This window comes from Malaclemys terrapin, chromosome 8, assembly GCF_027887155.1.
Source record: "Malaclemys terrapin pileata isolate rMalTer1 chromosome 8, rMalTer1.hap1, whole genome shotgun sequence".
Classification (NCBI taxonomy): Eukaryota; Metazoa; Chordata; order Testudines; family Emydidae; genus Malaclemys; species Malaclemys terrapin.
This window is the reverse complement of record NC_071512.1, coordinates 97,869,282-98,138,196: the sequence shown is the minus strand read 5'-3', so window position 1 is coordinate 98,138,196 and position 268,915 is coordinate 97,869,282. Positions and strand designations below refer to the sequence as shown.

Genomic DNA, 268,915 nt, shown 5'->3' with positions numbered 1-268,915 from the left:
AATCTACTTATAAAGCATCAGCTTCTATGGGTGCTAGGTGTGAGCTCATAGGGGGACTGGGACTAGAAGTGGGGCTAGTGGCGCTGCTGGAGAATACCATTTGGTCTTTCCAGGCTCAATGGTGAGAGAGAGCAAGTGGGCACCATGATAGGGTGTTTACCCCACACTGGCATACAAGAGGTTACTAAAGCCCTAGGGAGGCTGCGCGGGAAGGGAAGCAGCCAATAGGAGAGAGGCTGCGAGGAGCAGTCAGTCAGGGCCCAGGAGTCTCACAGAAATGGAACTGCAGGCAGAGCAGAGGTCGGTTGCTGCTGGGAGCACAAGAGGGGAGAACTGTGTCCCAAGCACTCTAGCAGCCTGAAAGAAAGCTAGCAGCACGGACAGGTCAGTTGCTGGCAGGGACCGGGGGAGCAAGGGAGAACTCCTGGCTGGCTCCAGGGACTGAGCAGCTGAGGGCTCTGAGGTAAGGGCAAAGGAGGAGCTGGGGCCATGGAGAAGTGTCTAGGGAATCGTAGCAGTGGTGAGAGGAGCTAGAGGAACAGCAGGAGGCTGCGATACACGGGATCCTTGGGCTGGGACCTGGAGTAGTAGACGGGCCCGGGTCCCTCCAACTCACCACAGGGAAGTGGCAGGATTTGGACTGCAATACTAACCGCCAAAAGGGGGAAACATGGATGGTGACCTGGCCGAAGGGTTGAGCCATGAAGAGGACACTACAGTTCCTGGGGCCGTGGGAAGGGCTGCAGACAGACAACGGGGACAGAGCAACAGTGTGCAAGCCACGGATGGGAGGGCATCGGCATCGAACTAATCCCCAGGAGGCAGCGCCAGACCAGCGGTGAGTGATGCCCTCTGACAGGCACAGTCTAAACGCACTGGCCAAGTGCAGCCTCGAAGTGTGCTCATGGACAGCCAGCTAGCACCAAAAACCTCCCAGGCAGAGGTTCACAGACATGAACAGAACTTGTCTGGGCCTCTGCTGGTTCAGTCACTGTCGTCCTCACTCAACATCAGTGGGAATCTCTAGAGTAAATTAGCAATGGACGCTGCTGGCACCTGTACACTGATTTCCCTCCTGTAGCAGGATTACCATCCCCAGTGCCCTGGGGACCTCCTGAGACATTATGAAACCATCGGTCAGGAGGCACCGTGGAAGCACAGGGACACCACAAAGATGGTCCTGGCTTCCAATAAATCTCAGGAGAGCTGTGCATTTTAGGATTGAACCCCTTTCCTTGTGGACTGGCGGGTGGGGCAACCACCCGCCAGTCCAAAGAAGAATTGGTCCAAACCGACATTCGTCCAAAGATACTGAGGGTACGTCAACAGTGCGATAAAAAAACCTCTGGTACTGAATCTCAGAGTCAACTGCCCCGGGCTCGCAGTGCTATAAAGTAGCAGTGTCAACGTTCAGGCTTGGGCTGCAGCCCACACTCTGAGACCCCACGAGGGTCTCAGATCTAGGGTGACCAGATGGCAAGAGTAAAAAATCGGGATGGGGATGGGGGATAATAGGTGCCTATATAAGAAAAAGCCCCCAAAATTGGAACTGTCCCTATAAAATCGGGACATCTGGTCACCCTACTCAGATCCCAGGCTCCCCCCCGAGCCCGAACGAATACACTGCAATTGTATAGCCCCGCAACCCAAGCCCTGCAAGCCTGAGTTAGCTGACCTGGGCCAGCGGTGCTCTTTTATTACAGTATAGACATACCCTGAATTTCCTGTCTCCTATTATTATTGTATTGTATTACAGAAGCTCCCAGAGGCTCCAGCAAATATCAGGGCCCCATCGTGCTAGGCACTGTACATACGCATAGCAAGAAACTGCCCCTGCCCCAAAGAGCTTACACTAGACAAGGCACAGAGTTGCATGGGAAACTGAGGCATGGATGGGTGAAGTGACTTGCCCAAGGTCGCACAGCAGGTCAGTGGCAAAGCTGGGAATAGAAACCACATCGCCTGCCTCCTCTCATTCCTTATCCTCCTGACCACGCTATTTCCCATGGAAATAACCCCTACAGGAAACAATTTAGTCCTAGGACCCTGCCATATGTTATAATTTTATGACCTCAATGTAGGCAGCATCCCTGAACTGCTTTACTTAATATCGCCCCCTCAGATTGCTATGGATGTTAGTTTCACCAGCCGCACGCTCCGAAGCCAGGAAGAGTTTATCTTTACAAAGGGAGAACCATGCCAAAGGACCACCAATTTTGTCAATAAAGGGCCGGCTTTCTAATGGTTAATAGAGTAACATCTCACCAGCTGACTGAGGGAGAACAAAGCAAATGCTATGTAAATAATGCCTCTTTCTCCTGCTCTCTCTCCAGAGAAAGAAATGCAAATCTTGTTTGCCTTAATGTTTATGGAGGGTGGAGGTCTGGAGAGAGTCAACACAGTAGCCAGAATCAGTAACTGGAGGAGTGTTAGCCATCCATTTTGTACACACTGGAGGGCAGGCGTCCTGTTAAGTAGAAGTGGCTTCATTTTATTTTAACTTAATCTGGTCAGTGTTTAACGTGGCTGTCACAAGGAGAGCAAAGCGCCTTGAACCGAGGCTACACCAAGGCCATCTGCAGGTAGGACAAAAACAATTCTTCCTATCTGTCAGTGAGTAGAGTGTCCCCATCCCTGGAGCCCGTGTGATACACTGGGTGATGGCTGTAGTGTAGCCCTGTTGTGTAGACATTAGGGCCGTTACCTTCTGCCTGCACATTTTTACACATTTACCTTTCTTAATACAAAATGCATTCCAGATTTGCAAAGGGAAAATCTTTTTGGTACATTGAGGGACTGACTCTGCTCGCTCAGATTTACACCTGTGTAACTTGGGGGATCTGATGGGAGTTACTCCGTATTTACAGTCCCGAAAGCGAGCCCAGAACTGGGTCCTGACTCTCCTGGCCACTACTATTGGCATTCTCAACATGAGCTAATACACGTGAGCAGCTCTAAGACAGGCAGTGAAAGAGTAATGCCATTTAGAAATGTTCCAGGCAATATAACAAGCACATCGTTTACCAAAGGCAACCCTGAAAACAGTAATGTTTATGTGTCTGCCTTGTAATCTAAGGAAGAAGCAGGTCATTTAGTCTACACCACTCAGATGAATTCTGTTTTGAAATCTGATTGGGTGAGACAGCCCAGTCCTAGTCTTTAAAAAGTGATCTTGGCTCCAAGATTTCCAAAACCAGGGATTAGTGATTTTGGATGACTCTGCTTTTTGGGTGCTCAACTTGAGACACCTTAAGGGACCTCATTTACAGAGGAGGGTGTTCAGCACCTTCTGAAAATCCCCTTCTGGCAACTCAGGCTGGGTACCCAAAACCACTAGCCACTTTTGAAAACAGGGCTCCAGGTCAGATGGGGACAGTGCACCTGACTTTTAAAACTTGATAGACTGGTAATCGCTCCTAATTAGTGTGGTTGTTTCTCAAAGACAGTTGGTAGCCTAGAACTAAAGATAGCAAATCCACCCAATAAAGAAAGTACTGAAGATGAATGGTGACTCATAGGCAAGAAATTGATTATTACAGAAAACGTTAAGACCTCGGTGAATTACAATGTTCTTGCTCGACAGCTCATGCTCCTTTTTGTGCAGACTCTTGTAAAGCGGATGTAATCAGCTGAGGATAATCAAGACTTTGTGTTGCTTCTGAAAGATTTGCTTCTCGTGCGGTGCCACATTAGCCAGGGAAACGCAGAAGACAGCAAGCGTGTCATCTGTTTCCCTCCTTCTAAGGGTGAAATTCTCTGCTGCAGCAACAAAACAACACTCAGATGAATGCCAGGAAACCAAAAGACCTAAAGGCCTCAAAAGAAAGAGTGACAGGTGCTAAAAAAGTCACCTTCAATGCAGCAGGAAGAGAAGAAAGGGCCGTCTCTAAATCTAAGCCAGTAAGACATGTCGCATTTATTAATTAAGCAATAGGGATCGATACCCAAGACATTTCTTGTGGATTAATGTCCAGCTGGGAGGAGCTGACAGCCTGAGGGACATGAACACCAATCTGTCATTAATCCCCAGGAAATGCTCTCTGCCAAGGTCATTAAGTGCCTGGATTTATTTTATGGGTGATAATAACAATAATCATACTTCCTCCCTTGACCCCCCACCCCAGCTGAAGTGCTATGCAACAGCAGCAAACCAAATACAGTACAGTGTACACACGAATACAGACTTCCCTCTTCAAATTCAAACACTCAACATGTGTGTGTGTGTTCTATTTAACATCAGGGAGGAAAAGGCATTCAGCTACTGTGGTGCAGGGGCCCATGTAAGAATTAGATTCACTAGCCAGACGATGCATCCACACCCAGAGATGCAGGGCATTCACTACCCCCCTTCACACTCACTGTGGGTGGCTGGGATGTGCCGTGGGATGTGTGGGGTTGGGTGGGGTTTACCTGTTTGTTTAAAGGGTCCAATTCGTATTTTTGTTATCTTAACTTGGGGGCAGGCGAAGGGTTTGAGCTGCCAGGGCAGGATGGGTGGCTAGCGGCTCAGTGAATGCGTCACAAAATTCCATTTGGGGAAGCGTCCAAGACGGACGCCATGGACCAGATGCTCCTGCAGCTGGTGTCATGACACCGGCACGTCTCTTCACTCAGACATCCACACGCACTCACTTCTTGGTCCGTATATTCCCCTTAAGTCCCCAGGTGCTCTTGCTGCTGGCGGTTACTCACCTTCCAAGCTTCAGATGGGCACAGAAACCACAAGAGCTTCAGAGGCCACAACTTCTAAACCAGCCGCTGTTAGCCTGAGGGGCCTTCTAGCCGCCCAGCGACTCACTAAGGAATTTAAGGTACTGTGGTTATTGCTGTAGAGATGCTCCCAATAAGAGCCACTTAAGAGCAAGGCTCCAGTGACCCCCTGGTTCTGCTGTGTCCCATAGCAGTAACCATCCCCCTCGAGCAGACACCAGGAAGATTCAGAACAGGAGCGAAAGAGGCTGGTATTGCTGCTAAAAGCATCTATACCCAGGTCCTGTTAATGGACACAAACAGTAAACCAAAGTCTGGGGCCTTGCTGCCCAGTGCAACCTCCACAACTCCCAGCCCTCTGCAGGGCCACAGCCTTTGCCCCCCCAACACCAGCAGGGGATCATCCCCCACAGGCAGCGGGAGAAAGCCCAGTGGTTTTGACCAACCCCATCACTGTCAGGCTGGCTCTGACTGCAGAGGTTTGAAGCTGTGCTGTAGAGCTCCTGGCCCTCGCTAGCATGGTTAACAGAGACATCCGCATGTGCCCCTTTCCTGGGGCACATGCTCGGTACTGGAGTGCATCCCTGACTCTCTTTATCATCCCACCTACCCTTTGAAACTGGCCTCTGCTAACATGATTGGCCCTGGGATTAAATCCATTTTACTCACGGCAGGAATCAATGATGATGTTTTTAACTCCCCCCCATGTAGCTTACCTGTTTAAGGCAGCTGCTAGCAGTGGACTGGCCATTGACTCTGTGTTTTCTGGTGGTGAGGGCTCAGGTAAAACGTATAATGCCTAATACTGGGGCTCAGGCGTTTTCTGTTGGGCGCCAGTACCAGGATTTACAGTATAGCTAGAGGTGCCAGCTAATAGTCCGACACTGGATAGCTCCCATCTCAGCCACACAGTGTATTAAAGCAGCCTGCTCCCCTTAGTTAAACAAACAAAGCCCGAAGGAGCCCTTAGAAAAGTGCTACAATAGGAGCCGAGATGTTAACCACAGAGTCTGGGACAAATTCCAACTCTGGCAATGACATTCTAGCTAAATTCCCCTAGCCCAGGGCAGGGAGTAAGGGGAGCTGGGGTCTGTTCCCAGCTCAACCACTGACCGTTTGTGTAACCTTGTCAAATGACAGCCTCTCAGCTGTAAAACAGGGATACTGAAACCGGGACCTGCCTCATGGGGATGGAGTGAGGCTAAGCTCAGTAGTGTTCATAAGGTGCTTTGAGATCCCCTTACAGCAAACAAAATAAGGCTGTATTTGGATGTTTATAAGTCAAAGGCAGGCTATGTGAATATAGATAGTTCACTATGGCTGTGAATATAGTCTTGTTCTTCACTCCCTGCCCTAAAATGTTGTGTATTGTTGCTGCCTTCAATTCCAGAGGTGGCTATATTGCAGTGGTAGGTGAAGTGATCCCTTCCCTGCCTCACAGGGACATTGCAAAGCTTACTAAGATCACCTTTGTAAAGTGCTTTGAGATCCTTTGATGAAAGATGCTGAAGAATGGCGAAGTGGTACCGCAGTGTCTGCAGGCCCCATTGTACTGAGCCGTGCACGTGTCCACAGTCAGACACTCCCTGCCCTGAAGAGCTGCCCAGTGTGTGGGTATGAAAGGCGGGCTGGAGCTTTGTTGTCTTGCTCGTGTATCTTAGCACCTGGTAAAGCATGCATTTGACTTGTAGAACCGAGCCACTATGAAAAACAAGTCAAGACTCCAGATCTCTCGTCACAAGCCCATCACCATCATCAATGAGAAGGTACGTGTTCTGTCTGCCTAGCGCAGGGTCACTCAGATGGCACGCTCAGTGCAGTTTTCTATTGGACATTCCTGTGGCTGAGGAGAATGGTGACATCCCCTCAATTAGCAATGAAGACTGACCACTCGATGCCAATAACAGTGGGACACACCACAGTGGAATTGCCCTGTCTAGGAACTGCTCCAAAGGCTTTGAAGATCTGGACTGGGCTGGGCTCAGGCCTCTTTCATTGACTAGGATATGTGCATGTTTCAGGTATCACTGTGGTCTACATATGATAGATCCAAAGAGCTCAGCACCCAATGTGCATTTATTCTGGTGCCTAAATGGAATCTGAGCTTATATGGAAATTTGGCCCTTTGGGCCTGATCCAAACCCCACTGACATCAATGGGGTTTGGATCAAACCTATAGGAATGTGTCTTTTCTAGCTGAAGAGGTGTGGTCCCAACCTGAGTAGCCTAACACCAGTTAAAATCCTAGTGAAGACCAGGCAGTTGGTAGTTTTTCACATATTAGTGGGTTGAGTTAAAGACTATGGAAAATCCTAGATCTAGTACTAGGATTTTACCTCATGTTAGTTACCGTGTGTTAGTTAACTTGAGCTAAGAACACACCTTGTTTCTGAGTGAAGACAAAGCCTTAGCATCTGATTTTCAGTGGTGCTGAGCCCATAACTCCAGTTAGGGTCAAAGGGTGCCTTGGGTCAGGCCTATGCTGTCCAGAATAGCCTCCATTGCTACGCTCATGGATAAAACTACAAAGGTGGTGATTAGCCCTCACCTTGCTTGGAACAGACTCATCAGCCGGGCTTAGAAAGAACATGCTTCCTCCAGGCTCGATTATTGTACAGGTGGCCAGAGCACTCTGGCTTCCGCCTGCTTTCCTCCAAAGCATGCATCCGTCGCTGGCCACTGTCAGCAACAGGCTGCCTGCCTGGATGGCTCACTGATCTGGTCTGGGATGGCAGTGCCTAGGATGCTCGTCTTTGTGTGGTTTAGCTTCCCCATTCCATCCAGCTGCATGCCGTGTCCCCAGTTTCTGCTATTTGTTGAACCCACTGGATACAACATTACTCAGGAAGCCAGGAGAGGGGGTGGAGAGCTCTCTACCAGGTGCTCCTAGGAGACAGCATATATCAGCCTCATGACACGTTCACCCTCGTGTGACCTGGGGCCTGCAATTCAGCTGCTGTGTCTGAACTGAGGAATCCTCATTTGTCAGCCAAGCAGTCCTGGGCTAGAGGGTGGGGGCGACGGGATGAGGAATAATGGTGACCAGCCAGGTCAGTCGTGTCAAATAGGAGTCTTGCCATTAACAGCAAGGACCTCTGCATCAGGACCACAGTGGATTAGTTTGTACTGCAACCATTTTGCTTCCCTAGAGACAGAGTTATGCCATATCTGGGTCTCACACAGTTTCTACCAGGTAAGAATCTATAAACCACAAGTCGAAAAAGACTTGGATTCAATTTAAATGGAAGGGATGTTATCAAACAGTGGGACTTCAGAGCTGATCAAGGGTTTAAAGACAGTACCAAGTAGGGAGAGGAATTACTTAGGCAGGAACACGAAGTAATGAGATGAAATTAAGAAAGAGAATATCTAGGCTGCATATCAGAAAAACCTTCCTGGCAGTGAGCTGCATTAGACGGTGGACTTGTCTCCTTGGGGAAGTACTGAAAGCCTCATTGCTAGGTTGCGGGTCTAGCACTGGAAATGTCCTGTAGGGACCAATCCTGCATTGGCCGGGAGATGAGCTGATCTCTTTGATCCCAGCATTCTGACATGAAATGAGCCATCTGCATCTCCAGAGATGACTCTACACACACACAGCACTAAGAATCCATTTCCTAATTGATGCAACAATCAATATCTAAGCATTTTTTCAATGAAACTCTTCCTATGGGATACTTCTCTGTTCTGCTCCTAGAGTCTGTTGAAAAGTGGGGAAACCCATCTTTCTTTAGTAAGTAAAGAGCCCAGGCAGCATCCTGCCAACTGAGCGTTCGTGTCACACACAGGCTGGGGCTGGAGTACAAGAACAGCCTGTCTTTGCAGCATGGCTTTCACACTCAGCACACTGAGCAAGGGCCCCTACCTCCTCCAAACAGGGCTGCCTGAGCAAGGGAAGGTGTAAATCCAAGCTTGGGCAGAGGGAGTCTGTGGAGTGGGGGAGAGCGTCTGTGGATAGTGGAGAATAAAGATCATTAGGGCCTGGTCAGAGGTGGAGTCTGTTTAGAGCAGTGGTCCCCAAACTGTGGGACATACTTCCTCTCACCCCCAAGAGGGCACAGAGGAACGTTTAGAGGGGCAAGCCCCCATGGGGGGGGCAGGGAGGGAGCGCCCCGCTGCCCCGCCCCCAGCTCTGCCCTCATTCCCTCTGCCCCCTAGGCCAGCTCCACCTCTAGCCCCAGCTCCCCCCACATCCCCAATTCTGCCCCCAGCTCCGTCCCAGCTCCTCTGCTGAGACAACTGTGCAGTAGTGTATGTGTGTATGGGGAGGCGTGGACAGATTCCATGACTGGTAAGGGGAGGGTGAGACAGGAAAAGTTTGGGCACCACTGCCTTCGAGATTGCTGTGCCGACAGCTGCTGTTTAAGGTTCTTCACATTTCCAGGGCCACCTCCCACACTAAGGGGAAATTCCCCTGAAGAATTTCCCTCCTCCAGGGAATGCAGATGGCTGAGCTGGTGGAGCCGCATACAAAACTGCCACCCTCTCTCCCTGCAGTCTGCCTTTGCAGGATGGCAACCCAATAATATTCACAGCCTGGGCTGTGTGTCTCTCACTCCCCTCCCTTCTAGCCATGAACAAAGAGAGAAGGCTTAGCAGCAGAAGGGCCAGACCAGCTGGGCAGGGTTGTGCCCCATCGTGTTCCATATGTGCTGAAATACCTAGGCATATTGGGGTGGAATTTAAAGTACAGTTCCAGTTTTAACTCTCCCATTCTTTGCTAACTTGAAGTTATACCCCTGCATTTTCAAAGAGTTGCACTGGGTACTTCGATACTGCAGCTGGGAGCACGCTTCTCTGCTCGGACACGGACATGGACACACACCCAGATGCGATTTGCTCAAGCTTGCGTACTAAACGTAACAGTGTAGTCGGGGGTACCACAGGCAGTGGCTCGGGCTAACTGAGTGCATAGCCGGGATTCCGGGGGGATTTGTCCTCAGGTGGCTAGCCCAAGTCTCCCCCTGTGCTACCCATGGCTACACGGCTATTTTTTTCATGCTAGCTTGAGCAGAGCTAGAGCATCTGCCTAGCCTCCACAAGTAGGGAAGCATGCTCCCAGCTGCAGTGTAGACATACCCACGGGTATTTAGAAAAAACCTCTAGATTTTCAAAGCTTAATGCGTGTGAACAAGTCTTCGAAAATTTGGCTCATAATGGTCTGAGATGATGCCTTCCCCTGTGTTCCTAGCCAGGGCCAAAGTACAGCCAGCGACTGAAGAATCCATCTTGGGGGGAGGGATAGCTCAGTGGTTTGAGCATTGGCCTGCTAAACCCAGGGTTGTGAGTTCAATCCTTGAGGGGGCCACTTGGGAATCTGGGGCAAAATCAGTACTTGGTCCTGCTAGTGAAGGGTTGTGAGTTCAATCCTTGAGGGGGCCACTTGGGAATCTGGGGCAAAATCAGTACTTGGTCCTGCTAGTGAAGGCAGGGGGCTGGACTTGATGACCTTTCAAGGTCCCTTCCAGTTCTAGGAGATGGGATATCTCCATCTCAGGCTTTATGAGACCCAACATATGTTGGGGCAGGACTTGGGCAGTCAGCATTGGGTAGAAGTCCTACTAGAGCAGATAGGTTCACAGAACTTCCCCATCTACCATAATAGTATAGTGGCGGCACCCAAGATGTTTAAAACAGGGTTTGATATTCCAGTGCAGACCTAACCAGATTTTAACCATGTGTCCGAATTGGGCAAAAGCCCTGGATATATCTTAGCATTTACCTATGCTGGGGAACCAGAACCACATTTTGTGTTGTGGGGATGACTGTAGTGTGAGCCAGCACACTGATCCAGTTCCGTTAATGTGCTTGTGAGGGTTAATTCTAGACTCACAGTAATTGGAGTCAACTCTCATTGACTTGACTGGAAGTTGACTGGTTAAACCCCAGGTAGCTCTTTGAAAATGTAGAGATTCATATTGTTGGAACAGAATTTATTGTGGTTCAATTGTAACACACACACACACACATACGTGTGTGTGTTTGTGTTTGTACAGGGTCTAAAACAATGGGGCCCCAATCCTGACTAAGGGCGCTGGGCATGACTGTAATACAAATAAATTAATTAAATTATATTATAGAGTTGGGTCTTTGTTACAGATTCCAGTCTCGTCTGCAATACCGAAAGAGAAATTCTCTTGTGGCAGAGCAGAAGAGCTGCTAAGGGAATATTTACCAACCAAACTCGCCAACGTTACTTATGAGCCTGCAAAATGTGCCAGCCTCACTCTTGCTTTAAGTGAAGAAATAAAACACTTGGTCAAGCAAGTCACTCCTCCTCGGTATAAGTTAGTTGTCAACGTCACCATTGGAAACAAAAGCAAAGATGAGACTGTGGATATAGTGGTGACTAGCCGGTGTCTGTGGGACCCTCATTCAGATAACTTCACATCCTCCCAGTACGTGAATGAGACACTCTTTTGTATTGTTTTGGTACATGCTGTTTATTTCGAGTAACAATCCAAATACATCTCCTTCGCATAGGAAGAGCTTAGGTATGTTACTAGCTACAAGTAAAGCGAGACGCTGAGACACGGGTGTTTGATGACAAACTTGGAACTGTGCCATAGCTAGAGCATACACAGAAACTCTAAAACAGAATAAAAATGCTAATTAACAGATGAATTTAAAGATGTGGAGAGAGACTATGTGCGCCATATATCACGTGTACACTTATGTGCGCAAGATGCCTTGTCATACCCATAACAATACCTGGCTCTTACATAGTGCTTTTCACCAGTCTGTCTCAAAGTGCTTTACAAAGCGAAGTACGTATCATTCTATCACTGGATGTACTTTTACTAACAACTATTGTTTTCCATTAATAATGTTTTAAAATGGAAATTATGATACCCAATACTTTTATTTCTGAGATCAACCATCTCCTCCAGTCTGTTACATCTGGCTGAGCCTGGGTCTGCATGGAACTCAGAGGCAGTTTGGACTTGTTGCTAAAGAATCCCAGGGACAACTCCTAGCCTGCACCTGCCAGATGTTCTGCCAGAGGCAGAACAAATTCAGCAGCTCCACTCTCTCCTGCCCTTGATTCAGCAAGGCACTTAAGCCTGTGCCTAACTTTCAGCATGTGAATAATCCCATTGATTTTGCGTTCTTAATGGTCAGCAAGTGTTTAAGTACCTTGCTTGAATTGGAGCTTTTGTTGTTTTCTACTTTATTTTGTATCTTTTAGGGGGAGGGGTGGTAGTGAGGAATTTTATTGAATAGATTGTGTTTTCTTCATTCCTTCATCTCCTCTGGGGTAACATCGCTGCTTTGTGGCTTTGTAACCAGGGCCAGCTCCAGGCACCAGCGCAGGAAGCAGGTGCTTGGGGCGGCCAATGGAAAGGGGCGGCACATCCGGGTCTTCGGCGGCGGGTCCCCCGGTCCCTCTTGGAGGGAAGGACCAACTGCCAAATTGCCGCCGAAGAATGAAGCGGCGCAGTAGAGCTGCTGCCGAAGTGCCGCCAATCGCGGCTTTTTTTTTTTTTTTTCTTCACCGCTTGGGGCGGCAAAAAAGCTGGAGCCGGCCCTGTTTGTAACCTCTGGAACAGCTAGTAAAATGCAGCCCTAGCAGACCTCTATGTACTGCCCCTTCCTCCCCCCACAATGCTAGAGCATTCCAGAACAGCCCCGTGGAAAATCCAAACATTATTCCAGATATGAGGCAGTGTTCCTGGGAAGTTCAGAAAGTCAGTTCTGGCAGCCCTCTGCCTATGGAAAAGTCAGGCAGTCACCATGCAACAGCTTTTCTAACTTGAAAATAGCTTCAGTTTCATAAACAATAGAGACTATAAAATGTTTGGAAGCAGGTAAAGCAAATAACCATCATCCCTGAGAAACTGAGGTTTAACAACAGCTAGAACATCATGCACACACTTTCTCAATAGATTTTTAGGATACATTTTTATTCTCCACGTGAAATGTTGTACACAAATGATAAAGGATTTTACATTTTTTGGGTACACCGTGCAAACCCATACCAGTGCATCAACACATCATGGGGCAAGGCTTCATAAATGCCCAGTGACCAGAAGTATTAGGGTATGTCTAACTGCATTGTAAACCCGGGTCTGCGGGACCCGAGCTCATGGACTCGGTGTTTCCAAGCTTGTGTTTGAGCATCCACACTGCTATGTAAACCCAGCTTTACAAGTGCTGGATCCAGGTCTCACAGCCATGTTAACGCATCAATGCTATTACGTTATGCAGACCTTCTGACTTGGATCTGTGGTTTGACCTGTGTTCACGTTGCAAAAGGAGAGGGCTTGGACTGGAGTCACAGCAGGAGTTGGGCTCTGACCCACTGCCCTATTAAGGCCCTAGGATCTGCGCCCTGAGTGCTTGCTGACCTAAATCAGACTGATTTGGAATGGGGGCTTGTAACAGGGTGCTGGCCAAAAGGCACTGACTCAGCCCCTGTTAGCTCAGAGCCTGCTAGCTCAGCTCCCAGTAAGGGGAAGAGATTGGAGCTGACAGGCTGTGGCTGATTAAAGCCCTGAAGGAGAGACACCTGTGAGCTTGATGGGGGAAGGCCTATAAAGATAGCAGGAAGGAAGTAGAAGGGGAGGAACAGGAAAGTGAGGACCTGTTGCTCCCAGCTAGCTGTAAGAACAAGCTGTTCCCCAAGGGGCTACCTGCCTGACAGCAAACTGTATAAAGCTGTATATACGTGGTGGTGGGAAAATACAAGGAAATAAAAGGGCACTGGTGTTTGAAAGAGTGGTCTCTCACGAATTTGTGCCGCAAGCAACGAAGGGCACGTCTACAGGGCTCAGGTTCAAACCTGCGTCAAAGCCTGGTCTTTTGTGCAGTGTAGACATACATTTAAAGTCCCTTATGGCAATAACCTCTGGATTAAGAGTTCCCAATAGTGCAGTGACATGGTAGACCCAAATGACTTTCCGGGTGTTAGTACCGTGACAATGATGCACAGATCAGAGCAGTTACTTACCTTCTCCTTTTTAATTACAAAATGAAAGTGATGACACAAAAAAATGAGATAAAAGTAATGCTAAATGTCTCTTTCATGAAATTTTGAGTTACTGCTTCCACCTTCATTCTCCTCTTTCCTAGCTGTGCTACGTTATTGTCAGCTAGCCTAGAGGGATTTTTAAAACAATATATTAAGAATTATATTAAAGACACTGTATAAAATATTTTATACAAAAGCATATGAAAATATATGCACGAGAAACCCAAACAGGTCAAAGGACAAGTTCAAATTGATGTTTGCATAGGAAACAGGTGCATGCTTGGTCTGCATTTCTTTTCAGAGGAAGCCGGTCTGGAACACACTGCTAAAATACAAAATAGGAATCCTCTTTGAGTCCTATGGCTTTCAGACATCTAGTCATATCTTCATTAAATGCTACCGAGCCACAAATCAGCACAAATGGCTTTCTTCTACAGGAATTTATCATTTTCTTAATCAAATTCTCAGTTATATGGCCAGTGTGTGTGTTTTCTTGATAGCTCCAAGGAAGTTTTTCCAGGGAAGATTCCTGGAAAAGCAAAAAGTTTACACTGTATCAAGTTATTTTAGAAAAAAAAGGATGATTAATACTTTGAAGAGTTAATGCTTAGACCAAACACCTGACCTCCCTTGACAGAGTTTCATCTGAAAGTTTACCCTTCAGGAATCCATCTAGGTGGTTTCTTTAATAATTGATGTCAATGAACCACTGCGACATCTGTGCTTTTCCTGGACAATGAAAATCACAAAGCCCAGGATGAATCAGGTGTGAGCTGGGAACAAAGCATTATCTGTCAAGGGGATCGGGCTGTGGAACAATCTTTCAGAGGAGATTGGGCAAATCCAGAATCTGACCATTTTTAGGAAATGTTGCAAAACATTCCTCTTTGAGACAGCCTTCCCATCAGAAGTGACACTCACAATATGAAGACCTCCCTCTATTCCCAACCCCCTAATAACTCCCCTCTGCAAAAATAAAACCCTACCCCAAGCAGAGTTTTGACCCTGAAAAGGGAGAAATGCCAGATATTCCATGAAGTCCACTAGGGCCTTTGCTATTGTTAGTGATTTTATGTGGAAGGTGCTCACATACTACCATGATGGGCAGCAGTATAAAACAGATTGATAAGTAGACAGATAGAATTATAAAAAGGAAGCTGTACAACTTGGTGTAGGATTAAAACAAACCTCTTATGAGAGGAAATCACAATGAGACAAGATAAGAGAAAAATACATATGGACTGCCATGTACTGATTAGTGTCAAACAGGCACCACTGCCCTGTACAGGATGAAATTTCAAGACCTCCTTACTGTTTGTGACCATCTTATTCTTTGGTGGCAAAAAGGTTTTTAGGAGCAGAAGGTCAGGAAACGTAAAATGCTGTGTGATTCATACTGTTAGCATAAACAACTTTCTATAATCTGAGTGCAATGAGTCTTTATTTCTGATGTAAATAATTTTCAACAATAAAAGTGAGGGTACACCAGATTTGTGTGGAACATACGTAAATTTGAGACTAAATGAGCAACATCCCTGAAAATGAAGGCTACTTCAGAGGTAGGCCCGTGTCCACGAATTTGGTATAGTTTGCAACTTTAAGTATGTGGCGCCAACATTTTTACACATAGGCACGACATTGGCTTCATCAGAGGACTCCAGTGTGAAATAAGTTGATGAGAAGCTGGGTGGATACATGTGGCAAGGTGAGACACCAAGCTGGCAGTGAACATTTGTGATGATTGAAACTAGCTAATGAATGTGAGCAGCGAATGAAAGCAGCTAACAAATCAATGCTTGGGTGCTGAAAAAGGAAAACCGTTTGGGTGCAGTTTGTTTATTGTGAGTTTCACAGAGAGCTGAGAGTTTTATAAATACAATTTTTCAGATGCAGCAATGATCAATTTGGAGGGGGGGAAATATTCCATGGTGGACACAATTCAATGGGACTTTCCTAACAGAACCTCTGTCAAGACAGGTCAACTAGTGAGTGATACAATTGAAAGTCTGCTAGTTAGTATGAACAGGATTTAAGAACATGTTCTCAGACAGATGCTACTAGATCAACACATGCCGTTGGCCACTGGTAAGCAATCAACTTAGATAACACTGAGGCAAAAGCAGAGAAGGCAGAGAGTTGTTCACCACAGAGAGCCCAGGGATGAGTGTATCTATATCAGAATGTTACCTGGCTAAGGACGTAACATGTTCTGACGTTCCAGTATCGAGACTGATCTTGGAGAAGAGGTTTCAAGTAAATATTTTCAAAAGTCCGGAAGCAACCAACCAGGGTTATAAAGGTTTCATCATCTTCATTTTCTGTTATGTACTGGAGAATGGGGAGCATTGGTGCTATGCCAGTTCCAGAGGCAAGCATAAGAAGTTCTCCATACTAGAAATTAAGTGGAGGATTTTGAATGGATTATAGTAATTGGAAATGGAAAAACCTGTTAGATGACTCCATTCCTCTGAAAGGGTGCTATAGCGGGCCTATAATATCTGATATGTTCTCTAATGGGGGACTGTGTCAGGTACATTTACACACGACATTTAGTTTTTTCAAAGGCAAGATTTTACAAAACCCAAGCTCAACGGAAACTTTTTCATGATTAAAAAAAAAAAATCAAATGAAAACCATTTTTTCTTGGATATAAACCTACCCCTGAGTTTTAAGCTTGATTTCAGCTAAAACATGTTGAGCCTCAGTTCAGCTGCCCCCATTCCTGACACCCCTTGTCAGCAGTGGTTTATATTTCCATTGTAGACAAGCCCTCAGATAAAGATGAAACCACTCAGATCTCATGCTGTAGAGTGTAATTTGGACAACTGCAGGAAGGAACTCTTTCCTTCTCTGGACAATTGCTTGGTGCATTATGGAAGTTCTCTACCTTCTTCAGCAGCAGTGGACATTACAAATAAATCATAGTAATACTTTGAACTTTTGATCCACAGAGCTCAAAGCACATACAAAAGGTGGGTTAGCATTATAATCCCCATTTTATAGATTAGGAAGTTCAGGCATGGGGAGGGCTTGATTTTCAGAAGAGCTGAAGGATCTCAGCTACTTGCCCAAGTTCACACAGCATGTCAGGAGAACCCTGGTCTTCTGATTCCCAGTTCGGTGCCCTGCCCACAGGACCACCCTGCCTCCTTTAGCCATGTCTAGGGACTGAATATCAGACTGGATGAACTACCAGGTCAGAATTGACATGGCAAATCCTATGAATCCATACAAAATCAGATGAAGTGCTCACAGCCAAATCAAGAGTTGGATTGAGGACAGCTGAGCTGTATCCCAACAGAAAAGTTAGTGGCCTGTGGAAATTAAAGCCCAAAGCTCCATTAGACTGAGAATAGATTTGCAAAATAAAGGACCAACTCTAACTCCTATTGACTTCAGTGGAGGTTGGATCTGATCTTTTATGAACAAATCTACCTTAAGTGCTATGAAACTTTCAGCTTCCTTTTATACAGGCCACTGATTTATACAGCATACTAACTCTTTGGGACTGCCATCAGTGGGAGCCAGGGGTGCTTAGCACCGCTCAAATTCAGGCCCTACATGTGCCCAGGCTGGTTCCCCGTGGTACAGTTTGCAAAACCTATTCTAGCTTATGAATTGGTAAATTAGCTGAGCAGGCTGGAAGCAGGGCACAGAGATGGTGTTTTGGGACTATTTCGCGATATATTGTGAATGACCTATTTAAATTGCTCAGCCATATCCACTTTTAAAATACGATCAGTTTTGGTGTATTTTGGTAACAAATTACTCTGAACCCGAAAATAAAAGGGAATTTTATTTTTGGGTGTTAGCAGAACTCATAAAATACCTTCCATCTATTATTATTATTCATAAATAATACAAATAATTATAAACAGTTTGAGCTTCTATGGTGACTGTCACCCAAGGGTCAGAACGTGCTTTATGAGCTGTATTTACCAGGGCTTTGGAGCGGAGCCCGGAGCTGGAGCACAGAGCAACTCCGGAGCAGTGGAGCTGCAGGTTTTTGCCTGGAGCTGGAGCACAGCTCCAAAGCCCTGGATTCACCCTCTGTTGGGATGCAGTCACTTCTGGCAATGCAGCACAAACTTGAGCACGAGTTCTGAAGAAGGGGAAGTGAAGAATAACTTTTCCAACTGAAACAGCAGGGGGGATTTCAGCAGGCAGAATGTAATTGCTCTACCTAGAATTTGGCCAGGTCCCTGGGGTTTTCACACTCCTACGTTGCAAGTGTCATGGGATCTCTAACGACCAGAGCCACAATTCTACATCTCATCCAAAAGGTGGGGATTAAGTAACAGTCCCGTTTGTGGGAAATCTCTCCAAAACTTGATATAGTCATTTTTGCTGTGAGTTTGGCACCCATATGTGGGATCACTATTTGCAGCATCATGGACATAAGACTGCACACCTCACTGGAGTCTGCATAATCTGATGATACCACATGGGCCAAATAAATATATCAAATGGGTGAGATCTGGGACTAGGAGTCTGATACCTCTGCTCTGGTCATACTTGGTCTTGAAACATCAATGTAGTTCAAAGTGATGCAAAACAAATTTGCACGCATTTTTGGTGATAACTCGGACCAGTTTTCTTCGCTTCAACACTAATGAAATGGATGCTCAGCAACAGTTGCTCGTGTTTTATAATCTCCCCCACTCCTCCCATTCCTCTCCCGCTTTACATATTGTGCATTCTAACAAGATCCATTTACTCCAATCGACTTCAAATGCTGTAGCACTGTAGAGTAAATGTGTAAATCCTTCAAATAATCAAAACAGTAATCTAACTGACAATCTCCCTTTGGTACATTACACAAAGTGAGCTACGATGTGCTGAGCCATTCTGTATCTATTATATAACTAACCTGATTAGGGCTATATGGGAAGCCTCCAAATGGCCCTCGCCAAAAGACTGTGTCTCCTTCAATCCAGGATTTTATATATTGTGACATTAGCCCAGCCTTGTAGCACTATTAAAAAAAATCACACAAAAGGAAAAAATAATTATACTTTGTTGGAAAGTTTCCCAGCTTAACGTTAATTACAAAATTATCTCTGTTTAAACAAAAGGGGGAAAAACATTTCAGGGATTTAAAAAATGACTGTTCTATTTGCAAAATAATATAAACTTGTAACAGTAACAAAGACATGTAACTGAAATGATACTGGATCAAATCCAGCTTGAATAGAATGTAAACACAATACACACTTATGAAGCCGAAGCTTTCTGAAGCTAGGAAAGCCTATCAGAACTCTCATTTACAAAGCACACAAAGAAGAACTCCTTACAGTCAAAAGCACAGCAAGCTTTCTTGTGTTCTCCAGAGCTCAGAACACGGACATGTAGCACAATTATTAAATGACTGGGAGCTGGAAGTGCATTCTGGGTATTGATATTCAAATGAACACCACATATTTTACACTTTGTTTCCGATCTCCCAGATGCTACAATGGCACAGCAAGTAACTACTGAACCGGAGTCAGATTTCCCATCTGAAATGTTAAAATGGGTATTTTTAGTACAGATCATCTGAATGTGAAGGGATGCTCAGAGATTTTACAAAAATGTTAACATGGACCTCACTAAAAACGGCATTCACAAAAACTGCTCTTCTTCCTAACAGGTACAAAACCACTGTGAAAACACTGTTAGAGACTTCTGCATAAAGACTTCATGTGTTACTGACAGGAGTCATAGCTTGCCTGCAATAGAGGAGGACACAAAGGGAAACGCTAAAACCCTGGGATCATCCAGTTAGTCCTGTTACCATCCCTAATGGCATCCATGCTGTCAGATATTATCAGAGACATTTTACATTCAATGGGCCTTGCATCTTGGGTAGTCATTTAACACCTATGCTGAGTGGGTAGAAAAGGTATCATATCAGAATGGTTTGTATGGTAAGCATCTTACACTCACCTTCCACAAGCATAAATGGCAATGCAAGGTATAAGGCAGTTGCAAATTAGCAGTTACTTTGGCAAAAAGCACTGGGCGAAAAGCATTTGGAACTGAAACACTCTCCACATCTAAATATGCCCCCTCAATCTAAATGAGAAATGACTGAACTGGTTTACAATTAATTTTTGTAAATAAAAAGAAAAAATATCTCCTGGGATGAAAACTTCTACACTCAGTTTTATACCAAAAGAAACCATAATATTATAAAATCACTCAAAGGAAGGTGTACGAGTACGGTTTGACACTTAAGGACTAGAGGCCTAGGGCTAGCCAACTCTGATTACTGAAGGTACTGCTCCAGCCCACCTATGCTGTGGGACCTGAGGGAGACAGCTGATTCCCCTATCAGGGGCAGCAGGAAGCTGTGGTAGAGAGTGAGGAAAGGTTCTTGCAGGGAACATGAGAACTCAGAGCCAGGAGGATGAACTCCAGCCAAGTAGAGCATGGGAGTGACTGTTAAATTAGGACCCAGCTCTGGAAAGGAGGAATGGGGACTTTCTACTGAAGGGGAGAGAGATATTGAATGGGGGTTGGGGCCTGGAGGGAAATGTGTTTCTGAGGATTGAATAAATTGGACCCCAGAAAGGGACTGTTTTAAGTACTGTGGACTGTGCAGTTCTTAAAGGGCCCTGAAGAAGGGGAAACAGAGTGACCCTAGGCCACAAGGGGGGTGCTGTTATGCATGGTAAATAGCAACTCCCTCACTCTAAACTGCAGTATCACAAACGTGATAGTGGAACAATAGGAAACAGAGGGGTTTGAACAGTACTTGGATTGCACAGTAATAATAATATAGTACTTCCAAAAATTGCCTGAATAGTGTGAAATATACTACAACCTACACAGCAAGTTTTAAAAATGGGTACTTTCTGAGGAGGTGTTGCAGGTCTTTTATTACTGCCAGAGAATCATTATAGTTCCCTTTGGGATGAAAGGTTCTATATAAAGGAAAGGTATTATTACAATCATTACTATTATTATTGAAACGCAAAACCTGTGTAATAAGCAAGTATACATGAAATTTCACAGTCAACTTATAAATGTATCCTATTAATGCAGCTCAAATGTAGCACTTTTCCCCAGTTGCCACAATAGTGAAATAACCCACCCATAAAAGTCTTTTATCAGAGTTACACACATTTCTAAAGGACTACATTCTATCATACAAATGAATAATAAATCCTCAAAAGTATAAACTCCTGGGAGACAGGCAGAGGCTAAGAGGTTGTACTCTAATCTGCCTGGAAACTGTAGCTGTCAGAATTTTACACGTGGAGTAAAATCCATCTTCCCCCCAAAAATTAGAAGAGATATGTAAATATGACCAGAAAGATGGAACTGATTTTGATTTCCTACACAAAATAATTATTTTTGCTGACCCTGGTCCTGCAGTCCTTATTCAGGCAAAACTTCCTCCGCCCTGTTTAAGTCAATTGGAGCTTTGCCATTAGCTTCAATAGGGCCAGGATTTCACCCCAAACAGGACTCAGTATCAATTTCTAAATGTGAAGACCACAAAACAGATGCTTTATGGTTCTACATATATTGCAGCAAAATGAACAGTTTCCCTGAAAAGCGTCCTTAAAGCAAACAACCCCTCAACAAGCCTAATTGCTAAAGGTTGCTCTTGTGATAAAGGCACTCTCCAGGGATGCAGGAGAGCTGTTTCATTTCCTGCTGTACCACAAACTTTCAAAATCCTCCATTGGCATTGCCACTGCACTCACATGACAGACTGTAGGGGTGAAAAGGGACCAGAGGGGCATCATTCCCCCAGGGATTCCATGCACAGGATTTAGAACTAAGCCCTGATCCTATTCCTACCATCGTCAATTGGGAATATGTTGTAAATAATTTATTTACAAGACACTTTTTCACTTTCAGTTTTGTGTACGTGAAATGACCACTCTTATCAGCAAAGCACAATGGCCCCTAAATAATTACAAAAATGCTCCATGACACATACTCCTAATTATTATTCTCATTTGCTAAATATTAACAGAGTGAGTTCTGTACATTCAATGGAAGAAAAACACAGTCCCAAGTTGTTTATAATCTTATCTAACTAATATAGACTACTTACTTTTATTAAAACTTCAAAGTATCCTTCAGCGTTTACAGGGCTAACTGGAGTATAAGCTCTCTGAACCTCCAAACCATTCACCATCCCTCTGAGAAGAAAACAAGATGGTACAGGAAACCATTACTGGAATCACTGATTGATACTCTTTGGAGTGATGAGCAAAGGCTATTGTTTGAAATACACAGCAGTCTTTCCTCCCCCTGGGTCATTCTTTGCTGAGACAGATGTTCCCTCAATTAGCTAAAGATCCAGGGAGTGAAATAACCTCAGATTTCTCTGCAGACCCTTTACGACACTCTTTAGTATTCCTCCGATTCTCTAGGCAATGGCACCAGCTATGTTGCACTTGTAGCTTCCCCAGACAAATCAGGCAAAGGAGTGTAACAGACGTTTTGTGTGGAGCAGATGAATGTGCAGTATTGTGAGGAAATGCTATATTAGTAAATTTGAACTGTAAGCTGTTTGGGCTAGGGACTGTTTTTCACTGTTTGTACAGCATCCAGTAAACATATAATAATAACTGATATATATCAATGGTGCCTATAGTCTGACCTTCTTCTGTATCTGACAGTGGTCACCACGAGAAACTAGCACAGATGACAGCTCCTCCCACATGGCCCCTTTTTGGCAAATACTATGCCAGGGGAGGGAATGTTTTTCCTGACCTCAGCTGGCAATCAGCCACAAAGCACATGGACTTTGGATACAATATTGCACGGTGCTTAGCCACCCCAAGCTACAGGGCCTAACATTGAACTTCTGATTTCGTAGTTTGCCTTCATGCCACCACATTGATAAAAATCGTGTACTGAAACAACTACTTTTTCTCTTTTTCCTTCTGTTAATTGCTCTTCTTAGTCACACTTAGTTCTCTTTTCCCCACCACCAACACAAAGGTAATGTTGGGAAAAAATGAAGCTACGGAGTGGGTTTTCACCATAAAATTAAACTTAAACTCATGAGTTCTTTCAACTGTATCATTACAGAAGCACAGAAATTATGATTTACTTGGTATGAAATCTTTGTATATTGACAAACTGCATATTAAGTCACGTAATGTAGCCCATTTAACTAGAGACAAGTACAGTACCTTAACACAATATGTTGTCCTAAACTCAATCCCAGGCTGCTATTTCCTGGCAGCTCAAATTTATACTGGTAGGTGTCCTCTGTTAGCTGTTCCACAGAGCTTATCTTGAAAGCAGTAAATGTATCTGGATTTAATTCTGAATTACTACTCTGCAAAAACAACAATAAGTAATTACTGGGGTAGGCAGCATCCTTTATTTCACTTTTATTTTTAAAAAAACTTGTGTGTGAATTTAATGCTGGTGAAACTTAGGACCCCAGAAAAATGTGCCTTGAAAACTCTAGGGACAAGCACAGATTTGGGGTCTCTCTGCTGGTTTGTTTTTTCGCAGTGTTTTTTTCAAAATCTAAGATGTCATTTTAAAAAAAAAAAAGTTAGATTCCAGATCCTATGACCACAAAGAAAACCTTCTAAAGATGACTCAGTGCAATGCTGTCTTCCTGAGGGTACAGAGAGAGTTCAGTAGAAACAGCTCTAACAGAGCTTAAGATCCTAATGGGGACTTAACGCTGAACTCTAATGACCATTTTAAAAACCAACACTGTTAATTATTTCACTGCTGATTATGTTAGTAGAAACATCCTGCTTTACCAGCATGGTTGTATTTATTTGAAAGGGGATTTGACAGGAATAAAACTATGTTTTGAAGAGGCAAATAATTGACTGCTGTGTCAAATATTAATTTTTTATCCTCAATATATAAACCTGAAAATGAAGGTAAAATAAAAGTTGTCTAAGGTGAACAGTGAACGCTATCATAGCAGAAGAGATGCTGACACTCTCATCTCTGCTTTTTTCCCTAAAAACTTGTTGCCTCAAGCTGTGGAATCACCACCTATTCTACACAGGGCACATCACTGTAATATCTGAACACCTTCAGTAGTGCATTAAGAATGTGAGTAACACCTGTCATGTGCTGGTTCTCTCATCCTCTCAACAGAGAAAGACGTATGTGCAGGACTTTTTTTAATATACATGTTGCTATATATTTATGTTAGGGACAGAAAGACCAAAGAAATGCACCTTGCACTTGGACCGGAAGGTGGTGAAGTTTATGATGGCCCTTCATTTTCTGGGTGAGTTCATTCGAGTTTCAGACTGGCCCTGAAGAAAGTTCTGTCACCTGCACAAACAAGCTTTAGCCTTATTTTATCACCTTCATGTGATGTGAGCTTGCTGTAGTGGCACCAGAAATTGCACTTTAATGAGGTACATAATGAAATCCAGAGAATTTGGGAATTTCCATTATAGCAGGTACACCTCTACCTCGATATAACGCGACCCGATATAACACGAATTCGGATATAATGCGGTAAAGCAGTGCTCCAGGTGGGGGCACCACTCCGGTGGATCAAAGCAAGTTCGATATAACGCGGTTTCACCTATAACGCCGTAAGATTTTTTGGCTCCCGAGGACAGCGTTATATCGAGGTAGGGATGTATTATGGGGGAGGTCTAAATTCCTCTAATAAAAGACCATTATAGATCACCCCACCCTCAGCTACACAGCTATCAAACGCTTACAAACACAAATGTGATAAAAGTACTGACTGATTGGATGCTATGAAGAAGACCTTTAAAGTCCCTACCTCCTCCTTCTGTTTGGTCAGGAGGCTTCTGTCTTTCTTTGCTTTGGCTTCTTCCCACTGGGCTAGCTCCTTCTGATACACATCATAGACACATGGTTTGCAGCCGCTGCCACAGCACTGAGATGGCAAGGGTTCAGTGGGCATAAGAGAGAGCCAGTCATCCTCACTTTCACTCATTACCTACAAACACAACCCAAGCATCATTCACAGGGCTACATGTTTTAAGAAAGAGGCACACATGAATCTGGTGCTAGCTATCTGCTGCTTTAGAGACATCCATCTCAATATGTTGAAGATTTAATTCAGGAGGCATCCAAACTTTATCTAGCTGAAGATATATTTGGCTAACTTGATACAAGCAACGCTCCATCTTCATTTGAGTGGCTGCAATCCTCTGCTTTAATACAGAATTGTTATACTGCATATGACCAATGGCCCACAAAGTCCAGTATCCTGTCAGTGACTGTGGCCAATCCCAGATGATGCTGAGAAAGGTGTAAGAAACCCATGAACAGTTTGGTGAGCGGTTTATGCCCAGCAGAATAAGTGTCTGTATTGCATATACATTAGACAGGAAAAATAATGTAACTGTGGATGTTCTCAATATTCATATAAATTGCTATATTTTTTAAATCCTAGACTCAGCTTTAGTGACCAAAGAAGAGTATTGTGACCTAGGATTTATTATCTCTGTGGGCTACACCCTTACATTAAAGATGAATACTTGGTGTGCTCTGGTCCCATCTTTATCTTGCATCTTCCTCTAAACCCCCTCCTTCAATACATCTTTATTAAAGTACTGTATTCAACATATAAAGTAGCATTCTAAAATGTGGCCTGCAGCTGCCCCCCCTTTTAATAGAGAGGTTCAACCTCTGGGAGGCTGGAAGATAAGCGATGCTGGAGAAATACAGGTGGTGGTCAGAGAGAGGAACTTGACAGGGAGCAGTGTTTAGTGAAATCAGCCAAGTGAAGGACCATTTTGGTGAGCAAGAGAGTTGCTACTGGGTTAGAGATCGAATAAGTAAGCGAGGGCAAGCACTGGTAGAATTATCTTTAACTCCCCATCCAAATATCCTTATATCAGACACTCCTAGATCATGTCCTATCAAAAGAAGTCCCAAAACTGACCTCTGAGGAACATCATAACTTTTTAATGCACTGCTAAACTTGATATTATTCTCAATGCTTTGGCATATACCGATGAAGAGTGCTAGATAAGAGCTAGATATCATTAATGCTGTATCATTCAAAAATGAAGAAAATTATAAAACCACAAGCGGTAGCATTGAAGAATACTTAACACCTATAACCATTTTCATTTTCAAGGTGCGTTATGGGCATTAAAACTTATCTTCACACTTGTGACAAACATATTATTCTCATTTTACTGATGGAGAAATAGAACACTAAGGCCACCATTTTGAAAAGTGGCCACTGGCTTTAGCAGTCTAGCCACAGGGAGCAACACGCTGAGCATCCATAGCAAAGTCAATAGGAGTCGTGGGTGCTCAGCATGTCTGACAAGTTAGGTCCTAGGTGTCTATTATCTCAAAATAAGTAGCCATTAAAAAAATTAGCCTTTGTGACCTGACCAAGGCCAAAGATTAAGATCAGTTGTTAGCACAGGGCATACAGCTCATGAGAGCTGACTCCTAGCATTGTACTCAGACCGTGCTACCTTCCACCCAAGGAATATTCTTCTTTCACCCAAAGATAGTAAGTTCCTTGGAGCAGGTACTATGCCCCTATCTTTCTGTTGGGAAAGAGCCTAGGACATCAGGGAAGGCAGGTCTCTGCTTTGGTGAGTTTCCAATCCGGACAAACGGAGAGTAGGCGAAAGGGGCCTGTACAACACAGGAGCAGTGTTTGGGGAGGGCATTCAATATGCCTCTCAGTTCTGTGATTCAGGTACGGCTGTAGTATGATAAAACCATCTTCCCATTGCAGTCCAGCCCATCCATGCAACCCCATTATGCTACCAGGCAAAGGCGAGACTGGGAGCCTGCTGCTCCCTGTAGCTATGGGAGGTGGCAGCTAATCATCCCAGTTGGTGGGACCCAGAGTCAGGACACATTGCAGAGCGGCTATCTTGAAGCCCCAGCTCCTGGAGTCATGGGATTAGGGGAGAAGCTCTGCATTCATGGATGGACAGGTTCAGTCTGTGCCACGGTAGAGACAGGCTTGGAAATGGGGCCCCCAGCTAGGGTTGTCAGGTGTTCAAAAAGGGACCCTGGCAGCTCCCGTCAACACTACTGACCAAGCCACTAAAAGTCCAGTTGGCGGCGCAGCATGGCTAATGTAGTCTCCCTGCCTGACCGGCCTCCCACGGCTCCCGGAAGTAACCGGCACGTCCAGCTCCTTGGTGCGGGGCGGCCACTGGGCGAGCGCTGGCTCCGCAGCTCCCACTGTCCGGGAGCCGCGGCCCACGAGAGCTGTGGGAGCGACACCTACAGGCCACTTCTGGGAGCCGCCTGAGGTACGCACCACCTGGCCAGAGCCTGCATCCCGAAACGCTCCCACACCCCAACCCCCTGCCCCAGCCTGGAGCCCCCTCCTGCACCCCAAACCCTTCGGTCCCAGCCTGGAGCCCCTCCTGCTCCCCAACCCCCTCATCCCTGGCCCCAGCCAGAGCTCTCACACCCCCACCTCCCCCCAACCCTTTGTCCCAGCCCAACCCTGCACCCCAAATCCCCAGCCACACCCCAGAGCCTGCAGCCCCAGCCCGGTGAAAGTGAGCGAAGGTGGGGGAGGGAGAGCGAGCGGAGGGCGGGGCCTGGGGCAGGGGCGGGGCGGGGGTGTTCGGGTTCCCGCCATTAGAGCGTTGTCAGTCCTGCTGGCGGAGCCGGGCCCAGCGCCCTCCGCTCCGGTTATGCCCCGCTATAGCCCACGTGGGGTGGGCAACACCGGACATGGCGGGGGGGGTTGCTCAGGGACTGCCCCTCCCCCCCCGAACTCTCCTCCCTCCCGCCGGGCAGTGACCGGCCCCTCGTCCTGCCCCGAGCCATCCTCCGGCTCGCGACCTACCAACGGCCACGTGCCCTCGGCGACGCCCCCGCCAGTCGCGGCCCCCAGAACCCGAGTGGCGCCACGCCCCCTTTCGCCGGGAGGGCGGGAACAGAAAGAGCTTACCCACGAGTCATTGGCGGGCGGTGCCGTCAGTCGCCGGGACAGCGGGCGCGCTGCGTACCCGGCATGCCCCGCGCTAGGGAAAATGGCGGCCCCCAGTCGGTGACTCTTCCGGGTGGCTGGGCGAGGGCTGGCGTCCCTGACGGGAGCCGACCATGGCGGGGTTATGGTGGCCTACGAGGCCGGCGGCCGGGGCGCTGAGGGCGTGGGGCCCGCGTGGGCCGCACCGCGGCAAGACTGTGCAGGTCCCCCGCAAGCCGCTGCCCCGCACGCCCTGGACCACCCGCGGGCCGCCCCCGGGGGCCCCCCTGCCCCGCAGCTGGCAGGACAAGCGGCCGGTGCAGGAGCAGATCCCCGGGCTGGAGCAGGTCACCTACGCGGACAAGCAGTACTTCGTGCCCTGGCTGGCCCGGCCCCGCCACCCGCACTGGGAGCGTGGCTGGCACGACCCCCGCCACTCCCCGGGGCCGCGCTACGAGGAGATGCCCCTCTACAAGGAGCGCGTCTGCTACGTGTGCCACCAGCGAGCCAAGATGCTGGAAGGTAGCGGGCGCGGGGCAGGGGTGCTGGGTGGGTGAGGGAGCCAGGCCGCCGTGAGGACTGGGGGGAGGGGGGCAGGAGCGCCCAGCCTTGCCTGGGGCAGCAGCAGGGTGTTGGAAAAGGCGGCCCCCTCGTTAGGGCACCAGCCTCGGGAGAGCCAGGGTCAGTTCCCTGAGCTGGCACTGCTTTCCTAGGTCACCCTCGGCAAGTTACTGCAGCTCTGTGCCTCACTTCCCCAGCTGTAGCTGGGGATAATAGCTGCTGCCCTGCCCTCCACCCCCATTATAAATACATGAGGTTGTAAGGTGCTCAGATGCTACAAGTGATGGGGTCATAGAAATACCTTAGACTGGGAGGAGGGGTGTAGAGGGACCTGCCTGAGAGAGCTAGAGTAGCAGTTAAGGGGCAACCATAATAATATGCAACAACTAGCTGCCAGACCTAGCCTATAATTAGGGCCCTACCAAATTCAAGGCCATGAAAAACTCCTCACAGACTGTGAAATCTGGTGTGTTATGTGCTTTTACCCTGTACAGATTTTAGAGGGGAGACCATCATTTCTCAAATTGGGGATCCTGACCCAAAATGGAGTTGCAGGGAGATCACGAGTTTGTTTGGGTTTGGGGTGCGGGGGGGTGGAAGGAGAGAGAGAATCACTGTGCTGAGTGGCTGGAGAGCAGTGGCTGTTGGCCGGGCACCCTGCTCTGAAGGCAGCACCATGCCAGCAGCAGCGCACAAATAAGGGGGGCAATACCATACTGTGCCATGCCATCCTTACTTCTGCACTGCTAGTGGTAGCAGATCTGCCTTCAGAGCTGGGCCTCCCAGCAAACAGCTGCTGCTCTCCAAGTGCCCAGCTCTGAAGGCAGCACCACTCCAGCAGTGCAGAAGTAAGGGTAGCAGTACCACAACCCCTTCTCCAATAACTTTGCAAACCCCTCCCCCCCAACTCCTTTTTAGGTCACTACCCCTACAATTACAAAACTGTGAAATGGCAGATTTAAATAGCTGAAATCATGATATTTATGATTTTTGAAATCCCATGACCATGAAATTAACCAAAATGGACTGTGAATTTGGTCAGGGGGGAGTTGCTGCGTGTTATAACTCAGGTGGGGGCTGCCCATTATCCTAAAACAGCTCATATCAAGAGGGCATTTTGTGTTGGCTGGAGTGGCTGTAACCTGACTCGTGGTGGGGAGTGGGCCATGCCTCCCCCCAAACCAGCTCACATGTATACAACAATAGTGGTGTGCATAGTAGTCTAGCACCTACTTTCTTAGGTGGGTGGACCAACAAAAATACTGGATTAGTTTGTAAGGGCTGCAGGGTAGGAACCATGTCACCTGAAGGTACAGGGCTGTGCAGAGGGGGGCTCTGATTTTTGTTGGGGCCCCAGCTACTATGATAATGTAAACAGAAAGCTAAGAAACTTTGGCAAGGGGTACAGGCTCTCTTTCCTTTCAGTATGGATACCAGCACTTAATTTCAGATCAACTATGCATGCAGCAGAATGCAAGATCCCATTTACATTTAACATGAAGTATAATATGCAAAGTATACATATGCTATATGTAGTCTCTCATATCTTGTTTCCTTGTAATTCTTAACCCAATATACTACAATTAAAAAACAAGTAGGGAAAAACACTTCTAAACTAATCTTTCAACTTACATGTGTAACTTATGTGGTGCTAATGAGGCATGCACACTTATTTCAGTGTTGTAAAACAGTACATAAATGAAAGTGGTCAGACTACATAAAATTAATGTTCCTGATAACTTGGTCATGCTGAGAAGTATTCTATATTAGTGGTAGCATAAGTGCTTAAGATTCAATAGGTAAAAGAGCATTTTTATATTAACCCATTTATGGCATAGTTAACACTGCTGAATATCTTCAATAACTATATTTTGATTTGACTCCAAGGAGTAAGGCAAGCGCTCTGGCTAACAAAGACAAAATTAATGGAAGGCTTACCTCCAAAAGTACTTAGTATTATTGATGAACCAGCCAACCAACTAGAGAATCAGGATGAGAAAGTACAAAATGCAATTTCTCATGCACGTGTCTGGAATACCACTGAACTTATTCCCAAGAGAGAGAGTTATTGGTAAGTCCTCAAAAGTTAAAGAAATCTTTACTTACACTGCAACCTTTTCAGGGAAGCTCTGCTTCAAACAGCCAGTTTTTTTTAATCAGTATGTTTAAAAAAAAAAAAAAATTACCAGCAGAACATTATATTTACTGTTTAATGTTACTGAGGTGAATTCAGTTTGTATCTGGTTGCCAGCCCTCACTTGTTTACAATTGTACTTGTGTGTATATTCAAAACTTGTTTTCATCTTATGTCAAAGTGTGTAACAGTCTATGGGTTTGTACAAACTTAGTTCTATTTTAGATCATATCCCAGCTAATACAGATGTCAATTGTTTTAATAATTGAAAGTAAACATTATCACTGCCAACTTGGAACCCGATTGGTATGTCAGATGGATTTAAGTATTAAACAAATCTGCATTAACCATTTGGAAATGTTACATATTTCATACTGTTACGGCTTACTTGTAGTCATGTACTAGAATGAAAGTTATAGGTGTACAGAATATACAATGCAAAGTCATTTTGTATCCTATCCTACTAATTCTTGTCTCATTCTAAAGCCCTGTACTCTTGGAAGACTTGTTACATTTGTGTAGGACAATGGCTAGCAAGTATCCTTCCCTCTCTAAAAGAATGTTGGCTAGAGACTACAAAGTGGCGGCTACATGGGAGAGAGGTTAGTAACTTTATTTTATTTATGTGTAGAAAACACTTCTCTCTTTCTCTTTACTTGTAATCCTGATAGGGAATAATAAAGAAAAATACTAGCTTTAAAGCTAAGGACATGGATGAGGATTAAAATAAGGCTAACACCTATGAAACCAAGTGTCTCAGAACCTTTTAGCTTTAAATAGTGCATTAGGCATAGTTGAGGTAAGATAGCTGGTCCCTTGTCCTCAGAAGTTTACTATCTAAACTTTACAGAATATGAAAGAGACATTGGGGGGAGAGGAGACAGACAATGGTGCATGACAAAAGGCAATATGAGCATTGTTTTCTAAAGAACTGATGATTTGTTTACTACAATGTGTGCATGAAATCTGTACAATCTTTCAAGCCATACTTATGTGGGATCGATAAGTAGTGAACTGGATAAATAGAATTGTTATGTTTGTATTCTGTGTAAATCACTGTCTCCAGTTGGGCAGCTACTTAACATTCATTTTGGGGGGGGGGGGGGGAGAGACAACACGAGGTGCCTTCCAAAGTAAATCGGTATTCTTGCAGTAAGACTATTGTGACACTTCATGGTTAACTATGCAGGGGTTAGCCTATGGCTTCATTTTTCCATAGTGTATTAAACATTAGCAAATGAAACCTAGGGCATCTTTTCCTTTGGATGCATGTTACAGTAAAATTATAGCAATAGAAGAATAAATTAATAGATATGGTGGCAGATTTATTCTTAAGTACAAGTGTTTAGTGAGTCTTTGCAATGTTTGCATGCAATATAATCTCTCTTTACAGAATCATCTATTCTTCAGGTTCGTGGCTTGAATGGAATACTTCTGAATGCCATTAATCCATTATTGCCAGTAGCCTCCAAGGATGAGATTCTGGCTACTGAAAACCACATTCTAGAGACCTTCCATCCCATCTCTCCTACAATTGATCTTCAGGAAGTTAATGTATATGAAGAACGAAATGATACAGGTAAAAGTTGCATAGCAGTTACATAAACATTCAGGTTAATGTTTACTAGTGGACAGCACTACAATCTTTAACTTCCCCATTCCCTTAAACATTTCATGTGCTGATGTTAGATGGTGTACAGTTGATAATGGATTAGCCAATTTGCTAGCGCTATATAGGGTATCTTACGTGTTCTTCAGAGTAGTAAGTCTAATCTGCGTTAATACAAATTTAATAATTACTGAAAAGAGTAAAGGAAAGACTAACTTTGTAGTAAACTTTTTTTTGTATATCATGGTTACCCATAATCCAGGTTTTAGAGAGGGTTATCCCTACCCTCATCCTCACACTCTGTACTTTGTGGAATCAGCCAACATTCGTCCAGCTCGATTTAAACCAGAACAACTCCGGGCTAAAATGCTCATGTTTGCTTTTGGCAATGCACTGGCAAAGGCGAAGATGCTATATGGGGTACGTATTAAAATGACGGTCATACCTCACAACTTCTATAGTAGATGTCATTGTTCATGGAGGCTGTTGTAATGGTATTATCTAAAGGTGCAGTACAACCTGTGTGGTTGGAGATGAATACATTGCAAGCCAGCAGCAAAGAAAGTTTTGCTTTCAATTATACAAAATTGAGAAATAGTACAGTGATCTCACAGACTTGGATTAGAAGGTAGATTGTTGAAATATGTACTTACTACCTGCACTTTTACTTAACTATGGAGATAGAAGGTATCTGTTGATGAGTTTTAGTTCAGACAAATATAGCATGGAGTTTGTGATTCAAACTTTCCTATACCATCCCATCGTGCCCCAGTTCTGACCTAGAAATATGAACGCTAGATGGGAGTGGGTAGTTCAGTCCATAGCATTGTAGCTGAAATTTCCAAGAAGGATGCCAAGCACTGTGGACTTATGATATGGACTCCTCTCTCTTTGAAACTGGAGTGAAACTCAGAGCACTTCAGAGGCCACTAAGCAGCCACTAGATGGCAATGACTTAGTCACTGTTGACCTGGATTGAATTTGAACGATGACTAGGGGGGGAAAGCCTCTGAATTCCATTAAGTCGGATATTACAATATTTTGAAATCTGCATTGATAACCATTTGAGGGGGGAGGGATAGCTCAGTGGCTTGAGCATTGGCCTGTGAGCTCAATCCTTGAGGGGGCCACTTAAGGATCGGGGGCAAAATCAGTACTTGGTCCCTCTAGTGAAGGCAGGGGGCTGGACTTGATGACCTTTCAAGGTCCCTTCCAGTTCTAGGAGGTGGAATATCTCCATTAATTAAAAAAAAAAAAAAAATTTTTTTATATCATCTAGTGACTTTGTAGGCCAGGGATTTATAGGTAACCTTTAAAGACATGTTTTGATTCTTAAATTGTTTGTCAATTCAGAGTAACACCTTGTTATGCCAATAGCAATTATTTTAATGTGTTAATGAAGGTTAAGAGTAGACTGGCAATGGGTAGAAATCAGTTGAAGCAATTGTCTTGGGTGTAGCTGAAGTGAAAAACTAGAACAGACGTGTAATTCAGTTTACGTCTATATTCCATTGCCATTTGAAAGAATTAAAATTAAGGCTGTCAAGCGATTAAAAAAATTGATTAATCACTCTTTAATAGAATACCATTTATTTAAATATTTTGGATGTTTTATACATTTTCAAATATTGATTTCAATTACAACACAGAATACAAAGTGTAGTGCTTTTATATTTTTGATTACAAATATTTGCACTTTAAAAAGCAAAAGAAATACTATTTTTCAAATCACCTAAGTACTGTAGAACAATCTCTTCACCATAGAAGTTGAACTTAAATGTAGATTTGTGTACAAAAAAATTACTGCATTCAAAAATAAAACAATGGAAAACTTTAGAGCCTACAAGTCCACAGAGTCCTGGTTTCTTGTTTGTCTGAGCGATTCGCTCAACAAGTTTGTTTACGTTTGCAGGAGATAATGCTTCCTGTTCACAATGTCACCTGAAAGTGAGAACAGGTATTCTCATGGCACTGTTGTAGCCGGCCTCACAAGATATTTACCTGCCAGATGCGCTAAAAATTCATATGTCCCTTCGTGCATCAACCACTATTCCAGAGGACATGCGTCCATGCTGATGACGGGTTCTGCTAGATAACAATCCAAAGCAGTGTGGAACAACACGTGTTCATTTTCATCATCTGAGTCAGATGCCACCAGCAGAAGGTGGACTTTCTTTTTTTGGTGGTTCAGGATCTGTAGTTTCCGCACAGGAGAATTGCTCTTTTAAGACTTCTGAAAGCATGTTCAACACCTCATCCCTCTCAGATTTTGGAAGGCACTTCAGATTCTTAAACCATGGATTGAGTGCTGTAGCTATCTTTAGATATCTCACATTGGTACCTTCTTTGTGTTTTGTCAAATCTTCAGCACAGGTGTTCTTAAAATGAACATGTGCTGAGTCATCAGCCAAGACTACTATGACATGAAATATATGGCAGAATGTAGGTAAAATAGAGCTGGAGACATACAATTCTCCCTCAAGGAGTTGAGTCAAATTTAATTAACACTTTTTTTTTTTAACGAGCAGCAGCATGGAATGGTGGCCAAAGCATGAAAGGGCATACAAATGTTTAGCATATCTGGCATGTAAATACCTTGCAATGCCAGCTACAGAAGTCTCATAAATAAGAAGTGGGCAGCATTATCTCCCATAAGTGTAAGCAAACTTGTTTGCCTTAGTGAGTGGCTGAACGAGAAGTAGGACTGAGTGGACTTGCAGGCTCTAAAATTTTGCATCGTTTGAGTGCAGTTATGTAACAATCTACATTTGTAAGTTGCACTTTCATGATTGCACTGCAGTACTTGTATGAGGTGAATTGAAAAATACTAGTTTTACAGTGCAAATATTTGTAATCAAAAATGTAAAGTGAGCAGTGTACACTTTGTAGTGTGTTGTAATTGAAATCTATATTTGAAAATGTAGAAAAACATCCAAAATATTTAATACATTTCAATTGGTATTCTATTGTTTAACAATGTGATAAACTGCAATTAATCGCAATTAATTTTGAGTTAATTGCATGAGTTAACTGATTAATGGACAGCCCTAATTAAAATACAAAATCTATATTCAAAACCTGTTCGAACAGAACTTTGAGCAAGATATTACATTTGTTAAAGTCCTGGCTTTAAACCAAATGATAATTGCTGATTCTGTATCTTCTCAGCCATTGTCTGTTGTAACTCTTCCTCCCTTCCCTCCACCCTACCCAGGATGATCCCAAAGTTTTAGAGCACCCGGTGGTAGTACAAAGCATTGGTACAGAGGGTCGTATTTTCCAGTTCATGGTGTTCCAGTTAAATACAACAGACTTGGCTTCTAATGATGGTGTTAAAAACCTCGTCTGGATTGATTCTGATCAGTATATGTATGACTACATCCGGTATCTTCCAGGAATCAGGAAGAAAGTTGTCAAGGTAAGTTAACAGGCTTGAGAGAACTAGTTTACTCACCAGAATTATAGAGTGGAAATCCTATCCCTTTACATATATTTTGAGCCTTAGGAGCTTGTACAGACGGTATTGGTATAGATAGGACAATAGGCTGTTTGGTACTTAATTGTGAACACTGAAATAATATAGGGCAACTGTCAGTCCTGTTTATAGATCAGTGTATTCAGCTGCATTGCAATTTATATTAAGCTTGCTAAGATGGAGACATTTTATGTAGATGTACAATTTCATTATGTCCTTATTGAAAAAGTTATTCAGTGAAATAATTAGGTACATGGAGAGAATATTGTCAACTCCCCTTAGACTAGGAAGACTCTAGTCTCACTGGGTAAATTCCCCACCCATCAGTGCAATCCCAATGGAAATACGCTCAAACCCGCTTGTCTGTCAGAGAAAGCTTGTTTCAGACTGCATGTTTCAAGTTGTCTCTAAGTATAAAGAAAGACTATTGCTTGGGAAAATATCAGTTCACTACAAACTGAATATCCCAGTCTCTTCTCCACAGTTTCCTCCTGGAATATATGGCTATCTACCTGACACATTCAAGAAGTTTCTGGCACTGTATTTGCATGGAGCTGTGCAAGATTCTACTCAAACCAAAATCCTTTAAGTTTACTTCCTGCTATTTTCATCAGAAGATCGTACAGCTAAGCAAATGTGATCGTATACTACTCTTAAATGGAGTAATTTAAGGGTTTAAAACCTAACAATTTTTGAAAATAAAAGACTTTTTTTTAGTGTGTGCACTTGAATATAAACTTTCATTGCACTGGCCTAACTGTACCATTATACACACGCATTAAGTTAATGAACCCAGCCTCCGTGAGTATTTTCCCAATTTTCCATCATCACCAAGGGGGAATATGCAAACCAAACTACCACTTATTTCTTACTGTTTGTAGGAGCAGATTCTGGATGTAGCAGCTGGGAGAGCAGAAATCCACAAAGTAGAACCTGAGCCCAGAATGTGTTGAGCGGGTACCCGACTCCAAAGCAAACAGCACAATAGTTAGTTACCAAGTTGCATTATGTAGAAAACCCACCTTTATAAAGCTTTAAGCAAAGTCTTGTGGGACAATGGGCCTTCACAATCACCACACTTTGGTTTTACTTCTAAAATGCTTTCGGATACCTTAGTGCCCAGCTCCTTATTAGTGATTTACTTTAGAATATTATCTTATTACCATCAAAATGGAGTCTCTCTATAGGCAGAGAACTGAAATTCTTTAGGGCACAATCACTGGTAAACAGTCCTGCTAGCTTGCAAAGGTGTTAAAACAGTTTTTGCTGCTATAGCTACTAGTTTGGGGGCAGGGAGAGGGAAAGATCGAGCCCCTAGGTCTGAGCTTGGGTGGATAGCCGGAGTGTGTCTCTGCTGGAGCTGCAACATCCACACTGCTTTTTAGCACGCTAGCTCAAATCTGTCCATCCAGGCTAGGAGGCGTACTCCCAGGTGGAGTGTAGACATACCCTATGGTGCTACAATAGGAAGTAGCCTCAGAACCACAATTCAAGAAGGATTATTAATAAAGTGGAGAGGGGTCAGAAGAGCCACAAAAATGACTTATTAAAAAGATCAGAAAACATGCCTTAAAGGCTAAGCTAAACACACTGAGCTCCTTGAGTCTAACAAAGAGAAGGTTAAGCGTGACTTGAGTACACTCTAGAAGTGCCTATACAGGGAACAAGTATTTAATAATATGCTCTTCAATGTGCAGAGAAAGGAATAACAATCCAATGGCTGGAAGTTGAACCTAGACAAATTCAAACTAGAAATAAGGTGTAAATTTTTAACAATGAGGGTAATTAACCCTTGAACCGTTTACCAAGGGTTGTGGTGAATTCTTCCTCACTGAGAATTTTTAAATCAAGATTGGATATTTTTCTAACAGACTTGCTGTAGGAATTATTTTGGGGAAGGTCTAGGGCCTGTGTTATACTGGAGGTCAGACTGGATCATCATAATGATCCCTTCAAGCCTTGAAAGCTATGAACTCTTACCCAGCAGACACGAATTTAGACTCTCTACCTTCAGATCAGTTATCAGTAAACCTAGGCAAAGAGGCTGGATTGGCTGTGACCCCTGTGAAAGCATTTTCTCACTCCATACTCTCAGTCCTTAGCATGTAGGAAATAACAGGATGGTTTGCAATATTTCTTAAGGCACAGTGCTAAAGGAATTTTTGAGCATACTAGGGCCTCAAATCTGCTACCAGTCTCTGCTTCCTTATCTTGGCGGGTGTTCTGGATAAAAACCTCCTGGGTGGTCCTATAATAGAAAACATTAAAGAGCCTTAGCCCTTACTCCAATTGTTTAGGAAGCCAGAGTTTCACTAGCCAAATTCTGGGGCAGCAGTTGTACCCAATAAATCTTGATGTCAACTTCTGTAGAATCAAGTTGAAAAATTCAATATGCAAGGGCAAATGCTTGGGGGGGGAGAAAAATCAACTGATGTACCACATCTATCTAGATTATATTAATTTTGCTTGCCCAAGAGATGAATAGCTCATCTATTCAAATTGTGTTGGAGTGTATTCTTTGCATATAATTATATAGGAATAAATCTGGACTAATAGCTATACAAAAACTGCATTGCTTGTCAGGTGCCAATATATTGCTGCTCCAGCTTAGTTTGCCATTTGCCGTGTCACATGGTGCTCAGAACAATTACAAGCAGTTGGCCTAGAATAGGCTAGCCAATGGCCCTGCTCCCTTAGGTTCCTTTCCAGAATAGAGATGACATACTGCAGAGGCAACATAACCCAATTAGCTCCCTCCATTCCTGCTCTAGGTGCTACTTTCTCTAGGATAAGTTATCCTGAGGGTGGTCAACACTTACGATCCTATTTGCACTCCCAGGACAGCCAGGTTTTACGCTGATGCGGCAGGTAGTTATGTTTGACATCAGATGTCAAACATGACAGTGTCTCCACTGGAGCTGGGAGAGTAGCTAGCAATGATACACTCCTGCACTGGAAGTGGGCTATGGAGTAAACCTGCAGGGGGCTGTACCACCACTTTCCAACATGTGCATAGGACCCAGGCTGTGCAACTAGAAAGTGACTGAATGAAAGTAACCTCCCTGCAGAGCTCAGCAATGGGAAGTTTACAGAGGCAAGCCTTAGAGCAGCATCACTCCTGGCTCTTGCAACTGGTACTTTAGACACCTGCTTTGGTGGAGGGCTGTGCCACCCCACCCTGATTCAGCTTGGCACACCATAACCCGTAGTGCAACTCACTGCTCTAAACCCCAGTCCGACAGCAGCTGGCAGGGCCCGGGATTCCAAATGCCCCAGGCTGTAGTGCAGGTTCATTCATGCACAAGTGGGAAGTAGGCAGGGCTGTGTTACACTACAGCCCAGCATGGAGCCTGGATTCCCACCAAAAATGGGAGTTTTAATGTTCATGTGAGTAGGAAGGGGCTCACAGGTGGGAGAAAAATGATTGATTGGTTTGCTTTGGAGATGTTAGTTCCCCCTACTGGCTCCCTCACAGCAGCATCCGTGGAGCTGGAAGCACCAAGGGCTTAGTGCAGTAAGCTGTTAATTGCCAAAAGGTGGTCTCCCTGCCTCTTAAGAATCCATTTCAGCCGAGGCAAAGCACTCCACATGTTTGTTTGGGTACAGCTGCTTTCAGTATACGCTGCTGGCCATTTAGACAGTCTGGTGTTGAGCTACAGTCCCCTCTGAACACTTTCACTGACAGGCAAAATAAAAGGCAGGATTATTTACAAGAACAGCTCCACTGCATAGGATTGCTGCCTCCAGGAGTGATTAGGGGGGTAGGGAAGAGAGATGGAGCAGTTCAAATGAAATTGATACCCCACTGGGGAAACTTGAGGTAGGCTGAAGCACTACCTTCTTATGGAAGAGAGTGAATAGAGTTTGGAGATCACAGGCTGGGGTGAGTGGAGAGAAGGGCAACTCAGAAAGGCAGTAAGAAAGAACAGCGCCCCACTGGTTCAATACGGGGAACACAGGCACAGCTTAAGGCCACAAGAAGGTGCAGGGGGGCATTTTACAGATGTGTGCCATTGAGTAGAGCACAGACACTCTTTGTAGGACTGTTTCGCGCACAGCTCATTCTTACCTTTGCAGTCCAGGGAAGTAGCAAGAGGCCCTTGCTAGCATGAGATTTGTTCTGGCTAACGGGCTTTGAAATCTAGCACAGACAGTGCCTAAAATAGGCAAAGTGGGTCTCTGGGGTTGTCACTTAGCTAAATATAGGCAGTAATGGGGTGTCTGGCATTGTAGAGAGAATGTAAAGGCTCCACAGAGGAACACACTGTTACACAGGGGCCACCTGTAGAAGCTGGACAGACTATCTACAGAGCAGACCCAGCACCAGACTAGGTTTTGTGAGCATCTCATATGAATGTACAGAAAGGCGTATGAGTAATCAGTATTCTCAACATGTCTCAGCTACCCCCTTGTTTCCCTCTCTTGTGAGCAGAGAAATACCTCCTCCTCTGATTTCTACAGTACTGTGACAATTCTAAGGCTGGCCCCTGCAGGGACCAGCCAGAGTGTTTTGTGACAGGCTTTTCAAGCTGCTCCTACTCATTGATCTCCTGTCTGTACTGTTTCAACAGGTATTCAGGACTTAGATAAAACATTTCTTGTGATGAATTCCTCATGCTGTTCAAGGGGAGAGTTGTTTCTTAAACAGTATGTTCCCTTGAAGTGTGCCTGGTATAAAATCAAACTTCAGGCTGCGCTAGTAGTGCTGCCACATCAACTCAGTTCTCAGTGGGAACCCCGGCTTGTACATACCCTCCTCTTGCATTTAACTAATGAAAACAAACATGGGAGAGAATTATCCCTAGGCTGGGCCCTGGAGACCATTTATTTGTGGACCATGGCAGTTTCTTATTCCCGTATTTTAACAAGTTAGTACGTAACCAAACAAGAACCAACAGGAGAGTTTCCTCTGTCCCTTGCTATACAAATGCAACAGAAGCATAAGTAAGGGCTGGTGTTCTTGTCTGATTTTGAAAGGTAAGGAGGGTCATGCCTGGTAGAGCACGTACTTGGAAGGGTATAACCCACCAGAAAAATCTACCATTGAACTGAGAGTGTGTATCTGCTGGCTGTATAATACACAGTTAGAAAGAACATTACCCTGCACTAACATGCAGAAGATGCATGGGCTCCTGGCAGTGGTGAAAGTTAGGAGCTACTGGGCTTGCTCTTCAGGCATGGCCACCATGCCAAAGCTTGAAGGATCATCCTGATTTCAGCAAGTTGGACCTGCAGCACAATGTTTTTTTCCGTAACTCACTCAGCCATGGATCTGAAAGTCAACCTGGATTCCTTTCTGCTCATATATCAGCACCCCATCTTGTGTTATTTGTAAGCTGAATTCTTAGCACCAAGGACAGAAGTAAAACTGTAATCAGAACGTAAGTCTGCCGAGGACACATGAGCACGAATAAAATCCAGCCCTTCTCCCATATCTGTATGAGCTGTGCGGTAGGAGGATAAAAAATATCAATGATAATTTATATTTAAAAAAATCTTTATTTTTTAATTAAATGTATTTTTCCTTTTTTAAAAGGAAAATATTTAAAATGAAATCTGAAATGATAATCTATGTCAAGGCCTAAATTTACTATCATTTATTAAAATACTTTCAATTACATACAAGTAATATTCAAGCAGTATATATTTGTTGCCAAAGTTTTAAAGAAAGTCAGACCATTGAACTGGTGGAAGGCACTGGCTACACACCTGGAAGCAGAGTTAGTTGACGTGCTAAACAGGCTTTTGACAACAGTAGCCTCCTCTACAGGTACAGAGAGAATATGTTCTTCATTTCAGTTTATTTAGGGTTACCATATTTCAACAAGCAAAAAAGAGGACGGGAGGAGCCCCGCCCTAGCCCCGCCCCTGCCCCTCCCACTTCCCGGCCCCCCAGAACCCCCAACCCTCCCCCCGTTCCTTGTCCCCTGACTGCCCCCTCCTGGGACCCCTGCCCCTAACTGCCCCCCGGGACTCCACGCCCTATCTAAGCCTCCTTGCCTCTTGTCCCCTGACTGCCCCAACCCTTATCCACACCCCCACCCCCAGACAGACCCCTGGGACTCCCACGCCCCATCCAACCACTCCCCACCCCCTGACAGCCCCCCCCAGAACTCCCAACCCATCTAAACCCCTCTGCTCCCTGTCCCCTGACTGCTCCGATCCCTCTCCACACTCCTGCCCCCTGACAGCCCCCCCAGAACTCCCAGCCCCCTACCCCCCGCTCCTTGTCCCCTGACTGCCCCCTCCTGGGACCCCTGCTCCTAACTGCCCTCCAGAACCCCACCCCCTACCTAAGACACCCTGTTCCTTGTCCCCTAACTGCCCCCTCCTAAGACCCCCCCCAACTGCCCCCCAGGACCCTACCCCCTACCTGTACCCTGACTGCCCAAAACTTTCTCCACTCCCCTCCAAAAGCCCCCACCCGTTTCTTGACTGCCCCCTCCAGAACCTCCCTGTCCCTTCTCCTGCCCCCCCTTACCCTGCTGCTCAGAACAGGGTGTTGGGCTCTGTGCCAGCCGGACACATGGCTGAGCTCCCCAGCACAACACAAAACCCGGTCCCTGGCCCTGCACAGGGCTGCCGGAGCCGGGCTGCAGGAGGAGGAGCTGCCGGCCGGCTCAGAATGCAGGGAGGGGGGGATGGGAGGAGGAAGCTGCTCTGGAGTCCAGCCCGGGACTTTCCTGCAGCTCTGCCAGGGGAGGGGGAAATCCCGGACATTGTGAGTGCTTTACAAATTCCCCCCGGACGCTATTTTTAGCACACAAAAGGAGGACCTGTCCGGGTAAATCCGGACGAATGGTAACCCTAGTTTATTCAACTCATTCATTTCAATGAATGGTTCATTCAAAGTTAGGAAACTGATTGGGAATGGAAAAAGGAAAGCTTGTTTTCCTCTCCCAATCTCCAAATAAAAACTAGGTGAGAATGTTTTAAAATCCTGCAGGACATGATCTGTGGTCACCAATCAGTTCAATCTACCAAGTACTGTTAATTCTTCCTTGGTCTAATAAATAAGTTTTAAATGAAAAACATGTTTTGATAAACTTACTCTTTATTATGTCCAGCATATTTGATAGTTTTATTTAACTAAAAAACAATTTTAAAGTGTTTTTGTACATTTTTCATTTAATTCCAATTTTCATCCAGAGCTCCACTACAAATCACAGGTAAAAAGAATAGAGCAAATAGAAAATGGTGAATGATGCATTTCTTAACATACATTTATTCAGATTCTTAGTTTTTACATGTTTTGTTAAGTTATATATTTGCTTAAGTAACAGACATAGTGCAGCCTCCTGCTTACTAAAAGGAAGAACCACATTTTAGTTTCCTTAGCTATACTTTAGTTGTTTTTGGTTAATGGTTACCAACCAATAAGAATCAGCCTCTCGTCAGGAAAACAAAAGTACAAATTCAAAACAGGATTAAAATCGATTTAAATCATGCCCAATTGCCCTGACAGCTAGAGCTGGACACAAGAGTTTGTAGCATTCTATCAGCCACAGAGACTGGGAGCAGTTGCAGAGTATTATTGTCGGAAATATAAGGAGCTGGGGAAAGTTGGTCCGGCACACACAATCCTCACTGTTTTCCTCTGGTCTTGGTTTCTTCCCCGCCACCCAGAGTTTCAGGTTTTAGAGAAGCAGCCTAGGCCAGCAGCCTGAGAGCTAGGAACTCCCAAAATATGCTACCAGTCACCCTGCCTCAGTTTCCCCCATCTATATCATGCAGACTACTTCACTGGGGCTTGTCGTAGAACCTTGAAGGTTGAACGGCTGAACATTTACACAGGGATCTCAGTCTGCTTGCTGTCCAGCCTTTCTAAGGCATCTCCCCACAAGGATTTCTAAAACCATTCAGGGCTATTTTTCCCAAGAAGGGGTGGGAAACCTATCCTCAGCCACTTTGTCCCCTGCCACTGCCTCTCCGTTCAGCAGATGTCTCGTGGCTCAGTCTTACTAGAGCAGAAGCACAGCATGGCAGGGGTCAGTGGTCCTCGTTAGGTAGCTGTATTGGAGGGGTGGCTGCCTAATAGAAATGAAGGCCATGTGGGGAAGGGAACAGACAAGAGGTTCCTTTTTAATGTAAGCAAGATCCAGTTTTGGAACGTTACATTTCCAACAGTCTTTTGAGCGAGCATGCCCGCCTTATAATGCAGGAAATCAATAGCCAGTGAAGCTGGTTTCTTTGGCCTTGGCTACACTGGCGCGGTATAGCGCTGCAACTTGCTGCGCTCAGGGTTGTGAAAACGCGCCCCCCCCCGAGCGCAGCGCTGTAAAGCGCCCGTGTAATCAGCGCCTGCAGCGCTGCACGCTCGCTCGCAGCACTGCAGGCTATTCCCCTCGGAGAGGTGGAGCTCTCGCAGCGCTGCGAGGGTGTGACTACACTTGCGCTTCACAGCGCTCTGAATTCTCAAGTGTAGCCAAGGCCTTTGAATGGCTCTATGCTACTCCACAGGCATTGTCATATTGGACTAGATCAGGGGTCGACAGCCTTTCAGAAGCGGTGTGCCGAGTCTTCATTTATTCACTCTAATTTAAGGTTTCACATGCCAGTAATACATCTTAACGTTTTTAGAAGGTCTCTTTCTAGAAGTCTATAATATATAACTAAACTATTGTTGTATGTAAAGTAAATAAGGTTTTAAAAAAGTTTAAGAAGCTTCATTTAAAATTAAATTAAAAGGCAGAGCCCCCCGGACCTGTGGCCAGGACCTGGGCAGCGTGAGTGCCACTGAAAATCAACTCGCATGCCGCCTTCGGCGCGCATGCCATAGGTTGCCTACCCCTGGACTAGATGGATCACTGGTCTAATCCAGTATTTCATCTCTGACATCGGCCAGCAGAAGCTGTGTCAAAGAAAGGTGCAAAAGAAACCCCGTTGGAACAAATCTTTCTACCAGAGAACACATTCCAGGGGAAAAAGTTCACTCAGCTATATGGGTGTATTGGCAGATGCTGCTCTGAGGTCCTGAGTAGTGCAGGTTCCATTCGTTCTATAAAGTAAGCTCAGAGCAAACATTTGCCATCCAGTCCCAGCACCATCATCAGAGGAGTTCAACGGGGAGCTGGGGCCCTGCCTGGCACAGTGGGATGTGGACAAATTAAACAGGTCAGACATTACGCTGCCCAAGCATAACTTAATGCCAGCATGGACAACAGGAGTGCAAATTCCAGCAGCAATGTCAGGACACTGGGGGCACCCTATGACTAGGATAAGTCTAAACGAGCGGGATTGCCAGCTTGAGGAGACATACCCACGCTAGCTCTGATTGAGCTAATGCACTAGAGTGCAGCTGCAGTGGTGCAAGCAGTTGGACCACAAGTACACACTTGGGGCTGCTGCCCCTCCTGCCACAGCGACACCGCTATTTTCAGCACACTAGCTCAACTAAAGCAAGCGCAGGGGTGTCTCCTCACGCTGGAGTTCACACCTTCTTTCTCGGGTGGAGACATACCCTTAAACTAGACCGTGCAGGATCCATCTCCCACAGCTGTGGTGCAGCGATCGCGGTGGTGTAGCGATGGGAGAAAGGATGCCCAGGTGCCTGCTTTACACCCTTCACAGAGAAAAGCATTTCTGAGCCCAAAGGACAGGTCTCACGGAATGAGAGTGCCCGGATACAACAGTGAAGAGGGCCATGTAGGGTCCTAGCGGACACAGGAACCTATTTATGCCAAGCAGTGACAGCCTCCTCAATGCAGTCTTAAATCTGATAAACCACTGAAGCCTTGAAGGCACAGGAGCCCTGTTAGGTCCCACCTTAAAGACTGATCAATCACCACCATGGACATGGCACAAAGATACCAAATATATCTGCATATAAGCCATCACACCAATTGAGATGTTACATTTGAAAATAATTCCCTGCTTATAAGGGAAGTAGACTTACGCATAAGTATATATGGCCACAGGGAGGTGCCAAGGAAAAACGGACATCATTTTAAGGGGTGCTGAAGAATTGAGACAGCCAGGTGCTAGAGGCCTTTTCAGGTAGATCCACAGAGCTCCCTTCATACCTGATCCAGTTCTGCAGTGTCAGAGCAAGGGAATGAGAAAAGAGATTTCTAGGGGGAATGTAATAGGGAATAGGCTGATGGAAGGCCAGGTGGCACAATATACCCCTGCAGTGCCCTGACTCTCCTGGCTAAACAGGGGACCACCTGGAAGATGCTTAAGCCCCTTCCTCCCTGGGGATTCAGAAATGAGGTGTGGAAAGCAGCAGCAGCAGCTGCAGAGGAAAGTAGGAACAGCAGAGCCAGGCAAGAGGCCCCTGGACAGCAGCCGGCTGGCTTGCAATTTTGGCAGCTGTATTGGCTGGCACAGGGAAGAGTTTGCATGCTGGCTATTCTGGAAGAGGGGGCCACACGCCAAGGAGCTACAGAACCAACTGTCTAAATGAGCTGTTCCCAAGGGGCCATTAAAACTGCAGCGGGATTAGAGGATTATCGGAGAGGAATCTGACACCTTCCTTGGGGTTTCACAAAGAGCAGGGGAGGGGGGGTTCATTTAGCCCTGGGAGAGGCCCTCACACAGACTAAGGGAAGGCTGAGCCTGAACTTTGCCTTGTCAACTGCTTTAAAAAACAAAATTTAAAAAAACCAAAACCCAGCATTTCTCCAAGATGGGAGCCCATCTTCCTCCTTCAAGCTTACACCCTCAATGGCTTCTCGGGCCCTTAGCAACCCATTAAAGGAGATGTAACAAGGGATGAGACATCTAAAAGCATATGGGTTTCTCTTTGAAGCAGGGCCCCGTAGGTGCCATGGACTCTGCTGTGAACAGCGTAGGCCAGATGAAGATATGGAGGAAGGTTCAGCTGTGGGAGGGCAACATTTGAGTGCTCCCAGCCTAAAGGATTTTACAGCCAGAATCTGACCATTCTTGGAAACAAGTATCAGGGGGTAGCGGTGTTCGTCTGTATCCACAAAAACAACAAGGAGTCCGGTGGCACCTTAAAGCCTAACCGATTTATTTGGGCATGAGCTTTTGTGGGTAAAAAAACCCTTCTTCAGATGTGAAGGAAGACGTGGGTTTTTTACCCAGGAAAGCTTATGCCCAAATAAATCGGTTAGGCTTTAAGGCGCCACCGGACTCCTTGTCATTCTTGGGAAGGCTCTTTCTCCTCAGTGGGGAGTGAACAGAACAACTTTGAATTTAGTAACTTGAACAAGTCCGTAGCCACACAGTGACAAACCAAGGCAGCCCTGACATCCCAGAGTGGCTGCAGTGGAAGAGTCAGACCAATGCTCCTTACTGTCTCTCTGAGCACAGTCATTGTAACTGTTATACGGGAGCAAGGAAGGGATGGCCTGGTTGAAAGGCAAGTACCGGAAAGTCACAGAACACTCATGAGCCTTCTCACTCTTGTCTCACTGGGTCTTTGGGGGATGGGCTGGTTTTCAGTCATCTCTGACAATATTGTCAGTCCACTTTGGAAGCTTGGAGAACTTCAGCCTTAGGAACAGCGTCTCTTAAAGAACAGAAAAGCAGTTGAAAGGGCTTAAGGAACAGCGGATTTCTGATGTGAATGAGCTCACCCTTTATACCATACTTAGTGGTGAAATGGAAAGGGGAGAGCTCTTCCTATGGTTAACTCCCCATTCCCTTCCAGCTCTGGAGTGGTGTGGACCATCTTAAAAACTCCAGCTAGGGAGGCATCCTACCTCCTCTTGGAACAGTTTTTCTCCTCCTCAGGGCAATTTGTCCCACATCCCAGGCCAGGAAACCAGGCCCACTTAAGTGGTCCTCCAGTGATATCTCTGCTTTTTTCCCCCCTGCCTGAAAGAAGGAGACTGAAGCATCTGCCTGCTACCCCCCATGCCCCGTAACAAGTGGAATGGTAAAGTGCTGGGGGGGAGGGGGGGGAACTGCTCTGCAGCCAGCCTTCCTTTCTCCAGAGAGGGCCTTACTCCAAGAGCCACCACACCTATAGCAGGACCCATGCACTGACTGGCTATGTGCATAGTCAGGAAGAGACGGCAGTGCAGGAACAGTTACGTTGGGTGCTGCATGAACTGGGCAGGACTTCACCCAACACCCAGTGCAGCAGACTCTCCAGGGTTGGAAAAAGCAGCTGAGATCACAAACTGGTGGCCACTTTCTTGCAGTTGATCCTTGCCCACTAGGAGGAGGAAAGACACTGCTACCCTAGGGCCATCTCCCCAGTGTGCTCTGGTCAATGCAAAGGGGAAAATAGAGCACTCACTAAATCAGGCCACATCCAACCAGCTAATCTTGACCAAGGAAAGGATTGAAAGGAAGCATTTGCCAAAGAAAAGGAGAACACTTGAGTAATTGCCATCTGCTGGGAACAGGAAAAGAACTTGGTGGGTCAGCGAAACATACTTGTAAGTGAAGAGACAGCACAAGAAAGGTTACTTACCTTACAGTAACTGTGGTTCTTCGAGATGAGTTGTGCACATCGATTCCTAGATCGCACAGCCAGAGAGGACCACTGTGATCATCTAGTCTGGCCTCCTGGGTAACACAGGCCTTAGAACTTCACAAAGTAATTCGTAGAGCATAGTCAGAAAGCCAGGGAGGTGTAGCGCTACCGAAGTAACATGATGATGGATGCACCAATCTCAGAAATGTGTAGCTTCCTGGCAGAGCAAAGAGGACCTGGCTCCTGCTTGCCTGTTGATGTAGTGCAGCGCTGTGGGTTGTCCATCCATCATGACCGGTGCCGTCAAACCCTGGATAAAGACCTACGCAGAACCGATAAGACCTGCATGAATCTTTCCAAGACGAAGGATGATGGCTTCAGCTTTATGTCTCTTGCCTTCTGGGTTCTTTTGGTGAAGGACTTGCAGACTGAGCAGCACACGGGAGCATACATCGCGAGTGCCTGCTATTCACTGGCATGGTAGCAGTGCAGGCGGGGCAGAACTTAAACCTCAGCCATTTTAGGCTAATGTACAGAGGTCTTTGCTAGAGAGAGATCGCTTGTCAGGGATAGTAACCTACCACTACCATTCTAAAATGAGGTATCTTAAGCCAACTAGCAAAGAAAGCCCATCAACACGAAACTTAATAACCATCTTTTCCCAATAGGAGAAAACTGTTCGCTAGGAGCAGAGAATCTGGATGCTATAGAGTTCCATCTCAAAGCCCGGGGTGGTAGTAAGGAACTGAGGGGGTTGCAACAGCCCTACCCTTTAGGCCATAGACTATGGGTTGTGAGGGGGCACTCAGGGCACAGGCGTGGCCCCAATGGGCATTAGTATTGAAAAGAATCTGAACTCATTTGCACGTGCACCAAGAGTGGAATCTGAGTGTCCACACAGACAACTTGCTTTTTCCTCTCTAATTGCTGTAAGAGTTTCTGGTTCTCAGCTGTTGGGCCAAGTAGAGAGAACATGAGAGCATTGGATGACTGCAAATTAATCCCGGCTTTCCCCCCAGGACATCAAATTTAGCAAACAGCTTTCAAAGGTCACCTTATACCCAAGTCAAAGGATAAACTAGGTCCAGGACAGCAACAGATTCTGCTCTCTGTAGGTACAGGTGGGTTGCTGGGTAGCAGGAAATACATGTTATCTACTCAGTAAGCAACCCAGCAACTCCTCCCTATTGTATATGCCTGCATAGGAGCCCATGCAGTATGGATACAGGTCAGTGATGTTAAAATACACTTTTAAAGGTCAAATTTACAATGCTAATCTTATTTGTGAGTAGGTTTGGGACTTCTGTGCTGTTTTAACCCCAGCCCAAGAGACAGCTATTGTTTCCCAACTCCTGTCTTTGAACGATAGGGCGGTATTCTGGAATAAACTCCGAGTGGACACACTTATTCAGGATTTAGGGTAGTAAGGCCTTATTCAGAATTAGAAAGTGAATTGAGCTAATTTGGAAGATAGCACTCTTATTCTGGAAAAGGGATGTCCACACATGGAGTTAATTGGGAATTAGTTAATCTGCTTTAAATTCACACCATCCCTTATTCTGGATTAACTTTCACATGAAGACAAGCCCTAAGAGTCAGATGGAGAAGGATTTCATTTCTCATCAGTAACTGAGAAAACGATCTATAGTTATATTGCATTGGAAGTGCTTAGAAAAAGTAGTAACTTTGCCATGCTAGGCCTCTACATCCCCCCCCTCCCCCCAAATCTGGTATCATCTGTTCTAAGATGAAAATACCACAATCCTTCCTTACATTTTAAATAATTAGCATGAGCACACCTTGCCCTTACAAACCCCTTGCACCAGAGGATTTCAAAGCCATTTACAAAGGGGATACATCACCCCCATTTTGCAGATGGGGAACTGCAGTACCAAGAAGTTCAGTAACTTGCCCATAATCAGATTCAACAATTGTCAGAGCTGGGAATAGAACCAAAGTGTTCTGACCCCCATTCTCTCCTGCTGTGTTATCAGCGATTACTGATACTCAGACAGGATAACCATCTTATGTATGTGTTGCTCAAGGTAAGGAACATGCCTATTTTCTACAGAGTGATGCACACATAAGGAGGAAAAAACGGTTACCTACCTTTTCATAACTGTTGTTCTGTTGCCCATGTCCATTCCAGTCTAGGTGTGGGCGCACTCGTGTGTGGTCGTTGGAGATTTTTGCCTTAGCGGTATCTGTAGGGTTGGCTGTGGTGCCCCCTTGAGTGCCGTGCTCATGCGTCGGTGTATTAGGAACTGCTGGCCTTATGCCCTCTCAGTTCCGTCTTGCCAGCAACTCCGACAGGGAGCAGGATGACGGGTAATGGAACGGACATGAGCAACACATCTCAAAGAACAGTTACGAAAGGTAGGTAACCATTTTTTCTTCGAGTGCTTGCTCATATCGATTCCATTCTAGGTGGCTCAAGCAGTATCAATGGAGGTGAGCTCGGCGTTCACAGTCTTGCAGCGTGCAGCACTGCTCTGCCAAAGCCAGATTCATCCCGGGCCTGCTGGGGAAGCACATAATGGGACGTAAACGTGCGGACAGACGACCAGGTAGCAGCTCTACAGATCTCTTGGATCAGCACCTGAGCCAGGAAGGCCGCGGATGATGATTGCGCTCTAGTGGAGCCTTGACTACTGCCAATGGAGGCACTTTCGCCAGCTCATAGCAGTATCGGATGCAGGCTATGATCCGGGACAAAATCCTTTGAGCAGACACCGGGTGACTTTTCATCCTGTCTGCCACTGCAACGAACAGCTGCGTTGACTTGTGAAACAGTTTTGTCCTGTCAATAGAAAGGCCACACCCTCCTGATGTCCAGGGTGTGCAACCTGCATTCCTCTTCGGATTTACGGGGCTTTGGGAAGAAGACGGGTAAATATATGTCCTGGCTGGTATGAAACTGGGAAACGACCTTGGGCAGGAATGCCAGGTGCGGCCACAACTGGACTTTATCTTTGTAGAATACAGTATAGGGCGGTTCTGAAGTGTCCTGATCTGAGACACCCTGCGGGTAGATGTGACCACAACCAGGAATGAAACCTTCCAGGAGAGAGCAGGAAGCCAGAGATTCGAAGGGAGGCCCCCTGAGCCTCAACAGCACAAGATTCAAACACCAGGGAGGGACAGGGTCCTGGACATGAGGATAGAGATGCTCCAGACCTTTCAAGAACTGGGCCATCGTGTTGTGAGTGAAGACTGACCTGCTTTGGAACAGAGGATGTAAAGCAGAAATAGTGGCTAGGTAGACCTTGATCGATGACAGGGAAAAGCCCTGAAGTTTGAGGTACAGAAGATAATCCAGGATCCCCTGCAGCGAGGCCTGCTTGACCCGGATACGTCATTCCAGAGCCCAGCACCTGAACCTTTTCCACTTGGCCAGGTAAGTCGCTCTGGTGGAAGGCTGCCTGCTACCCAGCAAGACCTGCTGAGCACGGGCCAAGCATTCCCGCTCTTCTGCATTCAGCCATGCAGTAGCCATGCTGACAAGTGTAATACCTTCAGGTTCGGGTGCAGAAGACTGCTGGGGTCCTGGGTCAGCAGGTCTGGCCAGAGAGGTAGCCACAGCAGGGTGGCTAGCGAAAGGTTCAGCAGTGTGCCAAACCAGTGTTGGGGGCTATCAGGATAACTTTTGCCCTGTCCTGTGATCTTCACAAGGACGCTGTGGATCAATAGCACTGGCGGGAAGGCATACATCAGGGCCCCCGACCACAAGAGCAGGAAAGCATCTGACAGGGAATCCATTTATCCCCCGGAGTGAACAGAACACATGGCATTTCTTGTTCATGTCCCATCAGGACAAGTCCACCTGGGGAGTTCCCCACTTCCGGAAGATCATACTGGCTGCCTCTAGGTGGAGCGACCACTCATGGAGAGATAAAAAGGTCCTGCTGAGGCAATCTGCTAGCACATTCCTGCGTGGCTAGCAGATGAATGGTATGCCCCACACAGAAGTCCCAAAGGCAGAGAACTTCTTGGCAAAGGGCCGACGACCTGGCTCCGCCCTGCCTGCCTGTTGATGTAATACATCATGACGGTATTGTCCGTGAGGACCTGCACTACCTTGCCCTTTAGGTGGGGCAAGAAAGCCCGGCAGGCCAGGTGAACCACTTTTAGCTCCCTGACATTGATATGAAAGGCCAGATCGTCCCACAGCCACTGGCCTTAAGTGCTGAGCTCGCCCAAAAGTGGGCTCCTCACCCCAGGTCCAAAGCATCTGAGGCCAGGGTCAGCGACACGAAGGGAACTCCCTCCAACATTGACCCAGGATTCAACCACCACTCCAGGGATGACAGGATGTGATCCAGCATCTTAACTACCTGGTCTAGGTCATGTGTGTTGAGGATGTAAACCAATGCCAGCCACGCTTGCAGAGGCTGGAGATGGAGCTGGGCATGACTGACGACGTATGTGTACGCGGCCACGTGGCCCAACAACCACAGGCAGATATGAGCTGTGGTGAGCGGGTGGTTCTTTACATGGGAAATCAGGTCTCACAAAGCCTGAAAACAAATCTCTGGAAAGAAGGCTCTGGTTCACGTGGAGTTGAGAACCACCTCGCTGAACTCTATTTGCTGGAGTGGCCTTAAAATAGATTTTTGCTCGTTTATCAACAGGCCCAGGTTGCGGCAGGTGGAATGCACCAAATCGAGGTTCCTCTGCACTTTTTCCTGAGACCTGCCCTTGATGAGCCAGTCGTCAAGTTACGGGAAGACCCGGACCCCTCAATATCTCACGTAAGTGACCACTGGCACCATACATTTTGTGAAGACCCGTGGGGCCGATGAGAAGCCAAAGGGCAGCACCGTGAATTGGAAATGGCGTCCGCCCATATGAAATGGGGGAAAACATCTGACCTTGGAATATGGAAATAAACATCCTTCAAGTCGACAGTGGCGTACCACTCTCCCAGATCAGGGAGACCATGTGAAATTTCAACTTCCTGAGAGACTTGTTTTGAGGCGTCGCAGGTCCGGAATGGGTCTTAAGCCCCATTTTGCTTTCAGGATTAGGAAATAATGGGAGTAGACTCCCTTTCCTGTCATGTCCTGAGGGACCTCCTCTACCGCCCCCAGGCACAACAGGTTCTTGACCTCTTGAATAAGGAATTGGGTCCCTGAAGAGGGACAAGAAAGAAGGGGGGATGGAAGGGAGGGGCGGCCGAAAACTGCAGGGTGTAGCCTTGGGACACTATCTCCAGCATCCCATGGTCTGAGGTGACATGGGACCAGGCCAAATGAAATGGATGAAGACAGTTGAGGAAAGAACGGGGTGGATCCTGGGAGGTACTGGGGCGTCGCTCTCAACCGCACCCTCAAAACGAGTGCTTCTGGCTCCTAGGGTGCTTTGCCGGACCAGGCTGCATGGGTGAAACTAATGTCCCTGCCCTTTCTCTTTGCAGACCCCAGAAAAGGCTGCTAAGGCCTGGGCGGAACGGGGTGGCCGGAATGGCTTTCTTGCAGACTGTGGCGTGTGCATGGCCACCGAGTGAAGGGTGGCTTGAGTGTCTTTTAACCATGCAGCCTTGCATCCAGCTGATCCAAAGAGAGACCATTCCCATCGAATGGGAGATCCTGGATCAAAGTCTGCATCTCTTGGGACAAGCCAGGGGTCTGAAGCCAGGAGCTGTGCCTCATAACTACCGTTGACACAACCACCCTAGCCACTGAGTCAGCTGTATCCCACGCCATTTGGAGGGAGCAACTAGCCGCCGCAGTGCCTTCCTCTACCAGGGTGCTGAATTTCTGAGCCAAACCCTGCGGGAGGGACTCCTTGAATTTACAGAGGAAATCCCATAAGTTGAAATTGTATCTTCCTTAGGAGGGCCTGATGGTTCACCACCCAGAATTGTAGGCTAGCAGTTGAATAATTTTTTCTCCCAAATAGGTCCAATTTTTGGCCTCTAGTTTTGGGAGTCGAGCTGGTATGCCCTTGTTTATCTTTTTCATTGGCCGCAGAGATCACCAGCCTGGGGGAGCGTGGGCGTAGAGATACTCAAACCCTTTGGCCGGGACAAAAGTATTTCTTTTCAGCCCTTTTAGAGGTGGGATGGATGGATGGATGAAGGAGTTTGCCAGAGAATCTTGACAATTTTGAGGACTCCATCATGCACTGGTAGTGTGACATGGGCCAGGGTAGAGGCTGAGAGGACATTAAACAAGGTGTCTGCCTGCTCAGCCATCTTCTCCACCTCCAGGCCCAAGTTCTTGGCCACCCATTGAAGCAGGGCCTGGTGTTCTCAAGGGTCCCGCTACCACCTTGTCTGGGGATGACGATGACTACCACCACCCTGGGAGGCCCTGGGGCATCTTCCACCATGGGGGAGGAAGGCTTAGAGGTGGGTGCAATCTTCTCTGCCTCGATCTCCGAGTGGGTCTCATGCGCCGAGCCTGGTGCCGCCAGCTGTTGCTCTGAGGCAGCGGCCGACGAGTGGTGTGAAGGGGGCATTGCCATGACTGACACATCCCACGCGCCCCAATAAGGCCACTGCGCTGGTCACTGGCTGTGCTGCCAAGGTGGCGCCAATGTAGATGCAGCCTCAGGTGCCCATTCACACCGGTGAGGTCTAGGCGAGGGGCTAAACTGCCCTTCTATGCCGGAGGAATCCCCTCTGGTGACCACGGTGGGGCCATTGATGCCTGAGTCAGAGACTGGTGCCCGGAACAAGGGGACGGTGCCGGTATTGAGTGGACTGGTGCCACTGCCGGGGAGACCGGAGATGTGACAGAAAATGCTCCCGCAGGGCAGACGACCAGGATCTGCACCAAGAGGACAACCAGCGAGAGTGCAAATGGTGCTGGTAGTACAGAGACAGGCGTCTCCCTCGAGGCAATGTGTATTGAGACGGCGGGGACCGCGATTGTGGTGCTGGTGACCGAGGGCGAGCCCCAGAGTGTCTTGACTGTGACTCCGGCAATCTGCAGCGTTGAGGTGGAGAGCGCCGCTTTGTCTTGGGGGTTCGGCGGTCTCCAATGCCCTGAGGGGTCTTAGTGATTGACGTGCCCTCGGGGGGAGTTGGCTGAGTGGTTGGCTTGCCGATTCCTGTGGCACGGGCTGCATCAGTGGCGCGGGTGGAGGCTTCTGCTCTCTGGGCACCGGGGGAGCTTGGGAAGGAGTCTGTGCGGTCAGGGGTTTAGGTCCCATACCGTTCCCGAGAGTTGGAGGACTTAAGGGGCTAAGGGCCCCGACCAGGGAGGCACAAATGCGTGATTCCAGAGTGGCTGGGCAGCCTGAAGTGGGTCCCTTGCCCTTCTTGCCCCATGCCAGGGAGCCGTGCTTTCTCATTTCTTTTTGGGCACTGGCGACGGGCGCACTGCGCACCGAGGCACCCAGTGAGTCCTGGTGGGGCAGCTCGGAAGCCAGACAAAGGGTGGGCTCCATGAGAAGCACCCATAAAATGAATGTCCTGCTCTGAGTTGGGGGCTGAAGGTTTTTACAAATACGGCATTTATCCCCCAAGTGTGATCTCCCCAAGCACTTGAGGCAGCTGTGGGGGTTACTTACAGACATAGGCCTGTTACAGTCCGCACAGGGCTTAAACCTGGGAGACCGGGGCATGCCCTGCCTGGAGCGAGGTCCCCGCTGGGACTCTAACTAACTACTATAAACAACTACTTACAAGGCCTTAAGGCTCGAAGTCAGTAAAGACAAAAAACCGTTAGCCCTTGCTATGCAAGGAAAGGCGCTCTGACTAACCACCACGGGTGGTAAGAAGGAACTGAGGGGGCGTAGGGCTGGCGGAGCCTGATATACCGGCGCATGAGCGCAGCACTCAAGGGGGCGTCACTGCCCACCCTATGGATATCACTAAGGCAAAAATCTCCGATGACCACGCCCGTGGGCATGCGCACACCTAGAATGGAATCAACATGAGCAAGCCCTCAAACAACAACAACTGTACACCGAACAAAAAGTCTGTTTGCAGTCTCAATTTAAGACAACCTGCAGCATTGGGTGAAATGGGAAACAAATCTAAATGCGCAAATCAAAGGTTTGTTAGGAACACTAATACTTTCTGGTTTTCACAAGGGTAACCTACTCTGCCAGTCGACGCTTATGCGAATGGACTTAGTAGACAGGGGGATTTTTCTTGGTGTTTTCTAAACCACACAGGGGTTTCAATGCAACAATTCAACCATGTCACAGAGCTCATCTTGCAGAGTGGTCTGTGGGTCACCAGCAATGAAACCGTTCCTAGGGATGCAAAGACATTTTGAGAAGCAAATCATGGGATGCTGTGAGCAGAGATGGGTCTAGAACGGATTAAACCATCTTCTGCAAAAATTACTTCCCACACCTCCAGCTAGAACATTGAGTGTCGCGACTGGTTCCTGGTTCAGGGCTTGTTTTGCAGTCACAGCATTCCATTCTTACATGATACAAGATACAATATATGTTCCCCCTGAAGAAAAGCTCTCTAGAGAGCAGCATTAAAGCTGCATCACTCTGTTTAAGAGAGACATTTCCAGACCATTTATTAGAAATCCTAGTTCAAATCATATTAAAGCTTTTCACAAGCAAAAGGGAAAAAAGCAGGAAAATTCAAGTAAAAAAAACAACATCTTTTCGGTAACTACCAGTTACCGAAAATGAGAGGACAAGTGTCAGAAAACAATTCACAACAAATGATTAGCAGTTATCCGGCATACAAGCCCACACTATCTAAAGACTGAGAAATCAAAACATTTCAGACTTGTTCTTAAGTGCAGAACCTCAGTAAAGTTTTTTCTCTTCACAAAAAAGGTTGATCAGAAACCTGGTAATAGGTTGTTCCACTCTAAGGTCAGAAGGTCATGCAGAAAGACATTTATGCACCTTGTCACAGTTCAGGGAAACTGCACCTGTATTTTGGGCTCTAGGCTCCCAGCCATCACCCGTCTTGCGTAGAGGCCCACATCTCTCCTCCACCTGACCAGGGTTTTTTCAGGCTTCAAAGTTCCCCTGCTTATACTGATATCCCCAGCAAGCCAGACTGCCTAAACAGGCCAACATCTGCACTTTGCCCTCTCTCTGAACACTATGAACAGCTGGCATTGTCAGCCGTCACAAGTTACCAAACCGCTTTTTCTATGCAAGCACATTTATTCTTAAGGTAAAAAGCATTTCAGAGAAAAAAAACAAAAACAAAACCCTGCATGCATGCTAATAAGCTTACCAGAGATCATCCCGACACCAAAAAGGGCTCTGACAGGAGCCAGTCCTTCAAACCCCGCAGGTGGTTTACTGTAGTTACAAGTTCAGAACAGTCATGTCAAAATCTGAAAGAACAGCTCTCCTGGAGCGTTTTCTTCAGAAGAACTACATTAAAGATGAACTTGTATTTGTATTGCAATAACACCTGGAAATTATGGCCCAGGACCCCATTGTGCTCGGCGCTGCAGATCAGGTCTTTTTGGAGACAGAGAGAGCGAGCGCGAGCATGTTCCACATGCTGTATGTGAGAACAGCACGTGCTGACTTGATGTTTACGGTTTGTTAAAAACAGAGCTGTAAATTTAACACTCCAATATCCTTTCCTCCTTCGATTACCTTAATCAGGGTTTTGTGCATCTCCTGCAACAGATGCTGGTCACAAAAAAATCCAGCTTCTTTCCCTACATTCTCCACTTCGTTGTGTGTTTGCAGAGCTGGTGCTAGCCCATTGGGGGCCCTAAGCAGGAATATTTTAGGCTCCCCAATACTAAAACAGGCAAGTTCTTATAAAAAGCAAATAGGGGGCCCCCTTGAGCTGCTCGGGGCACTCAGCAATTGCTTAAGTCTGCTGATGCCTAGCACCAGCACTGCACGATTTGATGTCACCTGGGAGCTATAGTGTAATTGACCTTGTCTATATTTGTGTATAAAACTTGCCCTGCTCTACAAATGACGAACAATCAACAAGTGCATGAAGAAGAGGCCCCTGGAAGGGAAAATGGAGGAATTTTCAACTTGATTTTTTTTTTTTTTTTTAAGAAGATGGATACCTGGCATACACTTGACACATTTTCCTAGGGTGAAATTCTCTCTCAGCCCACACGCCAGCATGAAGCCAGAGTTTGGGCTGTCTATCCTACAACCAGAGGCTGCTCAGACGGCTAAAAATCAAGTGACGCTGCCGCAGCATGGGCCTCGTACACAGTGCAGGCTGTACAAGCCCGCCCGTAACACTGGGTACATACTTACATTGCTAGCCAGTGCCAGGGTCCTGTGCCACCACATCTTCATGGCTAGTTTTAGACTAAAACTGCTGCTCAGACATACCCAGGCCAACCACACTTCTGATTGCCACGTAGCCCGACTAAATGGACTCTGCTCATATTGCTCCCAACCTGCAGAGCAGGCTGTGGTGCTGCAGCAGGACGACTCCTCGTGCAGATAGAATGGGCACCTCACACTTCCATCTGCGCTGGCTGCTAATGCGCTCACCTTCCCCAGCAAATATGGGGGGGGGGGGAACCTCTTCTCACTGAGAGCGTCATGGGGCTTCTGCGGTGTGGAGCGCCTCCCCCATGCAGGGAATCTCACTCTCTCAGTGAGGCTCCTAAAGGTCCTTTTAAAATACTGACGTCCACTTTTAACAGAAGGGTCTCCAGGCCCCACAGTTCACTCCCGGCGAGCATGCTCACACAAGGCAACCGCGTTGTACATTCACCTTCCTGTTCAGCAGCCCCATGAGTTTAATCTGGCCCCACAAGCCAGGTTGAAGATGGGGAATTGTAACATTCTGCCAATGGATAAGACACGCGCCATCCATCAAAGTTTCAGTTTTAAGATGAAGAAACCCTGACTTCGACCCCCTCACCTCCACCCGACATTACTGTTAAAGCTTTCGGTCCTAGCGTGGCAGGAGACAAGCTTCCAAAGATATCCCACAGATCAGAGTCCTTAGCAGGCATAGCCCTAAGGAATCTATTGATACCATGGAATTCACTCATTCCACTTCCCCTGCCCTGGGGGGGGGCCAGGTTCTACACAGCACCTCTTGAGAGGCCTAGCTCAGAAGGCGCAGCTTGACTTTATACCACCTCAGTGCGGCCCAGATTCTGGGCTGAAATGGCCACTGGCATAAGGGGTTATTCTAATTGATAGCTGCCTCTCCAAGGAGGTGGTGTAGCCCAGAACCCAGTGCTATGGGCACACCTCTACACGAGGGCCTAATGGGGCGGGGCACAGAACTGCTTTCCTCAGTCTTCCGTGGCTCCACCAGCCCCTTAGCGGCATCTCTACAACTGCCAAAGCAGTGTATAAAAACTGGGGCTAGGCCCTGCCACCCCTTCTTAACCTTACCGCTTTGTCTGGAACCGAATGTCTCAATACAAGTTCCTTGTGGCGGAGGGGTTAAAACGGCCAATCCCCAATGGATACACTCGTCCTCCCCGCAAAACTGCACAGAAGCGTTCGAGTCATTAGAAGCAAAACAAAGTGCCCCAGCTTTCTCATGGCAAATCCCAGTAACAAACAGCAGAGACCTGAACTCAAATGTTTATGTTTATATTTATTACAGCATGGAGGGGGAAAAAAGAACCGTTTCATTCAAAAACCATCCCATACCAATGAAGACAATAATTTAGCTATCCATTTTAAAATACATTAAAACCGGTCTGTCATTTCTCACTTCAAAAAACAAAACAAAACAAAAAACAAAACAAAAAAAAACGACCCATTCTGGAGACCACGGATGTTTCAGCAATATAACAAATCTTCATTTGATTTTTTTTATTTTTAAATATTAACCTGACTGTAACTATGAGACTGACACCCTTTTCCCACCCCCATCCCCACCCTCAACCCCACCCCCACCAACTTTCTACAGGTAAAGCACAATTAAAATGCCTAGGAAAAAGAAGGCAAACATTTAAAAAAATTCATATTACACACTAAAAAAAGTTTGTCATCTCATGTCTTGCAGTCAGAATAATAAAAACCAGCCAATGTTCCCAAAAAACATCTCAATGAAGGGGTGCGGAAAAAAAGACATCCCTTTAATAAAACATTTTCAACAAATATCATACACAAACTACAATGTATAATAATTACTTTTTTTCCCTCTCTTATTTTAGAACCAGACTACAAGGTAAGAAAAAACACTGAAACAAGATACAATGTTCTCAATAATCGGCACAAAGGGAAATCCAGGGAGATAATATTTTACATAATATGATATACATGGATCAGAAGTGGAGATTTATAAAACAAAGACCAACTACAGGGTAGTGTAATGTACATAGATTCCCAGACTCTGGCGAGTGTCACTTTAACATGGTTGGTTTGTTACTTTTCTGTAGTCACCTCTACCACAAGAAGAAAAGGTAATTTTTTCATTTTTGTTTTTATTTTTATTTTTTGTTACAGAGTGAGCCTACAGAATAGCAAGTATACATTTGAACAATTACTTGAAAATATCTCCATCCAGTTCCAAAACACATACAGCGAAACCCTGATAAGATCACATCTTTTTAAAAAAAAAAAATACAAAACCAAAAATCAACAAAGATGTTAGCTTGAGATCACAGTTACAAAATCCCAGGTCAGATTAACCCTTTCTTTCTCTCTTTTTGGTGGGGGGGGAAAAATAGCTCAAGGATTCTTGCATGGGGAAGTACTGAACTCTCCTTGTATTCTGAGAGGGGGAAAAAAAGGCTAATACAGTGCATGCCACGGTCACAGATAATAAGATCACAATTAATTCTTGAGGATGTGATCCTATGAGGGGCCAACTGCATTAACAACTTTCTATGAGGTGGAGGAGTCTCTTCTGGAGGAGGAGGTGGAGGAGGAGTTGTGCTGCAAACAAGAAAAACAAAACAGGCCTTCCAAACAAAAACCACCAATTGTAAACTGTCCAGTTTATTTTAAAAAAATAGGACTACAACAGGGACAACATGAGATTTCATATCTAGACTAGTTTCCTGGTGTTGCACAGCACAAACATACAACAGGTTTAAAAGAACAAAGCAAAGAGGTTGGAGTTGGGTACTGGAGGCTTCCATTTGTTTCCAAAAAAAAAAAGAAAAAAAAGTGTCATGTACATATATAAATCCTTCCGCACAAGAAGGATCTTGTCACGTCTTGAAATATTTTAAGTTTTGTCCTTCATGTTTTATGGAATAAAAAGTTCAGCCTTTTTATTGCATGAAACTAAAACTGGGGTTTGGCCCCCTCGCGTCTCTCTGCCAATACACCTAGCTTCTTCTTGCATAATTTCTTTTAGATCCTCCAAATGGCAGCTGACTCTCTTTATCCTGGAGAGGAGGAAGGGGGAGGGAAATCACACACTCATCGTCATGCTGGGGGAATACTGAAAGAGAGACAAACACAGAATGAGTACTGGGCAAACAGGACTGAAATACTAAATGCGGCCAAGGCCAGGGAAGAGGGGATATGAAAGTAAGACTCGGGCTTATGAAAACTATAAAGCAACATAATTGGATATAATAAATCAGAAAGATAGAATATGCTAGAGACTCTTAATTTATCAGCACATAATCCGCTGCATAATGGTCTTTCCAGGGAGAAAATAAGCAAAACAGTATGGGGTAGGAAGCAATTTAAATGCATGCATGTATATAATGCTAAATATGGTGAGAAAAAAAGGGGGAGCCTCTTTCATCTGTAGAGCTTGAATCCAACGTGAAAATATACTCTGCAGATCTCAAAGATGAGTGCACGTTTCTTCGCAGCTGAAAACAAGCCTGGTTAGCTGGGTCTGCTCAGGGGCAGCTCGGAAACAGCAGGGGGTGTTGCAAGCCTGAGCAAAACTGCTCCCAAGCATCAATAGGAGGTCCCAAGATTAGACCTGCAGCTTCCCTGCTGTTCTAACCGGCAGCACAGCTGTATAAGGAGGTTTTCGCAGAGTGAAGATGTTTGTCTCTAGCTCACCATGGTAGCTCACTTTCACAAGGGGGCCAGCAAGGTTTATTTACACCTTTATTAAAAATCCTACCAATTGGATGCAGAGCTGCGTTACACAACCACGTGACCCTACTGCTCTCACATTTTTTCTCCCCCCCTCAGCCTCATTTGTTACATGCTGTTGCCATCTTGGCTAGCCTGTATGCTTTTTGGTTCAATACCTTGGTCAGAAATAGATCTCAAAACACAGTGCAAATTGCAGGTAAGAGTGATCATCGCTACTTTTTGGTTTTCACTTGGATAGGGAGCTCCCAAAGCACAGAGCTTAAGTAACATTCCCAGGGTCAAACAGAAAGGCAGTGACAGAATCAGGATTAGGAACCAGGGCTTCTCAACTCCCAGCCCCTGTGCTGAGTCCCCTGGACCACAGCTAGATCTGTATTAAATGACAACATGCTCTCTCTACCATCATCAGAGATCACCCCCGTCCCTCCAGACCCCGGGCTCCACCAGGAAGCAGAGACATAAATAAATTTGGGGACACCAAAAGAGAGGGGGCTTAGAGATTGGGTGTCTGAGCAACTCACATTGTCATTTTGGAAGGAATGGAGGAAGTTACCTCCCAGTTCACCATCATCTCTTGGAGTGCCCGGGGGGTTGCTAATGCCACTTATGTTGTTTGGAGAATTCTAAGGAGACAAACGAAGGAGAAGGTGAGTATGCCTCAAAAACATCACTGAGCACAGACTAGCAAAATCCCTCGCTAACGACTATGAGCGGCCGATGGGAGAGCAGGAGAGAACGGCCGCGTTTTATACAACCTTCCGTTAGTGCCGAAGCAAACGTCTCATGGGAAAGGGCTACAGGATGGGAGAAAGCCCCTTGTGTCCCTCTATTGCTCCCCCTACATTGGAGCCTCTCCAACCACACCCCCAATTTTCTCACTGCTGATGCTTCATGAGGGAGGGAAGGACTACCGTTGAAAGGAAAATGATTCACCTTTACGGTCACCACAGCGCACACTTACTTTTGGAAGTCCATCTATGTCGCCTGACCCTATCAAAAGAGGGGAAGAAAGGGAACTTTTATTTGCAAGTTAGTTACATTCCTTGCTCACAGTTGAGGTAGTTCTCCTGCTTGGCTAGCCCATTCAGTGCAGGAGCACGCTGATGCTTAGAATGCCATCCAGAAACAGGAGGCTGTTGCTACATGCAGCTACTCCAGGGCATTGCTAGCAGCAGGCAATACAGGTCGCAGCTGTGCTAATCCCACACCTCTTAACATTTGCCTCTGGTAAAAAGGAACAGTGGGGGGCCTCAGCTGCCTTTCCTTTGTATGCTGAACTCCAGGGAGTTGAGGACAGCTCACCTGACTGCACAGCGCTGGGCACGCTTACTGCATGGCACTGTAATAATGGCAGGGTAGTTGCAGGGGCCTTGGCTCTCCCTGTGGTACTCGGACATTGATCAAGCTAGAGCATAGCTCCTATAGCAGGACAATGTAGGAGACTGACTCGAGAGGTTAATGGGCCTTTCTACTGCTTTCAATTAAACACCAACACTGGTTTTGAGTTTAAGCTCCTCTTCTGACTGAATCTATCAATGCTGCTCCAGTGAGCCTGTGCCTAGTCTACATGCTACAACAGAAGAGTATCCAGCCAGGTGGGCGGACAGGCGGCCTGGCAGGTAGGTCATGCCAAAAGAGGGCTGTGTGGGGCCAGAGGAAATAGGGTGATTCTCAGACCTCTGAAAGCTCACAGTGCACACGTGCCTCCAAAAATCACTGACTGGTTTGTCAGGAGCAAGACAGGAAAAGCCACCAGACAATAACATCGCCCTTACAAAGCAACAGAGGGTCCTGTGGCACCTTTAAGACTAACAGAAGTATTGGGAGCATAAGCTTTCGTGGGTAAGAACCTCACTTCTTCTGAAGAAAGCTTATGCTCCCAATACTTCTGTTAGTCTGAAAGGTGCCACAGGACCCTCTGTTGCTTTTTACAGATTCAGACTAACATGGCTACCCCTCTGATATTATCTCCCTTACAGAGATTTAAATCCTGAATGGCAGATCAGCATTAACAGCTTGTTAAGGGTCCGGTCTAGTGCGCTTCCCGCTCAGCCGGCCTTGAGCTTACCTAACGATCCATTCATGTGATGTGGTTCCATACCTCCCATGCCTCCCATTGGGCCGTCAGAACCGGGCCCCATTGGGAACTGAGAAAAAAAACAGCAGAAAGTGTAACCCCAAAATCAGAGACCTGTACTCCTATCAGCATCAAGCAGACCAGCCCATCCACTGGTAAGGATGGCCTCAAAACAGCACAGAATGTTCTACGATCCAAGTTTTGTCCAGATACGGAAAGGTGACCTGGCTCCCTTTGGGTTGGGAAGCAATATCCCTTGAAAACTTAACTGCCTCAGGAAAGTTACAGCAAACCTTTTGTTCGGTCACTAAGGCTGCATCTACACTACAGAGCCCACGTCAGCACAGCTATGCCTACACAGAGTATGTGGAGAGAAGGCGTTTTTCCAACAGGATAGGAACACCATGTCCACAGATGAAGCACTCTTCTGTCGGCACCACTGAATCTACCTGGGGGTTTTGTTGGCATAGCTACATCATTGGGGGGTGCAGGCTGTAATACTTTGGTCCAGAACTGTCTTCGACTCAATTACTCCTGACTCTATAGCTACACAGAATAGCAGGGCTCTGGTTTCACCCTCTGCAACCTCCGTTATGAACAGTGTTTACAGAGGAACTAATTCCCTCCTTTAGTTCTATCGACATGCGCAGCGTACAGGGCCCCCCACTGCCCTGGCAATAACTCATTGTGGCAGGCTGATGGGGCTGAATCACAGGGCTATCAAGTCAGCCAAGACACCCAGCGAGGGGAGCGGGTAACATGACGGGTGTCAGGCACATTGGGGAGGACTTCCGTTCTCCCAGCTGGTTTAATACTCCAAGGTGCTATGCAGGGAGCAAGGGTTCAAACTCCCTCTTACAGAAACACAGTCACAAAAACACACGGCAGTGAGACCTGTGCTCAGACACGTGCGTGAGGTCACCTTTTGGCCCCTCCTGCCCCAGCATCAGCAGACACTCTGCCCCAGTAAGAACGGCATGGAGGGTGGGGACATGCACGCATGTGTGGGGTGACCCCCAGCTGCCTTGTTAGCAGCACTCCGTGCTCTCTCAGCTGACAGACACACGCAATGGTTCTGCAGCTACTTTGCCCAAATCGTTACACTTCCTTGAAACCAGGAAGTGATGTCTAAAGGGCACATTCTCCCCACCAGCATATCCCCAAGTGAACCAGCCACTATAACCCAACGCGGGTGTCAACATGCTGCGCCCTACAAAGATTGGCTCCCTCCCTTTCGCTCGTGACATCCTTCTCTGGCCACGAGGGGGTGTTCCAAGATCATGCCATGGCAAAACCACCTCCAGTCTGAAGAGTGCACAACCTGATCTACCATTGCAAATCCAGGCCAAAGATCTCCTGCCCCACCCATCCAGCAGCACATTTCAACGGCCGGCTGAGGGAGCCAGCCATATTTCCTTACACCACCTCCCATCTTCCCCCAGTGCTGCTCCAACCACGTTCCCAGGGATCAGTGAGGCTTCAACATGATCGCCTAGATCCACCCGAACCCCCTGTGCTGTGACCATCATCCATCTGTCTGCAGGGGGAACGGATGGGCCTCCCTTTGGGGCCTACCCATGCAGCTCCTCAAATCAGCCAATAGTGTTTGCTCTTGCGCAGTCTGAAGCCCAGGCGTCAAGTGCCTTGCGTCTGCCAGGCCCCTGACCCACGAGAACAGGAGAGGGAATCTAACCATGCTCTGCCATTTTCCTGGTGAATAAAACCATCGAAGCTAGCTAGCAGCCTGTGCACCCCATACCGAGCTGAAGAGCACTCCAGGATTCAGGCAAACCGGCAGCTTCTGCTCAGACAAGGCCTACAGACCTAGAGTACCAGGCCTGCTAAGGGGCTGGATGGAGGCGCACTCTCCTCACTGCTGAGCAGCTCCTCCAAGCCAATGCCGTCAGCTCCTCCCTTACCGAGCACGGAACCAAAACAGACTTCAGGTGGAACCGTCACGCTCTGACGCACACACCCCCACCTTCTGGCATGACCATTTCTTTTTCTAAGTGGATGGGTGTGATGTCTTCCCACCCCCACATCATTCCTCCTCAGCACACAGACAGGAGTGATGGACCCTCACAGCTGATCCAGCCAACACAGCCACTTATGGGTGCCACGCTCCCAGGCTCCACACTGAACAGAGGCAGGCAGATTCAATAATGCGTCAGCTCCTTGGAGCTGGGCCCACCCTCGTTGAGAGACTGCAGAGCACTGAGCGGGCACTACTGTAAAGAAGCGGGGGGTAGATTTTCGATCATCACCACCGCCCTCATTTTGTTTCCCTGTCCCTAGATCTGCAAAGATCACATTACTGGAAATGGCCAAGGGAGTTCCCACTCGAGTCACTTTACCTATGTAAGATGAAGATAAAACCAGCAAACATCTATATAAACAGATACGCAGCCAACGTGGGCACAACTGCCCCCCTCACCACCCCCCCCATCAAAAATGGGTTTGACATCTTACTGTTTTACGTGCCAAGCTGCAGCAGTTATAACGCCCTTTAAGGTACATCTACGCAGCGTAAAAACACCCACGGCTGGCCCAGGTCAGCTGTCTCAGGATCACAGGGCTGTAAAATTGCTGTGTAGATGTTCAGGCCTGGGCTGAAGCCTGAGCTCTCGGACCCTGTAAAGGGGATCCCAGAGCCCAAACACAACCGTTTTTAGCCCCGCAGCCCAAGCCCAAGCCCTGGGAGCCCAAGTCAGCTGACCCCGGCCCCGGCCCAGCCACGGTTGTGCCACAGGTCTTTTATTCCAGGATAGACATACTCCAAAAAAAGTCAATCTGGTCTGATCTTTTTCACCTGCAACACCCATCAATGTCACAATGAAGATGGTCCTCTTCCCCCCGCTCCCCACCTTATCCAGTTCATTGATTTGGGCTGAGATTATCAGAGAAGCCCAAAACCCACTGAAATTCAATTCATCCTTTGAAAATCCCTAGCTTTGGGTCTAGTCAGTTTCGCTGTTCTCCCCTGAAGAGTCAGCTTCCCCTGTGGTGCAGGCTTTTGTTATTATATATTCACCCTCCCAGGAGGGAGGGAGAAAAAAAATCTCACACGTGATCACAAAAAAACCCACCCACGCTGGCGGGGGAATCTCAGAAACAGGCAGTGCTTGGAACCAATAGTTTATAAGTTGACTGTATCCCTTTAAATGTGACTGCTAACTGGATGCGTTGCTGACATGATCTTGACCAGAGCAGCATGAACGGCACCATTTTAATAAGCATTAAAAAATTAACAAAGTTGCTGAAGAGTTAATCGCTTTTTGATGGTTTGTTTTATTTCTATTTTGTAACCAATGGCTGAAATCAATTAAACTGCTCTACCCTCAACTGATGAAGTTAATTATGATTTGTTATGGTATCTGATATGTAAATTATTAGAAAGCAGAGACTTACATTCGATCGACTGCCTCCAGGCGGTACTGGATTAATCATTGTGTAGATGTTGTCACTTGAATTGGTTGAATCTGTAGAACAGTGAAGCCCAGTAAGTCAGAGTGATTAATTCATTTCTTAATTAAAACAAACTCATGCCACTTGAACTCATTCTTTTGTATTTTATCACCTAAAATTCCCTTTAAGTACCACCATTTTCTGGCTAATTTGTATTTAATGAAGATTCACAAAGTTTTTAATCACAGAAATTCAACTGTGAAAATAATTCAACTACTGAGAATCACAGGGCCTGCTCATCAGAAGAGGCGTAGAACGATAATTTGCTTCGATGTATCACTTAACACCTCAAAATTACCCAAACATCCTCCAACATTATTACAATACTGGTATTAAAAACAAATCACTAAACCCGTATGGAAAAGGAACCTGTCTCTTTATAATGCACATGGTAACAGACAAACCATTTTAATCACGTCACAATATATAAATGTACAAATGACAAGTGTGCTGCCACAACAGAATACTGGGACAGTGACTAGCAGCACCCATTAACATATGGATTGTTTTATTATGACCTAGTCTGAAATGTAGGTCAGAGTTCTCATAAAAATGCAGAAGCAGAAAGACAGTCGTAATATTACATTTTAGCTCCACCCCTGCAGCTGTGAAACACCACAGTTACAGAGCAAGGCTACTTCCCTTGAGCCCACCCACCCGCCATCCCCTCCTATTGATCACTACAACAATTACAAAATCAGCCTTGCAAAACTGCCAGAGAAATTTACCAGCCCAGAGGCAGAATCTACATGCCCACCTTTATGTGGGGAAGGAGGTGAAAATCATTGTGGGAGATTTTACTGACCCATCCAAAAAGAATTTGAAATTTTGGGGCGAGGGAATTAGCCTACCGTGGCAAGCAGAATTTTGCAAAGCGGTTTTCAAAAGCCCCTGCAAGTCCTCATAAATCTGACCACCACAATGGCAGCCTCCACAGCCTGACTTGGTCTTTTTAAAGGAGGAGGCATCAGAGTTAAAAATTGGGCGAGGGGAGAGGGGGGAAAAAGGGCAGCACAGGAAACCTTTCCAGTAAAGGGATTGGATTTTTTTTTTGTAGCTAATACAATTTTAAACCTTGACTGGATTATTATTATTTTTTTTTTTTTAAAAGAGCAAGCAGTGGCTGATTAGTCAGCCCCTAAACAGTACAAAATGACTCCCTTGCTTTTTGTTTGCTAACCAGCATGAAAGGAATAACAAATAAATATATTCAATTTTTTATAAGGACATTTTGTCAGAGAACAAGCAGTGTTTTGCACATTTCTAGTTTACATGCCTCACAAGGCTGGTTCACTTTAGTAACACGGGGATTAAACGGGAAGTGACTACTGCTTCTCAGGGAAACAAATCTGGACACGGAGAAAGGCTGGCTCCTTTCCTCTTCCCCACTTCATATGTACTCACACGTGCTCTCAGAGTTCCCCCACCCCCCCAATTTTCACCCTCTTGAAACTCAAACCTAGGAGGAGAAGTGAATACAAAGCCCCATCCTAACAAACACCAAAATCTTCTCTCACTACTACTGCATACGACCAGGAATCCAATGGAGCAGCAGTTGAGTGTGAACTGAGGAGTTAGGGGGCTATCATTCAAAAAAACACCCAGCAAATCTGGGTTTTTTAGTGCTGAATTCGTCGGCTGTTGAATTTTACCTGCAGGACTAGGCATGATCGGTGTTCCTGGAGGACCTCCACCACCAGGGGGCCCCTGTAGACAAGATTAAACACACATCAGAAACCACTGTGATAACATATACTGCACTAGGTCAGCAAGATCCTGCTGCTGTCAGCAACAATGTCTCACCTTGGTATTCAGCCAAGCATTAATCTCCTGCTAAAACCTTTGATGCACTCTCGTAGCCAAAGTACAATGCTTTGTTTAAGCCTCGAGCAAAATCAGATTTTTTTTTTTTTTTTTTTTTTTTTTTTTAAAGTATTTGAGAGGTGTATGTGGGAGAGAGCGGAAATCATTTGCAGTGTCCACGGGACCCTGTTCTAAAACATTTTTTACATTTACACACGAGGGAGGCTGTTCTGGGTACCCAGAAGACACGCAGATTTCTAGAAACAAACATTCTTACATTTTAGAATTTCTGCCTCTGCCCAGACTTTTGTACCAACTCAGGATAGAGGGACATGGCTACACTACATACATCTAACTCACACCGAGAATCTATTTAAAAGTCCAAATAAGTTATATCTACATACACACGTGTGTGTACAAAGAGTCAATTATCTGTAATGTATATACTTGAAATCTGACTATACATCTGGCTAGAAAGAAGAACCCAGCACAGCAACTTACCACGTATGTACCAGGCGATGAAGAGGAATATGGAATCTATAAACAGATCATAGGAGATAGTTACCTATCTGAAATGCAGCATTTCATCAATAATATCCCGATTTACATATTTAACTCTGGTGCCCACATTCCGCTTTGTCAAACGGAAGCGGAAATTAGGTTGAATTACAGTAGTGGCCACTGACGTGTTATAAATGCCCACAATGCACTGAATATGCTGGCACACAATATTTCACTTACCCCCAAACCCTACTATTGGCAGGATACAAAAAGGCAAGAAAAATTAATGGTTCAAGAGCAAGGTTGTGGGTGTTCTGCACTACATCAGCCATCTGTGGTCACCGAATGACCAGGTGGCTGCTGAAAGATCCTATCTCCATCCTTCCCCCTACATTTTTTTTTGGGTGCACAGAGTGCTGCAAAGTATCATATCTTTACCCTGAATTACAAAGAAAATGGACAGAAAACTGGCTAAGGAACAGATCAGAACAAAAACATAACCTTAATTTTTAGATACACCAATGCAGTAACCAAATTAACGGAATGCTGTGCAACATAAAAATCTTCTCTAGTTAGCTGGATGCTTGCACACCTGCGCTGGGAAGCACTCTATGGTATGGAGGATGGTGAATGTTTGCCCGGGAGTTTGCCCACATTTAAATGGGTATAACACTACCCTCCTGTCCTGATACTCAGGCACATTCATGTAATATCTGTAGACTGGCTGTCTCTAAAGACGAGGGTTTAGTCGGAAGTTGTAACAAAAGACACAAGAAGGCAGTCACACTTGAAGAGATGCTCATGTACAAATTTTTGCTCTAGTCTAATACTGATAAAAAAAGACTTACTGAATTAGCACTGCTGGGATTAGGCCATGGTCTACCAGCTCCTGGGCCCCTAGAGTTCAAATGAAAAAGAAAAGCTTTTTATACATGGCACATTGGGATACAGCACAACAGCAATGTAAAACTGGGATTCCAAAGTCATTTCAAAGCAAAGGTCAAAGCCGCTGTCAAAGCATCATGGGTTTTGCCTTACATGTTAATTCCAGGCATGCCGGGGCCTAAAGAGTTGGGTGGAGGTCTCATTCCGCCGCCATAGTTCTGCAATGATAACCAAGGATCAGTCTACCATAACGAGAAGGGAAACCGGAGAAGAAAAGAGAAGGGAAAAAAACAAACAAACAAAAACAAGAGGGTTAGTTTGTGAAAATGAACTTTAATAAAAAATTAGATGATGATGAACATACAAGCAATTAAAAACTTTAAAATAAACAGGACTGTGGTATCTTTCCATTGGACTCTCCGCAAGACCTCATGGGCTGTTAAAAGATTTATACAGAAACCAGACAGATTTTGCATTATGGCTTCCCTATTGCAGACCAGAGCACAGCACTGGGTTATCCTAGGCCTGGACCTGGCCTCTGGGAGTGGCCCACCTCAGAGGAAAGAGAATGTCCCGGCCAACTGTGCAATACAATTATTATGGAGGGAGGGAAATTCCCTCCCAACTCCAGCAGGCAAATCAGTTTCTGGCTTGTGGTCTCTTTTGTTTAGGGGTGGAAGGACAGAGAAAAAGAAAGTAGCTGCTTGAAAGATTATTGCTACAGTGTAATGAGCAAGCAATGGGATGCATGGAAGAGATGCAAACAGCATGAACGTTTGCAGTAGCCTTCTAAAGACGGGAAAGGAACCTGTCCTCCTAGGGTTACATCTCCAGTTTAAAGACAACAAAAAAAGATTGGTCTTAAAGTCACTACAGAACAATGTGCATTTCAGACATGTGCACACAGGCACACACAAACATATGTACAGAGAGATTCATGGCCCACAGTGTTGCAAGGGAAGGGACTTCGATTTTGCTACAGAACTATTCAGATTGACCTCTTCATAGTCAAATCTGATGCTGCGTCAGCACTTAAAACCCAAACACATGTACACGGGGTGGGGTGGAAAGTGACATGCAACACAGAAATGCTGTAAACACGTCAGGCATTACACAAAACTCCCCAACTCAGGCACCTGCTCTCCCTTCTTATGTCACCCCCTGGCTTTGCCTATTGCAGGAGTCTCCGATCAGTGTACCTGATCTAATAAGAACATATCTACTGTAATGCCAAGCCCGAGGATGCTGCTGTGGCTCCAGAAGTCCTCATGCTGAATTTCTCTGCCTCTCTCCAAGTCAGTTGCCCATCACCAACGTAACTGGGCACACCTTTCGCAGTGTACTCAGCCTTGCTAAATTCTTCTTGTCCACTCATTCAAGGTAAAATCGCATTAGTTTCTTCTGTGCCTGGACCAATTTATTTCCTCAGCAGTTTTGCAAGGCTGGTTTATGTAGGAAGCCACCACTCCCACACACGGAGCTAAGCACCCAACCCAGCAAACCATGACTGTAAAAAGGGATAAAGAGAAGGATATTGACAGCCAGCGACGGGGGGGAAATAGTGCAGTCGCTTGATGAAGCGCCTGATCAAAAGGGTTCTCCCTCGGACTTGCTTTGTGCTCCCTGTATTTGCAAATATGGCAGCGCAAGTAGCTTAAACCAACCATTTCAAAAAGTGTGTGTGCGTGCGTGTGTGCGTGTGCGCGCGTGTCCCCATTCAAGGAGAGGAACAAAACCTGTGTGGCTCCCAAGAGAAGGAAGGCTCTCCCGTTTCACAGACACACTGACTCCCATTTTCCCCCTGCAAACTTTTACTCACTCGACAGGTTCCCCCATCTCCTTGAGCGCCCCTAGAAAACTCCCCCCCACACACACACACTTTAACTTGACTATGCGTATTTCTGAGGCCCTGTATCCGGACAGCTATCCCTCTGGGACTGGAATGGGACAATTTCTATTTGTTCTCAAAGACCTCCTAAGATACACTTACGCCGCACATGCCTTTTGGCAGCACAAACATGGCTAGTTCCCCTAGCATGGGTATAACGGCAATGGAGACCATAAGATGCTGCTTAGGCCAATAGAGTAAAACACACTCCTGAACCCTTTGGGTACGTAATCTACTCCCCAAGCCACGTGTCCCACTGCTGAAGTCTTTCCCCAAAGCAGGGAAAAGACCCAAAGGCTCTGGCAGCTCTCCGCTGCAGGTGCCTTTCCCTGTCAGTGAAAGACTAGCAGGGGGACAAAGGGAGAAGGCTCTGGCAGCTTCCTGCTGCCAGAGGCTTTCACCAACACTTATAGCTACGCATGGCCATGTGGACACAGCCTGCCTTTCGCAGTGGCATGTAGCAAGAGGTATGCAGGGTAGATGGAGTCAGCTGTTAAGAGGCTCTCTTCTCGCTGCAAATGAGGGGAGATAAATGGTGTCTCCAGCAAACTCTTTGTTCATCCCTAGGATTGGAGCTGTACCTAGTACTTGGCAGTGTAGTACTCCACCAATATTTTTGATTTGCCCCAAGACATATCCAATTAATTTTGGGTTGGCTTATTTGGGAAATCTGGTTTAAAAATCACAAGACTGAGCATTTTGGGGTTTGGTTTTTTCAGTTCCCCTGCCATCATACCTTTATTTGTAACTCAAAGCGCAAAACTAGGTCAACAGAATGGTGTTGTAGGAGTACAAATATTTCATTATGGTCCCAATTCAGCGAAGCATTTAAGCATCTCCTTAACTTTAAGCATGTGCTGAAGTCCCATTGAACGCTTTGGATTTAAGCCCATGTTGACGTGCTTTGCTGAATTAGGGTCCATTACCTTATCTACATGCGTACTTTGAGGAGGATGAAAAGGGTTACCCGAAGAAATCACTAGCAAATCTTAATTGATCAAATCTCAGTTTCTAAGCTGAACTACATAAAACCCCATGTTAAAACTTAGTACTTCTAATTGGAGCTGAAAGAAACAGACAAACAGGCCAAAGCATTTTAAAGGTGTTAGAAAAAGGGGAAAAGGTGCCCTTGTGCTGAGAAGCTGAGTGTCAACCTTCAGCAAAATGTGAATTAAAATGGGGAAGTTACAAACCCTTGGAAGACCATATTTAATAGAAGCACTGACGCATCTAACCTCAGCAGCACCAACAAATGCCTTTATACTGTTCACAGAATTAACGCTACGATCAAAAAAAGGAGATAGGAAGTCAGAGTTTAAACCATGATGCTAGATTGTAAAAGATGACTGGTTTTCAGTTCATGTCAGGTGGCTGGTACATGACTGCAGGTTACCATTGGTTGGATAAAAATGTATTTTATACGAATGTTTATTTTAGAAGGTCTTGAAAAAACCCTTTGGGAAGGTAGTGGGTGGGTAGTGTACAAACAATGATTTATTACACACAACAAAAATGGTGACGTTCAATATTTTTGATTATTTCTTGTATGCACTACAGCTTCAGAGCACCTGCTTCTTTAGCATTTTGGGAAGACTCAAAAACATGCCAACTGGTTGATGCGCGTCCCATTTTCACAGGCTTGCACTTGTTTAAAGGAAAATTAAACAAGGCGCTCTCTCTAACGTCTAATAGTCCCAGCATAAGAGAGAAAGCCCTAAAACTCCCCAACTTTCAATATCACCTGTGACCGACAAAAACCTACACGGTGCTCGATTAAAACGCAACCACTTTCAAGTTTTACGGCAATCACCTTGGATTGTCCAAACTGCACAGAGCATCCGGAACTTTCATGGCACTTTTTGCTTGGCTGATGCAAGCGCAACAGATGCAGGCTTTTGTAATCATACATGTGGGACTATTAAGAGCTTTGTTGTACCAGTTCCTGACAGTGCCAGACCATTAAAATGTATAACAAAGCAATTGGAATCTAAGCTCGCCCGCAAAGAATGCTTGGGATTTTTTCCCCGAGGTGTGGGGAATCTAGTGGAGTTTCACATCATGCCCAAGGAGATGGATATACATTTTTATTCAATCAACTTTTCTCCCTTCTTGTCAGTATTCAACAGTTTTGCATACGTTAAATCATTTCTTAACTCTCTTCACACAAGACCTCTTTAGCCCAAGAGCCTCCTGGAAAAACTGTGCAACACACATTCATTTACTGCAGGGTTAAACAGCACTGAAGACAACACAGGAAACAAGTAGTCAGGGAGGATAAACCTACATCTGAGATATGGTAGTATATTGTTTCAAGTCTATCACAACGAACAAACAGGAGTGAGTCAACATAGTAGCATGCAAATTCACTTGTTAAAATGAATCAACACAAAGACCGAATATATTAACCCAGATCTACTTCATTTAAAATGTATTCATAATTGGACTGGTTCCCCCACTCCCTGGGACGTATGCAACCAAACAGGGATTTGGCATCATTCAAGAACTACAGAAGATTTTGTTGTTCATCGAGCTACTACTCATGCTAGTGAAAATTCAGAGGAGAATGCTACTCTGCTAACTTTAAAAAAAAAATCTGAGCATTCTTGAGTAACGCCAATGTTTAGCTCTTACTATAAAGGAATCTAACAAGTTGGCTGAAATGCCTGGACAAGAGCTTCTGAAATACACTTGGAAAAAAGTTACAGGGGAAAAAAAAGATGTCAAAATCTTTCCGAAGCTCATGAGAAGATCACTCAGCATATCCCACTTTGGGGAGAAAAAAATCCCTAAAACTCATCAGCAAATTTTCCCCTCATCGAAAATCCCCAACCTGAAGTTTAAGGTAAAATTGAGAGAGGGGAAAGAGGCAAGCATCAGATTTACCCAGGAAACAAAGAATGGCTTAAACGCCAGAAAAGTGAAATTGTCTATAGAATAGGATAGGGAAGCGTTATGTCCCCGTGATAAATAACTTACTTTTTTATGTGGGCACTCCCTTTCTTAAGTGTTATCAAGGCAAGCTGGATAATGCATTCACCATCACTACATGGTCACAGCTAAACAGCACTGCCTCCGACTAATGAGCAAAAGGGGCTTCTGCGATATCCCTAATGAGGATGCTGAGCTCTGTCGGAACACCGGCTTTCCAGCGGCAACGCACTAATGTAAAATGCATTAGTGCTAATGGGGAGTAGGTGGGAAGAACGCCCAGCTCTTGAAACCCCTAGAGATTGTTTGGATGATGTTTTGCTTATAAACTTTATGAAGTCGTAAGATGTTATTTGGCACGGGACAGGAGAGAAAATGTGCTGCTTAAGTTTACCTGCGGACCAGGACCCATGGGGCCCATCCCTCGTGGAGGATTCATCCTTTGCATTGGTCCTCCCATGTTAGGGTGCCCTGTTGGGAGTAGAACCAATGAAGTCATTATAGCAGAGTAAAAGTGTTTGGCCCAAAGCCAACAGTGAGACACCTTCCAGCATCCTTGAGCATGTTTACCTTGTTGTCGTGTAGGGTCCATTGAATTGGGCAGCAGTGGCTGCGTACCGGGAACAGCCCCTGGAGGCTAGAAAAATTGGGGGAGGAAAAGGGGGAAGAAAAAAAATAAGCTTTGTATGTATGTATGTAACCAAAATATTTAGTTTAAATTCAAGGCTTTAAACACAAAGAATTCAGGTGACATGGTCTATTTTCTGGGAAACGAGGGACTTGTCACAACTTCCTCTGCTTACACACAGCTCCGACCTGTATATCTCCCATGACATGTTCTATAAATCCCTGTAATTTGCCTAACTTCGCTTTCATAACCCTCCTACTTTGTTTCACAGCCTTTTAAAAAGACCAAGCCCCAATTCTCTTCTAATCCTTCACACTACTGTCCTAATGGTCCCATTCCAAGCTTCTACTTGTAGGTAAAAAGGAGGGGACACACGGCTGTCGGGGTGAGCAAATGTCTGATCAAAGCACTTCAATGAAATGATACTGGTGCCAATGTAATTTCGAGGTATACACTTGGCAAATATGCTATGTAAATATATTAAACTTATTTATTTGCCAGTGAAGAGACATTTCATCTGCAAAGAGGATTTTAAACATTCTTACTGAATAGCTTACAAAGATGGCCTCAGGAGTATTAAAAAGGTATATTTTCTCTTATTTCCTAGTATCCCGAACACTGTATTTCTTTTTTCAAAGTCATACTCCGCTTGGACAACAAATCTATTTAAAGTTCAAAAGAGGACTTCCATGTACAGCTCAGTGCAGATAAAGGGGGAGAAAGAACACAGATACCACATGCCTTGGGGAAGCAAACTGTAAACAATTTTGAAACACGGTTGCTTTTCTTTTATTTGAATACCAACATGAAATAGATCGTGCTGTAAAAATTTAGAGACTCTCCAATAAGGAAGGATGACCGTTTAGGCAGGCCAGGCCACACATCAATGCCATGAGTAGAGGGAAGGTTTTCGTTCCAAATCTTTATAGATTTACAGCTTGGGAGACGGAAGTAGGAAAATAATAAATGAACTTTTCATATATGGTTCCCATTGCTATTAACTGGTTTCTCACCTAAACAAGAAATGAGGCAGTAATGATTATTCGGTCCTGTTGTCATGTTTTTGCGTCTCTGGATCTACCCAGTAACCTAGCTAAGCTATGTGAGTATTTCTCAATGCAGCGGGTTTTTTGTTTTTTTAAGAGTCTGATTAGTTTTATCCTCCTCGTTAACTTAAATTATCAAGTGTCTAAAAACAAAATCACAGAACTCTGAGATTCTGAAGTTGCAACGTTACAAATAATATCCCTCAATGCCTGGTCACAAACATTTCCGGTACGTCATTGCAACTGGAGACTGAAAGGAACCACGGCTCCACCTGGACACTATTAGACCAATCAAAATAGTGTTCTGCAACATGAAATGTGCACAAGACTAATCCATAGCACTTACAGATACGGACAGCACATCCTTGTGCTGTCCATAGTTCAGCAGCAAGAGCTTGGACTTCTTGCAAGCCTGATTTAAAGGGACATTATAAAACTGCACTTGACCAAAAAAAAAAAAAAAAAAAAAAAAAAAAAAAAGTGACTTTCTGTATTTCACCAGGCCTGGACAGCACAGATTGACTTGTCTGTTTTAACTTCTGCTCCTAATCAGTTTCACTTTCCTGTTCTCCGGCACTTGCCGGAAGCTAGAACTTCTAGCCAAGGAAAATGAGAACACGCCTGTGCACTCTTATGTCTGAGCCTGAGAGACAATTGTAGCGTAGTCATTCTCAACTGGTGGGACATCACCAATAGTCTAAGCAGGGGTGTCAAGCAGCTGATCTCATCCTCAGGTCTTCCCTCTTTAGGTGAAACGGATCTGCCTAGCCACTTGACTCCACTCCTCTTCCCTGAACCCACTGTGCCAGGCACCAGAGAGTATGTGATTACGGTCCTAACCAGGCTGAGGTCCTCCATTGTAAAGCACTCCAAAACAAGTTACACAGAACTGCCTAATCAGTGTCATTTTCCACGTGCAGGTTTCTCATTACAAGGCTGTGAGATTTCACCAGCACCAATGAGGAAGGGAATTCAGAGAAGGTGGAGGAGTTGCATAAAGCCGGGTGGACATACCTTCCTCAAATCCTCCCCATTCGCTCCCTAAAACCCCTGCAGAAACACACTGTCCCACTCTCAATCTTTTTTTAAAGGAGATAACAGGACAGGCTTATTTTTATTCTTAACAATTCCCCACAGCACAGGGAAAGGCTGGAGTTAAGAGTTTATACTGGTTTCAATGCATGATAAGAAGTTTCATCTTATTTAGTACTTGGTAAGATAGTCTATGTTTATCTCTACCAATCCAACACTTCGGGTAGCAAATCTGTCTCTTGTAACTGACTCAAACTGATAAGCTTGTTGCCTGTAAGATTGATTTCTCTTTCGCAAGTTTTTCTTACAATAAGACAGCTAAACATAGATACAGGGAAAAAATGGATGCCTAAATTTGTCTAACAGAAAGAATGCGTATGCACGATTTGTGAGTGAGTTCTGGTGACCGAAAGTGACAAGAGCCACTTACTACTGGCAGGGGGAAAAGTCATAGAAAAGTATTAAAAATTAAATGGAGTTTTCTAAATCATATTCATAAAACAGTGTCTTGTTTAACAGACAGCGTAATGTGCTAACAAGAGTTACAAGGTTTATTTTAAAATGTCTGCCTTTGTTAACAGTAAAGCAACATGTTATTGGAATAGAAACTAAGCAGGTAACTTTCTGAAGTACTTTGTGCTACACCTTCTGCTAAAAAGAAACTGAAGGAAAGTAATTGGTGAAATTCTTAGAATATGCTTCAACAGGATAAATTACAACTAAATGCCACAATCTTAAAACTTCTGCACATAGAATCACAGACTTTAAGGTCAGAAGGGACCGTTATTATCGTCTAGTCTGACCTCCTGCACAACGCAGGCCACAGAATCTCACCCACCCACTCCTGTATCAAACCCCAAACCTACATCTGAGCTACTGAAGTCCTCAAATCGTGGTTTAAAGACTTCAAGGCTGGAGGATTCTCTGCACAAGTGACCCGTGCCCCACGCTGCAGAGGAAGGTGAAAAAATTCCCAAGGCCTCTGCCAATCTGCCCTGGAGGAAAATTCCTTCCCGACCCCAAATATGGCAATCAGCTAAACCCTGAGCATGTGGGCAAGACTCACCAGCCAGCCACCCAGGAACGAATCTGTAGTAACTCAGATCCTACCGCATCTACCATTCCATCACAGGCCATTGAGCATATTTACCGCCAATAGTCAAAGATCAATTAATTGCCAAAATTAGGCTATCCCATCATACCATCCCCTCCATAAACTTATCAAGCTCAGGTCTTGGCTACACGGGTGCTGTACAGCGCTGCAACTTGCTGTGCTCAGGGGTGTGAAAACGCCTCCCCCCCCTGAGTGCAGCGAGTGCAGCGCCTGCAGCACTGCACGCTCGCTCACAGCACTGCAGGCTATTCCCCTCAGCGAGGCGGAGTACTTGCAGTCGCAGCGCTGGCGGCGCGACCACACTCGTGCTTCACAGTGCTGCTGCGGCAGTGCTGTTAATCCCCAAGTGTAGCCAAGTCCTCAGTCCTGAAGCCAGATAGGTCTTTTGAACCCACTGCTCCCCTTGGAAGGCTATTCCAGAACTTCACTCCTCTGATGGTTAGAAACCTTCATCTAATTTCAAGTCTAAACTTCCTGATGGCCAGTTTATATCCATTTGTTCTTGTGTCCACATTGGTACTGAGCTTAAATAATTAAGTCCTCTCCCTCCCTGGTATAACTATATGAACAAACCCCCATTTTCTTTTAAGCTGCCATAAGGCAGAGGATAAACACAACTAAAATTTAACCCTGCAGCTGATCTAAGTGTTCTGGTGCCACAAGTACTCCTGTTCTTTCTCAGGGTATGTCTACACTACGGGATTAATCTGAATTTAGATAATTCGGATTTGAGAAACAGGTTGTATAAAGTCGAAATGAGTGCGGCCACACTAGCACAGTAATTCGGTGGTGTGCGTCCAAGTACCGGGGCTAGCGTCGATTTCTGCACCGTTGCACTGTGGGTAGCAATTCCATAGCTATCCCATAGTTCCCGCAGTCTCCCGCGCCCATTGGGATTGTGGGTTAAGATCCCAGTGCCTGATGGGACAAAAAACATCGTCGCAGGTGGTTCTGGGTACAGCCTCACTTCCTCCCTCCCTCCCTCCTTGCATGAAAGCAACGGACGGCAGACAACCATTTTCGCGCCTTTTTTCCTGGGTGGGTGAACACTGCAGACTCCATACCACGGCAAGCATGGAGCCCGCTGAGGTCAAGACAGCACTCATGAATATTGCAAACACCTCGCGCGTTCTCATGGAGTTTATGCTCAGCCAGGACCAGAAAAACGAGGCGAGGAGGCAGCGGCGGCGGCAGCGCAGCGACAAGCATGATGAGGACATGGACACGGACACGGACACAGAATTCAGTGAAACCACAGGCCCCGGTGCTTTGGAGATCATGTTGTTAATGGGGCAGATTCTATCCATGGAACGCCGATTCTGGGCAAGGGAAACAAGCACAGACTGGTGGGACCGCATAGTGTTGCAGGTCTGGGACGATTCCCAGTGGCTGCGGAACTTTCGCATGCGTAAGGGCACTTTCATGGAACTTTGTGACTTGCTGTCTCCTGCCCTGAAACGCCAGAATACCAAGATGAGAGCAGCCCTCACAGTTGAGAAGCGCGTGGCGATAGCCCTGTGGAAGCTTGCAACGCCAGACAGCTACCGGTCAGTCGGGAATCAATTTGGAGTGGGCAAATCTACTGTGGGGGCTGCTGTGATGCAAGTAGCCAAAGCAATCACTCAGGTGCTGCTACGAAAGTTAGTGACTCTGGGAAATGTGCAGGCTATAGTGGATGGTTTTGCTGCAATGGGATTCCCTAACTGTGGTGGGGCAATAGACGGAACCCATATCCCTATCTTGGCACCGGAGCACCAAGCCACCGAGTACATAAACCGCAAGGGGTACTTTTCAATGGTGCTGCAAGCACTTGTGGATCACAAGGGACGTTTCACCAACATCAACGCGGGCTGGGCGGGAAGGGTTCATGACGCTCGCGTCTTCAGGAACACTACTCTGTTTAAAGGGCTGCAGCAAGGGACTTACTTTCCGGACCAGAAAATAACCGTTGGGGATGTTGAAATGCCCATAGTTATTCTTGGGGACCCAGCCTACCCCTTAATGCCATGGCTTATGAAGCCGTACACAGGCAGCCTGGACAGGAGTCAGGAGCTGTTTAACTACAGGCTAAGCAAGTGCACAATGGTGGTAGAATGTGCATTTGGCCGTTTAAAAGGTCGCTGGCGTTCATTATTGACTCGCTCTGACCTCAGCCAAAGAAATCTCCCCATTGTTATTTCTGCTTGCTGTGTGCTCCACAATCTCTGTGAAAGTAAGGGGGAGACCTTTATGGCGGGGTGGGAGGCTGAGGCAAATCGCCTGGCTGCTGATTACGCGCAGCCAGACACCAGGGCGATTAGAAGATCACACCATGAAGCGCTGTGCATCAGAGAAGCTTTGAAAACCAGTTTCATGGCTGGCCAGGCTACCGTGTGAAATATCTGTTTGTTTCTCCTTCATGAAAACCCTCCCCCTTTACTGACTGATTTTCTGTAAGGAACCCACCCTGCCCCTTCCCCCATCTTTCTTTCAAACCAAATAAAGTCACTATCATTTAAAAATCATTTATTCTTTATTAATAGATTAGAAAAAGAGGGAGGGAACCCGGGTGGTATTTGGGAGGAGAATTGCTGGGAAGGAAAAAGCCACAAAAAAAAGGTTAAAAAAATGACAGCCTTTTGCTTGGGCTGTCTACTGGGGTGGAATGGGAAGGTGTACGGAGCCTCCCCCCCCGCGTTCTTACACGTCTGGGTGAGGAGGATACGGAACATGGGGAGGGTGGAACAGGGGCTGAAGCGGCAGTCTGTTTTCCAGCAGCCGTTCCTGAACCTCCACCAGACGCCGGAGCAGCCCCAGCGTTGCATCCTTCATCCTCTGGTCTTCCTGCCGCCATCTCTCATCTCGATCGTCCCTCCTCTCCTCACGTTGGTCCCTCCTCTCCTCACGTTGGTCCCTCCTCTCCTCACGTTCACTGACTTCTTTCCTATACTTTGAAAATGTTTCCTTCCACTCATTCAGATGAGCTCTGTCACTCCTGCTGGATTGCATAATTTCAGAAAACATGTCCTCCCGCGTCTTCTTCTTACGACGCCTTATCTGTGATAACCTTCGGGATGGAGGAGGGAGGCTTGAGGAATTTGCAGCTGCTGTAGGGAGGGGAAAAAAGAGAGAATTGTTTTAAAAGCTACATTTTGCAGAACAATGCTTATACTCTTTCACGGTGACCAACACTGTTCACATTACATAGCACATGTGATTTCTGTGCAAGGTCGCATTTTGCCTCTTAATGCTGAGTGCCTGTGGCTTTGCTGCTAGAGATCACAGGTCTGGGCAACAGAATTCGGCTTGCATGCGGCCATGGTAAGCCATTGTTTTACAGCTTCTGCACCCTCCTTTCCCACATACCAAGCATAGCCTGTAGAGTGCTGCAGAAGCCTGGCCAATCTCAGCCAGTTGGGGGGGGGGGGCAGTGTGGGGGGGCTTGTCTGGGCCCCTTCAGGCAAGTAGAGTGCTGCGGTTTTTCTGTTAACATTCAGCAGCACCAGAAAACAAACTAACCCCCCCCCCCCCCCCCGCCATGAATTCTCTGGGATGATCACGGTACCCTCCCCCCACCGCGTGGCTGGTAACAGGGAAGATCCCTGCTAGCCAAACGCGAAAAACTCAGGGCCAATTTCCCATCTGCGCTTGGCTAACTGCAGGGAAGGATTTATTTTCCGCCACAGGCAAACAGCCCAGTAGGAACGGCCACCTCTGTCCCCTTAATTAAGTTCCCGTATTTCAACCAGGTTACCAGGAGTGATATCACTCTCCTGAGGATTACACAACAAGATAAAGAACGGATGTTGCTTGAATGCCAGCAAACACCGGGACCATACGCTGCCAGGCTTTGTCAGGCAATGATACCAGATTACTTGCTGCAAGCATGGCGTGGTCAAGTGTCCTACCATGGAGGAGGGAATAAGGATGCACTGCCCAGAAACCTTCTGGCAAGGCTTTCGGAGTACCTCCAGGAGAGCTTCATGGAGATGTCCCTGGAGGATTTCCGCTCCATCCCCATACACGTTAACAGACTTTTCCAGTAGCTACAGACTTTTCCAGTAGCTGAACTGACCGCGAATGCAAAGTCAGGCAAAGTAATCATTAAAAACCGTTTGCTTTTAAAACAAGTTTTATATTTTAAAAGGTAAACTCACCTGAGGTCCCTTCCATGGGGTCAGAGTCTTGGGTACTGGCTTGGGAGGGTACTTCAGTCAGGGTGATAAAAAGATCCTGGCTGTTGGGGAGAATGGAGTGCTGTGTGCTCTCTGCAAGCTCATCCTCCTCCTCCTCCTCTACCCCATCGGCAGAATCCTCAGGCGTCGAGACTATCCCCGACCCAGAATCCACGAACAAAGGTGGGGTAGTGGTGGCAGCCCCCCCTAGAATTGCATGCAGCTCGGCGTAGTAGCGGCATGTCCGCGGCTCTGACCCGGAGCGACCGTTTGCCTCCTTTGTTTTTTGATAGGCTTGTCTGAGCTCCTTGACCTTCACGCGGCACTGCTCAGAGTCCCTATTGTGGCCTCTCTCCATCATGCCCTTGGAAATTTTTTCAAAAGTTTTTGCATTTCGTCTTTTAGAACGAAGTTCTGCAAGCACTGAATCCTCTCCCCATACAGCGATCAGATCCAGTACCTTCCTCACGGTCCATGCTGGTGCTCTTTTTCGATCATCAGCCTGCATGGTTACCTGTGCTGATGAGGTATCTGTGGTCACCTGTGCTCTCCATGCTGGGCAAACAGGAAATGAAGTTCAAATGTTCGCGGGGCTTTTCCTGTCTACCTGGCCAGTGCATCCGAGTTCGGATTGCTGTCCAGAGCGGTCACAATGATGCACTGTGGGATAGCTCCCGGAGGCCAATACCATCGAATTGCGGCCACACTAACCCTAATTCGAATTGCTAAAATCGATTTTGGCGCTACTCTGCTCGTTGGGGTGGAGTACAGAAATCGATTTAAAGGGCCCTTTACATCGAATTAAATGGCGTCGTTGTGTGGACGGTTACAGGGTTAATTCGAATTAAAGCTGATAAATCCGAATTAAAGTCGTAGTGTAGACCAGGCCTAAGTGTTCTGGTGGACCAGTTCTCTAACAGCAGGATTATATGCATCACCTTGATTTTTAAAGATTCCAGGGAAAATTTACATTTTACGCTAGCTTTGTTGTAAACCATCATCAGTCACACATCAAAACTTTGTTTATATCAGCTGAAATCATGGGAGACAGTCAGGGAAAACCAAGAAGTTTGTGTGATTATAAAGGAGAACTCAGAACTGCGTACTACATGGAAGCTCTCTTGATAGCGAAGAAGCTGTTGGCAGTGGAGGGAACACACTTTCTATGCCAGGTCCTGATATTTACTACATTTATGTGATTGAGTTTCTACCAGCAAATGGTTTCTTGAGATTCAATGCATTACAAACCCCTCATGGAAAGAGAAAACGTTTTGATGGAATTTGTCATTCAAATAACATTAACTCACTGATTAACAGATACCACAAAGTCGTCTAAGAATATAAGAAACCTTCAGCTCTGTGGAAGTCTAGTTTTCCCCCACTGCCAAAAAAAAAAATCAGTTTAAAATCCCCAACTTAACTCAGGTAACAGATGAAGGAAATACAATACCTGGTTTCCCATTCTGATGGGGGGCCGGGGACCTCCTGCATATCGCGGTGACATAAAAGGCTGCAATTACATGAAATTAGTTCAATGACAGGATGCACTCACAGCATGCAGATAAAGAGAATTACTACATTCCAGACAGACTCTGGTTACAATCTACACAATTTTCTGGAGAAATCTCTTTATTTTTAAAAATAAGTTGGTAAAAACAGATCTTCACACTCCATTTTTGTATTTTTCACAGATTTATTTTTGTTGGCGAGATTGTTTAACCTACTTGGAGAGTACTATATAAGGCTGCTAAAATTAGTGCATGGGAGACCCTGACCATTAGACACTTTCCAAGTGAAAAAGAAAATTGGTAAATGAAGCAAAAAAAACAAAACAAAAAACCCAATGCCAAGAACCAAAAGCCAAGCACTTAAACCATATATACATATAAGTGCTATGAATGCAATTTTTAACAAAAACACACAAATTAACAAAGTTCTCACACTATCATAACTATGTATATTTGAAACTTACGAATGGACTTTCTAATCCATTGTCAACTGAACATACAAAATCAAAAGGAAACAAACATTTCACATTGGCGCTGGCATGATGCTGGAAGAATAAATTTGAGGATCAGATCCCCAGCTGGCGTAAATCAGCGAAGCTCCATGAGGATCAAAGGAGCTCTGCTGATTCACATCAGCTGACAATCAGACCCAACAAGCTTAAAGAGCAAAACAGAACGCAAGCCCTGTTATCAGTGCCCTACATATTTCTAGTGTCTTTACCTGACTGTGGGGTCCCATCATGCTGTTAGGATTGTGAGGTGGAGGCTGTGCGTGTGGCGAGGGCTGAGAACCAGGTGGTCCCTGTGAGGTCAGACAGTAGAAGGAGGTTATAGATTAGCACATGAAAGCGCAGAAAGAGCTAAAAAGGATTTATTGGTGGATCTGTTTGTAGGGAAGCCAGTCTCGTTTTAGATGAGTTTCTATTCATTTGTAACTGAACAACGAATAATGATATTTGCAAAAAAAAAAAAAAAAAAAAAAAATAGGACATCTGTCAAAGCACACCAGCAACATTACAGTAAATGGTTCAGAATTCAACCAGTCTGCAATGACAAATACATTTGGATACGCTTTGAAAGTGTGCGTATGGAGAGAAAAAAAAAAAAGTCTTCTCCACAACCCTCCCACACTTTCCTGAAGGTAGGAAACACCTTAAAGGGCTTCCTTTTGATTTGTGGGTCAATGGTTAATACAAGGGATTAAAAATAATGTAGAGGCAAAGATCTTGCTTAGAAGCACATCCCATGTTTGTGCCAGATATTTTTGAAGCTGAAGCCTAGGTTTAGCTCCAATAAATGGATGGCACAACTCCAATCCATTTCTACATGCAGGGCTGTGTTGTTACCCTTAAAGATCCAATATCCTTCCCCAAGACGAATGACCTAATGATGCAAGTAAAGTTTCTTTTGAGTAAAGCGATACTAAAACATGTCTGGGGGAAAAAAGAAAGATTAGTGCATGTAGCTTTTAACACCACAAGACAGCAGTTTCTGACATTTTTGGGTTGAACACCAATTTTTTCCCCCTTTAAAGCATGAAAAGAGAAAGTTTGTTTGGAAAATGTGAGCTCTGAGCAAGAATACATTGATGCATGTTAATGTAAAAAAAAAAAATAATAATAAAAATTCAAGTCCAAGAACTTGTAATTGGTATAGAAAGCAAATAAGCCTTGTAAGTATGTTATGTGAAGCAGCCACACACTTCAGTAAAAGCACAGCAGCAGATGTTCTATACCTGCCACGTTACTAATTTCAACAAGTGTTCGCCTTCTAGCTGCTGCCAGCAATGGCATGGTTTGTTACCATGAGCAATTTTCTTAATTAACAGACATTAATTAGCCATTTAGCAATTTTGCAAGCATTTGTTTAGCAGCTTTCCTAAACATGAATACCACTGTGATAATGGTACTGATTAGAGGGGTCCCCTAATTAACAGTACAGGGAAAGAAAATTGAAATCACATAAATTAAAAAGGGAGGGGAAGTTAATGAAGGCAGGACATTTGCACCTGCAAATTTTTTGTACTACAGAAACTTGAGTGCACCGTAAATAAAGAGGAATTTTTTAAGTGTTACACAGAAAGACACAGACACAAAGATTAAAACAGAAACAGCCCTCTGTCAATCTTCCATGTTTAGTTTATATGCTCATATATATGAAACTCTCTTGCATTAACAGGATATACATAACTAGTCCTACCTTGTAATTTATAACTAGTACAGTAAGGCAAGAATAGTTCTCTCTTGCCTCTCCTAGATTCATTATTCTGGGCAGAAGTCATAACTCAGAGTTGCAACGTCCCACTATGTCCTACCACCACTTTAAAAAAAACTCTCCGAATGTTTCCTCCTGCTGACATGTTTGCAGAACTGACATCCTCCCCAAGAGAAATCCTTCCAAAGCAGAGAGGACAAAGCTAGAATCATTGCAATTTGAACACCAATCATTTTGTTTATTTCACTGGGACATTTCAAGCCTTTTTAACATTCCCTCCCTGAACTGAAAGAGGAGAAAATCCCATAATAAACCAAATATCTACTGAATACCAACTAGACAAGCACAGGGAATGGGGTCTGTCCAGAGTCACTAGGAGAAATCAGTCACATGCAAATAAATAAATAAATAAATAAATAAATAAATCTAATTTTGCCTTTCTTCTGTGATAGATCCACTATGCTAGACAGAAGTCAGACCTTAAGGGAAGCTGCCAGTGTGATCACCACCCACCAACCACATGGGGAAAGTAAATTTGGCCCTGGATCCTACAATTGACAACATGCAGGTGGACTGCTGAGCCTGTGAAGAACTCCACTGAAGTCTATGAAGTCCACCCACATGCTGCGAATTGTAGCTTAGTGAGTAAGTACAAAAACAACAGTCACTACCAATAAAAGAAAAGGGTGATTGTGGGTCAAATGAAAGACACTACAGAGAAACCCTTGCTAGTTAAAACTGCCTCAAGATTAAAGAGATCCTTTATGATGTACATTCAGGTAGCTCGTAGCTCAAAAATGGCCATTTCCCACAAGAAGTATTTTCTCTCTCTATTTATAGATTAGACACCACTCCCTCTTCATCCTGAAACATACACAGAGCAGAGAGACAGGCCTGTTGCCCAAATACTGTATCCAAAGAGAAAAGACCAACTCAATTTTGTAATGTACTGGGAAAGAAGGAATTGACCACAAGTTGGGAAGAAACCTACAAGACTGCCAAGAGGGCTGATGTTTCTCCATCCAATACCTTGCATCTTTGGCAGAATGAACCCCAATCTCTATAGCATTTCCTGGAGTGGTGATTTATCTACCTGGGGAATGGGATCGTTTGATCGCTGCGGCAAAGCAAGAGAACGTAGCCGCTTTCATGAGACTGCCCAACACCACAAGCAAGGCATTACCCCTTCCTCCGCAGAGGAGAATGGTTCAGACAGAAATTATTGCCCAGACCGCTTCCTGAGAATGAAAGTGCATTTGTAAGTGGCATAAAGGCTCATGACTGATGGTTCCTTTTCCCGTTGCCTGCTTTAGGAGGAGCTCAGTGTTCTAAGCCAGGCACAGTCTAGGGCTGTCATGCAAACCCGCCCGGCCAGAGAATTGTAACTACGGGTCTACAAAAATGCAATAAAGGAACCCTGCTCGCTTAACCCTCCGACCAAACTGAAAGGCAGGAGAAAGGCGATCTGAAGAGTCAGGAAACAGACACCAAGGCTGGCTGTTTGAAAGGAGCATTAGTAAGGACCAGTTGCACCACTTAAAAAGATTCTGGTTCCCCGGGTGACCTAATCAGGAGGCAACTGGTAGCTACAGCTACACATAGCGACAGATATCAGGATGCAACCAATGACTTCAGCAGGGGAGGGAGTGTGGCACAGTGATGAGACTAACCTCAATGAGCACCTTCTCAGACCCTTGTGCAAAAAGCCTTCTTAGGGGATCCTAAGGTAACTCCCGGAGGAAAGGAGAGGCATTGTGTGTTGGGGCCTCGCCGATGCCAGAATCGGTATGTGACTCCGTAAGGCCAAGAAAGCAGCAGGAGCTGAGATCAGGAAGCATCAAGGAACCACGATACACCAGGGCTTGCTCTATCCGGAAGAACACACAGTTTGATGCTGGACTCCCTGGGAGGGAGTCTCTGGCCCTTACTGGAACATGGCTGCAGGCTCTGCGGCTGGATTCAGGCTCTGCAGGGGGAGCAGACAGGCGGTGTTCTGCTGCTGTCCCCAGGGGAGTTCCAACCCATCTGCCAGCGAAGAGCGGGGGGGGTGTGGGGGGGTGGGTGGCGTGGGGGACTGGCTTGCAGGAAAGGCCGTTACTGGAGGGGATACAGGCCAGCGCCCAGTGTGAAGACTGCCTTGCTGAACCCCCAAATGGGGCGGTAAGTGCTTGGGGAATCCTTCGGAGCTCAGAAGCACCTGCACTGCACAGTAAGAACCCTGCACTGAACATGCCAGGAAGGGCGGGGGGCAGGACTACTCATGAAGGTTCTCTCCATTCCAAGAAGCCAAGCTGGGGTGAGGGAATTGCCAGGGGGGAAAAAAACCACCACACAAAAAACAAAACCGGAACCTTGTTTCCCGGAAAGGGGGGTTGGGGGGGGTGGAGAAATCACTTGAGAAAGGCTCTGTCACAGACAGAAGGGGAAAGGTCTGCTCCATTCTGGGCAGAGCAACTGGGAAGGCTGCAGTCAGCCCAGAAACGCGCCAGCAGGGGGAGCTATCCAGTTCAGTGAGAGCAGCACTGTCACCACTCCGCTGGATTGGCCAGAATACCCAAGAATTATGGGCTCCCATGCAGAGCAGAGGGCTTATCCCAAGAGCAATTTAGGCCTTGGCTACACTCGCGGATTCACAGGGCTGCCGCGGCAGCGCTGTGAAGCACGAGTGTAGTCGCGCTGCCAGCACTGCGAGAGCTCTCTTGCAGCGCTGCAAGTACTCCACCTCTCTGAGGGGAATAGCAAGCACTGATTACACTGGTGCTTTACAGCGCTGCACTCGCTGCGCTCGGGGGGGGGGGGTGTTTTTTCACACCCCTGAGCGCAGCAAGTGCAGCACTGTGAATTGCCAGTGTAGCCAAGGCCATAGCTTCAGTAACAGTATTGCTAAACCACCCTCTCCCACCAGCTGACACACCCTGGAGAATTACCAGACTGAGCATCCCTGTGTATTGGCAGGGCTGGCTCCAGGGTTTTTGCTGCCCCAAGTGGTGGCTAAAAGAAAAAAAAAAGGGGCAAGCCACGATCGGCTGCAGCTCCACCGCGCCACTTGCCACTTTCTTCTTCGGCGGCAATTCAGCAGCAGGTCCTTCCCTCCGAGAGGGACCCGCCCCCAAAGAGCCCGACGTGCCGCCCCTTCCCCATGGCCACCCCAAGCACCTGCTTGCTGGGCTGATGCCTGGAGCTGGCTCTGTGTATTGGTGCTTAACCTGGCAATGGCAAGTGTCTATGTAAACCTAATGGTCTCACACATTGTGGGGAGGGATAGCTCAGTGATTTGAGCATTGGCCTGCTAAACCCAGGGTTGTGAGTTCAATCCTTAAGGGGACCATTTAGGGATCTGGGGCAAAAATCTGTCTGGGGATTGGTCCTGCTTTGAGCAGGAGGTTGGACTAGATGACCTCCTGAGGTTCCTCCCAACCCTGATATTCTATGATTCATGAGTTACTTGGGTTGGTTGCATATCTAGGGGCTTTCAAGATTTTCACTGACTCTGGGGTATGGCAGGTTGTCACATAAGGAAAAGGGGATATAAACCTGGCACTACCTGCAGGGGAACCTTAGTAGTAATATCACTGACACCAGGTATTCTGCTGCTCTGACGGGAACAGAGTAAGGAGAGTATGACAACATATGACAGCTTTCCCTGCCACTAGGATGTACTGCTTCTTCTGTCTACGTTCGGGGAGAGACCGATGAAAGTCATTAATGTTTACATTTAAGCTGCTTTTAAAATAAGGCTAAAAGATGGATTTCTCATTTTGCCATGCATCTCAGTACACCTTCTGCCTTTATCTTAGATGGACTTCAGTTTCAGAGCAGAATGGTCTACTGCAGGGATCGGCAACCTTTCAGAAGTGCTGTGCCGAGTCTTCGTTTATTCAGTCTAATTTATGGTTTCGCGTGCCAGTCATACATTTTAATATTTTTAGAAGGTCTCTTTTTACAAGTCTATAATATATAAGTAAACTATTGGATGTAAAGTAAATAAGGTTTTAAAAATGTTTAAGAAGCTTCATTTAAAATTAAATGCAGAGCCCGCTGGACCGGTGGCCAGGACCTGGGCAGTGTGAGCGCCACTGAAAATCAGCTTGCATGCCGCCTTCGGCGCTCGTGCCATAGGTTGCCTACCCCGGTCTACTGTTAATCGTACAAGGCATCAGAGGGATAAAAAAAAATAAAGATCATTATCATTCCTAAAAGCATCATTAGCGAACTGCGGCAAGAAATCCAGTGGCTTCCCCAAAATGTGAGTAGCTCCTTTTGTAAATAAATAAATAAATAAATAAATCAAGGTAGCTAGCGACTTTTAATTAACAACTTTCAAGAAACTTCTAGCCTGTTACACATTCCCAAATGGTCAGTTGCATCCCTCCAAAAAGGGAAAGATCTCGGAAAAGAATGGGGACTAGTCAATGTCCTGCCTGAACACTGATTTCGATAGAATCAGTGACAGGACCCTGTCTGTGGTTGAAGCGGTTACAGGCAAGAATATTTCAGCATTGGTTCGACTGACTGTGTGGAGAAGGACTAGAAGTGGCATAGGAGAACAGCACTTCTGGAGCTCTGCAGATAACAGTAATGCACAGCAAGAGTTTCAAACACACCTGTCATTAAATTGCCCTGATAAATAAAGCTTCACTTTCATCACAGCAGAGTTAAGCACCCACAATACAGCCATGAATCAGCTTCTGCCGAAGAACCGTTTTCCATATACCAGCCTGCAGATAGGTGTGCTTAAGATACATTTAGGGCATTGTTGTAAAGCAGATTGAAATTTTGGAGCTATGATTAAAGTTTTAAGACCAGGAAATCTATTTCACAGAATAAGTGATTCAGAGTAAAACATCAGCAATTTGACAGCGAATGAATGCCCCATCCAGCCTTCAAATTAGAAGTGTGTCTTGGGGTTTTGCCACTGAAATGCATCAAACGTGGACTGGGTGCTTGCTTTTTCCCTTAAGATGCTGTCTACCTCCTTCTAACAAGCTTAGTTACCATATGGTTTAGAAGGAGTTAGATGAGGGCACAGACTGCTTACAGTTGTGTTTGAGAAGTTTCAGGTACCATTTAAACCCCACTTAGAAAAGGAGTGAGACTCTCAGATATTTGAAAACATCTATGTCTCGATCTGGAATTGGCCATTGCTTGGGACTTTCATCTTTTGACCCTCTAATGGAACAGATGCGTGAAGGTATATTCAGCTCACACTCAACTAGCACTGGCTTCTTCCCTGGTGAAGTGTTACATGAAAACAATAATCTGGGACAAAGCAGCAGAGGTTAAAAGCGACACTTGCATGCATGAGGCAAGCACGCTGTCTGAGAAGCGTCTCACCCTTCCCCATGCACCCCCTGCCCACATTACACGGAAAAGCATTAGAGTGATTCTGCCCTAACTGCCGGTGTTAATTAAAAGGGGAGAGATCAATCTCTCTTAAGTAAGACTGATCAGCAAGTAGATCATTGCAATTCACAACAGCACATCTCCTCTGAATTCCTCCAAAGAAAAACTGGTCTTGGAATGGGATCTGTCTGCACACTTCCAAACAGACAGTCCTTTTTTCTGGTACAACTTGCTTAATCTCCAGAAAGTTCAGTTTGCCAAAATACAGCTCAACGTAAAGAGCAGCAGCGGTTAATTGAGTCCTTTCCAAGAAACGCCAAACCTTCCCCCCTCCTCCGCTCCACAATAGACAGACAGACAGTAATGGCCCTGTGCAAGCTGCAAGCACGCGAGAAATTGTAACGTACTCCCAGGAAATTCAAGACTTTGTGAAACATTTTGTTGGCGAGCAGCACAGGGCAGTAAATCAAATCCTCATGGCCGTATTATTCTTCAATAGCAATGCTCATGACAGCTACTTCTGGATAATATAACTGCAGATGTACAGTTTATGCAAACATCTCAGCAAACGCTGCATGCTCTTTCAACTTACGCTGCATGCTCTTTCAACTTGTTATGCAGCCTGGGAGGAGCTGGATGTTTTCAAACGGCAACAACAACAAGCATCTGAAAATGTTAGCTACTTCCTGTCTGCTACCCTGAGGCCACTAAATCCATTGTGCTCAAATTAAACTGCAGCCTTCCATTCTATTTTCTTCTGCTCTCCCACATCCCAAACCCTTCCAGCTTTTACAGCACCGCTTAAGATTCATTTCATACCTCTTATTCAAAAAAAGAAAAGAAAAAAAGCAGAACCTCTGGATGTTGTTATCTCTAAATATTTGCAGATGTTCTACAACCGAGGAGAATTGCATTTCAACCAAGAGTGCCTGTTGGATCTTTATTTTCCTCTTTAAAACAAACAAACAAAACCAAACCAAGACAATTGTTCTTTTGGTTATAAATCTATGAGTGAACTCATCTGACTGATCAAAATGGTTCAGAAATATAGAATGCTTTATGGAGCCAATTCATCGTCTCCTATCGGGGAACCAACGCTTCTATTAGGATGTTCAACATACATTACCTAACTTGTCTAATAGGATGGGGCCATTCGCTCACCAAAAAAGTTTTTTTTTTTTTAATGCTTGTTCAGGTACAAGACTAATTATCAGGGATTTCATTCTGTATTAAAAGGAAAAAACAAGTGCTTCTGAGCAAGTGAGCGCTGATCTTTGTGATTAGTTCAATATCTCTTTTAGATGGTTTAGCCCAGTATTTCCCAAACTTGTGAAAGCTGAGCCCCTTTTCAGAAAAATTAAACCCATTTTCCCCTCCCAGCAGCCCTACTCTGGCTAGTTCTTCGGGTCATCTCCACTGAGATGGGCTGGGGTAGATGTTCTGAACATAATTCCTATTGTTTCTACATAATTAACTATTCACTGCTCATCAAAGTATGTTGACATTTGACACATCAGCATCTTACTTAGCACCCAATGAAACGAATGGGGCAGTTTGCAACTCAGACATTTCAAGTTCTCTGTTGAGATCTGCTCGAGTCTAAATCACCTATGCTCAATTCACATTTTGAAAGTTTTCTTCAGAGCTATAACAGCTAGAAACTTTTTTTTTTTTTAATAATGAAAGATGAGACTTTAGGAAACAACCTGTCCCAGTCTCTGCCCACACTTTGGGAAACAATGGTTTAACTCATTGCTTGATAAAAGTTGCTTCATCTTCTCTCAGGTACTTCTGAAAGACTTATCACAGTGGTCTGGGAAGACAATTACAGGTACCTGTAGGTGTTCTGGTCCATTTCTGTCAGCATAGTCTATCTAGTTAAGGCCATTGTAATGAGCTATGAGAAATGTGTCTTTTAGCAACAAATCTATACCAATAGAGAATAGAAGTGTTTTGTCTTCTTGTAAAATTGCACAAGCGATCATAGGTAGTGTGTGTGTGTGTTTGTGTTTTTCACGAATAATTTAGCACAAATGGATCATGTTTTATGAGCTGCATACTTTCAGATAATTTTTTTTTTTTAAACATTTTCAAGTACCTCTGGGGGTGGGGAGAATAATGAAGGATGGTATAACAAGGTAAAGTATCAACACCACAAGTTATCTACAATTTATACTTCGCTAAAGGAATGTATCCCATGTTCTAAATGATATTTCTCTAGGTACACATTCCAACATAAAAGAGGGCACCCAAAATGTAGTTCACCATCATTAGAGAGAGGTCTGAAATTGTATATTTGATTGGGTAGAAAATAGAACCTAGCCCCCTTTTTAAAAGATCAAATTTTAAGATGCCAACTGGGAAAATTAAATCACTAATAAATTCTTTATTAGAGAAACTCTGGAATCCTTCAAAATAAGTGCAGGAATGCATCAAAGAACCTTCAATCATTCGATCAGAAAACACTGCAGAGATTAAAGAGGCATTTTCCATAACAGCAGATGCCATCATTTCCCCCTACTTTAAAACTCCACAGTTAAATCATGACAACATTAGCAGTAGGTGAGATGCATATTAAAGGCATCAGGCCTGCCCTGCTAGCCAAAGGATTAATGCTCGACTTTAACTCAAGCCATATAGGCAATAGTCAGGAATGCAACTGCATTTTACAGTCCAAATGACCGGAAACAAACAAAAAACCCTGTCCTGCAGCAGCATGTACTCAGGTTCAGGATACAGGGCTCTGGCAGGATTCAGGGTGTTTAGCAAGCCATACCTCAATTACTAGGAGACTCAAATGGCTGACCTACGGGCATCTGAAATGACGACTCTTGCCTACAAGTTTGGATTTAGTATCCAATACATTGCTGAACAGCTTGGTTACTCTCCCTGCTCAGGATAAGTGGCAGTTAAGCAGGACCAGTCCTGCTTTGGAACACTGTCGAACACTCATCCTCCCCCATAGCTGTGATGTTCCAGAATCATAAGTTACGAGAAGGAAGAGCCCAACTATAGGTCACCGAGTCCGTCGTCCTGACACTATTACCCTCTCTAGTCCCTTACATTTACCGTGGGCTTTGTGCCGGGATTTTAAACGTTTCAAAGAATGAGAGCTTCCCTCACTGTCCTTGGGAGACTATGCCACAGGACTAGAGGCTGCCTTCTCAACTGTAAAGCTGACCACGCTCAGAAATGTTTAAACTGCTGTAGTTTTGCTGCTAGTTTGGCTGGGGTGTCACTTTTATAATGCTGTTATGGAAAAATATTTTAATAATAATATTAATAGTCCTTAAGTGCCTGACTTTCAATGGGACAAAGGCTCCTAAGTCACTTCTGAAAATGTGTAGATTGACTGGGTAGATAGATTTGAGTTCAGACGTTACGAGGAGAGGAATTATTTAAGATAGTGCTAGAGGTAGATACTACTTTAAGACTCTACAGCTATGTGGCTGTATTTCTGACTATTATGTGTGTATGGTTTGAGTGTGACAGTGAGTAGAGCATTAATTCTCTGGATAGCAAGCTAGGCCTGATGACTTCAACTTTCTCTCACCTACTGCTAAGTCACTTTTGGTTCCTAAACCACTATGGCACTTTTGAAAGTTTATCCTGAAAGCCAGTTTAAGTTTCTCTCTACATTTCATCCTACCACTCCCAGTATAAACCTTAAATAGACTCCTTCCTGGCATCAACGGCTTCAAGCATCTCTGTAACTCAACAATACTTATTTTCTTTTAACCAATTGTTCTGTTCCCCCAAATCAAACTCCAGCAGCTATAAGTTACAGACCACATAAGCTCTTTTTTTTTTTTTTTTTTTGGGGGGGGGGGGAGTTAAAGACAAAAACTTTCAATAACTCATCTCCCGCTCCATATCGTCACTCCCCGAAACAGTCACCCAGCTATGAAGCCACTTGGAGGGGGCCCTCAGAACTGGCAAAGCAAAGCAGAAACTAAGTTTACTGACAGGTAAGAATCCTCATTGTCTGAGATTGTCTTTACAACAATGCTCTTAAAAATATACCCAACTACACAAGGATTTAGTGACAGTAAGAAACAGGTACTTACTGTCTGAAGAGCTCTACAACTTACTGCTGCACCTAGGGGAGAAGAGTCTAAACCTGCAACCCTTTGTGAATGCCAGAAGAGACCACTCTGCAAACCTCCTTTGCCAAGGCTCAGGCTACAATTCATGTCTCATGAGCTCTACTATTCTGGGTGCAGGGAATTCTTTCTAGAACAGTCTTCTCCTATACACTTCCTGGTCCTTAGCTAAGGAGTTTGAATTTCAGAGGCTTACATTCCCTCCCACACAACCAAGCTTATCAAAAGATTTCCCTCTCTCTTGTCCTCATGAGAACTTTTTAGCGCTCTTTTAGAATATCCAGCACCCCCCACCCCCTACAGTCCAAGCGTGATTAGGTTAGGACAACAATTTGAGGGAGAAGTCTTGCATCCCAATTCAAACCAAAGGAGCACGTGACCCTTTGTCATAAATAATGGAAGGAAAGCCCACTGTTTTCCTGTAAGAACCCAAATACAGCCCTCTGGAGAGTTCCCAGACTGGCAGCCTGGGCATGCAAAGGCAGACAACACTGTTTAGAAAGACAGATGGCAGAAGGTGCTTAAAGGACAATGAAGTTGCAGTGTGAAGAGAAAAAGGACAAAACAGGACAATAATTCTTTACGCTGGTCCAAATTAATACCACCATCAGGAGGAGAGATTCTGCCAGAAGAGATTTTTCCCCATCTGATGGCTTCGTGATGTCGAGAGCTTTCATTTTAAGGGGTATCTGAAAGCCAACCAACATGTGAATCCTCCTGGAAACTAACTGAAATGCCAGAGGAGGCCAACAAAGCCCACTTCATCTGCAAGGAACCACCAAGGAGAGAATCTATTGGAAATCCCATCATATTCAGGGGAAGGCCCAGGAAAACATAGTAACTAGTTCCAAGTATGGGAATGAGTCCCTTGTGGAACAGATCTGGCAAGTTCTCACCAATCCAAATACTAGGGCAATGCTGATATACCCACTGTGAATGCTTCCGCACGCACCACTCCCTGGGAAAAACTTTCTGCCTGCTCAAATAATCTCCTGCTAGATTTCTTGTGTCGACCGTGAGGTACTGATTTCCTGCCCCGTTTGATAGAAAGCAACTCATCTCTCTCCACAACAACTGGACCCTGCTTCCCCTGGGTTTGTCTGTTGGCACCTGTATTGTGGGGCTGAGTTTGCCATGAGAACCTACTGTTGCAGAAGATAGTCTTGGAGCTCTCTAGACCATTCCTGTTGCGAATACATTTACGGGGTACGCTTTTGGCCGTCTCTCACAAACTGTCTGAGGCACTGGACGTGCTTAGCAAAAATGGGCTTTGGTTGTCACAAGAAGCCATGCGGGATCCCATAATTGAGCTCTATGCGTAACGCTACAGCTTTCTATACCCTAGAAAAGCAAAGAGGACTGCTGAAGGTAGTGATTCAAGTGCCCTGAGTTTCTAGGAAGATAGCTCTTTGTTTTAGGAGAAGGAGAAGCCTGGAATGGAGGCTTGAAAGTGGGACGATGCATAAACAGAAAACCAAGAGCACTAAGGATCAGCCCTTGTCTCACAGGAAAGGGGGCAGGCAGCATTTGTTGCAAACTCTAAATTGCAGGTTTCTTGTATGACTGAACACCCTGTTCCGCTAGCTAGGCTGAACATCATTTCCAGATGTAATGGTCAGCCAGACAAAGCCAGCCTCCGCTGTGAACAGCTGGAAGGCTAATACCACTGATCTTTAGTCCCATGCGCTCTTGGAAAGAGGTCATCCTCAGTTGGGAGGGAAGATGTCGAAGCTGCTGGTGGAAAATGCAAATCCACTATGGAGAGCAATGCCCAGGAAGCATGTTGAACCCTGGCTAGACAGTATCATCAAAACGTACCACTTAATAGAGTTTTGAATCGAGATATCCCCATGGGGAACCATTAGAGATTTGATCTGTGGGGGCCCTCCCGGGGGCTGGGAAGGAGAAGCCTATTGGAGAATATTTTCCACAAGCAGAATAGGATAAGCCCTCACCCCTGTATTTTCTTGCTGCTTCCTAGGAGTCTCATGACATTCACCTTCACATTCGCCTGGAAGCAGGAGACAGGGTGTTTTGCCCTTCTCATGCTGTCTAGCAGAGACTGATCCACAGAGGTGGTGGGTGAAAGAGAGCAAAGTTCTGTGGCTGCTGCCAGCACTTTGCTCTTTTGAGGGGTCCACAGAGTAGTGAGGGTAAGAAATCGGTGTTTGAAATAGCTCACATTCAAGTAGAAAAGCCCATGTAACAAGGCTAACTTGTGAAAAATGTTGGTTCCTGACATGATAGCAGAGTAAGGAAAATTCCTTCTGTTTCCCCTTAACTTCATATTATATGTGAACGGCCCTGCCAGCAATGTCTGTTCCTTAAAGCCATCCTCTCCTGATGGCCTGAGGCTCCCACTCCTACGAAACCAGCAGTGACAGGGTTGTAAGAGTGGTGCACTAACCCCACTAGGGTGGGCTGATGGTGGCTTCATTCTCTGGCTCCATGGAAGAACCAGGGTTGGCTGGCTACACATGTACTTAAGTGCAAACAGGTCTGCTCTGGGCTACAGCGGTCCTTTCCCCAACGCACGAGGCTACCTGGGGAAGGAATGTTGTAACTGTGGCAAGAGAGATGCAACATTCTGGCCCTCAAGCTCCAGACCAAGACTCTTCATGTAGCCTGCGACACACATTGGTGGTGCAGCAGCAGCCCCACTATCCTGATCTGGGGAGCCTAGAATGCAGAGTCCGGCTACACTCTCTTTTGGTCTATTCCTATTAACTGGTTAAGCAGCAGTCTGGTGTCTACACTACTTGGAGTTGTTGTTTTTTTAAACCAATCAGTTCCCACCCCATATTTTTAGAGAGAAAACAGACTGCCACTGGTTTATTAGCAGGCGAAGGCATCCGCTGAGCTTTATTACACAATCAGGAGTGATGTGTTTATGCCTGAAACCCAAGAAGAAAATAAATGAAATGACAAGGAGCTCCCGTTTTTCCAGCACAAGAGAAATAAGTAATATAGAAGCACTCACACAATTAAATAAGAGCTACTTGGAAGTGCAATAATCAAGGCTTTAGAAATATTAATGAGACACATCTGATGTGATACCAAAAAAGCACAGTAACCTGAAAGCTTCACCGAGGGGGAATCATGAGTTACACACAGTACCTCAGTTTCTCCTCCATTAGTCTCATTTCTGTTTTACCAACAGGATTACAAGCTAGTAAACAAATGCATTTATTCTGGGTAATGAACGCTAAGGAGGCGAAGGAAAAACCAACTTAGAAATCCCACCATCTTTCACAGGTCCCAAGATCTCTAAGCATTAGGGGGCAGTATAGGAACACTGACTAGCTAGTGCTTTGTTATGGTGCATCTCTCACACTAACTGCTGATGCATAGCTAACAGCAGCAGACATTGATTTATGTTCAACTTTCCATTTCATCAGAGTGTGTTACAGAGCGACATACAGAGTTCAAACTTTGGAGAAAATATATAACCAGAGTGTGTCTCATTATATATGCATATGTGTGTACATATACATGTACACACACAAGCACACTTATATGGCATTTACTCATTACTAATAAGGCCTTAAACTTTTGTTTGTAGCTCGAGCAGTAACCCTTTTGTCCATTGTTAGGAACAGGAGAGATCTAGTCTATTGCTGTTGACATTAGACATAAATTTAGCTTTCTAACTAGGATGGGAAGAACTTCCCTGACCTTTTTGAAGATGAGTGAAGGGAAAAAACGTTTTTGTACTATAGGTCACTATTAGGAAGGGAAAGAAATTTTAGCAGGTAACCATCCATGTGACCATAGTACAGTCACATGATAAACCTGAGAGTTTCCTGCCACTAGTTCATTAACATTCTGAACCCATATATGTGTACACGGCACTTGTTAAAGTGTTTCATTTTTGGCAAGATGCCTGGCAGCAACAGGGATCTAATGACAATGCTTTACCATCAAGTGTGTCCAAGCTTTGCACAACTGAAGGCTGCATTTACCATTTGCCACAAGATGAAAGGTTGCAGCTAATTTTTATAAAATGGAATAGACTGTAGGCATTCTCCACCACAAACTCCAACACAAAGTTGTGGCCTGCAGCTGGGGCATTACATGCTGGGACCAATAGTCTCCCAGGGCCACCATCATCTTGGATACAACTAGATTTCAGAACTCTGCCGGTCATGCATTTGGCCCACAGGCTACAGTGAAAATGGCTTCACGATGAGAGTTTTTACAAACCTCATCAGCCCTAGAGAACCTCGTACCCAGTATTACAATGTAAGAGCCTGTTGGGCTCATAGCTGTGCGCGCTATATTAAGATCTACTCCCTCCAAGTGACCCTATGGCTTCAACCACCACTGCTATTCCAATACACCCAAAACCTGCCCCCTTATCTCCAATCTCTCCTACAAAGCCAAAAGCCTGAAGGAGGAGATGTCTACTGTCATCTCTAAACTAATCACCCCCCCAAACTGACCTCCTTATTTCCCCTTGTAATCTTCATTGACAACTCTACAGGTCTTCGAGACGGGCACAGCTGATCTCATTGTTCCCCATGACCCTTCTCTCTTTGTTCTTTTTCCCATTCTTGGCCTTGTACCTCCTACCACGCTTCCCTTGATGCCTGGAACTAGTTCTCTGGCTTCACATACCAGGCCTCTTCCTCCTCTAACCCTGCTAAAAGCTAGCTTTGAAAGGCAATCCCTCCTCCTTCGGGATCCTCAGTAATCCCCAGACTTTCCTTTCCTGAATATCCTGTATCTGGTGTGAAGCTCACTGGGGGAAGGGGCCAGATCTAGGATTTGAGGTGCTGTGCAGATTAATGCTATTCTGTAACAGAATTTTTATTTTGATGTTACTGGAATCCATACTAACCACTAATAGACAAAATCCAAGGGAGCAGGTCAAGTCTGGAAAACAATTAGGGCATAGTTAGAGCACCCCTTATATTACACCAAGTCAATGGTCTTCAGTGATCGGATTCCACATTACGCCTTTACTGCATTCTGGTTCCATTCTTTGCCTCCATCTGCTAGCGGACTAGTCAGTCTATTGCCCAGGCGGACACATGGGTCAGGGAGGCAAGTCCTAACTACTTCAATCCTTTGCATTTCCTGTGTCCCTTCAGACATTTCCCTCTCCAACTCAGTGTTCTGTTCTGCTACAAAGATAAGAAATTAACTGAAAAGTAGCTAACAGCTCAACACAGAAACCCCGCAGCAAGACTGCCGGAGCAGGCAGAACTTTAAGTCTCCAGCATATCCAAAAGTGGAAACGATCCAAACATCTAAAAACAGATATATTAAGGTGGTTTTGGTACCAAGTTCAGACACCGCTAAAACATGGCATCCTTTCCAGGGGTGAGGGAGACGGCAGTTAGGGGTGGTAGAATTTGGGGTGGGAGGGCAAGTTTTAGGGACGCACTGCTTGTGACAAGTGAATCATGTGGCGGGAGCCCTGTTGCCCACTAATGGACACCAAGGCTACTAGAGCTGTGGGCCATTATAAACCAGAGGAAGGAAGAAATGCTTAAATTCCTCTTTCACTCCTACCCCACATCCACTCGGATTAAATAAAATGTTACTTCTCGATCTGCGCCAACTTTTTTGAAACTTGGAAACCCCCAGAGGTGTGAGGTTGCAGGCTGGGGCGGTTCAGGTAAGGACCAATTCCTCACTTAGCAGAATGAAAATTAAAACCTTGGAAACACATTTGTTATGTACAGGGAACAGAACTCAAGTTGCTGGCAGCAGCTATAATCTGTGAGGCATCATCTCTTTTCTCTTTGTCTCCTCCAATATCAGAGAGGCTTCGTAACCCTGAAACAGGCCAATCAATATTCAAATGTTCTTATTTTGACATAAGCGTGTTCAGGAAATGGGGAATTGTTTAAAAAAAGATCCCATCTCTCCATGCATGCACATCAACTGCAATACTGCCACAACAAATCATGATCAGTTTATCAAGTAAAGCTATTGCCCAAGAACTTCTCCTGTACACAAATCATGAACCCAGATAACAGCAGCAACTGGTCAGAACAAATATTGCCCACCGACAGCCAGCTCATTTGTTACATGAACAAGCACTTATTCCTTAAGAAATAAGATCATAACGCACCAAGATTTCACATTGAAGCAACCAGTACATATACATGGCATACAAAGAGGTTTCAGAGAAATTAAAAACATCTTACAAGTAATAAATCTTAAAGCTTCCATTCCAAAGGCTCTTTAAAGTCCTTCCCATTAGGATCACGCATAGATTATATTGCCAAGTCTTGAATCAGGGCATAAGTAAAATGAACCATGGAAATGGAGGGGACACTTAAAGAACTCTGACAGACAAATTCTTACAAGGTGTCTCCTTGACACGCAATGATTTTTGACCCATATTGAATCTGCTTCTGCCTGTGGCTACAATTTAAGCTAGTGTTTGTTAAATGCGTTCAGTGATTGCAGTTGGAAAAAATCAAGCGGTTAACCAGAGGAAAAAGGTTCCAAGAACCAAAATCCAGCATGTTTTGAATTATGCACAAGCCCGTTATGACCGAATAAAATAAAATCTCTACCCCCTTTCCTCCCCAAAAAAAGCAATTTTGGAAAAATATCAATTGTAAAAAAAGAATCAGTGAGTACTTTGCTGTGCTTACAAAAAGCAATGTGGAATAGCAGCAGAATGTTACAATTGATTGGCTACTTCTGGCTTTTTTTCATTAAAAAAATTAATCAAGAGATAAAGCATCAGACTATTTTCTGGGATCCTCTTGGAAACTGCAATGCTGACATTAAGAAGCCAAGGAGACATGCACCACCACCAAAAAGAATCAGGAAGTTCAAAACCTACCTGAAAGAAACCTGGAGGAATGGGACCGCCTGGCATTCCATCATTAGGAGGAATGTTTCCTAGTACTGGACTTGGGGCTGCAGCTGCGCTCTGCAGGAAACAGAAAGATGGACAAATTGATTTCATGTCAGATTTAAAAGGCAACTTCTCCTGCCATACCTCACTACACCAATTAACCCACGACTAATCACTGATCGCATCAAAGGGGTATGAAATCAACCCTCACCCTCTATGCCCATTTACAGAACACTGTGCTTAAGCACTCAACCAAAATGGAAGCCGATGATGGTCTTTAGGTTTAATATGTTGGGACCAAATATTGCTCAGGTCACCTCTATGCCTGGGTGCAACTGAGGGCAGGGATTGACCCTAAAGTGACTTTTTAAACAACTTTTCCACACCATCCATTTAATTATGGTAAGTACGTATTTTAGAAATCCAACAGCGTCATTCATAGCAAAGGAAATCAGCAAAGATGCCCTCAGGTGACACCATCATCAGCTTAGATTTTTGTTTGTTTAACTCCAAGAATTTTTGGAACAAAAGCAGCTATGTCTCTTTCCCTACTGATTTTCCCTTCACGGATCACCAGTGAGGACTCTGAACCCACTGTTCAGGGTTTCCAATTGACCTAACACTCTCTTCTTTCTCTCCCCCCACCCACCATTTATTTACTTCCTTGTTCCTGCACCAGTGTGTTCTCTCTCTCTCTGAGGTCAGCATGCTTCTGGGAATGGAGTTCACATTATCCATTAACAACCAAGAGGAAGAGCTCATGTTGCACCCTGTTCATGGCCCTGCAAAAACTGGGGCTTCTTAAAAAAAACCAACCACGATATTTAGTATCGTTAATCCACTGGAGAATCTGATTTTGGATTCTAATGTGTCAAATTTGGAACTATTTAAAAAATAAACTTAACAAGTCTGCTTTGTTTTTCCAGATTTGCCGCACTGTTTTGCTCTGTCCTCCAAGAAGATGCATCCCCCACCTTGCAAGTGTGCCATTTTATTATTTGTTTTCAAGTAAGTGTCTTGTAATAACTGCCAATGTTTCAGCTCTACATACAACCCCTTCTCTCCAGGCCCCTCACAAAGCCTGTGCATTTCCTTATATTTTAGTTGTTTGGACGGTATTCCTAAACTTCAAGTGGCTCTGCTGAAAGCCTTTGTTTTGGTAGACAAATGATTTGGTTTTGTTCACCCTTGTGTACAGCAGAGACTGCAGGTTACTTGGATAACGCTTGTTCCTATTTAGCAACCGTATTAATGCTTACTCCCTCTAGATTATATACCTTGTGGGGCAAAGGGGAATTCTCTGGCATGCAGACCAGCCCCATAGTGGGCTGTGAAACAGAACACCCTCTGGGTTTTGCTGGGTGAACGGGCCATTTTTAGAAGGACAGTAGGTAAAGATAAACAGCTGCAAGACTAAACTCCTGAGTATTCACTTTCAGTTTATGAACCAATCACTCCACTTTGGCCTTTCACCTATGGATACAAACGGAAGGATCTTAGTTTAAATTTGGCAGATTCTGCTTGTGTTAAAAGAATAGCTGTGCACACTGAACTAGCCTGCTACTTAATGTAAGTGGCAGTTTCTGCTCTGAAAAGGAGCAGTATTATGTAAGACTGCTGCTACTCAAAAGGAAAAGAAAGATTTCTTCCCTCAACACCACAGCTGACAGAAATGTCCCTTCTAGGACAGGGATAACCATTTTGCTGTTGATCATTTATCTGTAGACAAGAGAGCCAATACTTCCAGTGCCGTTTTAAAGATCATAGTAATTTGAAAACCAATGTGATCGAGTTTAATGCAATCAGTGATTACTTTCCTTTGAATGTTTATGATGAATTTGTGTACTTGATGTTACATAACAGAACTATTGCTCTCTTCCTCCAGTCATTTAAAAATTGCATTCACAAAGGAAAACCCACAAGACAGCAACACACAGCAAGATCCTCTTTCCTCTTGGTTTAAGCCCCACACCTACAAATCTCCCCTTCCCACCAAAACTTCTCTAGAGAGAGCAACACTGGAGAGTCCATTTTAAAAAGATAAAAGGCATCTTGTCAAGTGTTTATCGTAATTTATGTGATGGCAATTTCAACAAAACAAGAAACTCTGAAAGCATTCAAAATGGGCAAGGTAAGCCTTATGGCAAGTCAGGAACTGGCTGAAAAACACCACAATATTTCATCCAATTTCAGCCAACAAAAACCCTCAGATTCAGAGTCCAGATAGTGAGTTTGGGTTCAGAAGGCCCCATATGACAGTTAGCACATCAACCAACTGAATTTACCTCTCCTCCATAGCCTCTCTCTCTTCTATCCTTCACTCCAAGCATCATTGGATGTATGTATTTAAACAGGGAGGGGAGGGAAGCCAGCTTAATAGAGCTTTTAAATTATTAAGCCAGTTTCAGTTTTTGGTAGAAAATTTGCCTCGAGGCTAACAACCTGTATGCCTGGGTTTCAGTTCAGTGTAATTTGAAACTGCCAAGCTATTTCCACCTTGCTGAGAAAAGGCTGTGTTACCAATGCAAAGTACAAAACTCAACACTGTAATACTGAGCAGCAAGACTGAAAAATAACCTATTGAGCATAAATAAAGCCCCTCATACTCATGGGATCATTATTCTGCAAGTGTTTTTTGAAGGAAGGAATAATGGTCTGGTTGTGGGGAATGCCCCTTTTAGCGAGGGCACAGGACTGTTTCTGCACAAATTAGTTCAGAAGGAACTTTTGCGCTCCTGACTTTTGTCTTAGGTTTCTCTGTCTTTGCAGGCAGCCAGCGTCTGCTCCACCAGTCGCATGCAGTGAGCTGTGAAGTCACAGCTATTACTTGCTCCAGAATGGTTCTGGGCACTGGCTAGTCAGGGGGGAAGCAGGGGACAAGTGCTGCTTTAGATTGTACGGGTTTGTAGTTCACCCGAACCTGCATTACATTTTATAGCCAAATCAGTATAAAACATTTTTATTCAACATTACAAATAATAAAGATCTCAAATAGACGGGCTGCTTCTAAAAAGTCTTTTAGCCAGAACATGGCAACAACCTCTCCCTACAAAGCCATCCACAGCAATCATCATAAGCCACTGCTTTCACCCTTGCAAACCTGATTTGGACCAAAGGCAATTTACAGGATGGATTAAAAATCAAATGTAAAAAAAAGTGATTTTTTTAAACAATTAAAAAACAAACAAGCCTACTTACAATTAAATTTCAAATTGACCTAAGGGCCTAAAAACTTCTTATAATCTATTAAAGTCATTTAAACTAAATACAATAATTTTAAGCAGTCCATGTTTGTTGCCAAATTTTAAAGGAAGGCAAACCACTGAACTGGTGGAAGTCACTTGCTAAGCTCCTAGAACCAGAGTTTATAGAAGTATTAAACCAGCTTTTGGACAGCCTTAGCCTCTTCTGCAGGTGCAGAGAGAATATGCTCTTCAATTCAGTTCATTCAAAGTTAAGAAACCAACTGGGAGCTGAAAAGGAAGGAGAACTTGTTCACCTCATCCAATCTAAATAAAAACCAGGTGTGAGAGGATGAGCTCTACTAGTTCTAAAAATCGTGAAGAGCATGGTGACCAGAAACAAACAGTTCAATGGGTTAGCTACAAACAACATTTTTGGTGTTTAATAAATCAGTTAGCTTTAAATGCAACATATTCTATTTTTTAAATGTATACAGCACTTAATTTTTTACATTAAATAAAACTACCCAACAAGTGCATTTTTAATTTAATTTAAATTACCATTCAAGTAGAACTTGATAAAAATCACAAGTAAAATATTAATCTGGTAAATAAGGAATGCATTTGCCATTTTCTGACATAATAAAAAAATGTAAAGATTAAGAATCTGAACAAATGCAACTTATATAGTTTAACTGCTTAAATAAGTAACTGTGTACACACAAACCCCTCCTGGTTAGCAAAAAGTAATAACAAACCGTGCAAAGGCTATATTTAGTTGCAAATCAACATGTTTTAATAGTTACAAACTAATGAGAATTGGTCCTTTAGGAAAAGAACTAAAAAAGTCCAAATGTAAAACATGATTAAAATAGGTGATTTACTTGCTGATTTATATCATGATTGAAGTCAGTGATTTAAATTGCTTTGATGTAAATTAATCCAACTCATCAATTTACAAAACTAGATTATGAACCCTAAAATTCCAGGTTTAATAGCAACGGTCAACTCTCAGGAGGTGCTACCTAGACCAGTCTCTGTAGTACTGGTTACAACATCTGAGCAGCCTTTTTGGTGGATCATACATTTAAGGAGCCCCGCAGTGATTTTGTCATCAAATATCCACGTCCCATTCCTGTACACAATGAAACAGGCCTCGCCTCACCCCACCCTACCAACTGTGATGGCCATAACTGGCTCTCAAAAAAGCACAGACAGGTGGAAGGCTTATTTTTATTTAAATCATTTCAGTAAAAATTATAGGGTGTCCCTAGATGAGGAACGTTTATATCACAGGCCGTGTGTGGTCTGTGATCTCTGGAATGGGAGTCAAGAAACCTGGTGAGTAATCTGATAAAAGCCACTTCACCTCTCTGCGCCTTTGTTTTCCATCCCATTCATATTGTCCGTCTTGTCTACGTAGGCCAGAGGTTAGCAAACTACGGCCCATGGGCCACGTCTGGCCTGCAGGACCATCCTGCCCGGCCCTTGAGCTCCCAGCCAAGGAGGCTAGCCCCCAGCCCCTCCCTGGCTGTACCCGCAGCCACGCCGCTGCGCGGGCAGGACTCTGGGCAGCGGAGCAGCGCGCTCCTGCCGAGCAGAGCAGCAGCGTGTCTAGCTCCGGCCAGGCGGCGCGGCTGCGACATGCTGCTCTGAGCGTCATGGTAAGGGGGCCAGAGGGGTTGGATAAGGGGTAGGGAGGTCGGGGGGGGGGGGGGAGGGCAGTCAGAGGACAGGGAGAGGTTGGATGGGGCGGTCAGGAGACAAGGGGTTGGATAAGCGTGGGGGGCAGGGGTGTGGATAGGGGTTGGGGTAGTCAGGGCACTGGGAGCAGGGGGGGTTGATAGGGGTGGGGTCCCGGGGAGTGGTTGGGGCAGGAGGTCCCGGGAGGGAGCGGTTAGGGGACAAGGAGCGGGGTGTGTGTGGGGGAGGGGTCAGGGAGTCTGAGGGGGACAGTCAAAGGGCAGGAAGTGTGAGGGGGCGGATAGGGGGCAGGGGACAGGCTGTTTGGGGAGGCATAGCCTTCCCTACCCGGCCCTCCATACAGATTTGCAACCCCAATGTGGCCCTCGGGCCAAAGTTTGCCCACCCCGATGTAGGCGGTGAACACAATAGGGTTCTAATCTCTTATTAGGGCCTCGAGGAACTACCAAAATACAACCCATGCAGAACACACAAGAACAAACCCCTCATTTATGGGCTTAGTCCTGCCTTGAGTGCAGGGGAGAGGACAAGATGACCTATTCAGATCCCTTCCAGTCCTACACTTCTATGATAAGATAATGCTGCCCCAGTGCAACACAGGGTGTGCACTACTGCTGCCCCAGTGGGAAAAACAACCCCCCAAAACTCAGACAAAAAGTGTTAGGCTATGTCGATTGAGTTTCTCACTCATCGCCTCCCTTCACCGCTCCTCTGCCCCTCAAATCCCCACCCATTTGTAGCAGTTAAGACAACCTGCAGGTGTGTTGCCTTAGAGCCATTTGCAAGGGATGCAATAAAGAGCCACACAACCCATCACTGCTGTCCCAAAAAATAAGCCTCTATTAAATTCAGCATTATTCAAAGCCACTGGTGTGCTTCAACCAGGCTGCCTTCAACACACCCGTGGCCCCATCCATACAAGCCTATGTTTAAATGTGACCTGACAATGGGGAAGGGGGAAAAAAACAGGCCTGTGCCTTGGAATACTATGGATGACATCACAAGTACAAGGAAGCAAAAGCTGAATGACAAGGGAAGTGATGTTTATCCAGGCTGTTTAAAGCCTAGGCTTGTGTTACCACTTATCTAAGAAAAGCACTCGGGAGAAAACATTCTTTCCCTTGGGGATTCAACACCCCTTCAGCACAAATTAAGGGCTGAGAACGCAACTGTGCATCAGAAGCAGAATCCTCCAGATAAAACAGGGAAGAACCAGATCTGACATTCCTGGTATTCGTACAGTTAAAAATAACTAGCAGGAAAAACAAACCCACCCATTTCAGGCTGTCTTTTTTTTTTTTCTTCCTGTTCTGTATTGTATAAAAAGGGCACAAGCCCAATTTCTCTCCCCTTTGCAGGTCAGACTTTAGAAGTGACATGAAATCTTAATTCAAGCCCACTGAACACATTGCAGTTTCTCTGCAAGGCAGATGAATGCTTTTAATGAGAAAATATATAAGACCCAGCGCCAAACTGCAGCAAATCCACTTAAAATTTCCTTTATAAAGCCCTCTATCACACAAAATGCTTCTCTCCGAAGAAGGCAGCATTGCAATAAAGCTGCCAGGCAGTATTTTATGGTTTCCAGAGATTTCCAGCACACCATAATCCCTTGGTGGGAAACCTCCCAAAAGCTAAACAGATCCCAAGCATTTTAGAATAATACAGTTCACATATCTGGGCATTTCAGGGCCCATCTACACCATAGAAAAACTGTGTGCCATGGAGAGCAGAGGTTGTGATCTGACTGGTCACTGCCAATGGGCAAAGAACACAGGTTTAACACCATGTAGGGGGACCTAGGTCAACCTCAGCTAAAACACTCATTTATCAAGGCTACCATACCCTGTTCAGCACATGCTGGCAATAAAGTCATCATGGCTGCCCTAAGCAATGGCAGAGAATCATGCACCACAAAATACATTTTGCTAGCGTAAACAGACCCCAAGTCTAATTTAGCGAATACATTTTCCTGGTTGAATCAGAGTGTTGTTGCATTTTCTAGGCGAGAGCTAAGGAGCAGAGTAAATGGGGCACAATGCAAATGTTTTCAAGCATGTGCCCATTTTCCATGAAATCCCAGAATTGTTTTTCCAAGATCCATACCCCCACACCCCGTTTATATGTAAAGTTCCATGCACATGTGGCACTTGGCAGAATTTAATAATTAAAAACCCACAAGTGCCCTGAGCACATTGCAGGATTGGAGCCAGATTGGCCAGTACCTGATGAATGATTTAAAAGACTGCAAAGTGAAATTTTACTTTTTAATTCTCCTCCCCAACCCCTCTGCTCTCCAGTAACAACACTAAGTTAAACACAAAGGTCCATCTATACAACAGCCTACCTATGACCTTGGAGAAACAGATCCCCAAATGCATGGGCTCTTGGACCAGCTCTGCAAAAGCACATGGCATGAATGAACTGGCAGTGGCTCCAGTAAAGAGTCACTACAACGCCATCAGATGCCACACTAACATGCTCTACATCAAAGGGGTGTCTTTTCAACTGGTGGGTGGCCCCTTATCCATAAGCATCCACCTCTGAATTAGTTACCCCTTGCATTGCCTGGTATCAACTAAGAGTGTCTCAACTAGGTTAGCCTCTTCGCCTGCTACACTTCATCCCCACAACTACCTGAAGGGTGCACACACCAAGAAGAAAGGGAGGATGGTTTTGTGGTTAAGGCACTAGATAGGTGATCTGAGTTTGGCTCCCAGCTTTATTATATGCTTCCTGTGATATTGGGCAAGTCATTTAATCTTTCTGTGCCAAAGTCCCCCGCTAAAAAAATAGGGCTAATACTATTACTTCTCCCGCACCCATTGTCATGTCTACTTGGATTACAAACTCTCCAAGGCAGGGACTCTTTCTTACACTATGGGTTTGTACAATCTTGATTGGGACATCTAGGTACTACAGTAATACAAAACATAGTTCAGAAGGGACAGGAATGGTTTGGGGGTGATAAGGAACTAGGAACAATGGGAACAACTGAAAATTTAGGCAGAAGATCCAGAAAAGGTATTTTACCCAAGAGGTCTAGTAGAGAGCTTTTCAAAGGGAAAGGTACCCCTTGATGGAGACACTTAACATTAGACTGGGCAAGGCACTAGAGATTATAGAATCAGAGAAGTATAGGACTGGAAGGGACACGGAGAGGTCGAGTCCAGTTCCCTGCACTCAAGGCAGGCCTACGTAATAACTTGACCATTCCTGACAGGTGTTTATTTAAACCTGTTCTTAAAATCCTCCAATGATGGAGATTCCACAATCTCCTTAGGCAATTTATTCCAGTGCTTAACTACCCAGACAATTAGGAAGTTTTTCCTATTGTCCAACCTAACCCTCCCTTGCTGCAATTTAAGTCTATTACTTCTTGTCCTATCCTCAGAGGTTAGCAAGAATCATTTTTCACCCTCCTCTTTGTAACCATCTTTCATGTACTTGAAAACTTATGTCCTCCCCTAAGTCTTATGTCCTCCCCTAAGTCTTCTCTTCTCCAAACTAAACAAACCCAATTTTTTCCAGTCTTGCTTCATAGGTCATGTTTTCTAGACCTTTAATCATTTCTGTTGCTCTCCTCTAGACTTTTTCTAGGGGGAAAATCCTGCAATGGCTGGAGGCACTAACTAGATGACCCCATTGATCAAATGGGGGGGGAGGGGAGAGAAGAATCTATTTTCTGGCTAAAGAGGGATTCTTCACATGAGAGGGACCCATGTTACCACTGAGCCAGTTTGTCAAACTAAAAGCTCTAGTATTGGCTTGATTTTCTGAGGTGCTGAAGGGCCACAATTCCTACGGACTTCAATGGAATCTGCAGGTGCTGAGTACTTCCGATACTTCAGACTGCTACAACGCAGAGGGAAGTGTTTAGGAGCCCGGGAAAGGAGTTTTCCTTTTGAGGACGCCAAGAGCTAGGGTCTCTCTCTCTCTCGTTGCTTCAATTGAGGTGCTACATCAAGGAACAGAGTTCAACGTTATTTCTGTAGTGCCAAGAGCATCGATGGCAAGGTGACTGCCTGAGAGCTCCCCCAAAGCAGACAACACATACATTGGGGGTGGGGAGAAATGGTGAAGTAGAATGTGCATCTTTTGAGTTGGTTCCATGGCTTCTGTTACCTTTGTTGGTTATACATATTTAATTATTTGATAATAGAGGTGGTTATAAAGCCTGCTAAAAACAAACAAACCAAAAGTATAGGGGAAGGGGGAATTTTGCAAAGCATTCCCCATTAGCCTAGCTCTGGTCCCACTAAAGGAACAATGCTATTACAATGCATTATAACAGTGAAACACCCACTGACTGCCACGGGAGCACAGCTAGGCCCATTTGGCAGGCTCTCAAAAATCCTACCTTTCCATTTTCAGGAAGATTGTAAAGGAAGAGGATGGCGCAGTGGTGCAACCGGTAGTGTTTCCTCAATGTAGGGAGCAGGACTGGAAGACTCCAAGATGAGAATGGGAGTGGTTACTTCAATAGCTTGGCACAGCAAAGACGGGGTAGCAAAGAAACGAAGCCAGGGAGGAGCTGACTTGTGCAAGGCGGCAGTACTCAAATTTGATGCTGAAAGGGATTCGGCTATTTTAAGGCTGGAAGGGACAATTATAGTCTGATCTGCATAATGTAGAACCTCATCCAATCGCTGCTGGTTTAAGCCCATAAATTGCTGTTTGAGCTATAGCATCTTTTTTGGAATGACATCCAATCCTGAATTCAAGAGCTCAAGTGATGGAGTGACATCCACACATCTAGGTAAGTGGAAGATGCTGAAGGGATTCAAAGAGCCAGGCAAGGTAGGGCTATTTGCACTTGCCTTTTGGATGGATTGAAGGGGTGGGAGGGTATCTAAGCAAGAGCCAAGGGCCCAGACAAGAAGGGGATTACAGTACTCAATGCTTGAGGATTCTGACTCATCACATTTGATATTTTGGACAGTTAGTAGAACAGCCCCCTGTAAAGTCCCCCTTGCGTATAAGGACATATCTGTTGTAACTGGATGCGAGACAGGTCTTCCTACTGTGGATATTTGCAAGGCACAGATTGTGATGGGGTACAGCAGGTAAACAGTGTTATTTATACAACACAAGATTAGGAAGTCTTTTGTGCAGCTATGTTCATTATCAGATTATACACACATGCTGTTTTTATTTGTCTAGTTATGTTAAAGGCTCTTTGCCAACCTCAATAAACACGCAGTATTAGGCAAATCACATCTTGTTACATGCCTATTGACAGTCACTTCTGTGGGGTAAAACCTTGTTGGCCATAACCAGATATTCACATCCACTGCTACAGCTGTAATTTCAGAAGCAAACATACTTAGCACTCACACAGCACCTTGCACCCAAGGATCTCAAAACTCTGCAAATGCAGCATGACCGCCTACAAACAGGGACTACAGCCCGGCGATAAACTCGCTAGCCCACGCACACACAGTGTCAGAGTCAGGAGTGGGGCAGAGGTCTCCTTCTCCCCCTCCCCCCCCAAAAAAGTCTCCTGTTCTAAACCTATCAAGAAGGGGCTATCCCTGGGGAGAGGGAGGAGTGGGTTGGGGCTAGCTTGCTCTTCCCATCTTGCTAAATGAAATGTGGGGGAGGGAAGATCCTGGCTGGATTCTGGGCATGGAAAGGGTTGAGTACCATCAGCTGTCTATTCATCTTCCTTCATTTTCTGGTGGTGACAGAGTCCAGGCCAGACTGACAGTGCTTCAAGCAATTCCAAGAAATGGTACTTTTATAAAAAAGATTCATGAACCCAAGTTGCTCAAATCATTCAGCAATTCCTGGGATGGTTCACATCTTTCTGTGCCCCTGGTATTGTTGCTGGCATTCAGCTTTAGAAGGGAGTAGGTAATTTACCTCCTTCCAGGGGGCTGAGCTATGACTGATCTACTGTCCATGCACTTGGACCATTGCATGATGTCAGACAGGGTCAGTTTATTCTTGGCTGGATGCACAACACAACTCGTGGAACAGTTTTGAATAGATCTGTATTTTTTTTTTTTTTTTTTTTTTATTAACAGAAGCAGCCAGTAGGATAGCGAAAATCTGGATCTCCGAGTTTTGCTTTCCAAACCTAGACATTCAGTTAACACACCAAGTTGGTACTCCAGCAGATGCCGTCTAAGCCTTTAAATCGCACACTAATTGCACTAATTGAGCTAACAGTCTCTGTTTCGTCTCCCTACCCTGAGTCAACCAGCGTCTTCTGGTACTGCTGTAGAGATCCAAGCTGTTGGCTTTAGTGTTATTTTGTCAGCCATTAAACGATTCATCAGAGTCATTAATTGATTTATTACTGCTGCCTGCGAGTATAGCTTTGCAAATAAAGAATGATGTAGGTCAGAACGCAATAGAATTTGGACAAAACAACACAGCTAGGAGCTGGATACTTGAATTATCTGTAGGAGAGCACTCACGCAGGCCCCCTGACACCAGGGTACAAAAAAAGACGATGTGCTGCTTGGCGGTGTTGCCAGAAGCCCTGCTAACTGAAACAGCCTATCAGCAGGGGGAAGCTGTGGTACTAAACACCAGCCTTCCAGTGCACGAGGAAGCCATTCAGGCTGTCACCACAGCCAAAAGCTAATAATCATGCACTCCTGTAATGCAATCCCCTGTACCTGGCAGCAGAACTAGAAACACAACAGAAAGGATGTGAAAATAACTGAAGTGTTGGAGGTACAGGATACCCAAATTGGGCTTCAGCCAGACTGAAATTATTCAATGCAACGGCAGCCTTAAAACCCTCACTCTTCGAGACGTACGTTTCGCTAGCGTTTTCACAGTCCACTAATTTGTTGTGGAGATGGAGCAGCAGCAGATTTACAAGGAAATAATCAACTGCCTCTATCCCCTTTCAATAGCGAACAGGACTCCTCATCCCCACCCATTATGCTCTATGGAGCGGAATTTTCCCTGGTTGAGATGCACAAAGTAGACCTACATCTACAATCAGACCCTTGTAAATCTCAAGTCCAGGGTGCATTAGCAGCCAAAGGAATCCCTGTACGAGGTTTGGGCATCACCTCGCACACATGCCAGAAGCAGTCCATATGCAGTATGGATGTGTCTACAGCATATAACTGGCAGCCTGTGTAGATCTTGTCCAGTAACACAGGAAGCATAGAGAGGAAAAAAGGTTTTCCTGTAGTGGAGCATAATCATACTCACCGTATTAAATTCATACGCAATGCAAAAGAGTCTGACGCGCAAGGGCATAATGGTTTTAAGTCAAAATATATGTAGCACTTAAAGAGCGATTAAAAACAAGGCTGTTTTCCTAAACTAATCTTTAATATGAAATCCACATTACCCGACTATGTTAATTGCATTCAAGGGGGAATACACACACACACACACACACACACACACACGTAACTATTGACCTAAGCCTTCTGTAGCATGTGTCGCAATCATAAGAGAAATATCCTCACACGGCTCAGTGCCTTTTGGTGAAGGATCTGGAGCGTGTCATTCCAGCAGAAGGTAGTGATGTAATCTCCACAGGAATAGTTATTCTGCTCTTGTATCTCACACCTCACTAGTGGTGCAATTTACACATCCGCAGACAGGGCCCAGGGCCCACTACGTGGAAGACAAACAGCAATTCACTTTCCAAGTCCAGATTAACTATGAAAACAATTTGCCTCTGTTTAGGCGGAAGCCCTGTGTGCTGGAAAGTGTCCAGTAAAGAGGGCTGTCACACAAGGACTAACCTCTAAATGAGACAGAGCCTTTCTGCATGCTGCATTCTAGCTGCAGCTTGAAAACACTCAGTGTGGTACTTTAACCACATAGGGGGAAACCGGAGCTCAAATGCCACAATTCACTACTTCACGCTACTGTGTAATGGAGGACCAAGGAGTCTCCTCGTGTTGGTTATTACTAGCAATGTTGTGGGGCGGTAGAAGACTTTGGAAGAGGAAAGGGCATTTTGCTGGGCATCCCGTTTGACACCACTTCACCACCCTTCTAGTTAGAGGCCTGGACGGGACGGGAGCTTTTCAGCACCACTGTTGAGTCAGAATTTAAGGCAAGAAGCGACCACCAGATCATCTAGCCTAACCCCCTGCATATCACTGGCCACCAGCGCCACCCACCTCCCACACATTAAACACCAAAACCAAAATATTACAGCTCACAGGAGACTAAACTACAGAAGCTCGCTCTCCTTCATCAGCCACCTTACCAGCACTATCAGCTCCTACAGACATGGAGCAGACCAGGACCCGAAATCAAAATCCCTGTGTTGAACTGATCCCCTTTCTAAAATGCCACAGCCACACAGCCTACCCAAAAGCTATCCAAAAGCATGTTAGGCACACTCAGTTACAGCATCTAATGAGCTCTATTTAAAACGTGGGGTAGAGTTTAAAGTGTGGTTATATACTATAAAAAGCAACTTTGTAAAAGTGGCCGCATCATGGGGCTCCAGGTTTATTGCCTAGCTACGACTCCTTCACAGGTGTGCCCACTTTTCAAGTAAAAAGGTGTTTTCTTCTAACTACCAGCTTTGTAGACTCAACCCAAGATCAGCGAGTCAATCTGCCTTCTCAAGCATCGCCATCGGGATAAAAGTTTCCGCAGGCCAAGTTCTGCCCTTGGTTACACACACAGAACCCCCCACTGCCTTCAATAAGCTTGCTCAGGAGTAGCTGATTGGAACGGTTGATACACAACAAGAGAAGTAATAGAGTCCTGCTCACTTTCTTAGCTGCAGAGGCTCTGCAGGGCTACCAGGAGTAAAAAGCAGGAAAAACCTATTCCGGTCACTGAAGTCAGCAGATACGCAAGTATGCACAAGTGGCAGATCTGTGGAGCAGCGCAGTGGCATTTTTCCAGACTCACTTTTCAGAGCACATACACACTAAGTAAAATACACTCCCCTGCCTGCCTAGACACATCCGTCTCTTTTGATTGTAAGCCTCTTCGGGCAGGGTCCATCTTTTAGTTCTGTTTGTACATAAGTAGGGCCCCTCAGTGCTACAGTAATACAAATAATAAAAGTTAGTGGAGAAACTCAGTTGACTAACGATTAACAAACTACAATACATTCGCTTCCCTCAGACCCAACATCCCAAAGGAGATACTAGTTTTAAGTGAGGGAGCCAAGTAACTTGCGCAGATCCTGGAGTCCGATCATAACTCCGAGGCATGGGGCACAGTGCATTTCGGGCTCAGACTGAAGTGAAAAGGGGGATAATAACAAAGGATCCTTTTAGAGCAGTAAAATAAGCTAGTTCCATTGTCAAATTGCTCACCACTGAAACCCTGCAGCACCTGATAGGTAAGGAAGAGGAAAGAGGAAGATTGGTTGTGTGGTTAAGGCATTTGACTGGCACTAAGGAAATCTAGATTCTATTCCTGGCTCTGCCAAAGGCTTCCTGGCTGACATTATGCAGGCTGTTTCATCTCTGGGCCTCTGCTCCCATCTGTAAAATGGGGCTAACACTTCCCTACCTCTTAGGAGAAAAGTTACGAGGATAAACCCCATTCAAGTGTTCGAGGTGCTCCAATACCATGGTTATAGGTGGAAACCTATAAGGAAAGCCCACTAAAAAAAAAATAAAAGCTCAAACTGCCTCAACATTTCTGGATTTTGTTAAGAGTCAGTAATTGGTCAAGCTGGCAAGAAATAAAGGTTATGAATATTCACCTCCCGACTCTCCACCGAGTGATCCGAGCTTCTGAAAATCAATCAGTTATGACATTCCCAAAGCATACTTCAAATGTGTAAGTCATTATTCACTGGATTCTTAGCCTTTATTATTTCTTTCTACCCAAAGACGGTCTATATTAGTGGTTCTCAACCTTCCCAGACGACTGAACCCTTTCAGGAGTCCGATTTGTCTGGAGTATCCCCAGTTTCACCTCACTTAAAAACGGCTTGCTTACAGCCCACTATTGAAAAATTGCCGACTTTCTCATTTTTACCATAGAATTATAAAATATACCCATTGGAATACAAGTATTGCACTTCCATTTCACTGCAATACCGAGCATGTTTTCCACTGGTGAGCCTGGTCTGAAGCCCAAGCCCTGCCGTCCGGGGCTGGAGCCCAAAGTCCTGCACATAACTTAGTTTTGTGGGAGGCCCCAGGCAATTGCCCTGCTTACCACCTCCTAATGCCAGCCCTTCATATGCAACTCCCTAAACCCGTCCCATGACTACCCTCAGGGCTGCAAGCCCCAGGTTGAGAAACACTGATCTAGATAAGCTGAGTACCCCCTGGATGACCTTTAAGTACCCCCAGGGGTACACGTACTCCTGGTTGACAGCCACTGGTCTATAGGATCGCGTTGCCCGGTGTAGCTCACTTATTGATGAAATACTAAAAGAAGGTCTCCGTACAAGACCTATTTCCCAAGAGTTCCCCCTTTCTATATTGCATGGCACTATATTTCTCTTCTAAAAGAGGAGGAATTGACTTCCTGCCATCTGCTCTCAATCCAGGCCCTGCTGCAAGCAGAGCCACGAGGATCCTGATGGAGCATGCAACCTAGCCACTTTTGCTCAACAGTAAATGACACTTAATACTTCATCCTATCTTTTTCTACATGATCCTGTTCCTGATGCCCTCTGGGTATTTCTGCAGCAAGTTGGACCCAAGTTCTGTGACAAGAATGTTTGGTTTACATTCAGTCTAAATGATGCATCCAGTTCAGTTACTTCAGAAGTGGATGGTTTCTACTGAATGAAAAATTAATAATTCTCACTATCAGCATTTCTTTCTTTCTTTCATTATTAAATTCAAGTTGACTCTTCTTCTACATGTTCTGTGTGCTGAAGAGTTTGTGATTGAAAATGGGCAAGACTAGTATCCTTCCCACACCTGGGCAGTAAACAAATCCCATTGCTTCTATAGTCACATCAAATCCACCCCTTCTTCCCCTCTATCCCAAGGGTCCACAGCCTACTTACCACCTCTATTCTGGTCCAGGGGATGTTCTCTTTGCAATCCTCCCTTGCTTTTGAGGGCTCACATCCCTCAGTGCTGACCTGCATTTCCAGCCCCCATCGATGCTAAAGTCAAGGCCCCTTTCTTTCCTTCTCCCAAATCTTATGTTCGTATCTTCCACAGCGCCTACCTATGTATGGAACACCCTCCTTAAGCCAATTCGCCAAGCCACCACCCTGCTCCCCCCTCTTCCAAATCCCTCCTACAAACCCACTTCTGCCATACCCCCAAAAGCTCAAATGAAGAACTAAACTTAATGGAACCGTCAACGTGTGTGCACATACCCCACTGTAACGTCTCACTGTCACCTTTCTCCTTCCTCTTTTCTTCCCATCCCTCCCCCGAACCTGTAAGAACCTCATTAGCTGTCTCATGTATGGCTTTCATGCTCTGTGGCAGAAACTGGGTCTTCATTTGCTCCTACAAAGCACCTCACTTGCTTCAGCGAGCTGAAAAATAATCCCAGGGTACACGGTGCACTGGTTTTCCGCTGAAAATATATTTTTCTTAACCTCCAATGCTAGTGAAAGACAGCAGTGAAGACCAAAGTCCCTAATCTAGCCACAGATTAGTCACATCTCAGGCAGCAGTACAAGCTTCCCTTCCCCCCCTCCCCCCCATGCCTGATCTATTCTGAAAGGACCATCCTCGAGGGACAAAAGGAGTTCCGTCTCTATGCTCATTTAACCCTTGACCTTCCAGCTGTGGTTGCTAGCTAGTACCGGATGGTGTAATAATATTAATGAGATAGACACAAGTTTGTTAGGACTTGGACTAAAAAACAAACAATGTCATTAGACAGTGGCTACTTAGAGTACATGAGTATTAGAGGCAAAAGGATCTGAGGCCCAGTAAACCCTCAAGCCAGCCAGCCCTGCTTATGACTGGCTTTCTTTCCCTGTAACGGGGTATCAAACAAGTACAAACAGTTCTATCAGACATAGCACTTCAGACTCTAGCAGATGGGTTGGGAGGGAGACAAGACTGCTGCCAGGAAGCAAAGAGAAGACAAAAAAAATTGATGGCTGAGCATTTGCACATAAGGCTCAAGATATTCTCTTCCCTGGCCTGCCTTTCAACGTGGCCCCAGCGTGAGAGTGCCCTATTTAACAAGGCAGCCCTCAGACAATGCTGTTGCAAGTAAATACAGCACTTCCATTCTCTCCCCCTTGTCAGGATAATCACATTGCCATCATATCATTTCTTTCCCGTGTCACAAGTGGCACGAAGCAAAGCTGCTTAACGGGTCACACAGTTGAAAATTGAAGTTAACCTCAAGACACTTGGGTATATATTTCCCACTTGATTCAAGCATAATTCCTAGCTTTGGGTCTCACTTCCCGAGCCAGCAAGGAGGGCAGGAATGGGGGGGTGGGGGAGGGCTTTGTCTTGAGCAAAGCAACACCTGCTTGATGACAGGGAGGGATTTTTAAGATCCGAAGGGACCTTGTCAGCCAAGCCCTCAGCGTCAGACAATATTCATAAGGCCAGCATGTTGGAGAAAAGGGTGGGGGAATAAAGCCTTAACGGATGTATAGTTTGGACTAGAACATCCAAGATTTCTCACACACACGCCCCTGCCTCCAACTCCTCCGGGTCCTGATTTTCACAGCTGGGCTATTCCAGGCAATACATCTTAAAAGTAGGGCATGGGGAGAGGAGAAAAGAGCAGATCACCCACATAAAGTGGCCTCAGAGTCTCTGTGCAGGTCCAGGATCAACATACATGTGCATTCCACTATCATAACCCAGGTTCTGCACGCTGGGACCCCTTTACAGAGCAGGGCCCTGAGCCACATCAAATCCGCGAAGAAAGGAGAGAATTGTTAGCCTGAGGTGAAAACTTGAGGTTCTCCACTCTCACTGCATTTCTTCCCCATACAACTGGAAAAGGCACTTGCAGACCACAGCCACATCCCTTCCCCTTCTCCCCGGCCTTCTAGAAGGGAGTTTAATTACAGTAATGCATTTCATTAGGGAGTGTGGTGCATGGTACTTAGGAAAGGCGCTCCTGGACTCTATTCCCAACTGCAGCTGGTTTCCTGTGTGACCGTGGCCGGGTTATTTACCCTCTGCCTCAGTCTGCCCATCTGGAAAATAGGAACAGTATTTTTTACCTATCTAACGGGGCTGCCTGATTCAGGTCTGTGGAGTACTTTGCACCCTACAGCCCTCTCATCCGAGGTTCTTCAGGTGTAGCCTGCCGCCTACACCACAACTACTGCAAACCAGAACAGGAGGCAACTGGACACGGTGGTTGTGGGCCTAGACATTAAGGGTGTGATAAGACCAAGTCTCAGAGCCCAGGTCAGCTGGCTTGGGCTAGGGCTAGGGCTGTGGGGCTAAACATTGCCGTGTAGACATTCAGGCTCAGAGTGGAACCCTCCCCGCTCACAATTGTATAGCCCAGCAGCCAGAGCGCTACGTGCCTGAATCAGTTGACCCGAGCCAGCTGTGGTTCTTATCACAGTGTGGACCTACCCCTAGAGTCTCAGACAGGTGTTTCTGGATGTATTGAACTTTACGTTAGCAGTGACTAAACATTAGGTGAATCAGCAGTTACTTCACAAAAACAACACTGAATGGTGCCTTGTTTAAAATCTACCCTGGAGGTACGCAATGTGAATTCACATCCCCAGTGCAGACTTTCAGAGATGGCTGGGACAGATTGGTGATCTGGTATCTATCTACTTCGCCACCCTCAGCATAGGCTTTGAGAGCATAAAAGAAAGAATTAACTTACCGGTCAGGACTTAAGCAGACGGCATAAACAGGTAAGACTGAATTTAATTGGACTCCAGTTAAGCCTTTTCATCTCATTAAAGCTGCCTTCATCTTATAGAGTGAGGTTTTAAATTTAATAATAGAACTCTACCACACCTCACAGTAACCTGATTAACAGAGTATGGGACTATGTTGACCATTTCATACAGAGCTAAACATCAGATGATTTCCTGCATTAGTCTCTTTGGGCTAGTAGTGCCTGCATTGCATCAATCAAATGATCCTCCCCGCCCCCTTTTTAGAGTTTACACCACACGACAGAGTAAAACGGTTGTTTTGTAGACGCCATAATTTGTTAGCATGTTGCAGTTTTTTAATGTAACAACAACTCTGAAAATTTTTTTGCAAACAGTGACAGTGTGCGGAGAAGGGGAGGAGGAATTTACACAATGGTTCCAGCAGTTAAACTGGTATGTCAATCAGCTTACAGCTTTAACAACATATTAAAATAAGTGTTTTCTCCACCATATTTCCAACCACCATTTTGTCTGCTGTTTCCAAAACTACCCAAGGGGGATAAGAGGGGAAAAAAAAGAAAAGAAAAAGCCATGAATGTAGCACCAAGTATTTGGGAATAGTTTCCATATTAACAGTAATAGCACTTTACTATCTCTCATACAGTGCTAATAGCCTGTAACTGTAATAATTCAAATAGACTGCCTCACTATTCCAGAGATTTAAAAGCAAGTGGCAGAATAAGGTAGGAGCAGTCACACCATTTACATTTAACTCTCTCTTTCCCTTTCTCGCCACTTAAGATGCAATACAAGAAACTAGCAACTTCACAAGATGAGAAGCTGCTCACCATGTATGTAGGTGTCACAGTGCCTACTGTCCTACACAATTCAATTCAAACCTTGGAACAGTCTGAAGATGCATTTCCTCCACGTTCTTAAAAACTTCAGTATTGAATCGATTCCAGACTAAAGACAAAACTTAAGCACCCTTAAACCCTGAAAGGAATGAGGAAGATGGTGCAAAGAGGGGTTGACGGCAATTTTCCATCAAAGGTCAGATGTACATTGCTCGTTCCAGCCAAACCCACAAATATTTAAAAAACAGGTGCATCAAATATATTCAGCAATGGTAAATATATATATGCTATTTTTTTTAAAAAAGAGGATATTGTGGTAATTTGCAGAGGTTCCCAGAAGAGAATAAGAGGCTAACATTTTCTCTGCTATAAGTAAAGGAACTAGAGGTTTTGAATAGGACATTAATTGCGTTTACTTTAAGATCATGTAATAGACAGACAGGCTACGGTAAAGATTTGGGTTAGTGGTGGGAGGAAGAAAAAAAAAAAAGACTCAAAGGATTGCTGTGGTGTAACTATGCATTAACTCTATGAATGGTATCCGAGAGCCAGGCTTCTAACCTATACTACGACCTCAAGGTGAAGGGCGGGGAAGGGTAAAAGGGTATTTACTGCAAAGGAGACTTTTTGATGACAATGAGTTTAGTATACTTATGCTTCTAATATTTTAGCAGACTTATGATTACTTATAATGCACCATCTCAGTTAGCTGCACACCAAGGAAATCCTTAAAAAACCTAAATGTAGCAGTTTGTGTTTCAACCAGGAACAAGCATGTATTTTTCTACACCCCCCTCCAAAAAAAACCAACAAAACCAAACCCCACATTTTCACATACAAAGCCAATGCTTAAAAAAAAGGCAACACTGCTCAATGGTGTTCCAGGCTAATACAGAGCGTTTCCCCTTGTAATGGATAATCTGAGGCGGCAGCTACACCAGAGCAGCTTCAGACTCAAAACAATAGGATTTTAATCTTTTAAGGTGGCGGCCCCCTTATCCCTGGGAAGGAAACCCCTTCAGCCATTTACACATTTGTAAATAAGGATCTTGGTAGCATCTCATGGACATCTGCTCAACAATCCTGACAGTGTTACTGCTAACATTTACAAACATCCTTACGCAAACACACATCACTCTGTGCTGATCTTGCTTTATCTAAATATATCCCAAGGAAATAACTTGGCAGTGCTGCAAAATTTCACAGCAAACAAATTTTAAAAAAGGAGAGAGAAAATCAAAATGAAAGCTGTAAGACAATAGACTAAGAAAACAAAGGAAGATGAGCAAGATTCTCTGTGGGCGCACATGTGCACGTGCACAGAGGTTAAGTAAGGCCAAATATTATTTGCTGGCAATTAATGTTTGTTTTTTTTTTTAAAGTGATCCTTGCTCAGAAACTGTCCAAAAAGCTTGTTTATACAGATATAATTGACAAGCTACTCAAAAGGATAGGATGCTAAACTGAAGCAAGTGACAGCTGCGCACACGCATCCTCAATCATTCCGTTAGCTGGTCAACTGGAAAATTCAACTCAAGGGGGTTAAGCTACTCTGGTCCCCTTGCAATTCTGGATTTATTTATTTTTTTAAGATGCCATAAAAGCGGTGATAGAAGGGTGTTTTCAACCTCATTTTCAATAAGCTTCACAGCAACTTCTTGTTTTTAAATCCACGGACTTTGGTTTTTGCCTCAGCTGTGGGAGTGCAGAACACACGCATTTTCCCAGTGGCAGTTTCATGGCTCATACAAGAAGCCAAGCACAATACAGTACTTACCAGCAGTTCCAAGCTTTCCTGTCTTACAGACTAGCTGGCAGGGAAAGTCCTTCTGAAACCTGCAGTCCCTGGTTAGGCTACACTGCCAGCGATCAGGTCAGGTAGTTTTAGCTATAGAAACTGTAGATTACACAGGCACTAGAAAAATAGACAAACGGGGGTCTCTCTTCCTGTGCGTTTGTTCGGCATATGGCACATTCTGGGCATCACTATAACATAGTATAAAAAACTATACTAACGCAACATTATTGTTACATGTTTGAGAACACTTCTGGAAATGTAAAGTTGAAGTGTCAAGAATAAAATGAACTGCTCACGTTGCCTGAGGTATATTACGCTTGCCACAAAAGGGGAGATTTTCATGAGTGCTGAAAGGATTTAACACTAGTCCCACTGACTGTCAATGGGATTTTCTTCCTAACTCCCTTTTGCACATTTAAAAAAAAAATTTTCTCCCAAAGTAACTAGCTACGGCACTAGACAGTTACACAATTCCCTTACCCAGCTGCCCAGTTCCAGAATGATGCATGTAATTACACAACTTAGGGAGGTGTTTTCTTGTGCATGCATAGCCATATTTTACTCCTATGATTTTGTAACTTGTTTTTAACTCAGCTCTCCGTAATCATCACTCACTGTGGATTGGCTTCAAATTTGAAGCGTTAGGGACTGCATATTAAATGGATTTACTCTGCTGGAAGTCCGGATAACTCCACAATACTTACACTAGTGGCTATCCAGAATCAGGCTCTGTAATTCAATTTGTAAAATATATTTTTAAAGCTAAAAAAAGTCTCTCAATATACACACATACTGCTAACCATCAGCTTGAAGAGATTTTCAGAAGTTCCCCAAAAGTTGACCTTTGGTGACTCCTTCGCCCCCCCAAAAAATTTCAGAAATTTACTAAGTAAATTCACAGAGTTCCAATGGAAGTCATTTTGCAACCTGAACTATAGCCTTCTCAGTGTGAACACGCAATGCTCTGGTTTCTTTCGCTAGCAGGTTGGAAAGCACTGACAATCGAAGGGTTACAAGAATTTATTTTAACACCAAACCTCCAGTGCAAAATCAATTTCCAACCTAAACATTTAAAAAAAGTTTATGAACTTCCAATGCTGCCAAACAAGCTCAAATGGGTTTCACTGAAGCATGCAATTAGCAAGCTTAAAAAATTATGTAAATACACAGATATTAATTACTATAAATTCTCCTCTAATAATTCCAGCAACAGAAACACCAGGCTCTTTTCCAGCAATCAATACTATCCATTTAAGGACCCACCTGCCAAAAAAGTTATATAAAATAATTATATGAAACTTTCATTAGATAATGCAATTGCTTAAGGCAATTAATCTACCATTCATCTATTACCAAGTGTTCTTCAGTTTTATTGACCTCATTGTGGCATGACAATCAACACCACTATATTTTTCTCTTCAACACCCTAACCCACAGCAAATTGTTGTAGTAATATGGAAACTAAGACAATTCCCTTTTTTACGGCTATACTGGCCACCCCAACTCCCTCTGGGCTTGCTTCTTACCTACCTACACAAGATTTAGAGAACGCTTACAGATCAGTTTCAGAATTCTGAAATAAAAGAAAAGCGACACAACAAAGCTGCTAGGAGAGGTAATTTGCCAGAGTTTCTGCAAAGTTGAGAGCATTAAAGCAGATGGGTGTTTACTCCCTGTAACGCTTCTCACTTCATGTGCTGTTACCACCATGTTATAATTATGAAGGGTCATTCAGCCACATGCTCATCAGCATACTTCCCTTCTGGACACACACATGTACTTGCATTTCATCTTCTTTTATGTTTTCCGTAAAAGCTGCATTAGAATGAGGCTAAGCAATGGAGCTCTCCAAATCGAGTTCTCTTATTTAGCTACCTTTGAAAAGGCTGAACTAGAAGAGAAACACCTCCCTCTAAAGAGACATAGGGCTGGTCTACACTTAGTCCGGACTTCGGACTAAGGTACGCAAATTCAGCTACGTTAATAACGTAGCTGAATTCGAAGTACCTTACTCCGGACTTACCGCGGTCCAGACGCGGCCGGAAGTCTCCCCCCGTCGACGCCGCGTACTCCTCTCGGCGAGCTGGAGTACCGGCGTCGATTGTGAGCACTTCCGGGATCGATCCGGGATCGATTTATCGCGTCTTAACCAGACGCGATAAATCGATCCCAGAACATCGATGGCGTGCCTCCGGACCAGCCGGTAAGTGAAGACTAGGCCTAACTGATAAGCTTGCTCCTCCATCCCCAGTGATATCTCCTTGGCAGAGTCTAAATTAACCCCAAATGGACAATAGGTTGACTTGGCCCCGCTACTACCTATATGGAAAGCAGAAAGCTCTCCCTTCTCGTAAGCAGTCTAACTTTCACATCTCCAGTGGAGAGAGCAGGCGAGGGACTCCACTGAATACACACCACAGGCTTCTGCCTCAATGCCACTGTTTGGGCACAGGTGGTGCTGAAGTGCACTTGGAGAGCTTTAACCCCCGCAGAAACTGGAAGTGATCAGCTTGACTACACACACAGGGCAGGGGTGAATCAGCTTTCCAGAAGAATAGGTAGCTTTTCCATTCACAAAGATGAGCCCTTGTAGGGGTAAGCAGCAGGGTTTTGGAGCGGAGCCCGGAGCTGGAGCGCGGAGCAGCTCCGGAGCAGTGGAGCTGCAGGTTTTTGCCTGGAGCTGGAGTGGAGCCGGAGCACAGCTCCAAAGCCCTGGTAAGCAGCGATGCCCAACGCATGAGGCAGCTTTGCAAGAGCGCTGTGGCCAAGGTCGTAACCAGCATTTTCCACTGCACAGTGAAAAAAAAATACATTAACTCTGCTGATCAACTGACAGCTGTCACCCAGCGCAGCTCGCCAAAGGAACGCAGAACTAGCGCCAAAATGCATTTTGGTTTTATTTCCACCCCCCACAAGTGTTTATTTATAGGCCGGTCCTGGGTTTTAGCTCTTTCCTGAAAAATCCGTTCTCTCATCTTCACTCTCAATGAGAGATCAGCGGTGACTGGGACAGGGAGGATGGTCTGAGGCTAATGCTCTAGACTGGGATGCAGGAGATCAGGGTTCAGTTGCCAGCTGGACCCTACGCAACTCGCTTACTCTATGTCCCAGAACTCCTCTGTAAAATGGGGATAATACCGCCTCCCTATCTCATAATGAGGTTATCATCCTCACAACAGCCGTAATGAATGGGATATGCTCAGATGCTAGCATGATAGGGGCCAGATATGTATGAGGGCAGATTCCTGGACACCTACACAGAGAGGGCATATGAAGGGTGACCATCATAAAAAGGATCAGAAGGTTCAACCTGTGAGAAGAGGCAGTGAAGTTCAGACATCCAATGCATCTGGTGAAGAAAGCAGTTAAGCATTTTCCAGTATTGGGGGGAGGGGAAGAGGGATGGCAGTTGTGGAAACAGAACAAGTAGCAACAGCTTCAAAACAAAGAAAAAAAAATTAAGATTGTTAGGAAAAAGCTTGCCTGACTGCAATTAAGGGACTAACTATCTAGTGAAGCAGAGAAGGCCACATCACATCACTAGGGTTGGTATGGGTCAGCTCTTCCCTTAGCCTGCATGATATCCTTTCTTGTATGGGCGCAAAGACACTGAAAAGAAAGGCAGAGTGTGATATTGTGTTTAACACCACGCCTACTTGCTAGAACAGGGGAAAATGGCACTTCGTGCAGCGCCTATAACGGAGCAGAAGTAAGGAAGAGGGTTACACATTACATGTACATTTTGTGTCTAGACAAAATTAACTACATGCAAACATACACAAGCCAATGGGCTGTATCTCTGGGTGGGGAGCTAGAGTGGAATGTGGTATCACCCAGCTCCTCTGTCACTGGGTAATCAATTTAAGAGGTTTAAGTGATTTTTAGGGCAAGTTAAATCTGTAAAACATTTTCCCCTTCAACCATGCAGACAGAGCCATTGTTTTCCAAACAGCTTTGAAAATTAAAACTTTGGAGCAGATTACTATGAAAACCACTGAGATAGATACGTTCAGATCATAAGCTCTTCAGGGCAGTGACCATGTCTTGCTTGCTAAATACCATTCTGTTATGACTGTGTAATTAATAATAATTAAGTGAACAGGTGTAATACATCTTTAACCCTAAATCCCTTGTCAAAAGCTTGGCTTCAAGAGACGGGACTGCTGTTTCTTAGTGCAAATAACTTTCACTGTTGCTTTCTCTGCCTATTTATTTGGCCAACTCAAAACGTAATGACATTTGGAAGGGGACGATGAGGAAGGCTAGATTTAAACAACCTAAGTGAAAAGAAAAATCCATGGTAAAACATGCACTGAACTATATTTACACTACTGAGTTATTTTTTTTTAAAGAAGTCTCTACTTATCCAAAACATTTACCGACATTATGCTGCACTGACTAATAAAGGTTTTGCCACTCATGTCGAGCTACACAGAATGCTGCATGATACTTTGAAAATTTGCAAAATCAAGATGCTGCTATTACTCCACAGCAAAAAGGGACGCACAATGGGAAGTACTCTGTGCAGCCCCCTGTTTAAACGGACGGATCTTATCAATAAAATTACAGCTGCCCTATTCGTAACGGTATCTTGAACAAGCATCAACTGATCATACAAAGTTAACTAAGCCATTAACCTTACATTTAAAAGAGCTGACGAGAGATAAAAGGGTTCTGAATTTCAAGAAACCCAAATAAAAGCAGTTAGCGTCACATGGTTTTTCCAATAAGCCTAGCAAGTTTTCAAGGGTTAGCAGGAAACAATTTTGTCAGCACTGAAACAATCCCCCTTTCCTAGTTCTGGAAGTCAGATGCCTTCGGGAGGGGAAAGAAAACCTTGCATTAGGTCTAGAAGCATACACATTGATACAATCTTTTCTGACTTGGTATTTAGCAATTTATCAGCTCTGGCTTCACTATAAGGTGTGAAGCGTGCGAAGAGAATGGTCAGTCAGGTATAACGGGGGGGGGACGGACAAACAGGGGGACTGCAGGATTGAGCCAGTTCTGGAAAAAAAATGAATGATGGGGAAACTGAGGCCAGGTTCTGGGATCACAAATCAGGACACTGATTATTCTGTAGAAAACGTTCCTACTTTGTATATTATCTTCTAAGAGGAGGGAAAAAATTAATGCAAATACTATGGACGTTCTCCCACTCTTGTTGTGCGCTTCCAAGCATTTGAATGCCAAAATATCGCTTTTGCTTAAGCCTATTTTACTGCTAGCAGCTGTCTGTTATTATTCTACAACACCAATGGCGAGTTTGAGAGAGTTCTTCCAGAGCAGGTGAACGCCATCTGCCCGTCCCTGACAAGATGCCCATTTCACTTAGACAAAAAGCTGACAGCTATGTGGCCACCATCTTCGTGCAATAATATGAAAACCTTTTGAAATGCTGCTGTAACCTTTCACAGATATTCAAATAGGCATTGTGTACCTACAGAAGCAGCAACACTTCTCCTCTAGCATCTCCTCGTTTCAAGCCCCTCACAGGCAGACTGGAGAGGAGCATACTTTCAGAAAGGCCTGTAATTGACTTGCCTACTGATCTGTGAAGAGTAAGTTTTCCACAAAAGCCTTTAAAAAAAATCCCCCCCCCGCCCCCACCCAGTGTAACAAAGTGGCAGGTTAACAAAAAAATTACCATTTGTAGCAAGTGGCTTTATAATGTATTCTATAAAACGTTAGTGATAAGTATTAAATATGCCAACAGAGCAGGAAGGAAATGGCTTAAATTGAGGCGAACTGGGTTGAGACAGTGACTGCTTTAACTGTCCATCATCCCCAGATATTTACTATCTGTGTCCCTTCTCAGACAGCTTTTGAAGAGTATCACTACTGAAAATGCTATCACATGCCCCCTCTTACCCTCACTGCCAGGGTACTTGGGCTAACAAGTTGGGCAGAAGCTACTAGTCAAGTTAGAATTGATCTAAGCCACAAGGGCACCCCAGGACAAGAATATAAAGGCTCTGGTGGTGGAAGACTACAGGAAGCCAAGAGGAACACTGAAGCTACAGAATCATCTACTGATGGACAGGTCTCTAGTATGTGAGACTATCCCTGTCTGTAAACCCACACAGGGCCAAGACAGACTGCCTTGAGAGTGCCGAGCTGGAGGGTTCAGCCTCCCTCCATCGCCACGTGGGATCCCAAGATTCAATCAAAGGCTGAAAATGCGGTGCTCTGAGCCGGAGAAGAGCGAACACCTAATGCTGCTCAACACCACCTCCCCTTCACTCTCAAATCTCAGCCCTGGTCTACACTGCCAACTTATGTCGGTGTAATGATGTCGCTCAGAGGCATGGGAAATCCACAACCCTCAGCGACAGTTACACCGCCCTCGCCCCCAGTGTAGACAGCGTTATGTCAATGGGAGGGCTTCTCCCATATCTAGGCCTTCTTAGCTAGAGGCATGGGGGCCTGTAAGGTGAAGCACAATGGGATGGGAGCGCGGAGAAGATTGAGGAGACATTCTCAGGCCTTTGTGGAGGAATAGAACAGAAGCTGGCAAGGGGAGAAGGGTACCTGAATCCTATTCTCGCTGTGGAGTCAGACGTACGTGGATATGGTCCAGCCCAGTGGCAGCCCCCAATGTAGCCAGCCGTGACACTCTTAGTTCCTGGGAGTGAGTCCCAACAGCAGAGAGCTACCAGTGGATTCTCACTCCTGGCTGTTCAAAATGGAAGAGGGCATCCCCAATGCTCTCTTGTGCCCCAAATCTGCAAATCGGATCCACATGAGAGGATCCTTAGGCCCCACGAAGTTCCACTGAGGTCAAATGGGCTCTACTTGGGCCCAACGGTCCATCCCCTTAGATCAGGTTGCCGGAGCACAGGAGCTTTGTTCCTAAGTGCCCAGAGCTTGTTGCTAAGGGACAAGGAGAGGAAGAGGTTGCTAAAAGCCTACTGGGACCACGCTCCCACTCTAGTCACACATGGATGAGAGTAGAGCCGTAGCCCTCATACTGCAGAAGCCTTGCATGGAATTTGTCAGGTCACTACTGCAGGAGGAGGGGGATAAGCCGGGCTGGCTGTGCCATATGGGGAAGAACAGGCTGTAATTTAAGGCAGTAGAACGAGGGGCCACCAAATGTTGAGCTGCTGAATGGCTGTCACAGACTGACATTTCCAGTCTTCCCACGTCACAGCAAAATCCCACCAATCAGCACTGAGCCGGCAGTGAGGTTAAATCATGGGGTGTATCAGATGGCAGCTTATGGGGTTAGGGAACACTTGACTAGAAAGGGTAAGCCACAAAAGAAACACGGCTGAGAGGTGTTACAGTGAATCAAAGCCCAAAAGGGCCTGCTTTATCCTGACAAAAGGGGAGGTTTTCCTTTGGCAGTCCTGTGCATTATAATCCAGCCCACACAAGGTTTACGAGAGGTCTCCCTTCGTGAGTCCTCAGTTTTTCACCCTGAAGGCATTTCAAAGGGCCTGCGGGGCTTGGAAATGGTACATGGACTTTGTGGTTGTATTCTTTGAGAGTGGACCAACTGCTGTCTAGGCTTTACGAAGCTCTCTGGACAGCACGCAACAATCACACTGGGGCGTTACCATGAAATTCTGTGTCAAGTATTTTTGGGTAGGCTTTTTTATATGAAAAGGTGAGCTTGAAAAGCTTCCTGAAGAATCCTCCTATGACCAAGTATCTTTAAATGCTACAAGTGAAACAGAATTTACTAGCTCCACGGCCACACATGGGACTGTGTAAAAGTTGCATGTTGTGTGGGGACATTGGTGCCACCCTGAAAGTTTTCAAGGTTCTTACCACATAGGTTGCCTTTTAAATCTCTATTCCTCCAAGATGGAGAAACTGCAAACAAGATGAAGGCCTCTGGCCCCTCACTGTAAGAAGATTTGTTCCAGGACGCTTGTGCCTGCCATGTCACTGGACCTGGTCTTCTTACTAGTTTGCAACTGACCACGTGCACTTGATGTAATGCAAACGTAACACATTCACTGGACAATGCACAAATATATATCCTAGTCCCATGTCCTTAGAGCATTCCTTTCCATAGGACACACCACAAACCACTTGCAGAGTCTGATTAAAACTGCCTTGTATCTGGAGTATGGCTGGAATTGCAGATTAAGATCTCATTTGACTGGTCGGGGCTTTTCAAGATCACATCCATGCACCACTTCCCAAGGCATGCTCATCTTTGGGAGAAAGTTACTGCACGCCATTGTACAGTAAAACTGTTCTCTGAACCTCTTACAAAGGAAATATTTTGACTGAACTAACAGAATTTGGAAACACGTCTCTAAGTCTGATCAGACAGGCCAGAACTGACCAGTTTAAACTGAATTAATTAATAAGTACATTCACTCCCATAAGTTCCAGGCTAGCAATTTAAAGGTTGGATGCGGACACATGAAAGAACATTTGGCACTTATACAGCACTTTAAAACTTGTGTGCTGCATGGGCGTCAATTAGCCCTCACAGCACCCTTGTTCTGCCTCCATTTTACAGCTGGAGAAATAAAGTGGATTTGCCTAACAAAACACAGGCTTTGCGCGCGCGCACACACACACACCCCCCCGCACCAATTTAACTCAGCTGACTGAAAGCAGATCAGTGTCTAATGTGATCCAGTTAAATTGGTGCAATGCATGCATGTAGACAAGGCTGCAGAGAGTCAATGGCTGGGCCGGGAGTAGAGCCCAGGAGTTCCTGGATCCCAGATCTATGCTCTAACCACTGGATAACTCTGCCCTCCAAATTTATATATATTCCTGTAGAGGTGGTAATGGGCCAGACACCACTGTACATACAGGAAGAACTCACAATTTAGACAAGCAAAAAACAGGGCTGGAGCACGGATGGAAAAAATTAGCAGGTGCTTAGCACCCACCAGCAGCCAAGCTCCACCTCTCCCCGCAGCACCTCTCGCCTGCCTGCAGCCCCGCTGATCAACTCTTCCCTCTCCCTCCCAGTGCCTCCCAACCATGGCATGCAGGAGGCACTGGGAGGGAGGGGGAGGACGACTGGGGATGGGGTGGAAAGAGGCAGGGAAGAGGTGGGGCAGGGTGAGGCCAGGGCAAGAAGAGGTAGAGTTGGGGCAGGAGCTGGGGGAGGGGGAGGTCGAGCCCCTCCCCAGGTAGAGAGGAAGTCGGCATTTATGCATACAATCAAGCATATCTACAGAAAGTTGTATATACATGAAATAGGATTTTTTTAAAATATACTCAGATCAGGTTTTTCCCTAACTCCCCCACAAGCTATCCCATTGACTGCTGGCCTATGTATGATGCTTTGTGTTTTCAAAGCAGTGCCGTGATCTGGAATCCTCGTAGAAGGAAGCAGCCCTACAATGCCTTAGCATTGAGCTGAGCTCAAATGGCAAGAGACCGCTATAGAGAATTGCCCTAATGGCTATTTGAGCTCTGACTCAGGCTGGCTAGGGATCCCACCCTCTGACAGCGGGCCACTACACCCCTGCTGCAGCGGAGCCTGGGGATGGGCATTTCCTTGCTCCTTTCCACGTTCAAAGGGACGCTTGCATGTTTTAATTATTATATTTGTCTGTTGTCCAGCACCTTGGGCGGGGCACCAGGAAAAATATTAATTGTTCCTATAAACCATTCTTGTGCATCTCCCCAGCTACAAGGGGCTTGATTACAAGTCTTGCAATACAAACCGATTCCATCTATAGGGCTGTGAATGTTACTACAAGCTTTCCCTACATGGCTCCGGCTTCTGCTCCTAGCGGCTAGGAGTTCGGTCTGGCTGTCGCAGCACACGGTCTCTGCTTTATAGGAAGGCTAGTTGGTTTTAAATCCAAAGCAATCCATGATAAAATGTTGCTCCCATGGATTGAGATCAGCATCAACCTATTAGGAGTGAACGTTCCCCTAGAGATTTAGCACCACATGCGCAAATGCCGGGAGGAAGTGAGCACGCCAATGGACTAGGAAGGGGTCAAAATTAAGGGCTAAAATCTGACTGGCTGTACTTACTCCACCTTAACATCCCTCCATTCCCGACGTTACCCCTCCAAGCAATTTGTTTTAATGCTGTCCCCACACCAAAGTCCTACTTTGCCTGTTTTCCCCCACCTGTTCTGCACCCCCACCACACACACACAATTAATCCTCAAAACCAGTCTTGACTAATCCCTTTGTGCCATATGGTGCTTGAACCATTCAGATCACAAATATGCCTCCAGAATATTTAGTGCTGAATGTGGCAGCACCTTGTAAGTGCAGCAGCAGGCACAAAATTCCAGAATGCCTCTGAGATCTGAAGGCTCCAGGGAAAGAAGCTAAGGGACTGGACCTTTTCTCCCACCCAGAAACTCTGCTCCCCTCCCTTCCCTTCCCTCTCTTAGGGACTCTCAACCTTCAGAGTGAGTCATGTCAAGGTCAGCTGTGATGCAAAGATGCTTGAGAGGCTAATGGGGAAAGACTCAGGCCTCTGTTGCAAACTATACGTGAGAACCTGGGAATATTGAAGGGCTGGTCCAGCACATTGAACATTGCTTAGCGATGGTCCAGCAACCATTTCTCAACTGTTCAACCTCCGTTCATCCACAAGACTTTTCCTCTTCTCTTCCATTCCCCTCTGAAATACACTGTATTCTTGTAAATCACATGGCGGCTGCTTAGAGAGTTGGACCACTGCTCTTGTATGAAAAGGAATTTCTGCAGCCACAGAAGAGCAGGGAGGAGCACAGGTTAGATGGGGGATGTGGGGACAGATGAGAAAACCTGACCCATGGTTTGTGTTTTAAATATTTTCATCTTTTTTTGTAGGCTCAAGTTTATCTGGGCAAGGTACAGACTCAGGAGGCCAAGAGCTACATTTCCCCCTTCTCCCAGCTTTTCATCAGATCGGATTTGTAATCAGGCCTGAACACAAATTAGGCTCAATTTAGGGGGTGGGGATGTATCTGGTCTTCCAATACAATGCAGCAGTAATGGCTGAATAGTGCACACCTAGTGCCAATTTCCCCTCACACGGTTTATTTTTGCAGTTGCATATGTTAACCAGCACTGCAGCATCTGGACACCTTAAATTATTATTACTGCAAAAACACTGAAAAGTGACCACCACCCACGTAAGGTGATTAATGACTACTAACCAACTCTACCCAGGGGGTATATCTACAGCTTGTCTCCCTGCCGCGACGAACACACCGAAACAGATGGACCAGGCACCATGTCCTGAGTAGCAGCATTTGGTTTAGCTCTTAAGTCCTATAAATATCCGCAAGAAAATGACTAACCTGCCGATTCTTTTGGCTTGCGGCAGAAACACCACCGCTTCACCTCTGGAAATTAGCTCCTTTCCATCAGTAGGTCTCAAAGTGCTTTACAAAGGAGACCTTATCCCCATTTTACAGATGGCGCAGAGGGGAAGAGATTTGCCAAAGCTCACCCAGCAGAGTCAGGAATAGAACTTAGTGTTCTATTCACTGGGCCACACTGCCTCCGATTGCAACAACTCGATGTGATTGGGTGTGGTTAAGGGATCCAGGAGAACTCCTGTTGAACTCGCTTCAGCACAACACTAACAACATATTACAGGATGCAACAACGAACGGGGAAGACTGAACAGGCAAAATTTCAGTCCACACACTGATGAGGGCTTTTAAAAACAAGTACAGGGGCCTGTTTCCACGGAGTGATTGCTTTACTGCAGTTATGCGTAGGGCGCAGCTCCAAAAGCCAGTCTCCCAGAATCTGGATTTACTGGAGGCATTTTCAAGTTAATAGAGTAGCTTGAGTGACAGGGAGTAAATTTGATGTAAGCTACCATGTAATTCAGTACTATTTGCTATCATTGGTGGGTTTCTCCACACTCTGAAAAAGCCAGAGACTAATCTAGCATAGAGGCCAGTCAGATTTCAAACTACTGGTAGGAAGGTCCTTTGGCTCGGAAGAGGATAGGTCAGAGCAGTCTGATTTCCAGAGTGATTTAACCCTTCGGTGCGGTCCAGAGGAGGATGCGGAGCGTGCATGCATATGGGGGCCGGGGGGAATTAATTATGGCAACTGTACAGTGAGAGGGGAAGGAAACGCCGATGCAGCCTCATCTCTGCATCAACACAATGCAAGACTTCCAAGGACAAATCATTACATCTTTCAGCTACTGTTAGCCAAGGACGTCTTGTTTTCCCTTCAGCAGGCATCTTGCAGTCTTCAAGATTTCAGCTACATCAGCCAAGTTCCCACCCCCAACAAACTGTCTGGACCACTAGCCAGAATGTTACGTTGGTCTCCAGTTTGGGAGGTTTAGTTGAAATGCACTCGATGCTGTCAAGTTCTTGAGTGCTACATGGGGATTCACCTGCGAAACACCCTCCCGTTAACATCTCTGGGGCCAATACAATTAAATCCTCCCACAGTGCCCAGAAAATTTCATCTTTCAGCATCTATCACCCTCACATCCCACACTTGCTTCCAGATTTTTATTCCACCGGGGGGTTTAAAAAGCCAAGAAGCCTTGCCGTTGCTTACTGCCTAATAAAGCATGAGGAAGGACCTCTGCGTTGGACCCAAAATGTTACTTACTGTAGCCTACCTTGGATTTTGCTTGTCCCTGCAGGTAGGGGAACCCTTTATCTAATAAAGCTCTGCAACACTGCACATTTCTTCTGTAGCAAGAGTTTGTAACCTAAAAACAAAGATCCCGATCCTGCTGAGACTTATGCACTTGCTTACTGGACCCTAAAATCAAAACCACACTTTTTTTTTTTTAAGCTTACCAGTGTGAATAATGAATCTGAAGAAAATGCCTCCCACCCCATGCGATTTGTAGCTTGCAAAGGAACAGTCAGTTTGGTAATGCAAGCACTACATTGTTCCTAATGTTTGCAAAATTCACTTCTTTTAAAGATGCCTTCCCTTCAAAAGGAGAGTTAATACAAGCTGGACACATTTCTGAATCAGTAAAAAAAAGTCAGCTTAGGGAAGCAGGCTCACAAGTAACCCTAACACACCAGGATTCAAACCCCTGACTTCTTCACCCAATAATAAATGGGAGCATGATGCAGGAAAACAAGGCGTAGGGCTAGTCTACACTGGCAATGCTAAAGCGCTGCAACGCTTTAACATGGCTTCTGTAGTCACGGCAGAGAGCGGGGAGACAGCTCTCTCAGCACTCAAAAAAATAAAAAACCACACACCACCTCCATGAGGGGCCTAACTACTGGTTCCCAGCGCTAGTGCACTGGCTATAGTGGTGTTTTACAGCGCTGAAACTTGTTGCGCTCAGGGGGGTGTTTTTCCACACCCTGAGCGAGAAAGTTGCAGCGCTGTAAACTGCCAGTGTAGACAAGCCCTAAGTAGCAGGAGATTTTAGTGTATCACTTTCAAGGGGCAATAAACAATGGGGGGTGGGCACGGATTTTAAAAAGTCATTATCACTGGATCTTGTTTAGAGACAACCCCCCCCCCCAACAATGACTGGAGGAAGGGGGGTAGAGGAAAAGGGAAGGACAAGTCCAGAAACCAAATCGAAGTTCGCATATGCCAGCTTTCTGCTGCTTGGGCGAGCCTCTAGGGTTGAGTGTGTGGGTCCCCGTAGCCTCCCCCCTCATGTTCTTGGGCGTCTGGTTGAGGAGGCTATGGAACTTGGGGAAGAGGGAAGGTGGTTATACAGGGGCTACAGCAGCAGTCTGTGGTCTTGCTGCCTTTCCCGCATTAGAAATTGGGGTAGGGGGGGGAATAGCCCAGTGGTTTGAGCATTGGCCTGCTAAACCCAGGGTTGTGAGCTCAATCCTTGAGTGAGCCACTTAGGGCTCTGGAGCAAAATCAGTACTTGGTCCTGCTAGTGAAGGCAGGGGGCTGGACTCAATGACCTTTCAAGTTTCCTTCCAGTTCAGGGAGATAGGATATCTCCATTAATTTAATTTAATGTTAAAGAAACACTGGTTTTGGAGTGGATGGAAGAATCCAAAGGATTAAACAGAAAACATTGAGATGAGGAAGGGAATTAAATGTGTGTGATTAAATTGTCAGATCTGATCAACTCAAACAAGAAGCATGGTCAAATATCCCAACACTAGTTGAATTTGACTTGCACCCAGGCACTAACAGGGATTTGATAAAAAGGGGAGTTCTTCTGACTAGAAACTGCCCATAGAAACTTCCTGCTAGGATTGTTTGTTTATTTTGCTTTACCGGGTATCAGAGGCTGCTGGTCGCTCTGTGCATTCAGCGCTGGAGCCTGGACCGTTGAGACTGTTCACACAAGGGAGACAATTCCATCTGCTCAGGAGAACTGGTGCAGTTCCGCAGGCACCATTTTCATCTAGATTCCAGCAGGGCTGCATTTCTGCTGAATTTTCAAACCAACTGGGAAAGACCAGGGATCTCCCCCCACACACACACACAGTCTTAACATTCGTGTGTATGTCTGAAGGACCCAGTGTAATTGTCACCTTCTGGAAACTCATTTTTGTTGGCCGGGTGTTAGCACCTCCCAGTGTTACATGGAGGAAGTATATGCTTCTCTGGAACCCAAAGTTGTCTTATGCCATCAGACTGACACCTACAGACCATTCTTCCTAACATAGCCCACATGCCCCTTGGCTTAGAGTACCACCTTTTGGAATTCTCTCAGTTATTGCCTAGTAACTGAATGTTTGACTTCAGCCTCATCTCATGAATATCTAATAATGAAAGATGCACCACAACAAGAAGAGGATCAGACTCAAGAGCAGACTGCAGCGATATGGCATGTTCAAGACCCATGAGTGAAGACAGGCCGCACAACGTATTCAACGCTGGCAGACTCCCAACCTGAAGTTCCACCTAGGAACCTCTGAGCTTCTGCTTGAAGGCATCTTAAATATATCAAATACAGACAAAGCCAAGCAACAGTTAGGGAGGCTCATGTCAGAGGCTAGGGAATCCATCAAAGTGGATGCTGTTATGGAGATTGAGTACAGAGGGTTCCTCATCAAATTGCTACATTAATGAGACATAAAACTGTGCCCACAAGCAAGAGGAAGGATGACCAGAACAGACTGATGCAGCAGACCTGGCAAATCTTTGCAGTGCAGAGGTGGCTTTGCCCCACAGCAGCAATGGGCCAAAACTGCTCACATGAAGGGCATGTTTTCCTCTGCAGCACACCTCATGTACTCCTGCTATGTGACATATGGCTGTTCTCAATAACATGGTCCTGGTGCAGGCAACTTCGAGGAAGTCAAATGGCCCAATGTTTTATTGGGTGATGGAACACTGGTAAACCTGAGAGGGTTCTAACTAACTGGTGATAGCTTCTAGGGGTACTCCTCTTGACTTAAGCTGTCCCAAGACTTTTCAGAACACTACAGGCTGCAATTTGGCATGCCTTGGCCAGCTATAGGACAAGACGTTTTACCTCATTAGACACATTGGCCTATGTTCAAATAGCCACAGATGTGCATGACATGAAGTGGGTATTTTTTAAAAAACCATCTGCCTCCCCCAGCCATCACCTCCTCCCCCACTCGACAGTTGGGGCAGTGGGGGGGGAGAAAGATGGACCACACCTGTCCACTGCACTACAGGAAACAATGAAACCTGGTGCACCAACAAGGCTTACCAGCTTGCAATGAACAGTGACTGTGGGGGTGTGAGCTTGCACATCTATAGATTTTTTTTTCAAGCTGTGCATTCACATTTTATGATTTGGGAACAAAACTGGATCGAGGAGAAAGTTGGCAGAATGCTGTGGGAGCTAAAATCTGGAGGGTTTTCACACTGCTAGCTCCTTGTACTAGATGTTTTCCTGTGGAGCACTGGAGTAAGTTAATCTGGCCTCTGCTGGATTTCTATCAAATTCATGTTTTGGTATGATGGACTACCAAAGTTCAAGAGAGGCCCAGTCCTCGAACAACAGAGTTGTGACATCTGTATGGAGGTTCTCATGGCTTCTTGACACCTGGCTTTTGAGTTTATGGCTAATACCATTTACATGCACTAAAATTACATTAAAAAAATTTTTTCTTCAACTTTATGTACAACAATTTGCATCATTCAGTGGGTGAAACTGGGGGCTTAGAAATGAGATATGGAGACTGTCAACTGAGATCACAGGTTCATATCAGGTTAGACTGTTCAATACCCTTCATTAGCACAAACTTCTGGTTTGGGGGGGAAGAAGGGGAGGGAAGGGAAGGGAAGCAGGCAGCGCACACAACCTCTGTCCTGTAGGTACCCCAGGAAAACAACTACTGCATTTGTAAGCCAGACCCTGATGAATAAATAAAAACACAAACTCAATGCTTTCCTCAGACATTGGGGCATTTAATGAAGGCATCAAGGCAGTATATGAAACATGAACATACTCAATGTTTTAGTGCAAATCTATGAGAGACGACTTCGCTACACGCTGGGCAATTCCCATCCTGGGAAAGCTTTTTCCACATAGCCAAAGGAAGTGACATCAGAAGCCAGGGGCTTTTATTAGCCCAGCACCCTGCTAAGCTTTACAAAGCAGCAATGTGGATTCTAAAGGGTCTCTTATTGCAGCGAAGGGCCCTTCAAATCTTCCCCCAGGCTGCAGCTTTTGTAGTGCCTTTACCGCCACAGCCTTGACTGGATTCGTTAACTATCATCGTTAAGCTGGGCCTCCTTCGAATGGAATTACTGCCGATTTTACCGTGAGGCAATAACAGCAAAAATCGCCCCTTCACTGGGCCATAAAGGGACTTGCGAAAACAACATAATGCAGCTGGGATGCAATCACAATGATTAGCTTTTTTAAAAAAAAAGCGCTTGTTTGAGAATATTTGGATAGCTCTGCCAAAAGACGCCGTTCCACTTCCAACAAACACGGGTTAATGGTGAGAAAAGGGAACGGGAAAGAGTTAAAAACCCACACATGCCATGGAAAGAATGAGCTGACATGACCACAGGGAGCAACAGGGCCAAGAGTGAGGGCCCCCCCATTCATCAGGCATGGATGGTCCAGGGCTTCAGTGTGGATCATTCAACCAAGAACAGGGCTATCCAGTCTGGGTGTATATCCACGCTGCAGTCAGAAGTGGGACTGCAGTTCAGGCAGGCGGACCCGTGGCTAGCTTTAATCTAGCTAGATTGCTAGAACTAGCAGTGAAGACATGGTGACACCAACCCGGCATGGGCTACACAAGCATGCCCAATCCCCAGAGTACATACCCTTGTCCCTAGTCTGCACCGCATAGCTTCACTGTTACTTTTAGCGAGCTAGCTACGGCACGCCTCCAACTGCAGTCAGGGCCGGCTCCAGTTTTTCTGCCGCCCCAAAGAGGGGAGGAACCCCCCCCCCCCCCCCCACACACACACACAGAAAAACCCCACACCACTTCTTCTGCGGCAGTTCGGCAGCTGCTCCTCCCTCTCTTCCTCTTCGGCGGCAACTCAAAGAGGGAATGAGGGACCGGCCGCCGAATTTCCGCTGAAGACCTGGACGTGCTGCCCCGATACCAGACGGAGTGCCACCCCTTTGAATTGGCCGCCCCAAGCACCTGCTTGTTAAGCTGGTGCCTGGAGCTGGCCCTGACTGCAGTGTAGAGACAGCCTATAGTAGGAGAATAGGGAATGGAGACCTACCTTACCCAGTCTATAAACAGGTGTAATCTGATTTCTTACTGGGATCTCTACTATACGGAAAGGGGGAGATTTAGATCAATATCTTCAAGACTAACTAGTGATTCTGCTTGTCCAACTTGAGACACCCTCAAGGATTTTTAGAGTGAATGGTTGCTCAACACTTTTTGAATCAAGTTGCCTTTGAGGTGTCTCTGGTTGGACCCTGAGAAACCGGAGCACCCAAATCACTAAATCCTACGTGCAAATCTCAGCCTTAGTGTGTAAAGATGCCAGAATTAAGGAATGAACCGTATCATTCTTGTACGTGAAGTATTTTGCATTCCAACTTCTTAAAGGGACATAATCCACAAGTTTGTAACAGCAGACGTAAACGTTGCTAGTAACACCTGATTGCTGTAACACAAAGATCAGAAAACAGACTGTTTTTTTCAGTTTTACCCTGTGAATGTGAGAGCAGGACAGCTTCACCAGTCCGCTTTGTGCAAGTCTCATACACAGCAATAAGGGAGAGAAAACTACTGGGGGGGGGGGGGAGGAGAGAGAGAAGAGACATAGCTACTAACCCACAAAAATTAACACAGGGCCTCAGAGGCAGGGACAACTGTGGAAACAACTTTTAACTCTTTAGAGCTAGCTATTTTCAGGTTGACAGTCTCCCTTAATTTACTGTGGGATTCACTTACATCACAGCCACTTTTAAAATAAAAACCTAAAGTTCTGACTGAGTTCAAAAACGGGTGCTTAAAGTTAAGCTCAAATAAATCTGGCTCAGTGCCCAATAACCTCAGACAGTCTCTTCACCCCCTTATTGCTACATGAAAGCTCCACACAAACAAAAGAAAGGGTGTAGAGAAGCAGAGGATACTCTGTGCTTTTGAATCAGGTCAAGCTTATTTGGAAGCCTAAACATGACTTTGGAAGCATAAACTTTAACCCTATTTTTAAAATTCTTGACAGGAGTCAATGCTTACTCTTGTGGTGAATGAAAAAGCAGGGAATGGTTTGAGTAACTGTTTAAATCCAAACAGGAAGCTCACAGCCTTACATTAGCAAGGCTTTAATGAACAGAAAGATTAATTCAAATGAAGGTCGTCAACCACACCCAGAAATCCTTGGGTGCTTTCCCCCTTTAGGAATAAATTAACATTTAATACTTTCTTCCCAGACATTCCTTCTCCTTTGTCTCATCTAAATTGTTGGAGACATCAGGCAACTTCTCAGGTGTCAGACTTTAAATCTGGAAAGGTAATACAAATACAGGTTTGATCTGATCAAGCAAACTCCTCTCTGGTCAGCCTAGCTGATCAGCAACACTTCTGCATTTTTGTTTATTAGAAACATTTAGACAGAGCAGGGATAGCAAATTAGTCTGTTTTAGAGCAGGCCTCGTGCTGATGGGCTTGTGTATAGATTTAAAATAGAAAATCAACTACAATTCAGGCTTCTGGTTTATAATACAAACAACTGTTTAAAAGCGGAGAACTTCTGAAATTCAGTTTAAGATTTTACTAGTAAAGTATCTCTTTATGGTGACATGGCCCAATTTCAAACTTCTGTCCACATAGCTAGCCTGGTTTACTTTGCTTTTATGCTAGGAAATGGACAGGATGCAAAATACACCTCTACCCCGATATAACGCGACCCAATACAACATGGTAAAGCAATGCGGGGCAGAGGGGAGCTGCACACTCCGGTGGATCAAAGCAAGTTCAATATAACGCAGTTTCACCTATAACGCGGTAAGAGTTTTGGCTCCTGAGGATAGCGTTATATTGGGGTAGAGGGTGTGTGTGTATTTTTTATATATATATATATATATATATATAAATGAATGAATGAATGAATGAATGAATGAATGGAGAGAGACACCCCCCCCCCCCAAAAAAAAAAACCCCTTGGTTTTGAGCAAAAGCTTATTTAAGAAATGCCTGAATTTTGGAAATGCATACATCTGGAAAAGGAGAAATTTGCCAAAAGCCAGAGCACACAATCTACAATAGGAAAAGACCGCATTTGTAGACATGGTAAATAGTAGCCATATATTAAAAGTAAGTGCACTAGATGGACATAACCAGCCAGATTTCATAGTAAAGAAAGTGCAATAGGGCAGCCATGCAGCATAGACCATGTAAATAGTTGTGTAACCTGAATTGTTATTGATATTGTGGAAAAGGGTGTTAAGCACAACTCGACAATGTAGAGTGTATTGTCTAAATCCAATGGGTTCCAACAGAGATCACTGAATATTGTTATTCTCACCCTGATGAGTGGATGCGGTCTCTGTACATATTCCCATCAGCATTATCTGGCACTGCAGAGCTGAGGTCCTCAAAACACAACATCCCACTTCACGTACTGAGGGCGGGGAGAATGAGGATATTGAGGTGTAGGGGGAACAAGCAGGACGGTGGGTTAAAACCCTATGGAAGTGGTTGGTCTGCTGGTTCAAATGGTCTTTTCCTACTCCTCATATTTGAAGTACAATTACTAGCTTCCCTATTGTGCTGGCCTCTTGCTTTCTTCAACGTACCTGGAGCCCTGCATGGATACAAAATTTGTATCCGCATCCACAAACATGGTCCACGGATATAAAGCAGATATTTGCAGATTTGCGGGGCTGTACGCATATCCACGCCTACCGTGTGGGTAGGCCATGTATCCAACTAGAGAGACAATGTGGGTGAGGCAATATCTTTTATTGGACAACTTCTGTTGGTGACAGAGACAAACTTGCACGGGGTTCTTTTACCTCACCCACCTTGTCTCGAATATCCTGGGACCAACAGGACTACAACACTGCATAGAGGGATAACTAGGAGATACAATAAATGAGTCTGCTTTCTCCTCCAGGAAGTGCCACTTTTATTTGGTCATTATGTGATCTTCATAACAGAAGCTTAAAATAATTTGTCAAGACCAGCACTTCAGCACCAATTTGTGACATTCTCGATGTAGAGTTTTTCTAGAAACATCAGTGCGCAAGAGTAACAGCCATTTCATTCATATTTGAAAATGCTTACTCAGGAATGCTGAGACTGGGGAAAGCGAAACACGTCTTCCCAAAAATCTTTTCTTGAGCTGGACCCAATAGCCGTACATTATAAACTGGGTGAAGCACAAGTTAAACATGAAGAGCAATATTCATAACAAGGCAGCATCTGATGGGTTTTATAGTTGGTTAAGCAGCCTTGAGATTTGTACCTTGAAATGCAGTAATGTACGTATGATACACTCAAGGTACTTTGTAGGATTGAACTCTCTGGAGTAAGTAGCCATTAAAAGTGAACATCAGGTTATTAGGCTAGAATACAGAAATTTGGTTTGGGTGAAAATAAAAAAAAAGTTTTAAAATAGATCTGTATTAGCCCCATCTCTGCGTACGGAGTTCACAGACGCGCCACTGGTTGGAGCAGCAAGAATGGCGTTGGGGTTTAGAACCAGGAATCAGGACTCATTCTGCGCCTGCTTGTCACTGATTTACTACAAACCCGTAGGCAAGTCAATCCATAACTCACTTTATCCACACATAAATTTGGGTATATTTACCTCCCTTCCAGAGTGCATATAAAATACTTTAAGATCTTCAGGTGAAAGGCAACATGCCACAAAGCATGATCTGCTCCAATTAGATCAGTCTAAACCAATTAAATATAAGAATTTGCTTGATGCATGTAGGATGCATCAAAACAGAAGATCTCCTGGGACACACAGTATCACATACCCCCAGAAAACAGGATTTGCCAGTGTGGCTGGATATAACAGTTATGCCCTTGCATTCCTCTAACTTCAACAAGTAGCCTGTTAACACAGTAACTGGGACAACCAGCTACACTGCAGTAGTGAACAGCTTAAGACAAGATAGGACAGGACAGCATATTAAGTGCATCCAATTCAGTATATGCACCAAGGAAAGCTTTACATTTATATGTACTTAAACGCAGTAAGGGGCCCACAATTGAGCTCTGTTCTCAACGCTACTAGAACAGAGGGTAAAGCTTTAGGTTTTACATTGAATATATTGTTCTCTCTCTAAGTCAGGTTTGATGCCATTTTAGAGTTATGGCCTATCAGAAAAGGCCAGATGTTGAAACAGATTCTAAATATCTTGTTTCTTTGCATCAAAACTTCTCTTTAGAAAAAAACCAAAATGGTTCTCCCACGTTTCCCAAAAAACCCAGCAAAGCACACTGCATGTGACTTAGAGAGAATGAGTTGTAGAAGCCTTGACCTTGACTGCCCATCCCATTCAGTCGTGAATTCTACTGTAAATACCCGGAGATTTGATAGCAAACTAAAAATTCCATAACTTTGCATGCAATGGGGAAGGTGGGTTGAGGTCCACAGCTGTTGGTCTCCTAAGATTTATAGACTGAGATGACTTTAGCTTTCTTCCAGGTCTTTGGGAAAACTCCAGTTTTAGGGACAGATTAATGATATGAAATTGATGTAGTAGCAATATATCCTGCTTCGTAGTTTGAAAAGTTCTGCATTGAGCAGATGAAGTCCAGTGGATTTGCGGTGATTTAGTACCTGAAACCTAATGTCTCCAATATGTCAGTAAATCTGCTAAACGAGGTGGTTTTGTAAGGGCGATTTTTAAGATGGATTGTCTGAAATGGTGCCAAATTTTAATCACTAGTTAGTCCAATATGGAGTACCCAGACACACTGAGAAAGTTTTCTGTTTCTGAAAACTATCTGTATATAAACTCAGCATGTGAGACAGATCCTTTAACAGAAAGGAGCTTTAAGCTTGATTTGTCTGTTCAGAAGAGAAGCAAACAGGTCTCTTCCCCAATACTTGTTTCAATGTGAGAGAAAGGAGTCAGATACTATTCTGCTTCATACTAATGTTGCCAGTGCCTCGAAGGAAGCAATGATTTTACTGATGGGGTATGGAAAGGATGCCACAGCTATGCTGAGGGGCAAAACAGGGGAAGAAACGCCATTCCTGCACGTTTGTCTCAAATTTAGAACCCTGGCTGAGATTTTTATTAGAGACCAAAACCAACCTGGATATTATTAGTCCCAGTCAACAGAATTCCTCTGGCAATCTAAAAAGTATAGGAATGGGTGGTTAAGATGCTTACATTTCCAGAGCCCCTAGATCTGGCTGAGTATAGCAGCATTTAAGGATAAAGTCGGGATCACTGAGGTTAACACCTTCAATATTTCTTTACTACCAAAAGAAGTGCATTTATGCATGCACATGTATTTTATTAACGATGGCAGCTGAACAGATCATAGACAAAAGCTGGCTCCAATATTCCTCTAATGCCCAATCTAGGTGCAACATAGAAAGGATACAAGTCAGATGTATGACCTGAACATTTTAAGTAACAGCAGAAGTCTCAGAGTTGCAGATGTAGCTGCAATATATCAGTTAATCACTTACACCAAGATCTAGCCCTCTAGATTTTGTAGCAAAGCTGACTTAAAGATCCATATCAAATACATTATGATACTGCTCTTTCCCGTTACTCACGCTGATGATTCAATTAATTTAAAACAGCAATGAAATTTCTCCATTATTAACCATTTAGGTCTCCAATCCCCTACAAGAGAGTTCAGAAGACATTGGCAGCCTGTGCAAATGTGGGTGGGCATAGAGGTAAGCAGGAAGATAGGGAGAAATTGTGGAAATAACTAAGAAAAAGGAAAGAACAGTAGAAAGAATTGTGGGGGGGGGGGGAGGAGAGAGAGAGAGGGGAAAGAAAACAGATGGGAGGATCTACAGAACATGAGGGGCAGTGAAGTTGAGTTGGAGGGACAAAAGGAAACACTGCAGGCAAATGCTGAAAACAACAGACCTTGATTCATTATAGGAAAGTAGCGAAGCCAGGAGGAAAGGGCATATAAGAAGCAAAAGATGTCAAGTAGGTTGGCAGAACAGTGGATAGATTATTCCACAAACAGTGGATTTTGAATAATCTATTAAACAGGTACTTCCTGTGGTACTCTACCAACTCTGTTGGATGATCAAATACTAGTTAGTAAATACATCGAAAGATTGATGGATTTGAAGGCCAGGAGGGATCATCTAGTCTGACACACTTGCATAATACAGTGTAAGGACTGTAGAACTTCCCTGATTTAATTAATTTCTGCTCTGACAACCATTGAGTAAAAACACAAAAAATTCTTTTCTGCTATTTGACTAGCTCTAATAGTAACACTTAATGTATCAAATAGAAAGGCAATTCACGATCTACAATTAAATAAAACAACAAATAGTACCCAGCTCTTTGATTCCTTTTAAATTACAGAGGGGATGGTGGTACAGGCATTTATCAGCCTGGCTGGCAGGCTTAAATCTCAGGTTAGCAAGCACTGGGCAAATTTTTCAAGGGCACCTTTACATTTTGGTTTTAGCTACTCTTGGGACAACTAAGAGAAAGTTTCAAGTTGAATCCAGTGAGCCAAGATTGAGTGAGGAAGCATGATCTAAAAATGTTATCCTCTATTATCAGCTGATAAGTCACCCAGCTCTGAGAATGAAAATGGAAAAGGAAAAGCTAGTTTTAAAAACTAGTCAAGAGATTCACCGACCATCTGTCCCCACTCTTTAGGTCCTGCACTCGCTTGTATTATCAGATGGCAGCAGGAGCACATCTTGTGGATCCGGGAGGAGAAGGAGTCTTCCCCAAGGGAGCATTAAACTAGACAATTTAGAGATCAGGGTGCCAGACTCCTGTCTCTTCCATAATTCATCCAGCTCATTTAATTTGCACTGCAGTCACCCCGTTGTGCTACAACGAGACAGACTGTACGCCCTTCGAGGCAGGGACCAAGTAGAAGACAGGGAAAAAAAAACCAGAAGGATACAGACACAGGAGTCAAAACAGCAGCAAGGGGGTTATGGTCCCCTGTAATCCTTACAATTAAATTTACTGAACTGGCTTTGTAATTTCAAGACCTTTGATCCGCTATTCTTCCCATCTGCCTCCTTCCCTTCAGTGCAGCTCACACAATGTGTTGTGCTGTAAATACACTGGTTGTGGGGAAAGGAGCCTGAGATGCCTTCAGAAATGTAAGTGTGGACATCACTGGGAACGGGGGTTACTGGTAACAGTGGAAAGGAGCACAAACCCACTGGAGACAAGTTGTTCTTGTGGGGGGCTGGGGCGAGAACAGGAGAGGTTGCCATTCAGCTATCTGCATTAATGGCCTTTGTAAAGCGCCTGTTACGGATGGCTGAGCACAGGAACGAACTTTCAAGCTAAGTTCTAGTGTCAAGTGGGGCTCATCTTTTAAATTTTCTCAAGGCAGACGCGTTCGCCAGCGAGAGCGGCATGAAAGCGACATGGCCACCTTACAGGTTTTCCTTGCGGACACTTGCCAACCAGCAGAGAATAGTTGGCTTATCCAGAGCCCTCCCATCTGTTTTTGTTTTCGAATGTGCTCTTCAGTCCTGGGCTACACTCAGCTCCTAAAGTCAATGGGCATCTGTTCTCCTCCACCCCTCGCAATCTGCCCCAAACTGCCTTTCTGACAGCTATCAATCAAGTAGTAAATATGCTGACCACAAGACCCAGTGGGACATGATTTTCAAGTCAAATGTAGCAGTTAGCATAAATAAAGCATTGCCCTGTTTTTATGATTCTGCAGCTGCTGCTAGGGACTCTGAATGCAACAAAAGTAAGGGGGGGGGGAGAAAAGGCAAAGGAAAATGGCAATTCTACTTTTCTGAGTCATAACAATTATGACGTTGTGATAAGAAACGCTTTTCTATGAATTTTTAAGTACCAGTAATCCTGTTTTGCAATTGTCCCCAGGGAAAGAGGCAAGAGATTGAATGGGATTGACAGCTATTTTCATCCTGACAAACCCGGCTACAACTTAACCATCCTTAGCCTCACCCGCCCTATTCCTGACACTACTTGGCTTCTAAGCTTCCTTTGGCCCCTAGGATAAAGGGCTTGCCCTTTAAATGCATTTAAATGGAAGATGCTTTTGTACGAATATGATCCTGAAAGCCAGCATTTATTTTTGAACACTGAGTACAAAACTCCGTGTAATGAAGCTCTCAATACGCATTTGTCATGGTTTTCCAAAATACTTTGCGGAGAAGTGGGGAAGCAAAAGAAAGCACAAATACTAAGAGTGCGCCCACTTCTCTACAACCACCACATTCAATACCAAGTGGGCCAATAAATTCCATGTGAAGCTAACCCCAAGCAACCTTCATCTTGCTAACTACTAACACATCGATGTGTGCAGCACACAGTATGCCCTGGAACAAATGGCTCCATGGGTTACCATCTGTACTAGTTCATTCTTACTAATGGTTCAGTGCTATATTCTCCTGAGTATACTCCACGTTGTCTCCCACCTCTTTCTACGAAGACCATGCAGTGATCAAAATGACTAATTTCCCGTTTTTCCAAAAATTTCAGGTTAATTAAGCCCAGAACAAATATCAAAAATGTCCTCACGGGCCTTCTGCCATAATTATCTAATTTCTAGCTTCAAAACCAGCACTTCAGCAGTTCCAACAATGCACACATCAGTGATAGAGTAGTCCTAAATTTCTAGGAGTTTTGTTGCAAATACACAGCCAAATCCTTTTCAGAAGTCATGTCTGAGGCCATCTTTAGTCTGTTTTTTGTTTGTTTGTTTTTAGATATTCTATCTCCTAGAACTGGAAGGGACATCGAGTCCAGCCCCCTGTCTTCACTAGCAGAACCAAGTACTGATTTTGCCCCAGATCCCTAAGTGGCCCCCTCAAGGATTGAACTCACAACCCTAGGTTTAGCAGGCCAATGCTCAAACCACTGAGCTATCCCTCCCCCTAGCTAGAAGTTTCAATTGATCCACGCACCTGCAGAATGAAGTTTAGCAGGCCACAAACAGCTGAATAAAAGCTCTTGCTCCACTGATTGAAGCTTTGATATCTCTGCGCAAGGAGGACCTCGCCTTTACATTTAGTGGAATACAATGCCAAAATATATATTAGTACACCTATAGAACCCAGGGATGTTCTGCCATATCATTCCTAAAGCAAATGAACACTGCACACAGCAAGTAACTGGATTATTGATACACAGCTCTTCACTTGCATGGATTATACACGTTGCAGCTATTCCACTTGCTGGCTTGAAAAAATTCAGCACCAATACCTGAAACGTGATGTGTATCTGGCATATTTTGGTTACTTTCATTACGTCCACTATCAGCCGTCATTGGGACACCAGGAAGATTTAGACTAGATTTAAACAGCACAGAAAGATGGGAGACTGGGAAGCAACAAACATTTTATAATGCTCCAAGACTGGTTTTAAATTTTCTCTTTTTAAACTAGACCACAGACCATCACACATTAAAAAAAGAACTACAGATTTCTCAGTGACATTTTAAGTATGCTCCAAAAAACAAGATCCTTAAATCAAAAGTGCATTTTTTTAAGCTTGTTAGATTAGGAGTAAACCTGTTTATATTTTGCCTTTCGTGAAAACAGCACCGTCGCCAGAATTAATGCATGCAAATTAATTTATTTTCTATAGAATCAAATGAATTATGAATGATGTGAAGGAAAGCTGCCATGAAAATGGTGTTTAGTGTCTTGAGATGTTCTGCTCTACACCAAATTTTCCATTCCATTAATTTCTATGGCACCTCACATACAAGTCTGTCTCGCCTTCACTCAACTCCGCATCTTTTCCAGGGCCTCAATTTTTTGACTGGTTACTGATTTTTGCCTGTGTCAAAGTGACTTGTCTGAACAGAGTGAGTTCGTAGCTTTTTTTGGTTTTGAAACCCTGGATTTCATTATCCACCAACACTTTGCTGGAGCTACTAGACCACATTGCAATTCAGACATTTTATATGACCAGATATCGCCTGCCCTCAGCAGCAGATCATGCAGGTAGTAAATATACACTAGATCACAGTGCTGTGACCCAGGTGATCTTCTACAGAATGTCAATATCAGTAACTTCAGTAATACCCCTTGCTGACATTCTTCCAACTGTAATGCTGTTTGTACATTGCAAAAGGGGAAAAACAAAAGAGGAAGAGGTTGGCTCTTTTGTGAATTTTGTAAAGAAGCAAGACTTTCCAATAAACCCAAAGGAATCCACCACACAGGGATCAAAAGTTAACCTATGTGGTCAGCTGTCCTTGACAGACAGTAAGGCAGATAGATGAGAAATGAACCACTGGAGGTCTCACCAAGCCCCTCCTTTTCCTCCCCAACCCCTTTTGAGACAGGGACAAAGATTACAACTATACCTGTGTGTCTGGGAGGTGCACACTACAAGTCGAACTGACAAATGCACCTGCAAATGCTATTTATTTGGGTAACAAAGTTTTATCAAGCAAACAGCGAGAAGGAAGGTCTCCATGCACACCAAGGAGAAAGCAGCGACAGCAGGAGGAAAGAACTCAGCCCTTATGCACCCTGTACAGTTCATATAAAAAAAAACCTACCTTTAGGTAACCATAAGGGCATATGTGTTCTGATGATCTGCTGGCGAAATCTCAAGGTGTCTACTCTGTCCAAACATCTCTGCTGCTGACATCCTCTCCTTGACATATGTTTTCCTCCTACCCTTCTGACCGCATGTTCAGTGAATCTTACTTTCCCCTACTCCCCCGCTTCTACTCTGTGGGCATTTCCCCAGGGCATTGTCCTCAGCCCTTTGCGCTTCTCACTTTACGCCATGTGTCTGATTTCAGCTCGCAGGATTCAGCGATCTCCACTTCTCTCCACTCCGAAAGCCTTGCCTTTGATCCAACTCTGTGTCTCAGCTTGTCTTTGACATCTCCTCTTGAATGTCTGATCACCGGCTCAAACTGAACAGAGCCAAAACCAAAACTTTCCAAGTCATCTCCTCTCTTACCACTGTTGACACCCACCTGGCCCAATCTTCTGCCTCACTCACACCTGCAATCTGGGGATTATTTATTTTCAACTCCTTCCTCTGCCTCGCTCCAGACAATAAGTTCATTTCCCAATCCTGCCACTCCTTCCTCCATATTCCATCCTTTTCTCTCCATCCCCATATTTCCCTTTCAGGCACTACTCACAACCCAGTTTTATTATTGCAACATCCTCCCCCCGTCCCTTCCAAGTGTTCAGAGGTACATGTTGCCCCCAAACAAAAGGTTACCCACCGAACACCTCTTCCTTGCCCTGTTTGAACTTCCCGTGAATCCTTCCACTGGCTTCACCGCCAGCATCATCCCAAATTTAAGCCTCGTCACCACCACCAAAGCTTTTCATGACTCAGGCTCATCCCCTCTTGCAAAGCTTGACGTTGCTTGGCAACCCTCAAGTCTCCTCATGCTTCCAACCCGCTGTGCCAGTTTGTCAGATTCTCAACTCTGTGCCTATTCCATGCAGCCCGAGTGTGAGACCTCCCTGAGCTTCTCCACAAACCCAACCCATCCACATTAAAGTCCCTCTTGCAGACCTATTTCTCCTGTGCTACGTATAGCGAATCAAGTCTGTCTCATCAGTTGGACTGTGAGCTCCTCTGAGCCAGGCGTGAACTTTTTCAGTTTTCGGAAAGTGCCCAAAGCACAAATGAGCCACCACCATAAATAATTGGGGATCAGCAGATATTTCTGAGAAGCCACAGCACCAAAAGATCCATGCGCTCAGGATTTTGGGCAGCTGGTCTGTAGCATTACTACTCATAACCAGAAGCTAGGTGTCCCGAGTTCCAGTCCTGTGCATCATCCACTATAAAATGCCTTCCCTTTATCCATGCAAGATTCATGAGGATTGTTATAATCCTGAACACAAGGATAGGCTCGGGGTGGGTGGGGTGAGATGTACACACGTGTGTACTCACTGTCTCACCCTCCTGCCCACACCGACCTTCAGGCCCACCAGCTTGGAAGTACGGGGGCTGAGCTGGCAGTCCCCAAAGCCATGGTTTAAAGCAGCCAATGCGGAACATACAAGAAGATTGTTCTGAAAGTAACAAGGCAAACAAACCTCAAAAAACAAAAACAAAAAGCCTGTGAAGCCACACTAGTCAGCAGAGGATGCTATAAATGTTTCCGTTTTGGTAGCGTGTACAGTCCTTATCAGATGGTCCCACTAACCTAGTCTGAGATTAGGGGCTTGATCCTGCCCGGTACAGGTGCAGAGTGCTGTGTGTATAATGCAATATTCATGCTCCCCATCATTTTATAGGAGTGCGGGGGAAACGTGATCCTGCGTTAACCAGAGCACAACCGCAGGGGTGCCCAAAGGACCCCTGCCTAGCACCAGAAGCAGGGCATGAGGGAAGGGCTAAGGTTAGAGGGGGAACCAGACAGACTCCAGCCAGTAGGAGCAGCTGCCGAAGCTGGATCTTCGGCCATTCAGAGATCTTTCTACAGTTTCAACTGGGCATTCTCCGCCTGTACTGATCGGCTGCTTCCTCCAAGCCTCTGCCTTTCCTCTCCTCAGTCTCTCAGACCTGCCCCTCCTACCCTTTTCTCCCCACCCTGTCCCCTGCTTCCCTTCAATACACCCCCCTTCACTTTTCTTCCCATTCAGCTGATATTCTCCCCCCCCACCCCCCGAACCGAAAAAACCACAGTGGCAGTAACGTGTCATTTGCTGCCATCCGCCCTGCTTGTGTGTCCTACCTCTTCCCCCACCCTGCAGCTGTCTTCTCTGTTTAGACTACAAGCTGTTCAAGGCAAGGACTGTCTGCTACTGTTTGTAAAGCCCTTCTTGGTTGGTCTTTAGGCACTACCAAAATAAACAGTTAACAAGAGTGTAGTGAAGTTCATTAGCATCAGGATTTGAACCCCATACAAGCCCAGTCTTTGCCCACAAGTTGCCCCTTTTTAATCTAATGCTTCAGTTAGATATTGTATTGCGGTCGCACCACCACCTCCCATGTGCTAGGTGTTGTATAAACATAGGGAGAGAAAGTTCCTGCCTCCAAGAGCTACAAGTCTAAACAGATGGGGGCAGGAGGGGAAACAAAAGCATGGAGAAGGAAAGTAATCTGCCCACAGTCACAGGGCAGGTCACTGGCAGAGGCTGGCATAGAACCCAGGCTTGACTCCTAGTGCAGTGTCCTAACCACAAGTCCACAGTGCTGCATGAGCAATAGAATAGACCAGGCACACTAGGAGTGCGACAATGACTTAGTCAGGGCAGAGGACTATTGCTATCACCCTCACTTCCACGGAGCACCTGTGCTCTCAAGAGGCTGGAGCACAGCCATCCGGGTCTCCCTGCACTGCACTGGCAAGGACCCGGGGGATGCAGGCTGAGGTGTGGTTAATTAGAAGGTTCAAGCGGTTTAATATTCAAATAGACAGCTTTTAAAAAAAAAAAAAATCACATGAGAATAGAGAGGTGGCCAATGTACTCCTAACTTCCCCACTTTACTCTTAAATTGGGTCTGTGACAGGAACAAGTCTCTTGTTCGCTAAATCATACGTGAAGAAAAAAAAAAGCTTTCAAAATAAAACCATATGGAGTAAACTATTGCCATGAGGAGTGAACCTCCCAAAGTCTCCCCTGCCTGCCACATATCACAGCAATCAATTTTGTATCTGAAGTGTAAACATAATCTGGTTTATCACATTCCCATAATATTTTAGGAAAAAGGGATTTGGAAGAGCTACATTTCCCTGGAACCAAGAGACATGTGCTAAAATAATGCCAGAAAGTCCGGATGGTCCACTGTTAGGAACACTTTGGGAAGCTGGAATGAGAGACATGGCAGGAGCTTAAATTAATTTCATAATTAGAATGTAATACAAGATGGTAAAGACTAATTTTAGATCACACAGAACAGTTTTATTTTATAGAAAGTTAAGACTTTGGGGGGGGAAGGGGGGAGGTGTGTGAGGGGGAATACATTTCCTGCATCCAATACCATCTTCCGCCATTATCTAGATAGAATAATTCATCTGGGATTCTTAGCAAAATCTACTCCCATGCTGCTCTCTATGTCCTCTGGCATACCACTTGGGCACATCTCAAAGACCGCTTAATTTCTACTTCAACTGAAGTAAATAAAATAAAAATAAATTAATGGAGATATCCCATCTCCTAGAACTGGAAGAGACCTTGAAACGTCATTGAGTCCAGCCCCCTGCCTTCACTAACAGGATCAAGTACTAATTTTGCCCCAGATCCCCAAGTGGCCCCCTCAAGGATTGAACTCACAACCCTGGGTTTAGCAGGCCAATGCTCAAACCACTGATCTATCCCTCCCCCCTACTTGTTGAAGTAGCATCCTGAGGGCCCTGCAAGTCTCCTTTAATGGGAGCAATGTTGTATATCCTAGAGCACTCAAAGGATTAATTCAATTTAAAGGAAAGTTCCTTCTGGTTAAGCATTTTTCAAGTGTGTGACCAAGACAGACAAGCATTGCACCAAGACTTTAGATACAGATCCTCATTAGTGTCGGAATACTGGACACCGTGCTGGGGGATTCATCCCGCACTCCATTTGAGAGAGAACAGACTAGTCTATAGCTCAAGCCACAAGTGTTCCAACACCAGAGGATAACAGATCACTAGCTTAGAGTCTCTAGGCTTAATAAGAGACCTACAAAAGCCTCTGATTTGGTCTTCTGGAGGAAGCTAATGCAGAAAAGGTGCAAGCGTTATATACACTTTACCTTAAAACACAAGCTACGTGTAAGAGGTCACTTACCCTGCTTCCACAATCATATTTAACCTCCCCTACACAACAAGAGAACTCATTTTCAATCTTGACTGCCATGGAGGGTAAGAAAACAAACTTGGCATTTGGGATATACTGTAACATTAAATGCAAGCAAACGTGAATTTAACATTGCAAGACTGCATGTGTCAGCACTACGAGTCAGGAAACTCCAGAGTTAAGGTGCAATTCCAAACCCTCACTCTGACCCCTGGTGTGCACACATTACAACAGAAGCACAACCTCCGACTCCATGCACATGATAGGTAAGTATCAACTTAAAGATGGGGAGCCAGGGCAGACTGAGTGACTTGCTCATGGTTACACAAAGCTTCAGACCAAGTCTAAAATCCAAGTCTATTGCGTTAGGCATACGTTCTCCTGACCACTAGAGCACAGGGCCTCCCCCTAGGCAGGGCACAACTTCTCCATGCACTACCCTCATAAGTATCCATATGACAGAACCCAGAGACTCCAACGAAGATCAAGGCCACTGTGCTGGGTACTGTACAAACATAGTAAGAGAACCTGCCCTGAAGAGTTTACAGCCGAAGTAGACAAGAAAAGAAGTCGGAGGGAAAACAGAGGCACAGAAGTGAAGTGACTTTCCCAAGGTCACACAGCAAGTCAGTAGCAGAGCAAACCCTTCCAAATCCCAGATCAATGCCCTAGCTGCTGAACCACACTCCCTCTCCTGTTAACACACACTTGACCCTTCGTGGTTTTATTAATATGGTGCTCTTTAGAAAGCCCCAATTTACAGGCAGCCTGACAAAAGAGTGCAAAGAAGTCTGGCGGGCCAGTTGCAGAGCAGAGCCCAGAACCTCGTACCGCCTCGCCCTGCGTTCAGCACCCTAAGTCCTGGGGCATTCGGATAGGGAGCACAGTTACTGCAAGAAGATCCCTGTTGCCGGCCCATGGTTTTCCATGAAATATTTGGCCCACTGCTGGGCTAGTTCAGAGCAATTCAAGGGACTAAACAATCTACCTTGAAGCAGAGCTATCTTTGCACACACACCAGGTAGGACATTCCTTAGATAAGCATTTAAGCCAACAAAAAACCGCCACTGTACATGCTTGGGATACAACTTTCAAATGCTTGTAACTGTAGAATCAAAACCAATTCCCTCCTAAGGCCAAACACCGCTTCCCAACAAGGACGGTTTCCATGCCAAACTTCAGACGCCAGGCACTACCGCTGCAGCCCTGATAAAGTCACCATCATTGTATCGTTTTTAAACAAGGGTGGTGGTGTGTGTGTGGTGGGGGGGGGGGGGGGGTGGGAAGAGAGAGAAGGGGAGGAATGCTTTGTTTTTAATTTAATCCCAATGGCTGGACTAATTTTTTGCTCAAATTTTTACCTTTGGCAACAGACTAGACCCGGTGATCATGTCAAAGCTACTATCTGAAAACGGGCTTATTATAGTACAAACTGCTTTGCAACTTTCTCTACTAGTCATCCGTTATACGAAGAGAGTACACGCCATGTACACCTACGAAGTGTCCAGGGTCTTTAAGCATTATATAGCCAGGAGACATAAGAACACACTCAATTTAGATCCAAATGTATTTTAGATGGGACAGAGGGCTTACAAAAGAAGGCAGGCTATACGCTGGTTTCTTCTGCTAAGGCTATTGTAATTTGGCTCCCAAGTGTATTAGACCGTATTAGGATGGGTGACTGGATGGCTCAGGGGATTGGTAATGGGATATACAGAGACTTTCACCTCTAGGTCACCCTCTGGTTGAAATCCAGCCCAGCTCAGTATTGACTGAGTCTTTACCGTCTGAAAGCTGTTCAGGCTTCATCCCTTCCTTAGAGGGCATGAATCTAAATCACAAATTGGCACCCTTGTCAACAGCCTGAGCAGAGGTCCAGGACAGAACAGGCATGGAGACAACCACCTTCTCACCACTTCAGGCAAAAACTCCACTGCATACTGTTAGGAGTGCTGTCCTATTACTTCAATTACGGTAGCACTCCAGATGCTGTTCTTCCTTTACATTTGACAAACATCTAGATGTTCCCTGACTCAAAACTGAAAACCATGACCAAATTTGCACTGCTTCTGCCCATGCCGAACCTTTTGTTCTGTGAACTCTCCCGAGTTACTAACACAAAATACTGGGTCCCAAGGAATAATAGGACACCCACCACCAATGTGCAACACGTTTTGAAGGTCTCAAAGTTATCCTGCATAGCAAATCACTGCGTAAGGTGGCGGACAACACTGGGGATTCCGGATTGAAGCCCTTGGAAACGTGTTGGAATTTGTCCAACTGGGTAGATATTTTTTTAAATCCCAGGTAAGTGGAACACTTTAAAGCCTGTGCAGGAAATCTACTCTTCTTCCAAGCAATTTCACTGCACTTATTTCATCCTGTTGTCTCCCCCTCATCTTCCAAAAAACTGCAACTCACACTCAAATGCACACGTGCACACCCACACCTTGCCACTTATCCTCACTGAGATCTTCCAACTCCCACCCTAGGAAAGGAACCTGGTTCTGCCCTGCTTAGACTGAGCGAACCTCAGCCAGAAATGGCCAGTTCTCTGGCTTGGAACACAGTAAAAGTATCCAATTTCACAATTCCAAGGATGTTGTTACAGGGAGGTTGTGACTGCCCCAGGCTGAATCTTCTTTAAGTGGGCAACGAACCAGTGCCTCCTAGTCCGATGATCTTCAAAAGTGATTGATATCTTTTGACTTAGGCATAGAGAGGTTTAAGACTAATTGTTTTCAATCTATGGCACCTCATATGTAAATAGGTGCGTTCTCCTTAACGTCCTATCTGGATGAAAATCTGAGTATTTCATATCATACCTCGATTCTACCTATATTGTACTTTACATGTCACACACTTTTTGCATTCTGAAGTGTCCCTGTGAGCTCTGAAATAGAGACTGCTACCCATCCCACATACGGATGAACTTTAGTTACCGCTAAAGTGCCCTTAGATCGTTATGGATGAAAGGTGCTACATGCAAGTGCGATATCAGCGTAGGGCTCTATTGAAAGCAGCTGAGAACCCTCCACCGTCCTAAGGATGTCATAAACAAGAGGTGCTAATAATGCGTACAAACCCTTTCATTTACACTGGTTTTGATTACAAGGATGTATGAAGCATACTGCAGAAATTGCCTGACAAGAGTTTATTTGGATCTTACTAATCTTGATAGAACATTTATAGTACTTGCACAATTTTTGCAAGCTTTTAGGCTGACAGAAATAAAATCATTTCAATAAGATACGCTTTTGGGTGCCCAGAAACGTACTGAAGTGTCAAACAGCAATATCTACAGTGAACTGTATACCTAACCTAAGCCTTGCCTACACTGGGAACCAGCTCCATTTCCCGCAGCCGATGGCCAGCCACTGATGCACCAGCACAAAACCCAACAGCAGAAAGGGACAAAAGCAGTTTCGCTAACCACTGCTTCCAGCAAAAGGCAAGTCTGCAGCAGTTCCTGGTCTATATTTTGGATTTGCACAACTGCAGCTAATATTGGTGTCTCACTTCTGATTGCTGGAAATTCCCAATGGAGGCAAAGCTGTCATGGATGGCAGGGAGAAGACATTAAAGTTATTTCCTTCTGGCCACAAGATATATGTTCCCACCCCACATTATACAAGAACAAAAGCCCTGATCCCACAAACACTTACGCCCATGGGTAATCCCACTGAGCTTAATGGGACCACTCATCTTAAAAGTTACTCGTGGGTGTAAGTGAATCCAATAGCATCAGCAAAGCTGGCAACGTGACTAGGCGACAGTAGGTCAATGCCCAGCCTCTCCACAGAGGACTTGGATATTGGTTACAAAATCTTCCCAAGGGCTGTTTGCACCTTGTTGGTTTCATGAGCACCAAACTGAACTCCCAAACATTTCACAGCAAGGGACAGCTCAAGTGTAAATCAGAAACTTTGGAGGGAGCGAGGGAGGGAAGGGGAACCAACAACCCAGAATCTAGAGTCACAAATACTCACTGTCCTGGCAGCTTCATGGAGAACATGATCACAAACGGAAGTTTATAAAGTAGCTACTCTGGCCAATAGCTGGACAGGCTGTAATCAATTAGAATGCGTTTCTGGAGATGAGCTTGACCCATCGTAGTTGCCAATAAAGAGCAAAATGCACATTGCAAAGTCACTGCACAAGCTTGCCAGCTGAGATTTGTAGCAACATGAGCGCTCCTCTCAGTAAAAGTCAATTGTTCCATCCCAACTACAGGGTGTACATCTAATTCACGAGCGCCCATGAAACCTAGCAGTGTCAATCTGCCACCCTATTAGCACACTGCTGGGTGATAAACCCACTGCATGGTCACCTGATGCTTTGCGTCTCCAAACTGTTGCCTATTGTTTGCTTTTTGATTGTAAGCTCCTTAGGAGAGTTGTGTGGTTCCGAGCGCGCAGTCAGCACTCAGAAGCAATCTTCTGTATCCAGGAGTTTAAATGAAGCGGACTGGTCAGTTAATTCATAGCTGTAAATCGCTAAAAATTCACACTGGGTAAAGCTGAAATCTGAACAAGTTGTTATTCCCCCCCCCCCCCCCAAAAAAAGCCCGGTTAAAAATAGCCATGTTTCAGCAGAGCCCATTTAGCACCCAAGAACAACAACGCTATGTTTTTTACGAGAATACTGCATCTTCTACATAAACCAAAGAGTGGAGATGAACAGTTAAAGGACTCAACCCACCATTTCTCCACCTCAGCTTAACGTAAAGCAAGTCAGAACCAGGGTTTCCTTCAGCCTCAGCCAAATTCTCCCCCCCATCAGATGGCTGACGCAAAGAAATAAAACGATCAGTTCTTAACTTAGAAATCTTAAGCATATTCATTGTCCTTCAATTTCCCATCCCTCCTTGCTTCATGGCCCTGTGGCTTGGCAGGCCCTTCCTTTTCCTTTCAGCGCCCCTCTATGAGCATTTCACAGGCTTCCTTTTCTATTACTGCTTTTACGAGCCCATGGTTAACCCTTTCTATGCCTATGTTGGTGTTGAGAATCACAAGCTCTCTTTATTAGGTAACTGGTACTGGACCTTTCCCCCTCTCCAAAGAGCATGACAAGATGAAAGGGCATTTCTCAGTAAGGTGGGAGAAGGGAGGCGGGGGGGAGAAAATCTACACAAATTTGGCATTTCAGGTCAAGCCAGATTGGAGATATGAGCCAAACAATAAATTGGGGGGGGGGGGGGGTGGAATCAAACCAATTCAAATTTTGGTTTAAAAAAAAAATCAGAAGAGGTGTACTACAGTTAGGGTATTGTGAAAATTTCCTCAAACTTCCTAGAAAAATCCTGGCCTGGAATGAGATGTGGCATGCAAAGTTTCAAGAAGACTGGGGAGGTGATGAAGAACAGTTTGTGGCAGTGGGTTTGAACAAGATTAGGCTTAAGGTTGATACAACAGTTACCATCCTCCCTCTTCAAAATGTACTGGTGAGAAAGGTCTTCCAGACACTTTTCCATCTGTGTGTTTATGACTGAATGTGTCCAGTGCTAGATCCCTTTTTCCTACATTGGTAAGGAGGAGAAATGTTTTTCCTCCCCACGTACACTTTCAACAGGAAATCACTAAGCAGCACAAAACTTGGCAATACTCACTAACCACATTCTGCAGAATTTCTGTATACGTCCTCTCAACAGGACACTCTACCAAATATCTATTCCATTAAGGAATTATTTCTTTTAGTTTGTAAAGCAATCACCACTGCTTTCTAAGAAGCAGAAGGAAAAAAAACCCAAGCAGCTTGGAGTAACCTTTCCAGTGCTGATCAAACATGTGGCACTGAAATCAGTAGCTACCTAGAGAACTAGGTATTGCTCTGGTTGAATTCCTTCTTCTTTGCCCCTCTGGAGACAGAAGCGGTTTGTGAAAACAAGATAGTTTATCTCAACTTGAGTCCCAAGCAAGCATTTGTTTGGAATTATTCGCCCACCCCTTCCTGAACAGCATTACAAATAGCCGAAGGCAACATGTGCCAGTGAATGGCACCTGTAGCCTGATCTATAGATTACGTATGGGCTGACGTGCAATCCCCCGCCATAGTACAACATCCCCGCCATCCAGTGTTATTCAGGCTTCCTAAACAGAGACTGCCACTTTGGGTCTGTCTGCAGTGCTGCTGGGAGGTGTAATTCACATGTGCTAGCTCTGCTTCTGCATGCTAGACATAGCAGGGTGGGTGCGTCACTACGGATATAAAGAAAGTTTTAGAAAAGTTAAACTGTTAAACGATTAAAATTATTTCGTTTAACCGGTTACCTGAGGTCGCTCCGGCCGATGCAATGAGGTTGGCCCGGGGCCCCTCCGGCCGACAAACCGGGGTTAACAGTTAAGGCCGGTTAACGGTAAGCCTAATGCTTATCGGTTAACTGTTTAACCTTTAACACCCCCATGCGGCACACCTACGTACCTAGGATCTCAGACAGGATCTTCAATAGAGGAATTAAATTGCTCCTGAAAATTCTCTCTGTAAAAAGGGTGTGTGTGGAAGGGAAGGGGGGTAAATGGTTCATCATCCAGCGGGAGAAATATAGCTGTTCTAAACAGAGATGAAATACACTCCCGAATGATCCACAAGTACACTACCGGCAGTAGCATTTCTTCACCCTCTCCATTTAGAACTGTGGGAGCTCTGAAAAATCCCCACGGAAAGGGATCAAATCCCTAAAAAGCAAGATCGCAGTCTCAGACTTCCGAGGAGACAAGATGCTCAAGTAAGGGATTTTGCCTTCTGATCCTTTATTCTGTGCTTCCTTCGTGACAACTTCCATCTCCCAGCAAGCCTACAGCTAAGGCATGGCATAGCTGCTATGCCAAGAACCATGCCCTGAGTGAGGACCATTTACTTTTAATCCAGAAGCTGTAAACCAGACTAGGATCCCATGAGGTCACAAGGGTCAGGGTAGGTCACTACTTGGATTAGAAATCTGTGCATTACAGAAAGTACTCAGCAGGTCACCATTCCCTCAGAGCCAGTGTGAACCAATGAGGCAGTCCCATCCCTGCAGCAGTGTGTGACTCCTGTCCGGGAGCACGTGGGTTACTTGTACACAGCGTGACCAGGGACAGCCGCCGGTGAGCCTGGTGCCTGACCCAGCAGGCAGGGCTGGGAGCAGCAGAGCCTGACAGAGGAGCTGCCTGCATTGGGCGTTGACTCCTGCAAGCGGTGGCCTGACATGCTGCTGCTTTTGAGGCTGCAGTTCCTGGCCTGGTCGCTGGCCCTGGCTGGTCTTGCTAGAGTCCTGCAGCTCCGTGGATATAAATTCTGTGTCCGCGCAGGGCTCTACCAACCTCCCTTTCGCATCACTCAGATTCACCCACCAGCATATACAGGCATAGGGTGAGTCATGGTGCCTTTACTAGGACACTTCTGACCAGCGTTTAGACTACCTTAACTGGTGAACTCAGCCAAAGAAGCGGTTTCATGTGCCTTTAAGCCTCAGGACAGCCTTTTCTCCCCTTTCCTCTCTTTTGCTTTGTTGTATACGTGCATCTTGTAGGCAGGAGACCAACCGCTGGTGAGCGGGGCTAATGGGCAGCATGTGGAATGGGGACACGGGGACTCGTCCTGAGAGATGCACAATTTTAGTGCAGAAGCTTAGCCAGGAGAGGAGCTCACAAGCTGTAGTAACGAAGCACCCTTGGACTGACCAAGCCTGCACAGAAGAACATCTGAACTTCTGGCTAGCCATTAAGTTAAGACGGGATTTATTGCACTTTAGTAACTGCAGAACAAGCACCACCTGGCATTTGTATTGACTCCACCGTCACTTCAACAAGCAAGGGACCAAAAACTCCTCTTGATGTGCAAGATAAATGGTCATAAGCAGAGAAGGGAGATCGCTCACTGGCTTAAAGTCACTAAACAGTCCTGCACTGAGGTGGCGAGGGGGAAGGGAGGAGCTAGGAGTGGCAATGGAGAGAGAGCTGAGGTACCATCCAATGACTTTCTACAGATCTCCTGTCCATCGCCAACACAAGACGCTTCCGGCTGGAGTTGACCAAGAGATGTGAGAGCGGTTGTGAAAGTTTGTCCCTAGCAGAGAGGCCTTCTTCCCCCTCCCCACATGCCAAACACTGAGTGTATGCTAGATACTTGGCAGAAAGATTTACTGTGGCTGGAGCCAAAGCTTAAGAGATTTATAACATTCAGCCTTCAGATCACTTTCTAGAAAAACTCTTCACTGTATTTTGGCTAGAGGGTCTTTGCAGCAAGTCATTTTTCTAATTGATTCATTAGCTCTCCAGTCAATTAACATGTTCAGGAAAATCATTAGGGTACAAAAAGGCCTGCTCATATTTGACTCCATACACTATGCAATCGAGGGCTTCACATCACACCAATGCCATCTGAGACCAGAGTTTGCTGCAGCTAATGAGCACCTCGTCTAAATGCTGAAGTTTTCAGGATGCACTCTCTTGGGTCACAGTGCGTTTTTGCTTCACTTGCCTTGAGGTGGGAACTGCAAGCTCTTTGATAAGTGCATTGCGAGGAGTTGCCTCCTTCCACCGTAGCTCCTCTAGATCCTCAGCCAAAACATTATCTGCAACCTCCTAGAGCAAGGATCAATCAATAGCCTCCGGGCTCAAACACCAGCTGGCAAGAGAACTAAGACTACCAGCCAGAGGCCGGACACATGGACGCTGGGTTTGTAGGATAGCCTGACAGGCTAAATTCTGGGGTCCTTACCAGCCGCATCCAGGGGGTCAGCCTGGCAAGAAGCACAGGGCTGGGATTCCTATCAAACTGTGCCCCTGTTTGGTGTGGGGGCATTTTCCTATCAACCCCCAGCCAGCAGATGTCTGAAATGTGAAGCCCTCACTCACAGCTGCTGGCGTTTGGAAAGGAAAATAAAGCTCCTTCTCTCCCGCTGGATCTGTGGGCCATTGGGACTCCAGTTCTCTGCTTTGCGCTCAGCTTTCAGGCTGCTGCCAAGAGAAGGGAGTCTCCTGTAATCTAACCCTTCCCCCGCCCCCCAGCCTCTTCCCTTGGGTTCCCCCTCCACAGGGCCTGCCCCCTTCCCTACTACTCAGAGCTTCTCCCACAGGAGCAAGTGAAATCAGCAAGGCTCTTGTCAATTTCTCTGCTGCCTTCCAAATCTTGAGTTTATTTAAGTTTATTAATAGCATCTATCCATGCTCTAGGCACCTATAAAAATATTAACACAAAGGATAAATATCCCTAATATGCAATTTTACCGCCTGAAGACACTTCACAGTAGCCTATCACTAATGCAGCTCCTAATTGCCTTTTGCAATTAAAGATCTACCACAGCTCTCAATATACCCTGCCCTTAATCATTCTCAATACTACTACCCCAGCCCCTTTGCAGCACACCCTCAAGATGCTTGGTCAGACCGAAGGAGAGGGAAAGGAGAGAGTTCTAGGGCCAGGGAGACTGGCCTTCCTAGACCACCACCTTTCACAACATACATTGATAGCTCGAACACCAACAATGACTGCAAGTGCACAGGTATCATGTAAGTAGACAGGTGGTCTCTTGCAAACCAGGAAAAACTTTATAGGTCAACACCAACATACTAAATTAAACTCCAAAACAACCCGTGCAGATCTTGGAGAACTGGCACAATGAATGCTCTCAATACGAAGTACCACTTAAATGGACAGTCACGTTCTGGGCCAAATTAAGTTTAAGAAATCTTAAGGTGCAGCTCTATGCAGAGTGTGTTGCCAGAGCCTGGTTTCAAAGTGGCAAAGGCAGACACCCCATGGTGAACCTTATGCTGGTCCAGCTGAAGGTACAGATGACAAAAGCAGCCTTGGCCACACTTCTGCTCCCTGAGTTTGCTCCTGGATGCTATGTGAAATGAGGACCTGTAGTTCACAGCCATTGCACTACCTCCATCAATGGGGCAAATATGATTTTTGTTCCCACAACCCTCTTCTGAGCCAACTATCCCTCACCCAAGCCCCAGGTCTACCTAGAGCTGGAGTAAGTTGTTAGTCAAGTCTGATGAGATGGAATGAGCAGAGTGGAATCATGGTGCTGAAGGCATCGTAGACCGTGCTTCCAAAAGTGCCTATGTTCATTTTCAAAAAAGAGATTTGGGTCTTCTAGTCTGACCTTCTGTATATCACAGGTCACCCATATCACCCAGCACAATACTGGAATTAGACCAAAGTCAGACAGCCCACAAGAAATTCAACTATTATATGCCACAGACAGCCAACAGGAAGGACCAAAGTGCACCAATGCCTGAGGCCCCTGCAACGGCAGGGGAAGATTAATTGCGCTATACCCAGATAATCCTGGCAAGAGACCTACATGCACTGGTGAGACCCCTTAAATGCATGAACTCCCCCTATATATTGTAGGCCAGGATTTCCATTTGCATTGAATAGTGGTGTAAAAAAAGTTCACATGCTACTCTGGGCAGTTTATATTCACATGCTACAGTGCTTGAGGGGGACTCCAGCTTACCAATGCTACATACTGCTGAAGACATATTGAACAAAGGCCTTTCCTGCAGGGAATGTGCCTACTAACCATATTTTACCTGACAAGGTAACTACTCTAAAGAACCTGTTGGCCACATGACAAAATGGTCGAGATAATTTATTAGCCCAAGTACACACACACACACACTCACTCTACTCTGCTTGCTCTTTACCATAATGATTGACAACAAAAGATAATTTGACTGGCGAAGAGTTTTGTAAGGGTGCTGTAGAGTTTATATCCAACTCTCATTGTAACACCATGCAGCACTGACTATAGCATGCATGGCAAAGTGATACTGCATGTATGTTTTAGCCACTTTTCCAGCTCTAAAGGGCTCAAATATTAGAGGAAGCATTAGTTAAATTAAGAAGCTACACAGAAAGGCCCAGTGATAAAAACTGCAGAAATACAAAGAACCCAATGATATTAAATCCTGAATAAGACTGTTACTCCAATCAAGCAAAGCACACACTAGAAGGCTAACTTGCTGTAACAAAGATTTCACACACACATCTCCAAGGGGAGGAGCAAAAACCAGGAAACCTAGACATTCCAAAGCCTGAACTGCTTTGTTAAGCAAACTCATGCTACCATTAATATAGCAGAACCCACTTTGTGACTTGATACATAGTGAAAACAGGATGTCCATAAAGCCCAGTTTGAGGTGATTGGGGACTACTACTATCCCCCTCAAAAACTGGTATTTGGGAGAAACAGCAACTTACCTTCAGTAGTCCTGCACAGACATCAAATCTCTGAAAGACAGGCAGCTGTTGTAAAACCCAGCTCCTTCATATAAAAGAAAGTTGGACTACCAACAGCAAAATCAAAATGAGAGAAAGTATTGGCTGGTATCAGGGTAGCCTAAAACTGTCAGGTAACACAACCTCAAATCCCTAATTCTCCTTTGAGACTCATGTTCTACACAAACTGCTGATAAGTCATTCACTGACCAGTCTATCTTGCTCTCCATAATCTTGTATTGTCTTTTCTGGGTTCATTTACCCCTCCCCCCACCTTGAGATCCACATTTGCCTCTTACTCTCCCTGCTTTTGTTCAAACTCCAGCGTCCTATCTAAAAGCATTTTGATGGGTTTTGCCCCTTCTGGCGTTGCATTACATCAGCAAATCAGAAAGGAATTTGGTTCGCCAGGTTTCCAAAAGGGCCTAACGAAATACCCTAGCACCACAGAAAATGAAATACATTCTGCTTCGCTAATAAGGCCAATCCTTTAAGCAAGAAGGAAATCCTATCTGTAATACACACGTTTAAATAGTCTTTATTGGGCTTGAGATTTGCTGTGTGATTATGGCGCCAAGGGAGCTTGTGGATCACCTACAAAAGACAGGTGAAAAGAGAAACAAATTGAGCATCAGTGCCTCTAAAAACAGGTTGGCTTATTCATTTATTTTTAATACCACAAAACTACTTGTAAATTGCACATGGTCTCCAAAAAGAACTGCCTCCACAAAACCAGGCCATAACGAGGAAGCTCTGGCTGGGACAAAGAAATTCAGAAGTTTTAAACAAATGATTTGCAAGAGGGACGGTGAGCCGAGCCTAGAAGGAGCCGTCTGCATTGTTCTGGGTAATCCAAACAGTTTTTGTTTTGTTTTGGAATGCCAGTAATTCTAGTGGCAGGAACAGCAGCTTTGCGCTAGAAATGAACCAGCTGGAGAGCTGCAGCCTCATGAAATAATGAAATGCCAAACCAACCCCTGCATCTTCCACAGTCTCTCAGGTCACCTACCAGATTAGAAGGCCTGTTGCTACGGCAACCATATCTTGCAAGTGCTAGCTGAACTTCCCCATAATTTTTAACCCTTTAACTAGAACAAGAGGGTAATGCCAGTAACACAATACACACAAACTTGGGGTTACTGTTTGTTGTTAACACACCAGAAATTTCTTTCCTTGATGTACTCTGTTTTAGCTATTTTCCTAGAAACTAACATTACTGAACAATATAAAAAAAGATCTAGCAAACTTCATATGCATCTGGCAAGGCGATGAAAAAAAAATCAGGTTATGCATATGAAATATGAACATGCAAAGCAAAATGGAACTTTTACTACCCCTCGTGGTCAGAATTAGTGGACTTGTATTACAGAATATGGGTAAACCCTTCTGTGGTAAACAGAAGGCAGACTGAAGCCATACTAAGGGCGACAGATGGCCAATGCTGTACTAGCACCTTCCAGTTGTCTAAAAGGAACCCACTGCCAAATGACATGGTTCTCCTCCCCCCCCCCCCACCCCCCCAATAGCTTCACGGCAAAAATGTCAAAAAGTACAACAGTGATGCCGCATACCCGCATGCACCCACATGGCTCCACAGCAAGTTCTCTCACTCGCAGGTGCAGAAGAATTTTGTATCTGCACACCCAAAGCTTTATAGAAGTACAGTCAAAGAACGAAGTAGAATGCTGGCACTGCCAGATGTCTTGTCAACTTTGTATGTAACTTGAGAAACAAGGGGGACTTTCTAGGAATTCATCCTAGCTGCGGGAAGAACAAATTATCAGCAGGTTTTAGTTGTTTACAGGCCTTGAACGAGATCTTTAAAAAAGATTTTCTAAAGAGGAGTAAAGTTCAAACACTAGACTATCCCAGGCTATTTCACAGTTCACTGGGAGCAGCCGAGTGAGGGATCCCTCTGCTCTGCGGAAAGTTTATTTTCTGCCTCCCTCCCTCATGCGGATAGCAAATCCACCTGCTTGATCCGGATCACATCTGCCCCTACAGCCCCCACACATCATGACAGGGTAAACCGGACTAGAATCTTCTCAGTTACACTCCGCTGCTGATTTCACCAGCTAAGCAAGCACTGTACAACAGCAGCAGCATGGGTGCGATCCTCAGGTAGGAAAAAAGAGGGAAGAGAAAAGGGCCAAAAGGTCGAGTGCAGCACTAAAGGGCGATCAAGGAGCATATCACAGAGGGGGATACAATTCAGTCCTTTGCTCCCTCACCAACAGGAGCTAAAAGTTTTGAGAGGAGGGAGGACACAGCCCGAGGTCCCTAGTCAACCCCCTTCTGACCAGCTAATAAACAGCATGTTGGAAAGACTCAACTGCTCTCTGCTGGAAAGACTGCCAGGCACAGCTAAGAGAAGGGGGCAAAGAGAGTGTGTTGGGAAGAAAACAAGGGTCCCAGAAGGTTCTCTTCCTTAGAGAAGTTGAGAGCCCGGAACAAAAGGGACGAAGAGGGGGAGGGGAAAAATGCACAGAAGGGAGAAGAAAATGGAGAATGGCATAACTCAAGGGTGAAGCGGAAGAGAAGTGCATGAAATCTTTAAGGGGAGGGGGCAGAGAGAAGGGGAAAAAAGCACATGTTGAGTTTTAATAGGACAGAGGGGTAGCCAAATGCACTCAGAACCCCTTGGAATCCTTCCCCCATTCGAGAATGTGCAGTAGGGAGAGAGGCGGCCCTTCCCTCCCGCCTCCAAGCTAGTCCCAACAAGCTCCTGGGAAAGTGAGGCGAATTTCAGGTTTTGCCTTTGGTCAGCATTAAGCACTGCTGAGGGGAATTACGTTGTTTTTATTAAGTTAAATAAAAGGGCAGCCTGTCTACGAAGACCAGAGATGCTGGGATAGAGGTATAATGGCAACGGGGCTGGGGCTGGGCACCGCAGCCACTGTTTCTAGTGTTTATCGCTGGGCTGCACACTCAACCTGAATCTGGTAATCTGCCAGCTCTTATTATGTAAGGGATACAGATATGGAATGTTTGAGAAATTACCCAACGGATTCTAAAAGGGACAGGCACCCTGCAATATGATCAGCAACAGTAAAAGCTTTAACAGGGCTGCCTCACATTCCCAAAGATAACACTCCATGTACCCCTAAAAAAAATTAAAATGATGCCCTTGTTACTCACTCCCCCTCCCCCACCTCAAGTGCTAATTTGACACTGGTGGCGAGGAGCATTTGGTCTGCAGTCAAAGCAATTTAATACTCTGTCATTCCGAGAGTCAAAATCTCTTTAGAGAAGAAAAAGCCTCAACTGACAACAGAAACATTAACCACGTAATTGCCAGATTCAAAATATGCAGCACCTGCCACGGTGCAGGGCCCAAGCAGTTATGAACAGCCGATTTCAGACAGTTGTTAAAACCTCAAGAAGTTGCCCTGCGCCTATGTGTGAACGTGAGATGGTAGCTGCACAATTCTTTCCATGTGCCATTGTTAGAGATGTTCCAGTACTGCAGGGTCCTTCTTCCCACCCCCCTCTCCATGCCCCCGTTTTCCCCAGGCTGCTCTTGGGTCAAGACAAGCTGAATGCCTCAAAGTTCATTCTAATTCATTTCACATTAATGAGTTCGAATGAGTAGCACCTAGTAGTTGTCAAGCATGCAAGTGCCATACAGATGGTAGTGAGAGAAGACTGTCCTGCAGTCGTCCTTTCAGGCAAAGTCCCCAATGAAGTCCATGAGATTTCTGCCCTGACCCTAAATGTTTTTTTGGGGGGGATTCACTTCACAGCAAGCTTTGGAGGATGAATTCCTGAATTCCAGGGTGACCTGTGGAGGAAAGTACCAAAGTCTGGTGCTGATATATACCCAATGCCATCAAAGTCAGGGTAGGAGCTAGGCAGCACATGGACATTATTAAGGGATGGGGCTGTAACCTGGTATTTTACTGTTGCAGCTTATCTTAGGAGAGAGAAAAGAAGCCATCTTCAGAAACAGCAAAACTGGGCTAACGGTTCATTGCAGCACTTCCTCTTCTTTAGCTGCAAGGTTCTCTCCTTCATCACACTGCATTATGGTTAAAGACACAAACACCACCACCATTCACAGTATCAGAGGGTAGCCGTGTTAATCTGGATCTGTAAAAAGCAACAAAGAGTCCTGTGGCACTTTATAGACTAACAGACGTATTGGAGCATAAGCTTTCGTGGGTGAATACCCACTTCATCAGACGCATACGTCTGTTAGTCTATAAGGTGCCACAGGACTTTGTTGATTTTCACCATTCACAGCATTTCACTTGACTTCTTTACTGGATCAGTTCTACCCCCCGTCTCCACTGGCCTTTCGCTGAACTAGTTTCAACCATTTAAATAGTCTGCCTGGCAAACGCAGAAAGGGCCAAACCATTTTTAAAATCACGGCCCAGACATGGTGTTGTAGCTTTAGGCCCCAATACAGAGGTAATCAATAGGGGGATCACAGGCCAAACCCAGACCGCCAGACTCTTTTGAGCAAATCTTTTTCATTATTATTTTCTCTGGAGTCTGGACCTCTACTATACCTTTACCAAGAAATCTGGACTTTGACAAAACCTAATTGACTACCCCTACCCACACTGCTCACACCATGCAGGCATGTCTCACTCAAAAGCCCAAACCAGTTGGAACCATGATCAACAAATGCTGTCACCCAAGACCAGTGCAAATGTCTTGGGCTTCACCCGCACCAGTTGTGGAGTGGAAAGGATCCGGGTTGCATGATCACTCTGCAGCAAGAGGTGCAGGCACAGAGCTTTGGTGAAGGAGCACTGGGCCACTCTGCCGCATGCAGCTATCCACCTGACCCAAGAGCACATATACAGCAACAGTAGCCCAAGTAGGTTTGTCTTGCAGGATAATGCAGGCGATCAAAGCTTGCCGTCTCTCTGAACTACCATACCCTCAGTTGACCTGTTCCTCCCTTGATATCAGGGTGTACCCCCCTCCCATTACATATACACAGTGTTTAGAGGTATGCTGTTCTCCCAAACACTCTGCTACAGAAATGCTCCCCTTTTTAAACACAGCTCATTTACCACATTATATGACTCTCTACTAGAAATCTCTCCCAAACAGCTTAAGACAGATTTAAACACAAACCAGAAGCCTTGCTCAATTCCCCCCTCCCAAGCCATATAGCTTCTTCATGTTGCCCTCATCACAGCCCAGATGACATGCTTTCTCAGCAAGACAAGCCTGGTCAGGGGAGACGTACAGTCCTGGCTTGGGAGCTACAAATGCACATAACAATTCCATAGGTTAGGATGAAACAGTTTAGTCCCTCCCTCTCAATACACTCATCCCTGCTCCTGCCAATTGGCTTAAGCAATAACTTAATTAGCTATGTACATCAACACTAAACATCTGTAACCAGCAAAATTTACAACCAGAAATAAAGAGGAGTGACCTTCTCTACATTGAAAGACATTTAAGTTCTTGTATTACAGCTATGCGGACAGGCAAAATTCATTATCTACAACAGCTGCCCTTATAACCAGATTAAACACAAAGGCATCAATTTCATATTCCTTGACCTAATGGTGTGCTCCCTCCCTTCCATTGCAGTAGCCTTCCCTCCTAGACGAACGGGCAACATTCAGACAAAACCCACCATTTCAAATTCAAAAAAGTTATGCATATGCAGATCTCCATTCTTCCCTCCCCCGCCAGGAGCTGAAAAACTCAACCCCCTCTTCCCAAGCTGCTGTTCATGGATCCCTGGCTGGTCACAGGCTGGCAGGAGTGCTACCTATGGTACTTATATGGCCCCCATTAATGTATTTAGCCTCACAAATTCCTCTGAGGTAGGGAAAGTACCATCATCCCTGTTTTACAAATGGGGGGCAGAGGGACAGAGAGACCAAGTGATTTTTCCCCAAGGTTACAGGAAGTTGGGTGGAATGGGAGACCCAGCCTAGCACCCTAACCACCAGTCCATCCTCTCTCCCAAAGGAAGTGACCTGTGTGATCACATGATGCTAAGATCAAGTCTATTTCATTAAGAAAACTAAAAATATGTCCGTACTTTCCTAAAGTTACTCTTCCATGTGTGCATGTTATACAAACAGAGAGGAGGGGAGGTAGCATGTGTGATCATGAGCAGGAGGGAGGCAACGTACACAACACTATGAAGATGTGGTGCACACAACTGAAGCCCTCTCCAGCATTTGCACCAGATAAGGAAGGGTCCTGAGAATCGAATTATTGTTTTGCAAATACCTGGTCCACAAGCTATGTACTTGGTTCCTTCGATCTTCCAAAAATGGAAGGATGGAGATTGTTTCATGTTCACTTATATCAAATGTGTGTTCCCGAAACAGAGATTGCAATACAAACCTGCATCTCCCTGTTTTTCTATAAGTTGTGTCCAATGGTCTGCCGAGATCCCAAGAATTTCAAAGTGGTCTCAGAACTAAAACAGAGAGGTGCCTCTCTTACAAAAAAATACTAGGAAGTTGCAGACCCTGCACTGAGTGCACTGCACACACCAGGGGCTCCTTACATCTCTCTGTCCCATGCACAAGCTCCCTGTGTGCACCCTCCCCCTTATTTTCAGGGACATGCTGCAACACCTCCCCCCCATGCCAGAGTCTGTGTGCCCCCCACATTCCCTGCTCTCCAGCATGCCAGGGTCCTCCATCTTCCCCCAATGCCATGGGCTCTCCCTTGCCAGGGTGCTTCACTATTCCAGGATTGTGCGTGTGACCCATAACCCTCTCTCCCCCTTTTTCCATTTACTGAAGTCCTCCATCTGTCCCCCATATATCAGTTCTGTGCCCCCCTCATTCTCAAGGCTCTGCATGTGGCCCTATTCCACCACCCCCCCCATTATTCTCCTCTCTTCCCCCCCCCCTTTTCAGCAGGTCACTAAACTCAATAGGATTCTGACCACCACCACACTCAATGTCCCCTGAAATGCTGAATTGATCGGATGTGACATTTCACCATCCCTGCATTACCTCCAAACAGCACCGTGCCTTCGAGTCGGCAGAGTTTGTAAGTCTTACGCTCAACAGCGCAACAGTACCCGAATGACATTTAAAAATCTTATATTGAAGGTGAGAAAGGGCAAAAATACTTGTTTTCCAAACTGCTAATTAATGTACCGTGGCCCTTCGGGGGGAGGGGGGATAGATTTCTGCTCCTGATTGTGTGTTCTTCATGGGAATGATGAATGAGCCCTTGTGTAATGAAGATTCAAACAATACTATTTCACCTCCCCAGTCATTTCCTACAAGGCATGTTCACTACAAATCAGCAAGCCAAGCAGTGATAGCCTGTTATTTTCATCAGATTACGCTAAGTGTACACTGCACTCAGAGCCTTCTTCCACCCAGAATAAACCATGTGCTTGAGTGAACTAACTTGCTGAACAGCCCCTAATTGCTTCCCCCCGCCCCAAACCGATCAATATATTTGTAACAAAAGGAAGGAGACACTCGAGTACAACTAGTTGCTGAGAGGGGGACCAAAAGGGAGCAGTATGCCATCCAATTCCATTGTTTCCAGCAACGAGACAATGGACTGAAGGAGCTACAAACACGCTAGAACATACGAAACCTGGACAACGTGGAGAGCAAACCGAGATGAAGCAACATTAAAAGTTAAAATTAATTAGCTGGCACATTGACAGAGAATCCATTGTACTGCACAATCAAGCAATCGAAAGTGCAAAGGCTTTATATAAGTAATGCTGAAAACTCCTTAATGACTGCAGGTAAAGACAGACGCACTGTTAAGACATGCCATGACACCAACCAGGCTCCAAGAGAAGCAAGAGTAACGCTTCCTTTAACACAGCTCGTAAAGCTCGTCTGTGTTGGGTCCCATAAGGATTTAAAGAAAAAAGCCTGGACTGAAAAATACAAGTCGTGTTCACCACTGCCCAGTGTTGCAGGACTCACCGTGAAAGCAGCACTTTCTTGAAAGAAAGGGCTTTGAAACTAGGTTGAAGGTTTGCTCCTGGACTCCAGACACCCCAGTACTGCATCACTCACTACATTTCTGATCGAGTCACTACAGTATCACCGATTTTTCAAGGCGTGCAACAATACATGCCTGGGACAAGACCTCATGCACAAAACCCGTAGGAACAAAATTAGTTTCAAGCCGCAGCCAGCATCCTTTTATTAAACGGTGCCACTTGAGTCCCCAGTACCCATCTTCTCCACCATGAAACAAAAACCATGCATCTTAGCTACTCCTCTGGCCCCTATTACCACAGCAATGAGCATTTCACTAGGATGTATTTATCCTCACCATCTTTGTGATGCATGCACGTACCATCATCCCCATATAGTAATGGGAAACTGAGGCATGGGGACATTAAGTGGCTTGCCCATGGTCACAGATATAACTGAACTTGGGTCTCCCAGACTAACACCCTAACCACTGCTCCATCCATCCTCTCCTAAAGGTTATTTTCCTACATGTAAGACTTTGCAAGAATCTCAGGCCTCAGAATTACTCTAAGGCTGTACAGGAAGCGATTTACACAGCCAAGAAGATGAAATCAAGAATGCAATGAGATGTAGACAGTCATTGTTGACGTGCCAGTCATAAGGCAATCACGAACTTGTCCCCAGCTTCTACAATGAAATGAGCTCTGGTTGTCAAAGGGGGTTGGAGGAGTAGTACCCAAGCCACTAAAAGAGTGGAGATCACCTGTTTCCCAACAAACTGCCCCCAACTGCAGAAACTTTCCACGTTCTCTAACCAGGGCTTCAATGTACACCGTAGGCACCTTTGAAAGGCCTGAGAGAAGGTAAATAGTCCTGTCAAAAAAAGAAAGAATAAGCTTTTGAGCAGTGATCTGCATCAGTGGAGCAGGAAGTCCAGTGGTCTTTTTAAGTGTTAAGGATGATCACCAGCAGTACAAGAATTGCCATACTGGGTCAGACCAAAGGTCCATCTAGCCCAGTATCCTGTCTTCTGACAGTGGCCAATGCCAAGTGCCCCAGAGGGAATGAACAGAACAGGTAATCAAGTGATCATCCCGTCGCTCATTCCCAGCTTCTGGCAAACAGAGGCTAGGGACTCCATCCTGGCTAATAGCCATTGATGGACCTATCCTCCATGAATTTATCTAGTTTTTTTGAACCCTGTTATAGTCTTGGCCTTCACAACATCCTCTGGCAAGGAGTTCCACAGGTTGACTGTGCGCCGTTTGTTTTAAACCTGCTGCCTATTAATTTCATTTGGTGACCCCTAGTTCTTGGGTTATGAGAAGGAGTAAATAACACTTCCTTATTTACTTTCTCCACACCAGTCATGATTTTATAGACCTCTATCATATTCCTCCCCTCCGCCCCCCCCCCCGCCATTAGTCCTCTTTTTTCCAAGCTGAAAAGTCCCAGTCTTATTAATCTTTCCTCATATGGAAGCCATTTCATACCCCTAATCATTTTTGTTGCTCTTTTCTGAACCTTTTCCAATATATCTTTTTTGAGATGGGTCAACCACATCTGCACGCAGTATTCAAGTTGTGGGCGTACTATGGATTTATACAGAGGCAATATGATATTTTCTGTCTTATTATCTACCCCTTTCTTAATGATGCCCAACATTCTGTTCACTTTTTTGACTGCCACTGCACACTGAATGGATGTTTTCAGAGAACTATCCACAATGATTCCAAGATCTTTCTCTCGAGTGGTAACAGCTAATTTAGACCCCATCATTTTATATGTTTGTCTACACACAAAGTACCTGAACTGAATATTGCACAGCGTTTCTTGCAACATCTGATATTGGACACTGCCAGAGACTGAATAGTGGACTAGATGGGACCTTGATTTTGATCCAGTCTGGAAGTTCCTACATTCACAGAGCAATAGCCAAGGCCACTTCCTACCTTATGCAGCAACATACAGCCCTCTTGCCCTCCTAAAACGGCTGTGACATCCCTAATTCTCTATGTTGCTTCACACAGAGAAACCTCTAACAAGGAGCCATTCCACGCTGAACGGGTAACATGGGAACTGCTGACTGGAACCAGTCATCAGCTCATCTAGTAGCTCACTATTGAGACGTAGCCAGATGTGTCAGAGGAGAAATGGAGAATCCCGCAACATACACTTGAAAAAGCAGCAAGACCTTTAGCTTCCACCTAGGTTCTGGGCCCACCTACAGTCCCAACTCAGTTCCCTTGCTTCCTGCAGGGACTAACACCACAGCATGCTGCACATCGGGGGGGGGGGGGGGGGGGGGGGGGGGGGGGGGGGAAAGGAGAAACTCCTTCTGTTCTACCAACTGCACCTGGCTGGCACTTGAGAGCCGTTGGCTGGCTCCCGAAACAGCCACTGTCTGGTCACTCAGCTGGAGAGAAGGTCGCCAGGGAGCAGGTGCAAATGGCAGAGAAACTTACAGAACAAAGCCACACTTCAGGACTGCTTTATCATGTGTGTTACAACTCATGCTGAGGTTACTCCTCCAATTCAAAGTGGCAACTCTGTCACAGTTCAGGCTCTCAGATAAAAGCTCATGGCTTCACCTTGCGATCCTGCAGGCAGATGGGCATAGGCTCCAAGAGACAGAACCCTTCTATGTGATTTACACACAGACCCCAGCTGTCCCGGAGGGGAGATAGAAGGGGGGAGAGAGGAAAGAGAGGAGAAGGGAAGAGCCTACAATTAAACATCTTACTTTTCAGGCATGAATCCATGCAAGTAGGGACACAGGAATCTGGTCACTTCCATATACCCTCCCCAGATCCAGTCTCTGCCTCCCCCCCGTGATGAGCCCAGAAGACATGAGCACTGGAAAAACAATTACATTAATAATGCCCAGGGCAGCCATCATCTCTACTGCAGCTGACAGGAATGAAGGACATGCTGTTACTTTGCCGAGTCCCATAACGGGACACTGGGTCTCACTGGCACGCAGTGACGGAACACTGGGGCCAATCACCAGTCACATACACCAGCCAGCCAGCCCTGCCACTCGAACACTGGCTCCTCCACCTAGTAACCCAAACTGCTCCCACTAGCAGCTACAGCTCCATCATGGGCAGGGCCTTCCCAAAGAAGGTGGTGGGGACCCTGCCACGTTACATAGTCCCTCAGCACCATTGTTTTTCTACTGAGGGGTCAAACGAAAGGCGGAGATCTAAGGCCTCTGAGCCGATACCTTCTGCTGCCAACTAGAAGAACCCACAGTGATCTAGGTGCATGTGAGAAGTTGTGTTTGATGGGGGTGGAGGCGTGTAAAAGGCAGGACACTGCTCATCATTTTGTTAGCCCTGAGAAAGCCTAGTCAAACTCAGCAAGAAGCCTGTTTGTTGGCTCTAAGCAGCTGCCCACTTCTCAGCCTCACCATTCCTTTGGCCTGAGTGCCCTACCAATGCCATCCTTCTTCCTGTCACATGAGGCAGCGAATTACCACAGCATCAGAAAAAACCCTTCTGGCACAGCTAGTCTGCAGCAGTGCCCGTGGTGTAGATGCGGCCTTTGTCAACCCAGAGCAATGCATTTCCAGTGCGCTTTGAACCATGCAGTTGTACTCAGCCTTCAGAATAAAGAGATGCTTTGCTTGGTGTATGTCTGGGCTCCAGCCACCATTTCCACTTACGCTGTGCCCCATCTCATGTGGGGAGAGGTGGCCCCCAAACTGCTAATAAAAATCTTCTGATCCCAAATGGACAGGCTACAGCATTTTCTGCAAGGAACCCCCCCCCTTGCTGTGCTAATTTTGTTCATTGCAAAAAGGCCCTTCTTCCCCCTTATCCCTTTCACCTAATTGTTCTGTCCAAGCAACTAACTGGATAAACTGAGCTACGAATTCCTTACAGTAAATAAACACACACTTCCATGTACTCACCTGGCAAAGCAAACAGGAGGGTTCATTTGACTGGTTGGCATTCTGAACTAGTACTATCTACCGCAGTGGTTCTCAAACTTTTGTCTTGGTGACCCCTTTCAAATAGCAAGCCTCTGAGTGCGACCCCCCCCTTACAAATTAAAAACACTTTTTAATATATTTAACACCATTATAAATGCTGGAGGCAAAACGGGGTTTGAGGTGGAGGCTGACAGCTCATGACTCCCCCCATGTAATAACCTCGTAAAGCCCGGAGGGGTCCCAACCCCCAGTTTGAGAACCCCTGATCTACAGCATCGAGTACTTTCATTGTGTAACATGCTTAGCACCTTGCAAAACAAGAATTATGCTCGTTTTGCAGAATGGGAAGTAGAGGCAACAGGATGAAGTGATTTGCCAAAGCCCATGCAGAGAGTCAGTGCCAGAGTTAGAACCCAGGAGCCCCAGGCCCAATCTGCCCCGCTGCCTGGAATCAGCCATTCCATATTACCCACCCACCCTGGGCCAAACAGCAGAATCATAAGTGTTCCTCACTGCCCGGTCCAATCGCACATTTCTAGAGTATGCTAGAGCTACGCGATAGACTGTAGCCAAATAGGAACTTAATTTCAAGCTTATTTGCGGTAGCTTTGCCTTTCAAATGTAAGAATTTGGATTAGCAGCCAGGACTTGCAAAAACATCTTTCAGATAAGAAAGCCAATACTGAAAGTTACGCATTGTTTTAAGCACAAGTTCAACACCCCCTCTACTCCTTGGGTAGGATGGTGCTGCTGGCCATGTCCCCTTGCCAGGCAGATTTCACTTACGAGTGCTCAGCTAAGACAGCACTAGCTAGAACACATCCTCTGCTTTGAAAGCTTATTTGTATTTAGAAAAATAATCGGAGGTGCAAGCTCAGCCTTGTGAAGCTGCATAAAGTAAACTCCGACGCAAAGACAGCTTGGGGGGGAAAAAGATTGTTACAGGCAGTAAAGATGGGCCGCAAAAGCTGATTTTCACTACAAAAAGCTCCTGCGTCCTGGAAGGATAAACGTTCAAGATCAAATATTTAAGGGTTTACACAAACATTTTTTAAAAAAACGTTAGCATAAGACACAGCCAGAGGTCTTCCTTTGGACTTTATCTTGACACTACAGGCTGCAGAGTCACTGCCTTTATAAGAGACATCAGGAGCGGTTAAAAACCCAATCCCTTGGCAACCAGACTGTCTCCCTTGTGGACCTCCTCCTGCCCTCTTGGTAAAAACAAACCCAGATGACAGCTCTAGTGCAGCACCAGGCAGAAGCGTATGTCAGCAGGATGGCACGAATGAACTGCGTGGGTTGAAGCAACACTGCACACAGCCAGCACCCAACAGCAGAAGTGGCAGAGCACGTAAAAAAAAAAAAATAATAATAATCTGCATTTTCTGTAGATTTCTTTGTGCTCCCACCGCCTCCCTTCCCTTCCCCCACCTTAATCCCCAGGGCAACAATCAGTTATGCAAATAACAAGCCCTGCCCCCACTCCTTCCACACGCCAGTCTAACTGCTCCGCATCTGCGCCACGTCCTTTGCTCACAAGCCACAGTGTTTCTATTGTTCGGCCCATGCAAACTCTATGCCACAAATGTTCCCTTTCTAATCGCGATCGTCTCCATCTCTCGCTTTCCATCCGAGCGCCTCTTCAGATTTAACCTAGTCTTTATTTTAAACGGGATTTATAAGGGGAAAAAAATCATCAATGTTCTAACGAGGTAGATGCCGCCCCCCATCAAGCCAAACACAAATTTAACCCATTATAAGCACCACACAGAAACCAGGAGGCAAGCTTCATTTAAAACAAAAAATAAATAATAAATAATAATCATCATCCTTGACCTTAGCAAAGAACTGAAATAAAATACCACAGTTTGCTCATTAGGATTTCTTGATGGACGTGTCACTCCTAAAAGACATCCAGTGCCCAGTATGGTACTTCTGACCTGGCAGAACCAATAGATTTCATATTGGGAAAGCGACCAGAAACAACATATATTTGAAACCCCTCCACGGGGATGAGACACACACCAGCTGTAAGAGGGTTGCTAAACCAGAGTTTTTAACCATGCCCTTCAGACTCCAATGGAGAAAGTTGGCAAAGGGATGTTAAAATAAAGGGGTTCAAAATATAGACAATGGATCTTAAACTTTTCATATTTTTGTAGCTTATAAAAAAAGGGATGCGGATTTAATGTTCTGGTTTCAAAATTAAATCAAACACCCAGGTTAGGGTCTGGGTTTTTTTGTTTGTTTTTTGGTTGTTTTTTTTTTTTTTAATATATAACTGAGCTCGTTGGAAGCAAAAATATTAAAAGTTTATAAGGAGAAGGAAAAAGAATAATCGACATCGGGCACCCAAAGACCCCCCCAGGGAGAGAGGAGACTGTGCTTTTAAAACCACACTAGCACCATTCAAACTGAAATGCAAATGCAAGTATCAGCCCAGTGAAGGCAAACTATGAACAGCCGCCTGACAAACTATTGCTCACTTGAGTATTTCTCCTTAAACAAACCGTGTACAGATGTAGATTCCCTAACCTGTGTCCAGTCTGAAACATCAATATGCCAAAGAGAAATCTACAGATATAAAAACTGAAGACTTATGGTGTCAATAACCTCAATTTGTACTACAGCTTCCATCACTGCGTCTACCAGCCAAAGCAGTGCCTGCTCTCTAAAGAGAGACGAATCCCAAGCAGATAAAGCCGAGACAGAAATCAACTTTTAAAAACCATCTGTCTTTTCATGGCAATTTCCATGAATTAAGAGGAGTGACGAAGGCAGGCAGTCCTGCGGGTCAGAAGAGTGTTGGATGGCTCCATGCAAAGCATTATTCTCCCTGTCAAACCCAGCACCATTTCACTAGCCTCGCTATATCACACCACTTCACTCTGCACACAGGGAGTCCCATTATTCCAACACAAGCCGTGTCCACCAACACCCGTTTAAACATTTACATCTTTGGCAGAAGATTGGATTTTCCCCTCTTCCTTCATTAAAACATCCTTTAACACAACACACATGCCCCAACGACAAAAGAAACTCACCGCTGCAGTACCATAGTGCTCCTGCAGATGGACCTTGTCACCCTCTACTTCCAAAGTGTTACCCAACCAGCTTCAGTGCCCTCAGCATGTCTGCTGCCCAGAAGCCGCTAAGTGACACTTTCTGTGCCTAAGTCCACACCTAACACCATGTGAGACGTCGTGAAGCTGACTTGAGCGCCAGTGTAGACACAAATGGCAGCATTCCTCCTGTGGCCTAGCAATCTAGCTACCGCCTTTCCGAGAGGTAGATTGTAGATAATGTTTTCACCCCTCAGCTCATCGAGAGCCGAGAAGCTACATTGATGGAAAAACCCTTTCTGTCGACAAAGGAAGCATCAACATTACAGCACTGTAGCTGTGCCGCTGTAATGTAGACATATTCTCAGTCTCTAAATTTCACTTTAGTCCTCACAGGGGGATGGGGGACACAGCACCCAAAGGGCTGAGAACCTAGCTGCGACGCTAGGCATCTCTGAGGAGTGCAAAAGCCCTGTAGGCAGCTAAGTGAAGGCTTAGGTTAATAAACTTCTCAGGTCCACTGCATGCACACAACACAGGGCTGGAGCAGCTTGGGAAAGGAAGGCTGCAGGGCAGGCAAGATGGGGATAAAGAAGACAGGAAGGAAATGATGCTCTGGCCATATAAAAACAGGGAAGGAAGTCTTAATTTTTCCAGCAGACTAATCCACATGAGTTTGAAGGAGAAAGCCCAAGGTTTTCGGTACACACCCATCCCCACCTTGCAGCCCCCCAACCTCCCACTCCACTCCCTTCGCCAAAGCCGACAAAGCCCGTCACTGAGAATGGGCTGCACTCTCACCAGCTCCTTGGCAGATAGATTCACTATTGAGGCTAGTGGCAAAGATCAGACGTTCAAAGCCACGGACCTTTGTTTATTTTGAGAAAAGAAATTTTCCCGTCAAGTCAGGGCAGGGCCAGAAGGGGATGCTTTCTACACCGGGGAGAGGGGAAGTCAGCCAAAGCCACATTCTGCTAGAATCTTGGAAAGTGCTGTAATGATGCAACTACACATGGTGAGGAGAGAGCACAGTATTCATTCTGAACACCCCGTCCTGCTCCATGCTCTCGCCGCCCCCAGACTGTGCATCGTTGTGATCCGAAAAGGCACCAACTCCTGCTCTTCCTCAAGCAGGGTGTGTAATTTAACTTTCTGGTCAGAAAATAAAAGATGTGCTAATTCAGTAAAGCCAAGGAAACCTCTAAGCTGCACAGTGTGCTGAACTGGTAAGGCAGCGGCTACTCCTTGGCTCCTCCCATCCTGCTGTGTCAGGGCTTAAGCTGGCTACAAACCTCACTCATCAAGTCACCAGGGTAAAACACATCACCCCTCCCCCACAGTTAGCAGTAAACCAACAGCCTTTTCAGTTTAAAGAAACAGCAGCACTCCTGTCTCTGGCTCTATTTGGGGGATTGTTTTTTTTTTTGTTTGTTTTGTTTTTTTTAAAGGCTTTCAATATTCTTCCCTTAACTCCCCTTCTACCCTCAATTCTGAATCTCGCACGAGGTGATCACAAAACAGGTAAAGTGCTCGCTAAGTTAACGATCTTGACAACTGTTCTGGGATCTGAATCAGTTACCATGCCCAATTATTGCTTCAACTCTGTTAAAAGCCCAGCTGACCCACTCTTTTCCGCTCATATATATGTTGTAATCTGCCACAATTTATGGTTACTCAGAACCTGGTGAGCAGGTTTCAATGCCAGCTCCTGACAAAAGAAGCCAGCAAGTGACAGATGTGATCTGAATTTTACCTAGTTATGGCTGTGCTGTGACAGATTAGCTGACTCATGGGAAGGGGGTTTACCTAGGTTGTCTGAAGAACTGCATCCGCTCACTCCCCGGATGGACAAAAGCTATTTGGTAGGCATGGATAGAAGAGGGAAAGCTGGAATAACGAGCAGAAGGTTCAGAAGCAATCTGGTTTCTTTCTACATGTCCTATAAAAGTTTATGAAATGCACAATTACACACCGCTACCTCCTGGGGTTGGTGGATTATTTTAAAAATGGCAAATCTGAAAGGGTACTTTCCACCTTCCCCAAAGGTATAAAGAGATTGTACCAAACTGGCTTCAGTATTTTCAACTAAAATGACACCCTACCATTGTTATAATGATTACTTCTGTTCCAGTACCTAAAGGGTCCCCTCCAATTGAGGAATCAGAGCCCACTGCACTAGGTGCTGTAAACAGCCAGAGAATCTATGCTCCCAAACCGCTTACAAACTACTGTATATGGAGAAGTCAGAGGAAAATCAAAGACAGAAAGGGGAAGGTCACACAACAGGTCATCAGTGGCACAACTGGGCACACAACGTATGTCTGCCATGTTTTTTATTTTCTGCCACACTGCCTCGTAAAAAAAAAAAAGAGCATGGGTCGCAGAGTGTTTACAATCCGCACAGGCAAACGTTTTGCCCCTTGCATTCGCTCTGCAGTGTTTTGGAACTGAAAAGGAAAAAGTCAGCAACAAGCTCTCTTGACAAAGAACTCGCTTTCTTTTTCAGAAGGGGGAGTGAAAGTCACTTTTGATTCTACCGTAATTGGTAAATAAAATCACAGGCACCAGCAACGTGTCAAAAAGTTTATGCTTTTAAAGGGCAAGCTCCGCTCTGAGGCTCCTGCTAACAGCAGAAACCATTAACACAAAATTAACTGTATCTGTGGTTCTCTGGAGATGAAACCTCAGAAAGCCTCCAACTGCACAGTGCATCCAAAGCCGTTTGTCAGGCGTTAACACTCAGACCTCGGACATTTGATGTTTAGTTGCGCAAGAACGTAAAGAACCAAGGCAGTTCTATGCCCATTCTCATGCAGCTGGACTGCAGTCAATTGGATGTACCAGTTTCAGCATTAGGCTTCTCTCCTCTCCCATTCTTTAATCCTCTACCTTTACATGGTTCCTTAAAGAAAGGAAATTAACCAACAGTGGTACAGACTCCGCCTCTAAAACCCTGTGCACAAGCAAGGATTCCCACAATCAGTTGCCCTTTAATTTATTCAGCATCTGGGCAAAGGTTACTTTTTATTCCGTTTTATAGGCTGTTGTAGCTGCAGCATGCAAACACACATGCAGTATTCTAAAAAACCTTGAGTATTCGGTTAGCTTCCTAGGATTGGCCTGCAGCTGTTTTCAATGGAGCAAGAGGTTGTTTGAAAAGAGAAAATATGTAACAAAAGGTAGGAGAAAATCCAAGTTTCCAAGGTAAGGAAGGAAATGATCAGAACAGGAAAGCCTCACTCAGACCCATACACGTTGCACTGACCTAACAAATCTTCAATTGCCAACCAGAAAAGCAGAGAGACGTTTTCTCCTGACGGCTGTAATGTTTTGGTCTCATTTCGGTTGTTGGGTTTAGTATGTGGGTGCTGGTGGCCTGTGACATACAGGAGGTCAGACTAGATGATCGGGTAGTCCCGTCTGGCCTTTCAACTCTATAATAAAATTCTGCTCCCTCTAAACAAGACCCTCGCTCTGCAAACACACCTTTTGCTGCATATCTTGCAGTACCTGGTTGGCCCATACTGTTGCTTCAGAGAGCTCTCTGAGCTCCCCAATATAAGATGTCATCGTCCCCCTGGCTTCATACGTGAACTGCATATGCACCTTCTGCTTCATTTTCTTTGTTCCTCTGAAAGGACGACAAAGGAAATGACTGAAGGCTTACAAGCTTTGGATTTACCCAGAACTACAAATCTGGCAGCGTCTCGGCCCTTAAGAACACCCTCCTCCAAACTTCCGCTGAGACAGGGGGTCAATCACAGACCTAGACACCTAGAGCCCATGGAGGGATCTCTACAGCAAGCATCTAAGAGCAGCGCGTCCTGGGTGCTTGACATTACACATGGCTGTGTCCTCCTGAAGCAAACCATGAAATCCTGCATCACAAACAAAAAGCAGCCTTTTATACTGATGGCTGTTCCCACCCCTAACCACCTACTCCTTCCTCAGTGGCTTCGCTTTCCAAATGCCACTGGGTCCCCTCCAATGGTGATCACCTAACAGCGAGGGGATGGGGGGAGGTTTGAAAAAAAAATGACTCGCTTCTGTATCACTGACATCTCAGCACTACACATCTATTGGCTAAACGCTGGTCAAAGTGGCCTTTAAGCGGGGGAGAATAAGGACGAAAAAGAATGATACCAAGCTAGGGTGACCAGACAGCAAGTGTGAAAAATTGGGAGGGAAGTGGGGGGGGGGGGGTAATAAGCGCCTATAGAAGAAAATGCCCCAAATATCAGGACTGTCCCTATAAAATAGGGACATCTGGTCACCCTATCCAAAGCATACACGCTGCCCAAAGCTAACACAGAACACATGTGATCTCAGCAAGCAAGAACATTGGGGGGAAGGGGGGGAGGAGAGGAGAGAAAGAAAAAAAAAGCCCAACAGATCTTTGAGCATTTTAAGCCTTATGGTGGGAAGTGTGATTTGCAACACCCACAGTACCTTTGGGGGGGGAGGGAGGGGATTTCCTACTCCCCAACCCTCAAACAACCACTGCATCCAACAAATCTGTGATTGGATCATTTTATTTGCTACAAAAGCATTGTTAGATTTGGCTCTATTGATGGCCACAATTCGTGGTGCGCTCAACTTCGGAGCTGGGGGGGGGGGGGAGGGGAGGGAGAGAAAAATCCTCTTCCACTCCGGAAGCACAAATTCTATTTGCATGTGTTTCCCGGCTAGAATACAAAGTGATTTACTTTGCTACTGATGGTCTTCGAAAGACAATTTTTTAAAAACATGTTGTTCAATGTAACTTTTTCCCACCCAACTCTTTTTAGATGAAATCCCTTGTGGATTTAAACCCGAGAAAGTTTGCACCTTCCCACTATTTGTTGACATAAAATAAATGTTGCTGCCTTACTTTACAGAGGCAGTCAGAATCAGAGGGGGGAAAAACGTCTGTTTCTATTTGAAACTGTCAAAATTAGCATTCAGTAATTAAAAATCACACCCTTTCTCTTAATAACCTAACCAGCATGATACAATCAGGTTGTGCCAACTCTTTAATCTAATTGACTAATTACAGATTTTAATTTAGTCAGTTACTGAACAACTGTTGACAATTTGTTTTCATTAGGGACAGAACAGGATAAATATTTAGGAACCCCCATCACAAAGACTACAGCATAAGTTCTGCGCCATGACCTCAAGTGTAGGGCACTGTTTTTCCATCAATATCAACTAAATGAAGGTATTGCTTTAAAAGCCACACACTCTCCCAGCTCCGCTGCAACCATCCAACACTTCAATCATCCTTGCTATAAGCACGGTATCATTCCAAGGCAAAAGAGATGGTTTTGTCTGCAAGACCTGTCAATGCTAAAACAGCACAACTTTATACTGAGAGCTTAAATGAAGGGGTATATTTTAATGATGCAGTTTTGCTTTTACATATTAGAAAGTTTTATCAGCTTTGGCTCATTAAAAAGTGAACTTCTACGGGAGGGTGGGAGGGGAGGAGAGAGAGCCCTAAAATGTTACATAAATGTCTGCTTTGGAAACTAATTATTCAACCTCTTAAAATCACATGGATTTATTCTTATTGAAAAGACAACCATCCTTTCCCCTCAAATGTCTCCATCCAAAAAGAGATGGGTAGACACATGGGTAGAAGATTGTAAAATCAGCATGTTGCTAGGTTGGGAGAAAATTCTACACTCCTTTTAGGGGTTTGGGGTTTTACAGATAATCCTGCAAAGGTGCCAAATGTTAAGCAAATTCCTCTGTTCAGTTACCTATTGGGAAACTCTGGCCCTACTGAACGAATATGAACATGCCTTGGAGACAGAACGGGCATATTTCTTACCAGGGAAGCAGTCTGTTTAGTTTGTGCCTGCGCCAAGCACTTCCTTAGCAAAGCCACAAGGGAGTGAAGTTTTCTAGCAATCCCCTCTTTCCACATCCTCCTTTCAATGGAAACATGACAACATTTGATTCTTTGCAATTCCTGCATGGGACAGGTTCTGCTCTTTTGCAGCAGCAGGACTGAAGTTCCAGCATCACTGCTGCTGTAAAGGATGTTATGGCCACAGAGTGCGGTACAGGTGCAACTGACTTCCTAGTTGGTCACGGATATGCCACATAAGGCTCCTAACTGATGGCATTGAACTCCTGTCAACCCCAGCCTTTGGGGACAAGCTTTTAAATGGTAGAGTATGCAACCAACTGGCTAGCGTGTGTGCACACCAGTGTCCTCTAACCGACTAAATCAGAGTGGCCTCATAGGCTCTATACCGCTCACCGCTTTAATCGAAGTGAAAGGAAAGGTGCTTAACACCAACTCTCAAGTCCTGAGATGACATGGTTGCACAGGGTAGCACCCACCATGAAGTTTTAGGATATGGGTCTACTACACGTAAGCCAAGAACAGCAGCTCTTCATTGGTGCTGAAGAGGTAGCAAGCACTACACACAAGAACAGTCTAGAATAGATACCGAATACCCAGAACAACTGCACATGATTTATCAATTGAGTCCATGGTTAGCCTACATAATGCACATCCAAACACTTTACATCTCTTAGGGCAGTAGTTCCCAACCAGGGGCACGCATGCCCCTGGGGTACGCAGAGGTCTTCCAGTGGGTACATCAACTCATTTGCCTCGTTTTACAACAGGCTACATAAACAGTACTAGTCAAGTCAGTACAAACTAAAATTTCATACAGATAAGGGCTTGTTTTATACTGCTCTATATGCTGAACTGTAAGTACAATATTTAGATCCCAATCCTTTTATTTTATAATTATATGGTAAAAAGGAGAAAGTCAGCAATTTTTCAGTAATAGCATGCTGAGTCACTTTTATATTTTTATGTCTGATTTTGTAACCAAGTAGTTTAAGTGAGGTGAAACTTGGGGTACGTAAGACAAATCAGACTCCTGAAAGGGGTACAGTAGTCTAGAAAGGTTGAGAACCACTGTCTTACGGCGTCACAACATCCTGCCTTCCACTAAGATACAGAGATTTGAAATGGTAAACAATCCTGTACCAAGAACAGAGGACAGGGACAAAACAGACCTTAACAGCTACAATGTACAACATTAGAGCTACCGTTCAGACCAGAGGTCAGCAACCTTTCAGAAGTGGGGTGCCGAGTCTTCATTTATTCTCTCTGATTTAAGGTTTCGTGTGCCAGTAATACATTTTAATGTTTTTAGAAGGTCTCTTTCTATAAGTCTATAATATATAACTAAACTATTGTTGTATGTAAAGTAAATAAAGGTTTTTAAAATGTTTAAAAAGCTTCATTTAAAATTAAATTAAAATGCAGAGCCCTCCGGACCGGTGGCCAGGACCCGGGCAGTGTGAGTGCCACTGAAAATCAGCTTGCGTGCCGCCTTCGGCACGCATGCCATAGGTTGCCTACCCCTGGTTTAAACCAATGGATTTGGGGGGAGGGGGAGAACACACCTTTAAAACACCAAGATCATCCCCTACAGACACTAGTTTAAAGGCATTGTGCAATCACATTTAAACTAGCACAGACTGCCAGGTTAGTGGAAGTTGTGGAAACAAAGGCCACAAAAAAGCTGAGGTTTTTTTTGTTGGTAGTGAAGGAGTAATAGGAGTGGAGATTTCCTCTATAAGATGCTTTCTCAGAGAGGTGATGTGCCCTAAGGTAATGCCTTCCAGAGTACAGCACTTGCAGAGAACAACCTTGGCCTGAGGAATTGGCACCTTAGTTTTCAGGGTTCAGAAACCACTATCTGGATCCTATACTTGGTGTGTGGCCATTGAGAGAGTATGACTGCACTATATATGATCTTATTCTGCCTGGATGAGGCCCTACTGAAGGCGCCCCAGCTTGTCTTCTATTCCCCTATTGATTAAAATTATGCATATTAACACCAATCATTGAAGCCTTTTAGGAAAAAAATATATTAACACCATATCTGCTGTTCCCGCATTGCGTAAGGCAGTGGTTCTCAAACTGTGGGTCGGGACCCCAAAGTGGGTCTTAACCCCAACTGGGGTTGCCAGGACTAGCTTAGACTTGCTAGAGCCTGGGGCCCAAGCCTGAGGGCTTCAGCCCTGGGCATTGGGGCTCAGGTTACAGGCGCCCTGCCTGGGGCTGAAGCCCTTAAGGTTTGGTTTTGGACTCCTGCCTGGGGCTGTGGGGCATGGGCTTTGCCCCCCCACCCCGAGGCGGTGGAGCTTGGCCAGGCTCAGACTTGGGTCCCCCCTCTTGGGGTCCTGTAGGAATTTTTGTTGTCAGAAGGGGTCCCGGTGCAATGAAGTTTGAGACCCCCTGGCATAAGGGATTTCCAAAAAGTACCATTTAATACAATGGATGATTTTCAGATGTTCAAAAGAAAGAAAAGAAAGATGGGTTGTTAGACACGTGAAGCAAATGAGATATTTTTACTGAACCAGCCATACCATCTTTTCCAGGACTAATCACAGCTTTCCTTGCACTGTCCATCAATCCTTTAGCAATGCATCTTGCAAAAAGACTGGCGCAGTTGGACCGGAAGAGCTGGATTGATTTACGTTGTTTAAAATAATTTAAACCATTAAAAAAAAACAATACTTTATTTTACATGCAAACACATTATCTAGTGATCTAGCATTCTTACCCCATCAGCGGGACAATACACCTTTTGAAACCTATATATGAATGCAATGGGGGGCGGAGGGAGAAAATGGTGAGGGGTTTTCCCCCCTTAAAATTTCATGTGACCAAAGCATGATTTTTCTCGATACTTCTTGCCCTCTCAAGTTCAGCTTGAAGGAGGTTGTGCAGACAGAATAATGCCACAAAAAGTATGTAGCGACAGTCAACTAGATTTAAGTTCATTTTCTGTAGCTTGAGGCCAAAATCGACTAAAGTGGTTCTGGTGATCAAGTTTTCTGCAATTCCCCATTCTATGTATTAGCTATTTGACAGAAATTCACTGCGGTATTTAAACTGGCAGTCATCACAGCTAACTCAAATTGTATTGGCTTTCACAATGTTGAAATGCTGAACTGCAACCATCAATCGGCCAATTCTGAGATAACGTGGTGGTTGAAATTCCCTGTCATGCTGTACAATCCCTTTGTAGCTCACCGGCTCAGAAGATGCACAATGAAACCTGCAACAAGAGTGTCTGGCAACACAGCGCACACTGTAATACGAGTGTGCTTACAGAGGGGCTTTGCCTAGAAGCAATACGAGTGTGCTTACAGAGGGGCTTTGCCTAGAAGCAAGATAAAGGCAGCCGTGCCAACAGCAGTAACCTCCAGAGAGAATATAACATTTTCAATTGGAAATGCACACAAAAATACTGAAACGAGAGACAGATTTGGGATATTTCTCCCCCACACTCCCTTTTGATGTTTTCACAACCCCAAACAAGTGAAGCAGAGAATAAAAGAAACACGTCCAATTTGATCAGATTCCCACTGCATGTAGGATCCAGAAATAAAGTATATTAATTGCTAAGAATTGAGTGCAAAGTTCAGAACAGGTCAAATTAGAAGAGTCAACTGGAAATCAATGTATGTGGCTTAAAATGAAAGTAATTTTTAGCGCTTTTTACTTTTGGATAAACTGTTTCTGTGTAAGTTGGGGGATAGGCCGGCTATAGCAAAGCTACAAACAGGAATAATTTTTATTGAGGAGTGTTGGCTTTTCACACACACTGGAAAGCTACAGTATTTGACCCCTTAACAGAGTCCTGCTCTTATACATTATGCTCCCACTACCAGGTATTCTGGCACACCACCTCACCAAGAGCACAGCATCCTTGAAACTAAGCTAAGAGCTCAAACTCAGTGGAAACTGCATTTCCTAACCAGGTAAGGAACTATGTTAATCAAGACGTCATGAAAAAAGTCGTGAGAGACTGAAGTGAGAGTGATTTTTATTTAAATATTAAAATTTGATGGGGGAAATTGGTAATTTCTCCCGCTGCTACTATTAGTTTTCATAAGGTTATATTGGGAAGTGAAATGGAAATTACACAGCATGCAAATACCACACTTAACGCTCTACTAATGAAGCACGCTGTTGCTCTTACTCCAAAGCCTGTGTTCCCTAAGCCGTTTGATCTTGAGAGATGTGTCTCTTCATGTGTCCAAATGACCACACCTCCAAGACAAACAATGGGAAAGCAGCATGGAAGGGAAACTTGCCAAGTGTATTTCAACCGGCATATAATTTCTGTGCTAGCCAGGCACGAGAGGTTAAGACCAAAACATCTAGAGCTGATTATTTTACAGTGCTTCATTTACACAAAGGTGAAAGTTGAGAGTAGTCCACTAGTGTATATTGGAGCAAATACAAAGTCTATTGGTAAATAAATGTCATTTTATGCATTGCAGACATGTGCAACCTCCAAAAAACAAGTTCTGTCATTGGTGAAGTTTAAACAATGTTCTACAAATCTGTGACGTGCTGCATAATGGGATATTTTTACCCACATCCAACGCATAAAATTCGTTATCTGGCCACTCTGTTCATGATTTGCAAACCACACAGGAATGGTACTGCCAGCCCCTTCACACCCAATGAGCAAGAGACAAGGAATCAAACCCTGGTGAGAACCACTGAGCAGCCCCATAACTTTAGGTCATGCAAGATTTGCAGGCAGTTCTTCACACATCTTCAACACTCCTTTCAGCGTCAGCAACAGATGTTCTGCTTTGGAACAGTAATTTAAGAGGAAGTTCAGAAGGTGACAGGAGTCTCCATTTAGACTTTGGTGCTCCTTAGTAACCCTGAGAGGATAAATTCTCCCCAGACTCCACCGCCCCAAACAAGAAAATCCGGTGCCTCCTCATCCTTCCACATGTTACAGAAACAAAGACCGGCATTATCACCCCACACCAGAACTCCCAATGGAAAATACCAGGACATCCACAAGAGATAGCTTCGGTGTTGCGAGCATCTAGCACTGCTCCCCATGAACTTGCCATGCAGGGCCATGGACCTGCCGCTCAGAGAAACAAGTTCCTATTCACACAAAAAGTTTATCGTTTGCTCCCTTTCTTTGGTCAATATTTAAGTTTTATACGGGTAGTTTCCTCTCCCTGTAAAGTACACTACATTCTCCTGCTGTGAAAACATTGATTCTCGAGGAAAAAAGAACCCTTAAGCATCTGCAATAAGCAACAACATGGAGCAGAAACATAATCAACCACTTTAAGGCCAATGAGAGGATGATGAGAATAAAACTAAGAGAAGGGAGAGGAACGGGGAGGAAAGCAAATCATCTTATGAGTCTTCATAATAAAGCTAAAAAGGTAAAGAACTTAGGGCTGTTATGAAACTGTATTACACTGAGAATTAAAAAACAATCAGGATTGTGTCTATTTGCTGTAAGCTTAAAGCAACATGTATTAAAGAAGTTTATGTGAATCTAATGCACTCATGCCTATTGTTAGAATTATTACCAAGCTAAAAAAGATTAATTTCTCTAAATACACTAAATCCTCAGACACTATTATAAGGCTGCTGCTAGCGTTGCTATATCTTGGCTGCCAATACCATCAAGCACACCTTTAGTTGTGCATCCAAGACCCACCCCCCACCCCCCAAAAAAATCTGGCCCGCTGTGCCAATCATGGAGTCTCAACACGTTCAGGAAATTGACAATTACAGAAGAGATGCTTCAAGAATAACTGTCCACTAGGACACAGCTGCAGTCTCCAGCAGCGTTTTCAGGAACTTTTAGTTACCAAAGTTGGCCTTAATACGAAAGGTCTGCTGACAAGTAGTTAGTCACTTTGTATCTTATACTCTGAATTAAAAGCTTGGACTTCATAATCAAAATCTATCTAAAAAACAATACGTAAAGGACGTTGCCACATCATTTGAAATATTCTGAAATCAGCAGCACATACGGAATGGCACATGTGAATCAGGAGTATTCACCAATGGTCAGCAAGTCACAAAACAAAATTCCAGTTTGGCTCCCTCCCTTTGGGGGTAAACTGCATCCCAAGGGAGATGAAAAACCACAGTAGAAACACACAGACCCAAGGAAATCAGAGCAATTTCTGTTGGTTTCCCCTTGTATTTCTCTAGGAGACCACTCAGCAATTCCTGATTGGGTTATATCAAGGGGGAAATCAATTACACTTCTGCATCCTGAACCACTATCAAGATATTTCTTTTTTAACCTATTCTGAAAACAGGTGCTGGTTTGGTGGAACCACCACCTTTAACACATTCATAGCAAATATTTTCAAACAGCACTTCGCTATCTATATCCCATGAGCTTTCATGCTTTGCCACCCCAGCAACAAGTGCCTTACCAGGCAACGGATGGAGCAGCTGGGAGGTCTTTAGTGTGGTCCATAACTCATCCACTGAGTCATGTTTACAGGTCAAAACCTTACGTATGTTCTCGAGGAGACTAGCAGATGCACAGGTAGGATCACGGCAGTAACATAACAGGAAAGGAAAAGATTCTGTACCATTTTCTCCTGAAGATACTATGATCTGGACGGGGAGAAGAGGGCTGCTGTTGCTGTTAGTAAAATGAAGCTCATTGACATTTTCCTGTAGCAACCTAGCCCAAGCCTGCATCAATTCCTCAGTTCAAATTCCTCTGTCACTATCCTAACAACGCAGCATTCACATGAACATAGAGTCTTAATTGAGCAGTTTCGTCTGCGCAGGAGCAGACAACTCACTTTCCCCCTTCACAGCTCCACCCTTTATTGCCCTGGATTCCACCCTGGCAGAGGTTATGGTAGAAGGGAGACTGACAACAGAGGATTCCCACTAGTCAATTCTGATTGAAGTGCCCAATTGTCTCATAAAACACTCAGAGCACCAGCAAGGTTATCTGGCTGCAGCAGTTTTAGAGGTGCACCTTGGAGGCCACGCTAATATGACGTGGTCCAAAAAGAATCAAGTCTGCTCTTATCAAGTATCTCGAAACTCTTCCACTCTGAAACCACCACTGCAGGCAAGCCAGGGTCTTCAGAACAATCCCATCTCAAAGCCTGACAAGTTGCCAAGCTTGCCTACGAGTACACAGAACAGTCAGCCTAGCTTGGAGCAAGGTCCCCACTGACCGCTTCAGATGGCTGCAAAGTCTCAAGCAACAGCAGCCCTGTGACTTTTAGTCATGGGGTTGTTCAGGAAGCATTTTGTTCTGCATTACAAAAGAAAAAGCCAGCTGCCGATACCCTCTTTATGCACATCTGCTATTTACCTGGGATTCCCCAAACATGAATCTGCAGAACAAACAGTCATTGCTTCACATCCAATCCCAGAATATAGCCCTTCCAACCTGTCACCAAAGGTAGGTTCAGTCCCAGCCAACACCTACATCACGTTCAAATCATTTCTCTCTTCCAGACACTCCACGGCCCTTAAAAACAGGACCTTCAACAAAAAGGGGTTAAAGAAAAAGACTGCAATGCAGTCTTAATGAAATGAAGTACCTTTATATTGATATTTTTGAGACGGGATTCTTGGACGCCCAGAGCAAGCTTCCTAGTAGCCCTAAGTGCACTTTGTCTGCAATGAGTGGATAGTTTTTTTCCCCCCCCCACACTAAAAAAACTGAAGATTTTTCCTTTTCAGATCCATAGATTACATACTTTTTTCTGTGCAGCAAAAAGGCTGGTAAACATGTCCTCGGCATGAGAAATATCAGCAGTGCTCCCCCAAAGCACAGCTACAATAATGCTTTGTTGTCCATCGCTATGCAAAACTACTTCATTCTACCAATAGTCTGAACACCTTTAAGCACTCAAGATAAGGATCTGAACTAATTTACATAATTGCAACATTATGAAATACTGTTCAACCCAGTCAGAACACTACTGATTTTTTTTTAAAAGAGATACCGCCAGTTGGCTACGTTTGCTTTTGGTGTGTTGAAGAGGTTCAAGCTATCTGACCCCCTAATTACAACGAGGATTAAAAATTTGTTACTCACGTAATCATGAAAGGCTTTTGCTTCACTTGAATGTTCACAAGTATCTCGCCTTTCAGGAGCTGCACAGTAAAGGTCCCAAAATACGCTGCATGGCAGAAAAAGCAAAACAGGATCTAGTTACTAATTATTACCTATATACAAAACAGCAAACATACAGTGACATAGTACAAACTGTGCCAACAGTTCATTAAAGGGGAACAGCTTTCCACCTCAATTGGCCTGTGGTCGAGAACATTTAAAGTCCATCAGAATCATGCATCCCATTTCATTCCATTCAAATCTTCTAGCAACAACTCCAAATAAAAGCATTTCAAACGGGGTTACCTTAAACATTTTAAGAGACAAAATTAGTACTGGTAATAGTTACAGCGAGCAGGCAATCTGCCGAAATGAAGAAAGCTAATTCATGGACTTCTAAAACCTCAACTGAAGAGGTTATCAACACTCATCTCAGGATGCCTCTTCTCCCCTACCCCCAAAAGGTGTTCCAGTAGCCAGCTGTTTCAGCTTGTTCAAACCTCCTTTCCACACTCAAAGTTTTGAGCAACCCTTTGCAAGAAGCCAGTCTGGAGCTTCAAGAACTGAACCTCGAAGTAAGGTTTCTCACCTGTGGGAAGTATTCCCACAATGAGTACAACCCAATCACAGAAATTTCACTTCGGCACGGGAAGCCATACAGCAAATGCTCTTTGAGCTCTTTGGTGTTGACCACACACAGGATTTCCAGTTAAGAACATCTCAGAAAGTGCCCCTAGACCGCTCTCCCTCAGATACAAAGAGCCCCTCTCAGCATAGCATGTCGGTGCTGACTCACTGCTTCTTGTTGACCTGCACTGGTTGCAGGGCAGCATCTTGCCACCTGAGAACCTGAAGTTGACTGGATGGCAATCCAGTGACAGTATTAGCATATACATATGGCAGCAGGCAGAGAGAATTCAGTTTTGCAGCGTCCAAAAGCCTTAATTCTATACCATGTTCCCCAAACCCCCTTCTTTAACTGCGTTACCCAACATGCAGGCATGGGCAGAAGTTAGACTGCCGAGGCATGCAACATGAACTGACTCCCCTACACGTCCAGTAATATCACAGATCTGATCTTCCGAGACTAGTCTGCACTATATGCTTCGTATGTCAGAAGCATCCTGCACTAAGTTGGCAAATGCAATTAGGAACTGGTTTTCTCAGCTAATACAATATTCTCAGTTACTGGCTGCAGGGGAACTCACAGCGGCTCCAGTCTCAGCCACTCCCAAACACAAGGTGTCTGCTCTGGAAAACTAGTAGGCATGTATGCCTGGTTTTCCTGAATTTGGGGAATATGACCAAAATCTCTCTCAATATAGCCAGTATTTGTTTGTTTTTTAAAACACCTACCACATGCTCACAACACTATTGCAAACTTTAAATGAAAAGGCATTTGAAATCCATTGACAGTACCTTCATGGACACAAGTAGTCTTCCCTTGCTTCTCGGGGAATAGTAGATTCTCCAGAAACTTAGGAGCCCTGCAAGTTTGCCACAACAACACACCTTTGCCAAAGATAAGCCACAAAAACGGACCTCTAATGGGTCTGTATAACTGTTATTACCACCAGTCAGCACTGAACAGAAAATGGCATCTCCTCCCCTCACCCAAAAACAACCCCCAAAAGATCAAGTCATCCTGAATCACCATCTTAAAGAAAGCAAGAGCTCCCTTCTGCCCTTGCTTTAGAATGATCCAGAGGGACAGACAAGCACTTATTTAGATACCCTGACTATCCAGCGAGAATAAGAAAGAAACCAACAGGAAGTTCTCCCTTTCTTCCTTATAACAAAGCACAAATTTCTACTCAAAAAAAAAAAAAAACAAATCTTATCTTTTAGTAAAAGACCACAGTTCACCACCATACACTGTTACTACACAACATTTATTTTTCAAACGAGACAAGGATCAAGCCAAAACTTTTACCTAGACTATTTTTTTTAACTTTCATATGGGTTAAGATAAAACATTTTTCTTTTATTTTTTTCTAGGAGGAACTAGGAATGCACACTTACCACCACCATGAATGTAGAAACCCAGGAGGCTCTCCTAGTGTGATATTTTTTTCCCATCGGATCTACAAACAAGAAAGCGTGCAAATCGGTTAGATGAGGCAGGGTGAGAGCAAGAGAGGACGCTCCTCCAAATAGCCAGGAGGCTCTGAGGCCAACTAGCAATAAATGGCAAAAGGTGATAAAAATTCAAAATGGAGGCCACAGTGGCTGCTTCTGAAAACAAAGGCTATCAGGGGAAAGGGGGGGGGGGTCAAAAAAAATAGAGCCACTTACCTCTGATAAAAAGGTCTGTGCTGATTTCTGCGCTCCTACATGCAGCAAATATTCATAGACGTATAAAGCTAACCTGTAAAAGTACAGAAAGAGAGAGACACCATTACACTGGAAAATACTTCATGAAACCATCCCACTCCGACAAAACGGTGTCTCCTCTCCTGAGAGATGCATGCTAAAACCTATGGCAGGAAAGGACACACCATCACCACCAGAGTGGGAGAGATGGGAACTGCCCCTTCCTCTCCCACCCTCCCCCCAAAAGTTGACCCTACTTTAGTGCAGGAAACAAAATTACTTCTCAAGCCACATGCACAATTCAGCATGCAGCCGGTATCCCAAGTCACTGAGCCAGCCGCGGGCAAGCCAGAGCCCCACCAACTAAAAATAAACAAAATAAAGGAGGGGGGGCGGCAAGGTTGGTTCAACCCTTTAAGTGCATGGGGAAAGCGGAGGATATATGGGGGGGAGAAGGAAAGAGAATTGCTTCGTCTCCAGTCCCTTTGCCCCCAACATCCTCTGCCTGCCCCAGCTTACGAACTCCAGGAGCCAGCAGTAAGCGAGGGGACCAGACGGGGCACCGAGGTGGGAGCAAGTGATCGTGCCCAAACAAAGCCCCTCGCCCCATACACTTGCATGGACGGACAGCCAGGGTCAGACAAAAGGACGCGGTGGAACCAGCAGGCGCCCCCCTCCCCGGGACAGAGCAACAGCCAAGTCTGAAAATTACCCTAGGGGAGACCCCCGGAGATCGGAGCCTCCAGCTCCCCTCCCAACCTCCAGCTCCCCAAATCCCGCTCCAACATCGGGGCTCCCCCAGCGCCGCGAGCCCCGCCGCGGCCGCGCTTACTTCTCTCGAGCCTGCCCGTCCGAGGGCACCGCCGAGCCTTTGCCTTTGGCGAACATGGTCCGCAGTGAGGAGGCGAAGCCGCCACTGGCTCTGTTAGCGCTGCCTAGGTCTCTTCGGTGCCGCTTGGTCTCCCAGCCCCGCTCCCCTCGCTGTGGCTCGCCCCGGCCTTGGCTGCCTCCCCGCTCGCTCACTCCGGCTCCAGCTGTCAAAGCCTCAGCCCCGGCCTGGACCCCATCACCCTGGAACCGCTCCTGCCCCAGCTCCTTCCCCTGCTGCCAGTGCCGCGACCACCACGGCTACTCCGAGCTCAACCGAACGTGGCTACACGGGGATGGAACGCGGCGGGCGTCAACGTTCCACAATTGATACACGCCCCGGCCAATCGGCGTCCGGCGGGGGGAGGGGCCGCCCCGCCCCCAAGCGGCATGTTAAGGTGATACGGAGCTAAATGCAAGAGCTGGGCTGCTCCGTGCTAGGCGGAGGCGGCCGGGTTCAGCCGGCCTCGTAAAGGGCCCCATGGGGTGTGGGGCTTCTCCTGCTGCTGGAGGCCTGGGGCGGTGCTGTTCCTTCCTATCTCTCTTATCCTCCGGCTTCCTCTTCCCTCCCAGTGTCCCCACCTACTTCCCACGAGGCCCCTTCCCCCTAAAGCCCCCCATCCTCCTTCCCTTACACTCCCCCAGCCATCCGCCCTTCCCCACTTTCACCCACCGCCTACCTCTCCCACCCCAGTCCCCCGCTAGCTCCTTCCCCTTCCGTCTCCCACTAACGCCTCGTTCCCTTACCCTCCTCTAGTCCCAAGCCCCCCAGCAGCCACCCTTCCTTCCCCTCCCTAGTTGCCCTTTTCCAGCCCTCCTCCGCCCTGCTCTTAAATCCCTTTACTCTCAGCTGCCCCCAGTCTACCCTTACCCCCCTCCATAGTGCCTCCCCGCTGCTGACTTTTCCTCCCGAGGCTATTTCCCCTCGTGGGGAAGCGCTGGGTGCCCATAGGTACCCAGGCCAAGCTGTCTTGGGGGACCATGCCACCCCGCGTCCGAATTGCCCTGCCCGCTGGTGGGCGAGGACTCAGAGAGCCTCACTCCGGGGGCAGGGGGGAGCCTAGCGCAGCGCCGGAGTCCTGGGAAGTTACTGGGGGTGTGGGGCGGGCGCCTGCTTTTTAAACAAGGCAAACTTGAAAGTCCAGGATGAGGGAGGAAATTGACGAGGGTTCGAGCTCCGTGACCCAGACGAGGAGCCTGGCTGGAGCCTGTCTTAACCGACAGAGCCACAGGCCAGAATTTGCGATTTATTCTCTCCCTCCAGTGTGAAGTTAAAAACTCTTGATTGGGGGTGGAGGGGGAGAGAGGCGGTGTTTCCAGCCAATTCTTTAGTGCCTGTTTCTCTTTGAATATGATATAACCTGGTTGGTACTGTCCCTTTAAAAGAAACAAGCTGAAAAAGCTGTGTAAGCGCCGATTGGCTGCCTGTTTGGATATATCCTAAGGGGAGCCTTGAAACTGTTCGCCTAGGTTGGTTTTTTTTTTTTTTTTTTTTAACTGCGCTGTTCCAATAAACAAGTAACGCCCCTCCCCCTTACATGCCTATCACCAAACAATTAGAGGCTAGGTCAGTGTCCTGGGGAAAACACAGTGGAAGTAGGAAAACTCAGCCTCACAGTTAATCTAAGCTAAAAACCACACAAGCCCATTTAAGTTCACTGCCGTTGTGCTAATGTGTCTTTACATGCTAGGAAAGAGCGGTGTCTATGTGCCTGGCTGGAAAGGAGACCCTAGGTGGCTTTTTTTGGAGTAATGTGTCCATGAATGCAGTGGTCTCCCCCCACCCAAAAAATGCTAAAGCCCTAAACCCTGTGCACGTTCCTTGATGTAATCTGTTCACTGCGGGGTCACTGAGATTTATTTGGAAAGGTAACATTCAAGGGGGTTGCTGAGCAGTCTGTGGAAACTCTAAGTTTTAAATAAGATTTGTGTGTGTGACTGTGTGGGAGAGAAGAGGGGTGGGCATGGAGCAGGGGGGAAGGGAAAGACACACTCTCCATAGAATATGAAGGGGTTTCTAGCCATTTTTTGGATGAGAAGTAAATCGGGTTTCTCTGAGCCAGCCAGCAGTAATCAAATTAGCCTGCTACAATTGTTAGCGTGAACTTCCTTAAATCTTTGGTTTGTAAAACACAAAGGTTAGCTCTCTTGTCTATCACTCACTTAGCAGCCAAGTTTTAACCGTCTCTTCCCTGCCATTTACTTGTAAGATTATTAGAATGTGGGCTAGTTGTGCCCTTTGGGTGGGGTTTAGCTATGTGTGTGAGGCACATTTGGACAAAATTCAACTACTTCCCAAGAAGAACATTTCTTCATGCTCATAGATGACATGTGTCATTCCTGCAATGTTACTTAAATAAGGGATACTAATGCTAATAGTAAGTGATCATTCATTCTACAAATAAAACAGGGACCCATTTGCCCCCCACCAAAAACAAAAGACTGGCAAGGAGTATGGAGCAGTATTTTATGGAAAGTGTTGGCATATAGTTCAGGGCACAGCTGGTAGATGGAGATGGCTTTCAGTATGCATTACTTACTCCTGATACCAGTCATTTGCACTCAGCCCCTTCCAACGGTCATCCTTCCAGGGATGGCTTGATTCCAGAAGCTCAGCAGACAGTGTAGGTAGAGGGTGAAGAGGAAAAGAGGGTTTTTGTTTTTTTAAGTGCATGTAGGAAGTTCCAGGTGGAGAGTGCCAGTATCTATTTGTTCCCTACCAATACCATTAAAGTAGATTGAAACAGGAGTGGGAGCTCTCGCTGCCAACCACAGAGGAGGGAGGGCTGTGAGGGACTCCCCCATGTCAGGGCAAGGAGGAGTGAGATCTCTCTCTTGCTTTTATCAGAGTAGATCCTCCTCCTTACTTAGCCCCTGGCACTTGCCTGCAAGACAGAGGGATACTGACATCATGCAGAGAGTGGACAGTTTCCCCACCCCTGTTAGGAATGTCAGTTGAAGCAAACAAGAACAGCAGCAGTGGCAGGGTGGGATAACAGATCTTGTTTCTGAACCAGGGTCACTCTAAGTGGGGGGCTCTCTCTTTAGAAACTTAGCTTTTTTTTTTTATTATTTAAAGTGAAGTTGTTACACTGGGGAAAACTTCAACAAAAAGACGGTGTCTTTGGGCTAAAATGCTTGAGCCTGTTACCCTCTGCCCCCTGTCTTTGCCATTTTCGCAGACATCTGTGGGTGGAATAAAAGCTTTTTCCCTCACTACCCAACTTCTACTGGTGGATGCTGCAGTGAATCAGAGGCCTATGTTTGTGACATCACTCTATTACCAGGGGAATTAGAGTGATGTGATAGATTCAGCATTCTGACTTCACTGCAAGCCCAACTTGGGGCATGATGGGCTGGGAGGGAGCCAACCTTCATCTCCACTAAACACCTTCAAAAAGGAGGAAAGGGATGAACTGTGAAAAATATTAATTTATATTTTAAGCTTGTTATATTTGCAAGTTCAACCCAGGTCACCTGCAGATCAGAGCTGGCTCCAGGTTTTTTGCCGCCCCAAGCAAAAAAAAAACCCAAAACAAAACAAAAAACCCCGAAGTGCCGCCCCCAAAGAGCCAGAATGCCACCCCTTGAAAAGGGCTGCCCCAAGCACATGCTTGGAACACTGGTGCCTAGAGCTGGTCCTGCTGCAGATGCTCCTATCAAAAGCTACCTAAATGTAGTTTTTTTGTGTAGAATGTCCCAGACAGCACTGGTAATGGCCATTCAACACAAATAGTTTCATCCTGGTCTTCCCTTGCCTTGCCCTGTTCCATGCCCAGTCCCCCAAAGCTGCACTAGCCAGTTCCTACTTCTTTAGGACATGCTAGCAGACATAGATTCCCCCCACCACACTGGCATTTGTTATACGCGATGAAGCACATTTTAAGCTGTCTTTTATCATCCCCAAAGCTATTAACCATTTGCCAAATTTGTTCAAACTGAGCAATCTAATAATAACCTGATCACTTATTGAGGGCAGGGCGGTTCCATGCTTTAGAGGGGGTTTACATGCTAATGGGGACTTCACAGCCTGGCAGAATAATAAATCTAATTGGCTAGTCAAAAGTCAGGCTGTGCATGTATCCAGATAACCACCAGGTCACAATCCAGCTAGCAAGCCCTCCCTTAAATTAGCACATTCACCCAGTTTAATGCAAAACTTAATGGTTCATTTAAACAACAGACTAGAAAACCACTCTAGGAAACAGTCCTGGATTAGTAGGATTAGATACATTTAGGGCTTTTCCATTGTGGTTAGGTACTATTTCAAACCCCTTTGGTTTGTAAATGGCTTGATCCTGCAATCCATAAGCACAACTTCCACTGAAGCCCAGTGGCTGAATTTTGAAAATAGGACTTGCAGGTCGCAGCAGGCAGCCAGGAGCTGAAACCTAGGATTTTCTTCTCTGCTGCTAGTTGCCCACTGTCTAGCAGCAGTTTTCCTCACACAGTTTCTGTAGAACAAGTTGAAGCAATGGAAGTAATCCTTTGCAGTTCTATAGCAGCTCTTGCTACGGAACTCAAAGTCCTTTACAAGCCTTAAATACATTTCAGAACAGTGCCGGGAGTTAGGTTTAAGTATTTGATTAATTGTACAGCTGGAGAATCTGAGACAAACACAGGTTATGTGGCTTGACCAAGGTCAAGCAACAAATCTGTTGCAGAGTCAGAAATAGAATTCAGGAGTCCTGATTCTAACCACAGCTATAATCCTTGTGCCAAGCATGCAGTATCTTTTCTCAAGATCAAGCTTTCAAAAGCTGTATTTTATAATCCTTACCTTCATCTTCCGATGGCCATTTCTATGGAAACCTGGGCATAAACAGGAACTGAAAGCCAGCAACTGAAACTAACAAGAACTCCAGCTCTCAGCTACTGGCTTATAGTTACAGTTTCCACGGGAACAGATGTTGGATCAGCACTAATAATAAGGAATAGGCTGGAAAGAGACCCTTTTTCAGACTTTGCATCTACCTTGATGTTGTTGTTCTGACCTTGCTCTCCAAACAACAGCCAGAAACCTGCTTTCAAAGTCTAGAGCACTTCAAGCTGGTTAAAGAGTGTTTCCAAATAAACTATTAACAATTACCATTTGCACTTTACAAACAAAGGCCCTAATCCTGAAAACATTTAGGCACTTTAATAATTTTACGCACATGAGCGGTCCCATTGCTCTTGCACTCAGCATCAACAAGTCTCACAACACTCCTACAAGGTAGGCAATAACGAAGGCCCCAGTCCTGCAAATATGTACATACATTCAGGAGTAATTGCAGTAGTTCCATTGGAACAAATGGGATTGTTTGTGCATGTCAGCACTTGAAAGATCAGGGCCTCAAACATTTTGAATAGCAATATTTAAAAAAAAATCATCTCTCTACAATGTGCTATGATCTGGTTAAAGTAACAAAAACTTTAAATGCCCCTGGAAGCTTTAAAAAAAAAAAATCTTTGTTTTAATTTGATATCTAATTTCACAGAACACCACTAAAGGCAACACTGTTTTACATGAGACCTGCCACTCTTGGCGGGTTTAAGGCATTCAGTAAACCAACAAACCTCCTCAGGTGGTGGTGTCTATGTAAAAAGTGACTGGAGCAAAGCTAAATCATTTCACCTGACACAATAATATGTTGTTTCAACAGAGTAACAGATTCTCACTCTTCCATTGACCTGCTGTGTTTTGATTTGAGAACAGCTCTAGTGCAATTTAGCCCATCAGAATCTTTAGCCATAAGCATGCAGGCTTTCTTCAAAGCATGCTTTGCTTTCCTGAATGGAGTCTTATAATTTAACTCTTATCAGTGAGTAATAGGTATCCCAGCAATCTGATTGGTTGGCTCAGGCTCTGCCTCACTAAACTCCCTGAAGTGCCAGTCAGGCACAGCAGTTCATCACTTTTTATTCTACAGTGTTGTGTGATGCTGCTGGGTCCTTTCAAAGAGCTCCCCCAAAGGGCAGTCCAGCAGAACTATGCCAGGTAGTGGACAGCCTGGTGAATCCAGGTCCCCTTTGCTCAGTTACAGGGCTGAGAGTTCCTTGCTAAAAAGCGTTTTCCTTTGCCGATCAGATTGTTCAGAGTGGAACTAGATTAGCAGATCTATCTGTGGGGGAGTAGCTGTGTTTCATCCAGTTTTGCTTACTGTTCGTGACGTGGTAGGGGAGCTTCTGGTTACGATTGGCGATTGAGACACACCCTGCAGATCTAGGGGGAGACATTGTAGGTGGAGAGCTTCAACACCTCCCTTTAGGAGGACAAGGTGCTAGCAGCTCTTAAACAAAAGATTGTTTTTCCAGTGCTCAAACAAACAAACCCAAACAGCCCCACTGCTTGCTGCTGACAATCTTCTTTGGGGGGGAAAAGTTACCAAGAAGATGGTGAAGCAACATTGACAAAAACTGGACTTGGATTTCCTTGAGCCTTTTCCACCTGTTTTTGGTGTGATATGGAGCCTTCATTGATCTCCTGGTGATGGCACATAGAACATTCCACACTGAATCTGTCAGCTGTGAGGTATTGCTGACAAGCCTCTGGATCCTGGAATAGATTGAGAGGCAGGTCTGCAAGGATAGATTAAGTTGCCCTTGAGTACATTCCCATTTTCTCTTTAACTGGACAGAATAGCAAGGGGCAATTGTTCATCTGCCCCAGGGTCTCATATGTAGTGCTGCAAGATTCTGTCTACCATCTTCCCTGTTCAGGCCACGAGGGCAAATAGCGAGATGGTTTGCCATCAGTAGATACAGCAGGTACAGACACCTCTACGTTGCTGTTTCATTGGACTGGAACGCTATCCCAGTGTCTAGGAAAACTGGAAAAAAGAACAGGAGTCCTTGTGGCACCTTAGAGACTAACAAATTGATTGTAGCATAAGCTTTCGTGGGCTAAATTTGTTAGTCTCTAAGGTGCCACAAGGACTCCTATTCTTTTTGCGGATACACACTAACACGGCTACTACTCTGAAACCTAGGAAAACTGCGGTACAGATGGGAACTAGCTGGCTGAAGTTCAGCTGGGATACAACAGGAATAACATTGGCTGCCTGGGGCAAAGAGGCAATGACAGAAGTAATGTGTCTTCAAGTGTGTAGGGTCTGCCTGCTGTTTATTTCTAAAGAGTCCCGTCCTGGTTGCTTCTGGAAGTACAGGTAGCTCCGGCATTTCAGCTGTGCTTGGCTAGAAGGTGTCAGACAGGGATTTTGCCTTGATTAGTCACATCTTTGTCACCCCATTGTGGATTACTGCAACAGGCTTTTCTTTGGGCTGTCCCTGATGATCTTTGTGATTTTATCTAGTGCGGAAGGCAGCCGCCCACTCCTCACTCCTCCCTTAGTTTTCCCACTTCTACGGCCTAATGATCACATCAATTTATAAGCCAGAATTCTGGTCACAACAGCCAATAAAGCTTGGAAGGCGACTAATTGAAATAACATTTTACCATAGATATGAAACGTACTTCAGTAGCTCTATAAAGTTTAAACAGGAAATCAAAGACTGAAGGCCAGCAAGTGTATCTAGCGTGGTCATGTAAGCCTGTATCAAGTATCTCATGTATGGTCAAGCTCTAGTGAGTCTAGGGAAATAACTTAATTGGGTTTTTCCTAACACAGGTTTCTCCTTGTTGGGTATTTTCTAGGGCCTTGCTTGGTTTTAAATAATGAAAGCAACAGGGCTGCTTAAAAAATGCTCTGATCATTTTAGTTGCTTTGCTCTGAAGTAGGGTTACCATATTTTGAGCCTCCAAAAGGAGGACACTCCTCGGGGCCCCGGCCCCGGCCCCGCCCCCAGCCCTGCCCATGCTCCCGCCCCAACTCCGCCCCCTCCCCTGCTTCCCGCGAACATTTGATTTGCGGGAAGCCTGAAGCAGGTAAGGGGAGGTGTGGGGGGAGGAGGCGCGGCCCAGGCTGGCCCCCCCGGCGTTTCCAGCCTGGGTCGGCTCGGGCCCTGGGGTGCCGAGCACCCCTGGCCCGTCCAGCACTGCCGGTCCCCGGCCCGGCCCCCGGACCCCCGGCCGAGCACCCCCTGGCCCCGCTGGCCCCCGGGCCCCTGGCCGAGCACCCCCCGGCCCGCTCAGCACCCCCCAGCCCCGCCGGCCCCCCGGCCCGCTCAGCACGGCCCGGCCCCTGGACCCCTGGCTGAGCACCCCCCCGGGTCCGCCGGCGCTCGGCGCCACCGGCCCCCGGCCCTGCCGGCGCTCGGCCCCACCGGCCCCCGGCGCTCGGCGCCCCCAGTCCCCGGCCCCGCCGGCGCTCGGCGCCCCCAGTCCCCGGCACTGCTGGCGCTCGGCCCCGCTGGCCCCCGCCCCCCCCCGGTCCCTGGCCCCGCCGGCCCCCGGCCCAGCACCTCCGCCGGCATGTCCCGATTTTCCTGGACATGTCCGGCTTTTGGGGATTTCCCCCCGGACGGGGATTTGGAGCCCAAAAAGCCGGACATGTCCGGGAAAATCCGGACGTATGGTAACCCTACTCTGAAGTCCACTGCTCTTGGTTTCGGCTGCCTCTCTTGAGCCTGCCGCCATGTTGTGCAGCTTTCCCTTTTCTCCTTTTAAAAGAGTTCCATTCACGCTATGAGAACGTGCCATTGCCTCAGGAATAAGAAGGGCAAAAGCAAGACTGGAATGAAGGGTACTTGCCGGCTAGAAAAAGAAGGACACCCAGCAAGCAGCAGCTCCCGGTTGCAAAATGACCACTCGAGAGCTGTACTTCTACTTCTTGTGTTTTATGACACAGCAGACTCCCTAGCTGAGTCCGAGGCTGCTAAGCACAATTCGAGAACTAAAGTCTGTCACCTTTCCCAGTGTTCTTGAAGAATTTCAATATTGCTTTTTTTATAGGGCCCCATTTTCCTGATGCTCTGACTAGGCGTTGCAGAGAAATGTTGACACTTGAAGGCTTCTAAGTTTTTCTTATAAATACCCCCTTTCAATGGTAAATGCTTTGTCCACCCAACTGAGATGATCAACCATTTTCTTGGACCTTGTATCTCCCACATAATCCATCTTTGCTTTTGTTTATTGGAAACAAATGATTATTTAAGCCACAATGGCCGTTTCAAATTCTAAATACAGCCACTTCATGCTTTGTCTCAGGGGCTGGGAGTATCTCAGCAGTTTCCACTCTTGGGCATGTTTCACGGAATCGTTTCCCCTTTGTTTCTTTTGCCCGTATTTCCTGCCATTCCTCTGTTCACTCGTTTTTAATTAGATTTTTAAACTCCACTTTCTTTAAAGGGAATCTCTAAATCAGCTTGTTCCTTTTTAACAACATTTTTTTGCCACTTTGTCTGCTGGCTCATTGCCTACTACCCCTACCTGTGCTGGGAACCAAGCTGTTACAGTAGAACCGCGGAATGGAGATTGTATCTCTGAAATGTTGGTAACTGGACAAAATGTTATGGTGGTGCTTTCAAAAGTTTATAACTGCCCATTGACTTCATGCAGCTTTGAAAGTTTACTATGCAGAAGAAAAATGCTGCTTTTAACTATCTTAATTTGTATGAAACCAACACAGAAACAATTTCCTTACCATGTCAAATCTTTTTTTAAACTTTCCCTTATTTTTTGTTTGTAGTTTATGTTTAATACAGTACTTTACTGTATTTGCTTTTTTGGGGGGGGGGGGGGAAGGTCTCTGCTGCTGCCTGATTGTGTACTTCCGGTTCCAAATGAGGTGTCTGGTTGCCCAGTCAGTTCATAAGTCTGGTGTCTGTAACTCTGAAGTTCTACTGTACTATGAAAAAAGAACAGGAGTACTTGTGGCACCTTAGAGATGGATATAGGCATCCGAAGAAGTGGTCTGTAGTCCACGAAAGCTTATGCTCTAATAAATTTGTTAGTCTCTAAGGTGCCACAAGTACTCCTGTTCTTTTTGCGGATACAGACTAACACGGCTGCTACTCTGAATACTGTACTATGATTACACTCAACTGCATCAATTCTGTTGTTAACAGTAATATTGCATTAAGTCATTTCTGCTATCTGAAGGGCTATTTTTTATTGGCAGTAGTCCTGATAAGGAATCAGACAAGATGACCATGGAAGTTGGGCATATATCTCTGACCCAATTCAATGTAAGCATTATCCCTGCCAGTTCAGCCGTCAAAACAGCTACAAAATTTGATAGCCTTACAGCTTTCTTGATTCTGAGTATAGGAATGCACAATGCTTCTCCCACTCTTCCTGCACATTTAACACTTCTTTTCTTCTTTCAGTTTCATTATATAATTCCATCTCTACCTCAGGAGGTATAATTTTCCAATTATAAAGCATTTGTCCACAGCTATAGATTTTAACCTCTTTTAGGCCTTTCTTTTTACTAGGATCCTTTGTCCACACTTTAACCCTATTGACATGAGGCATATTGAGTTTTTTCCCTACACGTTGACTACTTAAGTCCCAGCATTCATTGTATGTTATCTTCATGTTACCATCTTCACTGCTTCCAATGACTTTGGCCCAAAAGATTAGGGTTGTAGCTGTTTGGCTCAGCCAGATTTAAAAGGCCAGCCGCAGAAAGGCATGCTGGGAAAAAAGCTCTTATATAATGGCAACCTTGTAGTGAGGGAGCATCAGAAAATATGTGGTTGTGAAAGGAACTACTCCTCTCTATTACATACCACCACTATGTTACATATATCAGTTGTAGCCTATAATCTGTTACATGTATAAGAACGCCCATACTGGGTCAGACCATAGGTCCATCTAGCCCAGTATCCTGTCTTCCGACAGTGGCCAGTGCCAGGAGCCCCAGAGGGAATGAACAGAACAGGTAATCATCAAGTGATCCATGCCCTGTTGCTTCTGGCAAACAGAGGCTAAGGACACTTCAGAGCATGGTTTTGCACCCTGCCCATCCTGGCTAATAGCCATTGATGGACCGATCCTCCATGAACCGATCTAGTTCTTTTTTGAACCCTGTTATACACGTGGCCTTCACAACAATAGTTTAGAATGTATTATGTATAGGAGCTCATGTTTATTTAAGATCCTATTTTAGTTCACAAATTCTTTGTCTTTGCAAGAGCTCAGGTAGTCTTGCAGAATTTTCCATTCAGAACGTTACGTTGCATATATTGTAAATGAGGTGTCTTCTTTTCCAAAGAACACCACTATAATTTCAACTAGTTCCTCAAGTCCCTGAATCATTCTGGTCACCATCTGCTGTACCCTCGCTATTCTACATATGTTCTTTTCCTTTCCTCATAAGAAGATGAGAACTGAGCATGAGATGCCAAGTGTGGCTTCAAACAGCACCTTACAAAATGCTGGAATAATTTCTTCTGACTGGTGTTCAATACCTCTGATTAAGCAGACCAGAATTTATTAGTTGTTTTGAACTGCTTCTAAGCCTCATGCCAAAGGTTTTAGAATTTCAGCCCCCCCCCCCCCGATCCTCCTTAGTCTCTTTATACTAACAGTATATAAGATCTCAAGTTATATTTCTGTCCTGTGTGTTGTCAGCCAACCACTACTCCATTCCCTTATTACTATGTCTTCTATCAGCCAGGATACAGATATGTGAAGTTGTTATTTGTTATTTTTATACAGTAGCACCTAGAAATGGTAGGATCAAGGCCTCTTTGGTGGTAGAAACACATAATAATTTAAAATCCCTGTCCCAAAGAACTTACAGTCTAAACAGACGAGACAGACCAAGGGAGGAAGAGAAAACAGGAGAGGTGAAGCGATTTGCCCAGGGTCACAGAGGGTCAGCAGCGGAGCAGTGGGAAAACCCCAATACAAGTATCTGCTCCAAATCAGGGTGAGCATGGGTCTGAAAGCAGCTCTCCTACACCCATTAGAATGCTCTAATGCTAACCCCTGGGCTATAAGGGGATGGATTGCTCTCTGTTCTTTGGGGCCGGGGAAGGATTTGACAGAAAGGGTTGACAAACTTCAGAGGAGGACTCAACTTAATTATCAGGCTTTTTGTTTTTAAACCATGCACTCTGAAGGTGGGTATTGGACATTACCCATCCACCATATGTTGGGGCTCACCCAAATTTCCATTCCTAGCTATGCCACTGTTATAACCAAGCAAAATAATCATTATTATCGACCATGGGTGTTCTATTATGAAAGAAAACACAAATCACAGAGCACTTCTGCTACACTGTCTTCTGTATGCCTTCCTGCCGAGAGCTTCTAACAGAGATTGAGCCTTTGAGAGTGAACTGCCTCTGGGGGCATTCTCCGTTTGGTACATTAAGACCAAAGTATATTGTTTCCCAGGATTGTTGTGAATTTAGCCTGAGTATCTGATTAGAGACTTCAAAACTATTTATGTAAGGGCAAAATAATTTGTTTGAGGGCAGGAGGACCCTGTCTAGACCCAGATCATGGGAATCAGGCACCTAAGTACAGTCCCACTTCTGTTCTCTGCGTTTCACACCTGGCTAGCTTAGGCGGCTTCCTGTTCAGTTTGGTGGCGTCTGTGAATCCATTTTTTCGGTGCCTAACTCTCCCCACACAATTCATGGGGAACCTGGGCACCCAGCTGCAGACTGCGAATTCCACTAGGAAGCAGGGTGCTTAGGAATTAGGTGTTAGGACAATTGACTCCCCTTTGAGAATCTAGCCTAAAGGGACCATTACTGAGTAGTCCTATTTCTGCTTCTGATCTCAAACTAAACTGGATAATCATATTTCTATTCTCAATTGCTACGGAGTCAGCAGGGCAGGGTTGACTCCAGAAAAAAAGTTGATGCAGTAACTAGCAAACACATTAACAGCAAAAACGTCACCTGCTAATCACCTGATATCTTGGATAAGGTCCTGCCTCTCTATCCAATTTTCTTACCCCACTTGTCTACATCAGTGTCAGCTGCTGAGAAGCTGGTGAGTCAGACTTTTCTATTGTGTTCTACACCTGCTTTCCTTCTAGCCCTTCTCTCCCTTAAAGGGCTATCTAGCCTTGCAATTAAATATCCCCTCAATGAGCAAACCAGCATCATGGAAAAATCCTCAGACAGCTGAGTCATTATTGCTCCCACAGTGCAATACAGCCTCAGTGCATAAAGTGATCAAAATGGTGGGTGCAGTGTACAAGGGATTTCTGACAGGGCTGCTGGAAAGGAGCTGGTAAGTGTGTGTTTGGCTTAGATATAGAAACATCTTATACAAGAGTGACATAAAAACACATAGTCCTTTGTTTGACTAGGGGAGCCTTCCCAGGGGACAGACCCACTCCAGTGTGTGGAGCCCTTTGTTACTAGCACATGGGTTCTCCTGATTTCTAATGGGCAACAGTAGTGAGCTCTGGGGTGGGATGGGTGTAGGGGAGTTCACTAGCTTGTGGAAAGGTCTGAGCAAACAGGCAGTGAGACCTAAAGGTCTGTGGCTGCACAGTGGGCCGGCCATATTCTGAACAGTGATAGGAAAAAGAACAGGAGTACTTGTGGCACCTTAGAGACTAACAAATTTATTAGAGCATAAACTTTCGTGGGCTACAGCCCACTTCTTCGGATGCATATAGAATGGAATAAATATTGAGGAGATATATATATACACAGAGAGAGAGCAGGGTTGTCTTACCAACTGTAAGAAGCCAATTAAGTGGAAAAAAAAAATTTTGAAGTGATAATCAAGCTAGCCCAGTACAGACAGTTTGATAAGAAGTGTGAGAATACTTACAAGGGGAGATAGATTCAATGTTTGTAATGGCTCAGCCATTCCCAGTCCTTATTCAATCCTAAATTGATTGTATCTAGTTTGCATATCAATTCCAGCTCAGCAGTCTCTCCTTGGAGTCTGTTTTTGAAGTTTTTCTGTTGTAAGATGTACATGGCAGAGGGGCGTTGCTGGCACAGACCTGTCCTCACTTACAGACAACCCCCCAACCTAAAGCAAATACTCACCAGCAACCACACATCACTGAACAAAAACACTAACCCAGGAACCTATCCTTGTAACAAAGCCTGATGCCAACTCTGTCCACATATCTATTCAAGTGACATCATCATAGGACCTAATCACATCAGCCATACCATCAGGGGCTCGTTCACCTGCACATCTACCAATGTGATATATGCCAGCAATGCCCCTCTGCCATGTACATTGGCCAAACCAGACAGTCTCTATGCAAAAGAATTAATGGACACAAATCTGACATCAGGAATCCTAATACTCAAGAACACTTTAACCTGTCTGGTCATTCAGTGACAGACCTGCGGGTGGCTATCTTACAACAGAAAAACTTCAAAAACAGACTCCAAGGAGAGACTGCTGAGCTGGAATTGATATGCAAACTAGATACAATCAATTTAGGATTGAATAAGGACTGGGAATGGCTGAGCCATTACAAACATTGAATCTATCTCCCCTTGTAAGTATTCTCACACTTTTTATCAAACTGTCTGTACTGGGCTATCTTGATTATCACTTCAAAAGTTTTTTTTCACTTAATTGGCCTCTTACAGTTGGTAAGACAACCCTGCTCTCTCTCTGTGTGTGTGTGTGTGTCTGTGTGTGTATATATATATCCTCAATATATGTTCCATTCTATATGCATCCAAAGAAGTGGGCTGTAGCCCAAGAAAGCTTATGCTCTAATAAATTTGTTAGTCTCTAAGGTGCCACAAGTATTCCTGTTCTTTTTGCAGATACAGACTAACACGGCTGCTACTCTGAAACCAGTGACAGGAAAGGGGAAGTGGCCAATTCCCATTTGAGTTCTGTTCTCAGATTTTTGCATTTCTCCTACCACAGTAAAGGAAAAGATACTCTTGCTTGCCCTATCACTGCTCCCACAGCCTGCCCATTTATGTGCAGGCACTGCTGGGGTGTGCCTCACTGATCTCAGGCCCTCTCACCACCCCTTAGAAGCAGGGGACTGTTCTTGTTCCTGTTTTGCAGATAGGGAGGTTCCTTTACTTGCCCAAGGTCAAACAGGAAGCCTGTGGTGGAACTAGAATTAGAATCTAGGTCTCCTAACTCTCAGCCCAAGTACATCTTTCCTCCCCCTACATTGATCTTTATCTGATGCTGTCCTGAAAGCTCATAAGTACAGTTTTTGACTCCACCACTGATCTCTCCCCTCCCCGCCCCAAACTCCCTTGTAAAATCCTACCAGAATTGTTAGGCATGTGTTCCTTACTGTTGGTCTGAGCTTCAGTTCCATGTATCTTTGCACTTCTTGGCTTTGTCCAGGACAGACTGCATCAAAACATCACGTGTGTGTTCTCATCAGATTTCCAGCCTGATTTCTAGATCAAAGGACCTTTTGATTCTCTACTTTGGAGATTTGCCCATCACTAGTCTTTTATTCTATTCTTTGCTACCTACTTCAGGAGTCTGAGCTCTAAGGGCCCTGGTACCTTGCCTAACTTGGTAACTCTAAACTCCTATCTAGGCTAGGAGCATACACATGCTGGTTGTACTGATTTAAATGTGGCTGTAGCAAGCAAATTTCTAAAACAATCTCCCTGCTCTATGCAGACCAAGATGTTTTGTTTTGTAAGGGTGTTATAAAGCCAGGCTGTATAAGCTGAACTAGATAACAAGATGTGCTAGTGGATCTAAAATGGAATTGCAACAACTTAATGTCCTACATGGAACTTACTGGACTGCTACAAACTTGGTCTATGGCACGGGCAGTGTGCTGGGGTTATGGGAATTGTGGGCTCATTGCTTGGTCGGTCACTCAGTCACTCATGCCCGTCACCCCAATCGGGGTATGGGCCGCCAACCACAGATCTCCAGAGTCCTCTATCCTGGGCCATTTGCTCTAGCTGGTTCCAGGTATAGCCCATTTTTATGCTATCAGCCTGAAGGTCGCATCACCAGGTGTTTCTTGGGCAGCCTCTTTTCCGCTTGCCTTGGGGGTTCCACCGCAATGCCTGTCTAGTGATGTTGGTTGGCTACTTGTGTAGTGTGTGTCTGCGACCTGTGCCATCTTTCTTGACTTGTACATGGTCCTCACATTCCATGTACGGATGGTAATCCTCCTGGTTACAAGAAGGGTAATCGGTTTAGTGGCTTCCTCACGACTTTCACCACCCAGCATCATGCGTCTTCGAGTTGAAGGCCCTTCTTTTTCCAGGCTAAAAGTCTCTGTTATCTCTATTGTTGGCGTTTCTGTAGCAAGTTAATTTTTTATGGGGTGGAGTTGCTAGCCCCAGGCCCAACCCTCCTCCTTTATTCTGACTTGGGACAGGCAGATGGCCCCAAAGGACCTCTCTGATGGAATTATTGCTTGGTAGTGTCGTAATATTTTGCCCTGAGGTTGGATGTTGCAACAGTACAAAAGGTACCAGCTGACCTAGAACTATGGCTGGGATCCTCCAATAGGCTTCATGTGGGCAGATCCCTGCAAGCATACAGAGCCTCATATGGGGGATGGGAACTCAGATTTGCTCTATGGCTTTTTCTGCAGTATGTGGGGCTTTCAAAATCTCTTTTTGAAAAAAGGACTGTAGCTACTCTGGGTGGTGGCAAGAGACTGATCCTGAGAAGGTGGAAAAACTGTTTTCCCACTCTCAAAAGGTGGTAGTGGTTGCTTATATGGTAAAAAACTGCTCTATAGATTCCTCAATGATGTCAGAATTCTTAAGAGGCTCATATGTGGTCTGGGAAGAACTTCTGTCTTAGCTAAAGAACCATGCAGATGTGCTAATGAGGGATACTTAAGGTGCTAAGGGGCGGGGGCATAGCATCCAGGACTCTGTGGGGGAGGAGGGGTACTGCTTGTCTGTAGTTCATGTTGTCCCTATGTTTAGTATAATTGTTTTATAATCAATAGTCACTTATTAAAATCAAGCCATGCTACTGATTAGCGGAGATACAAAACCTGACAGGAACAGACTAGTATTGGCGCCCATCCCCATAGGATCTGGGCACTTCCTAAGTTAACTAGATTGGCATAGGCTTTAATTAGGGGCAATCCTTGCTGAGCTAGAGCGCTAACAGCTGTACTTAAAGACCTGGCAGTTTCCACCCTCAGTGTGGAGGGAGTCTAACTTTCTTGTTCCTTTTTGTGAGGTGATTCTGTCATGTCTCTTTCTTCCCTTCCAACGTCTGTCTCAGGAGCTGGTCCCCTTAACTCCCTGACTGCTTGTTTACATTATTCTGCAGTGCCTGTGCGGCCTCTGCTGCTAAACTATCCTGAGGAGGGTTCAGCTGAGGCCCTGTCCAATGGCCCCACAGATCTTTTGCAGCTTTAATGGAAAGACTTTTTGTTCTGGTTCTTGCTTCACCTTAACTGAATTCTCAGTTGTGACTTTCCTTCAGTGGGTCTCTTATTTAACTCGGCAAATATTTCCCTTTTCTTCTTCCTTGGCACCTTGGCAACCTTCCTCTTCTGTAGGATTGCCTGGTGTCCGTTCCCTACCCACCTCCTTCTAACGGGGTGATAGGTTGGAAGAAGCCAGGTCACCTGGTGACAAACTGGGTTTGGCTTGGGTTCCTTGCAGAACAGGAGTGCAGTGGGTTATGGGAGGAACACACTTCATCTTGTCAGAAGTTACTTTAATCCTTTCGCTGCTGATTCTTGCTATGTTATGGCTGTTGCTGAGGTGTCAACGCTGTCACGTCACAGGAGACTTAGCCAGTCTGTGGGTTAGCAATGGAGCGGGATGTGTTCATGTCCAGTACAGTTGGAACATCAGGTGGGACAAATGCTACAGTTAATAATCAGGGTGATGATGGAAGGAAAAGAGTTCTTTCCCCCATCCCCCATGGAATGTTAAGCCCTCACGCTCTGTGAGGGATACAGCAGGAGAAGGGTGTGGACTGCACTGAGGCAATATTTATTGCAGAGGAGTAGCATCAGGGTGAGCTTGGTAAAACCTCCCTTATTTGCCACTGGTAAGTTGTGGTGATTTTGGGGAGGGAGGAAGCAGGGAATCCGCTATCGGTCTCTGCAGCATCCCAGCCTTTGTTTTAAAAATGTTTCTAGCCCTTCCAGTTGTGAAGAGACGTTGCCAAAATGAACCCACGCAGAGCTGCGTTACTGAGTCTGCAGACAGAACTCCAGGGCCTCTGCTGCTGATCCTGCCTTTCCACAGCAGCAGAGGGGAAACTGGCACTTCCACATCTGCTATGCACAGCCAGGTGGCCAGCAGTGAAGCTGAAAAGATTCATGTCCATTTTGCTATGTTGCGGCTTGGGAGCAGGACTATCTGCAGGGAGGAAGACTGACAAGTGGGCTGGGAAAAGGGCTGAGTAATGGAGCCGTGTGTCTCACCCTCTAAAAGCAACGGTGGGGATGGGGAAGGAGAACAAGAAGGGCCTTGGGGGCATCACATTATCTGGACCACTACTAGCTAGAGACTGATCCAAAAGATGGAGCCCAGGGACTGTGCCCTGAGGGGAAGCCCAGGAGATGTGAGAGGGAGCTGGGTTTGTCACCAGGGAGTTCCCACTGGAATTCATTGGTGGGATTGGCTCACTGATCTTTCATCTCAGCTAATGATTAATGGGGAAAAGGTCTTTCCTGTTTCCTACAGAGGTATGGGGGGTGGGGGAGGGGCAGAGTGTCATGGAAAAGTGCCATAGTAAATTATGACTTTTTTTTTTATAGGCTTTTGGGCCATCTTACAGAACTTATTTCAAGTATGCTATGGCGTTTTCTGTCACCCTGCAGAAAGGGGAGCATTTTCCATCAAATTCTGTAGCTTTTAAGAGTCATTTCTATCAGGCTCTCTGTTCCATCCCTGCTAAATTCTCTAGGCCTTTTCCATAAGGGAGGAAAGGAAGAGGTGACTGTTCGGCTTTACCTAATGCTGTAGAATCAGGTGGCTCCAAGAAAGTAGCCAAAGGCCTGGGGTCTTATGATTATCCAAATGAGACCTCTGCATCTTCGCTTGTTACTGGGAGCCTGCAACTAATGCTCAGAAATCCAGATTTTCCCCTGCCTTAAACAGGGCCAGACTGACCCATCAGTGGGCCCTAGGCAAACATTCACTTCTGGGCTCCTACCTTTTAATGTGAGTAACAACAAATAGCCGATCTATACAGATGCATGTGTTTCAGCCAATATTTCGGAATTGTACAAGTCTTTCTAACGTCACCCTTTGCTGCTTGCATTCTTCTTGCTCTGGTTCCTTCTTTATATGCTTTGGTGCCCCCGAACGAGGCATTGTTTGCTATAATAGTCACAATGCCAGGAAATGCAACAGTAAAAGTGAGGAGGAGCAGAGATTTAAGGAAAAATGTAAAGATATTGGGGGGGGGGGGCTGGGATACACTTCAGAGATGTTCCCCTCCAATAAGTGCTAGCAAATTCCCATCTCTGCCTGATCACTTAATGCTGCTGGAGAAGGAAGTGGTTCCTTTACCCACTTCCTTCCTCATGCCCTGGCTCTATTGGGAATAGGAAATGAGTCTCAGCTGTGGGGGAAGACGACCTTTGCCCACTCATCCACAGGTGTGGGGTTGCATGTGAACTGAAACAACTTCACTCGAGTAAGTGGCGTCGTGACTTTGAGCGCCAGGTCACAGCACCACTCACTCAAATTCGGTCTGGCTGCTCCACCGTTGTGATGGAGCTATAGTGGGGCTGCTGCTGTTGTATGTCACATTCTGCACGATCTATTGCTAGCTGAAAAACAAAAGAACGTGAAATTAAAAAGGGCCAGGGAATACTCTGTCTCTTGGAAAAGAATTGCATAGCATTTATGTTACTAACCACTCAGATTTACTAACGCTTTCACATATTGTTTCTGGAACAATAGCTCAGGTACAAGTGTGTCCCCTCGTTATCTCCTTCCATCTCTTCTTCCCTCCCCCAAAATCAATTCTTAATGGTTGCATTTATGCTAAAAATGTTTTTGACTGTGGTATTCTTGCTGAACTGTTCCCAGCCATCGCTGCAGTAAGATGGCTGTCTCATAACATTTAGCCTCTGAACTTAGCTCCTGTAGTATCTACGCTGGTTTCCCTTCAGTTTGTGTGCAGTGTCTCCTTAGAGCTTGTACTTGTGTTGAGATCAGTACCGTGCAAGTAATGCAACTTAGAGAGATTTCTCTAGTACTCCTCACATAGTATTTCCACCTCGTACATATGCATGAATGAACCCTCCTAGCACTTATGTGATTGTAGAATCCCTCCTTTTAACTGCCAATGTTTATTTGTGGCTCGTTGGTTTCCTTTTTTTCCTTTTATTTTGTATTGCGTGCTAGTCCCCTGCTGAAACTGCCTGGGGTTGGGGTCCTGTTATGACACCGCAGAATACCTTTTGTCTGCCAGTTGTATGAAATACAGGGCTTGCCAGACTCTCTCATTTTCCAAGGACCTATGAAAAGTACATTGGTTTAAGCGGCTTAATTTTTTCCCCCTGCTTCTTTAATTGAAACAGTAGTTCTTTGTCACAGCAGTCAAATCAGCTGTGATTTATTGGTATACAGGAAGCTAACCCAGCAGGGGACTGAGGGTGTCTCTGCTTTAGTGAGATCATCTAAATGATGGGGAGGAGAGAGAGAAACACCGTGAGGAACTGTAAGTGCTATTCTGGGGAACAGAACAGAACTGGTTCGCTTTAGAGATAAGGCGATTGCATGGGGAACTCCTGAAACTGTGTTCCTCACTGACCATGTGGCTGGCATAACGAATGTATTATTGTATAGCATCTTCCATGTAATGTCACTGGACTAGCCTGGTGGCTGTGAAGCAATGTTTGAAGCACTCTCCCTATATATTTTAATTGCGTGGGGAAGTCCCCAGTCCCAGGCACCCATTTTGAATGCAACTTTCTGTTTAAAAATCGGTTTACATTTGGACATGCAGTTTTAATGGGAAGGGTACACTGTTTTGAAGCATACTACGGTGTGCTAACAGAGTAAATTGGAAGGGTTAGATTGCATCCAGAAATGGGCTGAAGCACAAAGTTTGGGTCTAGCTTGAAATATTCCACGGATCTGAGTGTGTTCAGATCTGGGGGTTTGTGTAGGTCAGTTTCTAAGTAATCCAAGCTGAGCTCCTCCTGCAAAATGTGCTGGGACTGTTCATGTGAAGCTGCAACTTGGTGTGAATGTTTGCCTGGTTTATTTATAGACTCGCTACAGGCTGGCAGTGTTCGCCTGAAATGCCCCACTCTGTTAGCATGCGGTGTTCCCGATGGGAACGGGTTAAGGGGGTTCTGCTAACTCACTGAGCCCTAGTCAACACTCCAAACTTACCTATGTCACTTGGAGAATAAAAAATCCGCACCCTGTGAGCGACGCCTAACCCCGGTGTAGCCAGCGCTCTATCAATGGGAGGGCTTCTCCATTGGCATAACTACTGCCTCTTTGGGGAGGTGGATTAGCTACAGCAGTGCAGCTCCATCCATGCAGCTGTGCTGATATAGCATTTTAAGTGTGGACCTGCCTGAAATAGGGTTACCATACGTCCGGCTTTTTGGTCCTCAAATCCCTGTCTGGGGGGAATTGCCAAAAAGCCGAACATGTCTGGGAAAATGCCGGCATCCCTGCCCCAGTCCCCTGCTTACCTGAGCGGCTCCGGCAGGCTGCGAGCTGCAGGCGGATTCCCCGCTGCGGCGGCGGCTGCTGCTCCCCCCAGACACCTCAGCTCTGTGTAGCTGAAGAGCCGAGCTGCCCGAGCTCTACCGGCTTCACGGTTTGCCGGGCAGCCTCCAGACCCGCCGCGCCCCCAGCCGGGCACTTCCCCAGCGCAGCCGGAGCCCAGGAGAGGAAGCGCCCGGCCGGGGGCGCAGCGGGTCTGGGGGCTGCCCGGCAAACCATGAAGCCGGTAGCACTCGGGCAACTGTTTCGCGTGGCTGGGAGGGAGGATAGGGAATGCGGGGCGCTCAGGGGAGGGGGCGGAGTTGGGGCAGGGCCAGGGCTCCCTGGAGTGTGTTTTTTTTTTTTTTTTTTTTTTTTTTTTTAAACCTTAAATATGGTAACCCTACCTGAAATCTCTGCGGGGTGGGAGGGAGATTTAGGGTATGGGCTGTGTCCCAATAGAGGAATCTGAACAGCCAAACCCACAGAGAAGATTTGATGTCTGTCTTGCTCAGTTGTCAGTTAATAAAGCCAAACTCAGGAAGGGGCTGATTTTTAGGCTTCACGTGTTGTGTGGACTCTGCTTTTAGAGCAGGTGGGGAATGCCAACTGCTGAGAAGACACTTCAGTACTGCCAGTCGCTGTGGTATCTGAGCGCCTCACAGATCCAGAACTATTTGCACCCCTTTTATGTCTGTGTTCTGCAGGTGTTCTAGTGACTACGTTTACTGGGGTGTCTGTGCAGAGCAAATGCAACATGCATAACTCTGGACACCAGCACTGTAAACCTGACGTAAGTGTCCTGCTTAGCCAAACAGGTCGTATGATACATTTCTGCTTCCGATGTTGACTATCCAATAGCTCCAAGCTGCCAATGATGCACCAAACAAGAATTATTCACAGAAACTACTTAGCAAATAATTCTGAATAGTGAATACATTTTGAGAAAATCTTGATCTGTTCCTGAAAACTTGCTCCCAGAAAGAGGTGAAGTGAATTAAGTTGTTAATTTCTAAGTCATTTGGCCCAAGTTAAAAATATTCTTAGAAACTTTAGGCACTCCAGCGAGCCACACATGGAGTTCTTCTGACTTCTTAAAACCAGGGTGATGATCAGATTGGTGATGAGACTGATCAGATTGGTGATAAAACAAACTCATCTGTAAAGTTTTTAGAAGCTTTTGGTGGGGGAATAATCTTGGTGCACTCACCCAGCGGTGGCTCCAGGCACCAGCACACCAAGCGCATGCCTGGGACAGCAAGCTGCAGGGGGCACCCTGTCTGTCCCTGTGAGGGCGGCAGTCAGGCAGCCTTCGGTGGCATGCCTGCAGGAGGTCCGCCAGTCCCGCGGATTCAGCAGCAATTAGGCAGCGGGGTACGCCGAAGCCGCGGGACCGGCGGACCTCCCGCAGGCATGCCACCGAATCCGCGCGACTGGGGACCTCCTGCAGGCGCACCACCAAAGGCAGCCTGACTGCTGTGCTTGGGGCGGCAAAAAAGCTAGAGCCGCCCCTGCACTCACCCCCATTTTAACACTTGACTGTTACTAAGCACAATAATCCTATAAGTTTCTGAATGTTTTCATAAAGACCAAAAAAAAAAAAAAAAATTTGGATAAGCCTTTAGGCCAAAATCAGGAGGAGGGGAAGGGAGAATCGAGGCCTAACGCTAAATTCCTACATTTCCCCCCCCCCCCCACTTTCCAGTATTTGGGTAACTAAAGAAGTGGGTAGATTTTTTTTTTTTCAAGAATCCTGAGCACATACCAGCTTCCATTAACCTCAGCTGGGATTTATGGCAATAGCCTATAGCTACGTTTCCCCAAGGATTTTTCGTCCGACTTGACTAGTCTCTCTTTCTTTAAAACAGAATTTTCAAAACAAACACCCAAGATTGTTTTCCCAACAGAAAGAGGGAAGATGGCAGGGGAGGGGAAATGAATACGAACCGAGCAGTAACATAGTTAATGGTAAAAAGAACAGGAGTACTTGTGGCACCTTGGAGACTAACAAATTTATTTGAGCATAAGCTTTTGTGGGCTACAGCCCACTTCTTTGGATGTAGCCCACAAAAGCTTATGCTCAAATAAATTTGTTAGTCTCTAAGGGGCCACAAGTACTCCTGTTCTTTTTGCGTATACAGACTAACACGGCTGCTACTCTGAAACCTATAGTTAATGGTGCTGCTAAAGGTAACCATCGAACTATCCGCTGTACGTAAAATTATGACTTGCCCAGGATGGCTGAGTGACTGACTGACCCAGTGAAGGAATCCAGATCTCAGTCCTCTTCTCTTTCCGTGCTCCAAATCTTCCCCCAGAGCGTTTCCAAAACTTGACACGAGCTTGCTATTTGGGCACCACAGGAAACTTTGGTGTGAGTTTGTGGCTGAGAAGGATTTCAGTAGCATGAAGAAGTACTACCAGGTTATCCAGGTCATAGCTCACACCCCAAAGGTCATGAATGCCTACTGTGTCTCTTGACCAGTGTGCTCCTCAGGACTGGCACAGGAGTCCTGGTTTGGAGTTGGTAGCTCTTCTGAGTGAAAACTCAGACAAATTATCAATGCTCCTATTGGTGAATGTACATGGCGCTTTGAGAGGTGTCTAGACTTCCACGTGCTTCTCCGGTTTCACACCTCTTGAAACTGCCAGGTTAGTTGTTCCTGTGGCATTCCCCAGCCTTTCTCTGAGCATCTAGCCACTAACGCTTCTGGCTTGAACCAGGAAGGGCAGAAACTCAGGGAAACAAAAACTTAACCTCTATCCAGTGTTAACCAATGTCTTATATGCTCCACCCCAGTCTGAGGTTTGAGGAAGGTTCAGGGTCAGATCCCGTTTAACTTGCCCAGGTTCATTTAAACCTTGTCTGAAAGAGAAGCTGGTATTCCTCAGCCCGAGAATGGAAGCCAGTGGGGTACCCTGGATGTCTTGCTTGACTTGGCTCTGTGACCAATTCTCACTGGCCAGGGACCCTTTGCTGGTATCAATTCCTAGTGAATGGTACTTAAACAAGCTGCTTGCTAAGAAGGTGTTATGCCTCCCTGACTGACTTAGTACTCTACAAACCAGCTTGCAAACACCTGGACGTATCCCTTGGCTTGCAAACTCCTCCTTTGTTGGGGGAGAGTTTGGGGTGAGCTCTAAACTGAGGACCAGGTTCCCACTGCACTCCTCTCATAGAGCAGAGACGTGAACGTTTTGCTAGACTGGATGGGCCTTAGCTTTGAATGAGATTGTGGTGATGTGATGTGTGGCGTTGGTACAGCACCTCTCACTGGGAAGGGTCCCAAAGCTCTCTGCAAGCTGTGTATCTACCACCCTGGAATGGCTTCTCCTGCCGTTGGCATGGAATGGAAGTGGCTGGAGTGTAACAATCAGAATTAAAATGTGGCCAGAAGGACATTGAGGTGAAATGCCCTATTTCCTCGAAGTGCATGGATCTTTAATGACAATAACTCATCAGGATGTCCCTTTTTCATCTCACTTGAAGGAGGGAGGCATGCATGCAGTAAACTCTTAGGTGCAGGAAATCTCTCCTAATGTGTCTTTATGGTGCTGATCACAATGGGCCCCCAACCTCAGCTGGTACTGTCTTATAAATAATACAAATGATGTCTGATATGCTAATTCCAGGCAACCTTTTTCTGCAGGTTTATCCAGCTGCAAACATCTGAGCAAGATGTCGCAGAAGAAGACTACCAGCAGGAAATACGGGTGGCGGTGGAGTGCAGGGGGAACAAAACTCCTGAGAGCCCACCTGAGAGCCAGCATGCAGGTAAGGCAGAAAGATGTGTTTTAATGGCCTTCTGCAATGATACAGGGCTTCTCCTCCAAGGATCTTGATGTGCTGCAAGTCTCGTCGTCCCCAGGTGAGGTGGATGATATTGGGAGTCTGTTGAGCCACTGAGTTTGGATGGGCCCAGAGGTGCCAGGCCTATTCTTGCAACTTGTCTTACAGTAACACCAGAGGCTCTAGACCAAGATCAGAACCCTATTGTGCTAGGGGTACTTATACATGGTAAGAGATGGTCCGTTCCCTGCAGAACTTGCCAGTTAATTAGAGCAGACAAAAGGTGGAAGGAAGGAAGGAGTATCCCCACTTCACAGATGGGGGAACTGAGGTGCCTAAGCTCACCCAGGAAGCCTGTGCCTGAGTGAGGACTGAGCCCAGATCTCCTGGTGGCTCAGGCACTGGAGCAGGGCTCTGATCACCCTTCTTCTCGAGGCCATGCTGGGTTGTGACACAGCTGGGAGAAATGAGATTCCCACTGCCCCTGCTATAGCAGGGGCCGTTCTCCTCCCTTCATAGAAAGCACCGATTTGGGCTGTCCCCTAGCCAGAAAGCAGCTCTCCTGCCTCTTCCAGGGGGAGCTCATTCCTTTTGGACTTCCATTCCAGTCTGCCTGGCAGTGGTTCCAAAGGGACTGCAATGCTGATGTTGGAGCAAGGGCTATCTTGGCTTGGCTTGCTCTGGGAGGCTCAGAACAGGATGTGCCAGAGTTTGTTCCCTAGTTGCTGAATGGGTGGGGCAGGTGCACAGTGGTGGCCATCAAGGTGGAATCACAAAGGAGGAGCTGCCACTAGGCTGTGGACTGGCTTGAGGGAGGCTTGTTACTCTTTGAGTACAGCAGGCTTTCCTAGTAGGGGCTATCTTTTTTGAGAGAGAGCACATCAGGTTAGATTTGCCCCAGGTGAGCCACAGCACTGAGGCGTCTCCTGATTACTGTATCAGTAAAATCTGGTGTGTCACCCTCCGATAACATCCTTGCTGGCAGCACCGCCTTTCTGAGCCCTTGGAAGCTGCATGAACTGGCTTCCACAGAGGCAAAAAGAAATAATTAAATGGTGCAGTCCTGTGACTTCAAACAGCTTCTAAGGAAAGCACATTCTGATCTTTCCTTCTGAGCAAGTTCCAAGCTGAGAACTATGGGGGAGGGATGGATGGACATGTGGAAACCACTTAAGGTGACCAGATGTCCTGATTTTATAGGGACAGTCCTGATTTTTTGGGTCTTTTTTTCTTTACAGGCTCCTATTTACCCCCCACCTCCTGTCCTGATTTTTCACATTTGCTGTCTGGTCACCCTAAATCCACTGTATCTAAAAGCAGAAGTATTGTCTGTATATTACAATTCCACTTAGTCCTGACTGAGATCAGAGCCCTGTTGGGCCAGGTGCTGTACTAACACCTCGTAGGGCTGTAGAGTTTCCAGTCTAAGGATGTGCCCATGCTGCAGTCAGGGTGTCTGATTGTAGCACGTGTAAGTTGGATTGCTAACGAGCTGTGAAGCCAGGCTGGCCACCTGAGTACGTAGCCAAAGGCACAGGCAGGGTTGTACTTAGGCAGCTGCCAGGGGCACACGGCTATTTTCAGCAAGCTGGCTCGGGTAGGCCTACATGTGCTGCAGTCAGGTGTGTCTGTGTACCTGAAATATAAATATATAAGGAGATCTACCTATCTCATAGAACTGGAAGGGACCTTGAAAGGTCATAGAGTCCAGTCCCTTTGCCTTCACAGAAGGACCAAGTACTGACTGATTTTTTTTTATTTTTTTTTTGCCCCAGATCCCTAAATGACCCCCTCAAGGATTGAACTCACAACCCTGAGTTTAGTAGGCCAATGCTCAAAGCACTGAGCTATCCCTCCCTCCCACCAGACCGGACCAACGGTGGGAGAGGAAGCGGGCGCAGCGAGGGGAAGTGACTGGCCCAAGGTGACACAGCAGGTCAGAGAAGGTTTTCCCATGCAGCACCCTGGCTGCTAGCCTGGGCTGCCTCTCTATCCCTGTGCCAGGCTCTCTGGGACTAAAGCAAGATTTATGCTGTTGATTAAAACTCAGTTTCCCCAGACAGAGACTGAATAGGTTATGGCTGCTGAACTACTGGCTCTCCCCTTTGCAGGAGAGAGGTAGGGGTGTGTGTGTGTGTGGGGGGGGGGGGTAGCTTGCTGAAGCTGACACTGCTGCTGTCCACGCTGTACTTTGGAGAGAGGAGTTGGCTCTTTGGGGCTCCCACTGCTCAAAGCATTAACTTTGTTCTGAGCTATAAAAACCACATCATTTTCCTTACAGTAAATATGAGGGTGGCAGCCCCTCAGCCGCTGTGAATTGTCACAGCTCCGCTGCGTCTCTGCCTCTAGAGGTCTGGATAGCTTCTGTAGGTAATCTACTCCTTGGGGAGGCATATAGTTGTGAATAAGTGGTTGGCGTTACTTTGGAAGAGAACAGTCGTGGCTAATTGGGACACAGGGATGCTGTACAGTTGACCCAAACCAGACGCTTATTTCTCAGCTGCACAATTTCCAGCACTCTGGCCAAGGCATCAATTCCCCCGTGCATTGCACTAGTGAATAAACAAGGGGAAACCTCCCTTAAAGCAACATTTTCCCTGAACGAAAGTCCCGAACTACAAAATAAGAGCACAGTAGCTGTGGAATGCTGCAGCAGGCTTCTATCTCCAAAGGCATTTCTGTGGCATCTGCCGCTCCAGTAGCTGAGAGCTGTATGAGGGTTATGAACCCAGTAAAATCTCCACCCTGAGGCACTCAGGTCTCCAGTCTACTCTGAGTGTAATCAGGTGCCTGTTGTGAACACTGTCATTTCACTGTTCTGTGCTACGCAGCCTCCCATCCAAGGAGCTCGAAGCACTGTACAAAGGTCAGTTAACAGCCTCTCCTTGCCACAGGGAGGTAGGTGGCATCATTCCCCTTAACGGAGCAAAATCTGCGGCACAGCGAGGCTAACGGTATGTCTCCGCTCCCACCAGGAAACAGCCCCAGCCCGGGTAGAGCAACTTGTGCTAGTTGGGGCTCAAGCTAACCTGCTAAAAAGAGCAGGAGACACACTGCGGCTCGGGCTCTCAAGCCCACCCAAGCTCCAGCCCGCCCTGCAATGTCTCTGCTGCTGGTTTTAGTGCTCGCTCGAGTCTGCGCACCCGGGTGGGGAGGTTCGCTCCCCGTTGCGGTGTAAACCTACCCTAAGTGACTTGCCCAAGGCTGCACAGCACATCTGTAGCAGAGCAGGAAGCTGAATACAGTCCAGTGTTTTAACCTCAGGGCTCTTATTTTCTCTTCAGCGAGACCAGGAAATGGATACAGCAGCTAGACCAAACATCCTCCGCTAACTGTCTCTCCCCAGGTTGGGAGCTGAGCTCGACAGCAGGACCTAAGCTCCGTGGCAGCCAAGCCAGAGAGTAGCTGGGCTTGTATTCCAAGCTCCCAGGTGAGCGCCAACGGGGCTCCCAAGCTCTGTTTGGCAGCGTCTTCAAAACGTTCCTCGTTCAAGCCACTTGTTCATTCCACAGCTACTTAGAGCTACGGGTTAAGCTTTCTGGACAATGAGGGTTTTTCTCCTGGCGGTGAGCGTCAAGGGAAATGAAAACAAGGCAAAGTGACTCTGCAGGGTGGGGTGGAATTGGGGCAGCGAGAAGCGTTTGCAGCCTGGTCAATGCAAGGAAAATCAGTGTGTTAGAAAACAGGTTGACTAACACGACTTTGCCGTTGGCTGGCTGTGCTGTAACCGGGCCCAACCTGCTTTTATATGGGACACTTCCCCAGCACCGCCCACAGACACAGCCAAAAAAGGGCTGATGAGCCCACCTTCAGTTTTGCTTGTACCGTGCTGGTGCTTTGGCTCCAAGCCTCCCTCCTGGCTCAGGCTTTGCTAATTGGTGCCTCAGGGCAGGGCTAGCCTGGGGTTGATCTGTGACTAACATCCCCATTGTACAATCTTAGGAGAGAGGAACCTTCATTTAACCCCTTTCTCAATCAGATCCTGCTGTCAGCGCCTCTCTTAAAGGGACACTAGCCTGATAAATCCAGCTATTGGGGAGCGGAGAGCCAAGTGTCTTTGGGGTCTTCTGCCTGAGCTCAGGAGTTGGTTTGGGAGGGGAATTCTGAAAGCCTTCCATGGAAACTAGAAAGAACGTGGCTTTGTTTTAGCTGACCCCCCACCCCCACTGTAAGACTCCACCTGCTTCCTGTGGGTAATGGTCTCTACACCAGTGGTGACCAAAAGAGGGTTTCTACTCCTATTAGCACAGCAGGTTCCCTGCAGTAGTGGAAGAATGAGCTGGAGGCTACCTTGGCTTGACTCTGCAGTTGAGTTAACAATTCTGAGGATGCTCAATTTCTGCTCTCCTATACCTACCTAACCCCGTTCTGCAGGATCTTTACTGGCGATGTACAAGACAGGAAGATCCCAGCTTGACCCTGAGCCCAGGGTGAGTTTGTGGGGCTGTCAGAGAGGGGTGTGTGTGTGTGTGTAAATACTGCTGATAAACTTGGAAAACTTCAGCTGAGAGTTGCTGGGGACTGACAGACATGTAACCCCAAAGCATTTCTGTCTGCATTTCTCAGAACAGTATTTGTCACTGGGTGGGCTAATGTAGCAATTTAGGAAGGAGACTTCCTTCCTTCTCTGTAAATGGGAGCTGTCGCCATTAGCTCTTTCCTGCACAGAGGGCATAATCCCCTCAATCGTTAAGTGCTTAGGTAGCAAAATGTGGCTTCATAACTGAAACTGAGAGGACGGTACTAAACACACGGTCTGTTCCTATGGAGAAGGATTGGTTACAAACAGAAGCATAGGAATGGCCCCCTAGTTTGGAAAAACGTTAGTGCGATAGTCAGTGGAGTGAGCATCTGTATAGCAATGGTCTTGACTTTTCCAGGCCCAGCTGTTTCCTAGAAATACCACACTGAGCCCTGCTGGTGGCTGTAGTATCACCAACTCCAGGCATTCAAAATCATGAGTCAGGCTCCAAAAAAATTGAGTTTGCCTTCTGGGGTATGAGCAGTTAGTGTTCCCTCGGGTCACATTTTCAAGCTTTTCTCCACAACCATGAGGACTGTAAACTCACTTATGTAATGAAAGCTGCGATTTTCATGCCTGGGCTTTTAAGAAAACCGTGGACTCTGTACTCACAACACTAGGGTTACCATATTTCAGCGAGCAAAAAAGAGGACGGGAGGAGCCCCGCCCTAGCCCCGCCCCTGCCCCTCCCACTTCCCGCCCCCCCTGACCTCCCAACCCTCCCCCCGTTCCTTGTCCCCTGACTACCCCCTCCTGGGACCCCTGCCCCTAACTGCCCCCCAGGACTATCTAAGCCTCCCTGCCTCTTGTCCCCTGACTGCCCCAACCTTTATCCACACCCCCACCCCCAGACAGACCCCTGGGACTCCCACGCCCCATCCAACCACTCCCCACCCCCTGACAGCCCCCCCCCAGAACTCCCAACCCATCTAAACCCCTCTGCTCCCTGTCCCCTGACTGCTCCGATCCCTCTCCGCACTCCTGCCCCCTGACAGCCCCCCCCAGAACTCCCAACCCATCTAAACCCCTCTGCTCCCTGTCCCCTGACTGCTCCGATCCCTCTCCCCACTCCTGCCTCCTGACAGCTCCCCCCCAGAACTCCCAGCCCCCTACCCCCCCCGCTCCTTGTCCCCTGACTGCCCCCTCCTGGGACCCCTGCTCCTAACTGCCCTCCAGAACCCCACCCCCTACCTAAGATTCCCTGTTCCTTGTCCCCTAACTGCCCCCTCCTAAGACCCCCCCCAACTGCCCACCAGGACCCTACCCCCTACCTGTACCCTGACTGCCCAAAACTTTCTCCACTCCCCCCAAAAAGCCCCCCCCGTTTCTTGACTGCCCCCTCCAGAACCTCCCTGCCCCTTCTCCTGCCCCCCTTACCCTGCTGCTCAGAACAGGGTGTTGGGCTCTGTGCGAGCCGGACACGTGGCTGAGCTCCCCAGCACAACAAAACCCGGTCCCTGGCCCTGCACAACAAAACCCGGTCCCAGGTCCGGACCGGGTTGCAGGGGAGAGCTGCCCTTGTATCAGCACAAAGTGCTCTCGCTCCCGTTTTGCTACGCTGCATGGCAGAAACCGCTCCCAGTTGCAAAAGGGGAGGGCTGCACTTTGTGCTGAGACACTTGCTCAGAATGCAGGGCGGAGCTCCTCTCCAGCTGCTCCGGAGTCCAGCCCGGGACTTTCCTGCAGCCCTCCCAGCCGCTCCGGGGGAGGGGGGAAATCCCGGACATTGTGAGTGCTTTACAAATTCCCCCCGGACGCTATTTTTAGCACAAAAAGGAGGACATGTCCGGGTAAATCCGGACGAATGGTAACCCTACACAACACGCACATGAGTTGGTGCTGCTTTTGGCTGATGGTTTGTGTGAGGCAGGCAGGGCGTCTCTGGTGATCTCGTATTTCCAGACAGAGAGGGTAGCGTGGTGGACATGGCGCTGCTCTATGCAGTGTGGCTGTTGCTGTTTTGGTCCCAGGATATTCGAGATAAGGTGGGTGAGGTAAAATCTTGTATTGGACCAACTTATCTCTGTGAGAGAGACAAGCTTTTGAGCCACAAAGATCTCTTCTTCAGGTCACATTAGGAACAACGCATAAGAGAAAAGAGCTCTGTGTGGTTCGAGGGCTTGTCTCTCTCATCGAGAGAAGTTGGTCCAATAAAAGATTTTTTTTTTCCCCCCCTTACCCACCTTGTGGAGCTGCTCTGTAACTTGTATGTACTGCATATGGGGATGGCTACTGTAAAATAGCAGGCTGTCAGGAGACGCAAGCAGTAAGGGCAGAAGAATCGCCCAGGGCAAACCAACCCTTAGTAAATGCTAGAGGGTTGCCATAAGACAATGGTGCAAAGCCCTTGGCTCCAAGGAGTCTGGCTTCGCTGCCTGCTGAGACCCACTGAGTTGGTTTTGCTGAGCAGGGCCAAGGCTGAGAACCAGGGAACAGAGGAGGAGATTATCTGAAGAGAGGGAGGTAATGGCAGAGGTGCTGTTTGGAGAGGAACCAGGCTGACACAGGCATCTGCTGGGGGGGTCTGAAGAAGCTAGGCCTGCCTAGGTTAACGTCGGAGGGGACGGTAAGCCCTAGGGAAGATAGATGTGCATTTAGACAATTGGTGGTTTTTAAAATCCTTTTCTCTTGTGCTTTGTTCCCAATGTGGTAAATACCAATACTTTGGTGTAAACAGGTTTTCTGGTCGCTCTGTTCACCAATCTTTAGTGTCTCAAAGGGAAGAACAGGAGTTGCTGAACCCAGTTGGAGCTGCTGGGTAAGCGCAGTTGAAACCCAGGGTATTGCAGCCGAGATCCTGCTCTAGGAGTGGAAGCATTGCAAAATTCCACCTCAGGAGAGGTGACGGCATGAGGCCTGACATCAGTGGGGGTGCTCTCAGGGAGGGGGCCAGAGGTGGAGCCAGCCCCATGATCATGACCGGCTCTGTGTTTATCTTAGCCAGATGCAGAATGTAAACTGGCTGCTTAGTCTCCCTGAGAGATAAAAATACATAATTTATACTTCAGATATATAGCCTGTTTCATCTAAGGGTCTCCAAGTGCTTCACATACATTAAGTCTCTCAAACACCCTTGGGAGGCAGCTAAGTTTACCCAGCTGAAAAATACTTAAGGCCCAGTGAAATGATTTGCCCAAGGTAAGTTGATGGAGATGGAAAGAGAACCTAGGAGTCCCAGATCCTACTTGGAACTCCGTACTGGGCAGAAAATCCTAATGCTGTTTAAAGGAAACTGCTAACCCTACAATAACTTTTTTTCAAACTCTTTGGGGTCAAGTGGGTTTTCATTTTTCCCCCCGCCTTAAATCTTGCATTGCTACTAGGCAGTTTGGCCTAAAGGATCATTCACTTAGACCAGCAGTTCTCAAACTTTAGCAACCTGAGGACCCCCATTTTGATTTTAAAACGTTCGTGGATCCCCAAAGTGGCTTCTAATTTTCCCCAGGGGTGCTCAATCCTGGCTCAGCCCCAGGCCCTGCTCGCTCCTCTGCCTCTCCTCTTCCCCGCCTCTTTCCACCCCCTCCCCCGAGCGTGCCCTGTCCCTGCTCCTCCCCCTCCCTTCCAGCACCTCCTGCAGGCTGCTGGGAGGGAGTGGGAGGAGTTGATCAGTGGGGTCCGTGGCTCCGAACATTATGTGTGGACCCTCTGGAGTACCCTCGCGGACTGCCAAGGGTCCGCAGACCCCAGTCTGAGAACCGCTGACTTAGACCCTAGTTTTACAAAAACCCCTCATGATATTTGTCTCTTCACATCTTTCAGCATAAAAGCAGATTTTGGTTTGGGTTCAAATACTCCCCTGCAGCACCAAGAACCAAGGAGTGAAACTGACTCATCTGTTTTTTGCTGTCTGCGCTGAGAGAAATACCAAGAGTGAACAGCAGACAGGGTGGAAGGTTCAGAAGTCTCTGAAATAAGGGTATTTATTTAAAAAAATGACTTGATCTCTATATCTTAAGCCCCGTCCCCACTGGCATTGTGGATCTGAATCTGAACTGCTGATCCAAATACCTCCAGCTCAGGGGAATTGCACATTAGGGTCTGAATTACTGGTGTGGGTCTGTCTCTACTTGGTCACTGTGTTCATGTTCATGGTGTGCACCTATGCATCGTTGGTAGAATAGTTACAGAACAGGATTGGAAGACTGCTAAAGGGGAAGCGGGCCTTCTCCCGTGGCTGTTCGTTTTAATGCACTTTCACTCTACAGTCTTGGTCTAGTGTGGATGCATGCAAAATTTTGGGCATGTTTTGGGCCCCACACTACAAGAAGGATGTGGAAAAATTGGAAAGTATCCAACAGAGGGCAACAAAAATGATTAGGGGGCTGGAGCACATGATTTATGAGGGGAGGCTGAGGGAAGTGGGATTGTTTAGTCTGCAGAAGAGAAGAATGAAGGGGGATTTGATAGCTGCTTTCAACTATACCTCTACCCCATATGACGCGACCCGATTATAACATGAATTTGGATATAACGCGGTGGAGCGGGGCTGCACGCTCCGGCAGATCAAAGCAAGTTTGAGATAACGCAGTAAGATTTATTTATTTATTTTTTTTTTGGCTCTCGAGGACAGTGTTCTATCTGGGTAGAGGTGTACCTGAAAGGGGGCTCCAAAGAGGATGAATCTAGACTGTTCTCAGTGGTACCAGTTGACAGAACAAGGAGCAATGGTCTCAAGTTGCAGTGGGGGAGGTTTAGGTTGGATATTAGGAAAAACTTTTTCACTAGGAGGGTGGTGAAGCACAGGAATGGATTACCTAGGGAGGTGGTAGAATCTCCTTCCTTAGAGGTTTTTAAGGCCCGGCTTGACAAAGCCCTGGCTGGGACGATTTAGTTGGGGATTGGCCCTGCTTTGAGCAGGGGGTTGGACTAGATGACCTCCTGAGGTCCCTTCCAACCCTGATATTCTATGATTCTATGAAAATGGCTCAGAAAAATACTTCAGAGGAGACTTGGACTGTGTCTTCACTGTCCAAAAAGGTGCAGGGTTTTAGTGAGGTAACTAGTGCACACTGGCTACCTCGCTGTAAAATCCTAGTGGAGATAAGGTGCAGGTAGTTTGTACTGCAAGGTAGCTAGGTGAGGTCAACACAACTCTCCCTGTCCCACACCTGTGGTTCACCTTGCCTAGACTACATTGCACTAAAACTACAGTGCCTTGTTTCCACTAGGATTTTACAGCACGGTAACTAATGCCCATTAATTACCTTGTAAAAATGAAGAAGCCTGAGCTTCAGTGCCTGTTGGTGTTAATCCTGTTTTGTTTCTGTAGCGTGTAAGGACCAACCAGAAATGGGGCTCCATGGTGCTAGGCCCTGTACAAACAGGGTCTGAGTCCCTGTCCTGAAGAGCTTAGAATCTAAATAGACAAGACCTAGAGGGTGGTGGAAGGGGTAGCACACACGAGCAAAGTGAACAATGTGATGTCAGCAAACAGCATGTTAGTGCCATGATTATTGGGGCAGTGGTGGAGAAGGGGATCAGCTGAAGGGAGAAGGAACATGGAAGGGAAGCGAGACTAGAGAGATGGGGCGGGGAGAAGTGGGTAAGGAGGGCAGGTGTGGATTGAGCGGAAGGTGAAGATTAAAAGGAAGGGGAAACAATCAGCCCAGGATATAAGAACATTCCATCAACACTATAGAAAGCTCTGTGTCTCCAGCTTATGGGGATCAGGCTGTGGGTATAACAATAGCACATAGATGTTAGGGCTGGAGTCTAGGCTCCACTATCTATGCTACTACTTTTTAGCCTTGCAGCTCAAGCCTGAGTCAATTGCCTGGGGCGCTGAGATTGGGTGCCCTGGGTTTCTCTTTGAAGTGCAGATGTATCCTCAGGCACCATTGGAACCAGGCAATGTGGCTGGAGCTTGAGAGAGGCTCCAGGAGACTGAAGTGAATTGCAGTGTCTCAGATGCAGACAGATTCTTGGGTGGCGGTTGGGGGCTGACAAAACAAAGCTTTGGTGGCAAAGTTCACTCTTCCATTCTCTACAGAATTGTCTTCTGAAATGGCAGTTGACTAGATTTAGCCTGACTATTGCTCACGGAGCCCTTTCTTTATCTACACACGCCTGGCAACCCCCGACAGCCTTGGGGTGGGGGTCAGCCAAACTTTCATAAGTCTGGACTGCAATCCCCTTACTCACACGAAACAGTGTCTTACTCCACAAGTAGTCATGGGGTCAGGGTACCACTCCGTGTCAGGGTATCTCCATTGATATGGAGCTGGTTTGCTAAGGACTCCCCGATTGACATTGGTGTCTCTCTCCCTGACTGTTCAAGCCTGACAAACAGATTGTAGAGAGAGGGATACAAAACCCTTGATCCTGGACCCCAAACTAACATTAGCATGGTCACTGCATGGACCCCTCTTCTTAGTTCCCAGAGAATGGAATCCAGGTTCGATAGAACTCCTTTCAAACTCAAGGCATTGCATGGTAATTTAGGGTAATGGTGCTACTCTAACAAGTGGAGCAGCTATTGTTTACCAGTGCAATGCTCTGTTACTCCAAGAGACCTAATGATGGCACTTGATACATAGCTCAATCGTTGTAATAATGAGGACCCACCTTGTGTGTTTCCGAGATGCAATGGGGTGGCAGGATGGGGTTAAAAGTCCAACAATCTGGAACTACCTGCCCTTCAAAGATGAACCTGCTGCAAGAGGAAATCTTGCTGGACAAGAGTTTAAATAACTTTTGATTTATTAAATGTCTGCAGAATGATAGAAGGAGCCTTAGAAACCTGTGGTGAACATACTGCGTGTGGTAGGTGAAGATGCAGTGGAGGCTTATGGGCTCACATTTGAGACTGAGGTGGGATGAACTCTAGATGTAGACTTACAGAATACCGATGGATACTGTTCCCTAGAAAGGATCTTGCCACTGAAAGGCAACAGTGTTTCCCTTGTGTACAGTAGCAATGGGAGACAATACATAGGTTAATACTGAACCATAGCTTACATCTAAAACGTACGAGTTTGGAGAACGGTCGGATTCCAATCACTCAGCTATCCAGGGTATTTGCAGATCTTTCAGTCATTCCTACTTTGAAGGAACAATTGAGAGATCTGTAAATGTTGTTAAATCATAAATTCAGAAAACGGATAAACCAGGAAGACGCAGCAGCTGGCCTGGATGTGAAATAAAACTGCTTCCGGAAAGATAGCGTTACATAATGAACTGCACAGTGTCTACCATGAGCTAGGGTACAACTGGGCTTTTTGAGTGTGCATGTGCATTCAGTGGGAGTGCGAAAATTGCTCAAGACCCTGTTCTGGACAGGTTTTTAGTTTAATTTTGCAGACCAAGCTGTTCAGCTAAAGGTTGCTAATCATCCATGCTTTTGGGGGCTTACCTGGGGCAAACCCATCAAGGCTTGTGCTGCTTTGAGCCAACAGCCACGCCTTCATCACGCAGCAATGCTAGGGTGATGTAGGTTTCATATGGCTTCTTTCTCATGCTGTACCCCATGGAGGTACAAATCTTCTCTTCCAGGACCTGGTGATCCCTGTAGGACTTCCCAAGACTGTTCTTGCTGAGACAGAACCAACCCCCTTTGGGTATGAGCTGCAAACTTGATGGCTCCAGCCCTGAAGTCCCCTCCCCCAATCATGAGGTGAATTCAAATGATTTTCCCTGACTCTGTGCCCAGCCCTGAGAAACCATACTTAACCCATTCTCGTCCACTTTTACATGAGGTTTCCCCTCATTCCAAAAACTGAATCTCACAAATTATGGGAAATAGGACAGGGCATGCTTTTCCCACTCCTCTCTCCTCTTGATGTTTAAATTGGGGCTGAATGTTAATACTTGCCTGGACCAGGCCAGAAATTGGTCATCTCCCTGAAAGTCCCCAAACAGATAGTGAACTTTTAAAAGTCACAAGAATTATCCGAAACAGTTCTTGGGAAGAAATCCTGGGGGAAGGAGCCGTACCAGTGCTATTGTAGAGTTTGACTAAATAAACAGCTCCCACTTACAGCTCAATGACCACTTCACCTCCAGGAGTTATTCACTGATAAACTCCATAAATTTTCAGGAACAACTGTTTTATCACTACTGGTGTTGTCCCCCGTTAAATGCTACAAGGTGAAATCAAGGGAGAGAGGCGGAAAACAGGACAAGGGAGCATGAGAAGGAGAAATGGGGTGATCACTAGAAAGACTGATCAGATCTTTTCAAAAGGGGGTGGGTGAGAAATGACTAAAGGGGAGAAAACATGAGGTAGCGAAGACCCTCTTTGAACAGTAACAAATTAATATCTGCCGCTTTTGTTTCTGCGCTGCCCTTTGGATATTTCTGAAGCTTTGTTAGATGTAAGGAGGCGATGGCCAAGCAAGGTTGTATTTCAAAAGGCACAAGGAAGAGTTTATTGCTGTCTCTGCCTGTATGTGGGCTTCCATGAAGTGATTTATTTGGACATATGATCCAAGTCTCTGCTCCACTGTTTCATTTATGACCTGCAGTTTATGGTAAAATGATGAAATGACATCTCTTTGCAGTGTGAAAATACCCAACTGCAGTCTCCATTACAAATGCAGTAGAAATGTGTTTCTAACATTCACCTTCAGAGAGTTTCAAGCTGCATTTTTGTAACCCCGCGTGTTCTCTTAACTCTAGTAGATTATGTGACCTTGAACTAGGTGAACCTGGACAGTTTGGCTGCTGCATGTTCCAAAAGCGCCCTGGAGATCCAAGTACATGGGGGCTGGTGGTGGTGGTGGTGGGACGGGAACTGTTCTTTAAACCCCAGAAAGAGATAGAAAATGTTAAGTGTAGCCCAGATCTGCTTGCCCACTCGTGAATGGGTGTAATGAGGGTGCAATAGCACTTTCTCCCTCTCAGACCATTCAGTTCTCCCCCATGCTCAAAGGTCCTTTCTCTGGCATTGTTTGGGGAGGGAGATCTTGTATCTGAGCCATTACCTACTCCTGGTTCTACCGCCTCTGAGGCTGTGTCTACATTATAGTTATGGCAGCCTAACTTGCATCACTCAGGTGTGAATAAACCACCCCGAGTGACATAAGTTACACCGATTTAGTTGGGGATTGGTCCTGCTTTGAGCAGGGGGTTGGACTAGATGACCTCCCGAGGTCCCTTCCCAACCCTGATATTCTATGGCTCTGACATAAGTGCTGTTGTGGACAGTGCTATACCACCGCTCGCAGAGGTGGTTTTATTCTGCTACTGGGAGAGCTCTGTCCCATCGGCATAGAACATCTTCTAGACACGCTACAGGGGTGCAGCTGGTGCAATAAGGTAACTTCCTTTCAGGGGGGTGTTCTCACTCATAGTACAAGGTGTGTTGTTTTTCCAGTGCCACTTCTGTCTGTCTCTTCCTGTCCTCAGACAAGTAGCCATGAACATCAGCTTGTGGTCCTTTAGGCGCTACTTCCAAATGGTCTCCCTCAGGGAGCTTCCTTGCCCCACTACAGGAGAACTGCTCTGCACACCTAGTCATCAGCCAGCCTTGACTATTCTGCAGATAACGGAGGCCAGCCTAGGTCTATCCTTAAGTATTTGTAAAGTGCTTACACCCCTGGTATCCAAGAGTGGTGTTCATGAACATGTTAATCCAGCAGCGTTTCCCAGACCAATGGTGAAATTAATGCTTAATTCCCCTTCACGCTTACAGGAAAAATTGTTGAAATAATGGATATCAAGTGGCAGTTATCTAGGTACCAGAGATCAAGTACAACTTGACTTCAGGCAGCCTCCTAGACTTGACTTAAGCCATATAAGTAGTATATCCCAATGGAGCTGATCCTTAGCTATGTTAGACTAACTCAGATCTGCCCCCCCCCCCTTGAAATGGGATTGGGTTGCTTTTCGGGGGACCCAGGGTTGTGAGCCACCATGTTACCACCTGCTTTCAGTGTGAGGGAGTCTGGTATGTGTTAGCCGGGTGTTTGCTCCTTAACCTAACCAGCCTGTCAGCTCCTCTGAGCTACCCCAACCCTGCCTTTAAGGTTGGCAGTAGATGTACCCCAACCCCTGAGTCCCTCTGAATTGTCCCCTGTGGTGTCCAGCCCTTGATCACTAGATATCCTCAGAAATCCCAGATGCCCTGTTGCCAAAGGAACAGCATACCACAGTTTACCAGTTTTACCTTTGACCGCTGCTCCTGTAGTGCACACAGCACTTGGGTTCAACAGGAAAACAAAAGGGAACTTATTTTAAGAATGAAGAGGTTGAAATAATAACCAGTGTGAGAGATGGGAACAAAAGGTTACATACAGGGCTGTCCTGGCACCTCTTTCCTTACTAATGAAGCACTGGTTACATGTGAAACAAAATCATAACCTGCATTCTAGAACCTAAACTTCACTAACCAATTAGCCTCCCATCTAAAGACGTTTCTCACCCAAATTTTTTGCTAGCATTTTCAGCCAAGCCTAGCTGAGATCCCTTTTTCATGAAGCAAACCCACTGTCAGTTTGTCCTAGGTGAAGGATGAGGGTGCACCTCCATACCCATTTTAGTTATACCCCCAAATTGTCCTTACTTGTCACTAGGGCTCTCCCTGGCTAGTTCACTTCTTCCTGCAAATCTCTTCTTTTGGAGATCTCACAATCCTTCTTTAACATTTGTCTCAGACTGTAAATGGAGGCCCATTGTGAACCATACAATACTTAATTTACATGTGAACAGACAGACAAACATTTCTTGTCTGAAAGAAAAGCTGCCTTTCACCTTTCTGGTGACCAGTCCCTAGTCCTAGACCTTAAGAACATATGTTTTGTGTATATACATAATTCCTTACACAACATCCATATGGAAATTTTGCAATTGTTATGATGACTCAGGTGATACAGGCTTTTATTAGAGACCTTACATGATGTTCTTTGGGTGAGCATAGGGGATCCTTGTACTCTCTGCCAGTTGGCATATTGAGGTCCTTGGGTCACCATTGCCCTTCAAGAACCTTGGACCCTGGTAGACTGGTCCAAATGTTCCAACTTGAATCTCTGGGATAGCCCAGTGTGGATGTAGGCATCAGTTGACAGGTGGGGAGTGATGTGGCTATTCAGCCATAGCTGTCCTTGCTTAGAGAACAGGGAGCGAAATGTCTAGTCTCACAACAGAGGTATTTTCCTGCTCTTTTCAGGACACGGCTCTGGGAACACTGAAGCCTGGAAAATGTCTTGGACTCGTTAGCTAATCTTCTGGGGGTGTGCACACGCCTGTGCATCTTAACACTTGGCAGTGACCTAGGTATGTGGCTATCATGCCCGGGTCTTAATCTAGTTCTGCCCGTGGGTATAGCTGAGGGAGCGTGAGCAAACCCGAGGAGCCCAGCCCAGCAGGTAAGATAGTGCAATGCCATTCGCAGTAGATTATGTTCTGAATTGCACAGTCTCCTCAAGTTGGTGGGACTTGGACAGGAGACGGAGCTTGGAGATGGAGAACCACTGCTCTTTCACTCCCAGTTTGAGCTCTGTTTAGTTAGCTGGGGATTGGCAGTGCACCTGACTGCTGTTGCTGTAGTTCCTTCCCTGGCCAGCTTCTCTGCAGGCTTAGGAGTTTTCTTTTACTTCCTTTAGAAAACACTTCCCTGTCCCCTCTAAAGAAACCATAACACTATACATGTAGCTAGGGACCGGGCAGCTTGTTTAATGTTTTGTTACGACCGACTGGGCACATCACGCCTTGTCCAGAGAGTGTTGGCAGTGCAAAAAAATAAAAAAAGTGGCCATGCTGCCTCATCCAATGTCCATTGGAGTCAGTGAGAGTCTTTTGATTATTTGTAGCAGCTAGACGTCCTAGCAGACACTGAGAGCCCCAACTTTATAGCCAGCTTGTGGATTGCTCAGCTGTGAAGTGTTTAGAAACCGCATCTGGCTGCAATTGAATGCAGGTCTCCCATTCAGTTGACCCAATGGAGAGTCCTTGCCATGAGTTCAAAGGCCTGGGTCACTTGGCTATCATGGAGGCTCTGAGTCTGGGAGTGTTCATACCCTAAGCCAGGAAACACCCTAACCCTGAAAAACAAGATGCCTCTTTGCATGGATTCTGATTCCGTAGCAGTTATGGGTGCAAAAGGGGCCCTGGTAGCTCACCACCTAGGAAAGCGTCCATGCACTGTACACAATGCACAACATAAGTTCCCCTGGGAAAGCCCTCCAGCATGGGCCAACTGTCAAGGTTAGTCCATCTGTAGGCCACCCAAGTCTTTAATACTGAAGCCTGTAATGTCAGCTGCTTTATTGTTGTAGGAGAGAGAGACTCCCTTGATTTTTGTTGATCAGATTGTTACATGGTACTTGGAGTTGGAGGCTTTACAGCCATCAATGAGGCATTGTTTGTTTCTGTTTTTAGCATTGTCAGACAAGGTGATGGGGAAAATCTCTATTTATGGTTCTGCCACCCAGAGTGACTTCACAGATGGAAGGGCTGGAGAAAAATCCCCATAGGTTAAATGTGCTGTAAGGTAAATGTGCCACAGAAAGACCAGTGGTGATCACCTGGGCCTGGAGAATGTTGACTTGGCTTCCTGGTGGGGATTTAAGAGCAAACCTTGTTCTTAGGAGGGCTGGCCTTGTTCTGTGTATCTCTCAACTGTTCTTTCACGCAGTGGATCTTGTTGCATGTTGCCAGTGCAAACCTGTACGGGTGGCTTATTTTGGATAAACTGTAGATCTTTGTTTTTTTGTAAGCCATATATTTAATCATTGCTCAGGTATTTTCTGTTCCCCAAAAGACCTGATGCTAAAAGCCCAAATTTTCTTTCAGAAGGATCTTGCTTTACTGAAAGGGCGGGTTTAATTTTACTGATTGGACTGCAAGTTGCACAGTAGGAATTTTTCTTCTCTTAGGTTATACGGAATTTGTTCTTTTTATAAAGAGCAAGTATAAAAGCTCTGGATGATACTACTACTAAACCCCCTGACTTCTACATTTTAGGGTGTTGAAACCATTAGACTTCTGATGCACATTAGAGACGGCATTTAAACAAAACCCAAACCTGTGCAGTTTCCTTAATTGGTAAAAAGAATTTTAATAGTGGACACAGTCAGGCTATGCCTATACTACGGGGACTACAGCAGCATTGCTCCGGCGCTGTAGCTAGGCCGGTATAACCCTGTAGTGTAGATGCAGACTACAGTGACGGAAGGGGTTTTGTAGGAATACCACCTCACCAAATGATGGTAGGTACATAGAGGGAAGCATTCTTCCATCGACCTAGCTGCATCTACACTAGGGGTTAGGTCAGCACACAACACTTGGGGGGTGAATTTTTTACACCTGCGTGCTGTAGCTACATTGGCCTAAAAGTTAAGTATAGACCAGACCTATGGCACTCTATCTGGTGCAAAATCGCAACTCGAAGTTAGGTGCCGCAGTAGGCAATGTTTCTCCCCTGGTATGCATCCCTTGTTGTAAGGGTGAAGAATGGCAGGTAGATTGGACTTGCAAAAGCAAAGCAAGGCGTGTCAGAGATGGCTGGACCTACTTTCTCTAAAGCAGTGTTTCCCAAACTTGGGACGCCGCTTGTGCAGGGAAAGCCACTGGTGGTCTGGGCTGGTTTGCGTACCTGCCGTGTCCACAGGTCCGGCCGATCGCGGCTCCCACTGGCTGCAGTTCGCTGCTCCAGGCCAGTGGGAGTTGCTGGAAGCAGCACGGGCCGAGGGACATACTGGCCGCTGCTTCCAGCAGCTCGCATTGGCCTGGAGCAGCGAACCGTGGCCAGTGGGAGCTGCCATTGGCTGGACTTGCGGACGCAGCAGATAAACAAACCAGCCTGGCCCACCAGGAGCTTTCCCTACACAAGTGGCATCCCAAGTTTGGGAAACACTGCTCTCAAGGATCTGATCCAGCTTCCGTTCAAGTCAGTGGAAAGACACCTTTGTCTGTATCAGGCTATCAGGAAGCAGCACTGTGAAGAACTCTGGAGTGCAAGAAGACTTCAGGAGGGTTAGGTAGTTGGTCAGATGGCTGTGGCTAGGTTTGAAAGTTTGAGCTCAAGAGCTAGATCCTAATGGTGCCAAAAACAGGGAGGAAGCGCAAGCAAAGAAGCCAAGGGAGATGTACTTGAATTACATGAGTCTAGGATATCTCAAACAGCCATTCCTTCCTGCATTCCGATTCCTCCAGCTTGCCTTCCATCTAGCCATGCTCTGCTCTCCGGCTTCATTTTAGGAAGGCTTAATGGACAAATGCTGCTTCTGAACTTTGATTCAGAATTTCCCTTGCTTGCTTGAATGGCTGTTTTCCCTAACGAAAACCAAATAGAGCTTTGCATGTTGTTTTAATCCCCTCCTCTGATCTCCTTTATTTGCTAGTGGGATGGCTGAGGGATCCCTTCTCGGGGGTTAAGTTAGATGGGAAAGCCTGCAGTAATAGACTGATGTACTGTAGCAGATTAGCATGTAATGTAACATCTCATACAGAGCTAAACACTTAGGGCCCTGTGCTTTCTCCCACTGATAAATGGAATTGTGTGCATGTCACTGAGATCTCTAAGTCCCTTACTTTACAGTATGATTGGATTTCAACAAACTGTTTTCAAATTCTCATAATGCTTTTTCCTTTGGAAATCTATAGGATAGGGGTGGGTCTTTTGGTTATTGTGGATCTATAATCTGAGATCCAAATTCCTATTATTTTTAATAAGCATTTACTCAGACTAGTTACTGGGAAGAAAATACTCTTGGTTCTGTGAGATTTCCACACATCAGTGGCAGTGGAGAACACTCTGCATGGATTGCATTTAAATGAAGTCATCCCAAGGAACCATTCCAGACAGCATCTGGAGAGGTTGAAATCTACCTGATGGCTGCTTTTAAATACCTGGAATTTTTCATCCATGTTAACTTGTGGTGTGTGGCTGTGGGGTGGAAGGTGGAATCTACTGCCAATGTAAGGGCACAGCTCAGGGGACCGGTAAGTGTGACATCTTCATACTTCCCTGTCAAGGAATTTAACTCTTAAGCGGGCAGATGCCTCTGGGTGAAGAGCTCAGATTCCATGCTCAGTCTTGGCTTCTAAATTGGTGGGGTCTGATAGGAATGGTAGCGCACTGGGAACTGGACTGAGAAAAAACAATTCATTTCTAGCAGGCCACTAAGCAGTGTTGGGTTGGCAGCAAAACTGACCTTCGCTAGATTTGATCCAGTGGCGAAAGATTCCTTATCCCATTGCTAATCCCTAGAGCCATCCAGCCGTCCTCTGTTGAATTGGGGTATGTCTCTAACTCACATATGTGCACACTCTCAGGTTGAGTGTTTAATACCCATTCAAATGTATATTTGTAACTCTTGTGAAACAAGCCAGAGATTCTTTTCAGATTTTGTTTTTTGTTTTTTCCCCTACCTAAATCCTCTAGTCTGCAATGGCTGCTGCTGTCAGGCACAATAATGCAAGAGAAATGCAAATGGACTACTAATGGTAAGTTTTAAATATTGTGTTTTAATATCCCAAATTATTCTTTAGTCTTAAAAATGACTAAAGATCTGGGCTGAGATTTTTTTTGAATCCGCTGAAGGGATTTGGACACTCGTTTCCCACAATTCCAGTCCAGATTCTTGCCTTAATGAGGTATTCCCACCGCCGAGAAGAGAAACTAAAGAAATGTCAAGAATAAGTACAGCCCAAATGACACACTCAAGTACTCCAGTAAGCTGTTGCCAGGGTAGTAACCTGACTGTCACTTGTAAGTCTCCTTAACACAAATCAGCAACAATCCTTGTGAAGTATCGTAAAGAACTGTCACCCTCTTTCTGGCCTTGCAGGTAGAATTGTGTGTGTGTGTTTTGTTTGTTTTTTTTTTTAAGGCCAGAAGGGACCATTATGGTCCTGTAGTCCAATCTCCTGCATGACACTGACCATAGAATTTCACCCACAAATTGCTGCTTCAGGGCCAATATTTTTGTGGTTGAAACTAGAGCATCTCTTTTAGAAAGACTTCCAGTTTTGATGCGAAAATTCCAAGTGATGCAGAACCGTGAGCTGTTTCAATGGTTCATTACCTGTACCCTTACATTTTAAAATTATTTATTTATTTGGCATGGGGGATAGTGGAGGTACTAACATTTCTTGCTTACCCAAAACTCCTCTTGGAGCAAATTAATTTCAGTGGACGATCTGGATGTACAAGGATTGGACTCCAAAGGGAAATCCTTTTTTTTAAATGGACTTTTTACCACCAAGTCAGCAACCCTAGATGTTTCAATGGGCCGAAAAGAGCGAGCATAAAACTGCCTGTTATGCTACAGCTAGTTTCCTGTTTACTACAGCAGCTGCATATAGAGCCTTAGGAACGTTAGTGTTGTTAGACAAGCCACTAATAATGTACCAAAGGATCCAGCTCTCTAGACACTTTTTTGTTTCAACCAGTTTCTAGACTGGGACGGAGTTAAAGATCTTTTAAGTGTTTTCTATTTCTCCCTGCTTGGAAAACATATGGCCCTTGAAGTTCTGGAGCTTCCAGAAAAATAAGCTTTAGTGTATGAAGGGTTTTTATGGAGTACCTAGGGACGCAGCAAGAAAGTAGCAATCTGCTTGCAGATACTGTCAGTGCATAATTAATAAATTCTCTTCATTAATTTATAAAGAACAGGAGAACTGGGGATGCCCCTATTATGAAAACAGTGAGTTGCACACTAAGTTCACTGTCTGCTAATGTACAAATATATTAGGCATATGTTTAACAAGAGCTAAGTTCTATGTCCCGTATGGCTAAAGAGGATGTCATCCTGGTGAGAGTAGGATTAGAATACACTGGATTTTGTCCTTCTCCCCCATCCCCAGTCTAGTTCCTTTTTGGTTATGTCTGACTCCATGGATTCTTGAATGATCGCTGATCCCGAACCATTCACCGTACAAAACAGCAGTAATGTAAGTTAAAACCCAAGTCGGTTTTGAAAGTTTGTCTTACCATTTCTTTAAGCTACCAGCTAGTGGAATAATACCCTTAAAATCTGTGGAACGGCTGAGCTCACGTTCTCTGACTTAACATTTCTGCCGATTCATTTTCATATTTGGTTATGAAGACGTGTTTTTTTTTTTTTGTCCTTGGATGTAGCAAAGTCATCTGTGCTGTTGGTGCCTTGGCCAAGACTGACAATATCAATAACACAACTTATTATATAATAACCCCTAGAGCTAGAGATGGCCAGACTCCCCTCTCCCCCTCCCCCATTGTTGCAAAACCATGATTTTAAATAAAATAAAACCAAATGGTTGGAAAAATCCATGCCCTTTAAAACATTCCAACTTGTGCAGCTTGGGGGCTGAGCAATGCTGGTGGTGTGTGGAGAAAGCAAGAAATCTCTACTGCAGCAGCACTCTCAGGGTTACACAGACGTGTGTAGGGAAACGTCTCAGCAATTCTTGTGTAGAGCAGGGAAAAGGGAGGGGGGAGGTGGGGGGAGAAGGGGCATCTTGAAACTGCTGGCTGCTGGTTGCCGATTGGCGGAACCCGGTGTCTCAGCGTTCCATCCATAGAACGTTCCTCCCTCTGCTTTGTCCATCCCGGAAGGAATTTCCTCTGCTGCTGCTGCTTGATCTATTGTTGTTTGTCGCCGCTGCTGTCCTGCATGTTTTGGTCAGATCAAGTAACCATAGTATCAAAACGGTGACCCACTATCTGCGGCATTTTATCCCAAATACCCGCCCAGCCCCACTCCCCCCCCCTTTGCATGTTACTTATTATGATGACTTCATAGGACACCGAGGGAAAGGGTCCTGGCTTTTCCCACTGCAGAGATGGTTTCAATTAAACCTAATGTGTGGGGCTTGGTTTGGTGGGTTTAAGTTATCCTCGGCGATCAGAGGCAAAACTTATTTGCTCTCGTCCTCCTCCCATCCCCTCTTTAATTAAAAAAAATAAAAATAAATTGCAAGTCCCTCCCTCCCGCCCCCCGTTGCTCCGGGCGGGGTTAGGAGAATCTCAAGTGCAAAGATCACCCGGGCAGTTGCCAAATCTTGTTTCCTCTTGCGCGGAAACTCCTTCAATTTGGGACCAGTTCTAAGGCCGCTCCCCCCGTTCAAAAATGGTTGTACTGAATTTGTAATATGTTTAAAATCCAATTCTGACCCTCTCTCTCTCGGTCAAGTAACCGTCACAGCTGCAGAGAGGTCTGTGGTTGGGATTTGAGTGGGATGGGGGGCCGGGGGAGTGTAGTAATATCTTGGTGATGTGGGGCGGGGAGGGGCGAAAATCAATCGGCTGCATTGGTGGGTCAGTGCTATTTTTATTGCACATTAAGCTGCAAAGGGAGAAGAGAGAAAGGGAGGAGGCACCAAATATCTGGAAGGGTGGAAACTAGATCCCCCACCCCTCCCAACTGGATCAGAGCTCCTGCAGGCTTGCCTGGGAGCTGCAAATGAATGCCTGGTGTGATGGGGAGAGAGAAGCTGAGAAGTGTGATGCCCTGCCTAAGAGACCCTGACACTTTCCGCATTCCCAGCTCTCTTCTCGTCCCCAGGGCTTTTGCGATGGCTAATTCCTCCTGAGGCTGACATTTGGCACTAGGGAGGGAGGAGGGAAAGGGTGGAGAGAAAAACATCCTGAGAACATGAGAATTCACCATGGGCTAGCTTCAGAAGCTCGGAGCAACACTGCCCCCTGGAGGCACGTGCCTGATACTTCAGATGACAACCAGTTCCTTTCCCAAAGGAAGGACTTTCCCTACTTGGGAGGGTCTGTTTGTGGGAGAGGTTATGTGGCGTGAGGAATGATCAAGCCCATTTACCATGCCTGGCTGTAGTCTGTAATTTGAAGGCATTTTTAATCCCCATGGCTGGGTGAGCAATCTTTGTCCCTCTGCTAGTGTTCTATAAGCACTGGAAAGCTGGGGGCAGGTGTGGGAGGCATATTCCGCACAGAAGAATGGATTCTCTTTGGAAATAGTCTCTAGTGGTGACTTAGATGATCAGCGCTTATGTTGAAATGGAAAGGTGCTGGGGAGGGAAGAGGAGCTGGCCTGGGAGATTGCAGACGCCCAGTGTGAATTGGCAGCAAATCATTGCTTGGGAGCAGCGTATCATCACAGGCATGACGGCAGAAAGCTTGTGACGAGAGGTCCCAAAGAGTAGTCCAGGGAAGAAGCGGCTGCAGTTGTCGGGGAGAGGGTTAGCTTCCTGGGAGTGTCCTTCCTTCCTCCCCCTCTTCTTCCCCCCCCCCCCCCCAAATTTTGGACACAGTCTGGAATGGAGATGCAGTCTGGGCACGGAAATGCTTCCAGAAAAATGTATTTTTCTCTCCCTTGTGTGAAAATCAGCATTTATGCAAAGCCCTGGCCCACAGCGGAGGGTACTGCATGGATGATGGCATTGCAAACTCCCTTGTTGAAAGGCCTCTGTCCTGACCTGGAGACTACCTAGGAGTAAGGGGATTTAAGTCTCACCTGCCTAATCTGTCCTGGGGGTGCCCGAGACAGCCCTGTAGACTGAACTCTTCTGTTTGCTGCCTGTGCGATTCTTTGGCTTATGTGTGTAAGCTTCCCCTACCCACGTGTTATCCCACTTAACCTGCACAAAGGTCCATTCAGTCCCTCGCCTCTTTGCCGGGAATGCTGACAACCATGCGGATCCATATTGTGTGATATGGAAACCTTTTTGCTTGGCAGTTGAGCAAGACTGTGAAATCATTTCACATAGGCCACAAAACAAGCAGCATCAGATAGCTCAGGGGTCTCAAACTCAAATGACCACGAGGCCCACGTGAGGGCTAGTTCATTGGCCCGAGGGCTGCATCACTGACACACACCCCTCGCAGCCCCCGGCCCTGCCCCCACTCCACCCCTTCCATGAGGCCCCACCTCTTCCCACCCCTTCCCTGCCCCCATTCCAGCCCATTCCCTGAAATCCTCACCCCAACTCTGCCCCCTCCCTGCACCCTCTGGGTGCAGGGAGGTGTATGGTGGGGGCTCAGGACAGGGAGTTGAGGTGCAGGGTGCGGCAAGGGGCTCAGGGCAGGCAGTTGGGGGGTGGGGTGCAGGAGGGAGTGCAGGGTATGGCAGGGGATGGGGTTCAGGCAGGGGGCTCAGGGCAGGGAGCTGGGGTGCAGCAGGGGGTTGGGGTTCAGGCAGGGCGCTCAGGGCAGGGAGCTGGGGTGCAGCAGGAGGTTGGGGTGCAGGCAGAGGGCTCAGGGCAAGGGGTTGGGGGGCGGGATGCAGGAAGGCTTTCGGCTCTGGCCGCTTACCTAGAGCAGCTCCGAGGTGGTAGCGGCGCACATCGGGGCCAGGGCAGTCTGCCTGCCCAGGCCCCACCCCCATGCCACTCCGCTGCACTCCGGAGGTAGGCGGGGGGCACGGGCCACTTGCAGGGCCGCAGGAAATAGCCCTGCGGGCCGCGTGTTTGAGACCCCTGGGATAGCTGCTTCAGATTACTACTACTTCTACTTCTACTACTGATCTGGGCTGGATTTGGCCTGATGATCTAATATGCGAAAAACTCTTTTTCCCTCTAACTTAAGTCAGATGATCTAGCCGTTCTTCAGTCTTTGTTGAGGCTCCCTCTCCTGCCTGGAACCTGTACAGTTTGAAGTGAATTCAGAGCTGGTGAAGGGACCCATGTGACAATTCCTTCTAGCCACAGGATGTGTAGCCAGCAAGCTTCCCCGTGGAGTTCCCTGACAACATGACTTTGGAAAGGAGGACCACTAGTGGTGAGGTTGGTTTTCATACCCATTTGGTTTAGGGTTATCCGTTGAGATTGCAGGACTTTTGTGTGCAGTAGGCTGGCAGTGTTTGCCTGAAATGTCTTATTAACGGGTTGGTCCTCCATGAAAAAGGATAGTTGGGTTCTTCTGGGTCAATGAGGCAGGTGACTCATTAACTCACCTGGATAACTGGGGAGATGGGAGTGGCTCTCTGGGGAGGAGGATCTAGAGTGTGAGCTGAGCATTCCTGAGGGAGGAACCCCTAAGGGAGTGGGTTTGAGCTGATCTCTGTTCTATTTTTGTTTTCCAGGAAGGGGAGGGGGGTGAGTTTGGCCTTAACGTGGTGCGTAGATGCTGTTTATAGAGGAGGCTGGGAAAAGCATCTGCTTCTGGCTGATATTTGTAACCTTTCTAACAAAAGAGGAAGCATTTACTTTTCTCCAAACCGATGGGACTGAAATACAAGTTCCCAAATTGAGGACTCGGGTACAACTCGGGGTCTGTCTTATAAGATCAAAATGTAATAATCTAGGTACAAAATAAAGGGGTAATTTGAATATCCGTTGGTTATGGTCTGCTCAAGGAATGTCTTATGAACAATGGCTGGCCAGTGTTTATAGCCAATGCCCATGGAGAATCCACTCGAGTACCAGTGTACTGAACAATCTGGAAAGGCAGGCTGATAGGGATTTTCAGAGTGGAGTTGTACTTGATCCCAGTAATACAGGCCTGGAAGCTAATTGCCTGATCCTGATGGGACTGACTCCCACTGATAGGAGATGTGGGTGCTCGGCATCACTTGAGCCATGGCAACAAACCCGGGCAAAGCCTTTCAGGAGTGGTGCAGACAGAGCCCCCAAAAGCTTTTGCGTCCGGCCTAGAACATGGTCTATGACAGAAGCCTGGCTGTAACAGTTAATGAGGCAGAAGAGCATTCTGGGTAATAACATGGCAACAGTTTGTCTCAGAGTTCCCTTGTGACTGCTGAAAGCAATGGCTTTTGAGATGGAGTAGAGTTTGCTCTGTCTGGGTGCAGCCAAGGGCACTGATCCGAATGAAGTCACCTTCCCAGATGGCAACGGAATCGGGCAAACGACCTCCTGTTTCTATTTGGAGGCACTTTAGTTCCCCGGTCTTCCTTGGAGCGGAGGGCTGATGTCGGTAAATGATTCCAAGTTGGGGGTGGTTTTTTAAAGGAGCTGGCCCACAGTTGCCTGTCTGCTGCCCACCATGGCCACTTGAGCTTTGTGGTGAGAGCAGGGCTAGAACGCCGAGCCTCCCGCTCCAAAGGCCTTGGCCCTGTAGTACTTGAGCTAGAGGGGAATCTTTGTTCGGTGCTGGCAGTTGGGAACATGTGGCTGCACGCGCACCTTTCACGTTTTACTTAGCCTTGCATATGACCAGCGTGTGGGCACAAAAGCCAGCTAATGGCTGAGGGGCTATGAGACACAGCTGAGTGTTTCTGATTGCAGGCAGTACAGCTCACACACTAGTTAAGGACAGAATAAAGTGTTGTAGACTTTTTTTTTTAAAGAAGACCTTATCCTGTCTTTGACCCCTTCCATTGTTTCTGCTCTCCAAGCTCCCTTTGGAGCTGAATGCAAGGAAAAGTGGTGGTACTGCAGGAACAGTTCAGGATTCCCCCACAGCCCCTTTGATGCTCATCGATTGGTGGAGGTGTCGGCCACATGACGCTTGGGGGAAGGCCTCCAGCCGATGCAGCCCAGCTGTACGGCGCTGGAGTGTATTGCATGCTTTGCCTTTGTGAGATCAGTCCTCCATCACCAATGAGAAGGTGGAAATACAGAACGCTCTGTGCATTGGCTCCCACTCTCCTACCCTGCTCGCCCTCCACAAAGGAATGGGGTTGTGGGCTGGACTTGGTGATGGAGAATGGCCAGATGTTTGAAACTGCAGCCCCCCCCCCCCCATGTGTCTTCTTCTCTGGCCGTAAAGTAGTTTTTGTTTTGTCATGGATGAAATGGTGTTCACTGATGTGTGTTCAAACCAACTGCATGTTTCCTCCTGTTTTCTAAAACTTTTTTACATATCCAAGCTCTGACTAAAAGTCAAATGAGTTCTTTTATTATTATTTTTTTCTTCATTGCAGGGCATGAGATCTGGATTTAGAAAATTAAATAAATATCAATGGAGGAGTTGGAAAAACAGGTTACCTTGTAATTGAATTTTTCCCCCCCGCCACTAAAGAAAAATTAGCCCTCCTGCTATCTTGTGCGGTCGGTGTTTGAGAACGTATCCGTGTATATACTAGCTGGAAGGGTGGCCTGACAGATATGGCCCAGACTTTAAAGTTATTCCCTCCTCCTTCCTTTTTGTTTTCCTCTTAAAATAAATGTAGTGCTGGTGAAGTCTACAGGATTGACAGCTCTGTGCAGCCAACAGGGTGCACCCACATCGCAATGTGGTGGGTGCCAGCTCCATGTGGTGGGACCTCCCACCCCAACAGGTGAAAAGGTAGCTTGAGTCTTTATGGTCCCCTTGCCTCACATCCACCGGGGGGTCTTCACCTCTTGGAAACAGCCCCCAGTGGTGGATTTTTGTGATGTGGACACTTGTCCTCCAGGAACTGGACTGAGATCACCGAAACATGCCACTGACCAGGCTGCTATCTGATAAGCACTGGAGAGGTCTGTGTTTGGCTGGATTCAAGTTGCAGGTGAAAGGCCTTGTCTCCTATTACTACACCTCGGGGCAGATGTAGCTGTGGAACTGATGTCTCTTTTTGTGTTCTGGACCATTAGCTTTCTAAGCACTCTGTAGAGGCTGCAGCCATTTTGCTCTCCGAGCAGCTGCAGCCTGTACAGAGGAGATCTGCTGTGCTCTCTCCTGGAGACGCTACTCTTGTCCTGTTCTAGGCTTTCCCTTCTCTAAAACAAAAATCCTGCAAATTGAAAGCGTGCCATATGCCAGCCAGTCCCCTAATATACTGATTCTGATAGCAAGCATGGGTGGAATCAATGGACTAGTGCTCGAATGAAGGCATCCAGTGTGGCAGCTCTGTTTTGTTATTGCTTGAAGGTTTTAGAGGTCACTCTAGACACAGACTAGCTCAGGAGTGGGTGCTGCCCACTAGTGCCTTGCTCTGAGGCCACGTTCCCTGTAGCCAAGAGTAGCTGATTGCAAGCCTGACTCAGGCATGCAAATTTAAGTGTGTGAAATTATGCTTGTGCATTTTCACATGTCCAATTTACAAATGTAAACATCGATAAGCACGTGCCAGAGGGGTATCTGTGCATGCCTGTGGTTAGCTAGGCCTCGCTGGCTATTGGCATGTATAAATACCGTATATACACACAGGATATATGGAAGTTAAGTCAAGCATGAGAAGTGGTTTGTGTGTGTAAGAGAGGTATTACGCATGCCTAGCTTTGAAAATGTAGCCTTCCTTGCTATGGTGGGGGAAATATCCTTTAAAATATAAAAATTGCTTCCTGTTGTATCTGGCACACATTAGCAAAAAGGGATAAAACGTGTTGTACCGGCTCTGAAAGAGTCCAAGATGCACTGATAGCAAGGAAAACGGGCCTTTTTGTAGGCAATGATACAAAAGTATAAGTGTGGGCCAGCAGACTGGGAAGGTTGCTCTTATATCCACTAGCTAGCTGGATCTGCTGTCTAACTTGCTAGAGGCTGTTCAATGCTTCTGAGACAAGGCTCCATGGATTTCAAGGCATGATTGGTCGGGAATGCAGGGTGGGGCAGGAGGATTAATGCAGTGGTAAGGATTCCCATCTCCAAGAGAAATGCAGATGTCTCAGAGGCTAGCACAGACTAGTTGGTGTTGGTCCTGCTTTGAGCAGGGGGTTGGATTAGTTGACCTCCTGAGGTCTCTTCCAACCCTAATCTTCTATGATTCTACAATACCCAAGATTTTGATTTGCTAGACTAATGTGCTAGAAGGTTCCCCCCCTTTGAGCCTTTTTGGAGATGTCTATAAAACACTTTGTAATCAGGTTTCCAAGTGTGTGTGTGTGTGTGTGTGTGTGTGTGTGTGGCTGAAGACCATTTTCTGTGTGTAGCTACAGTTCTTGCAGCTGGGGAGTAACTGTGTGTTGTAGAGTGACCTCCTAGAAGTGCAGGTGATGGGTAGTGCTTATGTCCAGCCTCTGTCATGTGTGAGAACAACATGATTTCAAGTGCAAGTATAATGGGTCACTTGCAAAAAGCTAGATAATCCTCTCAAAAACCTATTTCTGCCCTGGAGTAGAGTGCGGGGCAGAACCATGGATGCTGTGGCATAGACACCACCCTAGGGACGTGTTAGAAGCCCCATCATTTGGGACATCAAAAACTAGAGTGAACCTTAGATTAAAAACACAGAAAGGAACAGGTCTGGATGACCAGCTTGTGTCTTCTATGAATTACAAGAGTGATGCACAGTTACATGGCATGAGAGCTTTTACCGTTGTGCCTGGAGCCCTGGTCATGACTAGGACCCCATTGTGCTAGGCACTGTACAAGCACAGAACGACTGTCCGTAGTCCAGGAGTCAGGCCTAGGGGTTAGAAGATGAGCCGGCTGTCAGGAATCAGAGCTGGAGACCGGGTTACTTGGCATGAAGCAGGGCAGAGCTGGAACAACCAGGCTGGAGCTATTGCAGCTGTGGGAGAGTGCTTTGGGCCACAGGCACGACTTTCTTCTTTCTGGGTGGGTGCCCTGAGGCCCCACCCCCTTCTGCCCCTTCCTACAAGGCCACACCTTCACTCTGCTCCTTCCCACCACGCTTCTCTCCCTCCCTCCCTCGGCAGCGCCTCCTGCCTGTCACCGAACAGCTGATTGGTGGGTGGCTGGTAGGTGCTGAGCACCTACTATCTTTTTTTTTTTTCCTGTGGGTGCACCAGCCCCGGTGCACCCACGGAGTCGGTGCCTATTTTGGGCAGCTGCTGAACTGCTGCTGCAGTTCACCGTCCAGACCAGTGGGATTGGATCCAAAACTCCTGTGAAAACCATAAGAAATAAGGGGTGGGTGGGGATTGGGGCAAAAAACGCCAAGGAGCGAAGTCCAACGGGGGGAGGCAGACCTCAGGGACCAGCGGAAAAAACTGCGGGCTGCAACTGCATGAAAACAGCCCAGAGTAGCTTGTAATAAGCTGACTTGGCAACTACTGTTGGGTTTTAGAGCCGATTTGCTGATCCTTGTAGTCAATTAGGCAGGCCAGCTGCGCTCATTAGGTTGCCCAGAGACTGGCTGCAGGCCCTGATTCCTGACCGCAAATTGTGACCTCAGTACTTCATAGCTATGGAAAGCATCTGAATCTTCCTCTGGTAAATTCTGTAGAAAGGGAGGACAGCAGCATCAGGTGCCTAGCTAAGGCCTTGTTTTCACAATACTTCTGAGGGAATTCTGCGTCGTCCCCCCCCCCCCCCCAAGTGCAGAATATCTTAAAATGCTGCAAGTTTTATTTGTCAACAAATAAATGTGGCTGCAGCAGTCCCCATCTCCCCCCGGTACAGGGACTCAGAGGCGCCACCTGACACTGACAATGCAAGGGCCAGGCCTGCCGCAGAAACACCTCGGGGGGGGCCTGTCCCTCTGTGCCCGGTGTATAGGTGCTGGTTTCCGTCATGTACAGGGTTTACAGTTTGGTTCAGTGGCTCTCAGCACCCCACTACACAAATTGTTCCAGGCACACCAGGTGAGGGTGGGTAGGCTCAGTCCAGCAGGGTCCAAGTGTGGAGGGGCTTAGTGTGTGTGTGGGGGGGAAGGGGGATCCAGGTGCGGGGCAATCTGGGTGTGGACGGCTCAGGGGAGATCTGGATGTACAGGCTTGTTGGTGGGGAGAGGGGGGTTCCGGGTGCAGTGGAATTCTGCAGGTGAACATGGTTGGGGCTCAGCGGGGGCGGGGGGTTCTGGGTGTGGGGGGCTGAGGGGAGGGTCAGGGGGTCCAGGGTGCAGCTGGTTGGGGCTCCTTCCCCCCCCCCCCCCCCGCCACCGAGCCGGGCCCCACCACAGGCACTCATCGTCATAGGTGCCGATTCCATGGGTGCTCCGGGGAAAAATTAGTGGATGCTCTGCACCCATTAGCAACCAAGCTCCCTCCCTTACCTCTTCCCCTCCCCCCATGCGCTGCGTCCCCGCTCCTCACCCTCCCTCCCAGCGCTTCCCTCTGCCAAACAGCTGTTTGGCAGTGCTTAAGACTTTCCAGGGGGCGGGGGGGGAGGAGCGGGGACATGGCGTGCTCAGGGTAGGGGTGGGGACTTGGGGGAAGGGGTGGAATCAGGGCAGGGCGAGGGTGGTGCAGGGGCGGGGGGGGGGAGGCGCAAGCACCCACCGGGAACTGAGGAAGTTGGCGCCCATGCTCACTGTTGCACAGAAAACAGGAAGGCTCCCAGCACACAGGAGGGGAGCGCGACTGGCACTAGGACCCAGGAGGCAGTGTTCAGCTGCAGCAGAGCTGAGACTAGCCTCCTTCAGGGGGGCAGCTCTGCACTTTCAGGTATGCGGGTGGGGGGGGGCAGGTGGGTAGTGGCAGGTAACCCTGTGTACCCCCCACCATGCCTCACCTCTGGGGAGCAATCCCCCCACAAACTGAGCCATGGTCGTCCCCCCACCTCTTGTGGCTTCCCTGCCGTTTTCTGCAGGGAAGCACAGGAATTCTGCAGGGGGTGGGGGGCATTTTCTGCAGGCATGCAGTCCCGCAGAATTTCCCCAGGAGTATCCCTAGGAGAAATGGTGCGTTCATAACTCGCGTTAGCTTAGCTAACACGAGGGAAAATCCTTGTGAAGACAAGGCGGCTTGCAAATTTTGAATGGGTTGGAAAGTCGAGTTAGGCTAGACTCCTCATAGGCACCTTAACTCTGTGCTGGGGGAGCCTAGTCCTGCTGTTAGCGAACTCACATTACGAGCACACCCTCTTCTGGCTTTTTTCGGATGTACTGAGGACCCTGACTCCTATTGGAACCAGTGGTCTACCTTCAGCATTATGCAAAGAATCAGCTAAATGAAACTTCTCTGTGAATCCCATTGTTTCCTGATCTTGCAGCATCTAGGCACACAAGCCAGTGGCTTCAGTGCGTTGTATCTCTGCAAATCAGGCCACTTAGTGGGCTACAGGTGGAGTTAGTTGCATGATTTGGGTACTCACAATTGAAATGCTTTGGCCTGGCTGGCTCCTGCAATTCTAGTCAGCTTCCAGTGAGCGTATCCGAGTAGATTCCATCCAGTGAACGCAGATGTGCCTTGATTCTAAACTGTGCTGAAAAGGCCAACTTGTGTTTCTCTTGATGGGACTTTTTCCCGAGGCTGCAGCTCTGTGTGAAGGATGAGGATGGCTGCGCTTGGTTCTGCTGCATATAACCTACGCTAGTTCTGGAAGAGTGTCTTTTGGCCTGGTCTACTCTGCGGGGGGGGAGGGGAAGATCGACCTAAGATACTCAACTTCAGCTTCGAGAATAGCGTAGCTGAAGTCGACGTATCTTGGGTCGATTTACCTCGCATCCTCATGGCGCAGGGTTGACTGCCGCCGCTCCCCGTAGACTCCGCTTCCGCCTCTCGCCGCAGTGGAGTACAGGAGTCGACAGCAGAGCGATCGGGGATCGATTTATCACGTCTACGTAAATCGATCACTACCCACGGATCCGGCGGGTAGTGTAGACATACCCTTTGTCTGCCTCTAGTGGCTGATCCATATAAAAGTTTTGTGTGTATTGCTGCTTCCAGCGGATGGACTTAGGCAAAACTAAGCCGTAAAGGCTCACACTTTTAGGTCCTGGGTTCAAAGCCTGCAGTCAGCCCATGTGGGTTAGGTAACGTGTATATAGTTGGGATGATGAGTGCAGGCAGCAATCGTGGTGCTTGGCTGGGTGGGGGGTTGAGAATGGAGAGAATTTACTTGTCTTGCTTGCTGAAGGTTATTTTGAGATTTTCATTAAAGATCCGAATGTCTGTTCAACTGTGTTCACCTTCTACTGAGCCAGTGAACGTGACTTAAAACAAAAAAAATTTCTTGTTTAACGTACTCTAAGAAGCAATGAAACTGCCGATAGGTCAGAGTCTTTGCTCAAAAGTAATTAATAATTTTAATCAGTAGTGTCATGACATCATGAAATTTCGATTTCTTTGCACGAGAAGCCCACTGACGAATGATACCATGGAAGAACCAGCACATCTGGGAAGTAATGATCATTTTTCACAAGAGCACAAAATCCAATATTTTGCCCTGTAGTTAGTACCGCTCCAACACTTGCAGTGAAGGAGTTTTAATTTCTGCAGAGTAATCGGCTTTAGTCACAAGTAACTTGTGAGTATCCGAGATCCTGAGATTTTTGGGTATTTTTCAAAGAAAGTTGTTCAGTCAGCTCTTCCCTCTTGCAAAAAGAGAGAACAAAACAAGCTGTGGCACGTGAATAGTATCTATAGACCCATCAGTGGCTGGAGGAGTAATGCTACATACAGTGGTTCTGATGTAGGGGGGTCAGAAACATTTGCAGGCAGCTTTTTAAAAGGGTAATCGAACAGTAGTTGTGCCTGGTGGAAGTAGAGATGTTCTGGACATGACTTAAATTTTGGCTTTTTTTAATCTTAAAAAAATTATATATATATCTTGGTATAAAGTGCTGGATTAACGACACCAGAGACTTTTATTATGAGCATTGCTGCGGGGGCAGCGTGTGGAGCCCCTTGGTTGCCCCAACGCGTAGGAGCCGGAGGGGGGACATGCTGCTGATTCCAAGAGCTGTGCAGAGTGGGGCAAACCCCCGACCCTGCTCCCCGGCGGGAGCTCAAGGGCCAGATTAAAATGTCCGAAGGGCCAGATGCGGCCCCCAGGCTGTGGTTTGCCCACCCCTGCTCTAGGTCACTTGGACTAGGACTGGGTGCCCTCTCCACTATACCATGCTGCTTCGCGGAGGCTCCAGTGTTCCCTTTTCATCTGCAGAATGGAGGCAGCAGCACAAGCTTCCAGGGGTTATCCTACTAAAAACTCAAGTAAGCCTAGTTCTGCAGAGACCATATTCAGTGGTGGCTAGTTCTTTGGCCTCTCTACGGAGACTGCCAACGCAGGCCAGTGGGATATGGACACGGGTTCACGAGACAGTCTCACTTCGCAGACACCAGGGACAGCCACCTGATAGCAATGGCCTTTGTTCATGACATAGCTTCACGCTGGTGACTCTGGGGCTTGGAATCCTACTGCATGTCCTGGAGCCAGCCGCTCTTTTGTAGTGTTCATCACTAAACAGTCCTTGAGCTGCTCCTGGCTCCACAGATTCCCTCTGTGAGAGTCTTTCCATGCTTGGTTCCAGAGAGCAATACGAAGCTTCCTTTGTAAAGTCACCTTGCCCCATGGGCGGGTTTCACACAACTCCATGCTCAAAAGGAAATGAAAAGCCAGTTGGTGCCCCTTCCTGCACCTTCTAATGTCTGGCAATTGCCTCAGCAGTTAAAAACAGTTTGCTGCTTTTTATCAGAAATATCCCACTCTCCTCTTTCTTTTCCCGGAGTGACTCAGTTCCAGAATTCATTATCTCTTCCTCCCTTACTTGGGGCCAGCAGAGCTGGCGCTCATGTTTCCATCTGCAAAATCATGATCACAACCCTCCAAAAGTCTTGCCAAAGCTACCCAATCAGGACCTGCAATTGCAAATGTAAAAACCCAAACACAACTTGGAGTTGTTTTTTACTATTCCTCTGGGATGTATAAAGAGCTCTAAGAAAACATTTTTGGATTTTTTTTGTTTGTTCTTTGCAATTCATATTTTTTTTTTTCCAAGTCAAAGACCTTCTAATGTGAGAGCTCATTCCCACTTGGGGAAACGTTCTTACTAGTGCTCCTGGTCATTGATTAGAGATGCAAATGTTTTTGCAAGCTGCATATATATATATATATATTATATATATATTTTTAAACCTTGGATCCAACACATGCAGTTGGCTTGTTTGCTAGTAGTTCACCTTCACTGAGGATGAGATGGAATTGGATTTTCTAGTTCTGGAAGTCCTTGGTCAAATTTTTCATTAAAGCCAGGTAAATCCGCACTAACAACATTTGACTTTAATGTAGAACCACCAGGATCAGTCCCAAATACCTCCACTGAAGGCCAATGGTGTTACTTCACAGGCAGAATTTAGTACCAGTCCTTCCAGAGTCTTTAGAATTCCGATTTGGAAGTTGCTATCTGTTGCCCTCTACAAGTGATTATTCTGTAACTGGAGTGCTCCTTTGAACCTTGTCTGCTTTAATGTTTAGGAGCATTCGGATGTGGGAGGAGGGAAGGAAGACTGCATTAGTGTGTGATATTTTTTTTTTCTTTGAACACTGTATTAGAGATTCCTTCTGAAAAACCGTTCTTGTCCTGTTCTAATAGAAAACTTTTTAATCTCATTGAGCATCAGTTGATCGGGTTTAGTATAAAACTTGCAGTTCTTTGTCCTGTGACTTTCAGAGAGCAGGAGGAAGAATCAATTTTTTTTGGATCTCCTAACACATCCCCTTTAATGCATCACAATTAATTTTGCACACCAACTTGTAATGCTGATTTCCCTTTTGAGACTCTTGCACTAATTTGTCATGTCGTCTTGGGCAGCAAACAGGTTTTTTTTTTGAGGTGTTGCTTTTCCTATTGGCTTGTTTCATGCTTTCCCCCCCAAGATGCCATGTAAAAACATAAAGCAAAATTACAGCGCCTAATCTTCCACTTTAACTTTTACATCTCTTTGGAATTAGGCTTGTGAGGGACTTATTTTTCCTTGTTAGGCTGTTTGAGCGACAAGTAATTATTTTCGAGAGGTTTGCTAACTGCAATAGAAAACAGTTTCCCCCCCCCCACACACACACACGTTGAAGGCAGCAGCACAATTAGAAACACTTTAGATGCTTGACCTATGCTCAAGTCTCCAAACAAAAGTTGCAAAGATAGGTTTGATGCTTTTCAGGCACAATTAGCATAATGCTGTAATTATGGTTTATAGCAGTTGTATTCCCCTAGCTATTACACTGACTAAATACATTCATCTGGGGTGTTCTGGCATGCTAACTAAACATACACATGTCCCCCCAGTCTACTGGATGAATACACAGACACACACACTATGTTCTTGTTTCCAATCTATCACCATATGCCTGTCTTTTACAGTTCTTTGGTGCATGATGCTCATAGAGTGGATAATTAGCTAAATGAATTAATTGACATTCATACTTGTAATTAGCAAATGGTTACAAGCAGCTATTCTCCTTGGGACAACTAAAATTTCTCAGGGACCAATGTTAAAATACTGTAAAATCATTAAGAGTAAATAATGGGGGTTGATGGTAATGCATGATTATGGAGGTTATTTTCTTTCCCCAGTCATAAAGCCGTCCACATTGTAAACAAGCCTGTGCAAAAGAAAAGCATGCTATAAAATGTTCTGGAAACAGCACCTCTCAGGAGATGCAGTGGGGCTGAAGGATGCGTACTCCAGATGAAATCCGAGCCAGATGGATGGCATGCAATCAATAGCATGTTGATAGCTACTGCGAGCACTTGTCTGTCTGCTATGACAAAATAAGGGTAGCGCCAGTTTTTGCTAACAGTTCTTTTTTTTCCCAATATTTACCACAGAGCTCTGGCAGATAAGAAATCCACTAAACAAAGGTACCCTGAAACTGCACAGCTAATCTCTGGTTCACTGATACTGACTGGTTTTACGGCATTGGATGTGGTGCCAAAGAGCCCATGCCATCTTAGGCTGCGGGTCAGAGGCATCTCTGCTGGATAGAGCATGCAGAGACACTGATGTCTCAAGTACGATGTACTGCATCAGCTCTGTGCCCCGTCTTGGAGTTAATGATTGCCTGAGTAACACATCACCTGTCCCCTGCTACCTGAAGCCATGATAAGAATGGCTTGTGCATGATGTTGCACTGTATCTACTACTATTCTTGGATACTCTCTTCACACACAGGGCTTGCTTGATCTCAGTTCCAGAACCCTGCACCTTTGGGAGCAGACGTGGTTGGAGAGGATTTGACCCAGAGGAGGGAGCAGGTGTCTGCATTGAGGGGCTTAGCTGAGGCTCCGCTGTTTTGATTTGTGGCCAGGGCTCCATAGCTGCACTGCCAGAGGCTGCCCAGCCTGCCTGGTTTCTATGTGCTGAATCATTGCATCTTCTGGCTCCTTCTCATATTCTCCTGGCTGACCTTATTTGCTCTTGTGGTGGCTCTCAGGAGAGCAGAGATTGCAGGGACCTTGTGCAGAGAAACTTCTTCTCGGTGGGCTTTCTGGGGCTGGGAACCCTTGTGCCAGTGGGGGCTGATGTAACTTGGCACTGCATCAGGTAGGAGGGATGTCTTCGTCTCAAAGAGCCACATGCAACTGGCTCCTGAGTAGCTCCGAGTCCTTTCCACTGCTTCCCACGAGACTCTGTGAGAATCTGTGGGGTGGGTTTTGGGAGCTCTGTGCCTTTGAGGCTTGGCTGAGCAGATGAGATGGAGAACGGGAGCAGGCTCATAGCCCCAGCCAACTTGGTGGTGTGGGGGTCAGAAGAGCTGTATCAGAGTTTTGCATTGGGCCGGTGAAGCTCACCTGGCTCTAATTTCACATGGTGCATGACTTGGTAGCAGCTGCTTTGCTTCCCTACCCCAAGGCTCCTGCCTGGCACTGTGGATATGGGAGGAGGAGTCAGTTTCTTTGCACTCCTTGGAAATTCCCTGTGCAAACCTTGTCTACTTGGGCTTCGTGCAGGGGGCCACGGTTTGACACTGAGCTCAGGCTCCTCATTAAACAGCTGGTGAGTAGAAGCAGGTTTTGGTTGCCTCAAGTTTCTTGGGACTCCTACCCTGGGAATCCCAGTACACAATAGGACCCCGGTCCTGCACTGATGCAATCACAGGATCCTCGGATGTGGCACTTGATGTGGGTTCAGGGCTGGTGCGGTGTTTGTACAATGTGTGATGCACCGGGAAGGATGTTCCCATTATTGGCTTCTAGCTACGTGAAACAAAGAGCAGGAATCGGTTCAAATCTGGTTGGAAGGTAGTTCTGCTTTAAATGCAAAACCAGTCCAGTGAGAGAGGCTTGGTTTATGACTACTGTTTGCTTATGTCTCTACAGTGTGCTTGATGATCAATCTAATGTAATTTCTCTGGTAGCTTCCCAAGACTACTAAAAGAAGAGGTTTAGAACACAATAGAAAAAGTTTTTTGCATTGAATTATTGTTATGAAACTTTCTTTTCCCTGTATCTTCAGCCAGGAATGTGCCTGACGTGAAAGCAAGTGGAAACATCACCCCAATTGGCTTATCTGTTTATAAGGGCTGTGAGATGCTAGAAAATCAGCGCAAACTCCATTGCTTGGGACACTTTTAAAACTAGACTTGTCAAAGTGCAAGGAGATTGGTCTGACACTTCTGGAAGAGGGAGCCTGGGGTCATAGACAGGATCACTGGTTGGTCGGTCATCTCATTAATGCTTAAATTGCAGTAGCACCCAAAGCCCTCAGCCAGGATGGGCCTTATTGTTTCGTGTGTGCACATAATAAATTACAGTCCTTGCCCCAAAGAGCGTAGCCTGGAAGAAAGACACTGGGATGGAGGAGCCTAACAAACAGGCAGTGATGGGGAAACAACTAGAGTTCTTAGTAGTGAACAGAACCTCTCCCCAGTAGAGATCCCAGCATGCGGTTGCGTGGTTTTGAAAAGAAGTAGCTCCAGGGGTGGAGTTGTGGATGAATCAACTGTGGGGAGGTGGGGCGAGTGGCGTTTAACAGCAGACAGCCAACACACGTTGGGGGTCCGGGAGAGGAGGAGGGCAAGCTGTGATCTCACTTGAATTCCAGTTTGGGACTGTTTGAAACACTGAACACAAAACTAACCAAAAGCCAGTCTGTATCTTGGACTCCTAGTGGCTTGTCCAGTAATAAATAATGGCAACAGCTCGTGGGGTGGAGGGAGATCTCCGATGACTCAAAGGTCTAGAACAGGTTCCTCCCACTTCCTGCCCCTCTCAGAAACCTCCCACCCCCACTCCCTGTCCTGTGACTGCCCCGACCCCTATCCACACCTCTGTCCCCGACAGGCCCCTTGGGACTCCCACACCTATTCAACTGTCCCCTGACTGCCCCTGGGGACTCCCCTGCACCTTATCCAACCCCCCCTGCTCCCCACCCCCTTACCATACCACTCAGGGCAGCGTGTCTGGCAGCAGCACCGCCTGGCCGGAGCCCGCCTCGCTGCCCGGCAGAAGGTCACAATCCCGCCGCCCAGAGTGCTGGCGGCATGGCAAGCTGAGGCTGTGGGAGAGGGGGGACAGCAGGGGAGGGGCCAGGGGCTAGCCTCCACAGCTGGGAGCTCAAGGGCCGGGCTTGCTGCAGGGCGCTCCCGTCCACCGCTGCCCCCTACAGGGCGGCCGGAGCGGAACACAAAAAAAAAGCGGCCATGCCGCCCTAGGATTGGGCAGAACACCGCCTCGTTCAATCTGCCGCCCCAAGCACCAGCTTGCTCGGCTGATGCCTGGAGCCGGCCGTGCTGATGGTTGCCACTGAGCTTGTGCTGAACACAGCTTAGTGCATAGACCAGGATGAACTGCATGCCCAGCCCCATTTCAGAAGCTGTGATGACAACCTGTGGTGCTCACTGGTTGAGCTGCCCCTGTTGTGCACAGCCATTGTCAGCAGTGGGTCGCTTAGCCTAGACGAGGCTGATTGTGCGGTGCTTAGTCATGTAGGGGAGCACTTGGGTGAGGAGTCCCATGGACCTGAGCAATACTACTCCGTGAGTAGGGGCTAATCAATATAACAGATGCAACATAATGCCCCCCCCCCTCCCCGAAATGGCTGATGAGGGTTATCCTAGATACCGAGGGCAGGTTCTCGGGTGGTGAGTGGCTTCCTCCGACTGAGAGCCTGAAAGATCTGCACAGAATGAGAGTGATCCAAAGGTTGCTCCTTAAGCTTGGGACCCGCCTTTGTATTTGTTTGGCAAGTCATCAAGTTGTTTTACCGACCAAAGCTTGCTAAACGCTGACCCTCAGTGGATCCAAAACGCCATCCGATGCGAAGTTCTGTCAAAGGGGCTAGGGATTTCTTGGTCTACCTTAACTACTTTGTTCAGCGGCAAGTAGTGTGAGGTTCTTCAATACACTTCAAAGCTCAGTTCTTCATTTCATAGTGTCATTAGCTAAAACTGGATTAATGGGCTTGTTAGGATTTAAGCATAATATGTGAAAAATTCTATGCTCCGAGATTGCTCCATGCCTGAAAACATGCCTTTTAAATGCTACCTGATAGAACATTGTTTTGGTTTTCAACATCTTGAAGGGGCTGCAGAAAAGATGTCCGACTGGTGGTCATTTATCTTAATAACCTGAGGAAGATAGTAAAAGCCATCCTATAGCATGTTGGGACACTTAATACCTCTTATGTAGCACTCTTCATCAGTAGATCTCAAAGCACTTTACAAAGCAACAGCATCCCCATTTTATAGGTAGGGAAGATGTGGCACAAAGGGTGGGGGGGAAATGACTTGACCAACGTCACCCAGCAGGCCAGTGGCAGAGCAGGGAATAGAAGCCAGGTCTCCTGAGTCTGTCTACTAGGTCACACTGCCTACACATTTCAATGCAAGAACAATGCCCTGGTGCTAAGGGGTGGGATAGGCAGGGACTGGTGCTCTATTCCTGTTCACCATTGCTTACACCAGTGCAGAATGGGTGTAAAATGCTCCCATTCTGACTTCCTAGTGTTTGGTGTCCATTTGGCACAGGTGGTGATGCTAGGTGCACTGCAGTGGAGAATCAGGCCCACAGCCTATAAAGAGACAAACCAACCTATGGCCCTTCCCACCCTTCAGGAACAGCCAGGTTAGTGCTGCAAAACAGTGTTGATTGGAAGAAAGCACGTTGATCCTGGGCGATGGCTGCTTCCCGTTTTGTTGTAAACCTGGTTCTTACTCGGCTTCCGTCTCATGGATACAAACGTGCAGCCGGCTTCCCCCAATCGTGGCTTGTTACGGAGACTTCTTGCTGACCGCCAAAGCAATGATGCAAACACAGCCGTGAAGGCAAAACTGCACTCCCCTGCCCCTTTCCCAAGGCGAGCGTTCAGATGAACCATTTCAGCACAGGGTTGGGTCCAAGCAGGTGTGACCTGTCTTATGTTCTTTCCTTTGTACTGTTTGCTACCTAATGTTCCCTTTGCAGACTGGTGTAGAAAAGCAGAAAGCAACAAAAGTCCTAAAGTGAGTCTGCGCGAGGGGAGTGGCCTGTGAAGAGAACATGGAGGTTAAACTCAGGCAGGGACTTGCAGAATAAGATTAGATGGTGTGGGGTAAAATGGCTGAGTCCAGTGACACATGACACTGGCAAAATAATCAGACACTTTCTGCTAACACTGAACAAGGAACTCTAATGGAATTAGACTAAGGAAAACGGTGCTGTTCCTAAAACCAGTCTCTGCTTCTCTGTAATCTCTTCTGCCTAGAACCTACCTCAGCCTCACTCCTGCTTGGCTTCCGGTGCCAGACTTAAAGAAACATTACATATCCCCGGAGCACGTTAGGTCTAGAAAACACGTTGGTAAAAACTCTGGTGGCTGGGGTATTTCAGCACTCCCACCCCTGTTAGCACAGATGGCGGTGTAATGGTGGGAGAATTCTTTAAAATCCTCACTCTGGACACACTCCAAAACTTTGCCTGTTACAGGGGTAGGGATAGCTCAGCGGTTTGAGCATTGGCCTGTTAAACTCAGGGTTGTGAGTTCAATCCTTGAGGGGGCCATTTAGGGATCTGGAGCAAAAATCTGTCTAGGGATTGGTCCTGCTTTGAATAGGGGGTTGGACTAGATACCTCCTGAGGTCCCTTCCAACCCTGATATTCTACGATCTTAGGGGACGTAATGGCCACACAGTGTGCTCGGACCATGTTTATAAGATGTGGCTTTGCCTGGGGAGACCAGACCATCTTAAATATAGTTACAACTGCACTGAAACTGGGGTCCCTAAGGCCTGGTCCACACTAACCCCCCCACTTCGGACTAAGGTACGCAAATTCAGCTACGTTAATAACATAGCTGAATTCGAAGTACCTTAGTCCGAACTTACCGCGGGTTCAGACGCGGCAGGGAGGCTCCCCCGTCGATGCCGCCTACTCCTCTCGCCGAGCTGGAGTACTGGCATTGACGGCAAGCACTTCTGGGATCGATTGCCTACCTCCGGACTCGGAGGTAAGTGTAGACGTACCCTTAGATGGCTAATTGTAGCATACACGAGTGGCTGTGGATCAGAACCTAATTACTCAGATCTCAAGTCAATAGGAGTCTTTCCATTGACTTGCATCCTGCGTGGAGTCCATTGGGACCTGATCCAGGGGAAACTATGACTAGTTAAAGGGCTGTTAAATGCACAAAATAAACTGAACAAAGGCAACCCACTATTTCCCTCTGATTATCGTTACGGTAACCGTAAGAGTGAATTGTTAGAACTCTACTTCAGTCTGATTTTATTTTTAAATCACTGATGTCCCTTTACGAACGGGACCAAGCAAAATCGAAAGCACAGAGTAATTCCTGTGGAGATTTTTAACACCATTCCCCTGCTGAGTTTTGTCCCTGGTTATTAAATGCTCTGATCGCTCTTTCTTTAAGCCCTGGCAAAAGATCTGCAGTCAGGTAACACCCGACAAAAAGCCCCAACCGCTCAAGAGTAAACGACATCTAAGTAGAAACCCCCCCAGCACCCTCTAAGCAGGCTAAACATGAACACATTTACTCAATTGCCAGCTTTGACCTCTCTGGGTCATGTCGGGGAGGTTAGTGCTGTTCAGCCTCTCGAGCCTCTGAACGGCGACAACTTTAAACAATGAAACCGCGGGTGAATGTTCATTCATAAACTGTGCTTCCCGGGCAGCCAGATGGGACCATTGATCACCAAGTCTGGTCTCCAGCACAGCACAAGCCACGCAACTTCTTCATGTGATTCCTGTCTCCAGCCCAATAATCTATAGTTGAACAGACTATTGCTTTTAGGCCCCAAACCTGCGAACACGTGCATAATGTCTGCAGCATCAGGGCTTTAAAGTCATTAATTCAATCTTGATTTCAAAATGCCGAGTGACCGTGATTCCTCCCACATCTCATGGGAAGATGCTCCAATGGGTAATTACCCTCACTGTATTTTTTTATTTTTTTTTTTAAAGGGTGCATTTGTTTCCAGTTTGAATTTAACGTCTGCATTAGAAATCAAATGGTAAAAATTAAGTAGCATGTGTATAAAAGTGTAGATCTTTTAATTTTCTTATTTCCAAGGCTCCTTCTAAAGGAGTTTAAGAATACGGCTTAATATATATCTGTATAAAGCTGATTTGACTTCTAGAGAGACGGTATGGTGTGTTACAAAAAGGGCCATTCTCCTCTTCCTTGTAAGCTCCATTGATTCTTTCTACCTCTCTTGCAATGGCACTGTGAAAAGAGCATATCCTTTATCACTTGTATCTTTTGTTTTTAATAATCAATATTGTTCTATTTAGCCCAATAATAATAGGGCCAGATTCTCAGCTATTGTAAATTGGCATAACTCCAATGAAGCTGTGTGGATTTGTACCCCTTAAATTAATTTACGTCTGGCATCTATCTCAATATATTTATCTTTTTAAATTGCAGAAGACACCGGTTCAGGCCTGCTAAAGTCTGCACCGGTTCAGGTTTCCCACCCACCTTACAAACATTGTCATCAGAATAAACTGACATTGCTAGGCAACAATGGACCACCCTCAAGATAGCTGATGAAGCAGTTTCTCAAAGCCGGCATTTACAAGTTAACACTTTCAGTGGGGTCACATACACTACATGTATAAGGAATCCCGAGCT

General features: G+C 45.9%; 5 protein-coding genes across 14 annotated transcripts; 2 read left to right on the top strand and 3 right to left on the bottom strand.

Annotated features, from left to right (window-relative positions):
- The first annotated feature begins 2,470 nt into the window (after positions 1-2,470).
- On the top strand, positions 2,471-11,166 carry LOC128841970 (dynein light chain Tctex-type protein 2B-like). Of its 2 annotated transcripts, none has more exons than XM_054037538.1 (5): positions 2,471-2,582; positions 3,605-3,900; positions 4,659-4,811; positions 6,402-6,476; positions 10,810-11,166. In XM_054037538.1, exons 2-5 carry the CDS (start codon positions 3,784-3,786, stop codon positions 11,164-11,166), a joined length of 702 nt encoding a protein of 233 aa, XP_053893513.1. In that variant the 5' UTR covers positions 2,471-2,582; positions 3,605-3,783. The 2 variants fall into 2 exon arrangements, with proteins under 2 accessions (XP_053893513.1, XP_053893514.1); XM_054037539.1 differs by having other exon boundaries at positions 3,584-3,900.
- Positions 11,145-27,660, bottom strand: LOC128841969 (NADH-cytochrome b5 reductase-like). 6 transcript variants are annotated; one of them, XM_054037535.1, is made up of 7 exons: positions 27,438-27,503; positions 23,845-23,944; positions 22,822-22,970; positions 21,732-21,819; positions 18,552-18,656; positions 15,869-16,072; positions 11,147-14,210 (listed from the first exon to the last, which is right to left on the bottom strand). In XM_054037535.1, the coding sequence occupies exons 4-7, from the start codon at positions 21,813-21,815 to the stop codon at positions 14,007-14,009; spliced, it is 597 nt and encodes a 198-aa protein (XP_053893510.1). In that variant the 5' UTR covers positions 21,816-21,819; positions 22,822-22,970; positions 23,845-23,944; positions 27,438-27,503; the 3' UTR covers positions 11,147-14,006. The 6 variants fall into 6 exon arrangements, with proteins under 6 accessions (XP_053893511.1, XP_053893510.1, XP_053893509.1 ...); XM_054037534.1 differs by lacking the exon at positions 27,438-27,503 and adding an exon at positions 24,411-24,487; XM_054037532.1 differs by lacking the exon at positions 23,845-23,944 and adding an exon at positions 24,411-24,590 and having other exon boundaries at positions 14,005-14,210; positions 27,438-27,492.
- Positions 27,601-36,060, top strand: MRPL37 (mitochondrial ribosomal protein L37). The gene is made up of 7 exons (XM_054037530.1): positions 27,601-28,082; positions 30,009-30,192; positions 30,742-30,857; positions 31,649-31,834; positions 32,127-32,284; positions 35,079-35,282; positions 35,824-36,060. The coding sequence occupies exons 1-7, from the start codon at positions 27,695-27,697 to the stop codon at positions 35,926-35,928; spliced, it is 1,341 nt and encodes a 446-aa protein (XP_053893505.1). The 5' UTR covers positions 27,601-27,694; the 3' UTR covers positions 35,929-36,060.
- A 23,138-nt stretch (positions 36,061-59,198) lies between these two features.
- SSBP3 (single stranded DNA binding protein 3) lies at positions 59,199-200,078 on the bottom strand. 4 transcript variants are annotated; one of them, XM_054037271.1, is made up of 18 exons: positions 199,732-200,078; positions 198,882-198,954; positions 198,609-198,670; positions 196,569-196,653; positions 103,139-103,228; positions 85,392-85,472; positions 84,613-84,672; positions 75,759-75,825; positions 75,583-75,659; positions 70,526-70,614; positions 70,336-70,384; positions 69,488-69,523; positions 68,836-68,890; positions 67,127-67,197; positions 63,710-63,788; positions 62,603-62,631; positions 62,163-62,264; positions 59,199-61,021 (listed from the first exon to the last, which is right to left on the bottom strand). In XM_054037271.1, the coding sequence occupies exons 1-18, from the start codon at positions 199,785-199,787 to the stop codon at positions 60,992-60,994; spliced, it is 1,191 nt and encodes a 396-aa protein (XP_053893246.1). In that variant the 5' UTR covers positions 199,788-200,078; the 3' UTR covers positions 59,199-60,991. The 4 variants fall into 4 exon arrangements, with proteins under 4 accessions (XP_053893246.1, XP_053893248.1, XP_053893249.1 ...); XM_054037273.1 differs by having other exon boundaries at positions 70,526-70,590; positions 199,732-200,077; XM_054037274.1 differs by lacking the exon at positions 85,392-85,472 and having other exon boundaries at positions 199,732-200,077.
- On the bottom strand, positions 81,549-84,386 carry LOC128841827 (SRRM2 protein homolog rsr-2-like). The gene is made up of 2 exons (XM_054037276.1): positions 83,145-84,386; positions 81,549-82,094 (listed from the first exon to the last, which is right to left on the bottom strand). The coding sequence occupies exons 1-2, from the start codon at positions 83,668-83,670 to the stop codon at positions 81,688-81,690; spliced, it is 933 nt and encodes a 310-aa protein (XP_053893251.1). The 5' UTR covers positions 83,671-84,386; the 3' UTR covers positions 81,549-81,687.
- Positions 200,079-268,915: the final 68,837 nt, after the last annotated feature.

What these genes read in the sequence shown, in the direction of transcription:
- SSBP3 (XM_054037271.1), bottom strand. Translation starts at nt 199,787, where the DNA reads ATGTTCGCCAAAGGCAAAGGCTCGGCGGTGCCCTCGGACGGGCAGGCT. An exon ending in GACGGGCAGGCTCGAGAGAA is followed by an intron (nt 198,955 to 199,731) that starts GTAAGCGCGGCC and finishes GTACTTTTACAG; the next exon opens with GTTAGCTTTATACGTCTATG. An exon ending in CATCGCCTGGTACATACGTG is followed by an intron (nt 68,891 to 69,487) that starts GTAAGTTGCTGT and finishes TCTTGTCTACAG; the next exon opens with GGGCCCCCTGGTGGTGGAGG.
- LOC128841827 (XM_054037276.1), bottom strand. Translation starts at nt 83,670, where the DNA reads ATGCAGGCTGATGATCGAAAAAGAGCACCAGCATGGACCGTGAGGAAG. An exon ending in CCCCATGGAAGGGACCTCAG is followed by an intron (nt 82,095 to 83,144) that starts GTGAGTTTACCT and finishes CCCTCCCTACAG; the next exon opens with CAGCTGCAAATTCCTCAAGC.
- MRPL37 (XM_054037530.1), top strand. Translation starts at nt 27,695, where the DNA reads ATGGCGGGGTTATGGTGGCCTACGAGGCCGGCGGCCGGGGCGCTGAGG. An exon ending in CCCAAGAGAGAGAGTTATTG is followed by an intron (nt 30,193 to 30,741) that starts GTAAGTCCTCAA and finishes CTCATTCTAAAG; the next exon opens with CCCTGTACTCTTGGAAGACT. An exon ending in TCAGGAAGAAAGTTGTCAAG is followed by an intron (nt 35,283 to 35,823) that starts GTAAGTTAACAG and finishes TCTTCTCCACAG; the next exon opens with TTTCCTCCTGGAATATATGG.
- LOC128841969 (XM_054037537.1), bottom strand. Translation starts at nt 24,834, where the DNA reads ATGCAGTATAACAATTCTGTATTAAAGCAGAGGATTGCAGCCACTCAA. An exon ending in TGACCAAACAGAAGGAGGAG is followed by an intron (nt 22,971 to 24,410) that starts GTAGGGACTTTA and finishes TTGTTTTTGCAG; the next exon opens with AGTAGTAATTCAGAATTAAA. An exon ending in CATGTTACGTCCTTAGCCAG is followed by an intron (nt 14,211 to 15,868) that starts GTAACATTCTGA and finishes TTGCTTTTCCAG; the next exon opens with GAATCTTCCCTGGAAAAACT.
- LOC128841970 (XM_054037538.1), top strand. Translation starts at nt 3,784, where the DNA reads ATGAATGCCAGGAAACCAAAAGACCTAAAGGCCTCAAAAGAAAGAGTG. An exon ending in CCGTCTCTAAATCTAAGCCA is followed by an intron (nt 3,901 to 4,658) that starts GTAAGACATGTC and finishes ATTCCCCTTAAG; the next exon opens with TCCCCAGGTGCTCTTGCTGC. An exon ending in GACTCACTAAGGAATTTAAG is followed by an intron (nt 4,812 to 6,401) that starts GTACTGTGGTTA and finishes TTTGACTTGTAG; the next exon opens with AACCGAGCCACTATGAAAAA.